This window comes from Canis lupus, chromosome 36 (assembly GCF_048164855.1).
Source record: "Canis lupus baileyi chromosome 36, mCanLup2.hap1, whole genome shotgun sequence".
Lineage (NCBI taxonomy): Eukaryota > Metazoa > Chordata > Mammalia > Carnivora > Canidae > Canis > Canis lupus.
The window spans coordinates 16,467,031-16,686,242 of NC_132873.1; the positions used below are offsets into that span (position 1 = coordinate 16,467,031).

A 219,212-nucleotide genomic window follows, 5' to 3' on the forward strand; every position below is an offset into this window, starting at 1 on the left:
ATGCGTGTCTTGGAGAATTGAGGGTGAGGGCAGAGGGAGTTGTGTGTGGGAAGGATGAAGACATTTGGCAAAAAAAGAGCTAGATCTTCATGTTTTATGGTGCGAAGTCTATGCATAATGCCTCAAAAAGAACAATCAAGAATTTAAAATACAAACATGTTATTTGCTGATATGGACATAAACACCCAGAGAACTCATGGAAATAATTGAAATTAGTTGCCTCTGGAGATGGGAATAGAAGGGCCAGGAACTGCTATTTGTGTCAACAACAAGTCTTAAAGAATGATTTGACTTTTTAAATTTTGTGCTTATATAACCTTGACAAAAACTAAATTAAAAAGAAATGAAACACTTCCGTCTCTACTATCCTCATATCCAATCAATCCCCACATATCTCCAGTATGTACTTCAAATCCATCCTCTTCTTCCATCTCTTTGTTTCCTGACTCTTTTAACTTTTGTCTATTTCAAAGGAGAGTTGAAGGGACTATTCAAATAAGCACTTGACTATTTAAAATCAAGAGAAACCAAGGTTTAAAATTAGATTTCAGAAGGAGAACAAGCCCATAGACAGGCACTCTGTCAATTTTCTGCCTCTACATCTGAATCCACACCTGTCCTCCTTCCTTTCCTGCTTCAGTTAAGAGGCTGGCTCTCCTCCTACCTGAGAATCATTTCTACACCTACTGTCACCCTCTTAACCTCCTCATGTATTTATTTCATTTTCTTTTCTATCTCTTCTCCTCTGGCCTCTTCATATGAACACTTCAACAAAATTTTGCCTCTCTTATTTTTTTTTAAAGCCTTTCCTTGATGTCTCAGCTCCTTCAAGCTACAATTGTCTTCCTTTACTTACCTATCTATTTATTTATTCATTCAATATTTGTTGAGTGCCTACTATGTGTCAGTCACTCTTTCAAGCCCAGGGGCTCAGTCCTTGCTCTCAGGATGCTTTTAGCCTAGCTGGGGAGTTTATAGTCTAGTTGGGAAAATCAGCCTTAAATATCCACACAAATAATTCTTTTTTTTTTTAAATGTTTATTTATTTATGATAGTCACAGAGAGAGAAAGAGAGAGAGGCAGAGACACAGGCAGAGGGAGAAGCAGGCTCCATGCACCGGAAGCCTGATGTGGGATTTGATCCCGGGTCTCCAGGATCGCGCCCTGGGCCAATGGCAGGCGCCAAACCCCTGCGCCACCCAGGGATCCCCACACAAATAATTCATTGCACTTGTGTTAAGTGATACAGAGGAACCGTGTAGGGGGCAACAAGAGATTGTAATAATGAAACCTAACAACATGGGTAATTGGAGGAGAAGGTGGGGCATCAGGAAGCCTTCACTAAGGACATGCCATTTAAGCTGAGCCTTGAAGGATGAGTAGAAGTTGGTTGGCCTGTGGATTGGGATGTGATAGAGGGAAGAATGAACTCTAGCAGAGGGAACAGCGTAGGTGATTGACCCTGATTTTGGAAGGGGACCTGAAAGAGGACCATTGGCTGAGTTATAATGAGCAAGAGGGTGGGGGCACCAGGTCAGCTTGTGTTTGGTTAGAGGGATGGGCAGGGGCCTCTTTAGGCCTGAATGAGGACTTGGGATTTTAGCCCAAACTCTGATTCAACATTTACTTCGTCATCCCATATTCACTCGTCCCACCACACCAGGTTCCTACTTTAGTGAAAGTCCTTTTTCTACATTACTAATGAACTTTGCTGCTAAACTCACTGGACTTTTTTCTTTCATGTAATTCACTTATTTTCATTCAACAATTATTTAGGGAGTACTGTTCTGGGCACTGAGGATACAGTCTCCCAACACCAGTTAATTCTATCGACTTGTCTCTTGAATTATTCACTTTCCCTGACTTCTATTTTTCTCTTAGTTTTTAGTTAGTCTTTAGTCTTTTTTTTTTTTCAGACTTTTTTCGACCCACTCTTAAAACATTGGTGTTCCTGTGAAGTCCATCCTAGGGGCCCTCTAATCTTCTCACTGTACTAGATGTATTTTAGATCCTCAAATTCTTTTAGTTCTGGTCTTTTAAATGTGCTGCTCCTTTTGTCTTGAATACTTCTCTTCTCCACGCTTCTACTTCATTTGGTAATTCTTTCCATCCTTTAGCTTCTGCTTAATTGTAACCTTTCTCAGGAAGTGGTTTCCCTAAGTGGATTTATTAACTACCCTGGCTGCAAAAAGCACGTATATTCTCTTGACTCCCAAATATGATTATAGATCCCAGATTTCTTTCCTGAGCTGTAGATCTACAAGTTCAACTACCTACCTAACAACCACATGTGAAGGTCCTTCTGACACCCATAAACCAACCTGTGCAAAACTGAACTTGTCTTCCTTCCAAATCTGTTCCTTTTCTGGGCTTCTTTTTTCTTTTTTTTAAAGATTTGATTGATTTATTCATGAGAGATACACACACAGAGAGGCAGAAACACAGGCAGAGGGAGAAGGAGGCTTCAGGCAGGGAGCCCGACATGGGACTCGATCCCAGGACTCCAGGATCATGTCCTGGGCTGAAGGCAAACACAAAACTGCTGAGCCCAGGGATCCCTGGGCTTCTTTGTGTGCACAGATTACATGATCATTCACTTATTTTCTTGACCCAGAGTGTCATCATTACCTCTCTCCCCCAGGCTCCGATTCACCCTACTATCAAGTCCCTTCACTCCAAAAGAACTCTGTCCTCTTTCCCTGTACCCACTGCCATTCATTATCCCAGTTGAGGCAATTATCGATTATCACCCATCTGGTTTTTTGAAATAGCCTCTAGCTGGTTTCTATCTCTGTTATTGCTCTCCTGTAGCACTGTTCACATTGCAGTCAAAGAGATCTTTGGAAAATGCAAATTCCCTTGCTCCTGTTCCAAATCTTATTCTCACTTCTCAATACTCTTAGAATAAATGTCAAGCTCTGTGAAGTAACTTATGCGGCCCTATGAGGTTTGTCTGCTACTTACCTCACCAGCGTCATCTCTCCTACGCTCTTCCCCACAACTCAACTTACATTTTTAGTTCCTCAAGTTCTTTTACTGCTGGTCCCTTGAACGTGTGTTCCCTTTATCTTGTACAGTTTTTATTCTACTCCATCACTTCATTTGTTAATTTCTACTTATCCTTCACTTTAGATATCACTTAGATATCACGTCTACCAGACAGCCTTCTTTGACTTTCCCTCATGGGAGGGGTGGTCCCTCCTATGGACTCCTAAGGATCCTTTCTCTCCCTCACCATACCAATTATTAAATTGGATAACGATTGAGTTATTTATTCTCAAGTAGGCTGTAAACTCTATGAGGAGAAAGATTATATCTGTCTTGTTCACCATTTTAACCCAGAACTTTGCACTTGGAAATGCTTGGCAAATGTTTGTTGATGAACTAGCTGGATGTATAACCCAATCTTCTTTTGGGACCTGGGGCTCCTTCGCAGGGCTGAGCCAGCGGGAAGAATGTTAAAAGCTCTATTTGTGGTCTCATTGTTTTTAAAGCCCACTTGTGGCCTCGGATTGTTTTAAAGCCCCAGAGCATTTGAACTAATGGACCTAGTTTGTGAGCTCCAGATGTGCTCAGGCCAACACATGTGCAAATGGGGAACCACATCAAAAGAGGAGGAAGATGGTACCAGCTGACAGAGACAGGGATGGTGGAGTGACAGAGGACATAAAGTGGTGAGCTACCCATAGCAGGGCTGGTTCTGCTGGTGGTTAAAAATGATGCTAACTTGACTGGGTTTCATTTGGGACCACAATAGTAGAGTCAGGGAGGTTAGCAGGAAATTCTCAAATCCTCTTAGAGAAATGTTCTCGAAGTGTGGTCCAGGTTCCCTGGTGGTCTGCGAGGCTGGTCTCCTGTAGGGTGAATGTTAATGTTAAGCTTTTGTTGCTGGTATAGATTAGTAATTATTTATGATGGTCCTCTTTTGGTGTTCCTGTTAAAGCACCACCATTCTTCTCTTGAATTCTGCATTTCTCTTAGGATGGAGAGTAGGAGCTGTGAGGGTGGCATCTTTGTCTCTCTGTGAGCAAGGAAGTCTGAGAAGCACAGCATTGAGGGGTAACTTGGCCAGCAAAGGGATAGAAGCCAGGAAATTATCCCATGTCTCTTGCTGTTGCCCTGCAGTCATTCTTCATGGGGCTGGCTGCTAGCCTCTAGCTTCTAGCTGCCTGGAGTGAAAATTGTAGGAGGAAAACTGGAATTACCCAGAAAGTGTATTTTTTTTCTGAGACTGCCACAGTGCAGCCACCATTAGGTCAGCAGGAAGCCGCTGTTGATGATAGTGGTGATGATAAGGGTAAATGAGTGCTTCAGCTCATCTGTGCAATTTTAGATGAGGCTCTCTAATAGCAGAAGGGTCCAGTTTTTGTTTCCCACTTTCTCTCCTCTGGAAGATCCATTCATCTATTCACTCAGTCATCGATATTTTTTTGAGAAACTATTATGTAGGAAGCCTAGAGCTGACTCTGAGATAACACTGGTAAAGAAAACAGATTTGGCTCCTGACTTCAGGATACTTACAGTCTAGCAAGGAAGGTGAATATCAGCCAGGTAAAGAGTCAACTGTTTAATTACAAATGGCGATGTTTGTTATAAAGCAAAATAACAGGGTGCCCTGAGAAAAATGGGGCAATGTGATTTAAATTGAGGGGTCAGAGAAGGCTTCTCTGAGAGGGCAAAGAGGGGAGGAAAGAACATCTTGGGCAGAAAAAACACGTGCACAGGGTAAAGCCTCAAAGGAGCCAAGAAAGATCAATGCAGCTGGAAAAAGTGAGCTAGGAGGAGATGATGAGCAAGAGGAAGGTGAAGCAATAGGCAAAGGCCAGGTGATGCAGGCCCTTGAAGGTCATGGTGAGGATTCTGTACTTTATCTGAATCACAATGGACAGGTGATGAAAAGTTTTAGGCAAGGAAATGATATACTTTTAAAAGATTACTTTGGAATCTTTGTGAAAATAAATAGGGGGCAAGAGTGGAAGCAAGGAATAAAAAGGAATGAAATACTCATTCATGCTGCAACATGGATGAGCCTTCAAAACATTCTACTAAATGAAAGGAGCCAGACACAAAAGGTCACATATTGTATGATTGCATTTATATGAAGTGTCCAGATAGATAAATCTATGGAGACAGAAAGCAGATGAGTGGTTGCCTGGGGCTGAGGGGAGGCGACTGCTGAATGGAGATGAGCTTTCCTTTTGGGGTCATGAAAATGTTCTGCAGCTAGATAGTGGTGATGGGTGCACAACATTGTGAATGTACTGAATGCCACCCAGTTGGGCATTTTACTACGGTAAAAAGGATGAATTTTATGTACGTGTATTTCACCATGAAAGAGAGGTTAAAACAAACAAATGAAAGGAAGGAAACCAATTAGGAATCCTTTGCCTCTGTCTTTGTGAGAGCAAAGGTGGCTTGGACCATGGTGTAGGGGTAGACATGGGAGAGAAGTGAATGGATTGATATAAGAGGGCTTGGTGATGGATTGGTGGTGGAGAACAATGAAGAAAGAGGTTTAAAGGATTGCCTTCAAGTTTCTGGCTTGAATAAAACTAGCTGGTCTGGAGTGGATTTGGGTGGGAAGGCTAGGTGTAGGGAGTGATGGGGGAAGGCAGACCCAGAACCCATATTTGGACAAGTTAAGTTTGAGGTTCCCATGAGACATCTAGGAAAGATGTCTAGTCAGCAGTGAGTCTGTAAGCCTGTAAGTGGGCACAGGAAAGGGATCTGGGTTTGAGCTGTGGGCCTGGAGGTAAGTGTAGTCACTAAAGGAGGCTGTGGAATGGTAGAGGAGAGGGCCAGGACTGAATCAGAGAGTTCAGTAGATGAGGAGGTGCTAACAAGAAGATTAAGAAGGGAGGTAAGGAGGATGGTGGCAAGAAAACCAAAAGAAAAGAGAACAGGAGTACTAAATGAGGAGGAAGATGGCGGAGTTTGGAACCTACTATGGGCTTCTGAGTAGAGAATAGTAGTAAAGTCAATAATGAACATTTATTTTTTATTTTTTAAATAATGAACATTTAAAGACTCACAGTTTACTAGATACTGGGCTGAATGCCTCACATAACTTCTGGTGAGTCTTCACAAGAACTCTATAATATCTCCTTTTTACAAATGATGAAACTGAGGCATAGAGGCGTTGAGCTTGCTCAAAGCCCCACAGCCAGTAAGCGGTGGAGCCAGGTCTCATACCTGGTTCTTGCTGACTCCAGAGGATCTACGACTAATCTCTACCCTTACTGCCTTGACTTTCGGCCCATATGGATGACGATGGATGTGCTTCAGACTCCCCGTTGATGTACTAGAGCTTAGATTGAAAGGTCTCACCTTATTGGCAAGTACACCTGAAAACAGCTTTGTTTTCTAATAATTCCTGCCAGCTGTGCTCTGTCGACCATGAGTCCCTCCCTACCTGCTGGAGCAGCAGTTTCCCTTAGCAACTTCTCAGTTGGATTTCATAATTTTTCACTCACTTCTGCTTATTAGAACAGTCTCCTTCAGGTTGTTAGAATTCGGCCTCATTCATTTTTCAGTTTCAACTTCAACCTCAGGTTCTATTCATAGCTCTTTGCCTTCCTCCCGGCACTGGTTGCACTCATGGCCCCAATGGCCCAGAGAGGAGGTAAAGGTTTGGTTGGCTGTCTTGTACACCCTTCCTTCCGATGCTTTTCCCACTATGGTGAAGGGTGGGGGTAGGAGGGAAGGGAGTATGCTCTTTCTACCTGATTACTAGTGGGGACCTTGTTTGTTTCCTTTCAGGAGATCATTACACTGGTGCAGCTTGTTGATCTTGGGTTTGGTATGGAGAAGTGGAAACCCCAACAAGCCCTCAAGGGTCTATTGATGGGAACTCAACAGCTACTGAGCTTTGGAATCCTGGACTATATCTTTCAGACATCCCCTAGGTAGTATCCTGGAGCCACATTCCCCTGATATTGTCCCAATTTGGCCCATGCCTTGGTGGTATCAGATAAGCCTGCAGCCCAGTGTTTACACTCCATGGCTTCATTTCTGGGCCTATAGGCAGAGGTAAATTCATCTTTAGTTCTCTGGAAACTGGCACTTTCAGTCTGGCCATCTGTCCTCAGTTCCTGCTATCAGGACTAGTCAGGAAGTCCATGGGTTAAGAAGCCAACCAACCAAACTGCCGGCTTCCTTTTCTTACACACATCCCTAAATGTGATGAGTGAATCTCTGAGGGTACCCACTTCCCTGACCTTGAGAGGGGTACCCTCTCTCTTCTAACAGCCTCTCTGCGTTCCCAGGCTTGCTCTTTCCTCTTTATGATGAAAACTATAATCCAGATCTGTGGTCTTGCCTCTGAGCACCAGAGGCTTCTTTGAATCCAGCTGTGGAAAATGTGGAACTTTTTCTTTTAGTAGAGATTTCTCTATGTCAGGTGTCATTTCTATAGCCTTAATGGTTGGGAGAAGACACCAATCGGTCTCACACCAGCTTGCTACAAGTGACTATATACCTTTCAGAAAGTGGCTGCCATGGAATTTTGGTGATCATTTGAATTTTTAGATCCAGAACACCCGTGAAGGAGTAGAAAGAACTTGGGATGTACCCCTTAGGCTGGAGTAGAGGGGGTTAAGGGGACATAGCTCTGGACTTTTTGCCTCTTTACATTTTCCTCCCCTCAGAGATAGGAAGAAGGAATGAATGATGTGGCTACACCTCTGAACATTAAGGGCTTCCAAGGGTAATGAGTGAGGTTCTGAGGCCTAGTTTTTTTAGCTACCCCGAGAAAGGCACAATGTTGCATCTTCCTTCAATACAGATTCTACTACCATATGTCAAAGGCACCTGCCCCAACATTAGCTTATTTGGTCCTCAAGATACCGTAAAGGAGACAGGATATTTCACAAATACTGAAGGTCAGAATGCTAACATATTCTACCAATGGTCACCCAATAAGAAAATGGCTTAGAGTTTCTGGCTTCACATCTGACACTGCTTGCTACCTCTCTGAGGAAGTAAGGAGGTGAGAGAGGGAGGTAAGACTGGCCATGGAAGAAGCGGTATATCTGTGTGTGTGAGGGTTGTGGGTACATGGTTGAGTGAGTCTGTGTGTGTGTGTGTGTGTGTGTGTGTGTGTGTGTATTGTCTCATGTGTCCTTCTAGTCATTGCAGTAAGTAAGCTTCATGATGGAGTTGCCAGGGTTTCTGATGGGCATAAGAATTTAGAGGCTACCTTAAAAAATGTCAGCAAAGTGGTTAAAAGCACTGACTAGAATATGAGTTTAAGTTATGACTCCATTCCTTACCAGCTATGTGGCATTGAGTAAGTCACTTCACCTCTCGGAGTGCCCTTGGAGTGTTTAAATAATACCATCTTCTTAAAGTCTTGTGAAAATTAAATTAGTACATGTAAGTGCCTAATAAACACTATTATATTTAATATAATAAGTGCTATTCTTCTTAGTAATTACATCCCTATGGAAGATCACATTCTCAGTAATCAAACTGGTATTATTTTTAAAATATTCTGTTACATCTACTCTGCAGAGTTGCTATTAAAGCTACAAAAGCTGCAGGACAGTATTTAGCCTCTATATGCAAAGAAAAATTAATACATGTAAAATGTGAAGCTAGGGAAAAGCTCCAAATAGTCAATCAGTAGTAGGCTATTTAAGGACCTTATGTGTCTGTTTTTAATAAAATATTAATTTAAACAACTTTCCTGTTAATCTTATACTAAGATGACAAAGATTATAGATGCTAAGATCACGGAAGCCAGACTGAAATTTAACCACCCTGCAAATGGCTCTGGACCGGTCCTGAACTGCAACGTTTTGAGTGTGATGCAGATAAAGGCATAAATAAGCGTGCTTTGCTCTAAGGATCACATGCCAGGAAACATTGTAACACAATATCCTTAAAAACACTTGTATTTGCAGTCGGCCTCCCTTGCATTCCATTTAGGGCAGAGATTGGACTGATCTACCTTGCTGATCCTAACTTTAGAAGTCAGATATATGTCTGTGTCTATACCTGGCTTCTAATGTTGAAGTCTATGATGGAATTCAAAGCTTGCAATAGGAACTCTATGTCAGAATTGTGCCAAATCGAGCTATGTAATCAATCATAAGGACTAGATTCATCAAAACCATGAAGTGCTTCAGCTGTTTGTTATCATTTAAGAAGCTTTTCAAAAGGCACCATCTATGTGGTTGGATACTTAATTAAAGTTTATTATTTATTTGTTATTTTTAATTTTTTTTATTTTTTAAAGTTTATTATTTAACCTTGTGTACGCTCTTTTTTCTAGATTGGTTTAAAATAATTTCCAGTGATCATGATAGAGCTTTCCTTTCCTAAACTGAGAAGTTTTAACAACAATCTGCTTCTAATTATACTTTTTACCACTGTGGTGAATCCCAGCACCCATACCTCCTTCTGTTATCAGCATTCCAAAATCCCTTAGGGGGATTGTAGCACATGCTAGTCCATGTTTCAGGTGAGTCTTCCCATCAACCACCTAGACATGAGTGTAGCATCCAGGTAAGATCAGTCAGTCTGTTCTCCACTCTACTGTGACTGAGTGATGACTAAATATTCTGTTTTGGGGTGGAGTTCTTTGGATGTCTGTTACATTTTGCTGGTTTATGCTTTTGTTCAAGTCTCACATATCCTTGTCAGTCTTCTTTCTAGTTGTTATATTCATTATCAAAATTGGGGTATTGAAGTTTCAACTATTATTGTTGACTGAACTTTTTCCCTTCAATTCTACTAACTTTTGCTTCATGTATTTTGAGGCTCTACTGTTAGGTGCATACAGGTTTATAATGGCCATATCTTCCTGATGAATTAATAATTTTATTATTATAAAATATCCCATTTATTTTATAAATCATAGATATTATAAAATGTGTTTTTTATTTTATAATCCAGTGACACTATTTGTTTTAATGTCTCTTTTGTCTGATATGAGTATAGGCACTCTCGGTCTTTTTTTGGTTGCTGGTTGCATAATATACTTATTTCCATCCTTTCACTTTCAAACTGTTTGTATCTTTCAATCTAATATGTGTTGCCTGTAGACACCATAAAATTGAGTCTTGGTTATTACCTGGTCTGACAATCTCTGCCTTTTGATTGGATTATATATTCCATTCATGTTTAGTGTTTCTACTGATGTGGTTAGATTTATGTCTAACAGTTTATCTTTTTTTTTCTGTTTATCTCATATCTTTTTGATTCTGTTCCCCTTTTGCTGTCTTATTTTGCATTAATTGAATATTTCCTAGTGTAACATTTTAATTCCTTTAATGATTTTTAAACTATATTTTATATTTTTAACTATATTTTTTGAATTATTTTCTTAGTGGTCGTTCTAGGGCTTTCAGTATACATATTATCATATATTAAGATTTAGTAGATTTTCCTAAATGAATGCTTCTCCATTTGATGTACCTCTTAGAAAAATTTTCAGAAACTTTAAATGGTTTTTATTTTATAATTTTCAGTACTTAAATGGTATTCACCTGGGGAGAGGGTCTTCAGCACCCCTTACCTTGACTTTCTACAGTCAGTCCCCATCATACTACTTTTAAATCTGTTTCATGCAGCAACATCCAATCTGGGAATATCTTGGGTACAATTTGAACTAACTCCTGTCTAGAAAAAAATACCAGAAAAGGTTAAGCCATTTACTGTTCCACACAGTAGAGTCTCTCTTTATCTTGTGCCAGCCACTTCAAACAAAAAAATTCAAAGCCACAGCCAAAATGCCATGGTGATGGATTAAACTGATGATTTCTTTATGATCATAGCTCTCCAATGTTACCTGTTCTTACAGTTAGAGACACACTAATTTATCTCTGTTTTGGTCTTTGAAAATCATTTTAAAGAGCATCCTGTGCCTACTTCTCACTCTGTGAGTGTTGAGAATTATTGATTCATCAGGAAGTTACGGCCATTATAAACCAATTGTTTAGATCTATGACAAAATTCACATGCAAGGAACAACTAGTGAACTATTAAGAACAAAACAGGGCAATCCTGTGTTGAAGTGCAGTAGAAATTAAGATAAAGGAGATGTTAGTGTTGGTTGGAGAATCTAGTGAGGACCCCAGAGGGACTTGAGCCAGGCATTGAAGGATGAATAGAATTAACTCAACACTGAGAAGGAAAGATAACTATCTGCATATGAAGGACCACAGATTCCTTTTCTTACCAGGGAAAAATTGGTTTTCAATTAACATCTATTGTGGACTTGATTGAAGAGACAGTAATGACCTCTTCTGATAGCAGTTTTCTTAAAGGTGGTGCTTTACTCAAAGTGTAATCTACAGACCAACACCATCATTACCCTGTCGGAAATGCAACTTCGTTTTGGAAAAATGTAGTTTTTCAGACCTTATCCCAGACTAACTGAGTCAGAATCCTTTGGGGTGGGCCTAACAATGTGTACTTTATAGTTTACCATTGGTTCTTATGCATGGTAAAGATTGAGAACATTTTCTCAATGTGTTTTTCTCAAGTGTTTTTCCTGGCCACTCTTGGCATCCAGAGCATATTTGGAATGAAATAGCCAGGGTCAGCGTCTAGGACCTCTGAGCATGGATCACGGCTGGGCAGGTATGGATATCCAATTAGCAGATCATGTAAATGGAAAACCACATGATTGTACTCTGGCCAGAGGAGTAGTTAAATAAATAGAAAGATGCCTGGCTCTCATCTCCCACAGCTGCCTCACATTTTTCGACCCCAGGCACTGGGCAGCAAAAGTAGTAGGAGTGGTGCTGGCTCCCTGGCATGAGGCAGTCTGGTTATCTAGGGAGAGGGAGCAGCTCACTTAAAATGCCCTCATGAAAATAACTCACTATCAGCAAGGTAATTACTCAGAGCTTGTTCTCCTGACAGCAAAGCAGAACCATAACCAATACTCCTAGACATTTTGTCAACCTGATTTTATACTTCCCCCTTTATTCTTTTTGTTAACACTAGTTTAGAGAAAAATTTCCTGATTCATTGAATCTCCAAGCCCACAAATCATTGAGTGAATCTTTGCTCCCACTCTAGACAGGATCTAGAGAGTGTGATGAGAACCACTCATGTATTCTCAAATTAGTATTGGTTTTTTATTTATTTTATTTTATTTTATTTTTTTAAAGATCTTATTTATTTATTCATGACAGACACACACACACAGAGGCAGAGACACAGGCAGAGGGAGAAGCAGGCTCAATGCAGGGAGCCCAACATGGGACCCGATCCCATGTTTCCAGATTCACGCCCTGGGCTGAAGGCTGCGCTAAACCGCTGAGCCACCCGGGCTGCCCAGTACTGTTTTTCTAATAGTCTCTTTTAGCACAATAATGCTAAAAAAAGACATTCAATGCTGGGCTTAGGGGAAAGGGTCTCCAGGGGAGGTCAGAATCCCTTAGAAAATGGGCTGCCCAGATGGATGGGCTGGGTTTTCCAAAGCCCAGCAGTTTGGTTTCCAATGGTGGTTGGATCCAGCTGCCAAGAACCCAAATTAGGGAAGGTTTCATTGACAGCTCATAAGAGGACACTTTGAAAGACTGATTGAAGGTTATTGCCAACCCTAGACAATAAGTAGAGACATATACAACCCAGAGAAAAAACATGTGCAAATATGTATTTGTAAGTGTATATATGTTGCAGTGTGTTACCAAAATAAATGTGTTTCTCACAGTCTTTGCCATGGCTGAAGTGATCTAAACCAGCTGCTCCATGTAGTTCTTCATTGAAAGTAATAGAAGGGTGGAGCTGGCAGGTCAGGGGGATCCTCAGGCACACTTCAGCATCAGGCTGACTTATCACTTCTCTGGAAATGGTTAACATGCCTGGTTCGAACCACCCATCACGTGGATGTTATGTGCCTCTGAACATTTGTGTAGATGACAGGTATTTACTTCACCCCCAAATCTGTGGGGCAAAGGGTCACATCACAGGGGAAGCCAGTTTTCTTCTGAGCCAGTTCATTTGCATTTCTCATTAATCCAGGCTAGACCCTTTTCAAGTCTCCACCATAATCTATTCAAAATAGTTCAAACATTTGACTTTGTTTTGGTTGAGTTTACTCTAATGTGGTTTCTGCATAGCTCTCTCTTTTATGGTAATCAAATGTTCTGCCAACATTTCTCCTGCTATGTGCACCAGCTAAGGAAACCAGATGCTTCGGGTTGGTCTTTTCAATGTATCCGAGTGTTGTTTTTGTTTAGAATTTCAGAGGTTTGGCGAAAGAACACTGTTTTATAAATCTGACCCTTGATGCACTCCATTTCCCAACCTACTAATAGTTTTGGCTACTGCTCACATCTTGATTTGAAATTGCTCCCCATCACTATGCAGATTAGCATGTGGAAAGAGAAGCTCACTTAATTAATCTTGTTGGATTTGCTTAATTTTCCCGCTCATCATTTATTCCATTTTGTAAGTTAAAGAAGATGAGTAGAAGAGCTGCACAGTTGACCCAGAACCACGCCCTGTATTGTCTCTCAACCAATCACAGATCTGAGTAGGACTGCTCTTTGATGTGCGGGGTGTTGTTTTCCCATCTCACACCATCAGTGTGGGAAGGAAGCAAGCCAGCTCTCGTGGGAGTGTTGGCTTATAGTGCAGACTGAAAGTGTTTCAGAAAAGTCACTTGGCATTGAATCAAATTAATAAGTGGAACTGCTTGTCTGTATGGATTGAAAGAAGACTTTCTAGGGCCTCAAGAGTTTGTGGGCAAGAGAAGAGGAAAGGACTGAGGTAAACTCTGTGAGAGGGGAGCTTTGTAAAATATGGGGGCTTGAAGTCAACTTACAGGGAACAGTACCTCAAAAATGGGAAGATATAAAATAAAAACAACCTGGGAACTTTAGCCCTCTCTGACCCTGGTCCTATCCTCTTGCTTGGTTACTATGAGTCTCTAGTCTGATTGATTCTATACTAAAGACAGGAGGGGAAATTAGAAATTCAAATTCAGTAACTGAAGAAAACCAAAAAGGACCTAATGGTCCCCCACATCTGAGCACAGGATGGGATACCTGAACATATATAGATGGAAGCAGTGCTTGAAACTACATATAGTTATTAATAATTGCTGAGCCATGGAAAACAGAAGGAAAAGGCTAGACTTATGTTAGACAAAATCAGAAGGATTAGTCTTCCATTTAAGGGTCTTCAAGTGTTGTCCCTGAGACCTAGAAGTTGAGGCTCTAACAGACACAGGGTGAGGAAAGTATAAAGAGAACCAAATTAAAAAAAAAAAGGGAAAAAAAAAAAGGCAACTGTTAATGGATTAAAGTTAGTTTAAAGCTATGAGTCTAAACTAATCCAAAGAAAAAGCACCAGACATTGGTTTTTCAAGAACAATAGCTATAACCACACACATTCAAACTCAAAAGAAAGACAAATCTGAAATCTCCAGGGAAGAGTGTTCAGACCAAAGTCTTGGCATGTATTCCAGATGTTCAAAAGACTGCACATTTTCATTATAAATTTGTGTCTTTGTGAAGTCCACTGACAAAGAGGTGGTCCATTTGAAATGGGTCCTGTACTACCACCATAAAAGATAAATACTTATTAAGTTTCAGCTATGTGCCAAGCAATGTTGGAAAGCTTGGAGGACAGAACGGTGGTGGGGACCAAGACCTTTGCATCTAGAAATCTGTTTAATAAGAGATAAGGTGAAAAAAAAAAAAGAGAGAGAGAGAGAGATAAGGTAAAGACATGGGCATCTTTGGAAGAACAGCAAGCAAGGGTTGAGAATAAAAATGAGCAAATACATAAAAATGTTTCCATTTTTTAGCCCAAATAGGACATTACACTCCAACTACAGCTTTTAGTTCTAGAAATTATTCACTGTGCTTGGATCTTTTCAAACATACTTTTGAAAATCCAGGGACATTTTATTTCCCTCATGGCGCCAATGAATTTAACAAAGGGAAAATAATCTTGCTTGGGAAGAGATGATTACTTTTGACAGTAGCTATATCAGTAAGATCTGGATTAATGAGTTTTCCAACAATTATGTCTGTATATTTTAAGTAGTCAGAGATGGATATACAGCATGAGTGACTGGATTGAGGATTTGATATATCATTTTCATAGTTTTCCAGGATTTGGCTCAGTTAGAAGAAATAGGTAAGCTGGATTTCAACTTTTGTGCCATTTGAGTTAGTTGTTGTTTTTCTTTCTTTTTCTATTAAAAAAACCATTCAGCTATTGATTCCTTTCTTCTTTTAATTTTTGAGATGTGGCACACCAATCTGTGCATAGGTGTGCAAATGTTTGTGGAGGAACATGACCAGCAGCAGAAATTTTTATCAGAGGCCAAGAGGGTCAGAAAGACATTCAAAGAAGGGGAATGTAGGTCTCTGTTTAAGATGACTTGTAGGGAATAATGGATCCCTGGAAATGTAGAAGTTGGTGAGGAAATGACTGTAAGAGCCAGGGTCGGATGTGATATGAAGAAAAAAAGATTCAGAAAATGCTGGAATTTTGAAGTAAGCTGAATGATGGTTTTAAATTTCGAAGCTTAGGGAGTTTAGGGTCTTGGAATGCTGCTAAAACTGCCAACAAAGTCGGGCACAAAGGTTAGCTTTTTCTTTGCTTGGACTTAAATGATGGCAGGAAAATTATGGTATAATAGACTGATTGGGAAAATGGCAGATATATGAACACTCCTAGTTGAAATCAGTTAAGTCAGATCCACATCACAAACCTATCCAGAGCACTCATATACTCACAAGCAATAAAAATTGGTTACTGTTTTAAACCACTCAGTTTTAAGGTAGTTTGTAATGCACTATTATGCGACAATGGATAACTGACACACGTACCTTGGGCAGAATTTATGCTGTAGAGCTAAAAGATAGCAGCTGGGGATCATACATCTAGTTGATAGGAAATCTACATAATTAGATGAAACACTTATTGGAAATGCTACATGGAGTAGAGTTAGAAGGGATGATCATTAGGGAGGAGGAGAAATCAGAATTTGCCGAGGAGTTATCAGAAAGGTTGGAGGTGATCTGCTATATGGACACACCTCTGAAGTCGAAACGTAAACTATCATAGTACTAGAAAAAGTGGTAAGAACACAATTTCTAGAAATATTTGTATATAAGGAAACTACTGCGTTTGACACAAATACAATCATATGTGGTGATGAACAGGAACCAGATTACATGGTGTTCAGGAGGGAGGAAGAAGAGACAAACCAAAGTCAACAAGGTTTTCTATGCATTCTAGGGGAACAATATGGTAGGGGCTCTAATGGATGGTGGAATGACAAGACAGCTTTTTAGGAGCAGATGATTAGATGTGTTCTTAAGCGGGCGGGGGGGCGGGGGGGGACAGACCAGACACAAGAGAGGGATGACTTAGGAGAGGGGGTGATAGTACAGGGGCTATTAACAGCTACTCTATAATGATAATACCATGAAATCAACATTCAACCTGAAGCCCTTTAGGATTTGCAGATCTTCATTAATTCTGTGAAATTCCTCTGTGAGATTTAGTTACACATTCAAGGTTGGGTGCAGCCCAAGAGCCAAAAATAACATGGCTATCATATTGTTTTACTCATGTTACAGATGAGTAACTTTAGATATCAAGTAGTTAAATAACTTGCCCAAAGTCAAACAGGAAGCCTGTTATTGAGTTGCTGAAAGACCCCAGTTCTGCAAATAAACTTCTAGTCCACCAGCTTTTCACCAAATGAGTTAGTTAGAAGTCAGATTAAGTTCATTTATTTATGGATCCATTGACTTAAGAAAGAAAAAAAAAAGAAGTTATTTCTTATGGGAGGTCCTAATATCAGAATTTCCTTACACATGAGGTAGTGTTTGCTTTTCCATTACTTATTTATTTTTCTTACTTTTTACACACCCTTTACCTTCCATACAGACATTTTAGGTTTCTTTCTGTGTTTTAAGATAGTACATGTTAGGTCTGAGTCACAGCAGCCAGTTTTTTCATGATCTAGGTTGAGTCTAGTGAGTGTAAGACTCTTAACTTTTTATGGAAATCCCTTCAATCTGCTGTTAAGTGTAGGATGTGAAAAGATGATCACCATCTTTGGGAAATGCACATAGGTGAATTCACTGCTGAAGTTTATATGGCTTATCACTTTGAAGCTTAAATTTCTCCCCCAAGATCTTTTCTTAACTTTGCTGATCTCCCCTTTCCTGGGTTGGTCCAAGGAAAGTCTCAAACTCCTCCCCCCAGAACTTTTAGGCCTTCAGGTTCTCTATGGAATGAGAGATATTATATATTAAAAGATATAGACTGCTAATCAACCATTTGACACAAGGAAAGGAATCATTTTTTTCTGTTTTTACTGGAGATTAAGAAAACTAATGAATATTAATGACCAGATGTATTCACCTATGAAATGACATTGCATTTGAGATGCACTCTAGTTTCTGAGACAAATGGAAGGCGTGAGAAACCTAGGAGAGTCAAAATGGCCGGCAAGACAAGAAATGGAAACCAGGAGAGGAAAGCAGACTGAAATTTGATAAGAAAGGAAAAGCAGCTAGGAAAAAGAAAGGCAGAATGTAGAATATAAACGAAATAGAGAAAAATCTTAAGCATGGAGAAAGTATATGGGTTTTTTCATATTTCAAAAAGCTGAAAAGGTTGCATTTCAGAAATCCTTGGGTATATATATACATACACAGACCATTCTCACTGCATCAACAATTAAACTTAAGTTCAAAGGTTTGAAGCATACCACGGAAATATTAATTCAGTTAATCCTCTCCTGCAATTGTGAAACACATCCACCAACTTCCCTTCCACCGGGAGGAAACTAAGACAGAGGAAACAATGCTTCACTCTGGGACATGGGTGAAGCTGGCATGAGCCCTGGCGACCCACGCGGTGCCAGTCCTGCTTTTCCAGTCAGGCCTACCCTGAGGGCAAGGCCACTGAGCTTGGCATTTTAATGATAATTCATGGGATGTTATTTTCAGTTGCAGTGGTTTTATGGATTTTAATTAGTGTCTTAACATACTTTACTTGGGCCCCAGAAGGACTAATCCAAACAAACAAAACCCCAAACCCCAAAATACGACAGAATGGGTGAGCGCAAATTAAAGACAATCCTGGGAGTCCTTGGCTTCCCAGCCTGTGTCATAACCGGTGGAAACTCCTGCTACCCTCCCTCCCTTCCCCAGCTCCCCCTCCGGGAGCTCGTTCAGCCTCCCACTCCCATCTCCTCAGAGCAGCCAGGAGCATCCACATCTTTTCTGTGGCTTTTCTTTGGGGATCAGTTTCAAAGATCCCCCCGCAGCCAAAGGCGTGTTGCCAGTGCCTTTGTCCCTGGCCTCTGCCGGCCTTCCTTATTTGCAGTCCCCAGTGCGCTTCTTCCCCACCATGCCTCTGCGGCCTTGCCTCTCTTTTAAGTCCACGTTGGACTCTTTTCATCACGCTGCCTCAGCCTGAAAAGACGCCTATTTTTTCTGCTCCCAGCTTAGATTTATGGCCCTTGTCAGGCCTTCCTGCCGTGGCCTCTGACAGCCCCTGCCTTTCCTAACATCAGATTCATTGCTGTTCCTAAGGTCCTTTAAGATTTTAATGCTAAGTCTATAAATTTCGTTTCCTTTCTGCTTTAACCTTTCCTTAGACCTTCCCATTGTCTGATGGGATGTCCCCCAGGCGTTGATTTGCAGCCCCATTTCTCCACTCCGGGGAGAGCTAGAGGAGGAGGGGGGCGCCAGTTGGAGCCCGTGGAGGGGGAAATGGGGAAACGAGCTGATGAATTTAGATTTCCATCAGCTCCAACAATTCTTCGGGGTTTGATAGGGATTGACATTTTCCTTCAAAGCTGTGATTTGCTGAGGACTTGTGGTGGCTTTTCATTAAAATAGTATCTGAGAGTTAAAAAAAAAAAAAAGAGGAGGGTTGGCTGAACAGATATCCAACCTCCCTTAATAGATGCATCTGAGCTTACATTTTTCCTCTCTGATGTGTCAGCTGGAGATTCTCTTCCATCTCCAACACACATGGGCACTGCTTAAATCACTCTGATTTCTCTCCCAGGCAGACTTCTGCCGAAGAAACTTTTCTCACCTTAAGATAATAAAGCCCCCAGTTGAGAGAGGTGGAAATGGCAACCGGCTTGAAATTTCAGGGGAGAAGACTAGGTCACTGCAGAGAAAGAAAGAACTTGCCAGCTCCGCGAAGCACAATGAGTACTTTGGAAGTATGATTTTTTTTTTTAATTCATTCTGTCTTTTTTTGGCCTTGGAGGTGTTAACAGCCTTGTGGGCCTCACTTTGCCTTTACTCCCATTCAGGGCGGCTGTAATGAGGGGGAAGGTTGGAGAAAGAGTGGGAGAGAAAGACTTTTGTGTCCAAATCACTTTGATTACATTGCTTGTTCCATCTTAAATTTATTCAAGGTGACAGTAAAAGTCTAGGGAGCAAGCCATTAATGGAACGGTGAATTATGTAACATGTATGGAAGTCTTGCTTCCCCAGGCCAGACTTAAGTGGAGTCAAGGCTTTTGTCATTTGATGGTGTCTGTCTCTAAGAACTCACTCCTTTTTCTTGTTTGGATTCCAGGCCTTAGAATCCTGTAGGTCAATGATGCCTCGAATGCTTTTTCTTTAAGTTTTGGTGTAGTTTTCTGTTCCTTTGAGCTGATTCGTGTTCGTTTTATTGCTGCTGCTGCTACTTTTGCAGCTGTTCAATGTCCTCAAATCTAGTGCCAGGACTCTCCTCTATTCCTCCAACTGGGAAGAAGTGGTCCCCGAAACTCCCACAAATAAAAGATTCATACTTTTTAAAGTCAACTTCAGATGGCTTGACATTCAAGTAAAGGCAGCTTGATATAGAATGTGGCAGAGACTAGCCAACCATTCACTTCACTGGTCTCCTTTTCCCCTTGGGCACACGGCCCCATTGCATTTCCCAGTCTCCTTTGCAGCCGTGAAATTTGCAATCAAATGACTCAGGCCTGACCAATAGAAGGTAGAAGCGGGGTTTGCTACTCCCAGGACTGGCCCATGAAATTCCTCCCGGGTCCTCCAGGTCCTCTCTCTTCCCTTGAGGGATGGTCAGATTTAAAACCTGCCACTGAGGATGTTGGGGGACCTACACACCTGAAAATGTGTAACCTGATAGCAAGCACTTTGTAACTGCCTTGGAACCCATTGATTCCATCTGCCACCCATTAGCAAAGCCCAGCTAAGTTTATAAACACACACTTTGATCTGTGTTTTCTACAATTAATAAGAGTTACCTTGAGTGAGTTGGGTCAACTTAGGTGGAGGACCTTTGCTCTAAAAAGTTATAAAAGTTGGTGGGAAAAGTATGGAGGAATTTTTGCCATTTAGGAGAACAGAAGCAAAAGGTCTTCTGTGTGGGGAAAGAGCTGTGATAGATTGGATTATAGCTCATAATTCTTTACTCTTTTCTTTGTCATTGTGTTTCATCATTCAATTTTTAAAATTATTCTTAATGCATTTATGTATTTCCATTTTTTTATCAAGGTGTGATTAACAAATCAAATCGTGCATGTTTGGGTTGTACAATATGATTTTTTAAAGAGGTGTACAATGTGATGATTTAATGCATGTATATACTGTGAAATGATTGCCACAATCAAGTTAATTAACACATTTGTCACCTCACGTATTTGCATTTGTGTGTGTGTGTTAAGACTTACTCTCTTGGAAATTTCAAATGCACAGTACGGTATTATTAACTATAATCACTATGCGATACATTAGATCCCCAGAACTTATTCATCAGATAACTGAAGGCTTGTACTTTTGACCACCATCTCCACATTTCCCCCACCCATAGCCCCTGGTGACCACTGTTCTAGTCTCTGGTTCTATGAATTCAACTTTTTCAGACTCCCCCTCCAAGTGAGATCATACAGTATTGGTCTTTTTGTGTTTGGTTTTTTAACTTAGCACAATGTCCTCTAGTTTCATCCGTGTCGTCTTTCAACTTTGCAGTTCCTTTCACCTAAGGGTGGGAGTGTGCCTCCCTGCCCTTGGTCCTCAAGCTCAGCTGTGTGACTTGCTTTGGCCAATGAAATGTTAATAGACACGTTATGCTGACCAAGGCTTTAGATATGTTCTAGTATTGGGTATGCCCTCTTGTGCTTCTGCTGTCACTATGAGAAGATGCTCTGCTTAGCTTACCAGTGTGAGGGGCCTGAGAGACGTGGGAGGCAGATTTGGCTCCAACTTGTACCCCAGAACAAAGCCCAGCCTAGCTCACACTCAATCACTTTATCCACAGATGACCTAGAGATAAATGACTGAGTATAAATGATTTTTTTAAATAAAGGTTTTGTTTTCTTTAAGTGATCTCTACACCCAGCAAGGGGCTCACACTTACAACCTAACATCAAGAGTTGCATGCTCCACCGACTGAGCCATCCCGGTGTCCCACGAAGGTTCTAATGTCTTTACATCCTCACAAACACTTCTTCTTCTTTTTTTCTTTCTTTCTTCCTTTCCCTCTCTCTCTTGCATTTTTAAAAAAGAATTTTTTACAGATAGCCATCTTACTGGGTACATAGTGGTATCTCACTGTGATTTTGATTAGCATTTCCTAATGACAATGATGTTGAACATCTTTTCATGTGCTTTTGGGTCATTTGTGTGTCTTCTGAGAGATATCTGTTTAAGTCCTCTGCCTATTTTTAAATTGAGTTGGTTGTTTTTGTTTGCTGTTGAATTTTAAGGGTTCTTTATATATTCTGGATACTAGGTTCTCATTAGATATGTGATTAGCAAATATTTTCTCTCATTCTGTGGGTTGCTTTTTCACTTTCTTATTTTTTTAAGATTTTATTTATTTATTCATGAGAGACACAGAGAGAGAGAGCCAGAGACATAGGCAGAGAGAGAAGCAGGCTTCCCGTGGGGAGCCCGATGCAGGACTTGATCCCAGGAACCCAGGATCATGACCTGAGCTAAAGGCAGACTCCCAACCACTGAGCCACCCAGGTGTCCTGATTTTTTCACTTTCTTGACAGTGGCCTTTGTTTGCACAAAAATTTACCCATTTTTTTTCTTCTGTCACTTGTAATTTTGGGGCATCATATGTAAGAATCCATTGCCAAATCCAAGGTCATGAAGATTCACTCATATGTTTTCTCTAAACTCTTTATAGTTTTAATTATTATAGGTGTGTCTTTGATCCATTTTGAGCTATTTTTTGTATATGGTATGAGGTAAGGGTCCAAATAATTTTTTTTTTAACATGCTGATATTCAGTTGTCCCAGCAAAGCTATTGGGTTTTGGGGTTATTTGTCACACAGCTTTGTTGTAGCAATAGCTAACTGATACAGAGTTTATTTTTTCCACTTCACATTTCACACATTCTTACTGCTGGCATATACCACATTCTGAAGTACTATGCTGAGTGCATGTTTTGGGGGCTCCTTACGGATGAGAAAGTGAGGTATAGTTGTCTTGACAATTCCCTCACATACCTCCTTATACATGTTATTTTTTTTTAAGGCTTTATTTATTTATTTGAGAGAGAGAGAGAGGGAGAAGGAGAGAAAGAGAGAGAATGAGTGTCAAGGAGGGGCAGAGGGACAGGGAAAGGGAGAAGCAGACTCCCTACTGAGCAGGGAGCCTGACCCAGGGCTCAATTCCAGGACCCTGGGATTGTGACCTGAGCTGAAGGCAGACGCTTAACTGGCTGAGCCACCCAGGTGCCCCCTCATACATAATGATAATTATTGGATGCAAAAGCAGCTCTGTTACCTTTAGGTGAGTTTGCATCATATCTCTGGCCACTTGGATTCTCTTGCTTCCCCACATGCAGCCCAGAGCCCAGAACAGAAGTGAAGATGGTGGTGCCAGCCCTTCGTAAAGCTGGTGACTAACTGAAGCATCTTTGGGTATCTTCATCCACAGCTGAATAAAATTGGGCAAATTTCTCAATCATTTTAATCTCTTCACCTGTAGAATGGAAAGCATAATAGAACCTCCCTCAAGGGGACACTATGAGGATATGAGTTGGTATTTGAAGCACTTAGACAAGTGCCTGGCACAGAGCAAGACCCATGCAAATGTTTGTTAACTGAGCTTTAAAAAGTTTTGCGATAAGAAGTCATCTGCATTGAAGGGCCTGACTTGGCTTGAGTTTCATTTCCTAACTTGGTCCTCTTCATCCATAAACTTCTTCCATAGCCTTCCTGGTTCTTTCTGACTCCAGGAGACATTGGAGTAGTTCTTTTACCTATGGCCTTTTGTAATGAGTCCTGCATTATTTTGTCCCTGAGCCTTCCCTTCCTCTTTCAGTGGAGCTTAGGGAGCCAAGGTGACAGGTCCTTCCCAGTGGTTCTTTCACTGGAGCTGGGATGAGCCCATGCAGGTGCCTGAAGCACATCAGAGGGTTGGCATATGGCATTGTTGGAACCTGCAAAGTGAGTCAGATAAATCCCTTACCTGAGGGAAAAACAAAGGAAAGGTTTTCTTTAGAAATAAAATTAAGACACTGTTTTCTCCCCAGCTCATTCATTATGCAGTCTGTTTAGAGAACTACAAGGAAAGAAAACAAATGGTTCATCCCCCACTTTTTCCATTCCTTTTTTTTTTTTTTAATTGTCAAAGTTTAATACAGCTGCTTTGCTTTCCTATTCCAGGAGTGGCATCTGATTATGGCAGAACTGATTTATGGTGGGAAAATCTGGGGGTGAATTTTTTATTCTCCTCATGTAAAGGATTAGCTATTTCTACTTTTAATGGATTTTTGTTGCAGTGTGTTTATGTATTTTTAGATGGATTAAGAAGTCCTCTGACCTCTGATATCATATCACACAAAGCTATTTGCAAATCACATTAAAAGTCTGAATTGAAACTGATGAAGGCAAAGGAATAAAGAGTTATAATATTGAGTCTGTGACCCAAGAGATTTCTCTTAATTTATACTCTTGTGTCTCAGAGGAAAACATAGATTTGAGAATAGGACTATAGCCCAATAGACTGTGTTAAGCTAGCTGACACAGGTGTCCAGTTTTCCAGGCACAGTGGTTCATCTCAAAGGCTGCATCATCCCTCAGTGGGTGAGGGAATAGCCTGGAGGATAGGGAACAGACTGGTCAAAATGTTGAACTTTCGGGGCATCAACTTCAACTCTAGAGCACTGGCAGATAAACATGCTCCTTAGATTGTTGTAAGACTAGGTTTTCTTTTTACTTGAAAGAAAGATGGGCTTATTGATCTATCTTGAATTGGTAATTTAAAGGTTTACAGTAAAAAGTTTTCCTTTCAATCCTTACCCTCCCCCCACCCGTCTAATTCTCCTTTTGCTGTCATGGCAATTATTCTTCTCAGTTTCCTTCATACCCTTCCAGAGCTTCTTAATGTAGAACAAATGCAACTTATACCCCCATCACCACTTTAATACATTTGGAATGTTTTATACACTGTTATTCTGTGCCTTAAAAAAAAAAAAAAAAACTTAGCAATACATCTTGGAGATCTTCATGTAAAAGTACGCAGAAAATGTCCTCATTGAAAATTTCTTCATTACTAAATAATATTCAAATGCTATGTTTCTCCCAAAATTTATTTAATGAGTTCCCTATTGATGGATGTTTATTGTTTCCATTTTGAAATTTCAAACAAATCTGCAATGAACAATCTTGTACTTATCATAGGCCACATGGTTGTGAGTTAATCTATAGGATAAATTCTCCAATGTGACCTGTTGGGTTGAAAAGTATTTGTAACTTTGATAGATGTGTTAAAACTGCCTTCTGTAGGAGCTGTGCTGCTTACATTCCCATCAGTAGTGCTTGACAGACCGTACTGTGTGTGTGTGTGTGTGTGTGTGTGTGTGGTGGGAAAGGTGTGGTTTCAATTTCTTTGAAAGTTATGATATTATTTGAAAAACAAGGGTGGAGTGAGAGAAGGAAGTGAGAGAGGTTCTTCTGGCTTCCCAGATTGTAAACAAGGAACAACTGGGACTCAAGATAATAATAACAGCATTAACTGTGAATATTTTTATAGTGGTTACTGTGACAGTAAGTGCTTTACTATGTTCACTCATTATTGGATTAGGATGGTTCATTTTCATTTGATTTTTTTCTGATTTTTTTTAAACAAGTATTGAGTCTTTATCATGTGTAAGACATTCTGCTAGGTGTTAGTTGATGTAATGTTTGTTGACAGAAGTCCTGCCAAATGTCAACAGAAAGGAAATTTAGGGGCAAGCTCTTACCAACACCAACCAAGATTGTATGGAAAATACAGCGATCTTGTTTGGGGCACCATGTAATGTCTCCCAAAGGATGTTTGCCTTGGAAGCTACCACACAGGCAAGCTGTGTGGTTGACTCACCTGGTATAGGCCGAGACAGAGCAAATTCCAATAGTTGCTTTACAATGATGCGCACTGACGGTCTGCTTTGTTTCATGCCTCTGTGTAATAATTACAGTTTGGGGTCGGATGAGTAAGAAGAGGGAGGGAGGAAGAATTTGATTTTGTGTGAGTGAATAAGTATTTGTGTGTGTTGTAATACTAAACTAAGAAATAAATCCAGTTCAACTACATATCAGATTTAGTCGATAGCTGGCAGTTATAATTAGAACATGCAATGTATTACTTCAGAGGAATATTGAGAAGGAAAAAAAAACGCCTGAATGCATATAGATGGAAAATATCTTCCAGACCTGCAGGCAAATATTACTGGTACTGAGTGGCAAAAAAATAAATAAAATCAGAAGTCAGATTTGATTAATATGGAGAGCTAGTGCATCTCGTTATTTTCTAGTTTTTCTCACTTTCTTTTCTCTGCCCTAGGCCACCTTCAAGATTACTCTAGAACTCTGTTGTTTTCACTCCTGCCCCTAGCTTCCGGAGACTGTCTCTTCACTTCAGCTGATCCACCTTTGTGGTTCCTAACCCAAGTTATCCTACCCTACCAGGAGATGATTAACCTTTGTTTGCACACCATGGGGCTATAATGCCAGTATTTCCCCTGTCTTCAGGGTGGATTTGAATAATGGAGGGAGTTTTGGGTAGACCATGATTAGAGTGTTAGGTGTTAGATAATAGTTTTAAGGATAGTACTTATAGCTAGGGAGAGTGTTTGGGAGTAGAAGAGCAGTCTTCTGGGGGTATCACTGCTATATGGAAATAAAAAAACAGGTGATTTAGTAGGAAAATAATTTACAGTAGTTGGAGATAATTTACGAGTCAGAAGCAGAGAATTGGGTTCTGATTCTAGAAAGCTGGGTTAAATACCATTTCAGTCAGTGTCCATTCAGGTTCATGTAAACCACAGTAGCTACTTCAGCCAGTTGGAGACTTCATAGAGAGATATGGATACAAGTATCATATCTGGGAATAATTTACCTAAGCTTGGAACCAGCTACACCCTTTATTTTTAAAATTTTATTTATTTAATTTTTAAAAGTAGGCTCCATGCCCAGCATGGAGTCCAATGTGGGGCTTGAACTCATGACCCTGAGATCAAGGCCTGAGCTGAGATCAAGTGTTGGACACTCAACTGACTGAGCCAACCGGGAGTCCCCAACTACACCCTTTAGATAGGACATGTACTTTGCTGTATACCATAGTCCCTGCTTGGCCCATTTACTGAGTATAGGCTGGCTAGACCCCTGAGTTTGTGATCCGGATTATAGAGGAGTTTGTAGCAACAGAATCAGGATATGTTTCTTGGCTAAAAGCATTTTGCCTTGTTGATGTTTTTTAGACAGACAAAGATTACCTTTCAGTAGCTTTTGACAAGTGGGCCTCTGAATTCTTAGACCTGCACTTTACATGCCTTAAGAATAGGCCCAAGGCCCTCTCTTCTTCTGAGGCTTTTTGTCCCTAAGAAATCCCATTCATAGGATGGCTTCAATTGTACCAGGACTATTTTGTGCCTCTGGCATAGTCTTCTATTCTGAGCTCCAGTCCTCCTGGATGCTTCAAAGGTAACTCATTTAACACGTGTGAGACTGATCTCACCATGTCCCTACAAAATCTCATTTTCTCCCAGTGTTCTTCCAGGGACAGACATCACCATCCATCCAGTGCCTCAACCCAGAAACCTGACAGTCATCTATGACCTTACCTCATTTCCCCACATCTAATTCTTTGCAATATCCTCTTACTTTACCTCCTAAATATGTCCTGAGTCTGTCCTTTTCTCTCCATCTGCCCCTCCCACCCTAGTGTAAGCTACCATCCACTCCCTCCTGAAAAACTCAAATTGCCTCCTCACTGGTCTGTCTCCATCTATTTTGATTTCCCTCTAGTTAATTTTCCAACTGACTCTCGTGTGCTCTTTTCAAAGGCATATCTCATGCTAACATATTTTTCCCTCAGGGATGCTTTCTCTGCCCTTCACATCACTTATCACGGTGGCAATTTTGCAGTTCTGAGTGTGATTCCTCAATTACTGCCTGCCTTTCCCTGTGGACTATCAGCTTTTGGAGGATAGTGGCCATGTCTGTTTTTCTTTACTTTTCTGATGCTCCAGCCCCCAGTGTGATAGATAGAACATAGCAAGAACCCAGCAAATATTTTCTGTAATACTTAGCACAGAGTTTTATACTTAGTGCTCAGTTAATACTAGATATTTATAAATACCAGATATCAATTGAGCAAATTGACTTTCGGTTTCAAAGACGGATTGATAAGCAGTTATCAACCTATCTAGGAGTATAAAAGGAGGTCTGGTCTGTGAGCCTCTATTTTCCAAGGGTTATAAAGGAATACTTTTCAGGGAGTTTAGCCGCAAGTGACAGAAGCTGAGTCTGGCTGATTTGTTCCAAGGGTACAGAGGAGTTCATAAGGTCATCGGGAGAGCTGAAGAACCAGGGTAGAGGCTAAACCTCTAGAGAGATGCCTACAACTATGCTGTCAAAATGGTCTGTTGGGGAAGCCACTGCTGCCACTGCCATGCACTTGACACTATAATTTGCTCTCTTGCAACCTCTTTACCAGGATCTAGACTTGCCGCTCCCACCATTGCATCTGATTGGCAGAGCCTGGGCCACATGTCTGCAGATGTCTGCACTGTAGCTGCAAGGGAGATAGGGAAGTAAGACCTTCCCCAAACATGAGAAGCATGAGTGGGGCACCTGGATGGCTCAGTTGGTGGTGCATCTGATTTCAGCTCATGATCTTGGGGTCCTGAGATCCAGCTTAGAGTTGGGCTCCATGTTCAGTGGGGAGTCTCCTCCCTCTCCAACGCTCTGTCCCTCCCCCAATAGTGCCCTCTCTCTCTCTCTCTCTCTCTCTCTCTCTCAAATAAATAAAATCTTTTTTTTTAAAGAAGCATATGTGAAAGATGTCAGGCAGCCACCAACATGTCCAATGTCCTCTGCAAATGGACAGCCATAAAATAAAGCCGTCACTTGCTTCTAGCTCATAATTGTGTGTCTGGATGTTGGCATGTACCAATAAGCATAGTTACATAGATAAACAGTCAGAGCTTGACCCAGTGTACTCTAAATTCTTTTCCTACCTTTGCAGCTGATTTTGCCTTTCACCATTAGATGCTTTAGCTTAGCCATCTAGAAAATTAATGTAACACTATCTACCAAATGCTGAGAATCAGCAGTAATAGTAATGTATTTTGAGGTCCTTGGATAAAAAGCACTCCAAAGATTTGCTGTATCATTATTTAAAATAGATGATTTCTGATGAAAATGCTAAGTTCAAAGGGCTCGATCGCTTCTCAGGATGCAAAATGGGCAATGCCTGGCACATTCACTTAATAAACCAGTCCCAGAGATGTGTGCCTGACTCTCCTTCCTGCTCCTCCATGGGTTTTCCAAGGCAGGAATATGCAGGAATGGTAATGGGCATAATCGGTCACAACACGTGAGCTTATTATATTGGCTGCTTGCACAGTTGGAGCCTTCTGAAACTAATCACAGCTTTTTTGCAAAGTTCAATGGGTTGGACTTCCTAACGCATCCTCATCTCAGGTAGGTTGAGAAGCAGAGAAACTCCAGATGAGGCCCCTGAGAGCACCATTTACTCATGTGTGATGCAGTACGAGAGAATCACACATGATAAACATATCTTTTCTTTCAGTTCTAATAGATCTGAAATCTCTTCCAACAGGATAGTATCAGCAGTTGAATTTCTTTTATGGCTCTCCTTCCTTTTCTTTTCTAGTTCTCCTCCTCCTCTTCCTCTTCCTCCTCCTTCTTCTATTTATTTTTAAATATTTTATTTATTTATTCGAGCAACAGATAGAGAGGCAGAGACACAGGCAGAGGGAGAAGCAGGCTCCATGCAGGGAGCCTGACACGGGACTCTATCCCGGGTCTCCAGGATCAGGCCCTGGGCTGAAGGTGGCGCTAAACCGCTGAGCCACCCAGGCTGCCCTTCTTCTTCTTTTAAAGCCTGGTAGTCTTAACTCCCTTCTTCCCTGAGACTGCCAGCCAGTTCTTTGTCATTGACTTTTCTGCAAAAAGTGGCTATTCTAGTTTCTTAATCCTTCCTAACCTCTTGCAGCCTACCTTCTTTGATACAATGCTCTCCACCCCAGAAATGCCTTCATGGATGCTCACCCTTCCCCTTAACACTCTTTCCTTCTTTTCTCATTCATTGGTGTAGTGTCCGTGGATTTCCAATTTAAGGTCCTGGTGCATCTATGCATCTCTTCTCTCTTCTGGCCTGCAGTGAGCCCTGGTCTTTCCCCCTTTACTATTTTCTCTCATCAGCCTGTTCTTCCTGTAATGACAATGGCCTCCATGTTATGGGGTGTCTTATGTGGACCGCAGCAGGTTCTCTTTGCTTGTCAATAACACGAGGCACATAGAAGGATAGATGCATTAGGTTCCTGTATCCTGTCTACCAGCTAAGCTGATCTCAGCCTAGGAACACTTTAGAGAGACTCTACCAACTCCAGTACACTCACACTTATTTGGTAGCAAGCTTTTTTGGAGTGAGAACAGCATCAAGAATTCCTTTTTTAGAGCAATCATTAGATGCAAGCACTAAAGAAAGGTTTTTTTGAGCTAAATCTGGCCTCTGATCAGTTGGTGATTGACTATGACAAGAGAGGGAAAGGCACAAAGCTTCCCCAAATGGCATACAAATTATAGTGGGGTGGCCATAGACTGAGAGGATGTTGGAGAAAGATTGAGTATTTATTAAAATATCTTTTGTCAGCCAGATTTATTTTCGTCTTTCTTCATAGGATGTGATAGTTTTGCATCAGCGCATCTAAATGAAATAATTTGCTAAAGGTCAAATGCAATTCCCTCCAGCCAGCTTTCATTTACCTTCTAATTAATAACTAAATGTTCACACATACATTAGCCTGAGGCTCATGCATAAAATAATAACTACTATTTATTGAACACCTATTATATCCCAGGATTTTGAATATATTATCTTAAATTCTCACAAACCCAGAAGGTAGGAATAGCCCTTTATTAGAGGAGGAAAATGATGCCTGGAGAGGCTAAGTAATTTGCTGTTGGTCATGCAAATTAATATCTGATGCCAAATGCTCAGTGCATTTTCATTCCACACTGTAGGGCAGTGGCTTCCTGCACAGATTTGATGTCTTGTGCAAGCTGCTGTTATTGATGAAAAGGAAGATGAGAGACTGGTATGGAAGACTGATTTTGTGAGTCACACTTCCCCACTGGAGGATGTCGTGTTGCCCAAAGCTTGTAGTCCTTGATGGTTGTCATGGTGCTAATAGCTGGGTAACTGAGGTAGGGACCTTGAGGGAAGGGCCAGAAATGATGAAAGCTTCAGGAAATGTGCTCTCTGACAAATCCTTGGCTCTACTGAGCCAGTATGGGCTGAACTTCTCTAAGAGAGGATGTGTCTTAGTATGTATTAGCTCATATTTCTTCTCTGGGTGAATGAGTGCCACGATGGGTCAATGAAAAACAGATCTTCCTCGCAGAACCCAGGTAAGAAGCCATTCTTCTTACTTTTCTATTGACCTATGGTGGCCATAGGCTTTCCACAAAGGGAAATTACAAAGGTTCCTGTATTAGGGCCACCCTCCCCTATGGACTTCTCATACTGATGGAAGAAGAGAAAGAAGGAGGTATGTGCATATTTGGGAAGGAAGAAATGCTGTTCTGGGCAGGGTGCTTTTACATTCAGTTCATTTTTTCCCCCCATGTCCTCTCAGTTGAAGGAAAGGTTCCAGTTAAATCAGAAGAACATGCTTTGTAGTGGTAAGGCAGTTTTGGACATGCCTCACCTGGAGAGGTAGGTTGATAGGTCAAAATGGAGATTTGCAGCCAAATGGTGACTTCTTAATGCAGACATTAACAATTTAGCTTGACGTGTATTATGAGGTCATTACTTCCAGAGAGACGCAGGTGGAACTGAAAAGTAGATAAAGCTTTTTTTTGTAGCTCTCCAGCCTGTTTCTTGACTCCTGTTTCCATGTGTCGTGGAATCCCAAACTCTACTATATATTAGCCATTTACAAATCTAGTGCTTTCTTTTCTTGCACATTACTTTTGGTATTGAACCAGTAAAAATCATCTGAATTCCTTATCATTCTCTTAATATTTTAAATTTGAACGAGCCAAGTAAGCTTTGAAATATTTATTGAGTCATTACTTGACTACATCACATTTAAATGACAAAATCACTACCTTCTGACCTCTCACAGCTCTCCTTTCCCTTATGCCTGTAATTTTGATAAATTTCCACCTGGTGGTGATTCTTTGCTTTAGCTGCCTCAATCCAGGACATTACCTGGTACATAAATCCTAAGAGTAGCTTCTCAATAGTGAGATGTAAATCCCTTGCATCAAATTACCTTGGGCTTATTTCCTGTCCTTTGTTAAAACACAAATTCCTGAGACCCAACCTTTCATGTATCTAATTGGACTTTTTAGGGCCTTGGGTTCAGGAATCATCATTTCCCAAAAGGTTCCTTGTGATTCTGATGCAGATAAGTCTTGAGAATCACTCATTTTGAGAAAAATAGAAATGCAAATAGGAAAATCTCATTATAACTTTTTAAATAGTAAGAATAGTATAGAAAGTGACACTCAACTTCAAAAAGCATACAACTAGTATGCAGAAATCTACATGCAGCTTATGTTCTTTGTCTCACTAGACTTCAATTATCAAGCAGAGTTTGTGACTCTATTTTTCCTTCCTTCACTTTAAGTAAAACTTATCTATTTTCGATTATTCCCAGAGTGGTAGACCAATTCTCTGGTCTCCATAAGTTGCTGGCAATCTTCTTCATCCTATAGCTTTTACTAGATACCTTCAGTAATTTGGCCTCATCACCTGGCTGAGAGGTTCAACTAGTCTCTTTCCCAAGAAAGACTGGCTTTGGTTTTGCTAGTCTTATAGAAGTCCCCAAACTACTTTCTTCCTGTGCATTGTTCTGAAAAAAACAAACAAACAAACAAAAAAAACCGACTGCATGGCAATTTGCATAAAATTAAGATTTTTTTTTTTAAATAAGGAAAATGTTCTTTTGGCAATCAAGCCACACCTTCCCATGTATAACTGGTTCCTCCAGATGTGGCAGAGGGATTTTTTTTTTTTTTTTGGCTTAGATGGATGATGGTTCTTCAACTAAATTAGCAACTACACAAATCCCAGCTGTTTTTATTTCCTTCCATACTACCTTGGGTATTGAATTTGTAAAACTCAGCCAAACCTCTTTTCTCTTAATATTTTACATTTGAACAAGCCAGACAAGATTTAAAGCATTTATCGAGTAGTTACTTGACAATATCACACAAATACATTTAGGCACTCAAGAGCAATGTATTAAGCTGATCTGCAAAATGTTCCTCTTTTACTATATTCAAGAGATTTTGTTTTCACTTTCCAATTCTTGATGAAGAAATTTGACATCGGTTCTGTTTCATCTCCAGCTTCTGCCTACTGGGAATAGAATTTCAGCAATTATCGCAAAGTGTCAATGGAATAAAAATCATTTGAATATTTTATCGGTTGGCTGCAGGGAGGGGTGGGATTGTTATCATGAGATATTTCTTGTCTAACCCATTTTAGGGGTTGACCGATGAGTCATTCATTCATTACTATTTCCACAAACATATATCAAGAACCTATCCTGTGTCCTGTAGTGTTTCAGGTGCTAAAATGTTATGCAAAATTGGCTTTTCCATTAAAGTCGTCATGACAGTGGGATAAATGCAAGACAATATAGATGGTACAGGTATATATATATATATATTTCTCTTAAATAGATACTTGTTCCTGGTGTCCCAGGCAGTTCAGAAAGGGAGACATTCCCAAGGGAATGTTGGGGTTTGGTCCAACCTGTAAAATATTTTTACAGCCAATTTGAATTGAGTCCTGGAGTCTTCTTTTCTTCAGCTAAGGGATGCTAACATCTGCCTCTGATCTTCACCTTCTGTGACTCTGGATTATTTTACTGATTTATTTGTATTCTTGGAAGTAATTCCTCATCATGCTTCTTAACTGCCTTACCACTTATGTCACTTGGAGCACTTACGGGTAAGTCATGAGAGAGTTTCTCCCAAGAGGTGTCAAGTTGTCAAAATTTAAGCAATGTTTCCCAAAAAAGGGAAGTCCAGGGCTGTACTGAACATCGGCGTGAGGCTCAAACAATGGTGACCTGAGGGTTCATTTAACTTGATGGCGTGAAAGAATTCATAGCCAGATCTACCCAGGTGAAAGTAGGCAGCCTTTACTTCCAAAGTAACCCTATTGCGTCTGGATGGAAAATTCTGTTAAGTGGAACAGCTGAGAAGTATTATCACACTTTAGTTCGATATCACATAGATCATTTACATTGAATTTGGAGCTTCCCTCCTATGTGGTTAATGGTTAAGAGTGTGGGCTTTGGAGCTAGGATGTCTTTGTTCCAACTTGGTTCTATCCTTCACTCACAGGGTAATAGCAAGGAAATTACTGTTCCTCTTCAGACTTCAGTTTCCTTATCCACAAAATGAGAAAAAGAGTGGAATGTGCCTAGCTGGAAATCATGAGGATGAAATGAATAATTCATTTAGCACTTTATAGGTACTTGATATCTGTAAACTATGATGAGTATTTAGGGTTCAGGAGCATCTCAGTTTCCATTTATTTGGGTTGCACCATTCTAGAGACACATGGATGTGTCTTTTTAGTTAAAGACATATGTCCATTTTGTTATTACTGATTATTACTGTTATTACTGATAGATTCAACCAACCCATGCATTTGATGAGATTTGGAGTCCCTCTGCTCACAGGAGTAGCACTTATTAACCTGGAGGACACCTGTGAAAGTAAATGCTGATCCCGGTGCCCCAGGCCTATCAAAGTTCAGGAGGCCGAGGAACCCTCACAGACACTGCACATACAGAGATAGAGAAGGAGAGAGAGAGAGTGTGAGAGAGACATTTTCTATTTTATTTGGCTTCCAGAAGCCCGAGTCCAGTGGCAAGTGAGTGAGTGATGAGAGAGAGGACAGTTGTGGTTTTCGTCATTACAGTCGGATGCTGCTTTCTCTGAGCTTCTTCCCATTCCTGGGACTTCCACAGAGCAACATGGACTCACTGAGAAGTGTGAACGGAAACCTGTGTATTGCTTACAGTCCCTGTGGACTTTTGTAGAGCCCTGAAAACTTTTTCTTAATTATCTGAATTTTTGACTAGATAACTCATCCAGATGGCTCAAACATTAAAAAAATAGAAATAGTGGAAATTCTTTCCCTTTCTCCTAGTTCTCACTCACCTCTCAGTAGGTAAACCTTATTCCTTATTTAGTATTTCAGGTTCACCACATGATATCATACCAGCAGGACTGGTGATGTGGGTGTGGAGAATGCATGCGTAGTCACACAGGACCCTGGGTTCAGGAGGGCCCTGACTTTGATTTAATGCTCTGCTATTGCTGTCTTGCAGTTCTTGGTAATTGTTGACTCCCCTGCCCCTCCATTTCATTTTGCACAGGGCCCTGCAATTTATATGGTCGGTATTGAATTCTTGACATGGTTCTCCAGTTTGCTTCTTGGGTTAACTATATGTCTTGAAGATCTTTTCATATTTATACATAAAGAACTGTCTTGCTGTTATGATTTTTTTTTACAACTGCCTAATAGTTTATCCTTGAGGATTAAAAATAAAAGTGATATACATGGCTGCTTTAGAATCCCTCTGCCAGTATTCCAGTCCTTCGATGCTTCCAAACTTGGGAGAGAGCAAAAAGATTGATTGAGAGAAGTAGCAGAAAAATCTTCCCTCTGCCTGGACCCCTTGTTCCACCCGCCTGATTTTAGAAGCCCTCAGAAGCAACTCTCATTTCCTTACTAGCTTCCTGAGCAGCAGTGTCCCCCAGTCTCCAGGGCTCTTTCCCTGCCACCCCCCACCTCACTTTACCTTTCAATTCATGGTTTCTGAAATTCTTGACAAGAATCATCTGGGCTCCATCAGTCACGGAGAACTACTTTTGTCTTTGCCTCGATCTAGAGACAAATACTTTGGGCTGAAGGACATAGTGGTCACCAGAGACACACTTTTAAAACTCCCCTTCCATTTCTTCTTTATTCTTTCTAATCATTATTTCTGGATAAATCTGTGGTCATGGCCCAATAATGTGGCTGCTTTTCAGAAGACAGCCTAAGCCTTCCCTCCTAAGGAGTCTCCCAACTGTTGCAAGGCACCAGAGTAATGTCCTGAAGCCCATAACTCATTCTGAAACAGCCAATAGCTCTGGCTCCATTACAGACCTACATCCTTGAAGGTCTCCCTCAGAGTTCGATAGGACTGTTCGCTCATTCAGGAAACAATCCCCAGTAGTAGGAAGTGTACTGTGCCATAGCCGTTCCGAGCAGCCATCCCTTCGGAGGAGAACAGAGCTTTCTATGAAGTCCACATTCCCTGGAAGGCTAGTGCCAGGGCCTTGGACATGAGCACATGTCCTGCCTGTCACTCCTCTTCTGGCCATGGCTTGGATTTGAGGACCTGGATTTGGGTCGCTGTGCCAGGTTGAACTGTTTGGGTGTACAACTGTGCCAGCAGCATTTCTGCAGAGCTGCACAGAGTGCTGGCCACCCAAGGCCTGCAGTGGCCACCTAGGCCCTGGCTTGCACAAGAGCTGGATGGTGCACCCACTGGCATGCATTCACGTGGGGTGTAGACACATGGAAGGGAGTGGTGGAACAGGTGGGTGAGACAAAGGCCACAGTCTAGTTATGTTACCGCCTCTGTTCCTTACCAGGGAGGAGAAACCACAAACCACTCAATGGCTTACTGCTCCTTGTTTCAATCAAGCCATACCCTCGGCACCTGAAAGGAAGATTAACTAGATGCTAAAAATGCACTTTAGGAGTCCAATTCCACTGCCAGGGACAGCTTCCAGGTACCCTGAGACTCCACCGGGAGAAAACAAGGCTACACTTCCAATTAAACACCATATTGAGTACTTTGGTCTCGGCACATTCTATTTGTTTAGTTTATTTGAATATTTGATAAGAGGAGTGCTGGGGTGGCAAAAAATTAATTAAAATAAGAAAGGACGATCTTAAGAGAGAAAGGGGGCGGGGAATGCTAAGAAGCCGTAGATGGCTTCTCCCCACACCTGCCAGCAATTAATTAATCGCTAATCCGTTCATTATTTCCAACTTAGGAATCTCTGTCCCCTGGACCAAAAAAAAAAAAAAAAGGTTATTATGTTTTAAATGTCTAATTAAAACATGTAGAAAGAGAATCTTTGAAATGGGTTTGGCCACTGCTAATCACATCTGTGATATGGCTGGAAGTTGTTGACGTGCAGTCTTGGGGATTTCTGGAATTGGAGAAATCCTTTCTCATCAAAACACTGAGCCCTTGAGGCCTCTTTTCCTTACAGCTCACCGTGTGCTGCTTCTCAGCCCAGGTATCAGTGGGCAAGGACAGGCTTGACCATCAACAGCGAGATCTCTTCCGTCTTCCTTGCGGTGGGTGGAAGGGGAGGAGGGAGGATTTCTACCGCAGTCGTCGGGACAGCTGGTTGGAATCGATGTATTTATAATAGCGTTATGGAGACATTGACGCTCTCTAAAGTTCACCCTAGATTGTACTTTAACCCTCTGCAACTGACTCAGGACAGTGCTGTATCTGTGCTTGGTCTGAGGAGCGATGGATGGAGTTGTGAGTTTTGTGCATCTCTATCCAGGGCCGAGCCCAGCGTCTTTATCCCACAGCCCCAGGCCCACACAAGTGCTTGTCACCCTATTTTTCTATTACCCGCTCCCCCTTCTTCACTCTAGCAGCTGAGAATCTTTACCCAAGGTGATTTATAGCCGTGTGTGTCAGGACGGGTCTGACACTGATTGAGTCCCTTATCTCCCTCCTGTCCTCCCTGCTGACAGCCTCCCCCTCAAGTATCAATCAGGGCATCAGCTCCCTACTTCTGGGGGAGCCAGGGGCTGTCAGGGAGGCATTCTAGCTGTCATCTTCATCCGAACTGCCACCTGCCCTTCATGGCTTAAAGGTACACACGCTCTTCGCGACCAAGCTGCATGGCTGGGGAGGATTCCACGTGTTTTGGACAAATTGGGGAATCTGGTGTCTAAGCGGCAGCACAGGGGACTTTTACTTGCATCAGCTGCTCAGCCTCTGAATCCCCGGCAGGGTGTTGATGGGGGTGGCGACAGCCTCACCTGGCAAGACCAGCATGTTGTCCTCCTGGCAGGCCCAGCCCAGGAGCCTGGTGAGTGCTGAGGCTGACGCTCTGGCAGAGTGCGGACGGGCCAAAGGGGTGGCCACCGACGCCAGGCGATCCAGGAACCAGGAACAGGTGTGGAGGTGCAGGCCCTGAGGACTCGGCTGGGGAGAAGAGCTCGGGGGGGGGGGGGCCGGGGAGTGAAACAGAGCATCCCCTAGGCCTGGCTTTTGCATCGGCCCCAAATGCAGTGACATTTTCTTTCTTGGCTGCTTTGAAAAAGGAAGTGAGGTGAAAACGGGGACTCTGATGTTGAAGATGGATGGGGCTTAGCCCAACAGAACCGCTTGGAAGGGTCCCCGGGAAGGAAAGGGCTGGGGCGCATGTCCTGAGAAAGCTGCGGAGAGATCGGGCAGCTTGAGCCTGGCCAGCGGGGAGCGCCCCGGCCTCATGGGCGTCGTCCTGGGGTGCCTGGGGCTCGCTGGGCCACCGCGGGGTGACGCTGGCAACAGGCGCCCCGGGAACCGGCTGGGCCGGGCTGCGGTGAGGAGCTCGGCGCAGGGGTGAGGCCAGGGTACCCTGCTCGGTGGTGGTGTGTGGGGGCACCCGCCTGGGCCAGAGCCTGTCTGTCCCTGGCCTGGCCTGGTGGCACATTTGACTTTAAAAGCCGATTCAGCGGGCTGGCCCCTCGGCACGTGAATGGCATCTGGAAGGAGCAGAAATCCCATTAAGGAAGAACTATTGACCCATCTGTCTGCGTGCTGTTGACTCTCCGCTAAGCTTCCATTTGTGACCTGTGATTCTTGCATGTGGGGAATGCTACTTGGAGAAGAGGGATTAGAGAGAGGAATTGGGCAGTGACTGTGTGTGACACCGGATGGCCAGGCCTTGAAGGCCACTTGACCTGTTGAGTCCTCTTGGCCATCGAAAAATGGAGACTCCCTGTTCCTGGTGCCCCAGAACTTGTTGGTCCAGAGGGGCCCCAAACGCAGTGTGTCTTACTCACCTCGGTCATCCTGCTGGTCTCCTGCACAGGTTCTCTGGCACCTGCTAGCTCCTCACCGGTCTGTGTCTATGTCGGGAAAGGCTGGAAACGCAAGCAAACCAGGGGACCAGCAGGGACGATGGCCAGGCACATTTTCAGGGATGCAGGTGCACCCAGGAAGAAAAGCAAATTATCTGACTGCCCCTTCTCCGAAAAAACCCCCACCCTCACCCTGTCTTTTTTTAAAAAATATTTTATTTATTTATTCAGGAGAGACACAGAGAGAGAGGCAGAGACATAGGCAGAGGGAGAAGCAGGCTCCCTCTGGGGAGCCTGATGCGGGACTTGATCCCAGGACCCCAGGATCACTACCAGAGCCAAAGGCAGATGCTCAACCGCTGAGCTGCCCAGGTGCCCCCTGACCCTGTTTTAAGGCCATAGACAGGTGTCAGACACCGCAGTCATAGTTGGTGTTTCATGTAGCATGCAGGTCGAATCTGCTTCAATTGGCTGTGGCTGCCACCGCGGCCCCCCTTCTGATTAGTATTGCTGAATTAACTTCCCCGCCTTTGGGCTCTGCTCTCGCCATGCAACACAAATTGCAATAGTGGGGTGGCAGGCAGTGGTGGTGGGGGCTGTGGTAGGGAGGGGAGCGCGGGGACCGTCCACCTTGTTAATGTAACGCTTCCTTATGTGATGGGAGCCGAGAGCAGCCTGTAATGAATTTCTCCTCTGGTAATCATTCACCAGTGCATTGTGACCCGTGTGTTTTTGCTGTGCTACACATTTCCAGACTTTCCGCAGTGACTTGTCAGCACCTAGTAAAAATGAATTGGACACGACCCATCTTCGTGAAATGCCCTCCCCAGCTGCCTTTCGTCTCGGTTGAGAGAAGGAGTAGGTGGGACCACCTGGAACGGCAGCCGTGGACTCCAGGGCTGTGGTCTGATTCCAGGCCCATCTCGCAGGCAGATTAATGCAGGCGTGCCAAGTCCGTGGGCGCTCTTGTTATACTGAGCCATGTTCTGTGGTCCAAATGGTTCCAAAGTGGCCTTTGCCTTTTGCACCTGTTGTTTCTTGCTGCATGATGAGCTGTGCAGGCAATTTCTTTCATCGAGAAGACATGGGTGCAAGCGGTGGTACAATTAGGCATCTGGGCACCCCATGGGTTCTTACCAACTCTGGTGTGAAGACGCATTGATGGCGGGGGACAAGGCCATCGTCTGAGTCATACGCTTGAGCGTCGCCATCTGCAACTGTAATTCTAGCCACGTGGTCAATCATAAGAAGGGGTTTACAACCAGCTTTTACTGCATTTGTAGATCGTGATGATTAAACAACAGATGGGAAACCCAACCAAGATTTTTAATCTCTACCTCTTCGCTGATGGAGCGACGGAGGGCTGAGGGAGTCACTCATGGCCTCTGTCTAGGGCTGAGTCTATAATTGTGGCAGGCATCCTCCTGATTTCCTGCGCCTATCTTGTACGCTCATTCTTATCAGACCACAAGCACGGAGTGTGGTTTTGAAACAATGGTCTCTGAATCCTGGGAAGGTTCTGGGAAGCTTATGGTGAAGATGAAGCCCCTCGATTAGGGTTGAGAGAGAATACAGGATACCCAGTTACACTGAAATTTCAGATAAACAGTAACTTTTCAGTTTAAGTATGTCCCAGGTATTAGACATTTAAAAAAAAAATGAGACTTTTTAAAAAAGACAAGTTGCATTTTAAAATTGTGGTAAAATATACACAACATAAAATTTACTCTTTTAACCATCTGTAAGTGTACAATTCAGTGGCATTAAGTACATTCACAATGTTGTGCAACCATCACCACTATCCATCTCCAGAGCTTTTCAATCATCTCAAATCCTGTACCCGTAAAGCAGTAATTGCCTATGCTTCCTGCCTCCAGCCCTTGGTAACTTCTAATCTACTGTCTGTCTGTCTCTGGATTTGCCTGTTCTGGGTTCCTCATCTTAGTGGAATCGTATGATGTGTCCTTCTGTGTCTGACCTAGTTCACTTAGCACGGTATCTTCACGTGTCATCCCTGTTGTAACATGTATCAGAATGTCACTCCTTCTTAAGGCTGAACAGTGTCCTCCTGGATGGCTCTACTCAATTTTGCTTATTTACTTATCTGCTGATAGACATTGGGTTTGTTTCCACCTTTTGACTGTAGTGACTAATGCTGCTGTGAAGGTTGGTGCACAAGTATCTGATCCCCTGCTTTCCATTCTTTTGGGTAGAGGTGCTTAGACGTGGAATTGCTGGATCACGTGGGATTTCAATGTGTGACAGTTTGAGGAACTGCTATATTGTTTTTCCGCGGTGGCCGCATGGGATATTTTAATTTGTTAACTCTGGCAAGCGTCCGACTTTTTCAACAGCATTTTCATCTGAATATATTTAACCTAAATCATCATATTTAAATGGAAGCAGATAGTGCCCATCTCCATGGTGGAACTTGTGGGCATAATTTCTCAGGGCAGACTCTAGGAAACCTACTTTCAGGGCTTCCTCTAGAGTGAAGCATACATGGAAGTGAGGGGAAATGAAAACCGCTTAGCCTCTGGTCTGTACACACTGGGCAGCTTGAAGCCCATCACAAAGGAGAACGTATACACGTCATTCATTCATTCAGTGAACATTTCTTGTGTTTGTACAGTAAGTGCCAAGTATGAGTTGGAGGTCCTGATACAAAGGTGAACAAGACGCTTCTCACCCACCCCCCTTTTTCCCCCCTTCCCCCTGCCAGGTCTCCCTCTGGCTCTGAATCTCTGTGCATCCTGGCCCTTCATGCTCTCCCCCTGCCCTTCCCATTCATCTGACTCACCCTGAGGGCTCAGCTCCCAAGGGCCATAGTGCTCAGGCTTCCCTGACCCCTCACACACTCACGGCATTCCACGTGTCACTTCATAGCTCCTACCACACTTGTTCTGGTAGATTTGTGTGGCTATTTGATTCACTTGTGTCTTTCTAGACTGTAAGCTCCCTGAAGGCTGGGACCATGGCTGTTATGCTTATCATAGTCCCCAAGCACCTAGCAAGGCACATGGGAGGCATTTAATGTAAAATGTGTCAACCACATGCATGAATTCATGCATAAATTCTCTTCTCAAGAGCTAGTGGGGGACAAGCAAAGTACGTCCACGTCTATGTAAATTGCTGTGAGTGAGAGTGAGGGGCTCTGGCAAAGGGAGCACTTCTGCTGAGAGAGCTTGGAGCTGGGCCAGCTCCACAGCAGAATCAAGCCCAAGGATATGCTCCCCGCGCCTCTGCAGAGGGGAGCCGGCGAGAAGGTAGGGACAGGAGGCTCTGCAGAGCTTTACCCTGGCAGAGCTGTGTGATGCACATTCAGACAACCAAACAACTGTTCCACCGGCCAGGATGTCAGAGCTCGGGGCTCGGAGTTCCCTTAGCCGCAGTGCCCTCTTCCCAGATGTGAAAGCCAAAATGTGCATGACCTTCCCGAGGTCACAGAGCTAGAGGTGGAACTGAGGAACTCCCAAGCTCTGGGACCAGAGCTCTCGCTCCTCCTCGGCATGTCCATGTTCAAGGGGATAAGAGCCCTGCTGCTTTCGAACCCTCTAAAGGTTTTTTTGACCTCCCCGAGGATTTAAGCCTCGTTGGCTGGGAATGGAAATGTGAGTGCTCCGGAGACGGGAGGTGAGGGTTGGGGCTGGTGGGGGAAAGGTTGGGAAGAAGGGCAAATCTAGAAAGGCCGCCTGCCGTGGCTCTGGAGGCAAGGCCCTGCCAGGGCGGTTGTGTGTGAAGCTTGGCAGGCAGTGGGGCGGCCAGCGGGCGCTCGGAAAGGCTGCGCTTCAATTCCCAGGGGAGGCAGTCAAGGGCTTCAGGATGGAGATTTATTAGCAGGGCTGCGCTCCAAAGCAGGCCAACCTGGCCCTGCAGACAGCGCTGAGCAGCCTGGGGGCTGTGGAGGCTGCAGCCTGCACTTCGCAAGCACAACTGCTCGGGGTTCCAGGGGACTTGGTTTGAATGGGGGTGGAGGAGGGTCCACGCCGGACCAAAACCGCTGGGGCATGCTGGTTTGGGGATGGCCCCAGGGCAGAGCACCCCAAATCTTCACGTCCCAGGTCCTTGGCCCGGGGCCTTACCTCTCCTCTGATGGAGGGTTTTCTGGCTCCCTCTGTGTGCACACGGGCCTGGATGGCCCTCAGGACCCCAGGGCCTTTGCACCCTGTGTAGGACCCGCTTGGGCCGGAGAGGGGGACCCTGCTAACCTGGTGCCACAGGGCCGGAGCGGGGATGAGGGAAGGCTCAGACCCCTGTGCCAGGGGGGGCATGAGGCCTCACTGGAAGGGTCTCTTTTTCTCATAGCTCTTGAAAGCCGGCTGTGACGGGAACTGTGCTCCTGCACACACGTGTCCTAAAGGGTTTTTGGAGGGGAATAGAGAGGAAACAGGTGTCATTCTTTGGAGAAGCGGCAGAAACAACTGCAGAGCCTCCCTCGCAGGTCTCCGGCCCTGGTCTTCAGGAGAACACAGAAGGCACATGCCCTTTCTCTAGGAGCTCCTCTTAGAGTCCAAGGAAGAAAGAAAAAGGAGGCCCAGCCTTGCAGGCCTGGGATTCCTGAGAGGTGGGAATTCAGAAGCAAGCTGGGCCCCTGCCTCTCAGTCCTTAGGCTTCTCAGGGCCCTTCCCATTTTGTTGATGGGAACGAGAGTCACAGTTCCTGTGAAGCCCCCAGGTGGACCAGAGGAGTCTCTGAGGACCCCCGAAGGTGGCGATTCCTAGTCTGACCATCACCTCCTCATCTTTCGCTCAGTCCCCTGGCGGTGGGTGTGTGTCTGGTGGTGGAGGGGGCACATTCCCCCAGGAATTTGTTTAGTTCAGCCTGGGATTAGAGCCTGAAGTCTGCAAGACCTGGAATAGAGTCATCTTTCCATTTCTTCTTCAGGCTTCCCTCCCTCCCCCCATGGCTACCACCAACGTTGTAGAGACAAGGGCACCTCAGCATCCAGATGGGTCCTGTTTCCCTCAAGGATGGGCCTGTTCCAACTTCATTTCACTCCCTCCCCTGAGGATTGTATAAACATTTCCAGAAGGATGCAGATATGGAAAAAAAAAAAAAAAGACCTTATGTAAACACTAGATGGCTAGGGACCAGGAGATATTATTAGTTTATTAGGGCTTTAAAAATCCCCAAAAGCTCAACTAAAGGAAAGTAAAAATTTGCTTTCATTTTAACCTCTGGTATGGTTGCTAGGGTCAGTAATGTGATAGAAGCAGGCATCTCAGGAGACACATGATACCGTAAAGATCACGGAGAGGCAGGGAGGGAAATTGCAGAAATTTGACTGCAGTGACCTTACTGGCCAGTGAGGAGTGGGAAGGGGGTGGGGTGGGCGGTGAGGGGCCTGGGTGGGGAGCTGTCTTTTCTATAAATTTTAAGGAATGCCAAGAGTGATAAAGATTAGAAAGTGCCTCCTCACTGTGCCTTAAAGGACCTTCCCCCACTCCCAGCTCCGTACCTTTCCCTTCTCGTGATCCTGCTTTAACCAACCACTGCTCTGCGTTCCTAGGGGCGCAGCTAACTCTCTCCCACAGTGGGGATCTCTCAATGCTGTTCCTTCAATTTGGAAAGCTTCTCCCAGGCACTTGGCTGAACCGACTCCTCCTTATCTCTTCAGGTTTTAGCTTAAATATTACCTCCTCAGAGAGGCCTTCTCTGATGAACCACTTCGTGGGAGTGACCCTAATAATTCTTTTTAAAAGGAGTTTTCAAGAGCTCTACTGTATTAGATTTCAGATTCCTTAGGTTTCATTATGGTGAGCGTTGTTGACTACAGAAGACCTTGTATTTAATTACTGCAAATCCTATGACATCAGTAACCAAGAGCCGTGCTTTGCAAATACGAACTCAAGTAACACAAATATTACACCTTACTGTCTAGTAATTTTCCATCAGAGCTACCTGTTCACTGTCTTCATCACGTTTAAGTAACCAGTCCTTATTTTATGTGCTTGGCTGTTTGCTTTCCGTCCTCTTCACTGGAGTGTCCGCAAGCTCCGAGAGCTTACAGAATCAGGAAGTGCTCAAAAACATTTCCTGAGTAAATGATTGAACCAAATTTCTTTTCTGGGGTGAACAGAGCCCCAGAATGGGGGCAGATTTGGTTTGTTGAGACTCCTGTCTATGTGCGTCTAGGGGAAGTTCATAATAAAGCTGTTCCCTCCTCTTCCCTTGGGAACTTGTACTACCTAGAAATGAACTCGACCTCCTTCTGCTTTCCCTGGTCAAAGTCTAGTTTGTTTTGACTCCAAAAAACCCACAGGTGGAAAGATCCCTAACGGTTTTGTGAGGCCAGGCTACTTTTCCTTTCTCCTAGACCAGAAGTTCTTAAAACTTGAAAGTGTAAGGAAGGCTTACAGTGGAAGGCTTGTTAAAACACAGATCCCTAGGCCCTCCTCCCAGAGTTTTTGATTCAGTTGATCTGGAATGGAACCCAAGAATGTACAGACCTTAAAATCACCACAGATATTGATACACAAGTATTGGGACAGGAAAGAAGCAGTGAAGAGTCAAAAGTTGTAGGGCATTGGTGATGTCTTGGGAGGAAGAGGCTTTACAGGGATGACGATCTTGGAAATCTACCAGCAAGTCTTTGAGTTAAAATAGCCCACCTGGCCAGGTAGCCCAATCCCCATCCCCATCATATTTTCTTTTCTTTTTTTTTTTTTTTCATATTTTCAATTTTATAAAAAGCCAGCCAGCCAATCAACCTACTAACTCCATAAGAAGTGTTAAGAAACATTGTCCCTGGGCAGCCTCGGTGGTGCAGCGGTTTAGCGCCGCCTGCAGCCTGGGGCGTGATCTTGGAGACTCTGGATCGAGTCCCACGTTGGGCTCTCTGCATGGAGCCTGCTTTTCCCTCTGCCTGTGTCTCCGCCTCTCTCTCTCTGTGTGTCTCTATGAATAAATAAAAATCTTAAAAAAAAAAAAAAGAAAGAAACATTGTCCCTGGAGAATGACCAACCATCCTTGTTTGGCTGGGATTGTGGGGTTTCCAGGGACATAGGATTTTCAGCGCTAACACCCAAGAAAGTCTTGGGCAAACTGGGATGACTTAGTCATCCAATCATCCAAACTCTTTGTCTCCAATAAAAAACATGCAGAAAAATATCTCTGGTATAATGTTTATTTAAATAGCAATTTTAAAAAGGCTTTATACAAATCATATAAACACAGTTTGACCTTGTTGTTTATTTTTTACATTGAAGAATCACAGTAAAAGCTCTCAAGTTCCCGTGATCTGGCTCAGCCAGCGAATGGTCAAATACCTTTAACTGCAAACCCTGGAAAAGTTAACCTTCTGTGTGACAGTTTAACTTTTCCCCTTGTTTTCTTGCATTCATGCTCATTCCTCGGACCCTCATCCCTGTCAACTCCCCATCCCCACCGAAGAGAGAAAGCAACCCTGTGGCCCTGTTGACTGCCTAGTCCGGGAGAGCGTGGAGGTAATGTGTCATTCAATACAAGGCAAAAAGGAGATCAATACTGTGAATTGGGTTTCCCAAAGGGAACGACTCAAAGAGACGGGTCAGCTAGCCTACCTGCAGATAGAGACCACAAATGCACCAGGGTGCCCCCTGGCCGAGTTAGAACCAGGCCCCACTGTCTTTCTGTCTTCCAACAGACCAGCCTCCAGTGTTGGTGAGGTATCTACATGTAGCCCTGGGTAGTCTGCTTTTGTTTAGCAGGGCTCATCCAGGGCCTCAAGCCGGCCAATGGTGAGTTTGGATCGAGCACTGTCAGCGGGATGCAGGTTGGCTTGCGCGTAACTTAGAGGCGAACTGCAGGCTGAAGACAGGACTGGTCTTTGAGGAACTGTCAAAGGACCCATGGAGCATGAGAGGGCCAGGAGCCCCGGGGTAGGCTTTTGAACTTCCCTTCTTCTGCAGGCAACCTCTGGAAATCCCTAGGACTTGCTAGCTTCCTGAAAACTGAGCTACGTGGGAAGGCGAAGAGGAGAGTGGGCTAATTAATGACTTGGTTTCGATAAAGTGTAAAAACTTGCTTCTGCTGCATGCCCAGCTTGGGGGGGGGTCCTAAAGCTAAGCCCTCGGGCTTGACAGCTTTACTTTTCACCTCTAACTACCACTGTGCCAACGAGTGCCGAGATCAGCAGTTACACTCGGGCCCTAGGTCAAAGTCACAACAACATCACGGAGTCCCACGTGACCATTCACATACACAGTAGATACAGAGAACTCAAAGGCTTGCAAAGACACACACACATATGAATAAATAGCTGTCGGTTTGGACTCTCCCTCTGCGCATACAAAACACTGTGACATTACCATTTGAACTAGCATTTCCATAAGTTAACATTTAAAGGAACCAGCCAGTCCCATTCACCTTTTTCCTTTCACCTGGGTATGAGACAAATGAACTTGTGGGTGACCATAGCAGCAAAAACCGTCTGACAGTTTACCACTGATAAGCGATGGGCTGGGCATCCTGGGTTTCAAATGTATTTCCAGCACCCAGGTGATCTTTAGGCATCACTACAAAATCAAGATTGGGATCTTGACGCGGACAATCTTAACCTTCACACAGCTGGATGCCTCCCCTCCTAGAGTAGCTGAGAGTCATCTAGGGCTATGACTACCTCTCCGGCAGCAGGGCTCAATCCATTAGTAGGATCAGTGATGAGCTGGGGAAACTGGCAGTGGAGTCACGGGGCTTAGGGAAGAAGCGATGCCTTACTTGTATGATACTCACTGATTTCTACATAGAGGGGAAAATACAGGTTTTCTTCATTGTTTCAAGGCACTTAATAAAAAACACATAAATTGTGTGTGTGTGCGCGTGTGTGTGCATGTGTGTGTAAGAACATAGGTCTCTCTGGGGTTGAAGCAGTGTTGTTAGTGTTTTGGTCCATAGTACTTGCACACTTGTGGTTAAGATCAGCTCGCGTACATCCTACTTGACTCTCCTGAAATACTGAGGTGGCGGCTGTAACCCCGAGGAGAACTCAACGTCTACCAGCCTGTCAAAGAGACTAATTCATCCAAGTGTCTCTGTACTGTCAGCTTAGCCTGTGCCATGACGTGATCACAGAAGCTGGACTTCTTATTCCCTCTCCACTGCTCTCCTTTTAGGTCCACTGGTCACCAGTGACATCTCACTGGTGGAGAAGACATACAAACAGCCTGTATTTGCACCCACCTTCCATCTTTGAGAATGTCAAACAGTGCTCGTCTTGGGGATCAGACACCTGACGGATGTGCGTGTGCGTATGTGTGTATGTTTTAGAAGAACAAGGGGGAGGGGAAAGAAAAAGCAAAACCACCACCAGAGGCCCCTTGAAGTAGCCTCACAGCCACAACTTCTGGGTCTAGATTTAATGAATGGCTCCTAGTCACGAAGCACATTAAGGCTTGTCCGCTTTTAACATGGAGGTGCTTCTGTGGATTTTGACGTGTGAAGTTTCCTTTCTGGTTTGTCTTACATCACATATAAGAAAGAGCTATTCATGCTGACCCTAAAATGGCAATTTTCCCCTGGATAAAAAAAGTTAAAGGCAACAACATCCTACTTAAATGCTAGGACTGGAAACGGCAGCTTGTAGGGTTGGCTGGTAGATTGGACACCACAGCAAATCCCGTAAGTCATAAGACGATCAGAGGACAGGAGAAGTTGGACGGCTTTTTTGTTTTGTTTTGTTTTGTTTTTTTTTTTTTAGGTTTTTTTTCCCCTAAAGATGAAAAGTCTGAAAAGACCTTTTGCTTCTCAAGTGTTGACTATCATGAGAAAGCAGAGTACCATGACCACTCCTCTGCTTCCAACTTGGAAAAGTCATTCTCTTCTTCCGCCTCTTGGAGTTGCTCACAGACCAAAGAAGTAAGATATAATAATAAGAACAAACTCACAAACAAAATAGAACTGTGACCCCAAAGAGATGAGCTCCCGTCTTAGTCCCAGCAACGACTCAGCCACGGTGCTCCCAGGTGGGTCCCAACACGCACCCCCCTCCCCGGGGCAGCCGCATCTCCCCACCTCCCTCTACTCGTCCGTCTGTTCTGTCTACACCTTCGGTATTCTGGATCGGTTTGATCGAGATTATGGCATTCAGTTCCCAAAGGGGAAAAAAAATGTAATCTTCCCTAGCCCCTCTTGCTGGAATGAAACGTCAGATGTGATTTGGGTGCAATCCGTCATGCTTCGGAGCAGCACTTCTGGTGGTTCATCTTGACCTTGTGCTTGAGGCCGTCGTAGAGCTCAAAGTTGTAGTTCTCCAGGGTGGTGCAGCTGCGGGAGCTCAGCCCTGAGTAGGAGCAGGTACAGTAGAGCAGAAGCCCCGCACACGTGGCCCCCAGGAGGACTCCCAGGGAGCTCATGGCGATAATGGTGATGAGGATGGGATCCAACGTGTAGAGCCAGCTCTTTTCTTTGTCGGCCGAAGGGGCTCCAGATCCTGAGGTTGGGGAAGAAGAGTTGGTCCAGTCCACCTCGTACTCATCTGTGACATAAAGCACATGAGAGATTGTGGGCGCTGCCTCTTTCAAGGTGATATAACTGAGCCTTCCCACATCATTGCTGTGCAACTAAGTTTATTTAACCCCCCTCGTCTCAGTCGTCTCCTCTATAAACCGGGGATACTGTTAAGTCTGCCTCACTGGGTTACTACAAGGATTAAATGAATTAACATTTGCAAAGTTCTTGGTGTCCAGCACACAGATGGTACAGTCTAAGTATTTGATATTTAAATAATTTGACTCCTACTAGGTAAGTTTGGATTTTGACAGAAACTTCGGGGTGTCTTTGGAGCACTGGGGTGGTCCCGTGTTCTGGGCACGCTTCTTTTTTGCCCCCTCATCCCCCACTTCCACTTGCTTCAAGTTACACCAAAGGATAGGCTGAGACTATTTTTATATGACAGGTTTCCGAATTTAGCATTCTTGGCTGTCGGAGCAGCAGACTTTTTTCGAACCACCACACCTCACTTGATACACATCTTACCTACTATTGTGGGTTGAATTGTGCCCCAAGGTTCATATGTTGACGTTCTAACCCTTAGTACCTTAGAATGTGACCTTATTTGGAGATAGGCTCTTTAGAGAAATAATCAACCTAAGGAGAGCTCATTATGGTGGGCCCTAATCCAACATTAAAAGGGGAAATTTGGAGACACACACAGATGGGAGATTGCCTTGAAAACATGGAGATAACCATCTATAAGCCTCATGGTCCTTGGGAGGAAGCAACCCTGCTGACACCTTGATCTCCAGGAAGGTGAGAAAATACATTTCTGTTGTTTATGACACCTAGTTTGCGGTACTTTGTTATGACAGCCCTAGCAGACTTATATACTTAGGTTTCCAGAGCGTGGCCAAAGCATGACCACATCCATAGCTCATTTTGTGGAATTTCCTAATAATCCCATGAAGAAGGCAGGGTGCTATTATAATTTTTTTTTTTAATAAATGAACAAACTCAGGTTTTTTTTTTTTTTTTTTTTTAGAAATTAGGTGGCCAGGTAACTCACTCAAGGTCCCGGAGTTAGCAAGCAGTGAAACTAGGAGTAGGATTCAGGCTTTCCGCATCCTCGTGCCCTGCTCTCTGTCCCCATCTGCTTCTGCTGCTGCCTCTCCTTGTAGGCGAGTTCCACAGCTTTGCCCATAAAAGGAGCGTTAGCTGGGGCTTTGCAGGGAGAGTCTGAGCGGAGTTAACAAGGTGCTGTTTGGGTTAGTCACTCTGTTTCTATAACTACACTTGAAGTGTTTGATTAAGGTCAGGTTAAATACAGCTGGTTCTATAAACTGCTCTTCTTAAATGCATCAATCTTGGTCTGAAGTTGTTCTTTGAGGGAAACCTTGGTGATCTCTCTTGGAGATCAACTCTGGCACTCAGAGAAGCCCAGAGAGACCTGCGCTGCTCTGAGTTGATGGAAGAAATTCTATCTACGTGTTTGTTCAGCGGCCCTCCAGTTAGGGCTCTTGCTTTGGCCCCTTAAGTATGTGTATTTGAAGTAGAATAGAGCTTCTAATAAGTATGAGAATACAAGATGGGGATTGTAGCAAGGAAACCTAAATCTTGCAATGGGCCTCAACTTGGAGTCTTGGATAGTGTGAGAAAGGCTCTGTCCAAGCCAGGGAACAGGAAACCACAGAAAGCCTAGGAGAATATTCACGTTTATACTCATTGACTCAAGGTCTTTTTGGGAAGAGGTCAATGGGTTCAAGTAGCAACACATATAAGGGAACCTGGCTTTTACTTCTAAAGGGTTTATCCAGATTTGAAGTCCATCAATGTCGAAAGTTGCCTTAAGTAGGGGACCTGTTTCAGATTAGGCAGAAGCAACTCAATAAGCTTTCTAAATTTGACCCTGACAAAGCAATTGATGGTTCCTTCATTCCTCTCTAGATTCTTTTCTCTTATATTTCTGACTGGTAGTTCTAAATTCTGGCCTTCTAATACCCCAGGCATTATTTTTGTTGACGTCTTTATAACCAAACTTGAATTTCGTGATTATCTGCTAAATCATAGCAATACTCACCATCAATTTCATCTTCATAGCCTTCTCTCCCATGTATTTCTGGAATGTCCACTATAACGAAAAAGAAAACAAACAAATCAAGTTATAACGAATTTTATCGCTGTGGCTAACAGGCAGAGATGCAACTTTTCTCAGACTGACTCCCCGGTACAGTAGGCAGCAAAAGATTCACATCTGCTTCTAGATCATTTAGTATGTACATTACTGGATTCTTTCCCCTTCAGAAGATTTGTCTTTTATTTCCAATAGTGACCCAAAGAACAGAAACAAAAAAGGTCTTCAGCACCCATAAATCCTTGTGCCGTTGTAATGACTGTAGTTCGTTGCCAATATAGGTCTACGTTTATCCAAGGCAAAATGGATGGCATGCCCATCATCAGTTGCCATCACTGTGATATTTATCTAGGATAACTGACCCTCCTCATATGTGTGCATCTAAGTAGACATATACTGCGAGAGTTTGTCCTCTGGATTTCAAATAAACATATAGTAATTCAACAAAGTGATGTTTCATTATTTTATATTTTAATGTAGAACTGGAAAGAATGTCATAATAACCTGTCTACCTCCACGTATCTGTGCTAATATCTCTCATCTTTCCTTCTCAGCCTTTTTTTCCTATTGGCTTTCTTTACGGCTTAGAATAGGTCAAACATGGGCATCCAATCTGACTAGCCCAGGCTTGAATGGCGCTAAGTTAATTTACTGTGAATTTTCTCCAGCATTATCACTGTCTATCTTTTCTTTTTTTTATGATAATTTTTTGGGGGAGGTGGGAAAGACAGTCTTCCTATTCACGATGCTGTCCATCTTACAGAAATCAGAGCCAATGAAAACTTCCTGACTAAAATGGTAAAACATCAAAAAAGAGAATCAAATATGTACTGATTCATCATTTCTTTCTTTCTCACAAATTAATTATGCCTGCCCTGGCTGTCAGCTCAAGGTGGCGCCAGTGAATGTATGGGCCCTTTAGGAATTTTATTGAACCCCAAGTCAGGTGAACAACCTTGAGGTCAGCACTATAAATTGATAACCGAAAATCCAGGCTTAAGCCAAACCCAAATCCCAAAGAGCTAACACTCTCAAACAAGAGGAAAAAAAAAAAAAAAAAAAGAACTTCGGACTGGCTGAACTTTTCCCTTATCAGCACTTCTCAGAGAAGATCTACTTGACCATGACCTGAACTGAGGACTGATCTATCACTGCCACACACAAAATTCAGTCCTTTCCTAGAGGCTGTGGTTTTAATCATGTTAGATAGAAGTCTTCCTCATTCCTGGCCAAGTGCTAAAGCACATTCTTATCCCCCTGGTCGCTAGAAGGGATACAACAAAACAACTTGCCAACACCCCACTTGAAAGGATCAACGCCATGTGGCACTGATTCGCCGTAAATCCAGCCTGTGTCTGGCATGTTTATAGCACAGCAACTGGCACCTGCAGGTCACACCAGCTTCCCCACCTCAATGCCCACCCCCTGCATTATTCTCCAGGCCCCTATGGCACAGGCTGTTTCCTTGGAATGAAGATGTGAATATGAATCAAAAAGAGGCAGGTGGTGTCTGTCATAGGGATCAAACTGAGCTTTTGAAAGGAAACCTGGAGATTTTTTTTTTTAACCTTATGAAACAACAACAACAACAAAAAAAAAAAAACAGAAGAAAACCATCACATTTCCAACAACTAATCGTTTTGGTGTGATGCTCATATATCTTAAGACCTTCATGGTTAAGAGATGCAGAACACTGGAAAAGAATATGTCTATCAGCCTAGCACAAAAACCGTGGGGCTCTTGCCAGTGACTTTTGGGCCAAATCCTCTTCTTGCTTTTAGGGATTTGGTCTCTGCCAAGGATGTGACAGATTCTTGGAGGCTAGAATGCCATTTTGCTCCATCTCACACCCTCAGGGAAGAACTCTTAGGACACTATTGATCAAGGCTGGAAAGGGGGTGGATGTGGCATTGATCTTGAAAGAAAAAGGGTAAAAGGATGGTAATCAGTATTAGAACATTTTGCCCCAGGAGACCACACCCTCTAGTCTCTGGAGATAGAGGACTAGATGAGATGACCTCACAAGAACTGGTCCATTTCTAAGGTTCTCCGACATTGATTGGCCAGATGTGGCCGAGATTTCCGCACCTGGAGAACCAAAGGCTACTTGAGGTGAAGAAGAACACTTTAGAGGCTTGACTTGGCTTTTTGTGTAATCACTGCTCCCAGGAGTTTAGGTGAGTGGGAAGGGGTCGACAAAAGGATAAGTTAATCAACACTTTCAAAAGCGCATCTGTTCACCAAGCCTCAAAGAAAGAATGGCACACGGGGGAAAATCCAAATAAAGGGAACATTTGTACAAAAAGCAATTTACTTTGATAGCAATTTTCTCTGGTCCCCTTGCTAATATTATTGATACCTGTGTTTGATTAAAAGCTTTCTTTTTTAAAAGCCCCTTTGCCCTTCATGGGCCACTTTCCTTTCCTGTTAAGCTCAATAGGTAAACCTCAAGAGTGTTTTCTCAGGACGTTGGCAGGAAGGAGTGTGGTTCTCCCACCAGGTCCCTGTCATTCTAGAAAGAAAAGGCAAGAGTGGAGAGGAGGGAGAAATGATGAGCTCCAGACACAGTGGAGGCAGCACCTTCCTGATAGCAGAAGTTCTAGCAAAAGCATGGAGGGACCGGGGACTTGGAATTGAACTGAATTTTTCTTCTTTGTCAAGGACAAACTTGGAGAGGAACTTCCAGGACTCTGGGTCAGTGGGTGGGTGTGTCTCTGAGTGGGAGATGGATGAAGGAGAGTGGAATGGGCCACACCTATAGGATAATACAGATCAGGAATGGATCTTACCACCCACATGACTTCCACTTTCAACCTTTGTGCTCCCATGACCCTATTTCCTCTGGGATCCTGTGTGAACTCAATTTCAGGCCAGTTTGACTCCAAATCCTGAATTCTGACACTCTGTACTATGTTTCGGCCAGAGGAGACCTCCCACTGCCACCCCCACCCAGGTCTGCCTGCAAGTTCTCCGGGTGGAGGCAGGACACTGCAATTACCACCATATCATGACTACCTACCCTAACAGTAGGGATGGATCCTGGTTGACTGGATATACACTCTCTGGCTGTTTGCCTGCATTGCTGGCTCACCACTTGGATGGGAACTCATGAGGACTGCTCATGAATGTGAAAATATGATCTGAAATTTGAGGCTCATGGTTTCTGTGACAGCCATTGCTCAGAGGGGGAAGGCTGCTTTACCTCATTCTTCCAAGGGCAATCTTCATTCACCAACCAATCAACCAATCATCACTTATAAAGGGGATTCCCAAGGTGCCCGGGAACTGTACTGAGGACTATGAAAAATGGAGATGTATGGGACCAGGTGTCTACAGTCAAGGCCCTTCAGCATGGTTAGGAAGCAAAGACTAGTCCAAGCCAAAACAGCAGAAAAGAAAGTGGGGTATTATAGAAGGGACTCCAAGTGCTACTGATGTCCAGGGTAGGGATGGGGCACATGAGGCTGGGCCACTGCCAGGAAGGAAAACATGAGAGTGGGGAAGAGGATGCTTTGGAACTGAGGCAGCTTTGAGATGGGGGGTGGAGTTCTAGCTCCTTTATCTGATCCATAGGAATGGTTTCAAACATGGCACCTGAGCCTTTGTACTCATATACTGATCCCTTGGTTTTGGCTTGAATTCACTTTGATCTATTAAGGAATTCAAAGAGATTGCCACGGCTGGCTACAAATCTTCCACCTGGATTTCCCTACGTGAGAGTCAGCTGTCTGCTCCTCCCCTCTGGTGGAGGGGTGTGAACCAGCACCTCGAGAGGAAGTGAACTCATGCAGGACTGGAAAGGAGTCTAATAGTTTAAGTAATCTAGTGAGCAGAGTAGCCACTGCTTAAAAAACAAACAACTCAATTCAACAAAATCTGGTTGTTTTCATATCATCGTAGAAGCCTTAGGCTACAAAGTCCCATTTCCCCAGGAGTCCCTTCCTTTAGTATCATCAAGCAGTGGGTTAGGTACACAGTGAAGAGTGATTTAAGGTTCTACTCATGTCCTATAGTCCTGGTTTTTCAGGGCAAGAGGCCTGTAGGGGCTAGTTATTAAAACATTCACTCACTGTTCCAGGAACTCCCTCCACCCTAGAAGAGTCACAGATTTTCAAGTGTCAGTAAATTGCAACACTATGGCACGAAAGGTTAACGGCCATACCCAGTCACAAACCGAACCTACTCTAAGGAGATGTGTTTTCCCTGTGGGGTTTGGAACATTGCCTGTTCAGACCACACATGCTATGCAGGGGAAACACCCCCAATACTCCAACCTGCAGCCAGGAAATTCCCCACCGAGCATGATTTAAGTCTCAAATACGAAAGCTCTCTCTCAGTCTTTGCCCCTCAGTCTCTTGTCCCTGTCTTGTGTGTGTGTGTGTGTGTGTGTGTGCATGCACACACAAGCACAGGTGCACACGAGCCCATTATCTATCTTCCTCTCGTCCTCATTTTCTTCCATTTTTTTCCCTCTTAAATTAAGGCTCTTTGGGGTAAGGCTGCTTTTCTGCAGTTACTCATAGAAAACTTTCCACCTTCACTTTCAGCACTTCTGCTATGCTGTGGTCTCCTGCGAGTGTATTGGCACTGACATTGTTCTGTTTACTTTCTGCATCTTAAAAGGAACTTCACAAGATTGCTCAGAGAGTGAGAGGCCTGCCTCAGACCACTGGTTACTTTTAGATAAATTATTTAGGACAGCCCATTCCTGGGTCACTTGAACATAGATCATTTCAGGCTACCAACATACGCTGGTTTTCTATGGAGAGTCCCTTCCATGCCAATTCTGAGCAGTGGATTAAGAGGCCTGGTTGATGCTGATGACAAGTTCGCCAGCCAGAGTGTCAGCTCTGCTCTGTATCTGAAGGGAAGCAGCATGGGCTATGGAGCAGCACTGCACTGGGGATAGGCTGCCTATTTCTTGCTGAGTTTGGCTATCCACCCCAGGTGTGGGAGCCTGGGTGAGGCCTCCTGAGCCTCAGTTTGCTCCTCTGTAAAGTAACCACCAGCCTTCTTCCCTGCTCTAGTAGTCTTATGTCTTATAGGAAGAAAATGAGGAAAGTCAGAGGGCCTTTCCAATGAGGGCTCTCTCAGGTGGCTGCTGGTTGAAGTAGACAAGGTGACTCCCACAGAAAAGGGCCCCATATTACTCATTGCCCCAGCCTGCACCCCACACTACTTGTGTCCCGGGTGTTGCTCCCTGAAGGCAGCCATCTTAAGGTGTATATGGAAAGAGAAGACCACAAAAAGAACAGGTAAAGGGAAGCCATGAGGTTCTCTGTTTTCGATACTTGCTCATTTCCTTAGATACTAGCCCTGCTAACCTGCGATCAAGGAAGTAAGGGGGTATACTGTGCCCCAAGTTTTAAGCCTCTGCCTCACCTGATGCCAGCCTGATAAAACCAACCTAACATGGCCACTTAACCCACCAAACAGCAACCGGTCTTTAAAGCAAGGATTGAAGGGTCTCTTACACACAGGAGATGGTCAAAGTCATTCATTTTCACAGGTACAAGTGTCATCGCTTCTACTTTAAAGAGGAGGAAATTGAGGAAGGAGGGGAGAAAAATGCAGTAAGTCATTGAACAAATCGGCAGTGAAGTGAGTAAGCCACATTTTCGACACCTTGTTTGGGGCTGTGATTTATGTGGGATAAGCTCTTGGCTACTTAGAACCCTTGCTGAATTTGATTCCAAGTTCCTGAAACCCCTAAGGCAGCTAAATCACTGGCCTGTTCAGATGGGAATAGTCTTCAGAAAATTCTCTCAGCCATTTTGTTTTGATCCCTGCAGGAGATATAACACCGAGACTGAAATAAATGAGAAATAATGAAGGACTAGGAGATACTTCTTGGCCTTTCAAAGTGTTTAATTCAGTTGAACATTTAGTATTGGCTGAAGATCCCCCCGCCCCATCACACTTAATTTCCCTAATTCAGTTTGTTCATCCCCAGTTGCTACAAGGAGCCAAGAGTTCAGATGTTGATGAAAACTTTGCCAAAGCTCCTCCATTAGAGAGTCAGGGTACTTGAGAGCCATTTATCCCTTGCTGGGTTTGGCTTCAGTTTAGAAACACCACCAGAAGATCCTTTATCATGGGTTTTTATCTCTTGGGCTGATAGCCAAATACATGCAAAGTCATGGAAAAATATTTTTTTGGAGTTTTCAAATGGTTTCAAGCTGGAAAACACAGGGGCCTTGGTTTGAGATATCTGGAGTCTGAACTTGAATTTAGCCAAAAAATTATTTTTAGTTGAATAACCAGGAGAAAATACTATAAGGGCCTGGAAATACCAACTGCAAACGAGGAGGCTGTGAAATGACCTAATAATATTTTCAAGTGTGGAGGCGGATGAGCAGCTGAGGCCAGAATGGCTCCACTGAGCCCCAACAATGGCGTGAAAATAAGAAAAATGCAGCCAGAGAAATATTTAGCTGTAAAGACAGGATTCACAATTGTGCAGGCTGGAAAAACCCAGCAGCGGTGATGGAGGAAAATTCTTGGATCTCTCCTCTACCCTCAGTCTTGGAAAAGTCAGAGCTAGTCTTCATGTCTATAAGTGGATATGTCACCAAGAAATAGGCTCTTCTTTTGTTGGCCACCTTCTTAGAGTAGGAAGGTGAGGAAACCAGGAAATTTCAGGGAAGAAGTGTCCCTCCCCATTCTTATCTTCTCCTGAGATAAAAGTCTTATATTTTTACATTTCAGAGAGCTCTGCCAGCAGGCTTTGACACTTCTCTCCTCCAATCCTGACTCAGTGAGTGTGCACACTGGGAACAGGACTGAGGTGGAGTAGTTTCCTATGACCTGGGTGAAAGGATGGAGTCAAAGAAAATGAAACTGCAACCACTCCCAATATGACAAAAGATGTCTTCTTAAAGCTCTCATCTTTTGTAAGTCCTTGAAAAAAACACACACACACACACACAACCTATGTATCTCACCAAGGGACTCTGCTATACTTGAAAGCTGGGCTCTTCTTCAGAACACAAGAATGAACGACTCTGTGGGAAGATGTTAGGAGTTCCAAAAAGGTACCTCTCTCTAGCCATTCAAGAGGTGATTTCCCCCAGAAGCCTGCTGGTGACCAAGGACTGTAATTATCACTGAAGAGAACAATTTGGTGTCCAGTAAGAATGCAACTACTCGGAGGAAAGTAACCAATTGAGCTTTTGAGGGAATTTGCTCCACACTTTTCTGGAAAGGGGTTTGGTGAAGGTGTGAGAATGACAGAGGAGAGAAGGGGCCACCAGGAGAAGGGGATGATGCATAAAAGGGAGGCTGGAAGTTGGAGATGAACAATACCGGCACAAAGACAGAGGGGTGGAGACAGGGCCTGCTTGGGGAAAGAGGGGATGGCGGTCCTATGGAGTCGCAAAGCCAGACGGCGATGGCAGGGTTGTGGGCCTGGACTTCCCGTGAAGGCTATTATTGAGCTTACACCCTTGGTCTACAGTTGGCCAAGGCTGGTGAGGACCCTGAGCGGCTGCTTTTACAATCCATGTCAGCCCCTGTCTAGGTCCTAGTTCTTATCTCCCCACCTTCAGGCCAGCTGTTGAACTACTTAAGAAGACCTATGAGGAAGTCCACCTGGGGCCCTGGGGTCCTCATACCCCTTCTCCCAGCCCGTTGGTGGTAGTTAGGAAACACAAAGGGACAAAATGATTCTTTAACATTCTGCTAAAATGCAGCCTCAATAACCAGCAGGCTGGCTGAGCATAGGACTTTGGTCAAGGCCACCTTTGGCTCAAAGCTTTCTCTGCACTCCCATCATTACTGGAGCTGGCTGCTGCTCTCTAGCAAGTAGAGAACTCTAGTCTAGGCATCGTGTTAATGAGTCCTGCTGCCTGACAAAGAAAGTGCTATTGCTGAAAGCCAAGACACGGTACACTATCATTCCCGCTCTGGATTGGAGCCCTTGCTTAGGGGTATGGTAGTTAACGATCTTTAAAGAGTTCAATTTTGCACAATTAGAAGACAAAACAAGGCTTGTGTGTGTGTGCGTGTGTTTGCAGCAACATATCACTAGCTCATTCATACCTTATGCTCATGCTGCTTTCTTTCCTGAGCCACTCACCCCGAGTTACCTATGTGAACCCCATGTCCAAGAGGCAGAAGTCCTGGATTTTTGGCAGGTTGGAGAAATATGCCCATAAAGCCCATATATGGCAGTGGACACTGTCCATTATACTCAAAGTCCTATTATTAAAACCCTTTGTCTTAGTGCATAGTAGACACCAGGGTAACACTCTTGGAAGAAATGGTGTTTTGAACAAACAGATCTCTTGGCTTCTCTTCCACTTGCCACTCCTTGCTGGAGCCACGTGGGGATAGCAGCTTGGCCTATGTATATAAACCTCCCACTAGACAACAACCTCACCTCCTGGTGACTTTCCTTGGGTCACATTAGCCCTGAACCCCCTCAGAAGAAAGCTGGATGACACCTTTTGGCCCAGAAAGCCTGTGTCTGCTCAAGGCCAGTGTGGGGGCTTTGGTCATAAAGCTCCGAGGATTGGAGACTTTCTTTTGGCATGTGGGCCTACTTGTGGCTGCTGGAATATTTTAGTCTGCAGCACAATACTGTGCACTGACCTTAAAGGATGTTTTTTACATGAATTTTTTAGTAGGAAACATAAATAAATAAGAGCAAGGCACAGCATAGTCACTCTTTGAAGAAACCAAGTGGAACTCATTAATCATGGAGAACAGGGCTGTGCCTACTGAACCCAGGGATGGAATTAACTCCTGGGCCACAGCGGCCACAGCTCCAGTGAGCTACCGCTTACAGCCAGGCCCACGTTCTCCACAAATTGACAGTTTGAAAAAAAAAAAAAAAAAAAGTCCCCACAATTAAAATTCCCTTCTGTTAAAACTATCTAAAGTCTTCTCTTGCAAGTACTCCACCCACTTTAGGAAAGAGAGATAGGCACAGGGATTAAATGGCTTGTGCGGATGGGGCAGGGGAGAGAAACCAGGATATCCCTAGATATCCACCACCTCTCAAGGGGGGACAGGTTCACTGTGGAAGGTAAGCCTCAGCCATTTGCAGCACCTCTTAAAATGAAAACAGGCACCCCACTGGACCCAGGAATTCTCCTGGAGAGAAACGTGCACATGGAGGCAACTTCGGAGCTGTTCCTCACGGTATTGTTTATAATAGGGAAAATAATGAACTAGGCACAACCTGAATGCCCACCTGAATGCCACCAGTAGGGGAGCAGTTAATAAACTTGGGGATATCCACACAATATGGAATGCTATACAGGAGTGAAAAAGGGTGGGCTAAGTCTGGCAGTGTGTACGAAGTATCGTCAAGATTTTGTTAAAGGAAAAACAGGAGGCTGTCCAACAAAGGAGGAAAGGCGTGATGCCATTCACGCAGAACAAAACCGAACGGCAATCAATACAAGCCACACGACTGGACACAAACATCCTTGTTTGCAATGGTATAAAACAAGGCCTGGAAACAGATACCTCACACCGTTTCTCATGATTACTCTCTTTGGGGAAGAGAGTGGGACTTGTTAGCAATGAAATGGACTTCTGCTTCCTCTGTGTTATTTGCCCATTTCCAGGATGTAGTTGTGTATACCTTGTAAGTTTGAAAAAAGGGTTGGGGGGGAGAAACCCAACCAGTTATTATCCTAAAATTTCCCCAAAAACTTCTTTCAGGGTCAGTAACCACTCAGGTCATTAAGCCTCTAATACAAGATGTTTCCCTACTCAACCCCTCAGTCTGCCACCAGAATGTCCATGGCTGATTTTTCAAACAGCCTTTCTTATTTCTTGGTCTGATGCCTGCGGGTCTTTAGCTTTTTTGGGCTCTTGGAAGTCAGGGACAGCAAAGCCTAAGAACAATTACTTTGCCCAGAAGAGGGTGGAGTGATTCTGGATCTTTGCTCGCTGGGCTGGAGGCAAGATTGGTTTCTGCTGGTTGCCCGGAAGCACCTGGACTGTCCCTTGTGCCATACTATGCTAACGGGGGTTTTGTTCTTTGGCAGTCTTCCAAATCCTCTATCTGCAGGGTCTGGGGCCAGTCAGAACTCCACCGCATAGTTGGTGCAAGCGTACTCTGGCTGAGGCATGTGGCCCGACGCCTTCTAAGGGTGCAGGTCCCTGATTGTATCTAACCTCTAGACATACTCTAGGGCAACTGATCTATGTCAGGCTTAATTAAATCCTACACTAGTCCTAGCTTTTAATTTATTTATGTAAGGCGATTCTTTTCCCTGCCGATTGTAAGACCATCAGCTGGTGTTCCCCTCTCCCCTCCTTTTTCTCTGGCTGGATTTGTTTTGTGTTTTCTTTGGGCCATCATTGAAGTGGATGAAAGGCAAATTACAGCTGTGAGAGCCCCAGAGATGTGCACAATTAAAGAGAGAAAACAAGCTGTACCTACAGATCTGCAGTTTGGCTCAGATGTGTAGCCCACAACGCAGACAAATCAAAACTTAAAAACGAAGCTCTTTTCATCAAAGATTACAGAAAGGCCACAATGTTTGTGCAAAACAACTGCAAAGTCAGGGAAGAGGGGTGATGAAAACGAACGCAGCGCCACAGCAGATTGGCCGGGCTTGGGTTATCTGGGCTGGGAGGGTGGTATCTTGCTTCAACGGCGAGAACACACATTTAAACCATCATAAAGGGCCAGGTAGGAGCCAAAAAAGACATACTGGGCCTCGACATCTGGTATTTATGATCCATGGAAACACAATTTCTGTAACATTTATGCTTGGGCTCCCTCTGAAATACCACACTGATAACAGTGCTGTGTTGGACGCCTAAGATTAGAGTCCTAACAGTCTTTTGCCCTTTTGGGGAAGAGAGAATACTTCTAGAAAATGCCTTGGGACCAGAACCAAAGCAGGAAGAGCAACGATGAAATGCTCAAAGGTGGTTCCAAAAATGGTAATGCTAACGAAGCATAAGTGATGGCCAGTTTAATTTGGTCTGGCAAATGTGGATCCCAGGCCAGCTCAGGAAAATGTTGACTGAGCCTGGGTCTTTGCCTGAAATAAATACATTTGAGATGCTTTCAGTTTATCCTTTACTAAAGGGAACAAATGGCTTTGAGGAAAGCCAAAGGTTATTTAGACAAAATGGGTAATTAGGCTTGTCATTAGACTAACAAACAATGCTCTAATCATGGGCATTCTACTCTCTTCTCCTGCAGAGGGCAGACAGCGACATATATACCGCGCCATCTGTACTAACAGAGCTTCCTGTAAGATCTGAAAACCAAAAGCCTGCTTCCTTTCAGCACCACTTGGACACGTTTACGGATGTAAAAAGGTCTTCCTCCTGGATCTAGCTTTAGAGGGGAAAAGGCAGGACTCTGGTGGAAATAGGGTACCTGGAGACGTCCCCTTCCTTAGGACCTATAGAGATGGTTCTTGTAACCCCCAGAAAGGCTCACGGGTTGATGGAATGCCTAAAACACCCAACAAATGGGGGTGTGGCGGAAAATCCTTCCATCACTTCTTGACCACTATTTAGAAGCATTAAACAGCTGGCAGGTGGTGTTTCCTGTATTTCCCCCCCCAATCCTCCACCGATAGAAATATTTTATATAACGAATCATTAACTTCCCAAAAAGGAGAACCAAACAAAAATACATGTCAACACAATCAGGCTTTTCGAGGAAGTTTCCCCAAGCCCCTCTCAAAGTTTTTACAGAAAGTTCCTTTTACAAACTGTTCCAGCCTGATAGTTGCAGGTTCATAGTCATCATATAATTATCTTCATTATTTGCTCCAAAATGAAGTCTGGAATATTTTGGAGCCTTGAACATGCCATAAGTCCCCATTTTGTCTGGGAAAGTGCTCATAAACTAGAGATCAATGTCCCCATGGAAGAAATAATTTGGTAGGCGAGGGGTATGATGTCGCCGCTTCTTCTCCAAAGGAAGCTATCTGTCTCCATAGGGCCGAGTACATGATTCAGTTCCACTGGTCCCATTCCCCCTGGGGTCCCTTGAAAGTCGAGTCCAATCGCCAGGGATTTGCCATCAAGAGAAATTTTGTAGAATCACACTGAGCAATTTAGCACTTAGCAACTTTTGCAAAATCCCACACCAATCATAAAAGTTGGCTCAGCTGCACAAATTGGATAAAACTCCTAACAAGCAGTAATAAAAAATAAAAGAAGAAAAAGCTGGCATTTAGTTGCAAGGAGAAAACCCACCTACCTCCCACAGCAATGCCCTGTAGCTCAGAAGGCGATATGCAAACTTTGGGAAACATCAGTTTGTTCAAAGCCTACATTTCAACTTTGTTCTCATAGGCAAAAGGGAAAAAAAAGCCCAGATGTTTGTATAAAAATATCATCATTTTATTACATTCCACACAATACATTTTCAAATAGTTTCCAATGTCCACAAGTTATTTTGACACACAGGCAACTGAGCAATGCAAGAGATGTCACAGTTATAGGAAGAGGGAATAAGAATAGGAAGTAAAAATCTTTAAGTTTTCTCGTTTTGTTGTTGTTCTTTGGTAATTTTCGATTATTTAGGAGTTTGCTTGCCTGCTAGTTTCATTTTAAAGACAGGGTCTTTTTAAAGATAGGGTATCAATGTCAGAAATATCACTGGATTTCCTGTCCTATTCTGGCTTTAGTCCCAAAAATGTGGGATAAGGGAAAAGTCAATTTCACTTCACTTTATTTTCAGTGTCCTGTTTCGTCAATGGCGATGCTATGATTTTTTTTTTTTCCTTTTTCTGCCTTCACCAGCAATTAGGGGAATAGCAATTGTGAGCATAATAGCAAGGAAGGGATTTTTTTTTTTTTTAACCCCAGAGATAAGGGTTTCCCTCCTGGAGCTGTTGATACGAAACCCCTACTAAGGCAAAAATGTTACCAGTCCCAGCTAGACCTTCAATTCATTCATTCATTCGTTTATATTTTAATAGTTGCTATCACCTCTTTGTCTTCTGAGAAGCAACTCTAAACACATGCATGCATGCATTCACCTGTCCAGTCTATTTTTCTTAGAAGAGAGTGATCCTTCCCCCCTCTATGAAATACAGAATTTTGCTTTCTAAAGCTGCAAAGCATGACTTTATGGAAGAGTTGCCCTTTGAGCATAGTACCTGGATAATACTATGAAAGTTGCTGGGCGAGAGAGAGAGAGAGAGAGAGAGAGAGAGAAATGTGACATCCCCAGCTGAACTGCATCGTGGGATTCACAAAGATTTGAGCAGCCTCATATTCTCAACTATGGCATGTACATAAAGATGATGCCACATGGGGCATCAGATAAAGACACAGCAAATGCACAAAGTTGTTGTCATCTTCTTTTAAAGAAGGGAAATCCTCAAGGGTATATAGTAACTCAGACAGTTTGCTACACTGGCTGGATTTTCCAGGTGTAATTTCCTGACACCATGCCTCCACGGGGCGCCTACAGGGATGTCAATCATTTTTGAGGCAACGGCTGGCCCCAAGCGCACAACTGGATGTGGACACCTGAGATAAAAAGCCCTTAGTGACTGGCATGGAATTCATCACACGGGATGCTGGGCTCTTGGCCCTCCTCCCTCTCCTGGCTGCTTTTTCCATCTTCAGCTGGGGTAGGACACTTGAAATCTCAAGGTGGCTCATGCTCTAGCCTTTCATCTTTTCTCTTCTTGGCAGGGCTGCTGTGGTTGAGACAGAGTAGCTCTTTGAAATAGAATAAGAGTGGGAGAGCACCTTCCTTTCAGAAGGATGAAACAAACCAGATGCGAAAGTGAGTGTGTGCTGGAGGGACCTGCGAGTACAATTCTGAAAGAATGCTAAAAGTCTCTCTCTCCCAAGCAGCCAAAAAAAAAAAAAGAAATAATAATAATAATATTTTGTTCTCAGAAGGTACCTGGAGGCTTTCAGCCCAGGCAACCATCTTTGGAGAGAATCTTATGCCTCCCCAGTGGGTTCCTAGCAGGAAGGTGAGAAATCAACACCCCCCAAGGCTGAGCCATGGTTCACTGAGCCTCTCATTAAAAATACGCATTTCCTATCAATGAAATCGACTCCATTATTGAATCTATCCTCTCTACAGTATCATTAGGCAGTTTATCTCCAACACCCCTCTCCGTGCGTTGCTTAGAGAAGACACATGGGCAGCAACAGATTTATTTTCATTATATCCTCTCCGATGCCGCAACATCTGGAAATGCCAGGCCAGCCTACGAGGGTGTATTTGCCAGATGCTACGAACGCTTTAAGGGGTAGCACACTGACACGTTACAAAAAAAAAAAAAAAAATGACTACTTTTTGTTTATAATCTCATAATATTTAAATTAAGTCAGGTGGACAGTCTTATGTTTTAGCGGCTATAGATTCAGGCACACGTTAACACCACGAAAGGAAAGCAAACGATCCCCTTTCCCCCACATTTTACAAATGCGAATACAATGATCAATATAATACCAAAGAATGCGATTTTTAACCTTCTTACTCCATTCCATCCCAAGTCGGGCACAATAAACCCCGCCCCCCCGAGGGAGGAGACTTGTAAAAGACCCCACTTCTCAGTCCTTCCTTCTCCTCCCTCCTCTCCTTCACCTCCTGCTCCCAACTTAAAACAGGCTACTGCTTCTGCTACGCCAGTCTCAGATTTGTTATTCTCTATGACTTACTCCAAGATTGGACTTCACTGATCAAAGCTAAACATTCATTATGAGCTTCTCTTTTATAAGGCAACATGAGACAGATTTGCTTCAGGGCTGGAAGTCGAGATGGTTCTGCACGCACCCAATGGCTGCTATCTTGCTGCTTCAAAGACTCCAGGAGACGTGACAAGGGGTCACGTCTGAGTGCGTTGGGGGAACTTTCCTCTTGGGCCAGATGGGTTGGGAACGGGACAGGGACGGGAGGGGCCACATTTCATTTCACGTGGCCTCTAGTTTCTTAGGGACCTGGAGATGACAACGGTAGCCAACAGAAACCCAGCCAGAGCTAGATAAGGCAACAAAAAGCTTCAATCTCTTCTCCGAGTAAACAAAACTAGTACAGTATATTATTTTCTTGTAAAATGGACCCCCCCCCCCGGGGAAATAACACAAGAATTAAAGGGGGGGGTCCTCTCTGAACACACCCACACACTCCCCCCCACAATGAACCAGGCTCTCTTTCTCACACTCCCCCCACCCCACCACCACACACAACATAGAGCTATTCACACGCAAGTGTATGTTATGTACAAACACACAGAGCCAGGTTTCCTCTCCAGTCTCCTGGCAGACTGCCCACCGGGGGGAGGCACGGGGTAAGGCCGGGGGAGAAACGGGGAACCAGTCTCTGCAAGGAAACCAGCTGAGCCTTCAGTTGTGAAGTGCTGAGGGGTGGATCTCTTCTCATAGTCCAAGATGCAGCATTAGAGTGGAGGGGTGGTGGGTTGGGAATCCACAAAGGAAAGGGGAAAAAAAAGAAAAGAAAAAGAAGGAAAGAAAGAAAAGAAAAGAAAAGAAAAGAAAAGAAAAGAAAAGAAAAGAAAAGAAAAGAAAGAAAGAAAGAAAGAAAGAAAGAAAGAAAGAAAGAAAGAAAAAGAAAGAACGAACCCAAGGACTATGGTCAGGATGAAGCAAAGCACACAGGGTTCGGGCCCCGAGGGGGAGAGACACACACACACACACACAGAGAGGGAGAGAGAGAGGCGTCTGAGAGTTCACACAGAGACTAGGCGAGGAGAAAAAAGTGCAAAATCGAGGCAACGTGTTTGCAGTCTTTCTCGTTTGTTTTGGGTGCCGTCCTTGGCTTCGGCCCTCAGCAGCGCGAGCCGCGGTCTTGCTCTAGCTTAATGGTTAGGGTGGGCTCCACCGCCACAGGGGCCCCGTTGGTGTAGTGGGAGGTTTTGTAGGTGATGGAGTGATCGGTCTTCTTGGCCGCATAGCGGAACCGGTGGTAGTGGAGCACCAGGGCCAGCGCGACGGAGACCAGCACCAGCACGGCGCCCCCGGCGGCCATTACGTAATACCAGTAGGCTGGGATGGGCTGCACGGGCACCGTGTCCACTGTGGGCTCGGTCCCTGGTGGCAGGGTGCCCCCTGGTGGAGAGACACAGAAGAGTGTTGCTAGGCTCAGAGCATGCAGACGGATCCCAAAATTAATTAAAAAAAAAAAAAAAAAAGATACACATACATGCTTTGGAGTGGAGGGGGCAGGGGACAGGGGGGTAAGATGGTACCGGGTCATCTCCTCGTGCCAAGCACTTTTAAAGGACTGTTATTTCCTACTCACAACCTCATGGGATGGGGGCCGTCGGACCCATTTCACAGATGCTGAGAGGTTAAGTGGACGCGCGGTGACGCAGCAAGTGGGTAGGTGAGTATGGGGTTGGGCCAAGAGCTGCAGGGTTTCGAGGCTCTCTACGTCTGCTAAAAACACAGTCACTCTCAAACAGCCAGAAGCGTCACCGTCCACACACACGCGCACACACACACACACACACGCGCACACGAATGCACACAAGGAAGTGATGCTGAAGTGAGTTCCGGGGTTCCGCGAGGCTGATTCTCCGAATGGGCGGGAATCCTTGGTCGGGCTGGCCAGCATTCTCTTAAACAATGTGTTCATGAGGCTGGCTAGACGCGAAGGTGAGTTCCACTTTGGCTTGCCAAGGCCCCCGTGCCCATAGACATCAGCCTGGCCTTGTCTAAACAGGTCAGTTATCACTGTCAAGCCATGACTAACGCATCTTCATTTTTTTTTTTAATTGGACAGAGGGTCTTCAGAACCTGATTGGAAAGACGTTGCAACAACAACAAAAAAATGTGGGCACAAATGATAGTGGGGATGTAAGAGAGAGAGTAAGCGAGAGCCAAGGGAGGGAGATCATTCTTAATCACGGAAAAGACAGAGGAGGGAAGAGAAGCTAGCAGAGGATTTCGAAGGCAAACCACATTCACTGGCCGGCCTCTGGTTGCCATGGAGATGATATAGCAGATTTAAGCCCAGGGTAACTCTGGGGAAAGACTGGCTAGAGTCCCACTTGATGCAAAACAGTGCTACGACTTGATTCTCCCAAAGATTTACATCAGATGAGAATCTGGCCCAGAATGGGACTAGGAGCTTTGGAGCTTGCCAAAACCAGACATGATCTTTACTTCTGAAAAATGATGTATGCTTAACCTGTGAAAGCTTACATCCCTAGCTGCTTACATCAACTGGTGGTGGCCAGAAAGATGCCTCCTCTCTATCCCTGGGATCTCCTCAGGGGGGGCCACGGCTGGGAGGGGCCGCTGCCTTCTTCACCCATCACTGGTCCCACCCTGTGGGTGCATCGCTGCTCAAGATGCAGCCAGGGGGCGTTTATATTTTCATGCCTCCCCCAGGAGACCTGGAGCAGTGACTAAAAGACTTCCTGAGGTGAAGACTCCTCTACTTGTGGGTCAGTGTTGGCCAACCCCTCAGCCTGAACACCAGGGAATAGCTGAGGGGTGGATCAGACCTTCTGGTGTCTTCTCAGAAGTGGTAGAAAAATGGTAGCATTTTTTCTTGGAATATCTTTTAGAGCCTGCCCACCCTCCCAGCCTTCAGTCACTGGCTCCCCCAGTTTGAGGGATCCCTTTCCACTAACGTGCGGGGTCTGTTGGTGCCTCTTGGCCCTCAGGGGTGCCGCGGCCTTGGAAGAGCTTTGACAAGGATGTGTCACACCGCAGACACACTGGCAGCCACATCTACAGCCCCGCTATCTCCTTTCTACCTTGTCTTCTTCATTACCACCTACTCTATTTTTCTTTATTTCCAAATCATTTCTATCTTTTAATAATTTCATTACTGTAGCTGAGAAAGCTCTTTATCTCCCTCTTTCTCTCCCTCCTCCTCCCCCTTCCTCTCCCCCCTCACTCTGTCAATCTTTGTGACCATATTGAAAATTATGCATAGAAACAGAAAGAGAAAGCAAGGCGCCGAAAACGGCTCCTTGAAATGGCCAGCTTGTGAGCCACAGTGAACCGGTGTCAACTCATTATTCAGGTCACCAAGAGTATCTGCTGCCTGGCAACCATCCTGCTGTTGGATTTTCATGTGGGCTCAGAAGAATGCACGAGAAACAGCAAAGTGTGTGGGGATGGGCCGAAGTTCCCCAGTGCCAACCACCTCTCCCCAAAGGGCATCCTTGGGTTTGCCTCTCATTTCGACTTGGTGCCACAGTGAGAGCCCTGCTCTAATGAGAAGAAAGGAAAGTGATACGTCCACAGGGTTAACCCTCCCACCTGAAGCACCCGAGCAGACCACAAAGGTAGGAGCACACATTTTTGCCAAGCAGAAAACAGTCACAACTGCCCACGTTCCCTCCAAACCATACAGTCTCAGGTTCAAAGGCTTGCTTTCCTTCAGTCAAAATGTTGGTTTTTGACATAAAATACACCCCACCCTCCTCACCAAGGCTCAGAGTGCCAGGGCTGGGCCTTAATGCTATTCCTAAAGTGTTTCATGTGATAGAGACAATATTGGGGCACAATGGGGAGGATCTAGGAGGCCCCCTGGAGGAATGGGAAACCACAATACGTGGATTACACATTCAGAGTCCGAGCTAGACCTCTGGTCTCAGAGTTCTGCTCTGCTCTGGAAGACACACTCCACGTGAGGTGTAAGACCCGCCTCCCCTTTCCTACCAACGCTCTCCTCCCCCTGCATTATCAACACGAAGAAGATTTTTGGGACAAAAGCCATGTTATGGATGGTGATGGACTGCGCATTAGCTCCTTAGACCTTCTCCTTGGACATTTGTTTTGAGAAATGAGAAAACATGCTATGTTGAGTTTGTGTTTTCAATGTTAAGGGAGTTAGAAAAGAGAGGATCCATTTAACAGTTCTCCCCTCATGCCCCACAGGCAATTTTGGGTGACCCAGAGTTGGGGCCAGAGTTTCTCAGAACACTCTTCAGGGCTAAAGAGACTCAACTCTCACAGGCAGGTGGATTACTGGTTTGGAACCTGGCTTTGCAGTAGCCTTCAAGGGCTGTATACTAAGGCCCTGCTTTGCTAGATGGAGGAAGGAAAGTTGACAGATCGGTAGTGGTTAAACGCCCTTCCAAAGCACCATCCCAGACAATAGCAGCAATCCAACAAATGTCAGACAGATGGATGGATGTAAGTATGGGGGAACGTATTGGAAACAACATCCAGATTCCCTCGAAAACATTAATGACCCACTGGTACTTCATGTAACAGTTATCCTTGGAAAGTGCTAGTGATTTGGCTGACTCCTACTGCGCCTCTAGGTGAAGTTGCAAAAAAGGTGCCACCTTCAGACAGATGTCGCCAGCCCCAGGTGCCCAGGTTGGTGAGTGGCTCTTTTTTGGCCTCGCTTGTCCCCATATGGGGTGACTGGGCCATTGCTTTGCAACAAAGGAGCCTCCCCAACATGGGAGAAAGAGCGTGGGTAAGCCTTAAGCCTTGTCCAGAGCTGGCAGTGTGCTGACCCGAACGTTCCTTTTGACTGTATTAACTTTTATCACTTACTCACATCCCTCTTTTTTTTTTCCCTCCATTGGACCATGCTTTCAACTCTTGAACTATTTTCTTCATTAATTACCATCCTCTAATTCTCCACAAAGTTTTCTCATTGTGTGAGATAATGAGAAACAGATATTTGAATAGTCAATAACTCCAAGTGTATTTGCAAGGTTGAGCAGGCTTCCATCTGTAAAAGTTCTGAGCCCCCTGGAGAAAGGGGCAATGCGAAAGCAAAGAATCTGAATTGTGACAAACAGTAAATGTACAGGAGGGGACTAGGGGAAAAAAACGAGACAGTAGGCAGTGCTCCTCCCAGGCCTACTGGGTTATTGAATGAACGAGCCATCGGGAAATGTGGCCAGTGCAACAGCTACGGTGAGTGGTCATTTCCTGTGTGCTGCTTCTTGGGTCTGCATCACCTTATTTATGCGTTGGGACCCTCAGATGGGAGACTTGAGAATCTCAGAGGATAAGTGAATTTCTCCGGAGGAAAATTGAGGAAGAGGGCAGAGCAGTACGCAGTAAAACCCTGGAGATAACGCAGTGTCAGGGCCAGAAGCACGTGCACGGAATCCGCGGCCGGTGCTGGAACCCAGGGGTCAGCTAACCGCTCTAGCCCACAGCCTCTTTTATGTCCATTCTGGAACACAGCGACCCTTATTACCTGTTGCTTATGGCTACTTTGGTGCTGCAGGGTCTCATAAAGCCCAACGCATTGACCTTCTTGTCCTTCTATAGAAGAATTATGCAGACCCCTGTTCTAACCAAGCTGGGATGGCACGGAAGTGGTCCTCTCCCTTTCTGCCCAAACCTGTCCGAGGACTGTCTCAGTCAAGTTCCCACTGTAAAGAGAAAGCATCTCCCACAGCTGAGTTTATAAAATGTCCCCTGGACCTGGAGGAGTCACCCTAGTCTTCAAAAGAAATGTTTTGAAGGACACCAAAAAAAAGAGAGGAAAAAAAAAAAGGCTCACTGCAAATAACTGTAGAGGCCTGGCCTATCTCAGAGTCTTCTCTGTACAGGTTGAAAATGAGGTGCTGCTGAAGGAGCATTTCAGATAAAAGGCTTGTTTAATTTGTGAGATTAAACGAACAACAACAAAAAAAGGGTTGCCTCCTCTAGAAGAGTTTACAGAAGATAGTAGAAGAATGTGGTCACGCCTACAGATCTGTTTGGAAGAGGAATGTACAAGTACAAGATCTCCCTGAGAAATGACTCTTGGCTTTGCCTTACAGGCAGTGCACGGAGGCTCCCTGGAAGGGTCCCCCGAGGCCTGCAGACCCGGCACTGGTGTCCCACATCTATCCCAGATGCCTCTAAATTCGGATCTGGGGCCGGCTGGAGTTTCGGACACTGCTCTTCAGCAGCCCTCTCCTCTTGGACAGAGGAAAAGTCGGTGAAAAAATTTTTCTTCTCCCCTTAGAGAAAACTGATGCTGGCAGCTGTTTAGATGAATGGCAAGCTTGCAGGGAGGGGGCGCGTCAGGCCCCTCTGTGACAGGAGAGGCAGCTTGCACAAGCAAACCTCACAAAGAATGCCTCAGTGTCCCCTTAGGCAAGCAATGGCAGCCAAGCAGTTCCACGGTTTACACACATCTGATCTCCATGCTTCCTTGCTCAGCAACACCTAGCCTCAATCTGGCAGCTGGAGACGGAAGGGGAGGGGGGCTATGGAGAAGGAGAAGGAGCCACACACCACAGCTGCCTATCTGGAACTCTGGCAGAGTTTAGGAATACTTCTCTGCCTTTCATCCTGCACCCCCTCTTGGAAGTGCTCCTGGGAAGGAGGAGTGGGGAAGCCCAGCAGAGAAGGAACTCGAGGTCAACCCCAGGTCCCCCTGGGATGGAGGGGCACTGCACTGGAACAGCTCTGGGAGGCAGCCCGTGGGGAATGAGGGTGGGGATCAAAGAGGGGAGGTGGCAATGGGAATTGGCAGAGATGGACCAGTTGGCACCCAATAAACAGAACTTAAAACCCGAGGCAAACCCCGGCCAGCTCTGTCGCTTCCCCAGAGTGGGTCTCTCGTAAGACTGCTCCTCTCTATGCCCAGGAGACTGACTGAGATGTTCAGTTTCTCCTTTTTACCTGGATGAAAATGGAACAGGACTGTGGAGAGTGAAACCCAGAGATGGGCCTCTGGCTCTCAGAACTGGTCCGACGCTTAGCACCCAAGCTCACAGCCATTGCGAGAGACGCTGATGTTCCTTCTAGCATCCATCAGTGGTAGACACAGCGGCTCTGAACCCTTTACCGTAACAACCACCCTCCCTGAGTGCACCAGTGCTAGCAATTTCCATGGGTCTCTAATGGGGAGGGAACCAGACCTAGTCTCTCTGCTCCTGCATCGTTTAAAGTCCCCAGCCCCTAATGTGAACAAAACCTCTTGCTTCTACTGTGAGCTGCTAAAAATAACCACCTGGACAACAAGTACAGAGCTCTGATCATGGGCTTTCCATATTTTTACTGGCTTCTTTCTTTTTCTTTTTTCTTTTATTGAAAAAAGACAGTATTGGTTAAGAGGAAATAATCCATCATCTTAATTATACCACTTTTTGGTTCTTTTTCTTTTCCTTTATATACTTTTTCATTTGTTAAAGCTCAAATTCTAGAAAAAGATACATGACTGGCACTATGTTTATAGCGGCTGCTAAAAAAAAAAAAAAAAGAATGGAAGAAAAAAATGCACACCCAGGCCACATTGTTTAAAATGTGACTCATAACAACAACAACAAGCATCTTCTTACAAATCACATGACAATGCAGCTTATTCATTCTCTCTCTTTCTCTGCACATTCTCTTTTTCTCTATGGCTTGTTTCTCTTCATTAGGGACTCACCCCCTGGTTTACAATCAAAGTATACACGCTAAGCAGAAAACACAAGGTGATTGGAATCAAAAGAAAATGTTTCATGGCAAGAAATGCGTAAGAGACAGAGAATGAAAAGACACTTTCAAATATAAAAGATCAAGGATACCTCATAAGACCCAGCCCAGAGGCCACTTTTATTGCATTTCCTTAAAGATTTACCTAGTACACACTGATCTCTCCTAAAGAATGAGATTGCTTTTGTCTCATGGTTAATTTATAATAGAAAAGAAAAACAACCTGTATTCAAAAAAAAAAAAAAAAGTACTAACAATGTAACCGCCTATTGTCATTAGTGTTACACCATCGACTTTCCACATCCTGCCTGCCCAAACCTGATGTCTCTTTGTTTCCCTTTGGGAGTGAAAAGGCTGATTTCACCCCAGGACCCCCCACCCCCCACCAAGGCTGCGGCTGCCCCGACCAGGAGAGGAACCCTATGCCAGGCCCTAGGGGCGACAGAGCGAATGGTCATCGTCTTTCCTCTCCCCAGCGGAAGGCTTTGCTTGAGTCAAAACACAGAGTCACACGCTGAGGTCACAGGGGCCTCCGGCCAAGAGAAGACGGGCCCTGAGGTCATCTGCCTACCGACTCCCCGAGTTCCACGTAAAACTTGCCAATGTGATCGAAATGGTCCATTTTTCAATTCCAATCCTGCCCTGGCCTCTATGTTCCTTGGCCAAGTCTCTGCCCCTCATGACTTGGTCTCCTTCTTCCAAACTGCTCCTCATCTGCAGAGACAACAGCCGGGGCCCAGCCGGGCCAGCCGTGCGCTGCTTCTGCTTCACCCCCCGATCAGCCCATCGGGAGCGCGCGGGAGATGCTTACCTTCAAGTCACTAAGCCCTGTGTTTGTTTTGGCTAAATGAGCACTGCGGCTCTGATGATATTTTATTTATGTGTTTTTTTACAAGAGAACATGACTGGACTGTGAAGCCTCACGGCAGACACAGCATCAAGGAGAGCGCATGTGCCCTGGTTTGTTTGTTCTCTTACAGAAGCAAAGCACTTGGCCCCTGTGCTTGTCAGTCATGGACTCAGACACGCGTGCTCACACACAACTGTGTCTGTGGCCGCTGTTGTGTAAGCCTTTGGCCGGCCTTCCCGGGGGGCTTTGAGTCTTAATCAGCAGATTTGACTTGCCCACCAGAGACATTACCTTGGGTCCTGGAATTCCAAGAAGTTGAATTCAACTGTGATCCAAGCGACTCAGTTGGGATCTCAGCTTCCCTCCCCATACTTGGATCCGCATTAACATAAATCTCACACCCGAAGAGCACCAACACATGCGCACGAATACGCTTCATACTGGAAAATGTGCAGTGGGGAGCGGGGATGGCGTTCGGGAGGCCAGGAAGGGTGAGAGGGGAAGAAACTGTACTCTATGCTGGTCTGCCATTCTCTCTTTCTGCCACTTTCATCCCCCTGCTATGGTCTTAGAGGGTGACGGGTGGAAAATCAGGCCGGATGATTTGGAGTCAAAAGCGCATCTAGGTGGCAAACCGGGAATTCATCTCTTTCTAGCCGGGAGCTGGACAGATTCACGAGAGCGAAGATAACGAGTCTAGACCTCAGATATAAAAGCGACTTCCCTTATCTCTGGAATGCTGTCACCCGGGGTGAAGGCCCGCCAGCACAAGTAGGGCGCACCAGGCCTCGCAACTGTTCATATGGAAAACCCCAGCCGGCAGGTGAGGTGCAGTGGCGGGACTGTGCTCCATCACCCAGGCCAGCAGGGCGGGAGCCCTGAGGGTGGCTTCTCAGCACGGGGCACTGGAAAACTGGGTGGCAAGTTCACCAGTGACAAGTCCCCGGAGCGCAAGGAGGGCAGGAGAGGCCCGCTGCACCCTGCGCGCAGCACAGGCCTCACCACCACCCACGCTCGGCGCCGAGGCCAGCAGCCCACCTTCCCTCCTCTCTGCTCTGCTCTTTATTAGCGAAATAAATGTCCTGTTCTGGTCTTCAGTCCCGTATTCAAATGCTCTAACTCAGCAAATGCGCCTCCCTGTTCCCTTTACCAGACACCAGCTCCAGAATTCCGCAACTTTTCCTCCTCGGGATCATCAGTCCTTTTGTGCCTTTTCCCTAACTTTCGACCTCACAAGACCACCTGCCGCTGTACCTCCCTGAAGGTTCATTGAGACCGCTGCCTTGGAGCCCTGCGGCTGGAAAGAAACCATCTTCAGCCGAAAATAAATCATTGCCACCCCATTTCACTTGGAATTCTACTACTGATTTTTGTTGGTCAGTCTCCTCCACAGCCTCTCCTTTCTCACCACTCAGGCCATTTTCAGCCTCATTGCTCCCCGTTGGACAATGCAAGGCTGAAAGGTTTATCTGTAACCTATTTGTCTCTATTATAGGTTTCTAAACTTTAATTAAACAAGACACAGTGAAGATCTCAATCCTCCTTCCTGGAATCTACAGGTGTTGCTGGTGCCATCTAGTGGCGGGAAGGTGTGGCGTCTGTTTTCTCTCGAGGGATTTGTCAGGTTTGGAGGTTTCTTCCCCACACCAAATTCACATCACACGGGTGGTAGAAAAAGACATGCAAAAAAAAAATTTTTTTTTTTTACCTTTAAAATTCTCACCTGCAAAAGCAGAGATGGGTTCTGGAAGAAAAAAAAAAGAAAAAAATACTGAGTTAGATAAGAGGAGGAAATAGTGGGGCAGGTATAGGGTGTGATGAAGAGGACTTCCAATAAGTTGCTTTTTTTTTTTTTTTTTGGTAATACCCCATGGGAAGTGTCCCCATGTCCTCCTCATGCTGTAGACTGTGTCTAATACATCATCATGACAAGGGCCGGGTCGATGGGGAGAGATTCCCAAAGTCGCTTTGGAACCAAAGTCCTTTATGGAGCGATGCGTCCCTGAAGCATTGTAATCAGTCAGCTACCACTGATGACTTTCTCAGAGGCTGGATTATGTTTGGATGCCCAGGGCCTGAGAGCTGCCTGAAGGGACTGGGGTGGTCCCAGGTGCTTCTGACATCATCAGGCACACACATCCGGGACGCATGGGCCAAGAAAAGCACTCGGTGAGTGATGACAGTCGCTCTGCCGAGTAAAAGCAGGTCCTGTTCCTTCTCAGGATTCCCTCTTGCTTTTGGAAATGTGCATGGCTCTCCTGGGAGATGGTCAGGATACCCTTGGGGTGACCTGGGTAAAATGTGTGCATCTTCTCAGTGCGTCTGCTCAGCACTTCTGTCCAAAGGGACAGTCATGGTGTCCTTCCCATCTGGTCACCTGGCATGCAACGTTTAATCTTACAACTCTGGGATCTTGGGCACTGAAGGAATTAGCCTCAAAGCAAACTCTAAAGTCTTACTTCCCCTGCCATAGTTTGCCCTTCAATTCAACTTGGGTAATGTGTTAAAACAACTTGGGTAATTGTGTTATCAGTCTGATATAACATATGTACTATTTTCGCTTCCCAGTGAAGGCTTCCATTAAAAACATCAAACCTTTGCAGCATGTAATTCTGACTGGCAGTTGCTCTTATCCTCTAGCATTTTCTTTGCTAAAAGCTGGAGTCTGATGATGGGGTCTTGGCACCCTGAGTCTCCATATACTTAATGCATGTCTATTTCTGAATGGGAACAGGAGATAGAAGACTTCACCTCATGTTACACTCCTCCCATCCTGAATGCAGCCTAAGACACGACGACATTCATACCTCATCTCCTTCACAGACTGCTGCTATTCTACCCATTGGGTGCAACTGGTTTTTAAAGGGCGCGCTTGTATATCGTCTGGTATATCCCTGCCCCTGGTGTCTTATTTGGAAGAGCTACGAAGAGACAGATATTCACGTACCCATACAGTTCTCCAGTGGGACGTCCGTGCTTATCCGAATGTCATCAATGGCAATTTCTCCTGAACGTCCTTTTCCTATGACTCCCTCAAACACAATCTGGAAGCCAGAAGAACAAGAGCCATGGTAAACCGAGCTCCTCCGTTCGAACAGTGCAAAGACTTCCAATTTTCTGTTAACTGCAGCTTAAAATGTGTGTGTGCGCACGCACACGTGCGCATGTTTCTGTACCTGGTAGCCATCTGTTGACCACATGGCTATGGGCTTGAAATCTTAATTTAAAAAGAGTTGGTTCAAATCAAATGCATATCTGAAGGAATTAAAAATATATATATATATATAACAAGGTGATGGATACTGTTGTCCAGTAACTAACATGTACTGATTAAAAGGACCAGAATCGGGACATGTTTAAAGGAGGGTTGGAATGTCCCAAGCCATTTCTGTGGTTCCTTTCTCATAAATCTTTCAAATGCCCAACCCAGGCCTTTGGAAACTCAGAGGACAAAACAGGTGGGGGTAAGGTGAGCAACACAGTACACTGGGTCTGGATGGCCTTTGGCACAATAACATTGTCTTGCGGCTCCATTATTATAACGAGGAGGGAAAGGATTTTTTTCCTTCCCCAATACTTTACTGAACACCTACTACGTGTGCCAGGCACAGGGACAGTTACAAAATCTAGTAAGTAAGACCTTCTGCCCAGAGAATCTCACCATGTGGCGGGTGAGACAAACACGCAAGCAGATACTTGCGATACAACGCATTAAGGTCTCTAGATGGGAATGCGGGCAGGGGTGGGGCAGGACGCAGGACAGCTCACAGCCGCCAGGGCGAACTGCAGGCTGCGCACAGAAGCCCCTCTGCTCTGGGCTCTTCAATCACTCCTCATTCTCTCCCTCCCTAGGTTCTCTCTGCAAACGAGCACATGTCCTCTGGCAAGCTGAGCGAGCAGTTGGCTGCCTCACCAGCCATCTGTTGCTGCCTCTCGTCTGGGGAGGAGCAGGTTAATGCCTTGGCTGGTTCTCAGTCACCTCTTCCACTGTGTGTCTACTCCTACCCAAGCCTCAGCCGCAGCTGTGCATACCCATCTGTGCCTCAGTCTTTCGCTCTGTGGGGCAGAGATAATAGAACTCAACTCCTGGAGCTGTTGGGAGAGAAGCCACTCCTTTAGGAGTCTTTGTGGTCTGCTGGCCACCGAGTGCAAACAGCACCCCTCCCCTTCCTGCGCTCACGGTCCCATTCCCGGGACAGGTCTGGCAGGATTTTCCCCTCTCCTTGGAGGGCGAGGAGGAGCTCAGCAGGCTTCCTCCCTCGCGTGTGGAGGCTGGTTTGTGTTTATTTCCCGGGCTTCTGTGTCCCTTTGTGCAGCCTACCTGATAGCAATCTAAACTAAAATGGAGAGAAGAAACATTTGTTGGGAAGATTTCAGCAATATAAAAGGCAATAGGAGGAACAAAGAACCAAGTCTGGGTGTAGAGATAGGCACATTTTGAATAACAAATAAGAGTGTCATTTAGTTGCCATGGCAATGTGAGAAACACAATGAAAACAGCAGCGCCGAACCACGTTCCCTAATGATGAATGGGCACGGCCCTTTGAAATATTGAAACACGGATCACAAAGATTCCCCTGGATCTCTGCACCCACCTGCTGGCCCCGCCCTACCTGATACTCCATGTCGTAGCTGGGCAAGATGATCCGCCCGTGTTTCCACTCATTGCCCTGGTCCTCGCGGATGACCCAGAGGAGCTTGCTCTCCTGGCTGGCTTCGCGCACCACCTGCAGCGCCAGCCCGCGGCCGCCCGTCGCTTGGTACTGGAATTCCATGCACACGGGGCTTCGTGGCAGGTGCACCGGAGGGCTGATGAGCCGCGCGTACTGGCCCTCCCTCCGGCCATCGCTCTGCAGCCGCAAGAAATTCCTGTCGTCTGTGGGAAAGACACCCAGAGGTTCCTGGTAAACACCTGGGGAAGAGCCACAGTTGGCGGCTGCGGCCCTCCCCTGCACCCCGAGTTTGGGGGTCTTGTTCATTCCTGTCCTTCTCCAGGCCCTGGGTTTCCTTCTCAAGGTTCTTTCAGACCTTGGCTCACGAGCTGCCTTTTCTGGACCTCAGGTGGGTCCTTCCTGCCTACTCCTCCGCATCAGTCTCTCTGTGCCTCTTCTACAGCTGGCACCTGGTGCGGCTGGCCTTGCGCTTGGCTGGCGGTGTCTGCGCTGGCCTTCCCCTCCCTAGATCCCAGGGTGCCAGACCCACGTCTTACTCACCGCTGGCTCACCCAAAGGGCCAGTGCAGCCAAATGAACTAAATAATAAGGGGACGAGGTGCTGCTGGACCGGGAGAGGATTCCAGCCAGGTGGTTTGTGCTTCACGTCTTTGTCATCTTGGCTGGGCACTGTCCAAACGGGAGACCTTTAAAACCGTCCGTCTCCACCAGTGCTAGCTACTAGGTGGGGCCTGGACTCGAGTGACTGTAACCCAGAAGCCAGCGTCAACCGCAAGCGGAAGAAGGGACGGTGGCCGTGTAGGGGTGAGTCAGCGGGCCTGACACCCTACTCTCTTCCCCGTCCGGCCTGCGGAGGCCAGAACTGGCCTTTTCCAGAAAGCCGGGCAAACGTCGCTGAGAACCGTCATCATCAGGAACGAAGGCGACGTGTTTAACAGCAAATATACACATGATGGGAAATTAAGGTCTCACCCACCCAAAGGCTGGGAGAATGGGCCTTCTGGCTGACGAGTTTTCAATTCCATCAGACACTATGCACAAGACTGAGTTCTTGTTGCCATTTGCGGAACTCATGCCCTGCAGACACGGGTATGGGGGCCCGTACCTGCAAACCCAACGTCCGCAGGAGATTCGTGGCTGCTTGTACAGAAAACAGGGTGGCATTTGAGAAGACAATCTCACTGCCTCCTTTTGGCCCTGAAATATCTTATGCTAAGCACTTCTGCAAGATGGCAGGGGCACTTTCACACCACACAGCCAGCACATCAGACACTTCAGGATCATGTTAATCTGAGACATGTGCACCCAGCGTTCTTACTCACCGGGGACTGTGAACATCCCGTGGTTGTCAGGGGAGAACAGGCAAGGAAGGGCTCCAGAGCCCTGAACCGACAGGTTACTCTCTGGACCACTGGTTTGCTGTTGCTACTCCTGCTGATATCATTGCTTTAGCAAGAATGAGCCTGTGATAGTCCTCCCATCACTGGCCCCCAACCAGCTCCTTCCTTCTTCCCCACCACCATTTCTCTCCCTCCTTCCTGGCTCCCGTAAGGCCTCCACTTAGATTCTCTAGGGTTACTGCTCCGGGAGCTACCCTCCCCTGAAGTCAAATGAGACCAGTTTAGGGCGCATGGTTGGGATTCCAGTTTGTCTCCTTAACCATCCAGAGCCAAAGTCTAATTCCCCCCCAACACGAGACCTCTTCAAGGCCAGATAACGAGGCAGCTGTTCACAGCACACTTTAAAGGTGGTGACCTGCCAAGGGAGGAGACCCTGGTGCCGCAGCCAGGCACTCCGAGATCCTCCACACCTACGCTCCTCCTATCAGATCTCATTACTCCCGCTAGTAATGATAATAATTATAAGTCGTGTTTGCAGAATGCTTTGCAGGCTCCAAAGCACGTGCACATACGTTATTTCATCTAATCCTTCCTGAATGCTCGTGAGCTCTAGCTTCTGAATCTTATCTGCACAGGATGAAGAAACTGAGCTCAGAAAGGTTCAAGTGACTTGTCCAAAGCAGAGAGGGTAGCGAGTGGTACAGCTAGACCTGACATTAGGTTTTCCACCTTCCTGCGGTAGGGTCTCCACTTTAGCTGTGCCCCACAGCCGGGCGATCGGTCACACTCCATTCCAGGCAGACTGGGCTCCCCCCACCGCCCCTGCTCCCGCTTCTCCTTCCTGCCGCCCCTTGCTCCCCTCCCACTCCACCTCTCCCAGCGCTCTTGCCAGTTCTTCTCCTACCTACTCTGGCACATTTCTACTAATGCCTCTTTTCTCTCAACAGCTCCGACATTTACCAGCTGTACCACTGGTCCTACCTGGTTTTTAAAAAGACTCAAGGCCATTTCTCATGCATTTCAGCAGGTAACCACCCACTGCCTCGTGCTGTAATTGAACTGTTTTATGTGTGTTTTCCCCATCGCTCCGGTTAGGAGATAAGCGTCCCAGGCTTACACGTGTCAGGGTTACACCGCTTTTTCCCCCTGCCCCTAGACAGTGACATGTATATGCTGCTTCGCGAGAAATTTTTGTTCCCACAAATGAATGAATGACAAACACATGGATAAAGGAAGCATATGAGGCTCTATGCTCACAAGAGAGAAACCAGAACAGAGGGAGAAACAGCCAGTCTTTGGTAATCCCACAGATTCCGATCATCTCTGCACAATTCCCTCCCACTCTCCTGGGCCAACACCCCTTCCAAAGGCGAGGTGAGCTGATAATAACACGGTGGCCTGGGGACGCACCGTGGAGCCACCAGTGAGACCCCCCCGCACCCCAGACGCTCCTGTGCTCCAGTAACTTCCAAGCCCTGACTGCTTCCACCTCAGATATAAAGGAAAGCAGATTTCAGAGACTTATTATTCAGCCTTCTTCCTTCGGTTTCACAAATAAGACCCACTTGCTGCTTGAAAATTGCTTGGCAGAAATACTGTCACTTGTGTGAATTTACATTCTTAAGCGGCAGGGGATTCATAGCATAATGGTTAGAATTTAGTAAGTAAAATGTGTGTGGAGGTGGAAAGAGCCGCGCTGGCTGGGTTTTACCCGGGTCTGTTCTGTTTACCCAGCCTGTTGCTAAAACTTTAGGCATCATCAGGCCAAAGGTCCCCAGGCTGCCACAGGCCCGACCCAGCCGCCCCCCCACCCCCTCGGCTCCCCTCGCCCCCTCCTCTGCGCGCTCGCTCTCTCACAATAAGACGATAATCGCTCCGCATGATGTAAAGGACCATTGGAAGACCGGGGAGTTAATGCTGGTGGCGTGCTAAGCACGAGCAGCTGAAGGATCATAATTCAGTGCTGACATCTAAGCTAATCCACTAGTTTGCAGAATCTCAAGACAAGCAGGCCTCTGAATTTCACTTAGTGAAATCATTTGTGCCCCACTTGTCTGTTAAGTGCTATGAGCTCGAGGGAAGAAAGATGATATGTAAATTTAAGGAATTAGCAGTAGACATCAGTCAGAGGGACGCTGAGCTGCAGAACGTCCCTGCCTGTCACGGAGAGGGGCCTGATTAGAACCAGGACGTCGTGAAGCAATGGCTTGGGCCAGGCAAGGTCCAGGGAGGGGATAGGAAGGGCCGGGGCAAGAGAACCGGTGTTTGCTGAGCACCTACTGTGTGCCAGCTGTCGCGCCAGAAGCCTTTTCTTACGTAACCTTCCCTGCGAGATCTAGGTCCGCAGAACAAGATCCGTTTTCTTCATTTTTACCAGAGAGGAAACGGAGGCTCAGGGAATTGAAGCCACGCGTCCGAGACGGCTGCTGGAATCATTACAGCAGCCCTGACCGGAGTGAGCAGGATTGCTGGGCATGGCCTCTCATCTGGGCTGGAGCCCTCATCTACTGCTCACTAATCACTTAATGCCTCAGTCTCCCCATCTGTAGCATGGATAGAATGAGGACGTTACTGGAGAGGGCTGTGAGAAGGAGCAAGCCATGCGAAATGCTTTGCCCAGTAACAGGGACGCAGTAAGTGCTCAATAAAAGCTATGATCTCGGCTACTACTACTATTGTGATACGCTCTGCTTCCTATGCTTGCCTTTTTTTTTTTTTTTTTTTAAGAAAGAAAAAGGTCAGAAGACCACAATAACCTGGAAGACCAGTCCTAGATTCCCAAAGAAGTATGTTTTGGGCCAAGGGCAGTGAAGACGCTCTGTGGAGTAAGTCGGTTCCCCTATCCGTCCAAGCCCAGCAACCAGACAGCCCCTACTTGTGCATCATGCACTGTGTACCACGTCTTTCCTGTCACTGTACGGTAGATGAAATAAAATACTACACGGCTCTGGAATGAGAGTGGGACCTCAAGAGACAGTTTAGATCAGGTCAGTCCGGCTGCCCAGAGGAACCACACTGAGCACATCCCCAGAACAGCTGTCTCCCCTCTGCTTTAAATTCTCTAGAGAAGGAGCTTCCATAGGCCACATCGGCAATGCGTCTTCTGGGTCACAACCCGAACTGTCAGGAACTTCCTAAATTCAGTTTTAAGTTTTCCTGCTGTCATTTAGACACATGTCCTCCTTCCATCCCTGATGGAGCACAGCCAATTCCTGTCCTCTGACTTGGAAACATTTTCATTCGTGAAGAATTCAGACCCTCAGTCTTCCCTGTCTCAGGAAACCTGACCTTTGTCTCTTTAAATGTCCACTTGTTGGGCCTTTACTTATGGTGGTAGGTCTATACTAGCGCTCCTCTAAGCTAAGTGCTTCAGTTCTTTTAAGTCATGGCACCCGTACATGTGCTGTGAGTGAAGCACATGTGCTGTAAGTGAAGTCTGTTCTCGTAGAATGTTCTAATTTATGGCCTATCACTGCCAAACAGAGAGGAAGTGGTAAGCACACAGTGGCTGTTGATTACTTGATAGAGCAAAGGGCTGGCATGGTGCGGGTGGACCACTTTAGCGATTTACTTTAGGGACTTTAAGGAAAAGCCCTTTGGGTTGTTAAGAGGTCCCCAAACATGACAACCGACCAGCCTAGTACCAGCTCTGCCTGCTGGAGACTGTCTTCTTGTTCTTGTAGCTGATGGCAACGATGCCGGCAATGGATGGCTTCCAACAAAAAGACAATAGAAAGGATATATGTTCAGTTGCTAAGAGAGAATGAAGAAATAATGTCCCAGAGATACAATCCCTCTCCTCCTGGACCTGACATATTTTGGAGGCATTTTGCTAGGTTCTTGACTCAAAACATCTGTTGTTGCCCATGACACGGGGAAAATAATCACATGGGAATCAACAACAAGAGTTCAAAAGGGCAAAGAGGACGTGCACAGGACAGTCGTTCAGGCATTTTAACCTGCTGCTGTCTCTAGAAAGAGTCTCTTGACATTTCACCTGGAGATTTACGGCCGCATCTGGCTTCAGCTGCATGAGTGCTGTGTGGACACATGACTGTGGTTGGGCCCAACAGCAATGGAATCGATTGTGTCCACACCTTACCAAACCCTGAAGTAAATCACCAGTCGGATCTTCCTGGCTATCGCAAAGCCAAACGCACCATCTGTCCAACACACACATCTCCTGGCTAGCATCTTGCCCTCCTACTAGAACAACCATCTGAAAGAATATTTAGTGCTGCAGGAGACGTAATCTCTTTGTATAGGTCATGCTTAAAACATGAGTCAGCCCCTCAGCTGGCCTCCCAAGGTCAGTCGAGCTCTGCTAAGGTCCTCAAATTAACAACCAGTTAAGGGAAACACTGACTTTGGATGAACTCAGCAGGATGTTCTCAAGGTTTACAATTGACCATTTTGTGGACATTTGAGGTTTCAGGTCTGGTCTGTGCAGGAGTCTTCCTAGAGCTGGTGTTGGTTTTTTTTTTTTTTTTTTTTTTGGTATGTCAGCTTTCATGAAGGTTTTGCAGTTGAGGCAGCTTTGCCATTATACTGCCTCTTCATTATCAATTTCCAGTTCCCCAGCCAATCATGACTTTCAGAAAAAAAAAGGAAACAAAGCAGATGAACATAGGGGAAGGGAAGGAAAAACAAAATACGAGGAAAACAGAGAGGGAGACAAACCATAAGAGACTCTTAACCAGAGGAAACGTACTGAGGGTTGCAGGAAGAGATGGGAGGGGACGGGGACGGGGTAACTGGGTGATGGGCATTCAGGAGGGCACAGGATGTAATGAGCACTGGGTGTTGTATGCAACTGATGCATCAATGAATTCTACTTCTGAAACTAATGGTACACTCTATGTTAATTAAATGGAATTTAAATTAAAAATATTTTAAAAAGGAGTAAGAGCTTCTCTTTACTGCTGTCTTTTCTAGAAAGTCAGAGATATTTTCCTTCCTATTTTCTTTAAAGAAGAGTCTCTATGATTTCCTTTTCCAGTTAAAGGTATTCTTTGAATACTGGCTTTCTTTTAGCCAAGTTGCTCCTGGTCTTTAATTATCTACCATAGTCTAAGCCTAAGAAAGTCTCCTCTCTGTCTGTGCAGTGGCTGTGCCCCAGTCACACCACATCATCCTCCTTCCGAGGGCAACTCAAGCTAACGCCAGTAGAGTCTGGATCATTTGCTGCCAGTGGCCCACCTAGGCGGAGGTCTTCTGAGTTCAGAGAGAGTGGCTTTTTAATTCACAGAGTCACTACTCGTTCCCTGTCAAATATCAAGCCCATCACGAGCAAGTTCACTCATCACTTCTCTTCTGTAATTTCTTTGCAACCATCTGCACCCCGCCCCCTCACCACACACACACTTAATCTTCTTGTGTACATGTCCCCCTAGTGAATCATAGTTCTGGTCCTCTACTCTCATGGAGTTTATAAATGGCCCAAGCTGCATCAAAACAGCCCCACAGTACGTTAATAACCCTACCACTGACATTTGATGGAATAGCTACCATTAATAAAATTTAAATATTTCAGAACATTGTATTCTTAGTCTGTCTTGAGCTTGTTTTTGAATCCAGAGTAATAGTTTTGTTTTCTCAATCCCATAAACATATAAGTGCCAAGCAACCAAAGTTCTGTCTTTTCATAATGGTATGACATTACAAAAAGGCATTTCCTGTTTCATTGTTTTCACTTCATTTTTATTTTATTATTATTTATTTATTTAATTTTAAGTAGGTTCCATGCCCAATGCGGGGCCTGAACCCAAGACCCCGAGACCAAGGGTCACATGCTCTAGCAACTGAGCCAGCCAGGTGCCCTACCTGTTTTCTTTGTACCACTTCCATGATTTGGAGTTACTGAAATGAAGTAATATCATAACCATACCTCATGAAGTCAACAAACATATAAAAGAACACCCATTTAGGGAACCCACACCCTTGAGGATTCTGAAGCTGACCCGGAATGGTACGCTCTTTCTCTAGTCTTTTTGTCTCATTCTTGATAATAAGGATAATAATAACTATTGCTATTACTCTTATTGGCATTACTTAGTATTTACCTTTTCTTTTGGTCCAGTGAAATAATTCCTACACTATCTAATGTTCTGCTACTTGCTTACTTTACTATGGTTGCTCACTGGGGTTGAATGATGCACTGACAAAAATAGCTGCCACTGGACACTCCCATCAAGGAACCACAGAGAAGGCACATCCACCTAATTACTTGCTTCTTGGTTTACACTGCCATCCATCCTCTCTGTGGGGAACCAGCATCAGCAAGGACCCCAGAGATCACACACGTATCAATGCCAAAAGATGCCTGAGCAGTCTGGCCAAGACAATTCTGTGACCATGGCCACGTTTTACATCTGTGCTGTCCAAAATATCATGGCCACCAAGCCCTTGAAATGAGGAACTAAAATTATAGCTGTATTTAATTGTAATTAACTAAAATTAAAATAGCTAGTGCCTACCATATTAAACAGTGCAGCGCTAGACACGTGGACTCACCATACCATCTCAGAGTTTTTACCTTGTCCCTTAAGCACATGAATCTGATCATCCTCAAAACTGGGTTTATGATCATCGCACTTGAGAATGTCTGTAAAAAATACCAAGGCTCCCACAAGGGAAGACATCTTCTGTGCCATTGTAGCTCCAGAAAAAAAAAAAGGCAAAGTGGCTTCCCAGAGGACACGAGGCTGGCTCCTCTGCAACCAGCAGGGGTCACTGATTTCGGGACAGGGTCCTCAGGGGCTGTGGCATGAGCACACTCTGGGCTTCTAAGCCACAAGCAGAGAGCTAAAGGAAGGGATTCTGAGTGGCTCGAAAGATTATCTTGAAAAACAAAAACAGTGGCATGAAATCCATGGGTGTCTCATCAGCCTTAAGCAACCGTTACCACTGGCCAAAAGAACAGAACTAATTGCTGACTTAAAAGGAAAAGGAAAAAAAAAAAAAAGACAAAACAAAACATGAGTAAAGAACTAAATCAGAAAATATCTACGGAATGTGAGTTGTTTCCACAGACGCTTCTCAGCAAACAGGCTGTGTATGATATTTCAACATGGCAATTCCGTTCTCCTTTTCCTCCCTGGTCTCTCCCAACGCCCTCCACCCTCAATGGAGACACCCCCTTTCCTACAGGCAATTGCTTTTGCTGAGCTATTCCGTAAGGGGATAAAACATATGGCACACTTCTCTTGAACAACGTCTCCTCTTTGTGGAGTGGTGAAGTGTGGGGGACACAGGGCTTTTGGGTTTGCCTGGGAAGGTCCAGCATCTGCCCTGCCCCTGATCAGGGACAGCTGTTTCCTCTCTTCCGAACGCTCCCCTCGGCCCCCAGCCTTTTTATTTTGAAGAAAGGACCACCCTGAACAGAGAGGGCTTTCTATCCTCCCCTGCTGAAAGCCACATCTCGAGCTTCGTAAGCAGGAGGGTGGCAAATACAGCAAGTGACTTTTAAAATCATCAGAGGATAAAGGAAGGGTTCTGAAAACAATAGTACGATTTTGTTTTCTGGAGACAGGTGACAAGTGCCACTTTTTCGAACTTCGGGGACTCCTCTCGAAGAAGAAAATGATTATTTTCCTTCTCAATATCTTCAGGGAGAAACAACATTAGATCTAGCAGTTCCTTATGGCCCTAATTTTCTTTCTGTCCCCATCCAGCCAGCCAACTGTTGGACTTTTGCCTGCTTCGCGAGCTTGCTCTGAAAAGCCCTCCCAAACCACAGGGTGTAATGAACCAACTGGAATGAGGACAAGAACTCGAATTTCCAACTGGTAGCCAGGGTGGCGGAAGGGGCACTCAGGTGAGGGCGAGGTCTGCGCCAGGAGGGGGCGGAGGTCAATGGGCAGAGGGACAGAGGTAGAGGCCAGGCTCAAATGCAGAGTAACAGAAGCTCTCGCCAAAGTGTCACTTGCTAATTGGTGGCCTTGTAGCCTGGACAGGGCTGGCCTCGGACATTCTTAGAGAAAATCTGCTCAGAGGAGCACAAGGGAGAAGGCTGCATTTTTAGGGCCAACCTGAAGACAGTCTCTGAATAAGAGCCAGTAGACCTCCCGGCGCTGGGTCATCTGTATCCCTTCATTTAAAGTGTCTCTGCCAAGCTATCCCCTCGTCCCCACCCTCATGCAATGCTCACGCCCACGCCTGCGCGCAACTCATGCATACAAACCACAAACACACTCCTCACATACACACACAAACATGCACAGAGGGTTCACATGTAAAACATGCATAAACACACACACATATTCACAGACACATCAACATCTATACGTGAAACGCAGGACATGTGCACGTACACACAAAACCCACAAACACTTTGAGAAAGAAACAGATGTGCTGACACACACATACACACATAACCCACAAGTACACATATGCACACACACACTTACGCATACCCCACAAACCCTCTTTATGTTCGGGTAAAGAGTGGAGGTTGGGAAAAACAACCAATTAATTGGGCCAAGTCTCAAAGGAGAGGAAATGAAATGAAAAATCCAAGCTGGGTTATAAAAATAAGTATTTTTTTTTTTTTGCAACGTGCAGGAGGCTCATTATATTAATTAAACATTATTGCAGTGAATGAGAGGGGGGAGGGTGATTAAGGCTGGGACGAGGGTAAGTGTTCTCTCCTGTTGCCCGAGGCCGTGGTGATCTTCAGATATTAATCTCTCTGAGCACTCAAATGCTGAAGAGATAAACACTTGAAATATGAAAATGTTTTTCTCCAGAGCAGACGCTGTGACCCTCCAGGAAAGCAAGTGCAGGCTGTGTCAGGAGGCCAGCCCGTAAAGCTCTCCTGGCATCTGTCCCACTGCTGTCCCCTGGGGACAGAGGACACCTCCAGTCCTTGGGGTTGAGGGCAGCAGAGCAGCTCAGGGGCACCCGGAGGGGAGAAGGGGAGGCCCCGTCTCCCTTTTGTTCTCTAGTCAGGCAACATTTGATCTACTAATTTCCAGAACTGACCCCTTTCCTCTCAAATGCTTATGGGGCACCAAGGTCCAGGCCGGCGGTACAGAAAAATGAAAACCTAATGCGTGGCGTGCTACAGTCAACGTGTACTGGCTTGTGAGAGCCAGTTGTTAAATTTTCTGGAATTTTATAAGGCAGTAGTTAAGTGCAGTCATTATTAAAAATTAAATTACATAAAGTTACCATTAAACAGGTTACATTAAAAACAAAAGGTCATAAATTCTCAAAACTCAACACTTCCTAATTATTTGAATACATTTTGCCAGTATCTACGCTCCTGAAGTCATTCATACCTGTCCTGACTGTCTGACGGCAGAAAACTATGCGATGCTGTTACTGTACCTCCCAACTCCGCCTCTGGTCATGTCGGTAGCTTAACCACAGGGGGATTATTTACACCACCGACAGTGGCAACATTACAAGGCAGGGTTTCTCTCTTTTTCCTGGAGGTAAATCTTGGACCAGAACACCACGGGACACACGCACTGCCGTGGAGAGAGGAGACGCCTCTTGCTTCTACAGGTTTAGGAGGGCCCAGGGCCGCCCCTCTCCGCCAACAGTGCCGGGAGAGCCTGCCCTCGGAAGGGGGAGCTGAGCAAGATGTCAAGGACCATCTTCCAGCAACACTCTTCCAGAAGCCGAGGGCCAGGAGGCTCTACTCGACCCCTGGTCACGGCAGCATTCTGGACTCTCAGCTTGGTTCGCTACCGACGTGATGATACTCTCCGAGAAGTATCAGTCAGGCTGGAGGCCGGTGGTCTCCCAAGGAGGCATTTCAGGAACAACAGCCAGCTCGGAGTTGACAAGAGGCTCTGTGATGTCGGCTGTGAGCGCTAGTTATGGTGACAAGGGGGCACTGACTCAACCCACCTCCTGAAACCTCCCAACTGCTCTTCCTTTCTTCCTTTTCTTTCTTTTCTCTTGGCCTGTCTTGCTCCCTCCCGGCTTCTGAGCTCTACTGTAATCACAAGACAGGGAGAGGAACCACCGGCCAGCTCTTCTGTAGGGTGACGTTGTGAGCAAAGACTGCAGTGGTTTGTGGGCGCAGAGCAGAGGATTGCTCTGTGGTGGGAAGTTATGACGCTTGTCAGGGAATCTGGGGCTGCAAGACGTGCGGCAGGCTAGCCTTAACTCTTTCCTCTCCGAATCTGCAGCTGGCTTACCTGGAAACGTCCGGTCGTTGGGGCTGGAGCTGCTGGTCCAGGTGCTTCTGAGCCACTTGGCATGGTCATACATCCAACCACAGGGCTCCTCGGGCAAATCAAAGTTGCAATTGAATCCTGAAGGGAGCTGCAAATCTTTGTCTGAAAGGGGGGAAAAATAACCCAAAGAAGGCAAATGAAATGGGTTCGGACAACAGCCACAGTGGTGCTATTGAAAGCGCTGGCAAGGCCTAAGTGGAGGGCAGAGAAAGAAGTGGCTCCCTGTGCTTATTCATTTAACTCATCTTGGCGATCGTTGGCTTTCGGGTCAGCCTTTGGTCTCATCCTTCCCAGGCATGAAAGCCAAGTCTGCCAGTGGTTCCCATAGTAAGCAATTATAAATGAGGCCACCAAATGGCTTCAGGCTCTAATCAGGCTCTTCTGTCCACCTCGGAGAGCAGACAAATGTGAAAATTGCTGTTCCCTAAGTGCCAGAGAAGAATGTCTCCCCAGTGCCTCAGTGGAAGGCTGGCTCCTGCCAACCTGGCTCTCACAAGTGATGGGGCACAGCCCATTAGCATCCAGAGAGGCTGACATGGTGGGGAGGTGCTGGCCAGGGAGGAGAGAGTGAGCTCCGAAACAAGGAAGGGCTTGTGTGTTCCCCTTCACCTCCTGTGACAGGTCTTTTGTTCGAGGACAGAGGGTCAGCTCGGCATCCCCACAGGGTGGCACTGACAGGTGGGCAGATTTGGCCTGGTAGGGCAAAACGAGGGGGCCAGGCCAGCCGGCCGCCTCACTCAGCGCTGACCAGGAGGAAAAGAAAATAATTTTGCATGGCCCTGAGTGGCTGCAGGCCACGATCCCAGGGGCAGCAGAGGATGCCTTCCTCCGGGCAACGTCAGAAGCCACCGCACAATGGCTTGTCCCGTCTGCTTGGTTGCTCACCTGTCCAAGCTAGAAGACTGAACCCAAAGAGTTTCTTTGGAGGCTCCACTCAGCTCTAAAAATCTAATGTGAGCTGGTGCCAAATATGTGATTAAGTGGGGGCGGGTGTGGAGGTGGGGGAAAGAGGAAATGGGAATCCAAATTTGGATGCTTGCCGGCAGTGGCTGCAGAGACAGCGGAAAAGTGCTGGCTAATGCTAGTAGCAGGGAGGAAGTGGGGTCTTTGGCCTCCTCACTTCCCTTCTCAGGGTTCCCAGAGAGGAATTTCCGTGGGGAAGGCCTAGAATGCAGGTTAGGAAGTCTAAAGGGAACAACAGACTGGTGGAAACAAATTGCTCACACCATGGGGGCGAGGGGAAGGGCACTGCCGGCCACGGAGGCAGACTGCCACCAGGCCCTCCCTGGTTTGTCCCCGCTTCCCCAGGGAGGGCATTTCATGTTGCCCGCCCTTGGCCAAAGGCAGCTTGAATCAAAAAAACACATGGAATCTATTACAGAAGCATCAACCTGTGGCTTGGAAAAGTCAGCCCTTAGCCCTCACCCCCCTTCTCCCGACAATTTCTGAATTTCTATTTTTCCGTTAAAAAATACGGAGTAATTCAATATACCATAATTCCTCTCTAATGTTTATGCGCATACTCTATCTCAGGAACCAAATTCCACAAAGAAACCTTTTGCAGGAAAAAAAAAATAGGGAGGAACCACCAAAGAAACCTTAAATGAAACACGCCACTATAAATGGGCAAATTACATTAAACTTCTGAAAATTTACAGCAGAACTCTTAAATTTTCCTCTGGATTGCCATTTAGATAGAACCCCCTCCCTCCGGGCCTCCCCCAAGCTAACTCCACTAATCCGATACCATATATTAACTCCCTATGCATTCCACCCTGAGCTCACAAACTATCTTAAACATGTCTTGGAAGATCCTCCAAGTCTCTTTCTCCTCTTCATAAAACAAAAACAAGTTCATTAAAATGTCAGAATCCTGTATTCAACTAACCCTGACCAATAGTGTCCCCCTCGCCCACACAATACACAAAAGCACATTCCTAAAAGCATATGCATTAAATTATCATTTTTCAGGCACACAACTTCAGCATTTATTTTTGGCTTCCCTCCCATTCCCCTCTGTAGCCCTGCTCCGAAGCCGGCCACTCCATAGGTGCCGCATGGCCAAAGCTGATTGCGCCACCTACCTACCGAGTCAGCGCTACACCGGGTCTCCCCCACTCCCCAAGTCTCTCCACCAATCTTCCCTCATTTCGTTTAATGAACGTTTAATAAGGATCAGTAATTTACTGTAAGTGGAGGCTGTCAAGCCTGAAATTCTAGCCAAAAATGCCAGGTGCTCCAAAATTTGTGGTTTGTTAGGAATGTCCTCATACTTGGTAAGGTGACGTACTTTTGGGCTCTGCCAATTATTGTTTTTATCTCACTTGGATGCGTTTAGATGAGGAAAGGAAGGTGATACAGAGCTCCCATGTGAAGAGGCTGATCCCGAACCAGGAGGCCCTGGGATCTGAAGGTAGTGTTGAGGTGCCTTTGCACATCCCTGCCTTTGTCACTGACCTCTGCTCACCCCCCGCGCCCCCATGGAGGATGGGATGCACCATTTTATGCAGCCAAGATTATCACACTTTCTCAAGTAGCAGTGGGCAGAGACACAGGGAAATGCAATCACGGAATGGTAACTGCTGAGTTCACCTGACGGCCACGCTCCATGGGCCAAGTCACCCTCATGACCACCACATCTTCACCTGACTGGACAGTGGAGACACAGCCCAGTACAAAAAGGCTGAGGATTCTAATGATTCAAAGTGAGGGCTAGAAAGGGAGACTTCTCAAACGAGGGGTCCTCTCTGGACGGACCCTTATGTCAGCTGATGACCAGTAGGTTCACGCCTGTAGGCTGCACTGGTTGGTTTTGCTCCAATATCTGAATGTTTCTAAGATTGCCTGTAAATGGCCAGTGCCCCAAGCCTTGACTACTCGCACCTCCCTGGCCTCTGACTGGGGGACGTCCAGGTCCCTGCCCCAGCCACAGGCCAGCTGCCTCTCATTGTCGGCACCGTGCCATCCGGGATGAACTCTGACCCCCTCTCACCATCTTCAAAGCTGCAGTTCTCCCCACACTCCGTGGCCTCCTCATCGATGGGATACGGGGTGGTGGTCTCTTCGCTCTTCACAGTGGGTCCCAGTGTCTCTACGGTGGGCTTCGAGTCTGCATAAAGGCAAAGGGTCGGGGGAAGTGAATGCTGCATGCAGCAGCCCGCATTGAAACCCAGTAGAAGATGCCCCAAATTCTCAAACTGTTTCCTTTCTAAGTGTGGGCTTTTAAAGGAGGAAGAAAAGACAATGAAAGAAGATAACACACACACACACACACACACACACACACACACACCCCTGGAGTCACCTCTGTGTGCTGTCAATGAAGTCAGGAGCATTGCCTGAGCTGAATGAGAAGAGTCCCAAGCTGCGGGAACAGCCAGGACAGAAGCAGGGACACAAACCCAGGCCCTGTACTCCGCAGCAGAGGCCCTGGTGCCAGCCCAGAAGGCCACGTGGGGCCATAATGCATGTGGGCAAAGCTGACCCCAAGGCAGGCTAACCTTGGGTGTCCTGTTTGAGACAGAAGCGTGGGTGCTGCACACACACACACACACACACACACAATGCCTGGTGTCCATCCAGAACGGTTTGAAAAAGTCTCAGTGCCTAATGAAGTGAGCTTCCTGTGCCCTGCCCCTGGGGTGGCTGCTGACGTGCCTTCCTGGCCGGCTCACCCCTGCTCTTACGTGGAAGAGACATTCTCTTTTCAGCCTTTTCTGACTCAGACAGAACTTTTTTGAACCAAAGCTAACTGACCTAGGGGGCCCACCTATCACAAGATAATCAGAAGCACAATAGCTGAAGCCAAGAGTGAAGCCAGACAGCTGCGGAGGTGTGACCCCAGACGTTGTTGTTCGTGTTTGCACAAAACTGGACAGAAAGGAATACGGGCTCAAAGGCACTCAGACTCCACTTGGCGGAAGTAACTGCAGCTGTGCCTCTAGGTCAGGGAGTGGCAAACTCAAATACTTCCTGGATGCAAGCAGCTAGTGCAAGCCAGGCGGCTGACGGGGGCTGGGGAGAGTGAAGTGTGGGATAGAGGGTGGCAGAGGGCACCTTGCGAGCCTGATTCCAGGGAGGCCACCAAGCCCGGCTCCAGCACACTGAAGGCCTGAGGAGAGGTGGCCCAGTGTGGCCAGATCTTGCAAAAAAAAAAAAGATGTTTTTCCAACACGAGGCCAATTCCATTCCCATGGAAGATCTCTAGACTTGTCAATGTTGGCAACTTAGTCGAAGTATTACAACAAGTAAAACTTGGCCGGGCCGGACCTGGCTGCAGGCAGTCACTTCTGCCCTGGGCTCCAGGTGATTCGTTCACTCATCCATTCACTCGTCTATTTGCTCACGCCACTCATTCATTCAGCAGCTACTTATGAAATGAATGAAACAATGAGTCAGGCCCTGGGTGGGGCGAGGAGGGGTTCTGGTAACTGGCGTTCAAGTCCGTGCCTCGTGGGGTGGGGTCTTCATCCCAGGGCTGCCCTCCAACCAGAGACTCCCCGAATGAGCTGGTGCATTGTTCCTCCCGTTTCTATACGTGTTCCTTTGCGCTATTGTACGTGATTAGGCGCCTTTGTCAGGCACACTTCGGGAGACCATTTAATAAAGCCAGGAGCTGAAGGAAATTGCTAAATACGCTGAATAGCTTTTTCACGGTCGACTTCCCATCTTTCTGCTATTAAATACGACGCACATAACCTTTCATACTTCCCTTTGCCGTGTCTGCCTCTTGCTCACGGTAAATAGCAAATAACCTCGAAGCGTCCTAATTTGTAAGTTCAAATTTGTCACTGTGTCATAGGATCTCAAACTCAATTGTAAAGCAAACTATGGGCAGCAAAGCAAGAAGTAATCATTTGGAACACAAACAAACTAACAGGTGAAGCCGCCCTGTCGAATCAGGTGGCTGCAGTGACTCAGGCCAGCCCTATTAGTTTTCCGGCTCTCCTTTTGGGGTAGGGGCAGAGAGGAATTGGGAATCTGAAAAGCCAAAAAAAGCCACGTGGCCCACGAGAGCAGCTGCTGGGGCGGTTAGGTAGCGGGTTGGTAAAGATCACGTTAAATCCAGGGGCTCGGGGGGCTGACGAGGCAAGGAGAGGATGGGGCGCGAGAAGGACAGTGGGAAGGCAGGCCGGGCCGCTGCACCTTACTGGGAGCTCAGGGCTAACTGCCCATCAAACTGCAGCGCGCCCCTGCAATTAAAACCAGATGTCAGCCACTTCAAAGGGAAGGAGGCTGGGCGGAGGGTAAGAAGCCCCAACTCTGATCTTCCAAGGAATGGCCAGGCAGGACTTTGTTTTTTTTTTTTTTTTTTTTTCCAGGCAGGACTTTGAAATGAGAAACCTGTTGCTGACCATCGCCAGGGTAATTTGGGCCAGGTTAGGGTCGGGGAGCAATAAGTGGAGAAGGACATTAGCAACTGTCCAGCCAGTCGTAAAGCGGGGCCGGCCCGGGAGAGGCAGGGCAGGGAGGGGGCCGAGCCCAGGAGAGAGGAGGTGGGAGTCGGCCCCCAGCGCGCTAAGCCACCCTAAGCCACCTCTGGCAAGTGGCTTCCTCTCTCTCTCTGGGACTCCGTTTCCCCATCTGTGATGGAGACTTGCACCTAGATCTGTGATTTTTTTTTTTTTTCAAAGTGTGTGCCACACTCGTTAGTAGGTTGTGAATCGACGGGATGGGTCACGACCAGCAGTTTTGAATATGGACTGTAACCTGCCCGAGTGCGCTCCCAGGGGGAAAGTGAGCGCTGATCTGGGCACCTTTTGTTCCCGTTGCGTTTACTTATTATTACAGGTTTATTAGGTGCCAGGCAGCAGTCTAAGTACTTTATATCCATTATTACACTGAATCCTCCTAACAACCCTAGGGGAGTGAAGATATGTTATTATCATCCCCATTTTTCAGCTGAGATAACCGAGATGCTGAGAGGCTAAGTAACTTGCCTGAGGTCATGCAGCCAGCGATCGGCAGAGGCAGAGCTCATAGCTGGCAAGCTGTCTCCAGGGTCCAGCACTTAACAATATGCTATAACCTGGACACACGCACCATTGGGCTGTGCACTTGCAAGTCAAGTGGATTGTGATATAAATTTATTTTAAGTTGTGGATTATGGTCAAAAATGTTTGAAAGCCACTGGCCTAGAAGCTCCTGGGTCCCCTGCAGCTCTAACTCTTTGATTTCGAAGAGGCCGTAAACGAAGCCAGCTTGTATCACGGCTGGAGGGGCCGTTTTCTGCACCTGCAAGCAGGCAGGTGACTTCCATTCAGCAGGCTGCAGGGAAACTTGGCCTTTCCCCTACATGATGGGGAGTTAAGTATCTTCCCACTAAAACGTGTTCGCTGGGGCTGCCTTCAATCCAAACGTGAGCAAGGCTCATTTGGGTCCGATTTCCAGCCTGCATTCCTCCACGGGGCTCCTCCTCTGAGCCATCAGAGTCAGCACACAGGCAGCACTTTCCAGAAGCACTTCTCTGACATGCCCTTATTAATCCTTCTGGCTACCCTGCTGGGTGAGCTGGTGTCGATGGGGCACAGACAGGAAAATGAAGATAACCTGGGGGCCTGGTGGGAAGAGGCAGGGCAGCTCTGTCTGTCTGCTGCTCCTGCTGACGCTGGCTTCAGGTGGTTCCCCTGAGCTCCTTCTGGAGGGCTGTGAGCCAGCTCCAGGTGAGATCTCGTGCCAGCTCTGCTGAAGGAGGTGCCCAGAGGGAGGGTGAGGCCTGACTCAGAAGGGTGCTTCCCAGAAACAGGGAGGGTGGGCATGAGCAGTGGGCCTTATCTGCATTCAGGGCAGTTAGAGGTTTTCCCTGGGCTGCCACGCCGAGGGGCAGTGGGGCCAAGGAATGAGCAAGACTCCTGCTGCGCCGGGGGAAGAAGTCCTATTCCCATCAGCTTCCCTACAACAGGGTCCCTCCTGAGCAAATAAATGCCTTTTACAGATGTGGCTTCGAAATGAAAATGAAGTCTCTTAGCCACTGACATCTGGAGGCCAGATTCAGACATAAACCGATTACTTTATTATCATGAGGGTTTTTTTTTCTTCCCTAAATCAACAGCCACAGCCTTCTGGCCCGAAAAGTCAGGGTCTAATTGAATTTGGGTGGGTGGTGTGTGGTTATGATTTGTTTTTGAGAGACCTGGGTTGGAGAACTGAAACGATCCTTTAAAAAAGACAAAGCACATCCCTTGAGAAACTGTCCCCTGTCCAGAGGCTGCAGGGCCTGTGGTCTGAGGCAAGAGAACATGGTGGGGCTTGGGGTGGGGAGGATTTCCAGCTCACAGAGCCTCCCCGGGGGAGGTTGCCGTCCACATCATGGTCTGACCACCTCCCGGGGTGTCCCAGGATGCCAGGGTCACACGACCACGTGAGTGAGATGTGGGGTGGGAGGGCAGGCCTTACCTGTCCAGTCACAGCCCAGCACCTCCAGCCGCATCCCAATCCCTGCTGGAGACCACCTCTCGGGGTACACCCGCACGTACTGCGCCGGAACAGGGTCGAATCTTCGGATGTCAGGGGTGTCATAGTGCATGTTCCCTTCAAACAGCTGCAGGGGAGACAGGCCACTCAGCTCTTCTTCTGTGGCCCCCCCTCCCTGCGCCTCCCCTTCCTTCCCCTTCCTTCCCCCTTCTTCCCCTTCCTTCCTCCTTCTTCCCCCTCCTTCTCCTTCCTTCCCCCTTCTTCCCCTTCCTTCCTTCTTCCCCCTCCTTCCCCTTCCTTCCCCCTCCTTCCCCTTCTCCTTCCTGTCCCTCACATCCCTCCAGAGGGCAGCCTCATAGTTGACTCGCTGGACATTACAACCCACAGGAGCTCTGTTCTCAGACCACGGTTTCGATTCATTTGGAAGATGGTTAGGCTAGATGGTTAGGATCCCAGAAACACAGAGAAGAGGGAAGCAGCTGAAAGCGGCAATTGCTAGGTTCTGTCTTCTATCCTGACTCGGGAAAGAATCAGGCTCTGAATGGACTTAGCTGGAGAGGAGAGAAGTGAATTTTAGGCCGCTTTGCCCATTGTCTTAAAAGTTCTCATTGTAATGCTTGAGAGTCTAGATGTAGACAGTCCTGGCTGACGGACACCTCCCAGGTTGCCGAGAGGCTGAGGGTTAGGTGACCACCCTCTTCTCTGGGCTACTGACCACACCATCTCGCCATACATTGACAGCCTGAGACCGTGTTCCCCAAAGCTTTGTGTAGTGGAGCCAATTCTGTCAAAACAAAGTTTCCCTAGAGCCCCAGTATGTGAACTGAGGACAGCGCGGCTGCCCTGGTCGAGGCCGGGTGGGGCACCCAAGCCAGAGCACACTGGGCACCATTGACTTAGGGGATGCTGGTGGGGAGACGTGCCCGGGGCTGTGGCTGATCCGAACCAGGGATGCCCTGGGATGCAGGCTACCTCATTTGCAGGATGCCCACAATTCCAAAAGGGGGCACTGTCATGGGGAGGGCAGGCCCTGACACTGGCTAAGATCAGCTCCTTTCCCAGGATCCCAGAATGGTCAAGAGCCAGGGTCGGCTCTCTCCAGGAAGAGCCACGGACCAGCTTCTGCTCTGTCCACTGAAGGTTCCAGTCACCAAGGCCCCTCAACTGTGAGCACTGCAAAACCCCCAACCCAGCCCGTGCCTCTGCATTAAGAATGGAAACATTTGCTGCGCAAAGGGGACCAAAGAGACAGGAAATTGCCCTTTCCTTGGCAAAAGAGGCCTCCTCTTCTGAGGGAAACGAAGGTAACTCAGCCGTTAGGATGGGAACCCCTGACTCCCCCGAGCTGTCCTAGAGAGGAACAGGCACGCCATCTCTTCCCCTTGCTGGGGCTCGTCCACCCCCGGCGTCGAGAGCTGACCTTACACTCCCCAGTGGCAGGAGGGGAGGGCTGTGCTGGCCTGGAAAATTTCTCTTGCCTCTCCCAGCCTCAGCATGAGAGGTGGGAAAGATCGAGCAGAGGCAAGACTGGGAAAATACAAAGGAGTCCAGCGACATTCAAAACAACAGTTGATTTTGGAAGTGATCCCCCAGTTTCTATAGTTAAGCCTCCAAAAACCACATCTCCTTTGGACCGCTGGCCAGTTCCAAGGAAATGTCATCTGAAAGAGGGTGGAAAGGGTGTCAAACTTGACAGAAAGGCAGTGCTGGGTGGTGGGTAGGCGTCTGGGCCAGACCGTGTCTGAATCACGGCTTTCCACAGGTGCACACTGTGACCCCGGGGGGGACACCAAACCTCAGTTTTGTCATCTCTAACAGGGAGTGACAAAAGGCTCCTCCTCCTAGAGAGGTTGTAAGGATTAAAATACAGCATTTAGCAGAGTGTCTGGCCCAGAGTGATCTCCCTGTTAATATTTGTTTTATTAGAATACAGGGGGTTGGGGCACCTGGGGGACTCAGCGGCTGAGCGTCTGCCTTGGGCTCAGGGTGTGATCCTGGAGACCTGGGATCGAGTCTCGCATTGGGCTCCCTGCATGGAGCCTGCTTCTCCCTCTGCCTCTCTCTCTGCGTTGCTCATCAATAAATAAATAAAAATCTTAAAAAAAAAAAAAAAAGAATACGGGGCCTTGGTGGATGACTGTCTAGTTGGGAAGTCAGTACCCCCAAACGGAGCTTCCCTGTGTGGGGTAGGGTTAGGGAGTCTTCCAGGAATGGCCTACCTTCGGCTGCTGGGTCCTGGGGTCCTGGATGTATTCCCAGTCTCTGCCATTTAGGCTATAGGAGACTTTGAACTTGCGGACAAACGCCCTGGCTTCCACGGCAGTGATGCTGTCTCCCCCGCGGGCCCCCTGGATGATGACGCCCTTCACCGTCTTGGGCACTCCCAGGTCCACCTGCAGCCACTCCTCGCCCGGCTGGGCCTGCGGGATCCGGGGGAACCAGCCCGAGCGGCTGCTGACCAGGCGGGCGGCGCTGGGACTCCAGAGGTACTCGCGGGTGGAGGAGGCCGAGATCTGAGAATCCGGGATGAGGCCCGAGAGCATCCCCAGCATGTTGGAGCAGGGAGCGTCTGCGGAGGGAGGGAGACGCAAGGGCTCAGGGCTGGCACCTGCTCACCCGACCCCGCGTCCCAGTGCTAGGGAGCTGCGAGAAGCCAACCCGAATGCTGTAGGTCAGCACCGACTCCTTTGCATTTCGAGCGCTTGGGTTAAGAGTCCAGACCGGGAGCCCAAGCGCCCGGGTCCACTGTCTGCTTTGTCCCTTACTGGTGTCTGACCTTAGGCAAACGAGTCAACTGCTCTGTCCCTCAGTGTATCCAGGTCTGAAGGAGGGCTAGCGGCAGAGCTTACCTCCTGGGGCTTGTTGCAAGGCTTCCATCGGTTACTACGTAAGCAGGCGCAGCACAGTGCTAAGCATTAGCCAAGGACTCTCATATGCTGGCTGGTGACACCGGTGCCCACTGAGCCTCCCAGGGCGGTGAGCACAGGGGAGCTCAGCTGAGCCCCGAATTGCTTCCTGGATGATTGTTTTCCCAGCTGGATGGAAACTTTCCTGGGGTCAGGTCTTTGCTTACACATGTGTTACCACAGCTTGTCACTACCTTGTGTCCTTTGCACATGCTATTCCCGCCACTCCAAATGCTGTTGCCCTCCATCATCATCAGACCAACCTTTACTTAAGTATCACATCCCCAGGCCGTCCCCAGATTTCAGTCAGCAGTCAGTTACGTCCCCCTCACCACTCTTTCTCTGCGCACCCTGTCTTTTTCCTTTATACACACATCCTAGTTTATGACTATCCAGTACTTGGTCTGGTTATTATCTATGCTGCCCACCAGCCTGCAAGTTTCATGTGGTTAGAGACAACGTCCTCTCGTTCCCTTCCCCTGTCTACTTCCAATCCCAGTGTGGGCCCCGGCGCACAGCAGGCCTTCAAGAATGCAATTCATGCAGCCAATGAACGAGTGGCGAATGCATGGATAAATGGTATCCAGCAAGACAGGGTCTGCAGTCGGGGTGCCTTGGATACTGATAAACAGAGCTCCAGGTAAAAGCGAGTCTTCTGGAAAGGTCGCATGGTGCAATCAAGCTGTTTGCAGATGGGTGGAAGAGGGAGCAGAGCCCAGGACGCGATCAGCTCCCCAGCCTCACCGGGGCACCCCCTCACCTGTGACCCGGCAGCCGAAGAGCTCCAGCCGCAGGGCGATGCCCGAGTGCCAGGTCTGGGGCCGGATCCTGACAAACCTGGTCAGCAGCGGCGTGTGCAGCTTGTTGAGAACCACCTCTGTTGCATCGTTGTTGGCTTGAAACACCTGTCGTGTAAGATGGGACACAGCTGTCAAAATCCCTGTTTGTAGTGTGGCCACTCACATAGCCTCTGAACGGGGTGCAATGTTCTGCTGGACCTTAGTTCCTCAAGCTTAAAAATAATCAGCGTGTTTGTTGTTTGGGGCTCCTTTAGAAGCACCATGGAAAAAAAGTTTAATTTCGCACACTGCTCTAACTTGAAAACAATAAATGGTCTTCGCAAAAACTTTTAGAGGAGAGGAAAATTTGGGGATCCCTGGGTGGCGCAGCAGTTTAGCGCCTGCCTTTGGCCCAGGGCGCGATCCTGGAGACCCGGGATCGAGTCCCACATCGGGCTCCCGGTGCATGGAGCCTGCTTCTCCCTCTGCCTGTGTCTCTGCCTCTCTCTCTTTCTCTCTCTGTGACTATCATAAATAAATAAATAAATAAAAATTAAAAAAAAAAAGGAGAGGGAAATTTGTCTCTGGGCTGAGAGACAACAGAAGAAGCAGAAATGGAGCAGAAAGATCATCTTTTAGGCTAGCGGACCTCACTAGCTTGACCTTGACTCTCCCCCTCCCTCCCAGCGCAGGCATATAGGAGTATTTGCAGGGTATTTTTATAAAGGGTTCACAGTTGTATTGTTAGTTACTTAGAGGCCTCCCTGCTCGGTGAAGGGGTGAGAGTGTGGAGGGCGCCATCTACCCCTCCCAGCCCCTGTGCCAGTCAACAGTTTCTTGGTTCTCTTTGGTCTTTGTTGGAGAGTCAGGGTTGCAGACAGTCTCTCAGAGTCCTGCTCTGGCTTCCTCTCACTATGGTACCACCCTGTAATGAAATCCATCCCTGTCCCCATCTGACCAATGTATCTCTGAGGGGAGGAAAGGCTTTTTGGAGTAGCTTCTAAGCCAACATGGTAGGAGCAAGTCCTAGTTTACCAGATGGCCCAAATCAATAACTGCCATATGGACCTTATGCTTTTCTGTGCTCTCCATTAAAAAAAAAAAAAAAAAAAAAAAAAGTAGCTGGAGCAAGTATATGTGAGTTTCTTTTGGTTTCCTTGGTTAAGGGTGGAGGGAAAGACCCACTAACCAAGCATCCCTTCTAAATCACACCTGTCAGAGCTATAACAACCAGGAGACTCCTCAAATGTACTCACAGCCAACTCTGCTGGCAGTTTGTCCTAGGTTGAGGGGTTAGACCGCTCATGATCCCTGTAACATGCAGGGGTTTGGGCACTGACAGGGCTGGGACCAGGGGATGGGGAAACTGGTATGTTTGAGTACCCCTGAGCCAGACACAGTGTAAACACAATTACATCTATAATGCCTCGGGAAGTAAGTAGTATTATTCCTGCTTTATTGACGAGAAAACAGAGGCTCGGGGATGTCTGCCTGGATCCAGAGCCCCTGCCATGGTTTTAGGCTGCAGGCTTATGGTTTCCTACAGTGGCTCTCATCTTTTTGAACAAATTTGCAGCATTTTTATTGGTGGCTAGGAGTCTGGGAGTCCTTAAGGTCTCCGAGCCTGGGTTGAATGGAGGTGGAGTTGCTCTTTGGGGATGTGCGTTTATAATCCTGACTTCGGAAGCTCTGGGTAAGAGCAATGAGCTGCACGGCGGCTTAGAGCTAACTAACAATGTGGTCCTTTCTTTCCCATGAACTATAACTAGGAACGCTGCCATTTGGCAACCTTGAACCCTCTATATTTCCCACGTGCTGGGGTCAAAAGTTAGAGCCATTACATAGCACGCCACTGACGGCGGGGGTAAAGGGTAAGAGACATTACACCTTTTGCAGCCAGATAAGGGGAAGTGGCTTGCTTCAGGCAGATGCAGCAAAGGAGAGGAGACAACAGGTGTTTTACTGGCCCAACATATTCCATTTAAAGCCCTTGTTCCTGGTGCTAAGCCCACCGAAGCCAGGGGAGCTCCCACCCAGCCTGCCCGGTTTGCTGCACCCTCTCCTCACTAGGGAGCCCCCCGCCCCATCTTAAGGCCAACTTTCTTCCTTTGCTGCCTTGCTAACTGCAGGGAGCAAGAGCAGACCTGCTTGACCACCCCTCTCTCCCAGGTCTAATCTGGCTCCTTCCTTCCCTACCCTTAAGGAAGGACAGAAAGACAAGATAAGGGAAGACAGACCAGGGAAATAGGAGGAAAGAGGGCTAGAGTCGGGCACCTGGGGGAAGGCTGATGGAGAAGCGAGGGCGAGATGTGCCCCAGCCCCTGTGATCTTAATGGTGAAGGACCCTGCCTGGCCATGCCCATTCCACGGCTTCTTGGGTGCTTATGAAGAGCCCTGTAGCTCGGAGGAAAGGAATGGAGGAACTGAATCCAAGGGAAAGAGATTAATTAGTTCTCTTAGAATTCAGCATGAGGCAGTGGCTTTTGTTTGTTTTTTGTTTTGTTTTGGCAAGGGAGAAGCAAATGCAGCACTTTGCTTATTTTGGGAGGGTGCTGTGAGCAGTGGGGGGTCACTGCTGGCCTGCTCCCTGAGGATGGTGACGGGGACTGTGTGTGGCCTCCATCAGGAGATGCTAAGGAGTTCATGTGGGGAGGGGAGCTTGATTTGTCACGTGAATACATAACTGGAGCGTTGAGTGGATTTGAACTTTAACACAGCTGCTAATCCACAGCACATACACCACGCTGGTACCGTTTAGAAACACAGCACGTCTTATGTGTTTTTAATATCCAATTTTATCTTATCTGACCCCTTCATTGCTCAGCCTGGGCAGGCAACGCTAAGAAGCCTTTCCTTCCCGCCCCTCAGTAAGGAAATGACTGTGTCCTTGGAAGGCCTTTGGGAAGCTGGCACGGGTGTGTGCGCACACACGTGTGTGTACCTGCCTGGTAAGGGAATTGGTCTTCCCATAGACGCACAGGTCACTCGCTTTGGGGAAGCTCCCGGGATCTTTTCTTCTTCTTTTTTAAAAAAGGTTTTATTTATTCATGAGTGACACAGACAAAGAGGCAGAGACAGACAGAGGGAGAAGCAGGCTCCCTGCGGGGAATCCGATGTGGGACTCGATCCCGGGACCCCGGGATCACGACCTGAGCCAAAGGCAGATGCTCAGCCACTCAGCCACCCAGGCCCCATCCCCACCCCGGATCTCTTCTGACACCAGTCAGAAAGGGAGCAGAGCACCTGGCACATGGTTTATCTACTTAGGCCACCTACCTGGCTGCTCCCCTTGAGCTTCATCCTGCCCTCCCGTTTTGCTCATTCTGCTCCCACCCTGGCCTGGAACCAAATGATCGCTCATTCAAAGTGGCCTCGAATTATCCTTTGAGTTTCTGAGCCTAGTTCCTTCTTGGCTTCTTGTTTGCTCTTGACTTTGCACTCATATCTGCCCCTGCACCCTTTGCTGAAGGAATACCAGCTTACCTGATCAAACTCCTTATACACCTCTCACTCTGAGTGTGGCTGAGTGGGGAAAAACCCCAAACACCACTGGACCAGATGTCGGGGCAGACAGTCTGCTGCTGATTAGCTAGCTCATCAGTGTGGGCAAATATGTCTACCTCCCCTAGGCCCCAATTTCCTCCTCTATTAAATGAGTTGATTTATAAGGTCCTTTCGGGCCCCCAGACTCTAAGCCTTTCTGCATAAGAGTTTCCAACTAGACCTGCCCCAGCAATGCCCATTTTGTAAAGGGCATTTTAGTTGTCCAGTGTCCCTTATCACCTAAGTGCTTTTGTGGATGAGGGATGTGGGTTTTAATACATTTCAAACAGTGCTCAGAACACACGGTGAGTGCCCCACTCAGAGGGAGCAGATACCTTGTTGATGTTTTTGCTCAATAACAGTTCAAATTATTAATAATGAAAAGTAATGAATAACAACACCTTAGTCCTTACATATTGTCTTTCACCCAAAGATATCAAAGTGCAATTTATGAAAATCCATTTTTAATGAAATATTAAGCAGTTTCTATTTCTCCGGACCCAATGGATTTACAAGGTTCTCTATTTTTTCTCCCTGCATCTTCCTATTTATAGCTGGGAAATGCTATCATATATTATACATCTTTATGACTTTCTCAATGCTTCTGTGGTTTCAGAATCACCCTTCATATGTTTTCTGATCAAATTCTCTGAGATGGATTCTTGGCTTCTAGTCTAGTCATTGCAAGGTAAGGGGTTGTGTGCATGGGAAATGATGCCAGGAAATTGGCGACTCACTGAATCACTATAGGCAAATCAATAATCCTTAGATACCTTGGTTTCTCCTTCAGGAAAATAAAGTCAGTAGCAGGCTTGCAGATAGAAGCTAAAGGCTACCAGCCCTCCTTGCTGGCTCCAATGCCTGCACAACACCCTGGACAGATGTGAGAGTAGAGGCTATGTCACAGGTGACACATGGAGCTCTGTTCATTGGGCAGGGTTCACGTTCTGAAAGCCACGGACTCCCAAGTCCCATCTCGAGGCCCCAAATTTTCAGGCCAAAGCTTGACAGTGGGGTGTCCATAATGCTAAGAAAACTCAGCTGATCGTCTGCGTATCGTACACCCAGATAAACGTATACTATACGTGATGATGGCGTTACAACATCTGCTTTAAAAGCTGGATGTCACAAATGGGATGCATTTTTATTAATTTCAAAAGAAAAATGCCAATATGGTTGCTTTATCACCCCAGAGAAAACCGGAAGTGTGTTTAAGGTGTCCCTAAGCCTTCTTAAGAGGTAAGGATAGTGTTGATTGATGTAATCATTAAATTAGATGTGTCTGCATGTACGTGTGTGTGTATGTGTGTGTTTATGTTGAAAACACAGATTTCTTCAAGTGCATCTCTGCAAACCAAGTTTAAAAAGCAGCTCAGGGCACAAAGTGGTTTGGATAATCCATTTGGTGCCTCGCTGAATTCTGAACATAATCCAACACTTTCCAATTGATTCTTGAGACCTTTGCTTTGTTTTCAGAAAGACCGAATCTGAAACCAGCAGCACTTCAAAGATTTTCTGATTTGCACCTCTGGGGGGAGGGGACATCTGCCAATTAACTTGGCTGCTGTCCAACATCCCAGCGTGGTTACTATCTCTATACCCCACCCAGGAAAAGGAAAAAACCAACATGTTTTGACCATGCCTAGGAGCTCCTATGGCACAGACTCTAATACTATGTAGAATAAAAGAAGATAATATATGTGATCTAAGAGGAAACATCTAGCCAGCGAGTAGCCCTGATGGTTTTGAGGTCATCTTTTCTCTATTTTTCACCCCATTTCCTGTCACAACCACCTTTCCCTGCTGCCCTGTCCTTAGGTCTTTTTTTTTTTTTAAGAACATGCCATGGCCCTGGCACTGCTGAGAGCACAGAGAGTGCTGGCCTGCCTACCTTGGCGGGGTGGGGCAGGGGGGGTCTCCTGCCTGGCCTAAATCCCTCTCCTATACACCAGTAATCTGTGCCATCAGCGTTCAGGTTCCTAGGGTGGTGTGGGCAGGGTGGTGTAGATGCTCCACGACCACCCCAGTCTTTGAGCTCCCTGGCACAGAGATGCGGTGCAGGCTCGTGGTGGGAGCTGGCTGTAACCTTCCTTCACCAGGCGGGCCCTTCGACCGACAGATGCAGGCTCTCCTTATGCAGTCTGCACACGCCCGTCTCTTCATTACCTATGGTGTGACCTACGGTTTATTCCTATTTTGCTGTAAATATCTGAATGTGGCCAGCTCCAGGGACTGCAAAGAAAGCAGGAAATTTTTCAAAGACGATATAGTGCTGGAGCCCTGAGGTAGAAATTGTGCAGGAGACCTTCTTCTTCTTCTTCTTTTTTTCTAAAAAAATAAATATTTCTCTCCACTAATAAATGTTTCATTGCATCCAAAGTTCTCCTTTTCAATCTACTTGGCACAGACACTCAAGGAGGAGGAGACCAAAGCAGGCAGAAAAGAGAGGTGGCAGGAACGGAGGGTAGAAACTGGGGAAGCCAGTAGCACATTTAAAAAATTTCTCTCAGAAACAATTGAACTGACTCATCCTTACTGCAGAACCAAATGCCTGTCCTCGCTCTCTCTCACCCCCTTTCCCTTGCATTTTCTCTAAAACCAGCCATTGGGTCCACACATAAAAATAAATTGTTAATCAATGAATGCCATCCTGTTTAATTAATTTGTTGCACCAAACAGGCAAGGGGTAGGGGGCAGGGTAGGGGTGCTGTTGCACGCAGGGAAAATGATGTTAAGGTAATGGACTATTTTTTTTTTCTTTTTTGTAAATCATGGCCCTGACATTTCTCTCTTAAAACTCCTCCTTAAAGACTATAAAAAAAAATTTTTTTAAAGCTGCTTTCATTCTAGTGGATGTGGGAACTTAGCCAGACAGAGTCAGAAGGGATGCGTCTCATATATATGCGTATACATATACATATATGAGAGAGAAGCGGGGGAGAATTTAAGGGAGGGTGAGGATGGGGGTAGGGCAGAGAAAGTTCTCTAACCACCAAATGCTCATTTATGACCATGATGCCCTCCTGTCTCCTGCTCCTCTACTTAGAGCTGTTTCTGTCATCAAGCAGTTCTGCTGCTGCGGAGGAGACAGAGGAGCAGGAGCATGTCATGGGGTATAGGGTGGGGGAGGCCGGCTTCTTCCTGGGGGTGGGGGGTGGAGGTGGGTGGGACGTGTGCATCCCATCTGTGTGTGCGTTGTGGGTCCCGTTAGATTTACTGCGGGATTATGTTACTCCCATCGAGACGTAGAGCCCTGGAACATAGCATACTAACAGGATTAGGGTTTCGGGACTGGAGACAGGAAAGCACCAGGGAGGAGAGAGCAGGAGGGGAGGGGAGCTCAGGGAGTCAGGGCTGGGGGAGAGAAGGGGGGAGGGAGGATGTGGCATCAGGGCAATGGAACCCAACGGTCAGTGTCCTCCTGTAAAGGTGGATCAGCAGGGTCCTCCGTACTGAGAACCTCCTGTGACGCTGTCACATTTTCTGAGGAGGCACCTGTGACTGGCAGGTGGTCAGAGGGGAGCACGAAAGGGCATGGGGAGTGAGGTTCCTGAGCCTATCTGCCACCTGCATTCCTCTTTGCTGTGGGGGCCTGGGGAATCTCAGGAAGTCACAGAGCAAGGACATGGGGACCGGTGGAGAACCCGACCGTCTACCAGATGAGGTGTTCGCTCTGATGCTCCTCTAGGGATGCTGGGCTGGGCAAAAAGAGTTTCTCCAGCCCAAGCAAGATCACTATGCCCTTCTACATCCCCTGGCCGCTTGCTCTGTCCTGGCCTCAATGCACAGCAGTGAGATGGAAAGCACTGGGAATTTGGCATCAAGGCTGTAAGCGCCAGGGAGGCTGGCTTCAGCTCCCCGAGACAATTCAGCACCCATGGGAGTTGGGTGAAGCCAGCCACGGAGCCTGATTGAGAAAAGGTTCCAAGCTTATGTATAATGACATTTTCCCTTGGGCTTCCTAAGTGGAGAGGCTAAAGGTCTGAGCTCATCCCATGGCAAATGGATAAGGGACAAACTTAATTACCTAGGGCCCTGGATTCTTCTCAGTTATGACTGAGGGGGGCAGAAAAACTGGGAGATATGAATTTCAACAGGGCATCGGCCCTCTTCGGAATATACAGAACCCCCGTTCGACAGTGCGATCATCTGCGTGACTTTGGAAGTCTGATGCCCATTACCAGCTGACAGCTGGAGTCAGTGTCGTAATCTTATATACAAAAAACAAAACTGCAATGAAAAGGATAAGGGGAAACCAGTCATCCACCAGGAGGTTAAAAAAAAAAAAAGAACTTTTTGAAAACTCGAAGTTATTAATTGGGAGGAATAATTGCATCCCCAGCAGAAGAATGAAACTGAGAAGGGTAATGTTGATCTGAGGCAGCTCGAGTGCAGGACCCATCAGATGCAGGGAGAGGTCTGGATGACTTATCAGGTCCCTTCCAGACCTATGATTTTAAAAGAGGCAGATAAATATCCCATGGGGCCTTGTTACTTTTTAAATTGATAACTTGCTTCTGCTCAAGAAGAGCTTTGTGGGTCTAATACATTAATTATATCTGCAGAGAGCCTTCCATCTACGGATCCCACGGTGCTCTGCCAACACTAGCGGCGGCACCACTCCATTTGGGCAAGCAGAAACACTGAGGCACAGAGCTATTAAGAGAAATTTCCAAGGTCACACGATGCATCATCTAAGAAGATCTGAAAATAGATGCCACATGGTTCTGTTAGCTGACTGACTTGGGGGGTTTGGTGTTTCTGACACCCGCTCCCTCTCCTCCTAAGTCTCTGATAATTTTGCAGAAGGTCTTAAATTCTCAAATGGCTTTCAAAGTGATTTGTTTTAATTTAGAAAATAAACATAGGACAGAGAATTTTTGAAGGGGGGTGTTTCTGTGTCTTGAAAGGATGCGGCCAAATCAAACGCAAAGCCACTTTTCTCAGCTCTACGTCCTTGGGGATTCTATGACGTTGCCCAAACCCCAAAATGATGAGCCTGGCTCGCTAGGCCGTCCTGTCCAAGCACAGCCTGCCTTCAGATCTCCGCAAGAACGGAGGTGCTCCAGGAAAATGCACACCTCCAGATGCCTAGACTGAACATCTCAGGAAGCCGATTTCCCTCTGGATGCAAGATGACAGCAAGGCCTGGATCAGATTGCTGGGAACATCTTCCTGGAGCTCAAAGCCCTGTGACCAGGTGCCTGTCATGGGGCCTCCACAGTTCCCCATATCCCTGGGGCAAATGACTCTAAGGGCTTCAATTCCAGTCTTTGAAACACTGTTAAATTCTGATGCCAGTGAGGTGGTACCTGGAGGTTCTCTGATCCCCTTGGGGGCCGTTGCTGCATTAATGTGATGAGCTTAGTGCATTTCTGCCCCTCATTACAGGGCAACTGTGAAAACTCCTGGACCTCATCCTGTCCTCACCCTCCCATCCTCAATCTGGCCATCTAGATATATTTAGCACCCCCGCAGACTCTCTCTTTGAGCCCAAATTTCTTCCAAATACATCAGAACAGCCAGCAACACCATGACTAAGAGTGAGGTAACCAGGGTTATATCAACAAGGAGATGCCCACATTTACCAAATAAGGGAGAAAGGAAGACAAGGGCTTTTGCCTAGATGAATAAGGGCAATGGCTTCTGTCCCCCTGTCTCGACATGGGTCTTGGCCTCATTCCACCCAGTGTACCCCATGGAATCAGCAATCTAGAGGTGAGCAGGGTCTTGGCCAAGGCCTTGAGCCTCCAGCTACTCCCATTTTTTCCATGCCCCTCCCTTGGCTTGTGTGTACATAACTGTGCCCATAATTATAGACACATACATGAACCTTCTAAGGCCGTATTTACAACACTGCGTCTATGTTTGGGGTGTTATTAATATAGCTGGTGAAACCCAAAGCAGTAGTTTTCTCCTTGTGGTTTCTGAAGAAATATATGTGAAGCAATTTGTATCATCTAAGGGAGCACATGGGCTGGATATGGGCTGTCTCAGGCCGACAAGCTCTCTGCCTTGTGGTTATGCCATAAATATGCATAAGGAGGGCCCACCCGATAGGAGAATCATAGGTTCCATATTTATGGCATGTGCAATTGGATGAGGTTTTGGGGATGTGCTTGCTGTACATGTGGCCTGTGTAAATGGGCCGTGTTTTGCCAGAAGGATGCTTGCAATACCCCCCATGTTAGTCAAATGCCTCTGTCACAGGCAACCTCACCATGACCTGTTGGGTAGAAAGAGACGAAGAGAGGCTACTCACAGGCTGGGGGAAGCTGGAAAAGAACTCCTTGGTCTTCCTCACTTCCTGACCACAAGAAGGAAAGCATTCCCGCCCCCCACCCCCCACCCCAGGCCCAGGCCTTGCCTCAGCCCGCCTGGGTCCGAATCATAAATTGTGTATTGCAAGGAAATAGCATAGCTATCCCCCGCCACCTTCAGCACTCATTAATCTTGTTTTTCTCCGATTTCCCCAATCCCTTGGTCTTTGGTACACAGCACTGGTGTTGACAGTGACCAGGGAGTTGAAATCAAGTTCCCACATTTCTGCCCCAAACAGCCCCATATCCCCTCTTCGCACCCTGTGCACGGATTTGCGTCTGCAAACCCTCCCCCTGCAGGAGTGGCGCAGGCTGCTGCCTCTACCTCCGCTCTGCTTTGCTCACAGGTCCTGCTGTCTGAATTGTGCTTTCAAGCCCACCACCTAGCACCCGTTAGCTTGGCCCGGCGCCCACCAGCCAGTGGCTACAAAGAGAAACTCAGTGGTTGCAAGCGGCATAGACGGCATGGACCAAGCCTCTCCCCCCAGCTGCCCCCAGCTCCCCTCCTCGGCCGCCTCCCCTTCGTGGCATCAAATCAAACTGCAGCAGACTTGACAAATCTATTTGGCACGGTTCACTCAACTACTTCAACCCGAACAGACCAGAGAGCTGCGCTGACGCTCCATGAACAGTGCGGGATCTGCACGTCAAATACAGACATCTGGGAGAGAGACCTGCTAATGCAGGAGCCCAGCACTCACCCCCCAGAGTGCACGGGCAGGTCCCCTTCTTCACCCACCACCCTCGCAGTGGGGCAAGGGAGCGTGGGGAGGGGGCGATGCCTAATTGGCAAGCTTTCCATCCTCCTGCCTCCATGTAGGTAGCCAGAGAATGAATATCTATTGGGGGGAGAGGGGTTTTTTCCTCTGCCCCAGGGCTTTTTATGTGAGTAGGACTGATTTGCTAAAAAGCCAAACAACAACCAAACAAAAATGAAATTACCTCTTGGCCACTGAGGAAGGGACTCTAGCCAAGGGCGAGAAGGGGAGGTGAGAGAGAGAGACAAAATGGTATTTCCAATATGAAAAAGTTGATAATGATTCCAAAGGAGCCCAGCAAGCTCAATTCAATTCTCAGGAATATCTTCCCTGCAGACCGAACACCAGGGATAAAGCCAGAGAGGACAGCATTCTGTCAAAATGTGCAGTGCTAAGGTATTTCCAAAAGCAGATTTCCTACAAATAGTGTTTTAAATAGCATCCCAGTCCATCTGCATGCTTTTAAAATCAGCTTATGCTACAGTATCCCTCTGGCCAGCGCTGCTTAGTCATTGAGCCTGGACAGGGAGGCAGTCAGGTGAACCTCCTCCTTCTCCCCCAGGGCCCGCCCCTACTCAGCACCGGCCCTCGCCTGCCCTCCAGTTTCTTACTGAACAGGGTGGGTGGGGATACAAGGCATGGGCAAGAGTCGGGTGGGATGACGACCCAGTCCATGCTCCCAGCACCCAGTGCCAACCCAGGCTTGCCATTTCCAAGTGATATTTGCAACCGAAACAAAAGAAGTCAATGAGAAGCCAGACCCAGGTGAATATGTCAAGGTGGGGAGGTCTTTCAACTGCTACATACCTCACTTTCTTTATTTGTGAAGTGGAGGAAGTATGTGTGTGTGCATGTGCATGCATATGTGTGCGTATGTGTGCATGTGTGAGAGAGAGAGAGATACCTGGTAATATCTAGAAGCCATGATTTTCAGCTGAATGGTGCCATGTTACTATGGCGATTTTAATAATAAAAAAAATCCACTGCTTTAAAAACTCACACTTCCCAAGTGAATCAGTGCTGACATTATGGTTCAGCATTTTCTCCATCCGATGTTTCCTGTGGTACCAGCGAGGCCAAGCAACCTCGGAGCAGTGGCAGGAGCCGAGGAGGATGTATTTGGAAAAGATCTCCAGCCTTTCTAGGTTTGGTCGCATGTGTCCCATTTTGGCAATTCACAACCCGACAGGTCAGGGGCCCGGTGGAACCACAGCACTAAAGAGGACAGTCCCTTTGCTGGACCCCGCTTCCATCCAGGAAAGGATGAGCACTCTCCTCCCACAGCTGAGAGCCAGCGCGAGACAGAGTTCTCCCCCTGCCCAGGCAAGACTACCAGCTGTTTCCAATAAGGCCCCCATATGCTGAGTGCACCTTATTTTTTTTTTTTTAAGATTTATTTATTTGACAGAGAGATAGAAAGAGCCAGAGAGTGCAAGTGGGGGGGAGGGGCAGAGGGAGAGGGAGAAGTAGGCTCCCGCTGAGCAGGGAGCCCGATATAGGGCCCCGTCCCAGGACCCCGGGTCATGACCTGAGCCGGAGGCTGACGCTGAACCGACTGAGCCACCCAGGCCCCCTCCCCCGAGGGCACCCCATGACCGGGACTGCCAGTGACGGCTGCGGCCTGCTCACCGCCAGAATGCCATGTGTCTTAAGAAAGCCGAGCGCCAGACATCCATCCCTGTGTACAACAAAAGCCCCACATGGCCCCCACGGACACACCTCCGGGAGCCACAGCCACTGAAGACACCAGCCGAGAGAACTCAATGCCTTGCTGCCAAGCGTGATTGCCAGTTCAGATCCCATCCCTGACAAACTGAATTCCTCCTCAGTATTTATTGTCCTCTTTCTTCTTTGGGACATTGTGATTCCCTCTCAGGATTTGTGCCCTTTCATTTCCAGACCTCGGTAACTCCTGAACTACAGTTTCATGTGGTTTTGTGATTGTTAACCCAGCATGTGGAAGGGACTCAGGCCATAAATGCTCAATGAATCCTGTATGGGGAGGCGCGGACTGGGGACACATTTTCCCCTTCATTTGCAGTCAGAGAGCACTCTGCAAGCTCACGCTCGCTCTCTCGCTCGCGCTCTCTCTCTCTGCGGTGCAACACGCCACGGCAGCCAGGCTGTCGGAGAAATGGTGTTTTCCAATCGCTTTAGCATAAGAAAGAATATTTTCAGGGCCACCGCCTCCTGTGCCTCCATCAATTATTTGAGCCTCACCGAACAAGGCCTCCGCCCCTCTGTGGGGTCCACTCGAAGCTCCTCTTGTCCCCAGGCTCCTGCGCCACCCCAGCAGCATGTCTTTGGGGACAGGAGTGGGTGGAGGTGGGGTGGGAGAATGGGTTTACCTTGTGGTTTTTGCCATGCCGGTACACCATCCAGTCTTCCCCATTCGTGCTGACTTCCAGCTTGTAGGATTTGACATAGTAGCCGTTTTGGGTTTCCCTGGAAATCGCTCCCTGCGTGGCAATGGCTGTGAGCATGGTTAGGAAGCGTAGGTCCACCTGAGGAAGAGCGGAGGAGGAATCAGGGCCCCGTGGCTCCTGACTGGAGGGCAGCCTTTGCTTTTCAGCTTCAAAGGATAAAACCGTAATACTTAGCTTACAACTCGTGTCTGTGATCCCCCAGCATCAGTGTGATCCGTATCAGCCCACAATTCCAGTCTGGATGGTTAAACTCAATGTATTAGACACTAGATTGGACACCTTTGAAACTGTAACTTGACTCTTTTTATTTTTTATTTTTTTTTCTTTTTTGCAAACCCGAACGGGACAAACCGTTCAGTTTACCTTAAAGGGATCCCTGAACATCTAGAACTGTGACCTCTTCTTACTGAACTACAACCTGCTTTGTGTAGTAAAAATAGATGCTGTTTAAAGGAACAATGGCTAAATCCACTCCAGCCCACTCCAATCCACTTAGGACGCGCTAGTTGCAAGGTCTCAGCTCAGGGCTACCTCACCTCCCCTCCCCTCGGTCCCTCACTCTTTTGTGTATTTAGTCACTCAGGTCACTCAAGGGTCAAAGGGCATCCAGAGTCTGCCCAAGCAATTAGGCTTATGCACCAAGTCCTGACCTTTTGCCAACATTTTGAGGCACCTCTCTTCCCACAACACCAAACCCATTTGGAAATTGCTGGATGTCATTCCTTTGTTGGCTGCAGTGTTTCTTAATGGCAACCTCTGTGTGATCAAAATTTAGCCAACACTCACTGGTGAAATTTGATTCGGGAAGCATTTATTGGTACTTAATATGTGTTCAGCATATTATGCAATTCAAAAGAAGTAAGCAGTGCTGTATAAACAGCTGGATAGCAATAAGAGAGAGCTTATGACTGAGGACCAAAAATAAGGAGTAAAATCAATGGAACATTGATTATAAAGGAGAACGTTCTGGAATCTCTGCAGGATGAGAAGCGTTTTTGGAGGGGCAGAGAAGAGATAGTGACAAATGGCTTTAGGGTTGTGCTGTTAGAACCTCTGTGGACTCCCTGGAAGTTTCTAAGTGGTACTTGTCCCTGTCCTGTTGTCTGCTCTGCAACGTCCTCCTCAGAGCAGAGGTCACCGTGTCACATCAGAACTAGGACAGGCTTGTCAATGGGTCACAAGGCTGTCTGGTGTGTGTCATAAAAGCAGTCATTGCTCTAGCACGGGTCTAGCAGCTTGCTCTTCCCCAAGGGATGAGAACTGGACCAGTCTATAGTGTCAGGGGGGGATTATTCAACATAAACTGCAAGTCTTATTCAGAAGCAAAGCAAACAATAGTCTGAAAAGATGCTGCAGAGCATCTGGGTGACTAGAGTTTCATTCCCGGTAGGGACATTTTCTCATGTGTTCTTCCGATAGCTATGTGCAGAAACTTCCTGGCAGGGCTCCCTCCAAACAGCAAAGATCACGAGAAGCTGCCATGCTCAGCTAGCAACTAACAAGTCTGCCCTTAGGAAAAAGCCCTCCCCCGACCAAGTCTCTGATGCCTCCCTGTGCCAAGAATGAGGAAGATCTGGAACTGTTTATAGAATGTTCCTTGGATATCTATATTGAGAGGCAAACAGCACCCAGGCCAAATAACTTCTCCAAGGCCTGGTAGTCTTCACAAGGGCAGTGACAGTGTCTGTCTTACTCATCGTTTTATCCCAGCAGTTAGCACAGTGCCTCGCTAAGTCTATTTGGGCCTGGTGTATGTGTTTGTTTGGATGGATGAATGAATGGAGCTCTCAAGCACGCTGTGTTTGTTTTCTTTGTGTCCTCTGTCCACTCTAGCCGAGGAACCACCTCCCTTGCCCACCACAACGCTCACACTCTGCCCACCCTCCGATATCTGAGTAAGTACCTGGAGGTACTCCTTGCTGGAGTCCAAGTTGGGTGTCCAGCCATTGTCATCGCCATGGAGCCGGCTTTGTTGAGGTGTCCACCTTTCATCAGAGTAGGTGGATGAGGCACTAATCTGTTCATTGGCAATCCGGCCAGATTCCATTCCCAGAGGGACATTGCACTGAAAGTCTAGGGAAGGGAGACGATCAAGGGCAGAGTTAGACCTCTCAATCTCAAACTCCTGAGACCCTGAAAATGTTGCTCCCTTCTAGGGACAAGTCTTTGCAGGAACTCCCTCATCTTAGAGACCTAATTATACACTCCCATTTAAAAAACATCTCTGCCAAGTCATAGAGCTTGACAACCCCTCTGGGTCTGAAAGAAACTAAATTGGACCTAAAAGAAGTCAGGCTGTGGGTAAATAAGAATCATCATACAAATTAAAAATACAATCTAAAGCACAAGAACTGTTGGTGCTGCAGGCTACGGATGCTCACAGATGCCAGATGCACCGTTATTGAAATACAGGTAAACGTGTGATAGACTCGTGGCAATCTGGGTGGGCTGATACATCGTGGGAAGCCTGCTTTCTTAATAAACACCCAGGAGGCACTTTTGCTTCGTTCTTTCACTCAACTGTCTCAATTTCTGGCGCAGAAGACCGACATTACAAAGCAGTAAATACCTGTCTTTGGGATACTTTCTATGGGCACATGCATGTCACTCTCTTCTCCTGCACCTGTCTGGGCAAATGGACCCAGAAGTCACTGACTTTGGCTATAAGTTCAATTGCTGTCCTTCCCATGCAGGCTGCAGACACTGGTTAATTTCTGCACGTGTAGGTGTCTGATAAAGACCAGCAATTTTTTCAGGTATCAAACCCATTCTTGAGCTCTGTGACTGTCCTGGCCAACTGCAGAACCTGGTGCAATTTGCAATGCAATTTCCCTGTTACTCAATCTTCATGAGCTCTTTGAAGAAGAACAAAAGCAAAACCCAGCGCAAAACCCATCACCTTTCCAGCAGGCCGGGCTGCCATGTCTGTAGCTGTGCACGTGGTAAGCTGTCCACAACCCATGGCAGGATTTCCCCAGCTCTAGTCATCCTTAAAGTATTTCTTTACTACTTAAAGTTATCATTTGGGTTTCTAAGTGGAAATGGCAGTACATCTGAAGCACATGTCCTAGAGGAGCTGATCTGAAGATGAAGTTCAGAGTAGATGTGGGCGTTGGCAGGAGACTCACGGTCTCGATGGGCAGTTCCAGGATACCGGGGTCAGAGCTACACTCTATGCTTTGCACAGTACCTGGCACACAGTAGAAGCTTGGAAACTGCGTATATTGAAGCATGAAGTGAGAATCCAAGCATGTGCCAGTCTAGTTGGAGAAACCTTCCCAGGGCTGGAGATGTTTAATGTAAAATATATATACAAGGAAAGTTTAAAAATTGCTCAATTTTCTGACCATGGCCACAGAAGCTTAGAGAGGGAGAGAAGACTCAAAAAATGTTAGAATAGAGCAGGGAATTGATGTAGATCTCCTTTCATTCACAGATGAGAAAAGTGAAGTGTGAGATGGTCCTGTGACTTACGCTGGGAATAACTAATTCTTGGTGCAAGACCTGAATACCCAGCTGACACTTGTTTGACTTGTATTGGTCTCTGCCTAGCAAGAGGATACAGCCCCCCTTCCCTGAACTCAGAGGCTGCAACAAATTCTGGAGAATTTCCCTCTCCTCTCCCAGAGGCTGGCCTCTCTTCACCGCACATCCTCAAAGGCCTGATGGAAGGACAGGACAGAGGTTCCCAACTGGCCAACTCACTCTCTGGTGGGTCTTGGTGGACCAGGTAGTAGCGTGCAGAGAAGCCATCCTTGGCCACCGCCATGTCTGTATGGAAGGTCAGGGAGAGGATCCCCGTCGACGAGCGGAGTTCAGATGGTGTTTTAGTCCCACAGTACTTCCCAATCAGAGGGCCGACTGGACACACAAGACAAAGACAGGGCCGTAGAAATGGAAATGTCAAACTCATTTTCAATACATTCACCCTGGCCACAATCACAGGTCACTTCACAGGGCATCCTTTGGGTATGCCTTGGCATAAAAGAACGCCCAAAGATAGACTTAAAGAATAATATCTAATATTTTCCCTGCACATTAAAAGGTACAGTTGACCCTTGAACAATATGGGTTTGAAGCATGTGGCCCACTTATACATGGATTGTTTTCGACAAATACAGTACTGTGAATGTATTTTCTCTTCCTTATGGTTTTCTTAATACCATTTTCTTTTCTCCAGCTTACTTTATTGTAAGAATACAGTATAGATAACATACAGAATATGTGTTAATTGATTATTTATGTCATTGGTCGGGCTTCCAGTCAACAGTAGGCCATTAGCACTTACATTTCTGGGGAGTCCGAAGTCCTATGCGGATTTTCAGCTGCATGGGCAACTAGCCCCCTTAACCTTTGTGTTATTGAAGGGACAGCTGTATTTTTCTTGACCTGGCCTCATTCTCTTCTCTTGCTCTGTTCTGGGGACGGGCCAGAAAGCTATCATAATGTCTGTCTTAGAGAAGAATAAACTGAAGTTCGGAGTGGTCATGTGACTTTTCCATGTTCATACAGTTAGGAAATAACTGAGCTGAGACTCAGTCCCAAGTTTTCTGACCTAGTCTTATGCTTTTCTTGGGAAATCAAACTGCTTAGCCATCAAGCCTCCCTCACAGTGCAAAACGGTGTGGCTGACGACAAAAGTGAACGATTGGTTTTCTCACTTTCTTACGAACTACGTTGGTCTCCACCTGAGAAGTACTGGTTCCTTTGGGCCTTGAGTGATACTCCTTTTTGACATCTATTACTCTAATAATTATAGAAAAATCACAGTAATAATAACGATGATGAAAGCAGCTTATTTATATGGATAAGACACAGGGTTTAAATGACCTGCCCCGGGTTGCAGAGCTACTTATAGCAGAGCCAGCATCCCAATCTAGTCAGCCTGGCTCTCGCATCCTATTTGGGCAGAGAGGGTGGTCACTGGGTCACTTTCTGTGGAAATCCTGACAACCCAGGGCAGAAAAGAACATTACCGATAGGTTCTCTCCTCCTTATCCAAGTATCTACTCAGTCTCCTCCTATGCTTTTCCAAAGAAATCTTTCCAAGAAAGGGAGCTGCCTTCCTGCAATTTCTCTGAAATCATCCTTGGTGAAGAATAAAGAAAGTCATCATGGGTCATACACAAACCCTAAGGAGCTTTGAAGTCTTTGTTCTCTTTTTTTTATTGTTACCAAAGCAATTCACAGGCAAAGACGAAGCTACCGAGAAGCGCCTCGTGACAGCGACATCACTCACCATGCGGAATGCCGTCCCAAATGTCCAGCCAATCGTATTTGCAGTCTCCCTCTCCCACCTGCAAAGGGTCGTGCTCCAAGTCAAAGGTCAGGAACTGCAGGATGATCTCCATCTTGGGTTTGGCCAGGATGGTAAAGGTGCAATCCAAGTTGTGTGGGTACTTCTCAGGAAACCCAGGGGATTCGATGGTCCCATTGGGGCTTGTGAAGTTTTTTGAACAGTCTTCAGAGCCTGTATGTAAAAGAGATTAAGCAAGGAAAAGATGTCTTTCTTTGCCGCCTCCGTCACATGGGTTAGTTGGACGCGTGAGTCCCAATCCCCCTACTCATAAGGTTTTTGTTTCCACTGGAGTGGCCCTTGAAGCAACATACTCTTCACATCCACGCCTCAAGCCTTTGAGCCAGACTCTCTTTAGGAGAGAAATTAGGGGAGGAGAGCTGGTTTGCTCTACATAATAGAGTAAGAAGAGCAGCAATTGAGGAGTTGTGGGGGGGTAGAGTGGAGGGGGGTCAGAAAGAAGTGTGTGAATCACAGAGAGAGAGAGAGAAAGGGGGGGAGAGAGAAAGAGAGAGAGAGAGAGAGAGAGAGAGAGAGAGAAAGGGAGAGATTCTCTTGAAAAGAGGAACAGAGTCTTCTTTCTCAATTACTCAGCTGCCTGCTCCAGAAATGTAAGTTATTTCAATCCTTAAGGAAGGCTTGCTGATTGCCAGCAGGGCAAACAATGTTACCCCTTATTTATCGCTGACCTCAACACTAGCCCCCATTGTACCAGAGCCAACCAAGTGCCCCCTTCTCCCTCCAAGATGCAAGGTGCCTCAGGGGAGGGGCAAAGGGGAGCTTGGGTCTCATTCATGTCATGACTATATTAAAACGAGCTGCTCTGTAGTGGCCAGACAATTAACAATCGACTTTTGTAGCTGGTGGATCACAGCAGGGCGTTGGGGATGTTAAAGGCCGCTCCAGCAGCAAGTTTGGAAAAATGCGGCAGTGTATTGACATTTGGAAGGCTTCTGGTCGCTTTGTGGCAGGGATGGCCTTGTTTCTCTCCGAAGCTCCTGCGTCTGCTTTCTTGGGACTCATGGAGGCGTTCTTATTAAATGCGGCCCACATTCACACCCGGTGCAGGCTTGGACGGCAGTGGGAGCTCTAAGAGGATTACAGCCACCAGATCTGCTAATGCCTCGAGGTGGAGTCACGTTAAAAGGGCCCTCCTGTGCTTTCGCCCAGCCACCATTTGCCAGCACGGTTGGGCCCCAGGCAGGTCCCGGGACACTGCGGCCCAGGCCACGGGCGCACGGAGCAGCCCAGGGCCAGAGGCCACGCCAGTCACTGCAGCGAATGGATAAAGGCTGGGCAATCACAACTGATTTCACTACATTCTGATTTTATTTCATTCCATTTACTTATTTTTAAAAGATTTTATTTATTCACGACAGACACAGAAAGAGAGGCAGAGACACAGGCAGAAGCAGGTTCCATGCAGGGAACCTTCTGGATGTGGGACTCGATCCTGGATCCCAGGATCACGCCCTGGGCCAAAGGCAGACACTCAACTGCTGAGCCACCCAGGCGTCCCTACATTATGATTTTAAAATTAAAAAGGTCGCAGGATTTATGAGGAGGATAATAAGCACTCTAAGCATGAAGAAAAAATACAGAAATACTCGATAAACCAGGTGTTTACTGGCAGGAAGTGTCCTCTAGGGATCCCACTGAAATATAACTGTGTGATGTCAATACACTGATCTTAGCCCGCAGCGATGTCTTTATCGGCGCCTCCTGCAGCAGGCCCCTCCGCGAGGCTCTTTATTGACGACGGCTTTCTGGAAAGTGCACACGTCTGACTTGGAAAAGGTGCCATGCAAATAAGCGGGCGAAGGAGGACCGGGACTTCCTTTAGCAGCAGATGGGAAATTCCGACATCCCTACCTGCCCATCCATCACCTCTGCTCTTCCGACCAGACCAGCGCTCTGCCCTGGGTCCCCGGATCCCGGGGGAGCCAACCTCTTCAGGATTCTGAACATTCTCCAGGTGCCCCACGCCTGAGACTCTGCACCGATCAGGGGCAGGGCGGCCCAGTGGGCAGCCAGGTCCAGAGGGTGAGCTGGGGAGGCCTTTTCCCAGTTTGTTTACCACCGAATCCCCAGCTTTGTTTACTGTCAAGCCCCACGCTCCGGGGGGGCCTCCTCAATGGTCCCAGGATGAGGCGGTCTGGCAAAGCCAAGCCAGCTGGCAGGTCTTTGGGGGGCTGAGAGGAATCTTGAAAAGGTTAGTGTTTATTGCCATTGTGCAGCCTTCTCCATGTGGGTCACTCAGCCAGAGGAAATTAACTCTCTATCCACGACTTGCTTTCAGAGCTAGAAAAGGCATCCTGACATTCCCTCCCCGAATTCGCTCTCTTGTCATTCCTGCTCAAGGCAAGGGGAATCCCCATCCTCCTGAGAGTGAGGAATTTCTGGTGCAATCTTTCTTTGGTTCTTCCCCTCCATGGGAGACAAAGTCTTCCACAACAGACACCCAGGGAGCTCAAGAGAGGCCTAGGGAATGTGAGATTCTTAAGTACCCACAGTTTCCAGGGTTCCCAGGTCCTGCATTTGGTCAGAATTTTTTAATACGACATTTGTAAGGTCGACACACACAAAAACCCACCCAAAAAGAGCATGTATTGGTCTCTCTCTCTCTCTCTCTGACATATGGATATACATGGGTATGTCCCCTGGCTTATTTTAAAAGAGGAAGGAAAAACAGTTTTATCCTTTCTCTGCGGAACAAACTCGTGCATTACAGTGGTGCCTTCGTCTGTAAATGTGCCGCTCATAGTTTGGACTGTGGTCAAAGGGTCAGAAAGCAGGAAAGCTGAACAGTAACTGCGGAGAGGAGATCTCAGAAGAGGGTGACCATCTTGGGACAAGGCTGGAATCTTGTAGACACCTAACCCAAGATCCTTGTCTGCAATGTGTTAGAAGAATCTCAGGTTAAAAAAAAAAAAAAAAAAAAAAAAAAAAGCTCAATCAACAAATACTTCAGTTCACTCAATGCGGAGATTGTCCACACAAGCTGGGGGGATTTCGGCTGCAGTGAATGATTCATACCAAAGGACTCTGGTGTGAAAAATGCGCACTCCGTGTTTTTCCAGTGTCAATTTTACAATAACTCTGCAAGCAGAAGAACCTGCATGCACAGAGCTATTTAAAACGTGGTGGATTTATCCCAAAGGAGCTCAGCCTGACCTCCAAAGGTATTTTCGGTTCAGGGAGTAGGAGTGGGGGGGGTGGTGCACACTGAGGTTTCTCTACTTGTGAATGACCCCAGGGCGTTCAGTTTCTGAAATGTCGCCGGACACCAGGAAAGCCAACTTAATCTTGAACTTGGGTCAAAAGTATCAGAAAACGAACAAACAAAACAAAACAAAAAAACCACATTTTCCCGTGATTCAGTGTCCAATGTTACTTTTAAAATTCCTTTGTCTGTTCTGCTCATGATTTGGCAATCTGAGATCCTTTATGTTTGTGAGCTGTCTTGGTTTGCTCTTTAACATGTGGATGGTCTGGTATTATATAGACTCTTTTATAAACCACTTCATTCAGGGTAGACATGAACCTCCCACCCCAGCCACACGCCCGCCCCTGCCCCCCTCTGTCTACACCCGAACTGAGGGTTTGTGTCTGTCGGTGGCATTCCGAGGCCGGGGCTCGCCAGGGCAATGTGCCGCTGCAGACTTCCACGGTCCTCCGTACGGTTATTTTGTGTATCTGTGTTTACAGTCCCCCCCCTTCTCTTTATGAATCTGACTAGCAAACGTAGCTGTGTTTGTTTGGATTTCTTCAGCATGTTCACGAATTTCTTTCATGTTCTGTGGGTGACGTAAACTTTGTGTATTTTCTTTCAGAACTCCGATAGTGGAAATGTGGGTGCAGGGAGAGGAGGGCACCTGGAGAAATGCTCATCCTCCAGACTTCTCAGCATTGAACTCTGTAGCCTGCACACGTATGTGTTTTATATAGGGTTGGCTTTCATGCCAAGATCTGCTCTCTTGGACAAGCATGATGGCAGGAGACAGCGCCATCCCCCCAGAAGACCACTGGGTTCCCATTTTCTCTCTTATGTTCCCCAGAAATTTGGCTGTTGTTGGCGGGGTTCTCTCTCCCACATCAAGAATCTCTTTCCTCTTTCCTTGGGCAATCCTAGTAATTGAAGTAGGCTGCCCCATCGCTCCACGCCCAAGCCAACGGCATGGCTGGCGCTCCTGTGTCTGGGCATCCCCAGACTGGCTGTCCTCAAGACAGCAGCGCTCCATGATGCTACCCTCTTGTGCGTTTTAACTTTTAACCTCATCCCTTCGAAGGTGCATAATGGATAGGGTTAGCATTCACTCTTTTTGTGGCTTTCCAGAGAATGTGGCACCATCCTTGGTGAAAAGGGAAGCATCAAACAGATGAGCTTTAGTGGTCCTGCTCACCCTTGTTGTGACTTCCCGTGGCCAGCTCCCTGGAAGACCCCGCTTGGAGCTGCTTTCCTTTCCCAGTCAGCACAGTGGAGCCGAGTGACAGCTTTAGCACTGGGGACCTTGCTATCTAACTGACCACCCAAGTCCACTCAGCAGAGCCCTCATTTTCAAAGCCAGAGCACATTGGGATCCCTGGGTGGCTCAGCGGTTTAGCGCCTGCCTTTGGCCCAAGGTGTGATCCTGGAGTCCCGGGATTAAATCCCACATCGGGCTCCCTGCATGGAGCCTGCTTCTCTCCCTCTGCCTGTGTCTCTGCCTCTCTCTCTCTCTGTGTCTCTCATGAATAAATAAAATCTTTAAAAAAAAACAAAAACAAAAAACACCAGAGCACATTAATCATACCCTTCCTTAGTGCTGACTCCCACTGGCACATATTATAGTTTTCCTTTCAATTTATGTAGCTATTGATCTATGTTCATGCAACGACATCCACGTACGTCTGTTATGTGTGAGGGTTTACACATCCGTTTGTCCTCTTCTAGTATTTTACTCCTTTCTACCTTCTCTCTCCCCATTGCTCCCCAGTTGAAGAGGGCATGATGAATGTTCCAGGGTGACTGATCTGGATCTTGAGCAAGACGCTAGGGAATATGGATCGAAGTATTCAGGAGCCTCACACCAGCCCCCGTGACACTGGACACACAGATTGTCAGTCCCTATGACCTCATGTGGTTGGGAGCATGATGACCCATGGCAGATGGGCCTTCTTGGGACCCGTGCCCTGGGATGGTCTGTGCTCCCACTCTGGCTTAATGACGCCCTGATACAGTTTCCTTGGCCCGCCCCGTCATTGGATTCTACATCTTGCTCTCAGGCAGACAAATCTGACAAATATTTAGACAGAGTGGATATAAAAAGTGCTTTCAGCAGCTACCACTTCCTTTCAAGAACTGTTTAGTGAAAAGAAAATATATATGAATAGGTCCCCTTACACTGAACTCAGTAGGCGCCTGACTTGGGCCTCTCGATGACAAGACGGACAGCCTCCCTTTGCACCAGACTCCCTCCACAAGCTGTAAAACACAGGCTCGGAGGGGCTACACCAGCAGACGGGGTAGGAGCCTGTAGGTGGGGGAGTGGGCTGGGGCGAAGGGAGATCTGGAGGGGGCACTTCGCTTAGCCTCAAGATAGGGAGCTGTTACACTGAGGGGAAGGACACACGGCCTGAGCGCTTAAGGGTAGATACTGGACCAGCACCTTGCGAATAAAGGTTGGCTCACTCCCGTTATGGAAATAAGGATGCCCAGAGCCTAAAGTCATCTAAGGGGGGGCCTCATGGAAAGCAAGGAAGTCAACTTAAAAGAAGGGCAGTGGTCTTTCTTCCTATCTTTTTGGTTGCTTTTCAGGAGGCGGCTCCATTGGCGTTTAGGAAGTTGACGTTCAACAGGTGGAAGTGGTAAAATGGATCGGCCACAGGGACGTCCTACAGGCCACATCTGAATTTAAAAGCTCCTGTATGACCCCACAGGTAAGATCTTAGAGACTCTGAACACCAAAAAAGATTATGTCCTTCTGCCCATGAAATTCCAGATAAAGGCGACATTAAACCATGGAGTAAATAGGAGGGAAGCTCAACGAAGTTTTGCTTTTCTCCCACGAAGAGGATTGTGAATTTGAAAAACACACAAAAATAAATTTCTTTGCAGAAGCGTTTCTCGGTTTACTTGACGCTGCCCTCTTGGGGTGCCGCGAACTAAGCCCGTCTGCCCAGTGGGCAGCACCCAGCACTAACCTTGCGACGACGCACCCTCTCAGGTCGCAGCAGGAGTTAAACTGGCTTTTTGTCGCCGGCTATGGCCGGGTCACCTTGAGCCTCCGTTCCAGCTCCGAAAACGTTTGTAAGCCTCCCTGCCTGCCTCCCTGGGGGCATCCCTGCGCCCGTAACTATCCCCTTGCACAGCGCCCCACGGCCGGCACCCAGGGCGGCGCGGCCTCCCGGGGATGCCCAGCGCCCCACTCCGCCCGTGACCCTGACCGTGACCCTGACCCTGACCATGGCACTGACCTGTCTTGAAGATCTCGTAGCGCAGAGAGAAGCCTGCCCCCTGCCGGGCGTAGTCAGAGGTGAACTTGATGTAGAGCACGGAGCCGGAGGAGATGATGGTGGGGGGGGCGATGTTCCCACAGTGCTTTCCCAGGAGGTCTGCGGATTCACTGTCCCCATCCCGGATCTCGATGAAGTCGTACCTACGTGAGGACGGTACAAAGGGGCACGTATGAGCCAAGATCACTCTCAGGAGAGGAAAGGGATCGTCGTCTCGCTCCGGCCGCCCTTTCTAGACGGATGCTCAGGTGTTTCCGAGTGATAAACAAGGGACTCGGTGTGCTTGCACAGACCGGCCGCCCTAGATCTAGGAGCTGCATCGCCTTATTGAAGCCACGGAGAGAACGGGTGTCCCAGTGGATGGCTAGATTTTAAGGCCTTCTCTCCTGCCCACGTAAGAGCGGTAGCACCCCTCTATCAAAGATCTCCGAGCAAGTGTTTTTCCTTCTTTCCATAGCACCATTTTTACGTCCACCACGATCTCCCTGAATCTTAGTCTTTTTTTCTTAGCTCTGCGTCACTGCAGGCTACTTAACCCCTCTGAGATCAATTTCTTCATCTGTAAGATGAGGATAAAAATATCCAGTTCAGAGGGCTGGGATGGAGATGAAATGAAAAATATAAGTAAGGTGCTAGGCCCCGAGCCGGGCACACTGGGGATGTTCCTGAGATATCTGCTTACTCCCCTCCCCCTCCCCCGTGTTTCAGTTTCCTCCTGGGTCATCCCCTCTTCCCTTATCTTTAATTGTTAGTGACAAAGACTCCCATGCTCAGGCCCCCTCTCTCCTGGAGATGACTCTGCAAAGCTCCCATCAGCAGCAGTGTCTAGTCAACAACACGTTTTTAAAAGGAATCAGCATCATATTAGATAAGGCAATAAAAACCTTTCTCCAAAAGCAGGGGGGTGAGTCCCCGGGGACCCAGCGTCTATGAGCACAGAACTCTTAGCCTCAGCAAGAGGCAGGTTCGGCCCTGCACTCAGGCTTGAGCTCATTTCAAACAGGATCAACCTGGCCCCAGGTTGGGGAAGACAAGTCAAAGACAGACATCCTTGGCTTGGTTCACGGGATGCCAATCTGCACAGGCACACATTTTGGGCCTTGGTGGTGCTCGGGCAGTCTTCCCTGTGCCACCTCTGGGCTCCTTCTCTGGGCTCCCAGGGACTCCCGCTGTCTCAGCTGCTGAGGTCCTTTCCTCCCTGCAAATTTCCTCCCTGCAAATTGCTGGTCACTGTGCCACTATTTACCGACAAGCATCCATTTCCTTCTCCCTCCCTGTTTATTTATTTTGCATCAACCTGTTAAAACAACATGTAAGAAATGTCTCTCTTTGGGGTAAAGAGAGGGGCCTGGGATGTGCCTGCAGGCTCCTGCCACACACACCGGGTCTGTGAGAGCTGGCTGCCTGCAGAAGTGGCTTATTTGAGCCAGAGCAGCCCGAGGCCTCACGACAGCCCCCAGGAGCCATATTTCAGATTGTGCAGCCACTTATGAAAAACAGGACCGTGAAGGAAGTATAAGGAACCGACGGGGATTAGTTCAATCTTAGACCCCAGAGCCCTAGAAACCTACAGTCCAAAGAATCACAGAAGCTGGTTAGTCTGGAGAAGACAAGATGGCAGGGTTTCCCCTCAGGAGCTCTGGGGACACAGCCACAGATTGAGAAAGGCAGTGGAGGTTTGGGGGGGATCTGTGATTTCAGTTTGGGAGATGATGCCGAGTTTGAAAGTGTGCTTCCTCACTTCCAAAAACCAAAGTGAAAAGACACTTAGTTTGTTCTCAAAGGAAATTCCCCAAACCTTCTGGAAAATCCCTCCTTAGTATTTCCACACTGGGGTAAGCACCCTGGGCAATCACTCTGGGCTGAGTAATGGTGATGCAGGGTGCACAACTGTTGAGAAGCCAGCTGTGTTCAGTAAGCACACATTCGCCAGTTCACAGGGAGTAATGAATTATGAACCTGCATGGGGGAGCCTGTCCATCCCCCCACCTGTACCCCCTGCCATGCCCTGGCCAATGCCAAAAGTAGAACTGGATTTGGATCCTTATTAGCTGGGTGACCTCAGGTAAGTTACTCAACCTTTCTGATCTTTGGCAACGGGGAAAATGATAGTAAAATAGGGATATTAGAACCTTTCTCCTAGGGTTTTTGTGAGATTTAAGTGACCAACATAATCTATATAGTGTCAGTGCTCAGCCTGGTAGGTAGTGTTTGGTTAACAGTGATTTGTTTTATTCTCATACCCATTTCTGAGGCGAAGCGATAGAGCAAGCGCATCGAGGTACAGTGTAAGTGGAATAAACATCTGTTAAAACATTTTGGAGTGCATTTTGGCAGAAATGTGACAAATCCTTTAATCCAGCAATTCCACTGCTAGGAATTTTTCCTAATAATCAGGTAATTGTGCAAGATGTATATGCATCTTGGTGAGCGTAGATATAATTTAAAAAGCATAGATAGAATTTAAATTAAGAAAAGTGAAAAGATGCTTTTTTTTTTTTTATAAACAGCATATCTAAATGTCCAACAATGGAGGTGGGTAAATCAATTTTGGTATATTTATAAAATGGAATATTCCACCACTGAAGTAGATAGGGAGTGCTATAGGTCTAGATATTTTGTTTTTATGGGAAAAATGGCCATGATATATATCCTGATAGTTTAAAAAATAGATTTTTAAAAAATGTGTTAAAATACATATACATACATACATTCTTGCATACACAAACAAAAAAGTCTGAAAGACTACATACTAAAATGTTAACAGTACTGAGATATACAGGTGGTAGAAACTGGAAATTTCTACTTCCTTCTTTGTTCTTTCCTATTCTCTGAATCACTTACAATGATCTTGCATTTCTTAATAAGCCACAAATATATAAAATAAAGCTGCTTCCATTAAGAATTTTTTTTTTCACCGTGACAGATGGTAACTGCACCGTCGTGGTGAGCATTGCGGAATGTATCCAATTGTCAAATCACTATGTCACACACCTGAAACTAATATAACCTTGTATGTCAACCATACTTCAACAACACATAAAATACGCCATAAAATAAAAGAAAAAAAAAAGACTAAAAAAAGAATTTTTTTTCAAAGTAGGAGAGCTGAGAATGTAGCAGATGAAAGCGTAAGTACCATCCTCATCGTCACCATCCGTCTCACAGAACTGTCCTGAGGACTAAATAACTCAGTGTTGGGGCACCTAAAACAGTGCCAGGGGTCGTGGCCCACATTCAGTAACTACTTAAACATTTTTTCTTTTTTTTTTTTTAAAGATAACCAGATATCTCCAGTCTGTGTTGCCAATTTCTCCGGAAAGGACAAAAAGACGCCCAGACATCCCAATGGCTGGATGACCAGAAGGGGAGGTTCTATCTGGTTGCCTAATCATGCATGGAGTAATTTAGGGGATTAACAAAATCAGCGATGAAGCAGGGCTCCCCAGCAAATGCCATAGCTGTAAGCTTGCCTCAATTTACTCAGTGGATATAATGACCCCAAATCCTTTTTTCTTGTCATGCTGGCAGCTACAAATACATCTTTACAGGGGCAGCCTAGGTGGCTCAGCGGTTTAACGCTGTCTTCAGCCCAGGGCGTGATCCTGGGGTCCCGGGATCGAGTCCCATGTTGGGCTCCCTGCATGGAGCCTGCTTCTGTCTCTGCCTCTCTGTCTCTGTGTCTCTCATGAATAAATAAATAAAATCTTAAAAAAAAAAAACCACATCTTTACATACTTACCTACACATACAGTGAAGGGATGCATTTTTGAAAAAGGTTCATATACATCAATCGTATTATAAATTTTCTCTCTGACCTTGTTATTTAAAAGGATTTCGGTGAATCCTTTTGTGAAGCAAATAATCAGCCCTCACTGAAACTTCTCAGAGAAACTGGATTTTCCCATCAGGTTTGCTTGAAGGGAAAGGGGCACAGAGTCCCCACTGGGTGATGAACCCCCCTCCCTCCAGTGCCCGGGCTCCGCCGTGTGGACAAGCTGGGCCTCTGGCTGGCCTTCTCCTATAAAGGGCACACACCAAATGACACGCTCACTTCCCACAGAATGTCTCATTTACGTCCTGTGTGACTGACTCATTTGGGGAACTTTTTTATTATTAGGGATTTGCTACAGCTGGCGTAAATCTCCTTAGAAATTTCAGTGCTGTCAGGTTCATTTGGAAGAGCTTGCAGGAGATTAGGAAGTTTGTGGCCTTGGAATAAACACGGCCCTCATCTAGCGCCTGAGAGCCAGCATTTGTTTGGTGAAGGAATCTGGGGTCCAACCTCGAGGCTCACCCCAACCACAGTCAAGGAGGATAACCTACAAAGCCGGTCCTCTTGGAACACATTATGCATTTTCTGGAAGAAAACATAAACCAGCTAACGGACATACTAAGTACTGTGTTTGCATTTCATTATTCATAATCTCCCTCAAATGAAAAAAATTCCTTCCAAGCTTTAACACTACCTTTTGTTATTTTATTCATCTATTTACTTTCCTAAGCTGAAGTAGCCATTTCCACTCCTTACCTTTTTTTCCCTTTTCTCTCCAAAGTGGTTCCCGGGTGCCTTTTTACTTTTCTCCTCACAGATTCCGACATCTGCATGTCGAGCATTTGTCTAGAGAACGCTTTCTGTACGTTCTTCCTCGACTTCAAAGTCTTAATTTCTCTCCCCAAACCCACATTTGGGGCGTGGGAATCTTGACGGTGGAATTAATTTTCAGAGTCCACGGGAGAGGTATGAAAAAGCAACAGTCTCATCTCTTCCTCTCATCACTAGGCAAACATGAAAAGAGGCTTTCTAGTTTCCATAACTCTATCCACGCTTGACACTTCCCAGCAGGCCCCGAAGGCTGGGTTAGACAACAGAGCCTGTGCTAGAGGATCCACTACGCCGAGGCCCTTCTTAAATGGCCAGATGGTGTCCGGCCCCTGCCAGGGTCCACCTGGAGGGATGCGCTTAGAACTGCTTGTGAAGAGATTTCTCTGTCACAGGTGGAGTACTTGGGTACACTGGGGAAGAGTGCTGTGCCCATTTGATGATACTTGGGTCTACACATCACCACCCAAGTCCCGAAGCCATAACCTTGGCCAACCAATCAATGTCTCCTTTTATGCTACCGTGTCATAAATTTTTAAGACCTCGCGCTTTGCGCATGGCGAGCTCTTTCCGGCCACTGGGCCTTTGCACTTGCTCTTCCCTCTGCCTGTGATACTCTGTTACCTTCTTCGGTGGCTGATGCCATCTCCTTTTTCTATGTGCAAATGTCACCTCCTCAGAGAAGCCTGTCTTGACCACCCTATTTCAGACGGCATGCCCTCATTCTCCGCCACGCCATCCTCTTACCGCCTTTATATAGCGTTATAATCTGCAAAAGGTCAATATACGTGTTTATCTGTTTGGAATCTGTGTCCTCACTACACAGCAAGCACCACGAGGGCAAGGACCTCGCCTTTTTGCTGCTGAATTGGTAGCACCTGCATGGTGCCCGGCACAGCCCAGGGCTCACTATGTTTTGTGGCGCGAGTAAATGAACGAGGGGCTCGCGGTTGGTAAGTCCAGGAATAATTTCCTCTGTGATGATGTTTCCCAAGGGGTTGGATACATTTGGTCCATTTTATACCCTTTGCCTTTGTGATCCAGCGCATTCACTGAGCTATTCTGGTTTTATCTGGAAACCGAAATGTTGCCTCATGACTCGAAAACATGAAATATAACATTTTGAGTGGAAGAAACATCTCAAATCATGCTGACAGCATTTTCACTATTAGCGGCAAACAAATCAACTATAATTAAAATGCTGTCAAAGTGATTTGAGATTTTTCTCACACTTTCAAAGTTCCATATTTCATGAGTAGATTATGGAGGCCAGAGAATTTACCACCTCCTGGAGTGCCTTTCTTCCGGGAAGCTCAAAGACATCTACACACACTGTCTTATTAATCCTTACATTAAAACCTGCAGGGAAAATAGGAGGAAAAAACAACACTGTCATGTACAACTTCCCCATGAAGAAGCTGCCTGCGACACAAAGGGGCTGCGGGCAGGTCTGCACGAGGCCAAAGTCTCTGGTCCAGTCAAGCCCAAAGCCAGGTCACCTGATCTCTGGCTCAATAGTGAAATCCAGCCTTTATGGAGGAATCAGATCAGATCAGATCAGGTCTTTTAAGAAACAAATTTCATTTTCTTGAATTTCTCCCTTTCATTGGGGCCATCCATTTGAGAACTTGGAACATTCCCAGGAATATCAGTGAGAAGAAATATCAATCATCTACTGAGCATTTGTTATAGGCTAGACCCCCGTTTAGATATTACTTCGTTTAGTCCTCATTGAATACACGCCACGCCCTGTTAGGCTCCCACCCATTTACAGATGCAGAAACTGGGGTTCCAAGAGTCTAAGTGACCTGCCTAAAGTCCCGTGAGAAGGACAGGTCAGAGGCGGGCTTCAGACCCAGGTGGTCTCACTCCTGGGCATATAGGCCTCACCACCATCCTATCAGAACATCCGACCGCCAAAGCACAATAGCATTAGAAGGTACCGGGCGTAAAGAAACTGCTTGGTTTCCGTTAGAGACTTACCAGAATCTTGCTCTTTTTTATTTAGCTGTTTTGTTTAAACAAAGCCTATAAGACTTGCCAAAATTAATAGACAAATCACCAATAGAAGCAGTGAGCAGATTTGGAATTCATGGTTTCAAGATTCACCCTGTTGAAATTTAGCTTTTAAGTGTTCAGATGGGATAACATATTAATGTTTGCAAGTGAAGTATTTTTATAAGCACATATATGCCCATATGTGAACATATGGTCCATCGAGTGAGAAAACAGTATCCTGTGTATTTATAAGCTCTTACAGTATCATCTAGAGCACATATTCCTAAACGTCTGGATTTCCAGTAGGGTCCACAGATGAATTTCAGTAGGTGAGGGGACCCCTATAGTCACACGCAGAAATTTTTGCGATTGTGTAGATGCACATTTTCCTAGGTCTGTGACACACACACAAAAATCTTAAATTACTGTTATACAGAAACATATCTGTCTATATGTGCGTGTGTGTGCTGAGAAGTGTGGCGCACGGGCTTTGCAGGCAGATCCAGCTGTTTCCAGCACTCGTTAGTGGCATGAGTGCAGGCAAGGCATCGAACCTCTCTGAGTCTCAGTTCTTTTACCTATAAAATGCAAATAATAAGGGGCCCCACCTGTAGGATTGGTGGAAGGACTGCAAAAATACATACGAGCCCAGGAGAGTGCTAGATGCCCATGAAAGTCACTGGGAGACGCTCGCTATTTTTCCTATTACTCGTGTTTTTACAAAGCAGGGTGGCAGACTTGGGGGAGAGAAGGGTTACCTCCACATGAACTGAACACGTGAAGAAGGAATGAAAAGCCACAAAGTTAGAGACAGTCTCGATGCCCTCCCCAACCTCAATGCTAGGGACGGTGGTTTCTAAAAATCCTCCCCCTGTACAAATCCATCAATAGTAGTTCAATCACTTGCGTTTTGGGGATTCCCTTTCCATCTCATGTTTCTGAGCCCTGGCTCTGGAACCAGCCTGCCACGCCGGATTCAGAACAATCTGTGCCTTCTCGCCCCCTGCCCCTGCCCCGCCGCCCCCACCCCTACTCCCACCGCTTCGTGGGCCCTGAACTAGGTACTGGACGCCCTTCAGTGTGGGGAGTTAATGCATGTCAACACCTCAGTGCAGCGCCTGGCACATAGGAAGTATTCAATAAATAAATGTTAGTCATTGTTACTATTATTCCTGTTGTTATTGTTATTACTTGTTAAATAACCGCAAGGACTGCAACGGAGCCAAGACTCCGCATCTGTTTGTGTATCCATGTTGGTGCCACTGCTTTTTTTTAATAGTGACTGAAGGCAGTTTCCTTTTCTTCCTTCATTTCTTCCCGCCACCAACCGCTGGTATCTGGAGCCTAGCCGCAATCCCCGCCCCTGCCAGGGTCATCGCAGCTCTTCAGAAAGGAGGAAATCTGACCACCCAGCAAAGGAAGTATGCGAAGAAAATAACCCAAAACAAACCGAAGGAATTATTCCAAAAAACCTTGAAGGCAAGAAAATGGAAATACAAATAACATCTATTTATAATTGCTGGTTGTTTTCCTGCAGAAGCCCTGGGATGATGGAGAGGGCCCTGCCGATCTCATTGTTCCTGATGGAGCAGGCTGCCAAGAACGCCGCACGACGTGAGGAAGGAGGCCGCTCCAGACAGGGGGTCTGAGAAGTCTCGCTGTGGATGAACTTGCAGAGAATGAAGGGCACTCAACAAAGCCTCCAGCACTTCTCCCCGGCCCCCTAGCTGGACGCCGCTTCCCCCACTGACCTGGCTCCCCAGCAAGGCGCATTCTTGGGGCTGGATGGCCACGGATCCGGTCCACTCCTGGACCAGCGAGCGCGCTGGAGGCCGCCTTGGATGGAACGTGTTTGCTTATGTAAGGAATGATTTTCTAGGCAACCAGGGCCAATGTGAAGTTTAAGGCTACTGGGCGGGCTGTTTTCAGCGTGAAGGTTGGGTCTTTTTCCTGTCTGCTGTACACGTCTATAAAATCCTCACTCTCTGCAGTTAGCTCAAAGGGCCCCTTGTTAGCAAGGGACACCGGAGCAGGAGGTAGGCGAGAGTAACCCGTATTTTATGTCTGTTCTCCAGCAGGCTGGCACTGGGATGTGAAGGTGAGCCCCACCCAACAAGGCCAGACTGGCCGGGGTCAATCAAGCTTGCATGCCTCGGTTTGCCTCATCTCATAAATGGGAACAGGAACCATGCCTCTGTGCCTCCCGGGGCTGGTTGGAAGGGGCAGAAAGCGATCCACTAAGGGGAAATCAGAGTACACTATCCCAGGGCCTGGTGTGCTGGCAGCAGCCCCGCACTTGGCCGGGCGAACGGTTCCCTCTGGAACGGGCGCTCGCTAACCCTGGCTCCCAGAGGGTCTAATTGTGAGAGCAAATCATAACCTTCCCATCTGTCCGAAAAATGGGAGCCTGCTGGGAATGAGGCATACGAGGCACCAGGGAATCAATCACTGTATCGGAAAAATGTTTTTCTAGGGGTTTAGGCTCCCAATCGTTTTTCTGTCCCCTTCTGCTGGCAATCAGCCTCAGTAACAAAATGTAGAAAATACAAAACTTGCCTGAAAAATGTACCACGCAGAAATCCTAGCAGGGGACAGTCTGGGAGTACGGGGCTGGGGTGATGGGCCCTTGTCCTTGGATTTCATTCACTGCAAGCTGCAGCTTACAGAGCTCAGAGCTTCTCCTGGCTTCAGGGGCCGACTTATCAGAATCGTGCAAAAAGCACCTTGGTGTGGAGGTGACGGGCCTGCACTAATGTCCAGGCGGGAAGGGCCGCTGCCACGCCGGGGTGGAGATTCTGAATACAGCACTCAGGGGCCCGTCGGCTGCAACGGCTTCCCTCTCCAGCCACCGCTGGGTGACTGCTTTCCTCGACGGCGGGGCGGTGCGGGCACCGTGTGAGCACTGGGAGCCAAAGCGGCCTGGCCCACCCAGGGCATCTTAGGGCACCTGCCTCTCCCCAACGCAGAAGTGGCCCTGGGTTCTGAAAGAAGTGGCCAGCGTGTGTCGGGGGTGGAAGCAGCGAATGTTCGGGAATATGGGCTTCTCTTGGCTAGAGGTTGCATAAGACTAGAAGAAATAGGTCTGGGAAGGACAGCAGCTTCTACAAGAAAGGGAACCAGATTGCAGGAAGTCTCCTAGCAGGATGGGAGCAGTGGGAGTCAGACCCCGAAGGACCTCTCTACACCTCACAGCATCGCAGACTGCTTGCTCTGTGCATGGAGCTGCTGGCTGCCGGGCTGCACAGCTAGCGGACTGCAGGGCCCCCAGGCCCCTGGCCTCCCGGGAGGGAGCACTAGTGCCAGGGAGGAGCTGTGAGGGCCACACAAGTGTCAGGGCCCTGGTGGGCAAGGGCTGTCAGTAACCCAGCACTTGACCCAGCTGCCTGCCCCAAGGCTTAGGCCGAATCACCCATCTGCTTGGACCTCAGTTTCCCAGCAGATAAGACCAAAAAAAAAAAAAAAAAAAAGAAAAGAAAAAAAAACTTTCTTACCCTCCTACCACTCTCAAAGGGATGACACATAGATAAATCACTTTGAACTTTTAGATGAAAGGTGCTCTCTATAAACTCGAGGTCTCATCAACCGTAATTGTTACGGTAATTATTTTAATGATAATAATGATGATAATGGGAGAAGGGGGGGCAGGGTGAGGACGAAACCTCCTACCTTGAGACAAAGAAAAACTCTTCCATTAAAACCTGCATCACGATGCCTTCTGCTCCTTGCTCTCAACCATCTCTTTCAAACTGCCAATTCCCGGGCTGAAATATTATTTACTCCTCTCCTTCCCAATAAAACAATTATTTGTTCCACCGTTCTCCCTCTCGCTCACTCTCTGGCGTGTCTAGCTTTGCCCTGACAGCTCAGCCATGGACTGTTTACATGTCTCGCTCACCTCCAAGACTCTGGTTCAGCTCCATTGACACTGAAGGCAGGAGAATTCTGTGTGTGTGAGGAATCAATTACTTCCGCTGACACTCTATTACTGGCCCTCACATCTTCAGATTCCAGCTGCAGAGTGAGGCGGTGGGGGGATGGCAGGGAATGTGAAGAGGATGGCGAGGGGGGCCGGAGGGGACTGGGGAGTAGGGGGCGGATGACAGGGAGGCAGTCGGAGACTATCGATGGAGAGTCACAGAAAGATCTCTCTCTCCTTGACTGCCCTGCTGGCATCCGGAGGTGACCGCATGGCAGGAAGAGGCGAAGAAAAGGGGTAAGAAACCGAAGAGGAAAAGAAAAGACTTGTCAAGGATATCTAAGGGATGTCTAAGGGAATCAGAGGCCTCAAATACCTGAGCATGGGGACAGTGGGTGACAACTCTAGGTACATGGACACAGGTATATAAAGGCAGCTTTGGGTGGCGGGCTTCAAATCCCAGCCCTACCACTACCATCTCCCAGATGGGAGATCTCTCTCATACTGTACCTACCTGTTAAATGGGAATAACAGGAGTACCTAGGAGTACCTATATATAAATATATATATAACTACAGAGAGAGAAGGACTGCCAAGATGCTTGGATACCAAAGGTAGGAAAAAAAGCATAAAAAATCATGTGGATTTCTTTCATCATGTGAAGTCCTTGGTAGCTTCCCAAACCTAAGCCCAGTTCACATGTTTTTCTCTCTTCTTCTTTTTAAAAATTTTATTCTGACCCAGCTAACATTTTTCAGGGATTTTCCTTCTAGGAAAAAGAAAATGCTGATTATGTAAATTAAATACAACCATCTACTCTGCAATCACTGAGATGAGTTGTGAGGCCCTAGGTCTTATAATGAAGGTCGATTATGGAAGCTCCTTTCTGGAAGGAAAGACAAGGGCAGCTAATATGTATATATTTTTTTCTGGGATGGTTTATCCAGGCAGAAGTAGATGAATGGAATTAAATTATCTATTGAGTTTCTCTTAATCCAAAGGTTTCAATCCCCCTGCTGTTACAAAGGACAAAACAAAGAGCATATATTATTTTCTATAGGACTCATGACTATAGGAAAATACACAAATCTCTTTTTAAGAAAAATCTAATTTCTTTACTTGGCCTCTTTCCTTCTCTTCTTTATACCCTCCACACCCTGAACTCCCACTGAATTTCAGAAGACAGACTCTCACCCAGCGTAATTAGCTGGGAGAATTACACACAGTTACATGGGGTAAGATGCTGGCCCTCTGGGACCTCCAGGTTCAGAGAAGGTGCCAGGCTTGAGAGGCAGAACAAGTGAGATTGTGTATTAGAAAACCTCAAGTGATTTTCTCAATCAGGAGATAAAATGCATTGTTAAGAAGGACATCCACAGCAAAGCTTGCATTTGGAGAGTTGCGATTGCAACATCGCAGATTTAAAAACAAACTGCCAAAAATAACCGTTGTCCCAACCGCTCTTTAACCTTGGTAGGAGGAGGAGAACAATCTGTGATGTTTTTTCCCACTTGTTCAGCAAGCTAAGTTGCTGGGTGGAGTCCCTGGTCAAGGTTGGTGAGCTGGGGTCGGCTGCCAGCTGAGCTGGAGTCCGTAGGACTGTTCCACTTTATTGTACCAAGTACCTGCAGGGGGATCTGTTTCTGTCATTAGCAGGGTCGTTGCAATACAGAAAAATATTGCTGCTCATCGGTTCCTTGGGGGAATCAGAATATTTCTGTGGTTGGGCAGGCAGTAAATCTATAATAATGTCATGAGTAATCAACCTGAGGCTCTCTCCTGAGTGCATGACACTCTCTAGAACCAAGAACTTACACTCTACTTCAATTTTCAGAGGCTCAGTGGACACCAGCTGAAGCCACCCCTCCACGTGGGCAATGTGGCCTCCTGCTCTCTAGTCTTAGGAAAGAAACATGTGTTCAGAGAGAGGGTCCTGTGTAGGAAGGAATAAACTGACAGGTGGAGGTTAATCCAGTGTTACCTGGATTTTTCCAGGCCCAAGTTCAGGCATTCACCTCCCCTGGTGGCAGTGGGATGGGGTTTGTCCCTGGACATAGGATACGAAATTGTAGAGACCCTGGTCAGAGAGGGTGGTTGCAGCAAAGAGTCCTTAAAATCCTAGTCTTTCCTGCTTCCTGACTACAGCCCCTCTCTAAGATGGTGAAGTCGCCTGGCCAGGAAACAAAATTCAATAGCATGGCTCAGGTACCTCTTCACTGAAAAGAACTTTTGTTGATCAGCAAGTCACAAGGATGGCCTTTCAATTACTGTGGTTCCCTAAGACATCAAATTATTTCTCCTTCCTTGCCTTTGATGTGATGCTCTCCACCTGGACCACCAGAGATATATACTCCCCCTGTCTGGCTAACTTCTTTGGGATTGATTCAGGCATCACTTCTTCCAGGAAGCCTTCCTTGGTCTCCCCAGCCTAGGCTCAATCTCCGTGCTGTGGGCTCACATAACATGCCCATGTTAGATCCCCGGTTGGCATGCACAGTGCCGGGGGAGGCCACAGAGCACAAGAGTAAAGAGTACAGGTTGCAAAGGAGGGCATTCTGGCTTCAAATCTCTTCTCTGCCATTTCTACGAGTGGGACCTGGGGCCAGAAGTTATTTCTGAAGGCCAAGTTTCTTCATCTGCAAAACGGAAAGAGTAACAATGACTTTGCATTTTTCTGATTCTAGGATCAATGAGATGATATATGTGAAGCACTTAGCAAAGTGCTGGGCTCGGAGGTGATGCTCTAGATATGGTAGCTTTATCATCAATAACCATGTATTTTTAACATTTTTTTATTTTATTTTACTTTTTTAGAGAGAAAGTGTGTGTGAATATGGGGGCGGGGAGAGGAGAGGGAGAGAGAAAGAATCTTAGGCAGGCTCCATGCTCAGTGAGGAGCCCAACACAGGGCTTGATCTCAGGATCCTGAGATTACGACCTGAGCCGAAATCAAGAGTCAGATGCTTAACTGATTGAGCTACCCAGATGCCCCAATAACCATATTTTTAACTTGCTGCCAAACTCCTAGTTCCATGAAGACAAGGAATTTACTCACCACTGTATTCCCAATACCATCATCACGGGTAGCACACAGTAGGTGTTTAGTAATTATGAATGAATGCGTGGTCCATTGCCATTTTGTTGGTGAAAGGCCAAGTCACAGAGAGCTTCGGGACTTCCACAAGCCTGTCTCACCCTCTTGTTGTCATTATATCATATCACAAGATGGATGAATAGGGAAGACAGCTGTGTCTGCTTCCAGTGCAGGTTCATGCCATGTGACCTATGTCCTGGCATCTCAAATGTAAAAATATCACTGAAACAATCACGTGCATGCACCTGCTTAGTACTCTAAGACCAGGTGCCCTGGGGGTATAGAAATGAAATATGTAGTCCATGCCCTTAGAGAATTTGCACGCTCAGAACACAACACTGACCACACATGAACTAAAGGCAAGCCAGCAAATCAAGGCAATACACAATGCCCTGGGAGTTCAGCATTGGGACCCACAGAAGAGAAACAGAAGAATCAAGGAAACAGAAGGAAGCAGAGTATGCAGCTGGTCACTATGGAGGGGCGAGGGAGGAGGGTCCAAGCACTGGGTACTCAGAGGATTTCATGCAGGTACAAGGTGGTGTTGGGCTGTTTGACTGAAATGGAGGATGCTCACTGTTCGTTGGATGGGGAGGGGCTAGATTATTGAGGTCCGGTCTGTTCCCTCTATTGACGGTGGTCATTTTACCAACCTGGGAAGCTGTTACCTCTCTAAGATATCATCCCCTACTCTGGGAGAAATAGACACATCTTCTAAGATTTAGGGAGCTCCTCTGGCCATAAATACAAGAGCACTTTGTTTATCTAGGACACTTAGCTAGAGGCCAAATATCCCTAAACCTTCAATATCTAGAACATGGGTGGGCTTTGGGGGGATGGTTTCAGAAGAAAAGACCTTGAGTACCTCAATTAATGCCAGGGACTCCGTGCACCGATGCTCTTTCCACTCTGTCCCTGGGGGTGTGCCCCACCCCCCACACACCCCGTGCCTGGTGTGCCATGAGCTTGGCTGAGCCGACATGGTGGCCCTGGGATCACATTGGTTTGGGAGCCGACACCCCAGATCCATAATTTTCTAATGGACAGCAAGACCTCCTGAAGCGAAGTCCATGCAACACAATAAAGGTTTAAAACAAATCAGAAGAGGAAGGCTCCAGGAGGCAGGCATACACCTAACAGGAAGTGACAGCAAGAGTACTGCTAGAAAGAAGTCCCAAACTTGGGGTGCCTGGGTGGCTCAGTGGTTAAGCCTCTGCCTTCAACTCAGGTCATGATCTCAGGGTCCTGGGATCAAGCCCTGCATGGGCTCCCTGCTTATCAGGGAGTCTGCTTCTCCCTCTGCCCCTCCCCCCACTCGTACACATGCTTTCTCTCTCTAATAAATTAATAAAATCTTAAAAAAAAAAAACAAACCAAAATCACAATGCAAACTTTCCCAAGACAAAGGACAAAGATGCTAATGTGGTTGCTAATTGATCATGTGTATCCACATAAACAATCAGCAATCTTGCAAAGTACTTATTATCAGTTTTGCAGGTAAGGAAACTGAGGCCTGGAAGTTTAAAAGGTGAACAAAAACTCCACTCTCAACCTCTCTGATCCAAACAGGATTATCAACCGGTCTTAGTCACCAAAAGCGAAGTTTAAAATTAGAGCCTGAATCATCAAGGAAAAGTTGACTCCCCTCAGCATTGGTTTTAAGAAGACAAGGAAGTGTGGCGCATGATTTAGAATGGTTTTTTTTTTTTTAAGATTTTATTTATTTATTTATTCATGAGAGACACAGACAGGGAGGCGGAGACACTGGCAGAGGGAGAAGCAGGCTCCTCGCAGGGAGCCAGATGTGAGACTTGATCCCTGAACCTAAGGGACTCCTGGGTGGCTCAGTGGTTGAGTGTCTGCCTTTAGCTCAGGGCATGACCCCGGGGTCTCCGGATCGAGTCCCACATGGGGTTCCCTGCCTGGAGCCTGCTTCTCCCTCTGCCTGTGTCTCTGCCCCTCTCTCTCTGCCTCTCATGAAAAAATAAATTAAATCTTAAAAAAAAAAAAAAGAAATCTGTTCAAAAAAGGACTTTGGAACTCTAAAGGAGTAGGTCTGGGTATCTAAAAATTTCACTTGGATGGAGCGCGGTTTTTCCGTGCCTCGTGGTGAACGAGATGACGCTGCACTGAATGCACACATAAAATCATTCGTATCAACTTCATGTGCATATTTTAGCCCAAGAACTGTTCTTTTAGTCTTCCTAGTGGTTTGTGCACTTTGTGAAGCACGTTTTCCAAGACACCCATCTGGGAATGACCAATTCTTAACAGGGCCCAGACTCTGGGTTTTGGTTTTACTTGGGCCTCCAGGGTTGGGGGGGCGGGGGATGCCTGTTTGAGGACTCGTGAATAAGCTGTGTGTCATACGCAGGCGGCTGTTCTTAACAACACGGACGTATCTTCAATTTCAGAAGCGGGAAAAGATTCAAGTGTGGCTGTGGGTGTTCGTCACACCTGCGATCATGACCTGAGCCACCGGGCACCCTAGCGCCGTGACGCAGGTGGGGAGCAGGAGCAGCCCCGCCGCAGCAGGGCCCGGGGGCTTCGCCCTGTTGCTCAGGTGGCCCTGAGCCCTGCCCCTGGGTCCCTGGGAGGTGGCAGGGGTTTCGGAGCAGCGGCGGGAGCTGGGGGTGCGGAGGCCCGCTCGCAGCCCGCGGGGGGCGTCGCGGGGAGTCGAGGGGTGTCGAGGAGCCCCGCACGAGGCCGTGGCTCAGGCTGGGCCCGAGCGAAAGTTTCCCAGCTGACAGCAGGCTCTCGGGCAACAAAATGAACGAGCGGCCGTTAAGGAGGGAAAGGTCTGTCTGGGGTTTTATTCTTCAACGGGCTCCACCTGTGCGTTGTCGGATCGCAAGGACTGGAGAGCCAAGGGCCTGTGTCTGGGTGTCTGGGTGTCTGGGTGTCTGGGTGGCCGGCGGGGTGGCAGCCCCTGCAGGGCCTCCCATCGTCGGGAGCACGGGGAGGAGACGCGAGGGCAGGTGCTGGCCCGGCGCTGGCTCTGCTCGGGGTGCTGCTTGGGCGCTGGGGGGGGCCCTGTCTGCGGTTCGCTCCCCATTAAGGATCCCCCGTAAGGATCCCCGCTGGGGGCCTGCAGAGCCAAGTGCAATTCCAAACAGGCACCGGAAATGAAAGGAGAAAGGAGTCTAATTTCCTTCGGTAGTAAGTGCTTTCCAAAGCCAGGAGCTCCGCTGGAACGAAGGAGGAGAGGTGGGGAGAGAGGAGGAACCACCCAGAACTTCGAGGACCTGCATTAGGTTAATTGTTCCTCTGCCAGCGCGGGGTCGAGCGGCCGGGAGCAGCTCAGTTACTGCGAATGCAAGTGGCCGGGGAAGAATGTTAAAGATACTTGCAGAGCAAGGGATGGAGAGAACCCGATGGGTGTTTCTAAATACAAAAATAAGCAGGAAGGACAGAGAAATGGGGAACAGAGGGGAAAGGGGGCGGCGGGAGGGAGAGAGATCCATGGGTGAGGTTGAAGTAGTGGAGGCTGGGCCCCACCAGAGCCTTTCTGACAATCTGGCCCTGCGGAAAAGAGACCCCAGAAAGATTTTTCTTTTCTGACCCTCCAGACCTTTTCAGTTCAAGCGAGAAGCATCCATGGGGGAGCGGGGAGGAAAACAGGAAGCTACTTAGTGAGGATGATGAGCCAGGAGAGAACCGGACCCCTGACCGCTTCCCCTAATCCAAGTCCAGCAAGAGGCAACATCCTAGTCCCCTTCTGCTGCCGGAGACGCCAGCAACCTGAGTTCTCTGCAGCCCTGGGGCTCAGTCCTATGAGGGGAAGGCGGACCCCGTAGCCCCAACCGGGGCAGGAGCATGTCCTCCTGGCCTTTCATACTGCCTGACACGTGTTAAGCCAGGCTCACTGGCTCCCTGAGTTTTTCCTTCCGAAAGCCATGCCTTCTCCTCCTGCCACTATGAATATACATAAGATGACCTCTTAGCAATTTCCCCGGGAGATCTGCTGGCATCAGCATAACAGAATTTGGCCCTCAGTCGACAGAGGTGCTTAGTCAAATTTCTCTGAGCTCAGACCCGAGCTCTCTGTGCATTACGCTTCGGTGTGTGCCAACCTTCTGCAGCCCAGCCAAAGGGACTAGGAGCAAAAACACCCAATATAGGAGCTCTTCCAACAGAAACTCTTGCTGAAGTCCACTGCGGGGAATCAGCAGGCCCGAGATGCTGTGCAAGTGTATCAGGCTGCGCGTTTCACTCAGACAAAGAGGAACTGATGAGCTACCCTATGTCATCCACCGAGTCAAGAGCAGATCTGGGATTAGAAAATCCGTCTTATGACTCTTCGTCACATGAGGCATCCATCCTGGAAACCCTCCAGTTTTCAGTGAAGACTACCTCTTGTTAGGAGAAAACCATTATGTAAGTGTGAAGTAGCCCTAGGAGGGTAACAGTGACATTCACTGCCTCCCGGGCTAGCCCTGGTTAAAACGGGGCCTTGTCTCCCCCACATGGATGAGCCGGCCTAAAGGGAGGTCTGCTCCCTTGCACTTTCTCGCCAGCTGGCCCCTTTATTAATTTTTCCGTTCTTGCAACACCTTGGCCACAAGGAATGTCCAGACTGTTGATGAATCATAAGGGGATACCAAACACCCATCAGAGCAACGGCACGGTGTAAGTGCACACTGGGAGCAGGACACGATCACTGGTACGTTCTTCGCTGCACAGAAAACTCACACTACTGTTTCAATAAGCAGATTTCCAGAGCCCACAGGTGGTACAAAGCACATTCATTCTTGACATTACAACGTTACCTGCTCCTTCGCCTTAATTTAAGGGACCTTGGCGTCAAGAAGGCATTTCTAAAGCTCTCACAGATGTCTAAGTGCCCACTTGGTCTCTACACATTTCCAAGATGGCAGGACTGGTGTTATGAGCCCAACTGAGCCTCCCTGGGTGACAAGTGCTCTGGGGCTTTGGTTTTCTCATCTGCAAAATGGAAGTCCTGACAGCACCAACTTCCCCAGAGCCACCGTGGGCCCTGGATGGATTGATATTTGTAAAGTAATTAGAACGGTGTCGGTGAAATAAATCCATGACACCAGCTTTGGGACTCCAACCTGTGCAGCCCAGGTAACAAGAATCGATATGAATCTGACACCCACCAGTGTAGACTCAGATTTTTAACTCCCTTTCCTTAAGGAAACCAGCTGCTGGTTCATAAAATAACAGCTTGATCCTCTGGGGCTGGATGCAGAGAGGTCTCCACTTGGGGATCTGGCTACTAGTTTAGTAGGGAAGCTGGTGGGGTTTCCACATGCGGTGGCAGTGGTGGAAATGGAGAGCTCTCCAAGGGGAAAGTGAGTCCCAAAGTCAAGAGCTGGCATATTGTACTCCACCTCATGCCCCTAGGATAGACTTCTCCTCCACTGCCCACTTTGAATACAGGGTACTATTCCCTACCCTCTTCACTCAAGAAGGCTCTTCCCTCTATACTATGGGATCCACTGGGCCTTTATTTCCCTTGAAAGAGAACATCATCTTGAGGTTTCCCTGTGGGGCCCCTATTCAGCAGGTCCTGGGTTATGGGGGCTGCCATCAGGTGGCATAAGTGGCAGGAGCCCAGGGACGTGGGTGGGAGTGTGTGTCCCGTTGGATATACAATTAGTTGCTTACTTGCAGTCGTGCTTCTCGATCTCGAAGTGAGGGTTGAAGTTGAGGACAATCTTCTGGTTGGGTTCGGGGGCGTAAACAATCCACTCGCAGTTCTGGTGGGATGGGTAATCCTGGGGGTAACCTGGGGAGGTGATGTAGCCAGCATCTTTGGAATTCAAACGACCTCCACAGGGTGAGTCTGAAAGAGAAGGCAAAGAACCCAAAGAACTTCAAATATGCTACAGCCTTTTTTTTTCCTCCTCTCCTTGTTTCTCTTCCTTACCAGTGGCTGATTAAAACTGTTTTACAGACCTTTTATGGCAGTCCAGAAGACTAACCTACTTACTCATTCGGTGGAAGAGATTATTTCAGCTCATCCCCCCAACCCCGACTCACCCAACTGAACACACACACACACACACAGATGTGTGCACAATCATACACACTCCCAAATTAAAATATTCCAGAAAGTGGTCATAAATATTCCCAATTACATGGTCTGAGATGAAAAAAACACAAGAGCGTAGCAAACATAACATGCCCCCCCTCCCCCCGCCTGCCTTTTCCTGTCTCCTCTCCTTGGTGCATCTTCCTTTTGCTCAAACCTCTCATCTCTATCTTTATCTCATAAATCCTTCATTTCATTCGGTGTCTCCCAGCCCAGCCCAGGCAGCCAGAAGTAACGGCTCCGGGAACTGACAATAGTGGTTTTGTGGTGCCGACCCACAAGCGAGCCTGGTAACAATTACATGTGATGCGGAGGAAGCACTTTCAGCTTTGGGCCAGAACAGGCCCTGGAGGGTGATTTTAGCTTCTTCTTCTTCTCTCTCTCTCTTTTTTTTTTTTAAGAAAGAAAAAAAGCAAAAACCCCAAACATTTAATTCCACATACACCACAAATTTGATTTATTATTTCATTATACACCGAGTGGAAAAATCTGCATTGGAGAATTCATGGGCTCTGACCTCAGAGTTTCGACAAAAGTGCTTTGTGTTTTTCTCTTGCTTTCTACCCACTGTCCCTCCTGCCTGGTCACCACCACCAGAGTGTGCTGCTGCTTTGTCCAGCAGCGACCAGTAACCAGCCATTTGAAAGGCCACTGCAGGGGAGTAGCTGCCCCCCCCTCCTTCCCAGCAGTGCCTGGCTGGAGGTAAACAGCTTCATGTGGGCCAGGAGGCAAGGGGGAGACTTCAAAGGCAGAAAAGGTGGGTGATGACATTTGAAGAATATCATATATTTGGGAGTGAAGTTCTGTAATCCCCAGGAGGGGTTCCTGGGAAATGGGGGGTTTTGCTTAATACCACGGTAGAACAGAAGATAGGAAGGCACGAGAGACCTGGAAATATTCAGAAGCCTCCCGGAGACCTTCCTGAGATGTGCGCCTCTCTTAGCATCAATCACGATTTAATATCGCCATCTGCATGGAGCAGCATGGGCCCGTGAATTATGTATTACGGCTCAGCAGCCACCCTACAGGACGGGGTCTTTCTCCTGTGTTCAGTCTTTGAGGGAAAGGGTCATGCATTTTTTAACTCTACAGGTGCACTTTACTATTCCCCATGTCTGTTGGCATTACTGTCTTCCAGACCTCTGCTTTAGATTACCAGCCTGACAGGCTTTAAATGCATAAAAGATGGGCATGCTGCACAATGGTGGTTGGGACACACAAATCCACACAAGTAGCCTTTTAGGCATCGTGCCTCCAAGAGCTCAAACTGTGCCGTGTTGAACTGCCCAGAATCTAATGGATTCAGGTTCCATTTCCTACTGGGTGGAAAACAAAAGCAAGCCATTTCCTCTGGCTAGCAGAGACCACATCATCCTCTAACTAATGACCCTGCACCCTCCCCAGTCCAGCAGGACAATGGGCCCAGCCCTCCCGCAGAGAGAGGGGAGGCCAGCAGAGGCCCCGTGCCGCCCCTGTCCCCTGCAGCCAGCGCCCCTGCCCACACCACTGCCATGCTGGGCGCCCGGCACCTTCCAGCAAGTCAGACTGTGGCCTGTTGGTGCTGGCTCCTGCGTGTGAAATGGGGCCGAGAAGGAACCTCGGAGAAAGCGGAGGTGTGGGGGCTCAGATGGCCAGCTGCTCTCACCAGGCTAGCAGGAGAGGGGATTACTCTCCTGGGTACAGCTCCTCTGCCAGCTGTTTGGCTGGAAACTGCAGCCCCACTGCACACTCACCCCAAACCACACTGTTCGCCTTGGAACTCATCAGAGGGGATCAGAGTTGAGCTCCTGTTTAGTAATTGTTGTGGCTTCTACATCATCCACACTCTCTCCCTCCTTCTCCGAGCCCTGCTCAGCTTCTCTCCAGCCACTCCTCCCCAAAAGGAGAACTTCTCAATTCCCTGCACCCCCAAAGTTCGAGCTTTTAGGAATCAGACCAGGCACACATAATCAGCAATAAAGACAGGAAACTTCCTCACAGGAAGGTTTCATTTCTCATCCACACCAGGAGTGATCACTTCCCCACTCAAAAAAAATTGGAGACTATATATAATCCATGGCTGATGGTCTATTTTCCGTGGTAAAAACTCAACGGAAAGAAAAAGGGGCAACTCATTTCTTTTTTTTCTGTCCTGTTTTTATCTGAGGAAAATCAAGGCCCTTTATGAAAATTTTTGCAAACTCATTAAAACATCTGCTTTGCTTTTGTGTAGTTAACCCCTTCCATACCCAAACATTTGTGAACTCCCATGCTTGTTCGGATGGCACTCACACTCAGAAGCACACGCAAACATAGATACGGAGCGTGCGTCGGGTACATACACATATTGGAAAGTCACACTTCGGCCCCATACACGCTTTCACACTCTCTCGTAAAATATCACACATCATTTACACAGACGTATATCCACCAAGATAAATACCACAATTTCTGTTTCTATCTTTCTTGGAGAGCACCGAATTCTTGAAATATATCCATAAAACTCATAAAGAAAACACAATCCTACTACACCTCTTCTTGATCACTGATATTTCATTCCCAGGTTGGAGGAGCCTTCATTTCTTGAATACAGACATGTCCCCAATAGAAATGAACTAGACTTTCTTCTGAAGAGCTACACCGTCCATTCCTTTGGAGGCCTGTATTGTGTCCCAGCAGGCACAGCATAAATGCTCTCTGTCCTGTGGTCAGAGGAGCCCAGCTCAGCCAAAGCGAGTTGAACTCAAGGGCAAACCCCTTTAGGCCAATCTCCATAGACACAAGGAAAGCTGGCCATGTAGAAGTTTGAGCTACCGAGCCTGTTTGGTGAGTTGACAAGGGACTTCTTTCTCCAGCTATTTTGCAAATACCTTTCACCTGGGGCAAATTCATTTCCCAAAGAGAAGCAGGCAAACCCAGGCTGTTCAGAGAGGTTTTCATCGGAGAGGGCAGCCTGAGGGATGAGCCAGCTCAGGCCAGATGAAGACCTCTGAGGCCCAAGAATAAAAGGATTAAAGTGACACCACTAGACGTAATTGGAAAGAAAGGGAATAGTAAGTCCTAAAGTCATAAAGGTCTGATTTTTTCCCCCCATGATGAGTATTTAGGTGTTTTTATTTGACAGGTGAAATGTCAGATTATTTCTGGCATTTATATCTTTCTGTCTCTCTTTGTGCTGTTTTTATTTTTGTTTTTCTCCTCCTCAGATGGGCTCATTTTTGTTGGTGGCCTAAGCAGCATCTGATGCTCCCTGGAGGTAACCTGGTTGTGGGTAAGGTAAAGGGATTTTGTATCCATCCACTTACAATTCTAAGGCATTTTGCCAGCTCCAGAAGGACCTTACCCTTCTACAGAACCCAGTTTAAGACAAACCACTAGTTTCTTGGTCATATGTGATTTTTAGGAAGTAATAAGTAGAAGAAAATCTTTTGAAAAATCTGGTCTGCCTTCTAAGGAAATTCAGCTGGAGGGGTCTTAAAGGAACACGGTCTGGCCTGAACTTGACAATAATATTCACCAAAAAGAAGCCTGACTGCTGTGAATACTTTTAAATAATTAGAATTACAATGGCTCACTCCAGGACAGGCAGAGGCACCAGGTGACACCAGGCAACAGCCTGCTGGCAGTCCCCCGTCCCGTCCCGTCCCCCCCCTCCCCTGCAAAACAACAATCAGATCACTTGGTTTAGCTGAACCGAAGGAAAAAGTCCTTGGCAAAACCAGGGAAATGTAGGACTGGCTGAACGTTGGATTGGAGAGTCAGGTTGTTGTCAAAGGTGGGTCTGGGATAATGGGAGCAAGTTACTAGGTAGGGGGCAGGGTGGTCCCATAGTAGCAAGAAGAGGGCATGCAGCTGCCTGGCTTTTCACTTGGGGACCTTCCCGGTCTCAGCTTCCTACACTGCAACTCAATGAGTGGATTAAATCAAGTGTGTAGTTTTCAAAATTCTTCTTAGAAGTGTTTGTTTGCTCTTGGAACAGAACTCCAGTGTCCAAAGCAGACAGAAGCAGAAGTGGAGCTCTCTTGGGTGCAGGAGGTAGGGCAGCGAGAAGGGGTGTAGAGTCTGGGCCTCACAGTTCCCCATCACCTCTGAGGGGCTTTGGGGAACACAGTCTGAAACCCACGGAAGAGATCTCCGTTCCCTTGTTACTTTAAAGTGCCTTGTAAAAGGGAAGTGGAAGGATTAGGAGACATCTATTTCTTGCATATGCCTAAGGGTCATGTACACCATATACCTGGTGGAGAAGAGCAGTGGATCCTGAAAGAGGATTTCTCCTGAAAACAATATACTTTATTTAAAGCATAATTTATCCTTTATCCACAGCATAATCCCATCCTGTTCCTACTTCCACAGCTAGCTAGCTAGCTTGTTCTTTCTTTTCTTTTCTTTTTTTAAGATTTTATTTATTCATTTGAGAGAGGGAGAAAGAGCCACAGTGAGAGAAAGCAGGGAGGGGCGGGGCTCCATCCCAGGATCCCTGAATCATGACCCGAGGACCTGAGAGGAAGGCAGACACAATGCTGTGCCCCCCACAGCACTGCTTTCATTTCATGATTAGTGGCAAGGCAAAGAAGCTCTTTCTCCTATTGCAAAAGAGAGACGGTTGTCACCTTGCCACGTCACTAGCAAGAAATCTTGTCTTCAATATGGTCTCACCACTGGCAGGCTGTGTGACCTTGGGTAAGTCTGGAGACACCTCTACGACTTTGTTTTCTCACCTAGAAAGTGAGAGGGGGTGATTCTAAAGGTCAGTTCCAGTTTTCTAATCCAAAGCCTATAGGATGAGGTGGGGGGAAAGGATCCTGTAACCCAAAGATTGAACAGAAAATTAAAAAGATTTCCTCTTCTCCTAGAGAACAAGGTGTTACTCCTGTTTCATCGGTGTGGTAAGCCTTGAAACAACCTCTAGGATTTTTCCGAGGAGCATGCCTGTCTTGCATTACGGAGGGTTCGGATGTCTCTTTCAATCACATTAGCTCTACTGACGTGGGTTTCTTTCCTCAACCGAGTCTATGGCTGCATATTGATAAACATTGTGGATGTGTAGTTGTGTGTGTGATCATGTCAGCAACAGTGATGCATAAAAAGGAAGACCAGAAAGAGTTTCTTCAAATCCCTTGCCTGAATCATCTAAGTCCTCTGCTCAGGGTTTTAACCAAATTTTGCTCACTAACCCCGGATAAGCTGCTTTTTAAAAGTTATTTCTGTGAGCTGAGGCTGGATTTTGTTTTATTCAAAGCGACTTCAGTCTGTCACAAGACAGTCTCATAAAATCTGTATCTTGGCTTAAGCTGGGAAGAAATGAGCCAATCCATCAGCCCAGGAATGTGGCTGTTTGACCACTTCCTAAGGCAACCGGGAAGGGATGCAATCTATTCAATTTATGGGGCCGGGTGGCAGTGAATGATGCACTCCTGAAGGCACAGCAAATGGAAATCCCTGTGAACTTTTGCAGTGATAAAGTTCAAAATCTGAATAAAAGAACCTCTGGGAGGGCAACAAGGAGGGGATGAGAGGGCGGGAGTGGAAGCCAGCACATAAGCATAGCAAGAAAGGAGTCAGGAACCAGGCAAGCTCCCTCTTCAGAAACACCTCCAAAGGATTCACCAAGGACAGAACTGGGAGTTGGGTCTGGAAATGGGACCTTCGCAAAGTCTTTTCCCCCTCATCTGGATTCTAAAAATGAACCTTCATTTAATCGTTAAAATGTAAGTTTGATGTGATTACCTCCTCTGACCTCGAATCATGCCACCTGTGGTAACCTTGTTATTTGTCATCTTATATCATAAACAAATGCAATTCCAATAGGGCAGCCAATATAATATCATTAGTTTATATTTATGTCCACTCTTTTCCAGCCCTCTTTGCAAATGCAATTTTGATGCCATTGATGAGAGATCTGGGATTACAATTCCTGACCATGTCAACAGACATTTGGGGAAGGAAATAGAGGAAGAATAATTCTGAAGTCTCTCCAAAAACCGAAGGAGAAAAAAAAGGTAATATGATTTTTGTTTCATTTATTTTGATTAACTGAAGGCTCATGTTAAAACGTCAGTGGCGCCCCATTGGTTAGTGAATGGAATCCAAACCCCTTGGCCTAGCAATGGGGCCTTGCATTTAGCCTAAGGAATCATTTCTGTGTGCAATCCTTATTTGCAATTCTTTCCCTCCACCTATTTTAAACTGCAGCTTCTGAGTGTTCCCCAAATAAACCCAGTGTCCACTTCTCTGCTCTCATCTTCCCCTGATACCCATTTTCCAGCTCTAAAGCCCATCCATCTTCTCAGGCTAACATACCACCTCCACCCTCCCTAGACTCCCACACCAAGAGCACTCTTCCAGCCTCCGTATCTCAAACCTCGAACCTCGGAGATGGAAGCTTTTTTTTTTTAATTTTTTTTTTATTTATTTATGATAGTCACAGAGAGAGAGAGAGAGAGAGAGAGAGAGGCAGAGACACAGGCAGAGGGAGAAGCAGGCTCCATGCACCGGGAGCCCGATGTGGGACTTGATCCCGGGTCTCCAGGATCGCGCCCTGGGCCAAAGGCAGGCGCCAAACCGCTGCACCACCCAGAGATCCCAAAGCTTTTTAATGTCTTCTAAGGTGTGCAAGAGCTCGGGACAGCCTGATCCATTCCGCTGGACCACTGCAACTTGAGAGTATGACTCCTTCCTCATTCGTCTTTGGTGAACTTCATAGGATAAAACCCAGAGCCTTCCCCAAAAGTCCGACTCAGTGAGGTATGATGAATTCACCAGTTACTAGTTGACTAACATAAGGCCAAAAGAATCACTAGCTAGCCCAAACTCGAGGAAGCCTTATCACAAATTGTCCTGCTTCCCTAGTACTACCCTTCCTTCCCAACCCACAGCTGCTATTAAATGTGAAGATTTTTTTTTTTTTTCATTGTGAGCTATGAGTTGCAGTTAACTTGTTTGGGATCATAATAACTGGTCATGAGTTAAGGTTGAGTTATGTGAATCATGTCTCCAAAGACACTCTAAACCTTGGATAATAATGATGATGCAGTTCAAAGGGATATTTACACATTTTAATCCTAGTGATGGTAAAAATAATTTATCTGAGGGTTTCTTTGCCCCATCCCTCCCTCACTCTTCCAAAGGTGAGTTCTAGATATCTGTTACTGGTAGCACCAGGAAGACGCACACTTGCTGCTTCATCACAAGACTGTTTGCTGGTAATAGATGATCTCTTGCTGGGTTTCAGGCCCCTTCTCTCTACCTATCCCTTCCCATCTCCCTTCTCCCAATATGCCTTTGGGGCACATCTGTTTTATTTATTTTTCCCCTTTATCAAAACAATTATTATTATTACTAGTGCTCGGCCCAGTAGTTCACAGTTCCCTTTATCTTCTCTGCTGAAAGACTGGCCAGAGCCCAGATCATTGGTTATCAGGATCTTTGGAGGCGGTGAGCAGGGATTCACTGCATATGTGCATTAAGCTGGCCAGCAGCCCCATCCACTGCGCGCTACTGGGGAGAGCTTTCCTTTTGTTATTCCCAACCCCCTCCCTTTTTCCTGGATTAGATCATGCCTCTTTTATGAAGACCCAGAGGGAAATGGGATTATTAAGAGTCTTGCTGGGTAAAAGCTATTTTGTCTTTATGATGACTTTCTTGAGTTCAGCTGCTGAGGGGCCTTAACGCCGGAGTAGAAGTTATTGCACGTTCGGGGGAGCACCTTCCACACAGTGCTCCCTGCTGAGCATACTTGCAGTGATGAAGGATGGACGAGGAGAAAAGGAAAGGAAAGGGGGAGAGATTAAAAAAAAGAGATGAGATGTAGAGATGAGAACACTGAAAGCAGAAGAACAAGGGGAGAGGGAGAAAAAAAAAACGCAACAAGGAGGCGTAAATCTAAGTTGAAAACCTAGCAAAGAATATTGCTCTCTGAAGAACAGTGTGCTGAGAGAGCATCTGAAGCTTATAAAACACAGACAAATGTTCAGTGGGGTAAGAGCTGAGAATGACCATTATTTACTTATTACAAACATGCATAAAAATAACATAAACTTACCACAATGGTTATAATGTACTTTCTATGATCATGAGATACAGTTCAACCTCACTGAAGCTCTTCTGAAGATAAATACCTTCGGAATTGGACCAAACAGTAGTCTATGTAACCTGCCATAGCACCAAAAAAACCCCCACAAAACCTAGGGAGTAGGTATTACTACCAAACACACTTTCCAGAGAAAGAAATGAGGTACAGAATGATGAAGTGTTCTGGACCCCAGAGCCGGCAAATGGCTGAGCTGGATCTTAAACCTAGGCAGTCTGGCTTCGATGCTTCAGAAGCTGGGAAGCCCAAGGCAGGGCTCCCCAAAACTTCTATGTGACAAACTTATGTAGTGGCATTTAGAGAAAGAAAAATGTTTTGCCTGTGTGAACTCTCCCTTTGCTTTTCCCGTGCCAGTAATCCTTCCGTGTGAACAATGAGAGATGTGTTCGGGGCTGGGGTGTGGGGAGGGCTGGAAGCACTTAACACCTTCTCCCCTCCCTGCACACATTGGCACCCTGCTCCTTGTCCTCCTGGCCCTCTTTCCTGTGTACTGGAAACCGAGGTGCGTCTCTCTGGGGGAGGGAGGGTGGTGTGGATAGGATGTTCGGGTCTGAAACCATGTGTCACAACATTGAGGGTTTTTTGCTGGCAACTCCCATTTCTCTCCTTACTCCTCAACCCCACTCATCCCTATCCCAAATGCCACATTGTTATTGTTCTACTGGATAGGAGCAGCATTTTCAGAAATGGGGGATTTATTTTTATAGCACAGCTGGTCTGCCAAAGGTCACATAATTTGGCAACGTTCCCAGTGGTTAAAAATTAATTTCTTCTTATTAATACAACCAAGGTCCCAAAGGATCGGAGCTCAGCCTTATCTAAACTTGACAGCTTCCTAAACCTTCAGAAGATGCTTTCTCCTGGAGGGCCAGCCACACTACAAGGCCTCGGTGTCCAGGAATCCAGCCTCATCGAATCCTGTTAGGTAATGAAACCATTAAGCCCCTTGGCCATTTCTCATCAAGGCTGATAAAGCTTTGAAAAAACGCTGTAGGCTCCCCCTAGGTCAAACTCATCCTGTGTCTTCCAGGAATGGGTTAATAAAAAAAAAAAAAAAAAAAAAAAAAAAAGTGAATTCCTTACCTGGAAGGAAAGGTACCAAGACTAACTTCAGGGGATCAAACTCATGTCTGCCACTCAAGGAGGGTGCTTCAAAGATCACACAGTGGCAAATAACGGTCAGACGATAAAATACTTCAAATACGTTAATGACAACATAAACTACCGCCCAGATGTCACGTCTCAAGTCCTTTCTCAACAGTGCAAGAAATTAAAAGGTATCATGCTTCTGCACCATTTTCTAAAAAAGGAAAAAATCTCATCTCTGTTTCCTAGACTTTCCCAGCTGGACTTTTGGGGAATATGTTCTGAAAACCCTTATGAATAAGCCTGGCTCTGAATCCTATCAACCAAGAACTGTCCCACACTCTGATCACCCAAAGTCAGGTCATTCTCTTGATTACTGTAATGAGCAGTTGAATGACATGAAAAACACCAAGCAGGGGCCTCAGAATCATCTAGTCCAAGGCATTTCTCTCCGCGGATGCCCCGAGACCCCTCCCAGCCCTTGTTTACATTCATGCCCCATTGCATATGAAATGGCATTTGGATTCCTCTAACTTTTTCTATACTAGGAAGATAGGAGCTGACCTTTCTGGTTACAGAATGTGGACTTTCACATTCAACAGCAGGGGATGAGAGCCATTTGGTAGACAGCAGGGGTCCTGTCTAGATAGCCTGGGGTTCCAGTCACTGCAGCCTCCCAACCTTACATTTCGCCAGTTGGGTGCTCCGTGGCTTAATCTGAAGGCTCCGCAGAATGAACAAACAGTCCAAACCTGCAGTGTGCCCGGGCATTCACAGCCCTAGCAGGCACATCCTGGACAAGAAGGCGCTTGCCTGGAGCTCGCACGGGGAGCTCTCCTCTTCCCACTGTTTTTGCACTGTGTGCTCTGTTGGCAATTGGTAACAGTTTCACTACCTCCGGTGGCTGCTTATGGGGTAAAGTTTACTGGGCAAGCTCCGAATGTGGGCATGAGACCAGTCCCCAGAGCCTAGAGCAGGCCAGGCTGTCGGTACACAACCTAGGAGTTGGTTTTGCTGGCAAATCATTATACCTGCGCCGCGTCCTCCAGCATTTTGGGGAGAGAGGCTAAAAAAGAATCCCTTATCAGGCTCCTAGAACATCATTGCCTCTCCTTTCGGATTTATTTGAACCCAGACCTGTCTCCCACAGACAATTTACACCTCTTATCTGATCATCCACTCCAGACGCAAGGTTGATTGACCGCGTCTGCCCGTGTCCATGGCAATGGTGTTTAAACCCAAGCATAGATCAAAGCTCTGGGGGCGGCGGGGATGGGGGGGGCGGGCGTGGAGGGGGAGGCAGGTTGTGGGTTATACGGTCCGGGTTCTTTCGGGCCCCAAGCGGTGTGTCCCGGAGGTGGAGACGTTTGGGCGGGGAATTGCCACCCTCTGAAAAAAACCCATTGTCAGGGCCTGAATAATTTCCTGAGCAAAGCCCAGACCACCCCCCCTCCCCATTAACTCTTGCAAAGGGGAGCTTCGAGGCCGGGCGCGGACCAGGGGGCTCTGCACTCAGCCTGCAGCCCTTAGGAAGGGGGGCGGGGGAGGGCGGGGGAGGGCGGAGGGGGGCGGCGGGCCGAGCAGCGCGGGGGAAGCGGGGCTCGGTCCCCTCCCCTTCCAGAGAAATTCAACCGGAGCCGCAGAAGCTGCGACACGGACCAGCCGAATCCCCTAAGCTTTGCCAGGAAAGCGGATTCCCACCCCGCCCCCACGGTTCCCAGAGGAGAGACCGGTTCATCCCCCCACCCCCCACCCCGGCCATGCCCCTGCCAGTCCCGGGACCGCGGCTCCGCGGGTGCCCCCCACCCAGCCCCCGGGCGCCCGGGACCCGGCTGGAGAAGCTGCGACGCAGTCAGCCCGCCCGAGCAAAGGGGGGGGGGGGGGCGGGACAGTCGTTTAATCACAGCTCGCCTCGCCTCCATTAACTCGTGTGCATATTAAAAAGAAATCAATCAGTGAAAAATGAAGCGTTGGCCGTGCAGATTTCTTTTTCTCACGTGGAAAAAGCAAGGGGCGAGGGGGCGGGGGGGGGGCGGGGGGAGGGGAGGCGGACCGCGCCGCGACTGCAGAGGTTCCTCCCCAGCCGAGAACCCTCTGCGCAGCGGAGACTCAACTTTCTGGCCGCGGACCGCGCGGAGGAAATGCCGCAGGCCTGTCCCTGGGGGTGTCCGGAGTCGGGGGGAGGAGGAGGGGGGCGGCCCGGAGGAGTTGGAGGCGGCCAACGTCCCCCGGCCCCGAGCCTTGCTTTTGCTCTCGCTGGGGATCTCTTTGCCCTAATAGAATGTTTATGGATCGCTGGGCTCCGATTCTGCCGCGGAGCCCACACAAATCGATGCGGGGCGTTAGAGACCGCGCGGAGGGGGGCGGGGGCCCCCACGGCCCCACCACGTGGACGCCCGCGCGCCGCGAGCTCCTCACCTGCCCGGGCGGGCGCACGGGGGGCGCGGGGCGCCGCGAGCGCGGGGCAGGTTGCGCGCATCCCCGGGGCTGCAGCCGCCTCCTCTCCGCCCCCGGCCCGGCTCCCCGCCACCCGCTCGGGCCAGCGCGGGGCTCCCCAGCTCCGCCGGCTCTCCGGGGGCGCCAAGGGCAGTTCGGCGGCAGAGCCGAGCGCGGGAGGCGGGAGGCGGGAGGCGGGAGGGGGCGCTCAGCGCAGGGCCCGCCCGGCGGCCCCGAACCCCGAGCCCGCGAACCCAGGCCGGGGGGAGGCAGCAGGCGGCGGGGCGCGGGGCGGGGAGCTGGTTCGCGCCGCGCGTGGGCCTCCCTGCCGCCGCGGCCCTGGGGCTGTCCGCGCAGCCGCCCCCCTGCTGCACCCTCCGCCTCCCTTTGCTCTGCCTCCCCGGAACCCCCCACCCCCGGCGGGCGCGCCCCGGGTGAGTCACGGGTCTAGTGGGGCCTCGCCCTTTGCCCCCCCGCTGCCAGCCTCCCGCGTGCCGGTCGGTGCTCCGACGGCCAGCCCGAGCTCCCCGCGGTCTGCGGTCGCCTTTTGGAGGGGCTGGAGAGGATCCACCCCGGGCGGGTCCCGGATGCGCGTCCCACAAGGGGTCCCACCCCGGGTGCGGGGCTGCCTGCGGCGAGAGCTGCAGCGGGTGACCTGCCCCGCGCGCGGCGCCTCCGGGCTTCTGGAGAAGTGACGCAGCGCGGCCCGGGGCTGGGGGGGTGGGGGTGGGGGTGGGGGGCTCTGCGGAGGGCGCCCCAGGCAGGTGGCGGCCGGGACTGGGTTCGAGCGGCCGTAGCGCGCACACGTACGCTCCGCGCAGCGCTCGGGGACAGATGTGCGAACATCTGGGGTAGGAGATGGCCCCGGAGTCTTCACGACCCCTCCCGCTCCGCAAAGCACACAGAACCTGAAGTTGGGTGTGTGTGTGTGTGTGTGTGTGTGTGTGTGTGTGTGTGTGTGTGTCTGCGAGCGCGCGTGCCGGCGTGTGCCCCAGTGTGCGCGCGCTCGCCGGGGCCTGCTGGAGTCCGCGCCTGAATACACCATATACCGTGGGCATCCTCTCCGCGCGCGCGCGCACACACACACACACACACACAGCGGATCACACAAACATACATAATTTATGCAGCATCTAGGTCTGTGGGAGGTAATTTAATTTCGCTTCAAGCTGGGAACTTAGAATTAAGGCAAGAGGGCTCGGGGAGACACAGGAAATCTCCCCAAGCGGGACCTGGCGCCCATCTCTTTGATACGATTTGCAGCTGCCCTGAAGCCCGGCTACCGCAGAGGGGGGGCGGCAGCAAACGTGTGCACGTAGATGGCAAAGGCACTCCTCAGTCCTGCTTCCCCTCAAGTAGACGCTCAAACTGAAATGGGGGGTGCCGGCGGTGAGAACCAGAGCACCCGGCGCCCAGCTTCCCCTTTGGGCTCCCACGGAACCCCCAGGCCGCTGTGATGGAGGTAGGGTGCCCAGGGAGCTGCAAGGGGTTAGCCCTGCCACTGCGGCAGGAGCCTTCCGGGAAGGGCACTTCAGGAAGCCCGTACCTCCTCTTTCCCCTGTTTCCTCCACAGATGGTTTCCCCATTCTCAATCACCTGTAGCAGCTTCCAAGAGTTTTGTCAGATTCCCGACACTGTTCTCCGAGGGGAGAAGAGGCTCACTCTGGAGAGTGGCGTGGGCAAGGAAGGACAAGCCCCACTGGATTCCCTGCGCCCAGAAAGCCCTTCTCGGGCGGGGTGCCCCTTGCCAGCCCTCCTCCCGCTGCCAAATACTGGCCCCACACTGTTCTGGGCCTTGCAGTCCTTATCTCTGCAGTCTGTCCACACACCCTTTTTGGCAGTGGTTGAGAACAAATTCCACTCAAAAGTTTCTAACCACTTCACAAGAGTAAGAGACCTTCGAAGGCCACGCAGTCTGTTTTATCTAATAATAATTTTTAAAAGAACATGATTTACTTTCCCAGAAAACACATGGATGCAGGAAAGAGAGCGGGGTCCACCAGCCGCCTTGGTTGCCAGCAGCGCCCAGCCCCAAGCCCCTAGCTCAGCTGCAGGCCAACTTGCTCCATCAAGCCTGAGCCCTGTGATTCTGAGGCGTATCCACACATTCTGCAATGAATCCACAGCGCTGGAAAACCAAAACTAGACTCTTGTGTTTCCCAAGCCCTTCAGTTAACATTGCTCAATGCAGCTAAGTGGAGAGAATGCAAATGATTTATATTTCACTGGCTAGGTTGAAGAAACTCAAGGGAGATGTGTTCTGCTTCAAGACAGGGGGAAAAAAAATCCCAAAAACTGTAATGCAAAGGCTTTGTAGTATTTTTAAACCTTTGATTCAGTCCATATGTGACATCTGAACACCGCCAAATTCTGTCTGTGTTTCAAAACACACACACACACTCGTAACAGGAGAGAAAAGTTGGGTTTTAGGAGCCGTGGTGGTGCAGGGAGGACCGGCTGGGATCCCTCTTGAAATTATTTAGTATAGAAGGAGCCTCCTTCTATGCCATTCCGTGTGGCCCATATGAGCAGTTGCTTATTAAAAGGAAAAGCATGCTGAAATGAACAGGAAAAAAAAAAAAAAAAACTTTCAGGGGCTTACCTGGTTGGCCTCTTACTTCGCATCCTGAAAAGTAGAGAGCTAAGACGACCCAGGTGAGAGGAAACATATCCATTTTGGAGAAGGAGGCTTTCTCCAGAGCTGGATTCGCAGATTTCTTGTATGATTTTAAGTCTTTGTGTTTTTCTTTCCCTTAGGTTCTTCCTTACAGTATCTTCTGCAAAGGTTTGCACCGGTCAGTGTCCCCCCTCCTGGGTCCTGGCGGCCCGTCTTCACCTTTATTCCTGCTGGATCCTCACCTCCCCAGGAGGAGGGTGGCTCTCGGAATCAGCAGAGCGGGGGCAAGCCGGGAAGAGGGGACGCACGGCTTTCCAATCTTAAGAAGAAAACGCATCTATGTCCTCTCCAGTTCCTCAAAGTATCATTTCCTTTCTCCTACAACATCACGGAGATTTCCCGAAAGCCAAGCGTAAAGAAAAAGAATATGTATGTCTATAAAATAATAATAATAATAATAATAATAATAATAAAAAGGAAAGCCCAGACTTGCCTCGGGCATCCCCCGGTCCCCCAGGCAGCTGCGATCTCAGAGGCGGAGGCTGACGCGCATCCCCGGCCCCCGGGACCCCGCGCGGGCGGAGGCGCCCACGGCCGGACGGCCCGAGCGGGAGGCGGCCGCGCGGCTCTGCCCTCGCCGGGTCCCCCTGGCGGGAGCGTCCCCAGCGGCTACGCGCGCCCGGCCAGCCTGGCGAGGGGAGGCTCCGCGGAGAGGCGGCGGCGGCGGCGGCTGCGGGCGGCGGGCGGCGGGGCGCGGCGGCGGGGCGCGGCGGGCAGGCAGCGAGCCGCCCTCACCTCCACCTCGCCGGGCGCCGGGCCGGGCTCTGCGCGCCGGAGGATGTGCCGCGGGCGGGCTGCGGGCCGGTGCCTCGCTCGCCGCCTGTGCGTCCCCGCCGGCTCCCCCCAGCCTTTTCAGGCCGAGCAGCATGTGGATGTCAGCGCCGCGGCACCGCGATCCGATTACGCGCCGGCTCAGGGCCCGCCCCCTCTGTGTTCCTGATTAAAGAGGCAGCCGCGGAGGCGCGCGGCGCACGGCGCGGCGGCTCCCGGCCCGGGCGGGGCGGCGGCGCCCCCTCCCCCCTCCCCCCGCACCCCCGCACCCCCGGGGCCGCGGCCCGATCAAAGTTGAGGCGGCTCCCGTGCGGCTCCGTGCTCGCCCACCCGGGCACCTCCGCGCCTGGCTGCGCCCTCCGCCCGTGCGCAAAGCCCGGGAGAGGGAGCGCCCCGGGGCGCGCTGCCCTGGGCCGCGGGGTCCCCGCCCGTGCGAGGCTCCGCGGGGGCGCCCCCCAGGCCCCTGCTCCCAGGCCACACGCGTGGAGCCCCGCGCAGCGCCACGCGCAATGGCGTTAGGAGAGGAGTCGGGGGTTCGGTGCAGGCGAGCGGGCGTCCGCACGGGCGGCGGCGCCGAGGAGGACCCCGAACCCCCGTGCGCTTCCTCCCCGGGGCCTTTGTTGTGTCGCCCTCCTCGCGGGGCCAGGGTGTAGTCCTCCCCGCGCACCCAACTTGTAACAGGAGAGACACTTTGTGCAAAGAATTTCTCCAGGTAATTCAATTGCATCCCCCCCACCCCCGCCCCGGCCCAAGCCTCCCCAAAAGTACGGGTCGGTGAAGGCTTCTCCTCCAAATGCTACTGTAACCACTTCTATTCACCTCTCCCCCCCCCCCCCCCCCATGGAAATGTGGTCACGGCGCGCAGAGAAAGAAAACAGCATTATGCCAACTATTTTTAAATGGAGGTGTGAAAACTGTTTAGAGGGAGTTGTAAGCTAACAGCTGGGGAAACACTTGTATCTTTGTTTCCGAGGATGGCTTTGTGGATTCCAAACTGTCTTGCTTCACTAAGCACCCATTACTGCATTATCCTAAAGACTCCCAACAAGAACAGTCTAAATAACACTCCGCGTATACCTCCTCTGCCACTCCGCCGATGAAGAAAAATAAAGTTTCGGTGACAAGAAGCACACGCACATCTGACTGTCCCATTTATTTCTTTGCTTGTACTTGTGGATTCTTCTGGGTGGTTTTCCTCCTTATCTGGACTTGCCATTAGCTTTGTTTATCACTTTTAGTGTTTGAAAAATCTGTAACTCCCACTTAACTGTTATTTACACTGAGATAACCAAAACAAAATTGAATCAGAAGTGATTTGCAAATAGTTGAGCCAAGCCATGGAGGGATTTTACAGCGCTGCATATCACACTGCTAATCTTAGATGCCTGGTTTGAAAGGGCATTTAACAGAGGCCTAGTGAGTTCTTCCAGGGAACCTATCCTGCTGGCCGGCCTAAAGGCTACCTTCATTCCTTTCATCCCCCACCCCCACACCTCTCTCTTCCCTCTTGCCCGCCTTTCCTGGACTTGAGAGCACATCCCCATCATTAAAAACTCCAGATTTACTTTTTCCCCCCCTACTGAAACACCAAAATAAAGAAAGACTGCCACTCTCCAACATTTAATGGGATACAGAGGCAGTCTGGATTTTGAACCTTCAGCAGAGCTCCTGGCTTCTATCATTGCCAAGATGCTAACCTCAGGACAACCAACACTACTATTAGTGACACTACTATCTATTAGTGACACTCTAATGAGTAAAGAAAGTCATTTAGTAGCACCTCACCCCACAGCTCCCCGCGAGGGCCAAACCATTCATTCTAGCAAGTGCCCCACCTGAAAGAATCCTGTTTCTGAGAACATTGCGGCCAGAGTTTAGGTCAATGGCACAGGGAAGAGGAGAAAAGAGACAAAAGGTACACTGAAGCCCATTGGGAAGCCATAAGAATAGCAACTCTGGGCTTCTGCTCTTGGGGCCTAAGGATTGAGGGTCCCCCTCAGGCTACTTGGAGCTGCCTCGGTCTGGAAGGAAGAAGGAAGAAGGTCAGTTCAGCTCCTGGACCTGACTCCCAGCGTTACGGATTTTAATTTTTCAGCGGTGCCCTAAAGAGGGAGCTAACTTACTTCCTGGCAGTTCTCACTCCAACTGCTGCAAGCCTTCTCATCAATCCGCTTGAGTGCAGTTGGGTAGAGGGTGAGGCTGGTTCAGAGCCCCGGGGACTCCAAGCGGCCGGACCGTTCGTAATCCTCTAGGGGGCAGCACTGAATAAATAATGCGAATACTACCTGCAGCAGCACTGCAGGCGCTTCCAGGAGCTCAAAACCCTTTATCAGACCGCGGAGGAGTCAGAGCCTGGGCCGCATCACCCCAGCCCACTCTGAACAAGAGCCCACGGGGCCAGGGAGGACTCAGAATTTCTTTCATCCAGGGCTTCCAAGGACTCTTGAGGACTAAACCCAAATCCCATGTGTGCCTGATGGAAAATAAATCCCTAGGGAAATTCTCCAGCCTGGGGCCGGCCCAGACCTGCAGGCCCATTTTTGCTTCGACTTAGAATCCCAGGAGTTTGACTCTAGTTGGTTTGGTTTCAACCAGAGGTTCAGGGGTGAGGAGCCAGGCTCCGTACTAGGCATCCTTTAGTGAGTCCACAAAGGCTGCCTAGTAAAGGACCAGTAGCGTGGATGGAAACCATGGGCTTATCAACAGAAACACCGAACCAACGAGAAACCAGTTAACTAGTAAGGGTGAGATTCCTGGCAGCATCACTGACTCACCTGGGACGTTTCACATCATTATCCTTAATTGTGAAATAATAATAGATAATCCCATCCTACATTCCATTCCTTTGACAGGAAGGGATGTGGGGAACATAAAACGGATTTGTAAACGATGCTGAGAGAAAGCTGTAATGGCCACACCCCAACGGAAAGATGGGTGTTCCCAGCTAGACACACAGTCCCACCCCAGAGGGCGGGCACCTCAGAATCACCCAGGGCAAGTGTTAAAAATTCAGATCTCTGGGCACCATCTTCCTGCAGATCAGATTCCTTGGTCTAGGGTAGTGTCTGGGAATCTCTGTTTTTAACACACATTTTAGGTGATTCTGATGCAAATGCGGAACAGGCCAGCCATTGAAAAAAATCTCTGTTCTGAGATGTTTGTTATATTTACGCATAGCTTTCGATGTAGGCACTTCCATTGAAGGACACCTGGATAAGCATTTCTCCACATTTTTTTTCTCCAGGCACTTTTCAGATAGGGGGGCAGATGTTTCAAGGAAAACATTGGGAAGAGCCTCTAAGAACATGTCTCTTAAAATGCCAGAGTGGTGGTATTCCCAGCTTTATCTTGTGACATTTATTTAGCAGCCACAGCAAAGGGCCATTTGAAAACACCTCTGGGGGCGGGAGGTTTGCAGGAACATGTTCCAGGTGCCAACTGATGGGGTTTATGGAGCTGGATCCAGCCCTTTCAGCACCAACCCACTCAACCATTGGTTGTCACTAGAGGTTTGGTTCAGGTATAGGTTTTCCATCTGTGTTCATCACATTGTACTTATTAAATGCTCATGGAAGCGTGACTATGCAGGAGGTGTGCAAGCAAATAAGACATTTGGGTCTTGCCTCCTGGGAATACAGAATCTAAAAGCTCCAGAAGTTTCATGCTTCCACAATAGATGCCACCTGTCACATGGTGCCTCCCCTTATCTGAGGACTACCATCGACAAGCTCTCACCCTGAAAGGTGGAGATACGAGACGTAATTGCGTCTTAATCTGTAATTTACTACATTGCCCTAGTTAATATTTAGCTACATCTGTCTCAGAGGCAAAGCTTCAGTTAAAAAGTAATAAGTCCTCATTTTTTATCCTCTCTTTTGTTTCAGGTGAAGTCCCAGTTTCTGGTCAGTAGGGTCCCCCATCCCCCAGTCCTTAAACAATATTTTTCTTTTAGTTATTACATTTGAATATCACCTAATAGTTTCTACTTGATTCTACCTTTGGTGGGTTCCCAGAATCTTTATAGATTTCTATAAAATATCAAAATTCCCTCTACTCTAAATTGTGTATATCTCTCAACTCTTTCTCAGACATGGACACTAGATCAGGTGGGAGGGAATCTTATGAATGAAAGAAAAAATGAGCAAAATGTGCAAAATTCATTCAAATATCCCTGGAATCCTTGGCAAAGGAAATTAAAGGAGGCATATTGCTCCCTCTTCTCTGCTCTGCTGAAGTAAAATCAGCCACACTGATTTTTTGTACATTTGAGGCATTGGTGCTTCAAAGAGGTCCCCATCAACCCTTCTTTTTAGAGCAGCATCCTCCAGTACACCTTCCTGCAATGAAGGAGATATCTGTGCTTTTCGGGTGGCTAATGAGCATTTGAAATGTGCCTCATGTGACTGAGTAACTGAATTTTAAATTGTATTTAACTTTATTACATATGTTTCCAATCCCCCTCAAAAAATACAGATTCCATTTGTGTGTAACAGCTACCACATTGGACAACTCAGCTCTAGATAATCCAATGCCAGAGCTGGAGATCTCCCTAAAAGCCCGCAGGTATTCACACCCCTGTAAGTCTCTGAGGCTACTTCATTTGTTCACCAAAAAGGGAATCCCAGTATTAGCAGAAGCATCGTTTGAAAATGTTTGGTGTCTATTTGGCAAGGAGAGAAGGGCTGGATCATATTAGTATCTATCATCCTGTGCTCCGTCTGTGCTCTCTTGGATGACTTTTCCAGAGCACTCACCAGGAATCAGATCCTCCACAGCGCTCCCCGGGCTCCTGGCCTCAGTATAGAGAAGCAGGTTGGGGCAGCAGAAACCTTGAGTTCAGGACAGATGGACCTTAGGTCTCCACTGCCCTTGGGTGTCCTTGAAAAGTCTGTTAACTAATTTGGGACCAGTTTCCTCACCTGTAGAAATGAAGGAGTTCATTTGCATGACTTCTATCCCTTTACAGTTTTGAATTTGGGCTAGGAATGTTTCCTGACTCCATCCTCATTCATAAATCTAAAACTATTTTAGTTCTAATTTCATAGCCACCCTGAGTAATTAAAGTTAATAGCCATTTATCCCCCAAGAAGACATTAGTTCATGGATGGGACTTAACTGAATATTCCATTTTCACAGTATTTACATTGAGTACTTTTTTTTTCAAAGAGTAATAGTGAGTATGTTCAGTATCTTGACCAGGCTTTCAGAAGAGAGATTTTTGGGCAAAGGCTTTTCCTAGACCCTCAAACAAAACAAACAAACAAAACAAAAACCCAAAACAAAACAAGGAGCAGCTTCCACTTGACAATCATAAACAAAAGCCAACAACTTATTTATAACTTCATGGCGTTTAGAGGTGATGTGATTGGAAATTTTAGGGTCATAACCTAAATTTTCTACCATTCAGGAGAATCTGATTCTGAACTGAAAATTCCCCGTCTCTCACTAAATTTACAAACTAATATTCTTGCAAACTAGAATCTTCCGTCCATGTGTGCACATGCTTTTCCTTCGTTCCCATGCATACATACCCTATCAACCCCCCATTGATTTACAAGGGATCTCTCTCTCTCTCTCTTTTTTTTTTTTTTTTTTGGTTATTGCTGTTTTTGAATTTGTAACCTGTGACTTATGGTGCCTTAATTAGACATCTACATGTCAGGTGATTGTTACATTATGATGGCAATAGCTGCTAATTTGAGCATGAAAGTCATGATGGAAAGGCAAGAGTCAGGGAGCTGACCTTTTGCAATTGAGGATACTTCAGGGTGGGTTAATTCACACCCACTCTGGTCATTAGTTCCGACTCTCCTCCTTCATATTTACTCCTACGCAGTTTACTGAGCTGCCAATCAACCTTTCCATCGGGATAGGATCCCTGTTAGGGGGACGAGGCTTGGAGTGATGTTTATTTTCTGCAAGGAAAGAGAATTTGTAGAGGCATCTCCAGACTTGAATTCTATTTGTTTTCTAAATTAAAAAGAGAATAAATGATACAGGTAGATCGTTAAAAAAAAATTTAAACAGCACAAAAGTAGTCAATGAAAACCCAAGCTGCCCTCCCCCCTCATCCCCCAGTTTTGTAATTAGCCTCTTCATTTCACCTCCCCATTGATACCTGTTGGAGGGTCTATATCCTTCCAGAGTTATTGATTCTATGTTCCAAGTTACAAGCAAAAACACATTTTTATGTTTTTCTCCAGCTCTGTTTTCTTCTCTCTCTACCCCTACGCAGTAATGATCTTGAAAACCATTAGGGGGCAGCTGTGACCAGAAAAGAAAACCGCAGGAGCGCCCGCAGAACTAAAATCCGAGAGGAAGGGATGCGCAAGGAAACGAAAGGAACGCTAAGGCGAGACATCAGCAAAAGTAAAAAAATTAAAAGGAAAGCAGAAATCTACAACAGCAGAGCGTTACAAAATGAAAGGAAGTTATATTACAAAGCTAAGGGAAGGATAAGTGTAAAGGGAGGAGAAATTTATAAAGCCCAGGGATTGAGGTTGTTGCTGTGGTTTTTGTTTTTTGTTTTTGTTTTTGTTGTTGTTTTTGTTTTTGTTTTTTCTCCAGCAAACCTGTAGAACCTGAATTGGCTCAATGTTGCAGAAAGTGGGAGGTTATCTTGGTTCTGAACCAGGAGGCATTTATCATACTGGACTTTGCAGGCTTAGGACCTGGAGGGTTGAGAGCACCCTCTGTCCATTTGGGCTTGTGATGGGGGTGGGGGGGTTCGGGGGGGGGGGGAGGAGCAGTCCTTACATGGTTAGAATGCTTCAGAATGCTTTTAGCCCTCAGCAAGGCAGCAAAATTAGCCTGAATATAAAGGTGCAATTCTACTTCTCAATGCAGCAGGGCTCAGAAATGAGGGAATGGGTTTCTTTTGAAGCTGATGCCATAATCAAAGTGCTTTCAGGTGTAGTTCAAGCAAACCTCCCCTGGTTTCAGCAGGTTAACTTCATTAAAGCTCCTAGCTACTGCTTTAATGTTTTCTAGGCTTTCCCCCTGGGTACATTAGGCAGAAACAAGACCTCATGGGAGTTCTGTATCCTGAATGGAATGCAGGGGCAACATTTATGCTGGGATAATATTAAATGGAAACTTGCTTCTAGAGCATAATAAACATGATCACTTTTAGCGTAGTCTCCTTTTCCCTTTCTAATCCAAACTTCCTATAAACTGGAGAGAAGAAACTCGAGGAAACCCTGGTCTAGGGTCACCAGATAACATGGGATGCCTGGCCATCCTGTATTTATTATTTGCTAAATCTGATTCAGAGGATAGAATCCTTCCAAGCACTATACCCGATGTCACTGAGCAAAGTCCAGTGAAAACTTTTGTTCTGGAAAGAAAGGCACGTCCTGCCAATCTTCCATCACAGCTGTTAGACGCACATATTCTCTAAGGCCCGGGATGGGCAGGGGACGTTTGGGCAAGCTGGAGTTATGAAAGACAAAGCTCAAGGTGCACTTGCCACAAGGAATGCTAACCCCCGTGCCAGCTGAAGCCCGGGCTTCCTCAAGCGGGCACTGGAGTTTTGATGAATGGCGGTGGGTTGCAGAATGAGCTATCTCCAACAGCGGTCGGTCATTTTGCAGAATCTGGGCTCTCCTCTGTGGCCTAAAGTCACAAGCTCTCTCTAATCCACTCTTGTTCTTTTTTTTCTTTGACATGGAGTCCTAGAGTTCAGTTTCTAAGAGGTTTAAAAAAAAAAAAATCAAACAGGAAATTTGGCCAAACAAAAGCCTCTCTGACCAGAAGCAGTTTGCTTCCTTTAAACAAGTCCCCCAAAGTTAAATCACAGAGCAAGTTTGTCTCTTTATTAGAATTTGGCTAGGAGCTAGGATGTAAAAACACTTCCCATTTGATTTCCCACTTGATTTGATCATAATTTAGAAGAAGTAAATGCAATTTTTGACCTTTCAACACATCTGGAAGTTTGCCTGTAGCTATACCCGACTGACAGGATTACCACAAAGGCTGAGGCCTCTTCAGCACGGAGCTCCCCCCAGCCCTCAGAAAATGGGAAAGTTGCACTTTAGGAGTGAGGAGTATTCTAGGACAAGTCAGCTCGATAACATTAATAACTAGGTTCGCATTGTAAGACAGACATGTCAGAGGGAATGAGCTCAGGCCCCTGAGCTGGGGTCAGGAGACCTAGTTCCTGGTTCTAGTTTTTTCACGGATGCTGTGTGCGCCTGGTGTCACAAGATCCGTCCTCTCTTTGTGATTCTGTTTCTTCACTCATATAAGGCATGTTGTTATTCCAAAGTGATGGCCCTACCAAGCCATTTAGGTGAGTCTGCCCTTGATAGAAAGGAGGGTCCGTTTAGAGGCTCTCACTGATTCAAAAAATATTTCTTGAGCACATACTGCATGCCAGACTTTGCATGGGGGAATAATAGTAATCAATGAAGACAGATGTTCTCCTAGAGGGAGGGACAGATAACACCCAAGTCAACAAAGAGCAGGGTCCTCTCAGAAGGTGATAGTGAGTTTCTAAGAAGAAGACAAAATAAGATAATGTGAGAGACCGGCAAACCAACAGATGGGAAATCTGAACTAGCCCATCTACTAACCAAGCCGCTGCCATAAACAAGAGACTAACTCAGGCTCTATCTGTCGTCTTTAAGATACGGGGTTGTACCACTTTGGTGAAAGAACTTTGGTGTCTTTCAAAGTTCAGGATGAGACCCCTTAGTGAGTTACAAAAGCCACTGAGACGTTGGTGAACAACAATTAAACAACAACAACAACAAACAACAACAATTAAAGAAAAATGCAATCGGTCAGAGTAAAATCAGAGTATATATTGTTCATGAAACTGGTTTCCATGTATATGTGTATTTCATATATACATACACACAAGTGTTCTGGGTCACAAGAAAATCTATTTCTTTCTGTGGGTTGTAGTGAATTAGGTGATCTTTAAAATATTTTTAAGCTCTCACATTCTATAATTCTATTAAATTTTTATAGCAGGAGCTCACCGGAGCATAGTTCTTGCTTGATTTTACTCATTATTGAATAAACAGTAGCATTACTGCTGCTTATTGTCTATTCTCATCAGAGGATCCCAGTGTTTAACCCAGTTTTCAGGTACATGATTGGTGCTTGACAAATGTTTTTGAATTAATGAAAACATGAGATTTCTGCACTAGGTCTTAAATAAATACAGCAACTTAATATGAATTACCAAACAACTTAGCACTCAAAGTATCAAAATCATACATTATATTTCCCCAAATGCCAGCCTTACAAACCAAATTCAAAATTATATTGCCCGTGTGATGCTAAGAACTGTCTTAGAATTCTCAGAAACTCTGTTATGGTTTTTTTTTTTTTTTTTTTAAAAAAGAGCTTAACGTGTTCTCTCAAGTAGGGTAAACTGCTTTCTTCTCACTTATAACTGTAATTCAATAACGCTTTGTAATGTTTAAAGAAAGAAAAGAATTAGTGGAGAAATTTTTCTATTTCTTATCCTTGGGGGATCCAAGTAATTCTGCTTTCCTAAAATTGGTCTTCTGTGGTTCCATTTCTTATGACTGCTTTTTCAAAGCAGTAGCATTCTTACTGTAACACAGATTTTCCTCTTAGTTATGGCTTAAATAGTAAGTTTCTGAGTCTCAGAATCATTTTTAAAAATTATACATATGATTAGAAATAGATGACCCAAGTCTTCCATCCTTCCCTGCCTGGATCTCTTGTTGACGTCCATTGGGATGGGAGAACCAGACCGAGGCGATCCCATTGAGGAATCAATGATACATCATCCTTAAGAAAGGCAAGAGTCAATGGACCCTGCTCAGGGCCCAACGCACATACCCATGAGTTAATTTTCAAGTCCATTTCCTTAATTGCCTGAAAATCCACGGCCAGGCAAATTGGCTCAGAGTTTAGAATTGCTACACCCACCCTTCTGTATGCATTCCCTCCTGCCTTCTCCAAAGGAAAGCAGACACACACAGACAAGGGAGAAATATCAGCATCCTGGTACCCCAGTCACATTGCAACTGCTTGCCCAGCTCAGGACAACTTGATGGTCATGGTTGCGTTTCCATTACAGGCACCTTGATTCAGGCAAAAATGTGCTCTTGAGCTATGACATAAGAAAATCACATTTTCGTGAGTCAAAGTACATTATAAATAATCTTAAAGAAGGCACTGTTTGAAGAAAGCACATATTTTTGAAGTGAATAAGGGTCCCAAGGGTGATCTGCTCTATAGGTATAGACTGACCTGGAACTAACTAAAGCATATTTGCTTGGAATCAGTTCTCAAACCACTGTTTAGACCAAAATGTATAAAAACCATGAGAGGCTTTTGCACTACTTTATGGTCTTTATTTGTGTTATTATTGCTCCTGTTACTAATGATGAATTTGCCCAGGACAGAGAAATTCAATGTATTCACATTTTTTTCCCTTTTTTTTTGCATTGCGAAATAGAAGTTCTATCAAATCCAAACCCATCCCACGTGTTTCTCTAATTCTAGTTTTCTCCTTGCAGGATCTCTCATGGAGTCATTTTAACAATGACACTCTGATAAAAATATACTAAGACTCATAATTTTTTTTTTTTTTTTTTTTTTTTTTGTAGCTGAAGTTAACTGTGCTCATCATTTTGGGACTCGACATCTAACCGACACTGAGAAATGGCAGCTTTCAGTTAAACAAATGCAAAGCTGTATTTAGGTTCTTTTGCAACGTTGTGATGAGAAGAAATCAAAGTGTCTTCTGCTGCTATTTTAAAAATACTCACCAGGGCAATTCCATCAGAAATACTGTTACGATAGCTTTTGTATTTTGATCCTTTCTTTTCAACGCGTGGCAGAAACCCCAGATCCATTGAAAACAATTTGAAAAAGTCAATTTGAACAAATGCTGCTGTGCTGTTTGTTAGAGTTAATAAAACAAATTCTCAGACTCTTAAATTGTGATGGCCGGAGGATTGTTTAAAGAGGAGGGAGATGCCCACCATTGGTGGGAGGAGTGTCAATGTCTGGGAATCTCACAAAATGTTTCAGACAAGACCTTTTACCTTTTGCTAATTGCAAAATAAACAGATTTCCTCTGCTCCAGAGTTGTGTGGACTGTCTTTCTGCCTAGAGGTACAGGGATGTCAGCTTATTTATCACAACAGTTGTTGGCTAAGGAGGAAATTAAACTCTAAACCAAGTACTGTACTTTGACCACAAGGCAATGTCCAGACTTCAAACTCCAGCTCTCCCCACCTCTCCACATGGTCTGTTTACTACAAAGGAACTTAGTAATAGATCTCAAAAAGAAATCTTATACCACAAATCAGCATCAGCTGGCCCAACTGGGGTCTGTCACCAGGATATTGATTAAAAAAAAACAAAAAACCCAATATCACCACTATAGTAAGAACATATCACCTTACGATAGCATTTACTAAACACCTCATTGCTTTTGGGGTAGTTGGGGCTTTGCAGAGAGACGGCTCCTGCTTCAGCCTGTCTGTGAGTGCAGATCACATGTAGACTCTTCTAGAGACGGAAAGACCTGGACATGACGTGCATGGCCAGTAAGATATCTGCTCCTGAGTGATAGCTTGTTTGTTGTTGCTGGGGCAGGGTCTCTCTGCGAACAAGCAGATAGGATGTGCTTAGGTGGGGAGAGCCGCTGCATACTCTTTCTACTAGTTCTGATGGGAATTAAGTTAAATAAACCAACTCCTATCTAAACGGGGACAAGTTGCCATTACTGGTCACGTGGCGTTCTCAAAAAGAGAAACATCTCAAATATCTTTTTTGTTGGTTTGTTGTTGCTTAAAAAAAAATGACTGCACTTGGCTCGGGTTTGGGCCTGCTAAAGCAGAAAGAACATTCTTTTAAGGGATAGGAAGTCTACTTTCTGTCATCCAGCAGCTCTGCAAGCAGGTTGTACGCAGTGCTCTGGGTTTCTGTTTCTTCCTCTATAAAACGAGGGGGTTGGACTAGACAGGTCTCCCTGGAAGATTAGTCTTTCTTCTATTCCATGGTTCTATGAAGCATCAGCTCACTGGACATTTGCATCAATAGCCCCCTCTCAATGTGTGTTCTTTCAGAGGTGGTTGGCTTTACATGATTTCAAATGGTCATCCATACTTTAGAAGAAAGAGCCTGGCAATTTATAGGTTAGTACCCTTTGTCCCAAAGCAGCAGGGTTAGGCACAGGGGCAGGAATACAAACAGCATGAAGGTCAAAGGTCATGACCTCTCTGGGTAAAAACCAAGACCGTTGCATACCTGTGTGGCATTAGAGTCTGGATTTGGGCCAGTCACAAGGTATTTTCCCCCTGGAGTATACTGTTACTGGGTCACCAGGGGAGACCAGGCAGTGAAATGGAGTTCAGGCTGCAGCTCTTCAAATGACTAGAGAAAGAAAATTGGGCAAACTGAAAAGTGAAGGTTCTGGTGCACGTAAGTGTTGTTTCAGAGACCATTTACCAGCGTCAGTGTGCGGTAACAAACTTGGGCTATTTCCCTGAAATATATGGAGCTTAAACAGTGATATGAAATCTTAGACCAACGTTAAGGAACAGTGGGATGCTGGGAGAGGCGCACCTCGACACAGGAATTTGAAAATGCTCTTCTGTACATATAGCACCATTTGGGCAGGAGGAGGGTCCTGAGGAGTATCAAGAAATTATGGTTCTTCTGGAAGAGAGAGGAAAACGTGGCGGTGGTGGTAGGATGAGATTGCTCGACGGATGTGGTTGGTACCCTGCATCTGGGCTTCCATTTGACCAAGTGGCAAAAGTGACTCTACTTAGTGCTGAAAACAAATAAACAAAAAGCCCCAGGCCGGAAAACACACACATACACACACTGAGAAATCTTAAAAGTGATGCTCTGGGGCACGTCCCTCAAGGATAAGTCAACAGAAGAGTAATCTGTATGTGACCAAAGGTTGTGAAGGAGGTTGATATCCTTTTAGCTGAAGAAGGTCCCAAAGGCTTGCCAGCAGGGACAGTGGGAATCTCATCTATAAACTTAGGAAAACCTATGGGCAGAAGGTAAACTCTTGCAGTGTGAGGCTCCTGATCTATTTAGAATGTGCCCATAAGTGAAGGAATTCAGAGAGCAGACGACAGCGATTTGCCTCTTAAAGTCAAGCCTACACTGTGTCTTTCTTTCCTTCTCTTGACCACAAGGTCTTGACAAAGGTTCCCGTTGCCTTAACCAACAGAAGAAATGGGAACAGCCAAGAACATCTGTCCCTCGTGCCCCCAAAGATTTCCGAGGCACACAAGAGGAAGCTTTGGGAAGGCCGACAGCCTGGGAATGAAGGGGAGGTAGGGAATTAGGGAGAGCAAAGAAGACCCAGTTGCCGTTGTGTGTGTGTGTGAGAGAGAGAGAGAGATGAGGAGGGAGGTAAGAAGTGAAGAGTGTGGCATGAGGAAGGGATAAGAAAATCTTTGAAGGACATTGAGTGCTGCCTGAAGAAATAGCAGTGAGGTGTTGCCCCAAAAATCTGGACAGTGCAAGTCCATGATACCCTATAGTTGGAATAAGCTGGTTAGCTCCTCTGTGGGACTCTTCCCCAAACTTTAATGTCCCTGAGATAGCGGGTATTATTGGTCCCAATTATTCTCCTCATTAGCTGCAAAAGGATGATACATCTTTCCTTTGCTCTGTGGTGTGCAGTGCCTTCTCTAAGGTTTAGTGCATGTCTCTACCCTTTTGATGTTAGACTTGACCATGTAATGTGCTTTGGCCGTTGGAATCTGAGTGGAAGTGCCACGGTGTAACCTGCAAGCAGATACTTGGAGAGCTCTCGTGAGGGTCAGTGTTGCCCTTTGCCATGAGAATGGCAGGTACCAGCCAAGGGCTGCCCCATCAGCCTAGATCCCGGCACGAGGAGGAAACAGAGAGCAGAGCTGAGCTGCAGGTGAGCCATGCTGATGTGTGCCGAGAGCGAGCCACAAACCTCACCATGTAGGTCACTGAGATCTTGGGGGTTGTGACAGCATAAGGTCTTGGACGCAGATTATGCAAACCTGCTTTACGTGGTATGGGTGCTCCCTGTGATCCTGGAACAATGTGATAGAGGCAGTGGGACTTAGCCCACTCTGAGGAGGTGTGACCTAGCCAGAAGGAGGTGTCCTTGGCCCTGCAGATGGGTCGGGAGATCAGAGGAGGTCTCTGCAATCACCTGACCAGCTAAGCAGTCAGATCAATGTTCCTATCCTTGTTTCCTCTCCCCACAGGAGAGCTATAGTCACATCTTGTGGGGCCGAGAGAAGGACTCTGTGCCTTCTTTGTGAAGTCTTTAAAGAGGAAATAACTGGGGGAACTGACCCAGAAAAGGGGAAGTTTAGGGCAGAGGGATTCCTTGAACAGAGTGCAGGAAATTCCACTGAGTCAGTGTAGATGACCATGAGATGAGCAGTTTTGTTCTGGAGGTGGGCGTGGGCAGAGAGGGAGCTACGGTTCCAAGAATGAAGACTCTGGCTTTTTCACAAACCTTAAAAGGGAGAAAAACTGAAAAAGAAGCTACCAATGCCTCAGGTGTTCCTACTGAGAGAAAAAAAAAAACCTGTCGCCTGATAGTGGCACTCATCGGGTTACTTGTAACAGAGTCTTCCCACAGAAACTCAAACTTTTCTTCACTCAGTGGAACACTCACCAAGCTTCATGTCATCAATGAAGGCTTCCCGTGAACCATTATGTGAAAGAAGTTTGTGTGGTTTCTTAATAATTTGTGATAGAGCTGAAGTAGAAATCTCTCTCCATTTCACTGGACAGGGTGTGACGGAAGCTCTGTTGGGTGGGAGGTAGGACTAGACGACCTCTCAAACTCTTCCGACTCAAACAGATTAATATTTATTATTCAGTGCTATAACTTATGACATTAAAATGTCAAAATTGACTTAATTAGGGCAAACAAGCAGAATTAAATCTGAAATGCAAACATACCATTTTATCGTCTTTATCCCTGTAAGCCACATCAAATTATTTATAGGAATAAAGCTGGGTGTAAATGACTGAATGAAGGAGTAAAACGTCATGTTGCTACCTAATGCCATATTCGACTAGTATGAGCGAGCCCTAGCAAGTTTTGAGAGGTGTAAGACCACGGAAGTGGAACCTTCAATCATGGGGAAAATTCTCATAGATGTGGGTGAGGAGGGAAAAGGACTGGCAGTGTGTCTAAGGTTCACGAGTTCCAACACTTCTACAAAATGCTGGAAGTGGTTCAAAAGAAAAGTAAACCATTAGGTGGTTCCCAGCAGGCACTGGTGCATTCCAACGAGAGACGTGCCATTGCTATGGCTTTACGTTAATTTCTTTTTCATCCCAAATGTTCATTTTAGTCTCCTGAGAGGATTTCCCCCCCTGGTGTGACAAATTTTCCAATTTTGTAATGGAAGCCAGGAGAAAATGGAATTCTCTTTATAGAAATCCATTTTGTAGCCAACTTTCTTGAGATGCATCTATCCCTGAAAGCAATTTTCTTCATCCAGTAGAGGCGGCTGAGGTGTTTAGGGCCGGCTAAGTGGATCGCTGACAATTTGCTCCTAGAGCTTGTGGGGGATTTAACAGCAAGGCCTTGTGGGGGAAATGTGTTGAGAGCCATCCTCTCCAGGCCTTTCTCTAGCTGCACTGAGTTCTGTTTTCAGAAAAGTGATTGCACAACGGGGTAGGCAGGATATGGGTAGTGGAGGGAGTCACTTCAACGCCCCAAGGCACGAGGTCAGTTACCCTTTAATATCTTCAGCATGCTTCAGAGGCTTCCTGGTAAGCTGCATATCATAGCCAGGTGCATGGAAGACAAGTCAACAGACCAGAGTGGTGTCAAGGTACGTCTCTGTCACAGATCAGACTGGCCACAGAGGATTTGTAAGGAAGTAGAAGGAGTTTTCTAACGAGGACTAGAACTCATGTCTGGCTGGCTCCTTGCCCTGGCTTACGTTCCAATACTGCCTCTTTGGGGGCACATTTGTGATTATGTAATGGCAAAACAAAGCGTTTGGTAGTAAATTAAATCAGTTTTATACTATGTGGGTGACTTGCATGCAGTATATACCGCCAGGCTTTGATGCGTTCCAATGTGGGAAATGTACTCTTGAAGCATAACAACTGGCTCTTCTCCATCTGTTCATGTTCCCCATTTGACTCATCCCTCCTCTGTAAATACTCTCTGACTTGTTAGCAAGTTGAACAAATTTCAAAGCTCTATGAATGAAGTGCATGTAGGTCAGGAGTTACCTTATGGGAGCCTCAGCGGACGTATAAACTTGCCTTACCATGAGAATTGTTTCAACCATTTGACACTCATGAACAACTATGTTTCTCACACAAGCAAAGGGATGCAAATAAAGATCAGATGAGGGCTAGTGGGGAAGGAAATCAGCGAAAAAGTAAAAGTTTATGTCCAAACATAGAGAGCAAAAACCTACCATTGGGACACAATAAAGAAAAATAAATGCTCATGAAGGTAACAAAACAGAAAAAAAAAAACATTGACAAGAACGAAAGGAAGAGCTCTGTGATTCTTAACCGAAGCTTGATGGGGTCCCTGGTCTCTTCTCGCTGGTTTTCGTAACAGTGTCTCGGAACACCATCCGTGACTTGCCGTGGTGGTGACACACCATCACGGACTTTCACGGTCATGCCACCTGCTGCCTAACCCCACAGGACAGTGATTCAGTGTGGCGAAACAAGCACCCAATTTCACAGCCAGAACAATCAGAAAAACTATAAAGTGCACCTTGCGCGGTAGAGGAGAGGGGATGGATGCTGTATCTCTACACCCACAGTTGAATGAGTGCTCTAAGGCCGACTTCCCCCTTAATAATATTAGCTTACATTTTTTGAGTATCTGCTATGATCTGGACACTATTCTATCTGTTCTACTGGCACCAATTTAATTTTCACAGTAATGAGATAGCCTTATTTTTGGCCCATTTTTACAGATAAGGAGGATGAGACACAGAGAGGCAATAATTAGCCCAAAGTCACACAGTGTTTCAAGATTCGAACTCAGGCCATCTGGAACCAGGGTTGGAGCCCATCATCATGCACCCAATAATATACCCCAATCCAGTCAACAAAAATCCTGTGAGTTAAAACATACACATATACACACACACCAATTACACTTACGTATTTTTGATTGGCCCGGCCAGGTTGAGCTCAGAATTTAAAAAGTCATTCTTTTGTGCTTTGGCTTTCCCTTAAATCTAATGAGCAGTATGTCACAGCCAACCTCAGTTAGTAAACTCAAGATCCCACTATGTATCAGGCAGCGTGCTGTGCTTTCAGAGGTTCCAACCTTGTCCCTGAAGAGCTTTCATTCTACCCACCGGACCCAGGACTAACCCTACTGGGAATAATATGATGCAAATGGAGAGGAAGGGATGAGAATGAAGGCTTCTGATGGGGGCACATGCGGAAGAGAAGAGAAACGCCCAAACACTGGGACCTAGTGTCAGGAGAAGAGTCGCTGGTTGACCATTTGGCTTATGTTACAAGGAGCAGGCAGAGAGAATGGACACTAAACTTCTAATGATGCCCAACTGACTTGGAAGGAGGCCGACTATATTCTCTTAAAAAAAAATATAGTCAGAGACGCCTGGTGGCTCAGTGGTTGAGCGTCTGCCTTTGGCTCAGGTCATGATCCCGGGGTCCTGGTACAAGTCCCGCATCGGGCTCTCCACGGGGAGCCTGATCCTCCCTCTGCCTGTGTCTCTGCCTCTCTCTCTGGGCCTCTTATGAGTAAATAAATAAAATCTTTGAAAAAAAAAGAACAACCCCCCACCCCAAAAATATAGTCATTTCAAATCACCTTTTCTCTCTGTGTTATAGGTACTATGAAGATTCACAAAACGACCGCTTCATCCAATCATGGTGTTTGGGATTTTTGTGACTCACCCTCCCCAAAAGATGAACTGATAAATCTTGTCTATTCTTCATTGGTAACATCATGCCTATGTTAACCAAGTCTTTTATTATTATGAGGAACAGATATTCAACCCAAATTAAAGTCAGGTAAAATGGGAATTCTTTGGCTCATATAATTAGGAAATCAGAAGTCCAGGAACAGCTAGACCCAGGAACCCACATAATGTTGTCAAGACATTATCAGTATTTCCCATATTAACACATGTGCCCCAAATAATCACTTCTCTCTTGCCTCGGAAAGTCCCTGACGTTCCCAGGCCGGATTTGTTCAAGTGGCAGGCAACTTGTATCCATCCTCCTGGCTTAGCAACTTCAGTGGAAATAGGACTTCTCTATGCCAACATCTGAACATCAATCATTGAAAAGACTCCAACTGGCCATGCTTCAGTTGGTGCCCATCCCTTAGGCCAGGGGATAGAGTTTTCTGATTGCCCAACCTGGATCATGCGCCCGCTCTCAGAGTGGGCAGCAGATGAGACTCTACATGAAAGCCGCACCATGACTACATGGTGTTGGGGAGGAGTCTTCATCAGATAAAGGAGGCTAGGAGATGGGGGATAGGGTAAGGGAGTGGTAAAGAAGCTAGACCAACAGAACCAGAAGTGCTACAACCCATCTGAGGATGCCTCCAAATTTCAAAATCCTAGAGCTCTTCAGCTTGTCTCATTGGTGCTACTTAGCCTGAATCTGTAGCCACACCCAGAGATGGCGACCTCAGTGTGATTTATGGCTATGAACAAATGTATCTTCCTACGGTTGCGGGGTTCTTACGATGACTCATCTCTTGCTCTTAGCAGCCACTTACACTTGTCTAGCTGTCAGGGTTTACAAAGCACTCCCACATAAAAATGATTTCATTCCAGCCACACAGCAACGTGGAAAGTATGTAGGGTAGCCACTGTTATTCCCATTTAATAGATGAGGAGACGGTGCCTCGGAATGGTTAGTGGCTTGTCCAGATAAGTGGCCGACCCAACAGGAAAGTGGAGTCTTGCAGCTCCAAGATGAACACAAGAGGATTCGGAAGCTTTATGTGGGGGGACGTGGGGACGTTGTTGAGGTCACCCGGTGACTCGGCCCCTGAGATAGGATGAGAGTTGGAAGTCGTGATCTCCCTCCCAGGCTTTCATGACTAGAACGTTGGCCTCCTGAGCCTGTCTTAACCCTGTCCAGAACCGATGCCAAAAAGTTTCGTTTCAAAATGCATTTGATGAGGACTCTGCAGGCTGATTTGTCTCCAGCACACCCTGGAATGCCACACATGCTCACTTGATTTCCAGGCTTCTTTTGAAAGGAGCCAATACAAGAGATTTATGCTTTATGAATTATTGCACTTGTAATGAAAAAAGAATTACAATACATGCTTGAGATGCTCATGTGTTAGATGTGTGCGCAGCTTCTAGGTTGCTAACACGGCATCTAACTGCCCATCCCGTTAATAATGCCATTAAAATTTTTGTGAAAGGTAAGTTAACTTCTTTGGGGATGCACAAGGTGGGAGAGGGGTGCAACCTGTTTCTGGCATTACAGATGGTAAGGAAGAGGATTAGAAAGTGCAGTCGGAACACTGTAACTCGTTACAGCTGCTAATTGGGCTCTCATCTGACAAGCACCTTATTGCTTTACAAGGGAGGGAGAGAAATAAAACACGCAGCCCAGACAATTAGGGACCAAACAAAATTAAACAAGTCCTTATGGCCATAGGTACTGGGTGTAGTGCTTTGCCTTGCATTGTTAGTGACTCATGTATTATGAAGCACTTAGGGATGCTCGTTAATGGGGTCTCTCTCCCTCCTGGAGGGCGACTTGAACATTAGACTCTGTGACTCAGGTGCAAAAGCTCTGCTGTATTAACGCGGGCAGAATGATGCTTTCCTCTCTCACAGGGGTGTAGCGAGGCTTAATTAATTGTTGGGGAAGCACTTTGAGATTCTGGGATGAAAGGCACTATAGAATGATAATAATTTGCATCGACAAGGTACATTTCTTCAGTGGAATTCCAAGCACTTTACAAACATTAATTAATCCTCATAACACCCTGGCGAGGCAGGTAAGTTTTCCCAGGATACACTAAACAAATCCACCATGTTATGAGTAGGAGAGAGGCTATCGCTCTCTTGCTATGAGCTCACTTTATTATTTATTCTTGGTGGGAACTTCCAGAAAGGCTGATGTGGACTCTGCTTCCCATTAGTCCAAACGGTTTGCCATTCGCTTTTGATTACCCACAAATATCGTATTCTGCTGGAGCGCTAATCATTCTGCTGGGGGGACACGTGTCCTGTGCAAAGCGAGTCATAAACAGCTGTCATTCCAATGGATATTAATGCCTATTGTCTCCCATTCTGGAGCTCTGCGCCTTCCTCACGGAAAGAGAATGGTGGAGGAGTGGGTGACATCTGTTTCAAAGACAATCTGCAGCCATGCTGGAGAGAATGCACCTGGCTTCCACTTTCAAGCCCATGTAACCAGTGGCTTCTTGGCCTTTCTTTGTCACCAGCACATTTTATATTTTACATTCTGGTTTTTCATCTCCATGCATCAGGGGGAAATGGAGTTGAGGAGGCTGGAGGGGGAGGGAGTCCTGGGCGGCATGCAAACAGGGCAACCAGCGTTTCTAGAATCACGAATCTGTTATAAATCAGTGGTGCAGAAGCAGCTCAAGTGTCAGGACCCAAACAGCTCCCCCAAACCCCAACCATTCCGCAAATGAAATAAACCTAAAGAGGAAAAACAATCCTCCAGCTAGACAAATGACTTCAACATGCTGAGTGGTCGACTTGTCAGTCTTGAGTGGCTCTCCGATCAGGCCTCTGTTCCCACACTGCTGGCTTTAATTCTGCACACATTCATTGACTGCAGCTTTTTCAGATTGAAGAGGAAAAGACAAAGAGCAAGGGAGCTTGTGCGCTGTCATTCCGTACGGGCACCGCACTTTAAGGCGGTTGTTTCCCAGCTACTCTCTGGGGCTGCGAGAAAAGCGTGGTGCCCGTGCATCGGTGTCATTCAGCGCGATGGAGGTGAGATCCCCCAACGAGGGATGAGACTGTTGTTTCGGGGCTGCCCACTGATCAAAGGGAGGGAGGGTAAGTACATCCTGGCCAGGTATTGGATTTTGACCAAAGGCGATCCCTGAAACCGATGATCATTTGTAAGGTCCTTTTTAGCTCTAATAGTCTATGGAGGGATGGCTTCGTAAAATCTCCCCCTTGCTGACCTCCACAAAGCCCCCTGACCAGCATGCCCTGAAAGGCACATAGTATGGACAGATACTGATCCCCTCGGCCCTTGGGATGGTTGCACACTTGAGAAGGTCGCCTTCCCTCATTTGGGGATGCTTTTTAAATATTTTTTATTTTCTCTGTTTTGTGACATGAAAAAAAAAAGGGGGAAAGTGTTATGCTACTTACTGGCCTTATAGATGAGTAAATGGAATTGAGGAACGTTCAAGTGACTTGCCTATCGCTATATAGTGAGTAATGCATGCAGGTCTATCTGATTCCAAAGACTGAACTCTGAGCCGCTATTCTGAGAGTTCCCAATCCTGGCTGCCCATTAATACCAGTGGAGGAACTTTTAAAAATACCCATTCCTTGGGGGAAGCCAGCTCTATCTCCCACCCTCATGGGGATTCTGATCTGACTAGCTGGAGGTGGGGTGGGGGGTGGTCCTGACCTTTGCTATTTCCTTGAGTCTCCCTCAGTGATCCTAATGTGCAGGTAGCGAGAAACATGGAGTCAGTGAGGAGCTATGAATCACCTACCTGATGTAGTGGAGGCAATCTTCTATTTTCATTCACACATAATGAGAACTGAAAATGTGTCTGAAAGTTAAAACAAAGTCCAAAAAGCAAGCCATAGGCTTTCCTATTGTAATGTCCAGAGAACTAAACAATTTAAAATCCTGCATTATGTGCTCACTAATTTGGTAAGTAACTGAGAAGCTTCCCTGGCTCCCAGAGCCGGGGTTAGAGATTGCTCTGGTCTGCCTGCTTCCCTTCTCCCTATCCTCAGGTTGGGGAAGTTGTAGGGCCCCATGGTAGGATTATTTCCGGGGTGCAGGGACCCTCTCCCTCACCTCCAACAAGGTCCCAGAACCCTTTAGTGTTCACATCTCCTTCAGAGCCTGGGCAGGTATCTAGAACCATGGGGAAGGGAGAGTCAGGTAGGGCCTCAGTCCTGGGCCCCATCCCGCATTTGACAGCCAGGTTTTCTAAGCTGCTGCCAATGCCTGTGGCAGTGAGACCCCGACTGGGGGCAGACAGTGTTGACACCTAAGGAATGGAAAGGAGTTGGGGCATGTGATGCAGCACTGCTCTCAGCGAGGATATAATCTCCAGCCTCTCCAATCAGATGATGGCTCCTCTTGGAGAAGGCATGGAGGGAAGGCCAGCAAGACTTCCATGGGAGAAGGGTAGAGAGCCCACCCCAGCTCTGCTCCAACAGCCAGTTTCAGACACCTGCTGCTGCCTTGGGGAAAGTCAGCTTTGTTTCCCAGCCCCATCCAGCAGGGGCTTGAAATCTCTACAGAGAAGATCTTATCCTCTCCATTTTAGAGGTGAAGTAACAGTCCAAATGCTGAAGAGATTGACACAATATATACCACTGGTAATAAGTGGAGGACCTAGGCTCCAGTCAAGGCTTTGACGACAACTCCAGTGCATGGTGATTTGGGTTCTTCTGGTTCTGTGCTCATATGACGTTGGATGAGGCACTTGGGATCACAGCAGAGGTTACATGAAGTTAATACTACATGTGGAAGTGTCTGCCTCTGCCTTGGCAGTTACAAGTGCTCAAGAAATGTGGGAGGCATGGTGGGGGCGGGGTAGGGGAGGTGAAAACATGAATAACATTGGGTCTCTGGCCCTTAGGAAATTCATGGTCATGGGGTAATGAAGAAAAAGGTAATAGCAGTTAGATTCTTGGACACCTGGAGTCACACTGCCCAGCTCATCAGTGAACTGCGTCACTTTGGGAATGTTACTTATCCTCTCAGAGCCTCAGTTTCCCCATCTCTAAGATGGGCATAATGGCAGTATATGCTTCAAAGGGTTATCGTGAAGATTAAATGAATGAGTGCATGTAAATTCTCTGGATAATGCCTGATACAGAGAAGGCTTTTGATAAGGGTTTGTCGTCAGTAGTGTTATATAAACACATAAAAATGTAAATAAAAGATTTCCATAACAGTCGATAAAAACAATGGAAGAAATGGCACAAAGCAAAAATGAGAAGTTTCAAAAGTGTTCTAAGGAACACATTCCGACTATGTCTGGAAACACACGCGGGTACAATTCATGGCCAGATGCCGGGTGATCTTGTCCTTAGTTGATCATAAAGCAGAGTCCAGAGGATGATGCCAAGCATTTCTTTAGAAATAGTGTGTCCTTTCTCCACTTGGGCCATGGTTTGCTCTGGGCGTCTTGGCTACCATGACCAATTAGCACAAAGTTAGTGGCGGCATAAAACAACACAAATTTATTATCTTACAGTTTTGGTGGTCAGAAGTCTAAAATTAAGGTGTTGGCAGGGTTGTGTCCCTTCTGGAGGCTTCAGGGAAAAACAGTTTCCTTGCTTTTACCAGCTTCTGAAGTTGGCCTACAGTCCTTGGCTGGTGGTCCCTTTCTCCATCCTGAAAGCAGCAGTGTGACACCTTTTCTCCTCTCTGGCCTCCTGCCTCCCTCTTTAAAAGATCTTTGTGATTACACTGGGCCCCCCAGGATAATCTCCCCAACTCAAGTTCTTTAATTTAGTCACATTTGCCACCCAAGGTAGTGTATTCACAGGTTCTGAGGATTGGGATGTGGCATTTAGGAGGCCATTCATTATTCAGCCTATCTGAATAGGCTGAATCTGAATAAATAAATAAATCTGAATAAAGTATCTGCGATTCAAACCCACTTTTCTCTTGCTAATACGTGCAGCCTTGCTTAGATTAATAACACGAGCTATTGTGCAAATTCTCCACTTTACTATGGATAAGGAGTAGAAAAATGCCAATGGTGAGGAGAAATGAAAACCCTATCCAAATAATAATTGCTATGGGATAATAATAATAATAATCCTGATGGGGGACAGTAAGGAAAGGCTCTTGCTGGAACTAAGAATGTTAAAATATCTTGGGAAAGGAATAGGTCCAAAATTTATTTTATAGCACTTAAGGTATGTGACGTCTATTCTAAGCACTTTACGGTTATTCAATCCTTCTAACAATCCCATGAAGTGCATTCAATTATTATTATCCCCATTTTACAGATGAGGAAACTGAGCCACAGTCAAGGTTAGGGGATATGCCCAAGGTCATACAGCTATAGGGGCAGCTCCTTGTGAGATTATGTTCAATGATTTTGAACCGGCGAACCCTTGGTTCCAGCAGCCCTTGGATATTCTCCATTCGGGCCTTCTTGTGTCCTTGAATCCAAAATTTTCAGTGTCCATCAGGGTGGCTTCTTCTTCTTCTTCTTCTTTTTTTTTTTTTAGATGGTACAACATGAATACCAGGAGTAATTTTCATCTGGTGGAATGTCTTTGTCTCACCTCTGGAACAAACAAGCCCCAGGCAATAAAGGAGGATGTACTTTCAGAATCCAAGAGCTGGAAGAGACCTTGATGATCATCCCGCTCATGAAGGTTTCCTAGACTTCTAACCCTGGGAGCAAAGCAAAGTAGGGGAGCTGGCCTGAGGGTTCAAGTGCTTTGCCTGGATTTCCTGCCTCAAGCAAGAAAATGGCTTTCAAGTCTCAAATTCTAGCTTAAAAATTCATGAAGCATTTTGCATTCCATATCTATAATGTCTCTGTTAATGAACTGCTTTTTCAAAAAATAAATCTTTGAATAAGATTATCAGAATATTATGCAAGGCATAGCTGGTGATTTTGAGTGTCCTCCAGACCCGCTTTGGAGCTGAACACATAATTTCCACACCAATTTAAACAGTGTAGACGCTAGCCCCATCTACTCGTGAGTCTAAGCTCCAAACTTATCAAACAATGGTTTAGGCAGGGTTTGGACACGATCCATTAGGAAGCAGAAAGGGACCAACTGCTAGCTCATGAAATGCATGAGATGCTGTTGTCAATCTCAGTCTTAGAGCTGAGAGCTGAGTTCTTACTTTTACTTCTAGAATCTTTGCATATCAGATCATCCAAGCTGGTGTGGCAAAAGAGGCAGTGGCAGTAGATGGGGACATCAGGACCCTCCCTTCATCTTGGGCTTGGCTGGGCTCCTGGGGACAGGACTGCTGCTTTTAATAGAGAAGCACGAATGGTTGAGAGCTTGGGCAGAGAGCAGTGGTGCTGAATCCTCTTAGGACTTGAGGGGTTTTTAGCTGTGTTAGAAGCAAATAGCACCTGCTGTATGGCCAGTGGGAGCCAGATCATTTGGTTCAAGTTTAGTGGGTTTTCTCAAGCAGAAATTGTTAGGGGAAGACGTAGGGCAGGGTTTGGGGAGGTGGGGACTTGGGGGTGGGGTGGATGGGAACAAATACACTAAATAAGTCAAGGGTTTATGTTCCAAGCTCTGGTTGGCTTTTGAGTCAGATGGTATATTCTCAGTGACCAGCTACCTTCAAGTCTTCCTTTACCTGTGCCGAGAATCACGGTTCCAAATAGGTCAGAAATTGGTTGCTTAGGCTCCTAGCAGTCCGAAGGTTGTGCACTTGTACGTATGTACGTGCTCAAAGCTTCACAAGACTTTTCACTAACGTTTGATTTGGGCAGATGACCGGCTAAGAACGTGTTTCTGTGTAGGCATATTGCCCCACCAACCTGGGCATCTCTCACTCAAGAAAAAAAGAGACGGTGGTAAGGGGGAAAGAGGAAACCCTGGTTTATATTTGGTCCTGATAGGTACTGAGGACCACACTTCAGGTTTTCAAAGATCCATAAAATGTGGAAGCTCCTCCCAACCTCAATCTAAACACCGGATGAACAGAAAGGACCAGGCAACATTAACACGACCCTTAGGATCAAGATGGGGAGACGGCCACTTCGCCATCCTACTTGGAAAGTAGGCTGTTCAGAGCCTCAATTTAGATTTACTTTTAGAAATGTGGTTCTAATCAGGAATAAAATCATAGGATTTGGAGAATAAGATGGAGGAACCCAGGAGCTGTGCCAGGGGCTTCTTGGTTTCAAGATCCGACCCACTGGGAGCTCCAAGACGCAGCATTTCAGCTTATGTTGCTAACAGGGGGTTCTTAGCGCAGCAAGGGGCCAATTCAGAACGTGAAAGAGTCTTCCTGTGAAGACTGTCATTCTCTAATAGACACAATAATGGAAGGATCCGAAAAGAGAAGGGACGCAGCAGACTGGGAATTTCTATGGGCAGGTGACAACTTCGCCGGCAGAGGTGGAACCTGCGGACGGTGGGGCTACTTTTCCTTCCTGTCTCTGCTTGTGGGAGAGCTGCCTGCAGACTGGAAATCAAACCCGCTTGTGGCACTTTGAAGTCTCTTCCCGTTTGAGGTTTCGGTGGAGGGATAATGAGTGGATGAAAGGCCTTTTTAGCTGGGGCTGTGAACAGCCAGTTCCAGATGAATGGGCACCAGCAACACAGGGCAGCCTGTGAGGCCTGTTCAAGAGGGAAGGGAGGAACAGAGCAGGCCTTTGGACGGCGTCTGCCCCCAGCTCCAGCCCTGGAAACAATTAGTGAGACGAGAGGAGCAGACGGGAAGCAAAGACGGAAGGACAGTCCTCCCAGACTGGGTGACTCACTGGCTTCTGGGTTTGCCTCTCCTTAGGCCTCTGAATGGACTGAGGACAGTAGAGGGTGTGAGCTTGGCGAACAAGGCAGATTCTGGCAAGATCTCCCTCTTTCCCAGTTGGGAGCCCTTTCATCCTCCTGTATTTATGGATCAAAGGCTATAATCCCCGCCCCCCCCTTTTGGGGCTATGAGGCGATCTCTCAGATTCCCTGGCTTTGGGGTCCCTGGAAGACCCTTCTTCCTGCCTGAGCTTCCTGGACTCCTCCTTGTTTATTGTGGAGGAAATCTCCCTCTTTCCTCTGCCCTTACCTGACAGAGCAAAGGCCTCCAGACCTGGCTTTCCATTTTCCCTAAAGCACATCCCTTTCCAGGTCATTCCTGTGTTGCTGTAAAAAGGGCCACAAACTGGCAGACCTTGGATGAGCTGTGGGAGGTTGAATTCTGTGTCGTCACTTAATCATCAGATCCCATGTTTCAAAGAGAATTCTAATTCTGCAGCTCCGTCAGCACCATGCCCTACAATTGGCCAGTCGAGGGGAAGCCGCCACCTTTGGATGGGACACAGATTCCTCTATTTCCCAAGCCCAGCCTCTATCCCTCCCACCTTCTCTCAGATCCTACATCCTCCCACTGCTGCTCTTGACCTTCTTACACTCTTGCCCACAGTGCTTTATCCTCCCTTAAGCATTTGGGTTTGTGATCCCAGCTGGGATTTATAAGGGGAGCACCTCATCTCACCCTTTCATGATTCTACGTAGAGAAAGTTTCATTTGAATATCACTCCTGGTCTCTCTCCTTCCCCTCACCTGGTAAGTTTGGAAGAAGAGCCAGGCATGCCCAGCTCAGCCCCTCCATCCTCACACTTGCCTGTCTATAGGAGATGCCTCGGCTCCCGCCCAGAGGGGAGGGCAGTCTCTGCAGGAGGCCACTGAGGTTGTCTATCACTGCCTGCACCCAGGAGGTCACGTTGAGCTAATTTAGGGGTGAAATGTCAGCAAGCTGACTTGGGTGGTTTCAAGCCAGGTTCTTAGTTGACTTTATCTGTGATCAAGCTGACTTTTCCATCAGGGATCTTGATATCTGGCTCAGAAGGTGAAGGCTACAGTTTATATATGCTGATATGTGCGTCTAGCTTGGGACCAGCACAATTCTTACCCCACCGTGTTACCCGAAATCCCCCAGGCCTCTGGATATGGGTCCACCCATGGGCTCATGGAATTTGATGATCCCGATTCTTTGGCTTGTGCTCCCTTTCCTGTTTGGGGAGGACTTCAGCCGTGTGCAAAACACTCCTCCCCGAGAGTCAAGGAGACCTGCAGGGCATCTCTTTTGCTCTCACTCAGGGCCTGTGCATGTATAGCTTCTGGCCACCTGGCGATGTCCGCTGATTCTGTCGTTCCCCAACACCATTCCTGACTGGCATCCTCCCTGGGGAGGCTGACGCCTGTGCTGATGGTACTCTTTCTGGATGCCCGTCAAGTTCCCATCCTTGTGGTGACTAAGCTCTGCTGTGTTCTCTTGAGGCCTCACTGTACACAAGCAATTTTATGTTCTGGGCAGAAGCGTCAGGAAAACGTTTTTCTCCCTCCCTCTGGGTCTTGCTTCGTCAAGCCCCAGAGTAGCTCTGTGTGTACTCACATTCCATTGCTGGCTACATCCTCTCTCCCTCCATGGGCCTCCATGGGACCCAACCACGGAGCCCATCTGACATGGACCCTTGGCCGTCTTCCCCACCTCATGCTCTCTTGAATCTCCTCTCTCTACCCAAACTTCACGTGAACCTCTTCTCATGCCAGCTGACATCTCAATCCAACAGTCCTGTCCAGACAAACTGAACAAGTCAACATTGACTGAGCCAGACGCCATTCTAACCACTCCACGTAAAGTAAGCACTGACTCCCCTCAACAGCTGCCTGAGGTAGGGGCCCCTGTACTCATCTACATCTCAGACACAGAAACTGGCTCAAAGGACCTCAGAGACCTGCCTGCACCACAACCTGGTCATCTACGGGCCACTCTCCAGATACAGGTGGTCGGGATTCAAAGACACCCTCCCAGCTTTCCCAGCTCTCCTTGGGAACATCACATCACAGAAGTAGTCCAGAGAGGAAGAAAAAAAGGAGAGGAAGATTTAAGGAAAGTTGGAGATGGGCCGGAAAGTAAAAATTGAAAAGGGAGGAAGAATAAACAGGTGCCCCAGCTCGCAATATTTGCACGAGCGATCACTCCATCACACCGTGTTGTCAAGAGCATGAAGGAGCTCAGAGAATCCATCTTCACTGCACCAGAAAGCGGAGACCCAGAGCTGTGGGAGAAACGTGCCCAACATGAAGATATGCGTATTCTGAGAGGAAAAGGAAGGCATGCAAAAAGAGCTTCTAAAACGGAGATGGTGCAAATCTTTGTTTGGCTTTATAAATGGAAAACCTGAGCCCACGGGGAGAAATGACTTGCCCACCATCAAAATATGTGCATTTCAAAAAGCAGATGGGAAAAGGAACTAAAAAGAGGGAGAGGAACCAGCCTGGGCGAGCTTCTAGAATGGAGATTACTCTATTTTCAAGTTAGACATTGAAAGAAAAATTCCTATGAAATACGAGTAGTGTAGTAAGTATGCCGTGTCTACCACTGTTGAGTAATGGTGAGAATAGGAAATTTGCCTGTTGATCTCTCTGAGGGTCGTGAAATCGAGCAGTTTTCTAGCTGGAATCTACTGGAATTTGGTGCCAGATGCCCTCACATTTCATTAATTGAAAAGGCGCTTCCTGAGTATTTCTCATGTGCTCAGGACTGTGTCTGAGGGTTTCGGGGTCGAGGAGAGGCCACATCAATTCATGGAGGTTTGGAAGGTTGACGACAAAGGTGTGCGTGGTGTGGGGCTCCCAGGTCCACCCCTGTGGAGGCCAAAGGACAGATCGATGATTAGGAGGCACTGAGCTTTGCAAACATTAGGCAGATGTTTAAACAGGAGACACTGCAAAAAGGCTGAGGTTAATGCGAATGCCTTCACTTCCCCGGTAGTGAATGGGGCCACCCGTGCCTCTACCCCCAGACTCCGTGATGCCTGTGTAGTTTCCGTGTGGTCAGAAGCATTAGTTAGGGTTTTGTCCATATCTATTAGGAGGGAGGAAGCCCATTTAGCAAATTAAAATTGTTTTTATTTCCCCAGCTAATTGTTTTTTAATTGTTTAAGTAAAAGGTTTGGTCTTGATTAGAGGCTTTTAGTAAATTAAATCTGTTCACATTTTACAAGTCTAATATTTAGATCATCGAGAGGCAGTAATGGTTAGTGAGGTTTGCTATGGCAAGGGTTCTGGAATATAAATGTTGACTCCGAAGAGGCCTCGGAGATTATCTGGTTCAACATTCTCATCCTATCACTGAAGGAACAGAGGCCCAGAGAAGCTCACGGATTTGTCAGAGGTCACACAGCTTGAAAGTGGGAAAAGCTAGGCCCGAGCTGCCAGGGTCTGCTATCCTGGGCTATGCAAACCTTTTTAGGAGGAATGCTTCTAGTCAATACGGAAGGCTTTAATTAAATATTTAACCTCAAAAGGAGCCTACACACACAATAAATGGGGCATGCAGAAACATTAATTAATGTGTTTTATACTTTAATGTAAATTATGTGTTTCACACTTTAGTGTAAGCTGGTCAGTACTTGATATTTAACTGAGCAGTTGTTATGGGAAAATTTAAGACACTATTAGGATATTGGAGCTAAGTGACCCAGAGAAAGGTACACATGTAAGTGTGCACACACTCCTTAAGAGAAAGGTGATATGCTTCACTATGCTTTTTAGGACAGATGTGGGGTGGGGGTGAAGAACATCCATACAATGCAGAATTTCCCGAAGCATATTCTTTGGAACTCCACAGAATTCGGTGCAACGACAGGGCTCATGAAAGGGAAAATCATCTCATGGTCTAATAAAGATGGAAAATACCAGGGGAAGCAAGGCGAAACAGATTTTTTTCTATTTTCCTCCTCTGCTTCACTCTCCTCCCCTCTCTCCCTTCCATCCCTCCTCCTTTTTTTTTTTTTTTTCTTTCTTGCTCTCTTTAACATCAGGTCCCTGAGAGAGTCATAGCCTGTGTTCCTGGGGGTGGGAGGGGGGCAGCTGTATGACTCGGCTGGGAGGACCCCTCCTCATTTCCAGGCTGGATCTGGGGAAGGCTGCCCTGAGTCATACCAGGCATTTCCCTCCATCCAGGATTCGGGCTCACCTGAGCTTCCTCACTGCTCTGCCAGAGAAATCCCCACCTTCTCGAGGATCCCAGCACCGCACCCCTTCCTCAAGGCTTTGGGAGGCTCTGGTCCAGCGTCCCACCCCCACCCCTTCTTCTCAGGCCTGCCTTTCACAGCCAGGCTGCCTTGCTTCCTAGGGGTTTTCTTTCTTTCTTTCTTTCTTTCTTTCTTTCTTTCTTTCTTTCTTTCTTTCTTTCTTTCTTTCTTTCTTCTTTCTTTCTTTCTTTCTCTTTCTTTCTTTCTTCCTCCTTTCTTCTTTCTTTCTTCTTTCTTTTTCTTTTCTTTCTTTCTTTCTTTTTCTTTTTCTTTCTTTCTTTTTCTTTCTTTCTTCCTCCTTTCTTCTTTTCTTTCTTTCTTTTTCTTTCTTTCTTTCCTTTTTCTTTCTTTCTCTTTCTTTCTTTCTTTCTTCCTCCTTTCTTCTTTCTTTTTCTTCTTTCTTTCTTTCTTTTCTTCTTTCTTCCTTCTTTTTCTTTTCTTTCTTCCTCCTTTCTTCTTTTCTTTTCTCTTTCTTTTTCTTTCTTTCTTCCTCCTTTCTTCCTTCCTTCCTTTCTTTCTTTCTTTCTTCTTTCTTTCTTTCTTTCTTTCTTTCTTTCTTTCTTTCTTTCTTTCTCTTCCTCCTTTCTTCTTTCTTTTTCTTCTCTTTTTTTTCTTTCTTTATTTTTCTTTCTTGATTTTATTTATTCATTGGACACACAGAGAGAGCGAGCACACAAGCAGGGGGAGCGGCAGGCAGAGGGAGAGGGACAGGCCGATTCCCCACCGAGCAGAGAGTGGGAGGCAGGACTCGATCCCAGGCCCCTGAGACGGTGACCTGAGCCCAAGGCAGAGGCTCCACCGGCTGAGCCCCTCAGGGGCCCCCGGGGTTCCTTTCCCCCGGGAGGCCCCCGCAGCAGTTGCCAGGGAGCAGGGAGGCATCGGTGGATGCTCGGAAGGGCCGTGCCCCCTCCTCCAGGCTCTCCGGCTCTGCCCGCAGAAGCAAGGTGCCCCAGACCCTCTCTGCCGCCTCCAGGCCGCGGCCCCAGCCCAGTCCCCTCCTTGTGCCGGAGCCCTGGGCCTTACCAGCCGCCCGAAGCAAGCAGCCCCGGCCCGGAGTGTGGAGGCCTGAGACCCGCCGCCCGAGGTCGGGACCCGCCGCCCGAGGTCAGCTGCGAGTCGCACTGGGCTGCGTGATGCGAGATGCAGGAGAGCTCGGGCCTGCGGGTCTGAATTACCCTGAACTACAGCTGACATATGTGAACTACAGCTGAAATATGGGCCGTCCCTGGGCCTGGGCCCCTGCCAGAGGACCCCCTCAGCCTTGGCCCGACTGGGGGCACGGAGATGTTTCCAATGCAATTTCCATCTGGCTGGCTTGCCAAGGTGGGGACCCAGTTGGCGAAGTCTCTTGGGATTTTCGGAGGCAGGTGTAAGGAAGGGAAGCCTGGCCACAGGGCCACCACTCCCCGTCAGTCTCTCTGATTTTGGAGAAGGACTTTCTCCTTTTTTTGGTTGTCCCTCTCCCTTAACCTCTGCCTGGTTTCTTTTCCATCCCCTCTGGGGACAGGAGAAGGGAAGGGGGGGGGGGGAAGAAGGGGAAAGAGTACTTTCTTTTCAAGCCTGTGACCATTTGGATTCAAGTCAGCAAATAAAGGTTAAACCGAGAGAGAGAGACGGAGTGAGCACAATAAATGCCCACTTGAGCTTATCAGGGCCTCTCTCCCCCACTGGTCCGTCTCCAGGAGCCTCCCTTGAAGAAGCAGCTGCAAAGATCAAACCTTTTAGCTATTTGGTCTCCCGAATCCAATCTGACTCGGCCCCACTGTCACCAACTGACATTTGAAATGTGTCTATTTAAAAAGGAAAAGAGAAAAGAGCACAACACAACTAGGAGGAAAAAAAATATGCCGGAGATGCCATATCCTGCAAAGCAAGAAAAAGAATATCCTGTGTGTCTGTGTGTGTGTGGTTTTTTGTTTGTTTGTTTTTTTGTCTTGGTCTTTTCCTGTCTCTCTGCCTCACACTGCCACATTTATTAATATGGTGATAAGGATGACTTACACTGAGTCTTTCTAGAAGGCGGGAGGGAGGGGGCTTGGAGAATGAATGGACTGAGCCAACCCCCCTCCCCCGACTTAGTCACCCTGCTTTGAAGGGTGTCCTTAGGCTCTGGGGCTCTGGCTGGTTGGGTGAGGGAGGTCACTGGAAGACGTTGGCTGGCCAGAGACAAAGACAACAGACACATCCTACAGAGGAAGGATGTCCTTGACCTGGCCTCTGAATCCCAGACCACGGGACTGGCTCCTCCAGGCTTGTCACTTGGTGGTCAAGGAGCATTAGATGTGCCCATTGAGAGTCCATCCAAAGAGGATTCTGAGAAAAGGAATTTGTAACTGGGGATTGTGGCGTCCTTTCTGGTATCTGTAGGGGTCTACTCCAGTGCTTTTGAGTCTTGTTAAAATGTACGTTCTGGTTTGGTTGGTCTGGGGTGGGATCCAAGATGCTTTTCTAATAAGCTGCTGGGTCATAATCATGCTGCTGGTCGTGGACCACAGTTTGGATAGCAAATGTCCTTGGCCTAAATGTAGGTGTGCACAGGGGGGAGGTTGGGGCCTGAAGCCACAGCAGTGAGGGCAGGTGTTATTCACAAGGATTAGAAACGCTTTCGGTTATTTGAAGGCAGACCAAGGTGGCACTTGGTTTTTCTCATATTTACTCATATTCAATACACTAGGCATCTTATAACCTTAGGAGAGATTTCTTCCCAATAAGGAGGAATGCATATCACAGTGTTTCTCAAAGTGTTGTCCCTGGATTGGCTGTAATAGCGGCACCTCGAGAGCTTCTTACAACTATAGCTTCTGAGGCTTTTCCCAGACCTCTTCAATCAGAAGCTCTGGAGGGTTGGGCAGTAGGGAGACCCTGGAATGGACATTTATCAAGTTTTCTTTCTTTTTTTTTTTTTTAAGATTTATTGATTTATTTATTCATGAGAGACACAGGCAGAGAGAGAAGCAGGCTCCTCACCAGGAGCCTGATGTGGGACTCGACCCCAGGACCCTGGGATCACAACCTGAGCCAAAAGCAGATGCTCAACCCAGGAGCCCCAACATTTATCAAGTTTTCCAGCTGATTCTTAGGAACACTGAAGCTGTTGAAGTATTAGGTCCCATGTCCAGTTGTTCTTTTAATCTCAGTAGAGTAATAAGCACCGCAGAAAAATAGAACATTTAAGAAACTATAAAACACAAGTAACACAATATATGTTCAAGCGAGAAATTGAGAAAAGACAGAGAAGCAAAAACAAGATGAAATTCATCTTTATTATACTTAACATTTTGGCATATGCTCTTCCAGACATCTTTCTCTATGCATTTTAGAAACAAAAATGGAAACATAATTGTAATAAAATGTTAACTTTTTTTTAAAACTCCATCATGGCATTGGAAAACTCTTTAAGCCACTACATTTCTTCCGTATGTTTTAATGATATTCTACTGGATTTTTCTCTTTAAAATCCATTTTCGACGAGTGTCCTCTATTAAACAGTGTTTCCTTGTGCAAAATGAAGTACCTTTCTTTCCTTCCTTTCTCTCTCCCTCCTTCCTACCATCCCCCCCCCCTTTTTTAACTTTACCTTACAGATCAGGTGACAAACAAGGTTTCAGAGTTTTGCAATTTATTTCCCAGGTTTTTTTTTTTAGATTTTATTTATTTATTCATGAGAGAGAGACACACACACACACACACACAGAGGCAGAGATAGAGGCAGAGGGAGAAGCAGGCTCCATGCAGGGAGCCCAATGTAGGACTCGATCCCAGGACTCCAGGACCACACCCTGGGCCAAAGGCAGGCACTAAACCACTGAGCCACCCAGGGATCCCCAGATTTCCCAGGTTTTGTTGGGTCTCACCTGATGACTTGCTGAGTCACCTCGAGAAAGGCTCATCCCTTCTCTGTGCTCCAGTTTCTGCATCTCTAAGATAAGACTAGTATGCTTGCTCTTAACCCATTCACAGAGATATTTCTAGAGTTATATTAGGATAAAATCTATAAATCCCTTTGGATTACTGAGAGAGAGGATGATAAGAAAATCTAAAGCACTATTGTTATTTCTTTAGTACTTATCACAGAATTACCAGCTGATGTCCTATAAAACATTTTTAAAAATCCACTTTAAAGGTCTTCACTTCTGCAAAGGATACATTTCTCATCTCTCCTTTTGGACACGGACATGACTCTGGCTGCAAAGGGGCAGGAGACAGAGGGGGCCTATTTACAAGCCGTGTCATTTAATTCTATTTTGAATCTGGTTTCTAAAAAATGGACAAGATTAAGAGCTGTATCACTAAGGTGCCACCAGAAAGGAAGAGGCAGTAGGAGATGTTAAGTAGGTAGGTAGGTAAGTAGATAAACAGATCATGTATATATGGATTGATTGAGATATCTGGGCTCTATCTACATACATTTATGCATAGGTGACATATGGGTGTCTATACATGAGTACACACACACACATGTGCGTATATAGATACAGGTTTAGTACAGGGTGTTGGCTTACCCAGTAGGGGATGACTGAACAAGTCTATAGGGCAGGCTGTTAGGAAGAGAAGCTCACAGGTAAGCTAGAGCTTCACAGGCTTCGGCTGAAGCTGTTGTCCCTAGGTGAGAATGTCTTCTTTCTCTGGAGAAAGTCTCAGCCTGCCTTTGAGGCCTTTCAATTGGTTAATCCAGGGGCCACCAGGACAGTCTCTCTGATTTAAGGTCAACTGATTAGAGAATGTAATTACATTTGCCAAATCCCTTCACGCAGCATCTAGATTAGTGTTTGGTTGAATGAGTAGGGGCTGTCATCTAGCCAAGGTGGCACATCAAAAAGCTATCACAGTTCACTTCTTGCCAATCTGGCACCCCCACACACCTCCTTAAACCATACTTAATCTGCAAATAAAATTAGGGACTCCACCCAACATTGCACAATTATCCAGCACACAACTGGAACAGTTGTGAAATTTGCATACCCCCACTGTCTCTACCACTTTCCGCTCTACCACCTTTACACGTGCTCTTACTATCATTCTTCCATAATTTGTTCACCTCTACTTCCATTAAATCCCTATCACTGATTTTTCAAGGCCGATATTTCTCTTGGTTCAATTCCATTGTTTTTGTGATAGAAAGCCAACTCAACAATAAGAGAGCAGTCAACCTGTTGATGTCTCTCCTTGAAGTATCTTTCCTTAGGAATGGTTCTCCACATGGAGCACTTTCAATTGCCAGGATCGGTGCTTACATCATTTACATGGTGTTTTATTCAATCCTTACAACAACCTTAGTTAGGATATAGGTATTATTGTCTCTATTTTCTGGGTGAGAAAATGGAACCTTGGACTGGTTGACTAAGTTGTCCAAGATCACAGAGCTGGTAGTAAAGGGCAAAGCTGGGATTTGTGCGAAGTACAATTTTACTCCAAAGACAGTGCTCTTAAACACAACTAAGATATTTTGAAGGCCACTAAGATAGCCTTCAAGTGTGATCTGTAGACCATCTATATCAGAATGAACTTTTGTACAGGTTAAAAATGCAGATATCTGGCCTGGCCTCATACCTAGTGAAACTGCATCTTCAGAGACGGGCCTAGGAGCCATCAGTTTTAATAAGCTCCCAGGGGTCTTGTACGTGTACCATGTTTGGAGAAATTTTGAGGTAGGAGTAAAGGAAAAGATTTTCAAAGATGGGTCATCTTGGCTATTGGTAGGTTTCAATTATTTATGTTGTTGAGAAGAAGCCCTGGCATATGTGGTGACCAGCATTCTAGATGTTCTAGATGGGCTGGGGCTAACAAGGTGGAGGACTTTCCCTAGCTTGGAGAACTGGGTATGCTAACTAGGGAAGTTTGCTTTTCATGCAGGATTTTCCCAGTTTCCACAGAGTTTCCCAAAATGGGTCCCTACCAAAGCCACATATCACATGCTTAGAGGACCAGTCTCATCACATACTAGTCGCCTGACACATCCAACATAACCATGAAATGCTGTTATTCCTATCCCCATTGCAATAAGGATGGTGTTGGATGGACCAATAGTTCAGATTACAATGCAACTCTTGGTAACAAATATATACACCAGAGATTTATAAGACCTTTTGATTACCCTGGTTTTGCAGATAAAGACAAATGTGGGGGAGGAAAGGAACCCAAGGAACTCTGAAAGGCAATGATTGAAAAAAAAGAAAAGGTGGGGCTGGGGGCGGGGGGTGAGGAGGTGAAGCTTAGTTTCATTCCCAAGCTAGATCAATCATTATTCCAAAGTGATTTTTAATCAAATCCAACATATGGTTTTTATTAATTTGGGGGCAATTCCCCTACCATCTAGTGCAATAAAAAGGGATGTTGATATCATAAAAGATTATGGCATCCCTTATCAAGCTAGCAAACAAGAAGTGTAAAATCCAAGATAATGAAATAAGTTGAATTGCTTCATCCTTCCCTCCCTGGTTTTATTGTTATTATTTTTTTATTGTCAAAAGTTCTGAGGGGAAGAGATTCAGAGCTGGGTTATGAATAGATTGTGAGTCAGGTTCATTTCTACGATGAAGCTGATACCAAGGGCCCAAACTTCTCAACAGCCTCAGTGGGAAGAAAGCAAAGCACTATCTTTAAGCTCTAATTTGCGGGAATGAATCACCCATATTCAACTTTCCTTTTTTTGAAGACCGAAAAAAAATCTGAGCTTGGGAGATTTTCTTTTTTTTAAGATTTTATTTTTAAGTAATCTCCATACCCAGTATGGGGCTTGAACTTACAACCCCAAGATCAAGAGCTGCATGCTCTACTGACTGAGCCAGCCAGGTGCCCTGGGAGGTTTTTTGTTGTCAGTTGGTTTGACCACCTTTTGTTCTTGTTAGTGTAGGTTCCTACTGCTTTCTCTGGGGCTAAACTTCAGGACAATGGAGACTATAGATCTCCCATGACAGTCCCACTGTGAACATTAGGTTCCTTCTCCGGGGAGGCTGGCTATCAAGGCTTTTTATGTCTGCCACCATGAACTTCTACAACTTAGCCTCCAACTCTGATCTACTCAGATACAGCTTGGAAGAGTGAGGTTGGTTGTATAGGAGGGGATGACCCATTATTTCTGGGAGTTGCTAACCTTTTTGTTGAGAAAGCCTGGGAGGGAGGGTCAGTGAGAAAGCTGGTGGAGTGCTGTGCTAGGTATGTTTACGCAGGTATCTTAATCATCTTCTTCGACATCCTACGAGACAGGAATTATTGCCACCTGCCCGTATATGAAGACCCTGTGTCTCAGAGAGTTTCAATGATCCACTCAAGGTCATACAATTTGTTGGTGATGGAGTAGGCAGTCCAACCCAGGGCTGTCAGACTGGGAAGCCCAGCATTCTCTCATCTAAGGTGATCACCTCCAGCCACTGTGGTGAGGGGAGAAGCCAGGAGGCAGGTGGCAGAGGATGCAAGATGTCTTTCTGTTCCCACAGCTTTTGGTGCAGCCAGGTTTGGGGAATAGAAGAGGAGCTCATGTCACCTGCCTCTCTCAGGAGAGCTTGAAATTGGCCTTTCCATGAGGCAAGCAGGTTAGTGTAGATGCCAAGCTGAATGATGCCTTTTTGTGAGCCAGCTCTGTGTTTCAGAGAAAAATTCTGAGCCACAGAATTTTTACTGCCAAACCACTCTTCAGGTTTGCCACTCATCATGCGGACTGCCATAGCACAAGTATTCAAGAGAAGTTACCACAGATGGGGTGATTCATAAAGAAGAAATGATCATGCCACACTTTGTGGATGAAGGATTATCTTAGCTCTGGCTGTGGTAACAAAAATACTACAGACTGGGTGGCTTAAACAACAAATATTTATTTCTCACAGTCCTGGAATCTGTGAGTCTGAGATCAAGGTGCTGGCAGGTTTGGTTTCTGGTGAGACCCTTCTTCCTGGCTCGGAGATGGCTGCCTCACATGGCAGGGAGAAAGAGAGCAAGCGAGCAAGCTCTGGTCTGTCTTCCTCTTCTGATCAGGACTAGCAGTTCTAAGGATGAGTAAGGAGTAAGCCTATGCTGAAGGTCCTACCTCATGACCTCATCTAAACCTAATTAACTCCCAAAGGGCTCACCTTCAAACACCATCACATTGAGTGTTGGGGCTTCACTATAGGAATTCCAAGGAGGGAGGAACACAGACACTCAGTCTGTAGCAGGGATTCAGTCTCTGCATCAATGAGAGGATGTCGGCCATTTTCTGTTGTCCGGATCTAATCCTTGGGAGGCATGGCGGGAGCGTCCGGCTGCAAAGGAACAGTGTCTGAGGATCAAGCAGACCCAGACAGAGCTTCCTCTCCACTTCTGCTGCTCTTGAATTGCTTTCAACCGAAGAAGAGGCCTCACAGATGCTTTTCAGGGGGCTCTAAGAAAAGCTCGCAGGGAATTTCTTCAGCTGAATGAATTGCTGTTTCAGGCCTTAGGAACCAGGCACATAAAAAAAAAAAAATCTTTTCCTGTCATCCTTAAGTAATTTTTCCAACCTTGACGCCTGGAATAGAAGAATTTCCTTGCAACATCAGCATCCTGTTTCTAAAAGTCAGGAAGCATCTCAGGATAGTTTGTGGAATGCAGGATAGTTTGTAGAATGCTCTGTGTGATATGTGGCGCGTGAAGAAAAAAAAAAATCAACATTTAAGGCACATTTCTTAGATTAAAATGCAAGAGAAGAGCACACACCATAGATAGAGTTTGGCAGATGAGAGGTTTCTCACTAATAGGGCTAACAATTTAGAAGAGAATGTCATCAATTGTAATATAAGTTTACTTTTCATCTAATGAATTTTAATGGCAGCTTTCACCATGAACTCCAGGAATACGTAAGAAATAGGAAAACCTGCCTGGAAAGTTATTTGATAGTCGCTAAAGCAAAGTCTCTAGTATTATCTCTGCTCCATTTCTAAAACACATTATTTTCTCACAAAACATTTATCACACAAAGAATATTCATCATATTGCTTGTACTCACTGCAACTTGAATGCAGACTCTCTTCGAGAAGTCTTACTTTTTTTGCATATCTTATTTTGTTATTCAAATGATGAAGCATATTTTGCAGGGAGTTACACCTTTTTCGAGGCAGATTTTGTTCTGGAAAATGGTGCAGCATTTTTATTTCTCCCATCTTTACATAACTGGTTTCTTGTCAGCAGACATAACTATGTTTGACAAACCAGTCCTGTAACCCATCCTTGCAAGTGGTGGGCTGCAGTGGGGGTTTCCAGACCTCTAATGAGGAGGCTGTACCTTTCTCAGGAGACGGAAAGTGGACAGGCGTTTCTCAAGATCTTGAGACTTTTGACTTGAAATATAGACCCTTGTCACCTGAAAGTCATCTTTGTCCTTGACTTAGCCTTCAGGTTTTTTTTTTTTTTTTTTTTAAGATTTTATTTATTTATTCATGAGAGACACACTGAGAGAGGCAGAGACACAGGCAGAGGAAGAAGCAGGCTCCCTTTGGGAGCCTAATACAGGACCCCGGGATCACACCCTGAGCCGAAGGCAGACGTTCAACCACTGAGCCACCCAGGTGTCCCCAGCATTCAGGTTTAAGCCTGTCTGTTCTCCTGACAAGGTTGTTCTCCCCATTAGCCATGACGGAGGCTGGCTGGACCACACAAGCCCACATTGACCCCAGTTCACCTGACTGTAGAGGTTCGACAGAGATGAGGAAACCCCAAAGCTTCTTTTTCCGTTGTCTTTTTCAATGGAATTTTTGACATTAGAAGGTGGTATTTTCGGTGAGAATGGGGCAAATTAACAAGGCAGGAAACAACAAATGTTGGAGGGGATGCGGAGAAAAGGGAACCCTCTTACACTGTTGGTGGGAATGTGAACTGGTGCAGCCACTCTGGAAAACTGTGTGGAGGTTCCTCAAACAGTTAAAAATAGACCTGCCCTACGACCCAGCAATTGCACTGTTGGGGATTTACCCCAAAGATACAAATGCAATGAAACGCCGGGACACCTGCACCCCGATGTTTCTAGCAGCAATGGCCACGATAGCCAAACTGTGGAAGGAGCCTCGGTGTCCAACGAAAGATGAATGGATAAAGAAGATGTGGTCTATGTATACAATGGAATATTCCTCAGCTGTTAGAAATGACAAATACCCACCCTTTGCTTCAACGTGGATGGAACTGGAGGGTATTATGCTGAGTGAAGTAAGTCAGTCGGAGAAGGACAAACATTATATGTTCTCATTCATTTGGGGAATATAAATAATAGTGAAAGGGAAAATAAGGGAAGGGGGAAGAAATGTGTGGGAAATATCAGAAAGGGAGACAGAACGTAAAGACTGCTAACTCTGGGAAACGAACTAGGGGTGGTAGAAGGGGAGGAGGGCGGGGGGTGGGAGTGAATGGGTGACGGGCACTGGGGGTTATTCTGTATGTTAGTAAATTGAACACCAATAAAAAATAAATTAAAAAAAAAAAAAAAGAAGGTGGTATTTTGTACTCATCAAATACCAAAAATCCCAGGACTGCAAGCCAGGCGCTTTTGAGAGAGGTGAGCTGTACAATACCATGTACGGACATTGCCTTGTTTACGCCTGTAGTGCCAAGCTCTGGTCCCTATCCCCACAACTCCTCTAACTAGCAGGGCTGTTGTGCTGCACAACTGCAGGAGGCACTGTTCACATCGTATTTTACGAATGGCATTTCTGGGCCGACGTGAGTGTCGCCGCCTGAGTTGTGTATCGGTAGTGCTACCTGCTACATTAAAACAAAGTCTGCCATACTGCCAGGCAAGATCACTTTCTTCCAGAAATCTTCGGGGTTCTATGCCATGGTGGGATTCTCACCATCCCTGGTAAGCAGATCCTCAACATTTCTCTAAAGCCCCTGAACTACGCCTCTGGATGTTGCCCCAAACGCCATTATTAATTGTATTAGTTTTCTATTGCTGCTATAACAAATGATCACAAACTTGATAGCTTTATGTAAATTTATTATCTTCTAGTCCTGCAGGTCACAAGCCCAGTATGAGTCCTAGCAGGATAAAATGTAGGCTGGCTGTGTTCCTTCCCATCCACTCCAGGGGAGAATCCATTTTCTTGTTCATTCAGGTGTTAGCAAAATTCTCTTTCTGTCTCCTCCTACATGCCTCTTCTGGTCCCAACACATAGATTCCTATACCTCAGAGCAGAGACAAAGCATTGACCCCTTCTCACGCCACCATCTCACTAGCCTTCCGCCATTGACTTGCTCTCTCATCCCAATCCTCTGCTTTAAGGACTTAAGGGATCGGATTAGACCCACCTGGAAAATGCAAAACAATCTCCCCATCTCCAGGTCCTTAACCTTGATCACATCTGCAAACTCCCTTTGCCAAGTGATGTAACATATTCATGGTTTCCTGGGATGAGGATGAGGACATCTTTGGGAGCCCATTCTTCTGCCTACCATGTTATTGATTTAATTATTTGGCCTTTTCCACCGGTTCAACAATAAAACCAATTAATTATTGAGAACCTACTGTGTTTTAAATAATATTAACTGTTATTGCTTTTCTCCATCCAGAGACATAGATTTCCTCACTTAATCCTTTCAGTGACCCTATGAGGTAACGCTGTCATCCAAGAGTGCAGTCAGCTGTAAGAATTGGAAGCCCCAACCAATGCAACTTCATTGTTTTAAAATAAAAAAAGAGAAATATATAGCAGCTTGATTGTGCCCTCAAGATCCCCAGACTCTATCTTTGCTGAGAGGTAAGAATACTGTAGAAGTTACTAGCATGGACCTTGCAGCCCATTGCCTGGGTTTGAGCCAGTTTCCTCCTCTACAAATAGGAATAATAATATACTCAGACCACAGGGTTGGTGGAGTAGGTGAGTTAATACATTTAATGTGCTCAGAACCATGCTTGGTGTGAATTAAATGTTCAATAAGTGTTGACTATTTTAAATGTTATTTCCACATGCTAAATATTATTTAGCATGTTGGGTTTTGGCTTCATATCCTTATGGTTGACATCTCACGGGAGCAAGATGGTTGTTATAACTTCTAGCTATGACAGGTAGGAAAAGGGAGGAACAAGTGAAAAAGAGAGACACGTGTGCTATTTGTATCAGGAAACCAAAAGCTTCTCAGAAATCCCCAGCCACTTCTCACTTCTCATTGGGCAGGCAAGTGAGATCTACGACCTTCCCTATATTGAGGGAAAATCTGAGAAAGCAAGGTTTTTTTTTTTTTTTTCCCCTCCCCCAGATAATGATGAATCTGGATGGGCATTCATTACCTCAATCCTTTGGTCACTGTTCCCTGTCTCCCAAGAAAATGGTGAGCTTTTCAGTGAAGAAGGAAGACAAGTGGAACACAGGAAGGTACTAGCAGGGGTTTGCATGGGTACATTGGTTCGTGTGCAGGAGTCTTAACTGCACATGGGGCAGAGATTTTGATGGGAGGCTGGTGGGAGGTGCGGAGATGGGGGAGGGCTGGACGATGGATGGTGTTGTGGGTTGAATTGTGTTCTACTCAAAAGATATATTCAGGAGGGAGGAGCAAGATGCCGGAAGAGTAGGGTCTCCAAATCACCTGTCTCCACCAAACTACCTAGAAAACCTTCAAATTATCCTGAAAATCTATGAATTCGGCCTGAGAATTAAAGAGAGAACACCTGGAATGCTACAGTGAGAAGAGTTCGCGCATCTATCAAGGTAGGAAGACGGGGAAAAAGAAATAAAGAAACAAAAGGCCTCCAAGGGGGAGGGGCCCGCGAGGAGCCGGCCTCAGGCCGGGGCGAGTGTCCCCAGGACAGGAGAGCCCCGTCCCGGAGGAGCAGGAGCTGCACCGACCTTCCCGGGCGGAAAGGGGCTCCAGGGAGGTGGAGCAGGACCCAGGAGGGCGGGGATGCCCTCGGGTTCCCTGGGACAGTAACAGCAACTGCGCGCCCAGGAGAGTGCGCCGAGCTCCCTAAGGGCTGCAGCGCGCGCGGCGGGACCCGGCGGGACCGGAGCAGCTCGGAGGGGCTCGGGCGGCGGCTCCGCGGAGGGGGCTGCGGGGCGGGAGCGCGAATCCAACAGCGCAGGCCCCGGAGCACAGGGCGCGGGGACACAGCCCAGGATCCCGCCTCCCCCGGGACAGGCAGAGGCCGGGAGGGCCCAGGACAGCAAGGACGCTCCTGCCCCAGCTGAGCAGATCAGCGGCCCCGCCCGGAGCCTCCAGGCCCTGCAGACGGAGTTCCTGCCGGAGCTGAATCCAGGTTTCCAGAGCTGCCCCGCCACTGGGGCTGTTCCTCCTGCGGCCTCACGGGGCAAACAACCCCCACTGAGCCCTGCACCAGGCAGGGGCACAGCAGCCCCCCCAACTGCTAACACCTGAAAACCAGCACAACAGGCCCCTCCCCCAGAACACCAGCTAGACTGACTGACAACTTCCAGGAGAAGCCAAGGGACTTAAAGTACACAGAATCAGAAGATACTCCCCGGTGGTTCTTTTTTTGTTTGTTTGTTTTTGTTTTTGTTTTTGTTTTTGTTTTGTTTTGCTTTTTGATTTGTTTCCTTCCCCCACCCCCTTTTTTTCTCCTTTCTTTTTCTTTCTCTTTTTCTTCTTTTTTTTTTTTCTTCCCTTTTTTTTTCTCTTTCTCTTTTCTTTCCTTCTTTCTCTCCTCTCTTTTTCTCTTTTTCCCAATACAACTTGCTTTTGGCCACTCTGCACTGAGCAAAATGACTAGAAGGAAAACCTCACCTCAAAAGAAAGAATCAGAAACAGTCCTCTCTCCCACAGAGTTACAAAATCTGGATTACAATTCAATGTCAGAAAGCCAATTCAGAAGCACTATTATACAGCTACTGGTGGCTCTAGAAAAAAGTATAAAGGACTCAAGAGACTTCATGACTGCAGAATTTAGAGCTAATCAGGCAGAAATTAAAAATCAATTGAATGAGATGCAATCCAAACTAGAAGTCCTAACGACGAGGGTTAACGAGGTGGAAGAACGAGTGAGTGACATAGAAGACAAGTTGATAGCAAAGAGGGAAACTGAGGAAAAAAGAGACAAACAATTAAAAGACCATGAAGATAGATTAAGGGAAATAAACGACAGCCTGAGGAAGAAAAACCTACGTTTAATTGGGGTTCCCGAGGGCGCCGAAAGGGACAGAGGGCCAGAATATGTATTTGAACAAATTCTAGCTGAAAACTTTCCTAATCTGGGAAGGGAAACAGGCATTCAGATCCAGGAAATAGAGAGATCCCCCCCTAAAATCAATAAAAACCGTTCAACACCTCGACATTTAATTGTGAAGCTTGCAAATTCCAAAGATAAGGAGAAGATCCTTAAAGCAGCAAGAGACAAGAAATCCCTGACTTTTATGGGGAGGAGTATTAGGGTAACAGCAGACCTCTCCACAGAGACCTGGCAGGCCAGAAAGGGCTGGCAGGATATATTCAGGGTCCTCAATGAGAATAACATGCAACCAAGAATACTTTATCCAGCAAGGCTCTCATTCAAAATGGAAGGAGAGATAAAGAGCTTCCAAGACAGGCAGCAACTAAAAGAATATGTGACCTCCAAACCAGCTCTGCAAGAAATGTTAAGGGGGACTCTTAAAATTCCCCTTTAAGAAGAAGTTCAGTGGAACAGTCCACAAAAACAAAGACTGAATAGATATCATGATGACACTAAACTCATATCTCTCAATAGTAACTCTGAATGTGAACGGGCTTAATGACCCCATCAAAAGGCGCAGGGTTTCAGACTGGATAAAAAAGCAGGACCCATCTATTTGCTGTCTACAAGAGACTCATTTTAGACAGAAGGACACCTACAGCCTGAAAATAAAAGGTTGGAGAACCATTTACCATTCGAATGGTCCTCAAAAGAAAGCAGGGGTAGCCATCCTTATATCAGATAAACTAAAATTTACCCCAAAGACTGTAGTGAGAGATGAAGAGGGACACTATATCATACTTAAAGGATCTATTCAACAAGAGGACTTAACAATCCTCAATATATATGCCCCGAATGTGGGAGCTGCCAAATATATCAATCAATTATTAACCAAAGTGAAGAAATACTTAGATAATAATACACTTATACTTGGTGACTTCAATCTAGCTCTTTCTATACTCGATAGGTCTTCTAAGCACAACATCTCCAAAGAAACGAGAGCTTTAAATGATACACTGGACCAGATGGATTTCACAGATATCTACAGAACTTTACATCCAAACTCAACTGAATACACATTCTTCTCAAGCGCACATGGAACTTTCTCCAGAATAGACCACATATTGGGTCACAAATCGGGTCTGAACCGATACCAAAAGATTGGGATTGTCCCCTGCATATTCTCGGACCATAATGCCTTGAAATTAGAACTAAATCACAACAAGAAGTTTGGAAGGACCTCAAACACATGGAGGTTAAGGACCATCCTGCTAAAAGATAAAAGGGTCAACCAGGAAATTAAGGAAGAATTAAAAAGATTCATGGAAACTAATGAGAATGAAGATACAACCGTTCAAAATCTTTGGGATGCAGCAAAAGCAGTCCTAAGGGGGAAATACATCGCAATACAAGCATCCATTCAAAAACTGGAAAGAACTCAAATACAAAAGCTAACCTTACACATAAAGGAGCTAGAGAAAAAACAGCAAATAGATCCTACACCCAAGAGAAGAAGGGAGCTAATAAAGATTCGAGCAGAACTCAACGAAATCGAGACCAGAAGAACTGTGGAACAGATCAACAGAACCAGGAGTTGGTTCTTTGAAAGAATTAATAAGATAGATAAACCATTAGCCAGCCTTATTAAAAAGAAGAGAGAGAAGACTCAAATTAATAAAATCATGAATGAGAAAGGAGAGATCACTACCAACACCAAGGAAATACAAACGATTTTAAAAACATATTATGAACAGCTATACGCCAATAAATTAGGCAATCTAGAAGAAATGGACGCATTCCTGGAAAGCCACAAACTACCAAAACTGGAACAGGAAGAAATAGAAAACCTGAACAGGCCAATAACCAGGGAGGAAATTGAAGTAGTCATCAAAAACCTCCCAAGACACAAGAGTCCAGGGCCAGATGGCTTCCCAGGGGAATTTTATCAAACGTTTAAAGAAGAAACCATACCTATTCTCCTAAAGCTGTTTGGAAAGATAGAAAGAGATGGAGTACTTCCAAATTCGTTCTATGAAGCCAGCATCACCTTAATTCCAAAGCCAGACAAAGACCCCGCCAAAAAGGAGAATTACAGACCAATATCCCTGATGAACATGGATGCAAAAATTCTCAGCAAGATACTGGCCAATAGGATCCAACAGTACATTAAGAAAATTATTCACCATGACCAAGTAGGATTTATCCCTGGGACACAAGGCTGGTTCAACACCCGTAAAACAATCAATGTGATTCATCATATCAGCAAGAGAAAAACCAAGAACCATATGATCCTCTCATTGGATGCAGAGAAAGCATTTGACAAAATACAGCATCCATTCCTGATCAAAACTCTTCAGAGTGTAGGGATAGAGGGAACATTCCTCAACATCTTAAAAGCCATCTATGAAAAGCCCACAGCAAATATCATTCTCAATGAGGAAGCACTAGGAGCCTTTCCCCTAAGATCAGGAACAAGACAGGGATGTCCACTCTCACCACTGCTGTTCAACATAGTACTGGAAGTCCTAGCCTCAGCAATCAGACAACAAAAAGACATTAAAGGCATTCAAATTGGCAAAGAAGAAGTCAAACTCTCCCTCTTCGCCGATGACATGATACTCTACATAGAAAACCCAAAAGTCTCCACCCCAAGATTGCTAGAACTCATACAGCAATTCGGTAGCGTGGCAGGATACAAAATCAATGCCCAGAAGTCAGTGGCATTTCTATACACTAACAATGAGACTGAAGAAAGAGAAATTAAGGAGTCAATCCCATTTACAATTGCACCCAAAAGCAAAGATACCTAGGAATAAACCTCACCAAAGATGTAAAGGATCTATACCCTCAAAACTATAGAACACTTCTGAAAGAAATTGAGGAAGACACAAAGAGATGGAAAAATATTCCATGCTCATGGATTGGCAGAATTAATATTGTGAAAATGTCAATGTTACCCAGGGCAATATACACGTTTAATGCAATCCCTATCAAAATACCATGGACTTTCTTCAGAGAGTTAGAACAAATTATTTTAAGATTTGTGTGGAATCAGAAAAGACCCCGAATAGCCAGGGGAATTTTAAAAAAGAAAACCATATCTGGGGGCATCACAATGCCAGATTTCAGGTTGTACTACAAAGCTGTGGTCATCAAGACAGTGTGGTACTGGCACAAAAACAGACACATAGATCAGTGGAACAGAATAGAGAATCCAGAAGTGGACCCTGAACTTTATGGGCAACTAATATTCGATAAAGGAGGAAAGACTATCCATTGGAAGAAAGACAGTCTCTTCAATAAATGGTGCTGGGAAAATTGGACATCCACATGCAGAAGAATGAAACTAGACCACTCTCTTTCACCATACACAAAGATAAACTCAAAATGGATGAAAGATCTAAATGTGAGACAAGATTCCATCAAAATCCTAGAGAAGAACACAGGCAACACCCTTTTTGAACTCGGCCATAGTAACTTCTTGCAAGATACATCCACGAAGGCAAAAGAAACAAAAGCAAAAATGAACTATTGGGACTTCATCAAGATAAGAAGCTTTTGCACAGCAAAGGATACAGTCAACAAAACTCAAAGACAACCTACAGAATGGGAGAATATATTTGCAAATGACATATCAGATAAAGGGCTAGTTTCCAAGATCTATAAAGAACTTCTTAAACTCAACACCAAAGAAACAAACAATCCAATCATGAAATGGGCAAAAGACATGAACAGAAATCTCACAGAGGAAGACATAGACATGGCCAACATGCATATGAGAAAATGCTCTGCATCACTTGCCATCAGGGAAATACAAATCAAAACTACAATGAGATACCACCTCACACCAGTGAGAATGGGGCAAATTAACAAGGCAGGAAACAACAAATGTTGGAGAGGATGCGGAGAAAAGGGAACCCTCTTACACTGTTGGTGGGAATGTGAACTGGTGCAGCCACTCTGGAAAACTGTGTGGAGGTTCCTCAAACAGTTAAAAATATACCTGCCCTACGACCCAGCAATTGCACTGTTGGGGATTTACCCCAAAGATACAAATGCAATGAAACGCCGGGACACCTGCACCCCGATGTTTCTAGCAGCAATGGCCACGATAGCCAAACTGTGGAAGGAGCCTCGGTGTCCAACGAAAGATGAATGGATAAAGAAGATGTGGTTTATGTATACAATGGAATATTCCTCAGCTATTAGAAATGACAAATACCCACCATTTGCTTCAACGTGGATGGAACTGGAGGGTATTATGCTGAGTGAAGTAAGTCAGTCGGAGAAGGACAAACATTCTATGTTCTCATTCATTTGGGGAATATAAATAATAGTGAAAGGGAAAATAAGGGAAGGGAGAAGAAATGTGTGGGAAATATCAGAAAGGGAGACAGAACGTAAAGACTGCTAACTCTGGGAAACGAACTAGGGGTGGTAGAAGGGGAGGAGGGCGGGGGGTGGGAGTGAATGGGTGACGGGCACTGGGTGTTATTCTGTATGTTAGTAAATTGAACACCAATAAAAACATAAATTAAAAAAAAAAAGATATATTCAAATCCTAAACCCTGATACCTGTGAATGGGTACTTATTTGGAAATAGGTTCTTTGCAGATACCTATTTCTACCTATTTAATTTTTTTTAAAGATTTTATTTATTTATTCATGAAAGACAGAGAGAGAGAGAGAGAGGCAGAGACACAGGCAGAGGGAGAAGCAGGCTCCATGCAGGGAGCCCGATGTAGGACTGGATCCTGGGACTCCAGGATCATGCCCTGGGCCAAGTCAGGTGCTAAACCACCTAGCCACCCGGGCTGCCCTACCTATTTAATTTTAATCAAATTAAAATGAGGTCATATTGGATTAGGCTGGGTCCCTGTCTAATGCTTGGCATCTTCATAAGAGGGAAATTTGGACACAGAGACACACAGGTAAGATGCCATGTGATGACAGAGGCAGATTGAGGCCTGCACTAAACTACATAAGCATGTAGCCCAGGGCTTTGGGAAAAGTAAAGCTTCTATTTGATGCTTGTCATACTTGGGTAGAGTCTGGCTTGTCTCTGGCTTTAGCAGGAGACTCAGCCAAATGCCCCCACAGTCACCCACTGCTGGGAGATGAGAGCAAAAGGACCCATGGACACATGGCCAACTCCATGTGTCCAAACTCCAGCCAGGAACAAGGCCAAGGGCCAGGCAAGATTTTTCTTGGAGGAAACCTGCCTGGTCTCTCTTAGAACATTCTGGTCTTGTGTCCTTCATCTACAGGTTACCTGGAGTCCTAGGGTTCAGACAAACAGCTCGCATCCTCTAGAAGTTACTGTTTTCTGGAAGCCCCAGAGGCCCCTGGACACCTCTCTATTGGTTTAGCAGAGTGTTTCTGAACTTCATTTTTTGGCCATGCCATGGTTGTTACTATATGCATTTGTACCGTTATTTGCTTAATGTCCACCTAAATTATTTTTTTATTTTATTACTTATTTATATTTTTTAAAGATTTTTATTTATTTATTCATGAGAGAGAGAGAGAGAGATAGAGAGAGAGAGAGAGAGAGGCAGAGACACAGAGGGAGAAACAGGCTCCATGCAGGGAGCCAGATGTGGGACTCGATCCCAGGACTCCAGGATCATGCCTGAGCCAAAGGCAGATGCTCAACCACTGAGCCACCCAGGCATCCCAATTACTTTATTTTTAAAGATTTTTAAGTTTATTTTTAGAGAGAGAGAGAGAGCATGGTGGGGGGGGTAGGGGCAGAGGGGAAAGAGAGAAGCAAACTCCCTGCTGACCTGGGAGCCCCAGGTGGGGCTTGATCTCACCACCACGAGATCCTGACCTGAGATGAAATCAAAAGTCGGATGCCCAACCAACTGATCCAGCCTGGGACCCCCTAAGTAATTTTATTTTTAGTGAAAACATACTTCACTACTGTAAGAGGAAAAAAAAAAAAAAAAAGCCAGGATCATTTTGTCCCAAATAGAAGACAGTTATAAAATTAATACAATTAAAGCAAAACAAAGTTATTAAATTCAAGCTAGAGCCTGCAGAAGTCTGAGATCTGCTCTCTGTTAATAAAAGAAATGAACAAGTTGGAGAGGGGTGTTGAAGACATACTAGCAGTTGACCAAGTCTTTCTTCCTGTAGGAAGCAGAAATTTAGAGATGAAATGCTGTCTCATGGTGATCGCGTGCGATTTACCACTAAAAGATTCTTTGAAAATCAGGCCAAATAATGGTAAACAACATTGATGCTGCTTCAGCTGATAGAATAAATGCTTTATGTACATTTTTTTAGGTCATCTTCTCACCACCTAGGAGGTCAGCATGATCATCACCACCTCAGGGGGGAGCTGAGGACTCAGGAAGCAGCTGGGTCACCCCCATGTCAGAGCCGCTGTAACTCACCTACCGCATGCCAGCCTAGGAGGGCTTAGCCTCCCATGGGAAACTGGGATGGAGGGGGTGCATCTGCCAGTTATCAGACCCCAACCTTGGCCCCACAGGACTGTCATCAGCCCCACTCCATTGAGTCTGCTGGGGCAGGGTGATGGGGCTGGAAATGAGTGACAGACTGCAGTAAAGTCTTAGCAGAAGCCCCAGAGGGAGCTGGGGACCCCGCTAAGGGGAGGCAGAGATGTCCTGATGCCGGGTCCTCGGGAAGGACCTCACTGCTTCTCAAAACAGCATGGGCGGCCCCGGCAGCAGGGAATACTCAGGTTTCCCTGCCGCCAGCCTTACCTGGCACAGGCCTGGGTCGTGTGCTGGGGGAGGGGGCGCTGTATCAGCGCAGGAAAGTTCTGGGACAGGTTTGCACCTGCAACACCTCTAAGAGTCATTCACCTGCAGATGCTCCTGTGTCCACGGCTGTGCTGCACCGGGCCCGCATCCTGTGAGTTTGCAGAACACGGCCTTGAGTTTGCAGAACATGGCCTTGAGTTTGCAGAACACGGCCTTGAGTTTGCAGAACACGGCCTTGAGTTTGCAGAATGCGGCCTTGAGTTTGCAGAATGCGGCCTTGAGTTTGCAGAACACGGCCTTGATTTTGCAGAATGCGGCCTTGATTTTGCAGAACGCGGCCCGGAGAGCAGGAGCCTTTGAAAGTGGGTCTCGCAGCAGTGTGGCTGCACCTCTCTGAGGCTTCCCTTTTAAAGCCTGGCTGGGAAAAAAAAAAAATCCCCGCGAAGAGGCACAGCCCCAGGCCAAACACAGTCACACTGCGAAGGTCAAGAGAGGGTCAGGAGAAAAGCAGATACTGAAAGGCCACCCGCAGAGCAGGGCGCGCACCTGGAGGCGGGAGGGAGGCCGGGTGGTCAGGTGGTGGGAGGACACAAAGCCGGGGCTCCACTTGCCAACCACCCCAAGTGCTGCTTATCAAAGGCATTTTGAGTGGAGGTGGGAGAGCGGAGGGAGCGTGGCCGGGGGAGGAATCCCAGGGCCACGAGCCGCCCTCCGGAGGCACCGGGCTGGGGCTGAGCTCCCTGACCGCAGGCCAGGCCGGCCCGCAAGGCGCACGGTGGCCCGGGGGCTCCGGGGCCCATCGACAGCTCTGAGCGACACTACAGCGGCCACCGGAGGCCGGAGGTGGCCGCACGCTGCACTATACCCCAGGAGCACGCACAATCCCAGGTGATGAGAAGGCTGAATGGTTCGGCCCAGAAACCTTGGAAAACAATTAGGCAGAGAAGTGAGAGAACCTGTTGAAATTATGGCCCCGCACTTTACTGCTCTTAATAAATTTTCTGGCAGCCTCTTTCCAACGCCGAGTCCTGGTCTGTTTATACTTTTAGTAGTTGGGGGAATTAAGTCATCAAAGTTTCATCTACCTGTCTGACTTCAGCCAGAAGTACAACTTATTTGTCTGGATACCTTTCAAAACTGCTGTCTACATAGATTATAATTTAATATATAGTGGAACTAACACAAGGCTGCCTGTTTCTTTGAGTCTCAAATGTCAAAATCTGCATTTACACGTTCTGAATTTTCTTCAACGTTGCACACACTTTAGATAGTAATCAACAATGGAGGCTTCGAAGAATTAAAAGAAATGGCACCGAGTTGGCTTTTTTTTTTTTAAGATTTTAAAAAAAATTTATTTATGAGAGACACACAGAGAGAGAGAAGGGCGGAGACACAGGCAGAGAGAGAAGCAGGCTCCATGCAGGGAGCCCGATGTGGGTGGGACTCCATCTCGGGACTGGGATCATGACCTGAGCCAAAGGCAGATGCTCAACCCCTGAGCCACCCAGGCGTCCCAAGTTTGGCTTTTAATCTCCACTTAGGCAGCAAGGGGAATTGTGGGTCCTGAGCTGGATTTACTGGCCACTTTACCGACCACAGCTGATCCAAGTCTCACCTGTAAAATGGGGTTAGTGTGCCCTCTTCCTTGATGTGAAGAAGAAATGAGAAGAATGTAGGGGAAGCACCTCTCACAGCTCCTGGATACTCAGTAAATATTAGCTCTCCCCTCTTTAGTAAGAGCTGCTGATTTGACGAATTTTTCCAGTTCAATTTGCATAGTGCTTTCATCTGGGCCAGTTTCATTTAAACACTGTTTTGTGGAGTGATTCCCCCTCCCCCCCAAAACCAAGTGCCTAAGTCCCTGGTGTCCTGAAGTCACTTATTCTCATAGGCTCTGAAATTCCAAGGGCAAGTTATTGATTGATTTAAGGCTCTATTTTCTCATGGAATTTGAGGATTAAATGAGGTAAATTATGAAAATCATTTAGGACAGTATCTGGCACTTGCTAAGCATGGAATAACATTAACCATGATTAGTAATAACTTCCTTCCTCCCACCCCCCATCACACAATCCGTATTCCCCTCTGCCCACCTTGGCCCCAAATCACACGCAGTTGGTGGTTGCCTGTCTCTGCGTGGCGGCTTGCATTCTGTAGCTGGAAAGCCAATACCCTCCTTGCTGGCCTGTCGACATTCTTCTCATCCTTTCAGGCCACTTCGGATGTTGAATCTTCCATAAAACTTACCCGATCTACACCCAAAGTCAAAAGTCAGGCATCCCTGGCAGCGTAGCGCCCCTCCAGCATTCACCACTTCCAGCTTTGGGTTTTTGTCCTTTGTGAACACGATTTCCTCTCCAACTTGACCTGCAGGTCCTCGAGGGCAGAGTCCAAGCCTTGTCCATGTCTGGGAACCTCTGCGGCACTTTACAATGTACATGGACGACAATCGAAGCTCAGTTCATTTTTGTACTTATTTCACTGATGATACAGAAGAGCTATGAAGTCCAGTTAAAGCTATTTTTCTGTGGTGTTTGGGCTGGTTTGGGAGGGTCAGTTATAAGCAGCCAAATAAAGCTTCAGCGGAAAGGATGATAATTGAACGTTCACCATTGACAGCTGAAGCATCTCCCCTCCTCTTGCAAAGGACAGGGTCCAAGCCTGATGACCTCCGAGAGGCTGGTGATTAGGAAAGCACAGGTATGATGTACACTGGCCACATGCTGAGGAAAGAGCTTGTCATGTCAGGTGGCGAGGCACCCACCCACACCACAAAGCAGCGAGCCCACTCAGGAGGTAGCACAGAGTGCCAGAAACATAGTGGGTTCTCAAAAAAATATTTATTTATTTATCATTTTTTAAAAAAAGATTTTATTTATTTATTCATGATAGACATAGAGAGAGAGAGAGGCAGAGACACAGGCAGAGGGAGAAACAGGCTCCATGCCAGGACCCTGATGCAGGACTCGATCCCAGGACTCCAGGATTGCACCCTGGGCCAAAGGCAGGAACCAAACCGCTGAGCCACCCAGGGATCCCCCCCAAAAATATTTAATGTATAAAGAGAAATGCAACTTTCTCCTTTGGGTGACCCTCAATAACCTGGTTGGCTTCTTCATGCCTCAGTTTCTCCAGAGGTAAAGTAAGCATGAAGCTGATGTTCTTTGACGATATGAGAAACAAAAATTACTGTGATCATGAAACATTCAGCATGCACTGTAAACAATAATTGGTGAGAATAAACATGACCGTGAAAAAAGAAATCTCAGTTGTCAAGACACAAAGTAATCTCTAGTTTCTTTGGATACGCCTAAATAGCATTCATTAAATTTTTATTTTAGTACCATTGTCTGTAGGACTCAGTTTCCTCATGGAAAGTCAGGGAACCATCCAACTCACCACCCACAGCTGTTGAAAGGAACAAGTAATGCAAGTGGTTGCAAAGCACCTGCCTAAAATCCAAGGAATTATACAATAATAATAGTAATCATGTGTCACTAAAAGTATTTCCATCTTAGTAGGTTGCAAGTAATACATTTTCTCTTTACTTAAGTCTCTCTTTACTCTCTAAATAATGCATTACCCATTGCATTTACAATCTCCTAGCCTGCTTCGTGTTTTAAATTAGAATCTGGCCTGCCCACGTGAGCTAACACCTTTTACCTCAGGATTAATACCGGGCGATCTTTAACAACAGGACTTTGAGATTTATGGTTTGAGCTGCAAGGTGGAACGTCAGCAGTACAGCAATTCAGAAAAAGAACCCTCACACCTCATTTCTTCATTCAAATGAATTCAGCAAATATTTCTTAAGCATATAGTCAGAGCCAGGCAATGTGTTACAAATACGATACTCTTCCGAAGGCCACACAGACATGGAAACTAATCATTGTAATAGAGGTAATAAAAGTTTTATTGAGGATCTGCAGAAAGTATCTCGCTAACATTCAGGGTGGAATTACCTAGTCTGGCTCAGGAGGAGGGCTGCAGAAGGAATCTTGGTGAGGTTGGTTGCAGATAACTGAATCCCTTCTAGCAAGCCGAAAGGGATTTAAGGTGGACAGTTAGGCGCCTGGGAGATTCTTAGAAGGGCTGGAGAAGCAAGCTCTAGGCAGGGCTTCCAGGAGTACATCTCTGAGCAACATAACAGATCTGGCTCACTGAAGCTGTTGCTTTTTGAAGATGGGAAGACACCCCGACCGTTGGCTCAGAATCACGTTGCCTCAGCTGTGATCCATGCTAACACAATGGATGGTCCTCTCATAGCCTCTCCACCCCCAGGAAGTGAGTGGCCGGACATTTTTGCAGGAAACCCGATGCCTCTGTTACCCTGTTTGCCAGCAGAAGCATGCCTCATCCTCAGTTCCATTCTCCAGAGTGTTTGGTCTGAGCTGGGCCAAATGTGGAACCACAGTTATGAGGAAAGCTGGAAAATGTGGTCTCCAGTGCGAGCACCCGGCACTGCAGCAGACCCTGCTGCATGAGGGTGCGATGGATGTGAGGGAGCCAATCTCCAATTTCTTTTTTTTTTTTTTAAAGATTTTATTTATTTATTCATGAGACACACACACACACACAGAGAGAGAGAGAGTGAGGCAGAGACACAGGCAGAGGGAGAAGCAGGTTCCATGCAGGGAGCCCGATGTGGGACTCGATTGCAGGTCCCCAGGATCACACCCTGGGCTGCAAGCGGTGCTAAACCGCTGCACCACCGGAGCTGCCCCAATCTCCAATTTCTGCCTTGAAGTCTTCATAGAGAAAGAGCTGCTTGATCTGGGTCTTGAGGGTTAGATGAATGAGGATCCATAAGACGCAGGACACATGGAGCAGCTATGTTTATCGTGTGTTGCCATGGTACAGAGCTGGGAAGTGCACACCTGGCTCAAATAAATAAAAGTAATTTGGAAATAACAGTAGCACAAGATGTAAAACTAGGAGCAACAAGACATGAAGAGGGTGAGGCACAGGGGACTGATTCTGGAGGGCTTTGGGCTTTCGACTTCAGGCTGTAAGTAGGAGGGAGCCACACAAAGATTTTAAGGAGTGTATATATGTGTGTGTTTGTGAGCATATGTGTGTGCATGAGAATGTGTGTGAATGTGGGGCAAGAATTAATTTTCCTTGACTGCTGGATATATCGTCTACAGTGGAGTGTGAGTAAATGTTGAGCAATTGCCTCTTTGGGGGGGAAAGAAAAAGCCTTGATCTGTAGACTATGCTGATTTCTGTGTTGTAAATGCTTCCAGCATGGCCTATTTCAAGCTACCAACGTGGCATCATTTAGCGTGGAGTTGGGGAGAGATGTGAACCTTTGGCTCTCGGGAGCTGGCTTAAACCGGCTCTGGAACCCCTATATATGTCATGTGAGTCAATTCTCAAAACAATCCCATAAGATGTGTAGTGGTTCCATTCCACAAATGGTAAAGTTGAGGTCTAGAGAGCGAAGTATTTACATAACTGATTCGTGCTTGGACCAGTTTTAGATCCAGGTCTGCCTGTTTTCAAAACCGATGTGTTTAGGGTGCCTGGGTGGCTCAGTCGGTTAAGCATCTGCCTTTGGCTCAGGTCATGACCCCAGGGTCCTGGGATTGAGCCCCCACATTGGGCTCTCAGCTCAGCAGGAAGCAGGCTTCTTCCTCTCTCTCTCCCTGCCACTCCCCCCACTTATGCTCGCTAACAAATCTTTAAAACAAAAACCAACCCCAACCCAGTGTCTTTCAATAAGACTACGCTGCCTCTGGAAGAGTAACACACATGGTCTGATCTCCACTTCAGAAAAATTCCTTTGGCAGGAGAGAGCAGAGATTGATATAGTAGCATGGAAGAGTTCTAAAGGATATATAAGCAAATGGGTAGGTACATATTCCAATCAAATTTTATTTACCAAAGCAGGGGCTGAGTCTGTATAGTATAGAGGTGGTTTGGAAGGAAGCACGGTCAGAGGTAGGTCATAGAGAAGGCTGGTGAAGAGGCTGGGTGAGACGCAAGAAGCTGAGCCAAGGCAGCAGTCAGGAAGCATGCACCGACGGGGTGGAACTGCTGGCCTTCCAACGTTTCAGATGGGGGTGGGTGGGAGGAAGGCTCAGAGTTGTAAATGGGAAGTCAAGGATAATTTCCAGGTTTCTGGTTTGTAACCGTGAACACGGTGATGCCATTGGCCAGGACAGAATTCTGAGAAAACTTCTATGCTTTCAGTTTGAGTGTGTTGAGGCCAAAGGATCTGTGGAAAGTTCAAGGGGTGGGGGGTGGGGGGCAACTGATGGGAAAGTGGAAATGCATGTGCCTGGGAGACAGATCTGAGCTGGAGATTGTGAGCACATCTCTCCAGAGATGGCAGCTGAAATCTTGGCTGTGAGTG

At 46.7% G+C, this 219,212-nt stretch overlaps 1 protein-coding gene and 2 long non-coding RNA genes across 10 annotated transcripts; 2 read left to right on the forward strand and 1 right to left on the reverse strand.

Moving 5' to 3' along the window:
* Positions 1 to 45,675: 45,675 nt before the first annotated feature.
* NRP2 (neuropilin 2) lies at positions 45,676 to 160,939 on the reverse strand. Of its 6 annotated transcripts, none has more exons than XM_072812923.1 (17): positions 160,282 to 160,936; positions 145,663 to 145,840; positions 126,382 to 126,563; positions 119,869 to 120,099; positions 118,335 to 118,490; positions 116,533 to 116,702; positions 114,552 to 114,707; positions 101,564 to 101,708; positions 100,117 to 100,466; positions 97,880 to 98,024; positions 93,477 to 93,593; positions 90,446 to 90,586; positions 78,896 to 79,158; positions 77,230 to 77,326; positions 75,991 to 76,026; positions 51,056 to 51,106; positions 45,676 to 49,018 (listed from the first exon to the last, which is right to left on the reverse strand). In XM_072812923.1, the coding sequence occupies exons 1-17, from the start codon at positions 160,352 to 160,354 to the stop codon at positions 48,714 to 48,716; spliced, it is 2,796 nt and encodes a 931-aa protein (XP_072669024.1). In that variant the 5' UTR covers positions 160,355 to 160,936; the 3' UTR covers positions 45,676 to 48,713. The 6 variants fall into 6 exon arrangements, with proteins under 6 accessions (XP_072669024.1, XP_072669025.1, XP_072669027.1 ...); XM_072812924.1 differs by having other exon boundaries at positions 76,006 to 76,026; positions 160,282 to 160,935; XM_072812926.1 differs by lacking the exon at positions 160,282 to 160,936 and adding an exon at positions 146,247 to 146,268.
* Positions 67,287 to 77,937, forward strand: LOC140625586 (uncharacterized). Of its 3 annotated transcripts, XR_012024934.1 has the most exons (7): positions 67,597 to 67,684; positions 69,066 to 69,330; positions 74,939 to 75,105; positions 75,436 to 75,658; positions 75,778 to 75,906; positions 76,329 to 76,451; positions 77,017 to 77,914. It is a non-coding gene; the product is annotated as an uncharacterized lncRNA (long non-coding RNA). The 3 variants fall into 3 exon arrangements; XR_012024933.1 differs by having other exon boundaries at positions 67,287 to 67,751; positions 75,778 to 76,451; positions 77,017 to 77,937; XR_012024932.1 differs by having other exon boundaries at positions 75,778 to 76,451; positions 77,017 to 77,936.
* LOC140625588 (uncharacterized) lies at positions 150,425 to 155,170 on the forward strand. Its single transcript, XR_012024935.1, has 4 exons — positions 150,425 to 151,776; positions 151,927 to 152,067; positions 152,676 to 152,812; positions 154,948 to 155,170. It is a non-coding gene; the product is annotated as an uncharacterized lncRNA (long non-coding RNA).
* Positions 160,940 to 219,212: the final 58,273 nt, after the last annotated feature.

What these genes read in the sequence shown, in the direction of transcription:
- NRP2 (XM_072812923.1), bottom strand. Translation starts at nt 160,354, where the DNA reads ATGGATATGTTTCCTCTCACCTGGGTCGTCTTAGCTCTCTACTTTTCA. An exon ending in GCTGGGCTGTGACTGGACAG is followed by an intron (nt 93,594 to 97,879) that starts GTAAGGCCTGCC and finishes GCCTTTATGCAG; the next exon opens with ACTCGAAGCCCACCGTAGAG. An exon ending in GCTACGACATGGAGTATCAG is followed by an intron (nt 77,327 to 78,895) that starts GTAGGGCGGGGC and finishes TCTGGCTTCCAG; the next exon opens with ATTGTGTTTGAGGGAGTCAT.